The sequence below is a fragment of the Giraffa tippelskirchi genome, chromosome 9 (genome assembly GCF_054371585.1).
Source record: "Giraffa tippelskirchi isolate mGirTip1 chromosome 9, T2T-mGirTip1v1.2.pri, whole genome shotgun sequence".
In the NCBI taxonomy this organism is placed as follows: domain Eukaryota; kingdom Metazoa; phylum Chordata; class Mammalia; order Artiodactyla; family Giraffidae; genus Giraffa; species Giraffa tippelskirchi.
In genome coordinates, this window is record NC_137283.1 from 91470278 (window position 1) to 91758635 (window position 288358).

Consider the following 288358-nt stretch of genomic DNA (forward strand, 5'->3'; position numbering starts at 1 on the left):
TAAGTCACATCAGGTCATAAGTTCTTAATTTCCTGTTTAGGTTTTACAAAGACAATTACTAATTACAAAATTAGTTGACTTACCCCAAAGATGTTCCCTACTCTGAAGGAGAGAGATGATCCATGGACTGTTTGGGTATCTGGAGATGAATTTAGCATTGAAGAGTGGGTTAACAGCAGAGAACATGATTACTCAGAAAGGACCATCTTCCCGCCAGCTCCTTGTTAGAAGAGGACCCTTCGAGGTCCTACCCACCTGTGGGCTGTTGTCTACAGACGTGGGTTTTATCCCAGGCTACAGTCTCTTGCTGCTATAGGTTTCTGTCCAAAATTATCTCCCTACTCCAGTCCTCCGCATCGCAACCTGCACATACTACCTCCATTCTGGATATTTTTAACTTCCATCTCTGTCAAATAATCACAAAATATTTTTCTAGTTTTTAAAAAAATCACTATCAAACCAAGTATATTTGTTGAATATATCTGATCTCCAAGTAGAAACACTTTGGCCAATGGAAACAATTCTATTACTGGCCCAAAGCATCTATGGTATCAGCATCTTTCATTGATGTCCTTAAATAGTGTCCTTAGATACTTTTCCCTTTCATGCACTGGAGAAGGAAATGGCAACCCACTCCAGTATTCTTGCCTGGAGAATCCCAGGGACAGCAAAGCCTGGTGGGCTGCCATCTATGGGGTTGCACAGAGTCAGACACGACTAAAGCAACTTAGCAGCAGTAGATACTGGAAACTGTGCTCAGGAGGCAGGTCTAGGGAATCAAGAGTAATTCTGCGGTGGATGCTGGGTTGTACCATGCTCAGGTCCCTCATCCTCCAGCTCTGAGTTGAATTTTGAGTTGTATTTATATGTGTAACAGGCACTTCATGTTGACCAAATTTTAAAACACATTTAGAACTTCTGGTGATTGTACTTTATTAAAAAATATGCCTATGCCTATTTTTTATACTATCATAGCCATCCTTTTGTGTTTTTAAACGTTGTAGACAAATGACAAAATCTATAGCAAAAATAACAGTAATAATGCTACAAATAATAGCAGTCATATTTACAGAGTACTGCCTTTGTGTCAAGCATTTTCCAGGTATTATTTCATGGAAGAGTAAGTACATAGATTAAATTTTCTCTCTTCCACAGACAAGAAAACAAAACTTAGAGAACTTAAGTAACTTGCCTAAAAGGTGAAAGTGGATGCCTGATCAGGGATTCCATGGAGTTTGATGCAGAATTCTCATTCCTGTACACGCCTCAGCATCCCTTAAAAAGTAATGTAGTGGCAGTGGAGGAGGGCATTTGGAAAGACACTGAACAGAAAACAGCGGTGGTGGGGGGGTTATTCTGTTCACACATGTAGAAAACGATACAATCTGTCAACTAGTAAATTTTTTCTCTTTCAAAGAACATGAGGACAATATTTCTGTGTGTGTGGCTATGCTATACATCATGTGGAATCTTAGTTCCCCGACCAGGGATGGCACCCACGCCCTCTGCAGTGGAAGCATGGAGTCTTAACCACTGGACCACCAGGGAAGTCCCAGAAACAATTCTTTGAGATCTGAAAAAGTGGTTTTCCAAGCATGGTTTGGGTACTCCTGAGGATCCCATGGACGCTTTTAGAGGGTCTGTGAGGTCAAAATAATTTTTATAGCCATATTATAAGGTAAAAACTGTTTTCATAATAATACTAAGATGCTCATTTTTTTCACAAGTATGCTCATGGTGAAATATTCCATGACTACATGACATATTGCAACAGATTGAATGCAGAAGCACACATAAAAATGTAGCTGTCTTCTATTAAGTCTACCATTAAAGAGGTTAAAGATAGCAAAACAATGTCACTCTACTTTTTTTAAATTGGGATTTTTCATAGAAGTATTTCACTGATGTTACTATAGAATAGTTTCAATATTCTAAAAAATGAATTAAAAAATTTAAAATATTGTCAGTTTTCATTTCTAACATAGTAAGTACTGACAGACATAAGCCATACAAACAAATACATTTCAGGGAATTCCCTGGCCGTTCGGTGGTTAGACTCCATGGCAAGGGGCCTGGGTTTGATCCCTAGGGGCCTGGGTTTGATCCCTGGTCAGGGAACCAAGATCGCACAAGACGGTGTGGCAAAAAAAATAAAAAATATTTTTTTTGAAATTTTAGTTCTGAAAATACAGAGTTTGAACACCTCTGTTCTGTGATCAGATATAGAATACTTATAGAATCAATGATAGCATGGCTTCCTATTTCAGAATCACTTGAAGAGACATGTTGTAAATGAACTTGGAACATGTCGGAAATGAACTTGGATGATTTAGTGCTGTAGCTCTGAGAGTTTAGTGACAATTATCACTAAGTCACAAAATCTTGCTCCCTCACACATTTTCACTCATACAGCAGTGAAAGGTGCTGTCAGCAAGGCTATGAGAAACAGAAGTTTTCTTACAGTCCAAGAGGATGAATAACAAACTACCACAAAGCCTGCTGCCTCAGAAGTACAGACCAACATGACTTTTTAACTAAGACGACGCACATTTCATCAACCACTTCCACACATGAAACACTGTCATTACTGCTCCAAGACCATGCCCTTTTTCCACCTCCAAAACTTGGGGATCTATTGCTAAAGGTGCATCTATTTAAGAGGCAGAAAGAGGACTTTGCACATTTTATCTTTCTGTGACTCAAAGTTCTCGTGTATTTTTTCATGTCCACTCCTTTCTTCCTCTTCTGAACCCCATGACTCCTCCCTCAAAGTCTCTATTCCTTTTATTTTAAAGCACAATAAATAACATGAAAGACAGAGAACAGAGGAGACACTTTTGTACTAAGAGAACCACTAGTAACTATTTCACCATATACGAAGTAATTCAAACCTTTAACTCAAGATGGGTTTTCAACTGGTATTAATTTTTCCATTGCAATGAGCTGAGAGGGAGCTATTCAAATTCTAGTAACATTTGACAATAAATGCACTACAAGAATTATTCTTTGGTCATCAGAAACATGGTAAAGCTGAGCAGTATCCAGGTAAGTGGTAAGGCCTCTAAGAACTATTATTATGTTTATACTTCAGACACATGCCTACTGAAATGCTAGTTGCTGAAGGTTTGAACAAGAGAAGACATTTCCTGCCTTTCACGCTCCCAAATGGCCAGGGTAGAAGCCACCTTCCCAGATAATGATACCACACTATGTCAAGTGCTGTGAAGGCTGATGAAAGCTGGGCCCTGAGAAGAGGAAGGTAGGGAGCCATGATGGACAGAGGAGTGAGTCGCACCATAGGGTTGGAGAGGGGATATAGGCAGAGGGCCATGTGTTGGCTGGCAAACTGACCCCTTGGGTGAGCAATGGTGTGGTCACAACCCAAATAGTGTACTTGTGCTCACGTGTGCATGCATGCAGAGCCCAGGCGAGGCAGGATAGATACCCTTACCACATAGAAGAACACCATGGGTAAAATGGACTTGTGTTGAAGGTTCTCCAGAAAGATGAGTTGTTGAGCAGAGGACCTTATCCAGCATCTCTTCTATGAGATAATTCTCCCAACAAGGACAAGAAGAATCTTAGCACAGCAAGGTTTCAGCATCCAATTTAAAAATAATGCTCTTATATCTTTGCCTATTAAGAATTTATACCACATGGGCCAAAGAACAGATAAAGCATATTAAAAATGCAATACTAAAAGCTTAAAATTATTTACAATCTGAAATACATTACAATATCCCACAAAGTAACATATGATCATACTGTAATCTATAAAAATCATATAATCAGATACTAGTTTCTGAAAGCTACTTCTCAAGACAGAAATCCTAGGTAACTCACGGAAAGACAATTTAGAAATAGAAATACGCTTCTATTTGAGGAAAAATGGCTTCCCTGATAGCTCAGTTGGTAAAGAATCCACCTGCAATGCAGGAGACGCTGGTTTGATTCCTGGGTCAGAAAGATCTGCTGGATAAGGGATAGGCTACCCATTCCAGTATTCTTGGGCTTCCCTTGTGGCTCAGCTGGTAAAGAATCCACCTGCAATGAGGAAGACCTGGGTTTGATCCCTGGGTTGGGAAGATCCCCTGGAGAAGGGAAAGGCTACCCACTCCAGTATTCTGGCCTGGAGAATTCCATGGACTGTATAGTCCATGGGGTCACAAAGAGTCAGACTTGACTGAGACACTTCCAGTTTCTATTTGAGGAACACTTCTATTTGAGATTGGACTACTTTTTGAGACATTGTAACAATCTAGTTATAGGCATCAAGACATGCAATTTCACTAAAACTGACTAATCTAGATTTTGTGTCTGAATATCTGTGCATGCAGATGACACCACCCTTATGGCAGAAAGTGAAGAAGAACTAAAGAGCCTCTTGATGAAAGTGAGAGAGGAGAGTGAAAAAGTTGGCTTAAAGCTCAATGTTCAGAAAACTAAGATCGTGGCATCTGGTCCTATCACTTCATGGCAAATAGATGGGGAAACAGTGGAAACAGTGTCAGACTTTATTTTTTGGGGCTCCAAAATCACTGCTGATGGTGACTGCAGCCATGAAATTAAAAGACGTTTACTCCTTGGAAGGACGGTTATGACCAACCTAGATAGCATATTTAAAAGCAGAGACATTACTTTGCCAACAAAAGTCCGTCTAGTCAAGGCTATGGTTTTTCCAGTGGTCATGTATGGATGTGAGAGTTGGACAGTGAAGACAGCTGAGCGACGAAGAATTGATGCTTTTGAACTGTGGTGTTGGAGAAGACTCTTTAGAGTCCCTTGGACTGCAAGGAGATCCAACCAGTCCATCCTAAAGGAGATCAGTCCTGGGTGTTCATTGGAAGGACTGATGTTGAAGCTGAAACTCCAATACTTTGGCCACCTCATGCGAAGAGTTGACTCATTGGAAAAGACCCTAATGCTGGGAAGGATTGGGGGCAGGAGGAGAAGGGGACGACAGAGGATGAGATGGTTGGATGGCATCACTAACTCGATGGACATGGGTTTGGGTAAATTCCGAGAGTCGGTGATGGACAGGGAGGCCTGGCGTGCTGCGATTCATGGGGTCGCAAAGAGTTGGACATGACTGAGTGACTGAACTGAACTGAACTGATCTGTGCATGCCAGTGTTTGAGTATGGAAGTGAAGTGCAAGTTGTTCAGTTGTGGCCAACTCTTTGTGACCCCATGGACTATACAGTCCATGGAATTCTCCAGGCCAGAATACTGGAGTGGGTAGCCTTTCCCTTCTCCAGGGGATCTTCCCAACCCAGGGATCGAACCCAGGTCTCCCACATTGCAGGCAGATTCTTTACTAGCTGAGCCACAAGGGAAGCCCATGAGTATGGAAACTATGACCCCAAATCATTAACTCTTCAACTTCCACGGAAAATTCATGCAAATATATTATAAGAATTTAATTGCATATTTTAAAAGAAAGTTCATCCTTTTCTTTTTTGAAATATGGGGTTTCAATTTATTTGGCAGGAGCCATGGAGTCCCAAGTTTAACGACAGCTGATTAAAAAAATTTTTTTTTCTTACTTTGACTTTATTGAAAAAGAATCAGAGACACAGATGCATGGAACAATTTTATGGACTCTGAGGGAGAAGGTGAGGGTGGGACGTTCTGGGAGACTAGCATTGAAACATGTATATTATCATATGTGAAACAGAACACCATTCCATGTTCGATGCATGAGACAAAGGCTCAGGGCCGGGGCAATGGGATGACCCAGAGGGATGGGATGGGGAGGGAGGTGGGCGGGGGGTCCAGGAAGGGGAACACATGTAAACTCATGGCTGATTCATGTCAATGTATGGCAAAAACTATTACAATATTGTAAAGTAATTAGCCCCCAACTAAAATAAATAAATTTATTAAAAAAAAAAAAAGAATCAAAACTATGTTGGCACAGACTGTATTTCTCATCCTAAATGGTTTAACATTTGGAATATTTTGTATATGATATGTGTGTCATCTGAAACAGACTTTTTCCCATTAAAAATAATCAAAGAGAAAAAGATGATGTTTGCATTTTCTTTGTTCAAGGTGTTTATTGCATCTCAGAGGGCGTACATGCACTGGATTTTTGAACTGAAATACAAAGAAAAGCCATGTTGAAATTGGTTTTAGGTAATTTTTCCCCATTACAGTGTATGTTATCCCCACAGTAAATTCAGATACAACCACTTTTAAATGGTACCATACATCTATTGAGTAATTTGAAAAAAAGGCAAACACCTTTCCAACCCAATATGCTTTAACAAAGAGCGGCCAAGCCACTAGCAACACTGATCAACAGTGACCTCATGTATGCATCAAAATCTTAAGCCAAGCCATCAGCACAGACAATATGACGCCAACTTAAAAATTAAAGAATACAGTATGTACAGTAAAGAATACAATTCTCTGATTTAGTTTAAATTCTAATCACAATGGTACAACAAAACCTACTTTGAGCTCAATTGAGGGATGGAAGAACACTAATCTACAGAACACACAAAGAAATACTAAATTAACAGATGTACATAAACCCCACAAGAAAATTAAAAGATTTGCAGTAAACTTTAAATTACAGCTATACCTTGGGGTGCCTTCATAATCACTTGAACAGCACACTTCTAATTGCATTTTCACAGACAAGATGGAAACAGACCCTTTACTTTCAGTGCACTGAATCAAGAATGAACAAGTAGGTCAATTTAGATGCAAAACCTGTCAAACATAATTAAAATAGATAATTTAATACAGCAGTGATTAAATATGAAATTCTTCCCATATGATTTTTCATTCTTGATTAAGGTAGCTTTGAGGGGAAATATTTGTTATGGACATTAACCTTTATATATTTTTTAAAATAAAATTTCTTAACATATACAGTGCCACAAAAATAAACATTTCCCACCACAGCTGAAGGTCCTGTGATTGGAAAAGTGTACTTCACACCAAAAAAAGTTCTGTATATTTAAGTGTTTTCCTTACTATCTGATATTATCACACTATATTTGTAACGCAGATACAGAAGAAAAGAGAATTTATGGGGAGAGTTCAGGTGTGTCCAAAAGTTATATATACATTGAAACCTTCAAAAACACAGATACATCTTTCCCAATGGCTCACCACACAACAGCTGCATCATCCGTCCATGGGCGAGGTCCAGAGAGCACTAAAGGCATCAGAAACATCCATTCATTGTTTACATCACGCAACACACAAAGAACCCACATACACTACAATTTTGAGAGTAGGGATAACAGCTAAGGTAGTACACATTCCTAATGTTCACTTTCACAGCTGTGCTACACATTTTGGAAGAGAAGTTACGAATAAGCATTGGGATTGGTACTGGTGGCTCCCTTTGAAACTCTGAGCGTCAATTTTATTTGAAGTCTCCAAAGTTATTATTTTTTTTCCTATTCAGTCACAAAAATTGCAGCTGTAAAGATAAAAAAGCACTTGAATTAGAAAACGGTATTATGTAGTTCTCAAACATTTTACCTTCCTTGCAATTTTACTTCGCTGTTTTACACAGCAAGTCTTCATATTACCAAAGTCACATTTAAACACTTTTCACAATTCTTTTAAGACAAGCTTAAAATTTCATCCAGGAACATTAAAAAATTTTTTTTCAATGTATAGCTTCATTTTAAGTAAGCAAATTCTGTTGGCAAAATTTCTAAGTATACTTAGAAAAAATCTTAGCATGACATTCAATATCAATTAAAAAATTAACCTTAAAAAAGGGCAGTGAAAAAAAGAGGGGAGGGCAGGGACTCCCTTTTCTGGGGTTCTTTTCAGTTAAGGTTTTCAAGGAGCCACTAAGCAGTTGTACAAGTGACAGAAGAGAGAGTGGGGAGACATCCCCAGTGACGCAAAGCCTTCATTTACACGCCGTCTCCGCTCCCTGCCATCTCCCTTGCTATGTCATCTCTGCCAGGAAACCCTTCCTGCGGTCTTCAGGCTTAGGCATGGGGGTAACTCTCCTTTATAACACAGTCTGTGTCTGTCCCACTTTTGACTGTGAATCTGAGAGCTGAGGGTGTCTCAAGCACTTCTGTTTCAGACACTTCTCAGAATTCCTGTACATGCTGACAGCAACATTTCTGAATAACAAGTGGATAAAAGGCTGCTTCCTGCTGCACTCTTGGTCATTTCTGAAACTTCAGCTGCTAAGAAATAAGTGCCTGTTGTCTTCTTTATGTATCTACATGATGCCTATCTCAGCCCAATCCGGCCCAAAGTGGAACATAAAAGTTGGGCTCAAGGAGGATTACTTGGCTGAGATGTCAAGGCCTTAAAATGATAAATTATCAATGTTTATGAAGAAAAAAATCACAAGGCAGAAATCTACAAAAGTCATCGTAGGCATCAGAGGAAGTTTAAAAATATATATGTAGTAGATGTATGATAAAAAGAACACCAGACAGGGGTTCAAAAACTTCAACCCTCATACTTCTCTTCCAGTGTGACCCTAGGCAAATCACTTAATGCCAAGGGACAGTTTCTTTAGCTGTGAAATGGAGGCCAAAGCATCTGGCTAGCTTATCCTGCAGGGTTTGATCTCCAACAGAGGTGATCAAAGAGTTAATTACTGGGAAGAACGAAAAACACCGTGTAAATGAAAAGCATCATTACCAGTGTTCACTCACATTCAGCAAGTACTGGGTTGGCCAAAAAGTTCGCTCTGGTTTTTCTGTAACATGAAAAACTTGAATGAACTTTTTGGCCAACTTAATATTTGTTGAGAAGCTATCCACTGTGTCAGGTTCTGGGGTTAACAGCAAATCGTTGTCTTCATTAGTTTCCTTCTGTAAGTCCTCTATTAGCCATAATGTAATTTCACAAATTACATTAGAAATTTAAACTTGGAATGTTAGAAATGAAAATTTTGTCTGAATGCAGAGATACAAAGGGTAATAAATCTAAGTGTTACTTGATGAGGCCAAATAAGAATAAGCAAAATAAAATTACGATTGTCACCAAATACATTCTTAAGACAATTTTTAAATGAAGTATTATAAGTGTTACCTTTCTATAAATTCTAGTCATCATAGAATGCAGTAGTAATTTTCTAATTTATGGAGCAGGTTGAGCAACTTTTTGCTTTATTAGTATAATCTGTGTGCTTTCCAGGGTAAGGACAATTTGGAGGTTTCTCTCCCTCTTAGTTTTGCAAATTAAGTAAGATTAAAAAATCACTGACAAAGATAGCTTTCAATATGGATTTCAAAAGCATACACATTCAAACAATTATTATTATATATATGTATTAAGGACACAGAAGTACAAATATTATACCTAATAAAATAGCTAAGCATAGCATAGGTCACTATCACAAGCCCACAGGAAAAGCTCAATATTAGATACCTTAAATTGTTTACAAGAAATCCTTGATGTTAAGATCCGCTAATGGGTCCTTTGCTGGAGGTTTCTTGGGACTCTGAGAGGCAGGTGTAGGGCTTGGAGAAAGCTAAGGAGGAAAAGCCAGCCCAAGACAGTGGAAACAGAAAGCAAACAGAGATAGATAAGCATTAGGCCAAGCGCATACCACAGAAAACAAGCATGCAGAAGACCAGATGGCTAAAAGTTTACAAAATCTACTTTGTTCTACTTAGTCACAGGGTTGTTTTAGAGTTTGGATTTAAAAAACACACTTCAAAGGATACTGGCTTTCTTGAAATTATTTGACATCAAATTTAGCCAAAGTAAAATTTGAGGACTCTTGTAGAACAATATGGATATTAGTTAGGGAAGATGTGAAAAACTAGTTACATTAAAGCTACTATGAATACATAGTGAAAAAAACAACTTCTCTATTCAAAGCATTTTGACTTTGAGTTATTAGTACCTCTGAACTAATAAAGGAATATAAACAACTTTTCTCAGAGTGAGAGTGAGTTTGAAGGAAAAATGGAAAGAAAACAGCCTGCAGAAAGTCACTTAAGAAATTACTTTAAAATATTAGCTAAATAGACTAGAATTTCATATAAAGTATTTTAAGTGAACACCTGTCAAATCTGGGGGCACTGTTTGTTTCTGGATGATCAAATAGTCTAGTTATGAATGTCACCGAATTCCAATCTTGCCTATCCAGCTTGTAGAGAAGATTAATTATTAGATACCACAGAGAAGAATCATATTAAACCTGAAGCAAAAGCAACCAAAAATTTACCTACCTTGTTTCTGTTTAATGAATACCTAAATTATTTCATTGTGTGACAAACATAAGTTTTAGGAACAGGCTTTTGCAGGAATGTTAGGGTCCAAGGCCTTGAAAAAGGTCATGGAGTCTACATAGAACAATAACTAACATGTATCCTTTCAGCTAATTAATCTTCTATGCTTGTAGCAAGATGGAAACTCAGGAACCTGGGATTGAAGGGCGGGGATGTATGTTTTCTTTTTTGGTTCTGTAAACAAAGCTCCAGAAATAAGCAGTTTTAGATTTGTTCCTTTGTCCAGAAACTATTGATTAACTGTAGTATGTATCAGTCAAATTTCCATTTTAAAAACTGGGATCCTATCTCATGGAAAGGCCAGGAAAAAATAAATATAAAGGGTCAAAGTTGTTTGGAAGATAAGAAACTCAAGGAGTGGTCCATAATTAATAATTAGGTGATATGACATTGTGACACCAACCAACTGATCTACAGTGCAAGAATCCACACACCAGTAATGAAAAACTTCTATGTCTTCCAAAGCTTCTAACTCATGTTTGTTTTCTTACCTAATATCTTATCAGCTATGATTCTTCTCTGATGTAGGAAATACAGCTTAAAAATTGTATAACTATGGCATACCATTTCCCAAATTGCCATAAATTCAATTAAATGATTAAAACACTGTTTTCATTGTATCATCTATTTTTCATTTTCATCCTTTGAATTAAGTAAACAAATCGATGCTATGCAACCCTGGTATCAAGCAGGAAAACTACCTTATATAATAAAACTGTATTCTTTTTTTTTTTGGGAAGAAAATATCTTTATTAAGCTGACTACTTTGCAACAGTCAAGCCCAACTTTGTTATGTTCTATTGGGTTGGCCAAAAAGTTTGTCTAGGTTTATTCCATAAGATTTTTTTTCTTTTTCTTTTTTTTTTTTTTTTAATAAATTTATTTATTTTAGTTGGGGGCTAATTACTTTACAATATTGTAATAGCTTTTGCCATACATTGACATGAATCAGCCATGGGTTTACATGTGTTCCCCTTCCTGGACCCCCCTCCCACCTCCCTCCCCATCCCATCCCTCTGGGTCATCCCATTGCCCCAGCCCTGAGCCCTTGTCTCATGCATCGAACATGGAATGGTGTTCTGTTTCACATATGATAATATACATGTTTCAATGCTATTCTCCCAGAACGTCCCACCCTCACCTTCTCCCTCAGAGTCCATAAAATTGTTCTATGCATCTGTGTCTCTTATTCTGTCTCGCATATAGGGTTATCATTACCATCTTTCAAATTCCATATATATGCATTAGTATACTGTATTGGTGTTTTTCTTTCTGGCTTACTTCACTCTCTATAATGGGCTCCAGTTTCATCCATCTCAGTAGAACCGATTCAAATGTATTTTTTTTAATGGCTGAGTAATATTCCATTGTGTATATGTACCACAGCTTCCTTATCCATTCGTCTGCTGATGGACATCTAGGTTGCTTCCATGTCCTGGCTATTGTAAACAGTGCTGCGATGAACATTGGGGTACACGCGTCTCTTTCAATTCTGGTTTCCTCGGTGTATATGCCCAGCAGTGGGATTGCTGGGTCATATGGCAGTTCTATTCCCAGTTTTTTAAGGAATCTCCACACTGTTCTCCATAGTGGCTGTACTAGTTTGCATTCCCACCCAACAGTGTAAGAGGGTTCCCTTTTCTCCACACCCTCTCCAGCATTTATTGCTTGTAGACTTTTGGATAGCAGCCATTCTGACTGGTGTGAAATGATACCTCATTGTGGTTTTGATTTGCATTTCTCTAATAATGAGTGATGTTGAGCATCTTTTCATGTGTTTGTTAGCCATCTGTATGTCTTCTTTGGAGAAATGTCTGTTTAGTTCTTTGGCCCATTTTTTGATTGGGTCGTTTATTTTTCTGGAATTCAGCTGCAGGAGTTGCTTGTATATTTTTGAGATTAATTGTTTGTCTGTTGCTTCGTTTGCTATTATTTTCTCCCATTCTGAAGGCTGTCTTTTCACCTTGCTTATAGTTTCCTTTGTTGTGCAAAAGCTTTTAATTTTAATTAGGTCCCATTTGTTTATTTTTGCTTTTATTTCCAATATTCTGGGAGGTGGGTCATGGAGGATCCTGCTGTGATTTATGTCCAAGAGTGTTTTGCCTATGTTTTCCTCTAGGAGTTTTATAGTTTCTGGTCTTACGTTTAGATCTTTAATCCATTTTGAGTTTATTTTTGTGTACAGTTTATTTTTGTATATTTATTTTGGTGTTAGGAAGTGTTCTAGTTTCATTCTTTTACAAGTGGTTGACCAGTTTTCCCAGCACCACTTGTTAAAGAGATTGTCTTTTCTCCACTGTATATTCTTGCCTCCTTTGTCGAAGATAAGGTGTCCATAGGTGCGTGGGTTTATCTCTGGGCTTTCTATTTTGTTCCATTGATCTATATTTCTATCTTTGTGCCAGTACCATACTGTCTTGATGACTGTGGCTTTGTAGTAGAGCCTGAAGTCAGGCAGGTTGATTCCTCCAGTTCCATTCTTCTTCCTCAAGATTGCTTTGGCTATTCGAGGTTTCTTATATTTCCATACAAATTGTGAGATGATTTGTTCTAGTTCTGTGAAAAATACCATTGGTAGCTTGATAGGGATTGCATTGAATCTATAGATTGCTTGGGGTAGTATACTCATTTTCACTATATTAATTCTTCCAATCCATGAACACGGTATATTTCTCCATCTGTTTGTGTCCTCTTTGATTTCTTTCATCAGTGTTTTATAATTTTCTATATATAAGTCTTTTGTTTCTTTAGGTAGATATATTCCTAAGTATTTTATTCTTTTTGTTGCAATGGTGAATGGTATTGTTTCCTTAATTTCTCTTTCTGTTTTCTCATTATTGGAGTATAGGAATGCAAGGGATTTCTGTGTGTTAATTTTATATCCTGCAACTTTACTATATTCATTGATTAACTCTAGTAATTTTCTAGTAGAGTCTTTAGGGTTTTCTATGTAGAGGATCATGTCATCTGCAAACAGTGCGAGTTTTACTTCTTCTTTTCCTATCTGTATTCCTTTTATTTCTTTTTCAGCTCTGATTGCTGTGGCCAAAACTTCCAAAACTATGTTGAATAGTAGTGGTGAAAGTGGGCATCCTTGCCTTGTTCCTGACTTTAGGGGAAATGCTTTCAATTTTTCACCATTGAGGATAATGTTTGCTGTGGGTTTGTCATATACAGCTTTTATTATGTTGAGATATGTTCCTTCTATTCCTGCTTTCTGGAGGGTTTTTATCATAAATGGATGCTGAATTTTGTCAAAGGCTTTTTCTGCATCTATTGAGATAACCATATGGTTTTTTTCTTTCAATTTGTTAATGTGGTGTATTACATTGATTTGCGGACGTTAAAAAAACCTTGCATTCCTGGGATAAAGCCCACTTGGTCATGATGTATGATCTTTTTAATATGATGTTGGATTCTGCTTGCTAGAATTTTATTAAGGATTTTTGCATCTATGTTCATCAGTGATATTGGCCTGTAGTTTTCCTTTTTTGTGACATCTTTGTCTGGTTTTGGAATTAGGGTGATGGTGGCCTCATAGAATGAGTTTGGAAGTTTACCATCTTCTGCAATTTTCTGGAAGAGTTTGAGTAGGATAGGTGTTAGCTCTTCTCTAAATTTTTGGTAGAATTCCGCTGTGAAGCCGTCTGGTCCTGGGCTTTTGTTTGCTGGAAGATTTCTGATTACAGTTTCGATTTCCGTGCTTGTGATGGGTCTGTTAAGATCTTCTATTTCTTCCTGGTTCAGAATAAAACTGTATTCTTTCTAAAGCATTCAGCACACCAAATACAATAAGACTTTTAAAAATTTCAGTAACATCCTTTCAATTTCTTCTTTTTCAAAAAGGTGGTAGATAGTCATGGATATATTCAACCATCAAGGAAATATTCATAAGTGAGATTCTTTCTTGGAATTTAAATATATCTAGATTAACTGTAATACCAACTATGAAACCCAAAACCTCCCTTAATATCGACTCCCCACCCACCACCCTCCCCCACCCTCCCCCACCCCAAACAACTTTGGGTAGCAGCATTCATTATCTCAGAGCAGAAGGGAAAATTCCTCAGGAAGCCAGTGCTTTGGTGATGGCCTCAAAGGCTGGAGTCTGTTACATTTTAAATTTTATCTTTTTGGACACTCACTATCACTCTCCTGGTCATTATGGCTTTTGAAGGGTTAAAGTAAAGAAACTGAAGCCAATTTGGGGAGCAGGTAGAGAAAGAATTTAGAGATGATTCAAGGAAGAAAGGGGATTAAAGTACATTTAGAAGGTTCACAGTAGGATTCCTATTGTGAGGCTGAGACAATATAAACACACGTGGTAAATTTAAAAATTATACAATAGAAGCGAAATCATTTACTGATATCCATAAAATATATTTGAGCCATGTGTTCTGAGTGCTCAGCACGGTGCTAGTAGTTATAATGTTCTTCCTCCATCCTAAATCAATTTCTCATGGTGAAAACTTCTTTGGTTCTACATATACCTTCACTTGGGCCAGGCAATTTATGAGAGGAATAAAGAAAAGGTGACTTATCAGTTTGAACATCATTATTAGCAGCAAAACAGTTCAACAAAGTACATATATTTTAGCATCTTTGCAAATAAAGGTAGCACGCTGTATAGTAAGAAACTTGGCCTTATCTAAAGAGAGGTTTGCCCTTTGTCCTGAACACTGGTAGATAACTTCTAAACCTTTGGAATTTTCCTAGTATTGGAAATGTCTTTGTTATTCAGAGTGGGTTTGTGGCACCACACCTGATCATTTATGCTAACTAGGTAACTCAGGGTTGGGGGCTGGCCATGCCAGAAAATCAACCATGTGATTAAACAGTTCAGTCTTTGGGCCACAGGATATGAACCTGACCTTCAGGAAGGGAGGAAGGCTGGAGATGGAGTTCAACAACGTGAGAAATAATTCAGTCATTCCAATATAATGAGAGGTTAATAAAAACTCTGCATACTGAAGCTCAGGTACGCTTCCTGGGTTAGCAGTACTGCATGTGTATCCTCACATAGTGATGCGAGGTGGGTAATGCATCCCTGAGGACAAAGAAGCTTCATGTGGGATCCTCTCAGACTTTGCCCAGTGCATCTCTTCTTTTGGCTGCATCTGTTTGTATCTTTTCACTACAATAAAACTGTCATTGTAAAGTTAGTGCTTCCCTGAGTTCTATGAGTCTTTCCAGAAAACTGTCTAATCTGAGGGTGGTCCTGGGAACCCTTAAATCTGCAGGCAGCTGGTCTGAAGTGAGGGTGGCCTTTGGGACCTGAAGGGTCTGATGAGGGCAGTTTTGTGGGAATTGCTCCCACAGGCTTTGTTGTTGTTCAGCCACTCAGTCGTGTCTGACTCTTTGTGACCCCATGGACTGCAGCACACTAGACTTCCCTATTCTTCACCATCTGCTGCAGTTTGCTCAAACTCATGTCCACTGAGTTGGTGATGCCATCCAACCATCTCATACTCTGTTGCCCACTTCTCCTCCTGCCCTCAATCCTTCCCAGCATCAGGGTCTTTTCCAGTGAGTCAGCTCTTTGCATCAGTTGACCAAAATACTGGAGCTTCATCTTCAGCATCAGTCCTTCCAATGAATATTCAGGGTTGATTTCCTTTAGGATGGACTGGTTTGATCTCTTTGCTGTCCAAGGGACTCTGAAGAGTCCTCCAGCATCACAGACAGAAAACATCAATTCTTCAGCACTCAGCCTTCTTTACGGTTCAGCTCTCACATCCGTTCATGACTACTGGAAAAACCATAGCTTTGACTACACAGACCTTTGTCAGTAAAGTGATGTCTCTGCTTTTTAATATGCTGTCTAGGTTGGTCATAGCTTTTCTTCCAAGGAGCAAGTGTCTTTTAATTTCATGGTTGCAGTCACCATCTGCAGTGATTTTGGAGCCCAAGGAAATAAAGTCTGTCACTGTTTCCATTTTTCCCCCATACATTTGCCATGAAGTGATGGGACCAGATGCCAAGATCTAGGCTTTACAGTTTGGCAGACTCACTGTAGTTAGTATCACTAGTCTTGGGCACACTTAGCAGCAAGGAGTATGGTGTCCCTAACCTTAATTTTGGCTAACTCTAGGAACATGTAGTAAGACAATGGATTAGAGCTACTCATTTTTTTCTGGAATAAATGCCTAGATATTTTAAACACCTGGTAGTTCTCAGGAAACATTCCAAATTAAGGAAAAGAATGGAGGGACCTTAGGACAGTTAGCTTTTTCTATCATTTTCCTTTAAATGTCACCACTGTTCATCTGTCTTCCATGTTCCCTTTACTTCTTCCCAAGCAACAAACGTGAAGATGGTATCAGGTAAAAGCATTTTAAAATTGTTGGTCACGTGACAGTTTACACTTATAAATTAATGTTATTCTTTTGTGGACATTTAAAAACTGACCTGTGTGCCAGGTACAGCTGTAACTCCAAAGGGTGGCCTCATCATGGGCTGTGCAAACATGACTGGCTGCTGAGGCATCATGGGCATGCCTGTCCCCGCTGGAGGCTGAAAAAAGCAGAGGGGTTCACGGTGTGAGTGGAGAGTCCACTCTGGCAATGCCCTTACATTTATGTCTTTAATATGTTAAAGAAAATTTCTGAGGAATCCAGAGTTGTGACAAAGTATCACTTGTCATTTTTTTTAAAGATGCTTACTTAAATTTTTATTTATGTTTTTCGCTGTGCTGTATGGCATGTGGGGATCTTAGTTCCCTGACCAGGGACTGAACCTGTGTCCCCTACAATGGAAGCATGGATTCTTAACCACTGGACTGCCAGGATGCATGCTCAATTGTGTCTGACTCTTTGCGACTCCATGGACTGTAGGTGGTCAGGCTCCTCTATCCATGGGATTTCCCAGGCAAGAATACTGAAGTAGGTTGCCATTTCTTCCTCCAGGGTATCTTCCCAACCCAGGGACTGAACCTGTGTCTCCTGCACAGGCAGGCAGATTCTTTGCCACTGAGCCCACCTTGGAAACTCCAGACCACCAGATAAGTTCCTACAACTTGTAATTTAGAATGATTGGTGTTGTGAGGCTGGCAGATGGCAGAGAACCACTGAGGTGACTGAGAAGCCTGGCTGGCCAGGCAGCATCCTTAACCCAACCAGGCTTTGCTGTTGTTTATCTATCTTCTGTATGTATAGTTCTTAAAGAGGTAAAGACTTGTCTCTTTATGGAAAATGGCCCTAAAATTTGCCAGTGATAAAAGTGGTAAGTAAAAAGTCAGTATACTGATGAAAAGTTGATTTTGATGATTGAGCTAAGAGCCCAGGTCACTGGTTTGGTAAACAGTACTCCAAAAATGACATTATCAGTGCACTACAAAAATTATTTTGATGGTGTAAAATTATTTTAAGCGTCTTATAACTGACTTGATCATGTCCTGTGTAGACTACTTAATGTCTAAAGCAGATGACTTAATTCTTAAATTTTACTCTACTGTGTTATGGGGAGAATTATATTCTATAGTTAATCTGGGATTTGACAAAGTCCTTCGAAGTATTAATTACAATTTTTAAAACATGTCATCACTCACCATTCCAAACCCTGCTCCAGGTTGTCCGACAGATGGGGCCCCGGCAACAGGAGGAACTGAACTGGTTGGAGGTACAGCTCCTTGCTATCAAAAAACCCACAAAACACACACAGACACATACATACATACACACACACAAACAACAAACAAAAAGAACCAATATAATATGGCTTTAAAAGGACAGAATATAACTTTTAAATGCATGCTGTTAAGTATGTGTAAAGATATAAAGAAATCTCAAATTTCAGTTTTTAATTTTAAAAATAGGCGCTAGCACCATGCCAGTGATACAAAGGTTACTCACGTGATGTTCACCATTGTGGAGCTATTTGGGCTCAGCTTATGCTCTGTACCTACTTATGCCACCTTCAATGTAAAGAAGTCAAATTTTTCTAAACTTTCTTTGTCTAATCGTTATATTCTCCAATAGGCATTGAATTAGAAATTTGAGGAATGCTTTCATTTACATGTTTAAAGCTTGGTTTCCATTTCCCTCCATTAAAAAAATTATTTTATTTTTTAACTGAAGGATAATTGCTTTATAGAATATTGCTGTTTTCTGCCAAATATCAACATGAATCAGCTATAGGTATACATATGTCCCCTTCCTCTTGAACCTCCCCCATCTCCCTCCCCTCCCCTCCAGGTTGTTACAGAGCCCCTATGTGAGCTCCCTGAGTCATACAGCAAATTCCCATTGGCTATCTATTTTACATACGGTAATATGAGTTTCCATGTTACTCTCTCCAGACCTCTCATCCTCTCCTTCCTCCCCCTGAGTGTGTCCATAAGTCTGTTTTTTATGTCTGTTTCTCCACTGCTGCCCTACAAATAAATTCATTGGTATCATCTTTCTAGATTCTATATATATGCATTAGTATACAATATTTATCTTTCTCTTTCTGACTTCACTCTGCATAACAGTTTCTAGGTTCATCCACCTCATTAGAATTGACTCAAATGCGTTATTTTTTTATGGCCGAATAATATTCCATTGTATATATGTACCACAGCTTCTTTATCCATTCATCTGTCGATGGACATCTAGATTGCTTCCATGTTCTAGCTGTTGTAAATAGAGACGCAATGAACATTAGGGTACATGTATCTTTTTCAGTTTTGATTTCCTCAGGATATATGCATAGTAGTGGGATTGCTGGGTCATATGGTGGTTTTATTCCCAGTTTTTTATATTATTGTTTTTTGTGTTATATTTGCTTCTCTCTGACTTCTGACTGTTGTACGTTTGTACAAAGACCAAAATTAATTCCAAGTTTTAGGAAGCATTTAGAAGACTACACATAATACTGTTCACATATCCCATTTCAGGCTGAGGTTTGAGAGTTTTCAGTCATATACCAAAACCCCTAATACTTCCCTTAGGCATAAAATAAACCCTACTGCAATCCCTTGAAATTTACACAGTCCTCCAGTTCAGCTGTAGCCTTGAAAATAACAGCACACATTCCCAGGAATAGTATCACAAGGAGCAGAAAATATTTTAATTATTTGCTTTGTCTTGTCTCTTGTCTAGGTGGGTCCCTAGAAACACTGGCTCAAAAGGCTTGTTGTTATCTTGCCAAACTGGGAACCCATCTAGTGCTAAAGCTGTTATCTGAAGACGTTTGTGGAAAATACTTGAAGGCAAATTTTTCAGTTGTTGCTGTATCAGGTAATGGATATCAGTCACAGGAAATAGCAGCCTAAACAAAAAGCTCAGAGGAAAGGCTGGAGAATGAGATGCTTTGAGAATTAAGGGTTTGAAAAATCCAGACATCCTCCTGGGAAATTAGATAGCCATGCACATGCCCAGGGCTATGCACATACTCTGGAAAGACTTGAGATGCCTCTGGGCTGACTTGGAGGCTTTAAGCAAACAGTAGTGATTGAAGCGACTTAGCAGCAGCAGCAGCAGCAGCAGCAGTGATTGCTAAGGTAGAGTTGCAACCTGCCTGGTTGAGTCTCAGGTCATGCCTAACACACACGCAGAGCCCCTCTGTAAAGACCAGGAGATTTTTTTGGTTCCAGGATTTTAAGTAGTATCTGTCTAATTCTAGTGGACCAATTAGCTAAAGGACAAAACAAACAAGCAAATAACCCCCTCTACCAAAGTAGCAAAACAACAATAACAAACAAAGTAGCAACAACAAACCTTGGGGAAGGGTAGAACATGATTTTCAGTGCTGCCGTATTATAATATTCAATGTACCCAGGTCCCAATAAAAAATTATATGAAAAGAAACAAGATCATACAGCTCATATTCAGGAGAAAGATCTCAAATCAATAATCTAAGTTTCTACCATAAGCAACTACAAAAAAGAAGAACTAATTCTAAAGTGAGCAGAGAAAGGAAATAAAAACAATTAGAGCAGAGAAAAATGAAATGAAGAACGGGAAAACAAAAGAGGAAAGAAAAGATCTTTGAAAAGATCAATAAAATTAACAAACTTTCAAGTAGACAAGAAAAAAAAGAGAAACCTAAATGACCAAAATCAGGAAAGGAAGTGGAGATATTACTACCAATCTTACAAAAATAAAAAGAATTAAAAGGATATATTATAAGAAATTATATGCTAAAACATTAGATAATCTAGATGTAACAGTCAAACTCCTAGAAAGACACAAACTACCAAACCTGACTCAAGAAGAAATAAAAAAATCTAAATAGATGTATAGCAAGTAAAGAGACTGAGTTAATAATCAAAAACTTTTGATCACAGTGGTGGTTTAGTCACTAAGCCATGTCCAACTCTTGTGACCCCATGGACTGTAGTCCACCAGGCTCCTCTGTCCATGGGATTTTCCAGGCAAGAATACTAGACTGGATTGCCATTTCCTTCTCCAGGGGATCTTCCCAACCCAGGAATAGAACCGAGGTCTTCTGCATCGCAGGCAGATTCTTTACTGACTGAGCTATGAGGGAAGCCCTTTGATCACAGAGAAGCCCAGAATCAGATTGCTTCACTGGTCCATTCTATTAAATGTATAAAGAAGAATTAATATCAATCCTTCTCAAGCTCTCAAAAAAACAGAAAAGGAACATTTTCTAACCATTCTTTGATGCCAGTATTACTGTGATGCCAAATACAGACAAGGACATCCTAAGAAAACTACAGTCAAATTCTTTACAAATATCAATATAAAAATTCTCAACAAAATACTAGCACACCACATCTAGCAGCATATTAAAAGAATTATACACCATGACCTAGTGAGATTTATTCCAGGAATGCAAGGTTGGATCAATTAATATATCATATTATAATAATATAAGAAATAAAAGAAAAACTGATCTCAGTACATGCAGAAAAAGCATTTGACAAAATCCACAATCCATTCATGACACAACAACACTAAATAAACTAGAAATTGAAGGGGAATTCCTACACCTGACAAAGGGAATCTACAAATAACTCACAACTAGTATCATATTTAATGTTGAATGACTGAAAGTTTTCTCCTTAAGAACAAGAGGTACTGGGAGGCCTAGTCAGTGCAATTAGGTAAGAAAAGGAAACAAAGAGCATTCAAATAAGAAAGGAAGAAATAAGTCTATCTCTATTTGCAGATGACATCATCTTATATAGAGAAAATCAAAGAATTCACACACAAAAACCCATCAGAGTTAATAAACAAGTTCAGCAAAGTTGCAAGATACAAAATAAATATACAAAAATCAATGTGGTGTTCAGACTAGCAATGAACAATAAAAAATGCAATTAAAAAAAAATAAAATAAAAAAAATGCAATTACAAAAAATTTAATCTATAACAGCATTTAGAAATAAATTTAACAAGACAGTACAACACTTCTACACTGACAGCTACAAAACATTGTTGAAGACATTAAAGACAACTTGGAAAATAGACATCCTCTAATCATGGACTAGAAGACTTAATATTGTCAAGATGACAATACTTCCCAATTCGCTTTATAGATTCAGTGTTATTCCTATCAAAATTTCAGTCCCTATCAACTTTAACTGCTTCTCTTAGAAAAATGGACAATCTGAACCTGATATTTATATGGAAATCCAATGACCCAGAATAGACAAAAGTATCTTGAAAAACAAGAACAAATTTGGAGGACTCCACACTTTCTGGTTTCAAAACTTACAACTAAGCTACATTGATCAAAACACTGTGGTACTGGCATGAGGACAGACATATAGGTCCATACAGCACAACAGAGAGTCTGGAAATAAATCTACACATCTATGGTCAACTGATATTTAAGAATGCCAAGACCAGAAAAAACAGTCTTTTCAACAAGTGTTTCTCAGATTAACTGGATTTGTACACGCAACACAAATAATTTGGACCCCTATCTCATACCACGTATGAAAATGAGCCTAAAACAGGTCAAAGACCTAATGTAACAGATAAAATTATACAACTCTTAGAAAGAAGTCGAGGTATAAATCTTTAAGACCTTGGATCAGGCAATGGTTTCTTAAACATGACACCAAAAGCACGAGCAACAGCAACAAAAATTGATGAAATCGGAGCTTATCAGAATTTAACTTTGTGCATTAAAAGATACCATCAAGAAAATGAAGACGACTCACAGAATGGGAGAAAATATTTGCAAATCATATACCTCATAAGCATCTAGTATCCAGAATAATAAAGATCTCTTAGAATTCACCACATTTCTCAAAAAAAGAAAAAATACAAATGGCTATTAGGCACATGAAAAGATTCTCAAGATCTTTGAAATTAAAAGACACTTACTCCTTGGAAGGAAAGTTATGACCAACCTAGAGAGCATATTAAAAAGCAGAGACATTACTTTGCCAACAAAGGTCTGTCTAGTCAAGGCTATGGTTTTTCCAGTAGTCATGTATGGATGTGAGAGTTGGACTATAAAGAAAGCTGATTGCCGAAGAATTGATGCTTTTGAACTGTAGTGTTGGAGAAGACTCTTGAGAGTCCCTTGGACTGCAAGGAGATCCAACCAGTCCATCCTAAAGGAGATCAGTCCTGGGTGTTCATTGGAAGGACTGATGTTGAAGCTGAAACTCCAATACTATGGCCACCTGATGCGAAGAGCTGACTCATTTGAAAAGACCCTGATGCTGGGAAAGATTGAAGGCAGGAGGAGAGGGGGATGACAGAGGATGAGATGGTTGGATGGCATCACTGACTCAATGGACATGAGTTTGGGTAGACTCCGGGAGTTGGTGATGGACAGGGAGGCCTGGTGTGCTATGGTTCATGGGGTCACAAAGAGTTGGACACAACTGAGCAACTGAACTGAACTGAACTTAGTCATTAAGGAAATGCATATGAAATTCACAATTGAAACTCTATGCAATGATGGTGTAAATATATACGATAATGCAGCTGCTGTGGAAAAGTCTGTCAGTTCCTCAAAAAGCTCAACAGTCACACAAGTCCTGGCAATTACATTCCTAGGTATATTCCCAAGAGAACGGAGGACATATATTCTTACCAAAACTTGTATACAAATAACAGAAATACCTTTCATAATAGCCAAAACGTGGAAACAACACAAACGTCCATTCATTAACGAATGAATAACAAAATGTGGTATGTCCAAACAACAGAACTGTCAGCCGTAAAATAATGAAGTATTGTTACGTGCTACAACACAGATCAACCTTGAAAACATTATGCTAAGTGGAAGAAGTCATGCACATAAGGCTCCCTAGTGGAGGATTCTGTTTATATTAAAAATCCAGAAGAGGCAAATCCACAGAAACAGTAAATTTTTGGATGTCATGGAATAGGGAAGCGGAAAATTGGGAAAGACCATATTCCTTTTTGGGGTGATGGAAATATTCTGGAATTACAGAGAATGGTAACGGTTTTACAACATCAAAACGATACTAAAATCACTGAATTATATAAAGTTTAACTTAATATTACACAAATTTATCTAAAAGATTTTTTAAAAGAAAGAAAATACTTAAGGGTAGCAAAATATCCTCCCAATATGCTTTTTGGCATAAGGATTATTCTGAGCTGATTATTCTGAAGAACAGCAGATGCAGGAGGAGCTCTGAGAAAAGTAGACATTAAGCTTTTATAAGGTGTGTTTAGATTTACAAAAGAGATCCCACTTAAGGGTCTCTCCCTCTTTGTACCAGGAAGAGAAGGGTGACTAAATCACAAGAGAATCTCTTATCAATGGAGAAGTCACGGACTTAAATGTAATAACGAATTTTAAGAATAATTCTATTTATTTATTTTTTTTTTGGTGGGTGCTAGGTCTTTGTTGCTGCACGGGCTTTTCTCTAGCTGCAGCAAGCGTGGGCTACTTTCTAGTTGCAGTGCGCAGGCTTCTCATTGCAGTGGCTTCTCTTGTTGCAGGTTTTAGGGCATGTGGGCTTCACTATGACATCCCCAGGCTCTAGAGCACAGGCTCAGTGGTTGTGAGGCTCAGTTGCTCTGCGGCATGTGAGACCTTCTTGCGTCAGGGATCAAACTCCTGTCTCCCGCACTGGCAGTCAGATTCTATACCACTGAGCCATCAGGGAAGCCCTGAATCACAAGTCTTACCTTTGTTGACCCTGTTTTTCCTGGTAACCTCTCCATTAACTGGCCACCCTATATTTTTCTTTTTTTTGTTTTTAGCTGAGGATGGTTATTTAAGCCAGTAGCTTAGACCACCTCAGGGAGTTACTCATTTTTTCCCCTCGGTATCTCCCATGTATATATGAAGCATACGTGTTAACAAATTTCTGTTTTTCTCTTGTTAATATGTGTTACTACAGGAGTCTCCACTAAGAACTTAGAAGGATAGAGGAAAAGTTATTTTTCTTCCTCTATAAAAGAAATATTATATTTCAGATTCACTCTACTCATTATTTCAACAGCCTAGGGGTAGGCTACTCACCAGACCAAGAATTGTATCACTGATTGGAATTGCCTTATTTATCAGAATTACACCTTACAATAATGATTGTATTTTTTATAAGAATTGTATCATTAGGATTTAGTGATGTGAAACCAAAAAGGTTTTTAACTAGTTATCAAAACAAAATGAATCTGCAGATATTCCTGATCAAATAAATGGGTCAAAAACTTAAAGAGAGTCTAAGTTTGTCACTTTGTTCAAATGGTAGATTAACTCAGTAATTTAGCCCCTCATATTATTTATCCTAAGGTTTAAAAAATTATTTTCTTTTTTAACCCTCAACAAAATGTTTCACCTATAGACGTATAAAGGTTAGCTGTTTTTAGGGGCAGAACTGTGGCCTCCTACAAAATGTACATATTTCTGAGTTGCAAGTACCTTCCTAGTTTGTCTGATGGAAACTTAGGAGGTCTGTTGTGCTCAAAACTAGGAATGAATAACCCTATTGATGGCCATGATAGTATGCCAGTCAGTCCTGTTAAAGGTTTTTAGATCTAATTTGGGTTCTGTCATCTGAAAAATTTTAGAGTTGCACCTTTAAGCAGCATTTAAGAGGAATTCAAAACAAACTGAGAAAAGTAACCTTAGCTCTTAATAAAAACTATAAAAGGCAGAAGAAGGGTCTTTACCCTGACATCTGCCCTTTCATGTCCTACTCAAAAACAAAGGTCTGCAGATTAATGGGAAAACTTGCAAACCCTCCCTCATTGCTTCTGAAGCACACATTTCAGCTCTCTCTTCTTTTTCTTGACTGTCCTTAGAAAAAGAGACTCAAATGTATTTAAGGAATAGAAAAATGCAAGAGACATTTTATCAGAGAACTGGGGTGGATGGAAACCAGAGAAACTCAGAATGATTAAAGTGAAAGCAAACCAGAATTTTGATCAGGAAGAAGAGTTCTGCAGTAAATGGAGCAAATGGTAGTAAATTTTTGTGACTAAGTGAGGGTTAACAATGAAAAAATAACTGCCTTCATATTGCTGCCTAAAACATTAAGGAAAATAAACAAAAGAAACAGAACTACAACTCTGTTTAGGCAACTCTGCCCTCCTAAAAGATTACTTTTGTTGTTCTAATTTCTCTTTCCACAGCTACTGTGGACATTTTATGCTAAAGCCTACTGTCTTTAACTTTCTTGAGTTCTGTTAGTAACAGTGTAAAGTTTTCTGCTTCATAAACAAAAATAAGGTGTTTGGGGGTTTAAAAGCAATGAGAATGTTAATCTCAGTCTCCAGGATGCTGCCTGCCAATCAGATAACTGGTGGCCTTGTGGCTCTGAAGAAGCAAAAGAGTTGTTTGTTAAGTATCTGATGAATTCTTAACTGTGTATGGTTAAAATCTTCATCTTAAAGGAGGTGATGGTCAAGGAAGGTCTCCAACTCAATACTGTTTTTAAAATACTTTTCCCTTGTTGCCCTTCGGGGATAATGGCCTCATTACTCAGCAAACTGCCCCATATAGAAACCTGGCAGCCAGTGTCTTGCTGAGTTTGTTCACAATAATCCCCAGTTGAGTGGATTCTGCCTGAAACTTTTCTTTCTTATCTTACTCTCCACCTCTGGCTCCAAACCTTTTTTTTTTTTAACCAATGGTTGATCTGCCAGATATCAGCATCCTCACCACCTTTCCCTCCACTCCCCTACCCTCTGCTTTGACTTTGCTATCACCATGACTGTTTTTTAACTAACCAGTTAAAAAACACTGAATGGGGGTAGGTAGGTAGGAAAGAGGTCCAAGAGGGAGGGATATATATATATATATATATATATACACAAAAAGCTGATTCACTTGATTGTACAGTAGAGACTAACACAACATTGTAAAGCAACTATACCCTAACTGGGTTTTTTTTTAAAAACCCAAACCAAAACACTGAACAGCTTTATCTTGCTGATAAAAGCAACACTACTAAAGTATAAACTACTTAGGACTGCTTATAAGATCTCTTTAATTTTTCATAGAAGAGAACAGAAAAATGAGTTCTTTTAATTTGGTGATGATAACATAAAGTATGAGATTTCTTGGCAATATGCAGTATTAACAGATATGTATAAGATGCGTTTCTTTCTTTAGGGATTTTATTTACAGTTATTGAATCTCTCTCCCTCTACCCCCAACACTGTGTTTGTATTTAAGAATGGAGTGCAGTTGAGGGATGGAGTGGGAGTTTGGGGTTAGCAGAAGCAAACTCTTATACAGAGAATGGATAAACAACAAAGTCCTACTGTACAGTACAGGGAACTATATTCAACATCCTGTGATAAACCATAATGGAAAAGAGTATGAAAAGAATATATACATATATATGTATAGCTGAATCACTCTGCTGTACAGCAGAAATTAACACAACATTATAAATCAACTATACTTCAAAAAAATAAACCAAGAAAATAAAGAACGGAATGTAGCTGCCTAGGCCTAGAGTGCTACCTGTTTATGGTCTCAGCATCTATGTGGGCCACCAGACACATGCTTGGGATCCCAGAGTAACAATTATGCTTCCTTTCACCCTCAAAGAGCACTAGTTTGCACAATAAATTATATGGTTATCCGGGGCATGGTGGTGGTGGTTTAGTCGCTAAGTCGTGTCCGACTCTTGCAACCCCATGGACTGAAGCCTGCCAGGCTCCTCTGTCCATGGGATTCTCCAGGCAAGAATACTGGAGTGGGTTGCCATTTCCTTCTGTAGGGGATCTTTCTGACCCATAGGTCAGTTTAAAAGAGATGGGTAGTTTTCTACTAATTATCCTTTACAAAAATTAAAATGGACCTTTATTTATAGATAAATACAAAAATGGCCCTCTTAGGCATTGTTTTATGCAAAGAAAGATTTTAAAAGGTAAACATCCAGATATAATAGGCAATCTTCTCATTGTTATCTTTTAGAAATCACTTCTTAAAATTAAGTTCTTTCAGACTTTGAACTCACCAAAGGCAGAGAGTATTAGTCCTTGAGTTTCCTGCTCTCTTACACACACCAGGGGGTGGAGTGGGGAGACCAGAGCAAGTGGGCTTTGGAAACCAAGTCTGAGCACAGAATGTATTAATATTTTCCTATAGAAACTACCACTTAAGTTGCAGTTCAATTAATAAAAATAGTATTGAAAATTAAAGTGTTATTTCACAATCGAGTCTAACTCTTTGCAACCCCGTAGACTATAGCCTGCCAGGCTCCTTTGTCCATGGGATTCTCCAGAGAAGAATACTGGAGTGGGTTGCTATTTTCTACTCCAGGGGATACAGAAATGAGACCTATCTAAATTTCATAGGAAAGGTGGTGATAGTAGTTTCAAGTTAAAAAAACAGTGAGAAGACTTCATAGGGTTTTAAAATGAAAGTTCAGGTACACAATAGAAAACAGCTCAATCTTTCTGCTAAGAATAAAAGTCTTCATTATTTATGACCATCAGGAAATGTGGGCAAGAGATGTGGTAAAAACATAATTAAAGATCAATGGTATTACATGTTTCAAAGTAGCGAAATATCATTTCTATAATTGTAGAAATAAAAAACTAATGTCTGAAGAAGTATAAATACTATTTTGAAATACTTAAAATAAAAAGCTAGGTCATAATCTTTAGTAAATATAAAGTCAATGAAATTTGCCTTTTGGTAAATATTGCATCTTGCTCCATTTCTTCAACACGGATCAAGAAGTACAACATCAGTAGCAAAATTCTACAACATCCTCTCTGCTCCATACACTTGGAAACTGGCAAAGTGCCCGCACCACTCCGGCCTCTGGGAGCTACGTACCAAGGGTGCACTGGGTGGAACTCCGGCCGACCAGGTGGCGGGGGCAACTTTCGGCTGCCAGTTTGCCCCCCCAGTCAACTTCTTCTCTCCAGCATTCCACTGAAGATCTCCCCTAAAATCAACCGTGCAAAACACACACACACAATCAGAAAAGAATAGTATGTGGCTCCTCAAATGTTGATTTTTATTTGGGATCAAGAAGTAATAAAGAGAATGGGATAAAACAGACAGAAGAGTCTTACCATATTGTATCTAAGAGAGCTTAAGAATATTTGACAAAAAAATCAATAGAGTTTTGACCTCAGTGATAACAGGAATTTCCTGTCACTGTTAATGGGAAAATGTGCCACAAAATTCAACTGAATTCATTACTGGTTACAAAAACTTCCAAGTAAGTATGTCATAAATACTGTGTATCCTTTGCTGAACTGATAATGAATCCATGATGGCACTTTCTGAATCTTAGTGGCTTCAACAGAAGGTTTCACACAATTGAATCATGACTACCACCTGCCTTCCAGTGACTGTAAGATTATATCTATTGTTAAATACATCCCAATTTCAGAGATGTTGAAATATGCATCTAAAAAAAGTGTATATTGTTTGTCATTTTTACTATTCTTCCTTAGAATTGACTCCATGAGACACTTTTTAAAATCAATGTTAGCTAGGAATATTACAATGAATATTTAAAGCTATTAAAGTATTCAAACCACAATTCCCAAGTATTTCTAGATATAATTTAGTGTGAATCTGGAGACTGAAACAGATTATTCCTTCTCATTGCAGAGTCAATAGTTTGGAGGTTCCAGTAGAATAACAACAAAAACAAAAACTGACAATGAAATAAAAAACAATTTAGAAGTTACCTAGCCTGAGAATGAGTAATACTCCATTAAGTACAAGGTTTGATAGTCTCAAACAAGTACAAATACACTGCCATAGGAAAACCAGACAGTTTCAAAAATACTTACTTTTTGGAAGTGGTACCAGAAATTCCAAGATCTATAAATGGATAAGAGAAAAAAAGAATTTAAATCTCTATACTCAGCTTAAATGATATGACATTTAAAAGATCAAAGAATCAGAGGTCTAAAAAAAGTCCATATTTTGCATACAAATGACTGCATTTAGTTTTACAGAGGAGAAACCACTTTAGGAAACATATTCACGTGTCCAATATTTTCTTTCACTTCACGTTATTCTTAAGGATCAAACTTTCAAGTCAATTGGTGTTCAGAAATGAATGAACTTAGGAGGCTTGAGACTGCTATCTTAGGAAGGCCTGTCTGGCTGGGAACTTGGCTAATATAAACTGTTCTCTGTGCTCAGTGGCTAGGTCGTGGCCCACTCTCTGAGACTCCATGAGATTTCCCAGGCAACAATACTGGAGTGGCTTGCCATTTCCTTCTCCAGGGGATCTTCCTGACCCAGGGATGACTGGCCGGCAGGTTCTTTATCACTGAGCCACCTGGAAAGCCAAATTGTTCTCTACACTGAGATAATACTTTCCTAATGATAAGCGTGGCTCACTTGTCTGAACTGTACAATTAACTAGGTTTATGCTGAAAATCTGCTTTCCTTTCAGGAGACTGGCTGGTATTTTGGTACATGTTAGGCAGAGTGCCTATAGGATGAGGATCCAATAAAAACCTTGGATGCCGAATCTCTATAAAGGGCTTTCCTGGGCAGAAAACTTTATGTGTTGTTGCATATTTGTGTGTTCTTCCCCTCCTGGGGAGGAGAGAGCATAAGGAAGTCCATGTGTGGATTCTTCTGGACTTTTCCCTTGATGATCCAGCGTAATCTTAGCTGGGAGTACAACCATGTGCTGACTCCCTTGGGTCCTTCTAGTGAATCTACGAATTATGTGAGTTGTCTTGGCAATTCCTGACCCAGTGGGTTAAATCATTCTGCTCTAATCTCAATTCATTTAGTACTACAGCAAATATTTATTGAGCCCCCATATGCCAGGCACTGTTCTAAGCAAGTGAGATAAGCCAGGGATGCAAATAAAGATCCCAGTCCCAGAGGAATTTGCATTCTCTTGGGGTGAGATGGATGAAAAAACAACAAAATAATAGAAGAGTATATAAGCTACAAGAGGCGATACAGTGAGCCTATGGAAAAATGAATATGAAGAACAGGGTAAGAGAGAACTGGTGGGTTAGGTTGAGAGTGAGGGGCAGGCAGCATTAAATAGGGTACTCAAGGAAGCCTCATGGGGTGAAGCTTGTGCAAAGCTGCACAGAGATCTGGGGAAGAGCTTTCTAGGAGAGTCACCTGGTACCCTCTCTGGTGAATGGTAACTGTATGTTTAACATTTCCAGAAACTGCCAAATCACTTTTCATGGCAGCTGCTCAATGTCATCAATACATTCTCCCCAGCAATGTTAGAGAGTTTTAATTTTTCCAGGTCTTCATCAAGACTAGTTATGATCTCTCTTTTTTATTATAGCCATCCTAATGGGTGTGAACTAGCTTCCTCGTTGGCTCAGCGGTAAAGAATCTGCCTGCAGTGCAACAGACTTGGGTTCAATCCCTGGGTTGGGAAGATCCCGTGGAGAAGGAAATGGCAACCCACTCCAGTATTCTGGCCTGGAGAATTTCACAGACAGAGAAGCCTGGCGGGTTACAGTCCATGGGGTTGCAGAAGAGTTTGACATGATATAGCAACTAAATGGCAAAAAATGGTTGTGAAGTGATATTTCACTGCGGTTTTGATAGGCATTTCACAGATGACTGACGTTGAGCCCCTTTTCATGTGTATAATGGCCATAAGTATATATTCTTTGGAGAAATGTCTTCTTTAAATCATGGGAATGGAAAATAAAAATATGTCTGCAGGAATACTGCATAGGAAAAAAGTTGTCTCAGGGATCTGCTAAACTTTTGATATAGCCTTGAGTGAAACAAAAGGTATTGGTGATGGTAAGCCCATTCACCTTAACAAAAGAATTAAATCCAGAGTTAAAACAAGGCCAATCTTTGTAATAACTCCCTCATCTCCTACGATTCTCTCCCTCACTTACCCAGCTCTAGTCACTAATGTCCACGGAACTCCTTGAGTATGCCAGGCAATCACTTGCCCAGTGACTCTGCACTGGCCATCTCCTTTGCCCACAAATTTTTTCCTTCAGATATCCATTTGACTCATTCCTTTACCTTCAAATCGTTGCACAAATTTAACCTTCTCAGCGAGGGCTACTCTGTAGCACTTACAAACCCTCTTTGGCTGTCCTGTTTTTTCTTCATGGATGGCACTTGCAACCTAACATATTAGAGAATTTACTTATTTGAAAATATTTAATGTTGTCTCTGCCCTTCTAAGCACTGTAAGAATAGAAATTTCTATCTGCTTTGTTCACTGATTTATCTCTAGAACCTGGAAGACTGCCTGGTGCTCAATAAATATTTGTTCAATGAATAACTGAAACAACTTGGATACTCAATTGGTAAATATGTTACTTCCAAATGAAATAAAAAATTAAATACTTTATTTAAGATAATACACTTAGATTTCATTCTACATGCTCTCTAATTACACCTTTGGTAATTCAGATTAAAAGTGGCCTCTATGTTGCTTGTGAGACAATGGCACAGGGACTGTGTATCTTCCAAGGAGTTGTGCCGGGTAAAACACTAAGAATTTCTGTCTACTCCTTGACATACTCACCTATAAGTGAATCCAGAAACAATACATACAAAAAAAAAAAGAGACAGAAAAAATTCCCATATGATTCTGCTAAAGAAAACTATTCTATTACTCACTGCCTACTAAGCTGGCAAGAGATGAGTCAAGGTCACTCCCAAGGGCTTTGCTTGCCGCCATTGCAGGACTCGGTGGTACCAGTGAGATGGGTGCAGGCTGACCGGTTGGTGCCATGGTTGGCATCAGAAGATCACCTAGACCATCAAACACTGGAAATCAAACAGAACAGGTTCAGAATAATTGCAAAAGAAATATGCAAAATCAAAGGTAAACTCTTTTGAAAAAGAATGCAACAAGTACATTTACAATTTTATCAAAGAAGGCCTTTAATCCATACTTTTAATGACTATAACACCAAAAGAACATCTCTACATATGTCTACTCATAAAGTATGGAAATACTAATGAACATGAAAGTGGAAAAAAAAATTGTGTAACGTTCAGGAAAGAGTACAGACTTGGGAATCAGAATTTGGCTCAATGTCAGCTGCCTGCCTCACTAGTGTGTGACTTTGAGAAAGTAACTGTCTGAGTTTTTATTACCTGTAAGTGGGAAGAGTACAACTACAACATGGATTTGTTATGAAAATTAAACTAGATGATATATGTCGTGCCTTCACTATAATGCTCACTCAAAATAGGCACTCAATATGTGGTAGTTACAATGCCTACTTTCATAAAAATTCTTAAATGAGAAAGAAAGTCTGAATCTCCTAATCCCTATGAAATCAGTGCTGGAATAAAATCTGACCTGATGATTAGTACCTATTACTAAATATCTGAAAAACATACTATAGAAGTAAGAATTTTGGTTTTTGTTTCTTTCATTGTAGTATTCGCTTTTGGTTCTACCTTTAAGGGCATAGCTACAGTATACACTATTTTCAGTATTAAGAATCATGCTATTATTGATGGTTCCTGATCAGCATGTAACAAATGACCATTTGTTTAGTTCCTAGAATACAAAAAGACTATTCAAAAATGCTGGCTCATAGGATTTGTACAAAAGCTTCTGCTGATAACTACATTAAAAGTTTTATGGTTGCTACTTTTTTATATATATAAAAAAACAATGCATATTTACCATATACACACCACTCTACAATAATTCTAAATTAAAAAAAGGACAGCATTCAACTCAGCACTGGCAATGGAAGCAACCAAATTGTCAGGCAGAGGATATAGTTAGGGTGTTTCTGAAACACAATTACCAAAAACTCACCAATTGAAAATTTGTAGTAGGGACCCAGCATGAGAAGAGTAGAGTGGAAGAGAATACAAACAGAATGACAGCAGGATGCAAGGTTAAAGGCAGGCAAAGAATACTATTTGTGTCAACTTCATAAAATTGAGGGCCAGGCAAACTTCAGAGAGTGTAAGCAACAGCAGTGGCAGTGTCTACACATTGAGATACTGCACAAAGATTTAGCACAAAGTATTTGTTTTCCCTTAACTTTCTCCAAACCATGTGCATATAAGCTCATGCAAACAGATGGTGTGCATGTTGTTAGATTTCTGCTAAAAAGTAAAAACAAAAACAGAAAGGGACTGCAGGTTATTCTTAAAGCCACCAAAATGTATGGAAAATAATTATTTAGGTTACAGAAGGAGAGATTTATTGAACAGTTTTAAAACCAGGTCTTCATTAAATATTTGCTTATAAATTTCCTGATATCACACGAACCTGAGGTGGTGTATTTTAGAAACAGAACAAATGAAAAGAATGTTTGAAAAATCACTGCCTCACCTGAAGGATCAAAGGAGCTGCTGCTAGAAGTTGAAGGCGTTGTTCCAAAAGCTGCCTCAAAATTGGGCTGTAGCAGGTTATTCTGAGCTGGAGTCACTGGTGATGGAGAAGGAGCCATGAAAGAACCCCCAAATCCTGGGAAAAAATAGTTCCAGAAAAATGTAAGCAGAAACAACTAAAGATAGGTAAAGGGCAATAAAACAGAGTCAGCAGAAGTAACAAAAGACCAAAAAGGTACTGAGTGCATATGAATGAGAAGGCAATGAAACCCAGGAAGTTATGCTTTTGAAATAGTTTTTCAAGTATCTCAAAACCTGTCACGTAATAATGAGAGATTTAATTTAACTGGAAATCGGAGAGCACATAAGACTTTATGTCCCTGTTAAGAGAACCTGCAGCAATCCAATCTACCGTTATAATAGAGTACATCAAGCTGAGATGGTTTTGCTATGGTTAAACTTCAGATAGTTATTTTTGTATTTAAATTTTGTTTCTTCAAATCACAATACCAGGTACCTCGAAAATGCTTAGTTTACACATTGGCTCAGTATAATAACAAAATGCAAATCAGAAAAACATGCATGTATCCTGCCATCAACTCCTCAATATATTTCTTATATGTTCCAGTCCTATTGCTGCCATTGACAAGTTTAGGCTCACCCAATACAACGCAAAGCGGCTTTCTGCCTCTAATCTGTAGCTCCTCCAACCTAGCCTTTACAGTGCAGCCAGTGTGATCTTTCTGAGTAGAAAATGCTGACAAAGTTACTTCTCTAATATCCTTCATGGGCTCCCCAGAACTTTCAGATTCATATAATGTGGGTTCCTTTATAGAGCAAACAAGCGCGTCTGTCTCTGGACCCCCTTCTCCCCTCCCTGCTAACTCAATTGCGGCCATAATACATCACAGTGAGTCAAACATCAGCCCCAGGAGGGCTTCTTTGCCTCCTATCGCAACCCACAGCTACCAGCCACAACGACCCTGCCCCTCCGACACCTGGTATACATGGGTGATGTGTGCTGCTTCTGTGCTCTCAGCACTGGTACATCTCCCCACCCTACTCATATACCATACTTTATTTCCACCCCAAGTCCCCGCCCTGGGGATGGCTTTTGGGTGTCAGAAACCGTCTTTTTTCACCTTTTCCATGAATACTCAGCCAAATGTCTAAAACACTGAATTAACACTTATTGAATGAAGGGTACTTTTGAATTTAAAAGGTGAGGAAAATGCAAAGACCTCAAATTAAGTGTTTCTCTTTTGAAGCCTGGAAGTAAATTATTGCTGTCAATCAACAGATAGAAGCAGAGTTCACTGTGTATTGCTTCTGTACAAAAAGATGCAGCCTATAAAGAAAGTGACTCCTTAAGAAGACATTAGATGATGTCGTATTATCAAACTTGTATCAAAATTAAAGAAGTCTTTTTTATACTCAGTTTGAGTATATATATATATACATACATATAATATATATATACATATAACATATATATATACATGTATTCTTTTCTCATCTAGCTATATCTTTTCTTCACAAAATGCTTGCCAAAAAACATAAAGAATGTTTACAAAAAACCTTCAGCTTACACTTCGTAACAGTCAATTTATAATTTTGGAAATGACTTCCATTGAAATTCTCCAGTTACTATTTCTAATCACAAAGTCATTCTGTCCCTGGAAATGGATAGTGACATTGGCTTAGGTTTCCTTGTTTATGTATGAAAAAATGCAACTTGGAGAACTGTTACCTATTAGAAGATGCTCTCTAAAATTCATGGGGACTACCTGAAGTGATTTTAGCAGTATTCAAGTGACTTAAGGATCATGTAACCTTCCTAAATGAAGATAAGACATCCTGTAGGTATTTAAAAATATCATAATGAAGTGAAGATGGGATAAATGCAATTATTTTTGAGGATATGACCATTTTGGTTTTAGGGAGATTGGTTGCTACGTTAAGGCTGACTTCTTAGAAACATCCCTCACAAGTTGGAATACAGTTGTGGGAAATCTAGGCAAAGGGTGTGGTTCTCTGTTACAGGTGAACATGGAAACAACTGTCCTTGATGCTCAGTTTCTTGAAATTTGGTCAAGAAAGGACAATTTATTCTAGGATCACAGCATATCAGTGTTGGAAAGGACATTAAGATCAGCTAATTCAATCCTATCTTTTCACAGCTAGAAAAGATGCAAAGGGAAGTTAATACACTACCCGTGACTCAGTAATAAAAACCATGTGCATTTACCCAGGGCTCAACTGCTTAGTGCTGCTGAGTTTCATAAGGTAAGGGGATCATTCCCATAGATGAGTAAATAACACTATTTAATGAAAAAAAACCTCTGCTTTCTCTATGAAAGTGAAGGTTTAGCCAAAATTGGCATGAGGCTCACCAAATGACAGGCACATACTGAGCAATTTTTTTAGGTTGAACTATCTGAGCCACATATATTGCCAACATTCGACCATTTTGATCCTACAAAAATAGCAATTTTATATCATTCAACCTAAGATATATATTAGCTCATTTAAGCCTCACAATCACTCCAGGAATTTTCATGAATGAGGTAACTGGGGCCAGAGAGGTTAAATAATTTGACTCAGGTGACCTGATGGCAACTGCGGAGCCAGGATTTCAGAAAGGAATCTTCCAGAACTCTGGTTCTTCCCAATACTACTTGGCCTCTTTCCTACAGCCAGGAGTGAGGCCAGAGTTATCCCCTTCTGATAGGTTTATAAAGTCAACAGAGATCTGGAAAGATGGCTTTTCCCCATTATACTCAGTTCTTATGAAGCAGGCACCTTCACAAACCTAGACTAATTACAAAGCTATAAAGTGATATAAAATAACCAACTGATTATTATATTGAGGAAGAAAAATCTGTCTCTTTACTCTGAAGAAAGAGTTCAGCAGGAAAATGACAGACATTAGTAAGGAGTTTGGAGAACTCCTGTTAAGTGAAAAGTTTGAGAGACTTGGAATAGAGGTAAGGAGTAAGAGAACACTAATGACGACTCTTTCTTTCTCTTTGGTTCTGAATTGTATTGAGAAAGTCTATGCAACTGAAAATAAAGTAATAACTACTAGGCTTCCTGCCTATATATATATATGTCTCAGATGTCCTGCAGACATGTTTGAGCTGTCCTACAACAGAATCCCCAGCTGCATACTGCCTTTTATCACAGATGATCAGTCTTATGAATGTATCTCTCTACAGGGGAATGGCCTACACAGTTAATGAAGTTCTATTAATAGAGACATATCAAAACTGACAGTTGTCGTTTACACACATCACTTGGGTCGAGGGAGTACCATGTTAAAATTATTGGTAGATAAATACACTCCCACACACATTTCCCCACACTCACATGTGCTCTATTATGTTAAAGATGCTGTCATTTCCTTTATTCTCAGTGGTACAGTTATTAAGTCCATTCACTAAGATCAATCTGAGAGAGTCAATATTTCTAAGAATAACAGCGTGAGAACCTTCTGTCTGACAATTTTATGTTTCTGACCCCCAGAGAAGATTAAATGATTGGTCCTCTAGAGACCATACCAGTTAGTGGGAACTGTTATTAACTGCACACTGAAAGTTTTTATATTTTAAATCAGTTCAAGGACTTCCATGGCCCTGCTAAAGCTACCTGTGCCACGAAGTTAACAAAAAATGTGAAACTATGAAAGGTTTCCCTCCTGGGATGTTATTCTCCCATACCTGTGGAATTAAAACTAGGAACAGGCACTGTACTATGCTAGTACAGATTATGGTGCAGTTATCCCAGAATTGTCTCTTATGGAAGAAAATGCTTTTCCTGTTCAATGTCAACCTCAGAAGTTAGGCATATCCCTCAACATATCTAACCTCCCTCAATAGTCCATTTTTACATGGCCATCTAGGAAACTGTCTCCATATTTCAGACATCTGTATCTTCAGCTGATATCTCATGAGAGGAGTTTGACGGTTTTACTCTTCATTGGGTGAAAAAACATTTTATTTGTTATAATAACTCTCAAGTTCCCATCCAGACTCTGTCTGAGATGTGGGTGATACCTGTATCTCACCAGCAACCTCAATGACTTGGAGAGGTTTATTCTGTTAGCCTGTCCTCCTTGGATACAGAAGCTGCCTCTTCTAGAATGTTCTCTAGTTTCACCACACTGGGTACATCAAATAGAACCTGAAAGTTTACTCAAGGAAGTGGCCAAAATGATATTTTATTCACAGTTAAATTCTGGAATTGCAATTATTTCACAGCTCTAGAAGTAAATTAAATGAAGAATAACTAGTTTTTCTGGGATATGTGTCCTTTCAAGAGACTATCCATTTAGTCTTTGTTTTTGAGTTTTAAATTACACACTTAAATTTTTTTGAGGGGGTGCTACAATATATGAACTTTTTTATTAGTACATCAAATTATAAGATCTTATTCACTAAAAACAATGTGAAAAGACAACCCTCAGAATGGGAGAAGAAAAGCTATCACCAACCTAGACAACATATTAAAAAGCAGACACATTACTTTGCTGACAAAGGCCCATCTAGTCAAAGCTATGATCTTTTCAGTCGTCATGTATGCATGTGAGAGTTGGACTGTAAAGAAAGCTGAGTGCCGCAGAATTGATGCTTTTGAACTGTGATGCTGGAGAAGACTCTTGAGAATCCCTTGGACTGCAAGGAGATCAAACCAGTCAGTCCTTAGGGAAATCAATACCAAATATTCATTGGAAGGACTGGTGCTGAAGCTGAAGCTCCAATACTTTGGCCACCTGATGCGAAGAACTGACTGACTGGAAAAGACCTGATGCTGGGAAAGACTGAAGGCAGGAGGAGAAGGGGACGACAGAGGATGAGGTGGTTGGATGGCATCACCGACTTGATGGACATGAGTTTGAGCAAGCCCTGGGAGTTGGTGATGGGCAGGGAAGCCTGGCATGCTTGAGTCCATGGAGTCTCAAAGAGTTGGACACAATTGAGCAACTGAACAGGATGGGAGAAAATAATAGTAAATGAAATAACTGACAAAGAATTAATTTCCAAAATATACAAGCAGCTCATACAACTCAAAACCAGAAAAACAGACCAATCAAAGAGTGGGAGAAAGAACTAAAAAGGCATCTCTCCAAAGAAGGCACACAGACGACGAAGAAACACATGAAAAGATGCTCCACATCACTCACCATTAGAGAAATGCAAATGAAAACTACAATGAGATACCACCTCACACCAGTCAGAATGGCCATCGCCAAAAAGTCTACAAACAATGCATGCCAGAGAGGATGTGGAGAAAAGGGAACCCTCTTGCACTGCTGGTAGGAATGTAAGCTGATACAGCCACTATGGAAGATTGTATGGAGATCCCTTAAAAAGCTAGGAATAAAACCACCATATGACTCAGCAATCTCACTCCTAAGCATATACCCTGAGAAAACTAAAACTGAAAAAGACACATGTACCCAAATGTTCACTGCAGCACTATTTACAATAGCTAGAACACGGAAGCAACCTAGATGTCCATTCATAGATGAACGGAAAAAGAGGCTGTAGTACATATATACAATGGAATACCATCAGCCATAAAAAGAAATGCATTTGAGTCAGTTCCAATGAGGTGGACGAACCTAGAGCCCATCACACAGAGTGAAGTAAGCCAGAAAGAGAAATACAAACATCATATACTGACACACAATATGGAATCCAAAAAGATGGTACTGATGAATTCACTTTCAGGGAAGCAATGGAGAAACAGACACAGAGAACAGACCCATGGACATGGGGGAGGGGAGGAGGGACAGGGTGAGACGTATAGAGAGAGCAATATGCTGCTGCTGCTAAGTCGCTTCAGTCGTGTCTGACTCTGTGCGACCCCATAGACGGCAGCCCACCAGGCTCCGCCGTCCCTGGGATACTCCAGGCAAGAATACTGGAGTGGGTTGCCATTTCCTTCTCCAGTGCATGAAAGGGAAAAGCGAAAGTGAAGTCGCTCAGTCGTGTCCGACTCTTAGCGACCCCATGGACTGAAGCCTGCCAGGCTCCTCCATCCATGGGATTTTCCAGGCAAAAGAGTACTGGAGTGAGGTGCCATTGCCTTCTCCGAGAGCAATATGGAAACCTACAATACCACATGTAAAATAGACAGCCAACAGGAACCTGCTGTATGACCCAGGAAACTCAAACAGGGGCCCTGTGACAATTCCTGTGACAAGGGTGCGATGCGGAGGGAGCTGGCAGGGAGGCCCTAAAGGGAGGGGACCTGGGTGCACCTATGGCTGACCCCTGTTGATGTACGTCAGAAAACCATAAAATTCTGCAAAGCAATTATCCTTTAATCAAAAAGACCAATTAAAAACAAAGATCTTATTCAAAGTAGTGACCAATGTGAACAGTATTTCAAGATGTCCGCAACAACTATAACATAACATTAAACAAGTAACTGTGATCTCTATTGGTGAAAAGCTGCAGATATTGCTTATACTATTGTAAAAGTAATTTTACAATACTGATTTGCTGCATTTAGATTCCAGAGTAAAGCTAAAATTTCAGTTATTGAAAATAAAGATATAGTATTTCCCTCCATCAAGTTCACAGATACCCCTGACTTCTACCTAGGGTTAAGAAGCCCTGCTTTTAGGGCGAGTTCTGGACACATTCGGGACCCATGGTTGGAAAGATTTAGAGAAGCAAGACCCCACTCAAGAATCCCCTCTGTAGTGCAGATGGACATTCCGGGATGTTTCTTTCCTCCTATTCGTGGCAGTTGCTGGAGGTTCCCACTCAGAGCTTGTATGTTCAGGACCAGTTGAGGAGATATTTGAAAGCAAGTTCATCAACTCAAGTTCTGGTTTTCCTGACAACAAACTGCTTCCCAGTCCTTATTAGACTGTCAGCTAACTTAACATGTTAAGATGAATAATTCACTGTCTTCCACCTCAGAGGACTGCAGGGTGTGGCGCTGTGGAGCAGCCAAGGACTAGGGCAACCTGTCCACTGTGCTCATGGGGCAGTCCTGGGGGCGGATCTCCTTGGCCAGCTGCCCTTTCTTCTTCAATGTGCATGCCTCCTGGTAGGGTGGTGAGATGGGGGGCTGCCTGGGTGGAATGTATTTGTATTTTGAGCTGTCCTCTAGGTCCAGTGGTTAACTGTGGTCTGAATCATAGGCACTCAGGTCCCCAGAGATCACAAATGGCACAATGATGCGGCTGGGGCCATCCAATTGGTTGAAATCCTAAGAGTGATCCAGTAAGGGTTCGGTAAGGTCCGGCAGGAAGCCCTCAGGGGGAGTCGTAACCCTTACAGACAGCAAAGGCCTCGATGCTGGAATTGTGGCTGCTCCTGGGCTTGGCATATAGCACGCTGGAGAAGAAGACACACAGCTGGCTGTAGATCGGTGTCACATCCCGGCCTCAGAAGATCTTGGCCACAAAGCAGCCCCCTGGCTTCAAGACATGCTTAGCAAGGTTTAGAGCAGCTAGGAGGAGCGGGGCCTGCATATACTCATCAACATCGTGGAGGCCAGTTACATCAGGAGCCCTGTCACATACCACTAGGTCAGCGGGGCAGTCTTCAAAGTGCTGGATCTCCTTGGCAGTGGACAGCTGGGCGATAGCCCCCTGGATCTGTAACACACCTGGTGGTGGAGCCATTGCCTGAAGGTCCACAGCCAACACAAGGCCAGAACCCTGGCCCCCCATCTTCTGGCTCAGCACTTGGCTCCAGCTGCCTGGGCCGCACAGAGGTCAATCGCCCGGGTCACACCTTGGAAGAGCTGGAACTCCTCGTCAAGTTGCAACAGCTTGAAGGCACTGCGGGCACGCCAGCCATTCTCCTTGGCTAGGCGGTAGTAGACATCTCACTTGTCCTTTGATGACCGTCCCATCTCACACACCGTTTGCCCAGGGGCCTGCCAACAGTAAGCTCAAACTTTCGCAGTAGGGAGAAGAGGAACGAAGACAGCCGGTCCGTGAGCAGCACGAGCCTCTGCGAGAGCGCAAGCCCATGAGAAGTCGTAGGTTTTAGGCTTGTGTCCTTGGTCGCTCTGAAAGCCTGTCGCGCATGCCTAGGTGACCAGAGTGTGGCACGCCTGTCATCGTGTAACGCAGTGGCTCGTGCGAAGGCGGACCGGACCTGAACTTACCACATGACCGCCGGCATCTCGTGGCAACGTAGCCAGTCTGACGAACTGCCGTTCCCAACATGCAATGGGCGCGAGCAAAGCCACCGGTCTCGCAGGGCGAGACAGAAACATCGCGAGGCACGAGAACTCACATACTAATTTTTGATAGCGCTTTCTCCCCAATTTTGAGATGCTCCTTAAATTTTGGTTTAAAATCTCTAAAAATCATTTTAATATTTAGTTATGCTATATCTTTATTGCATTTCCCTTGGTATTTACATACAATTTTATTCACTCAAAAAAACACTGTAAAGCAATTATATTCCAATAAAAAAAAGCGGGGGGAATCTAACCGATGGTGTAAATGTAGAAAAGCTTCTCTTAGAGTATTCACATATTACAGAACTGTCAAATATCATGGTACCTTTCCCCATAAATTCCTTTTAAAAAAAAGGGCAATACAAGATAAAAATTGTTGAATTAAGCGTATTACTTCTTTAATAAAAACAAAACATGGTAACTGAAAGTAAGGTGTATTAAGAGCATCTAATGAACTGCAGGGGTGGCTTGTGTACAACTGTGATTTTAAGACCAATTTCGTCAACTCCTGGGAAATAATCAACTTTCTATTATACAATGTCTTGTTTTTCAATTTCATGTCTAAAAGGAAAAGAAGACATGCACCCTGAAATTTATATATTATCTGTTACTTATAAAAATATATCCAAACTTAACTTTCATAAAATACTATTTTATTTTAATGCAATTAATTACCAGCTAGTAGGTCTGTCGATGCTGACGAGCTAGAAGCAGCCTGAGGTGCAGGTTGGGGCTCAGAAGCACTACTTCCGAATGCATCTACCCATTATCCATTATGCAGCAAAAAAGTAAAAGAGTGTAAACAGTAAGTAAGGGAAGTGATTTGCTGAGAAATGCAGACATGACACTCTGTGGTAAGCTTGTCTCCTGTGGCTATGTGAAATGACTGAATGGACTGAATTATGCTCTGACCAGCTCATTCTCTCAAAAGAAGAGTTCTAGGATATTTAAAAATTAACACCTCTTTGTAAGAGTAAGAAAATTATTTTTCTTCTTTTTTTAAGGGCTAAATCCTATAATCTGTCAAAACAGGATCAAAGTTTTAAAGTTTTTTGCTCAAAGAATTCCCTCCCATTAGGACTCTATTAAACAAAATTTAATAAACTTACTTCAAGCAGCAGCTGCCCTACGCCCTACTTGTATCAAAGTTTAGTGATTTTGCCACAGGTTTTGAGCCTCTGAATGTCATAAACTGCAACACCTTTGTACCTCTCATATTCCTTTCATGGCACTCACCATAATGCATCAATGTATCCTAACTACTCAATGTGGGTTTCACTTGCTAAGGATGGTATTTTAGCCCACAGCATACACATTTATGGAAATTCATAAAGAAATCACTCCAAACTTGGACTTTCCCCAATAAATTTACTGCTAACAGAAGATACTGAATGTATCATCCAAATGAGTATTTCTAGAGTTAACTCAGTACATCTGCCTTTCTTCCAATAGAATACAGGAAAAGAAAAATGCATTTAAGTCAGTGAAACATCTTCTAGTTCTCTGGGAGGACTTAGGAACATTAACCTCAACATAAATAAACCCTATGGAATAATGCATGACATCTAGAGCTTATGCTTTCAATTTTCACTGGCTTATCTTTTTTCAATTCCAAATTATCTATGTTTACATTGCTTTAATAAAGAACTTGATTTAGCTGACAGATCAGGATTACCAAGGAAGAGCAGTAGCAGGAAATTCCAATCAATTGATTCTACATTAGGATGAATGAAAAGTTAAAAACACAAGACTGCAAATGAAAAATCATCTGGTTTTGTTAGGACATGCACTAAAAAACAGGATGAGCTGATGAGGATGAAGATGATGACGACAAAGAAATGGAAAGATCTTAAAAACGTAAGTTCACATTTAAAAGATGAAAATAACTTCACATAGTCAAAAGAAAAAAAAATAATGAAGTACAATGAAGTACAAGATCTCAAAACTATTCTGAGGGGGAGAAAGGATTTTGTGAGTGTTGAAGGAGGAGAGATACGCACCCCCAAAAAGGTCTATCACACCTGAAGAATCCACTTTTGCTGGCGAGGCAGTGGTTGCAGGAGATGGTGCTACAAACGTATCCACTGCAGCAAAGCACATAACAGGGCACAGGGCGCGTCACCCAAAGGAAAATGAAACCCTGAGCCTCGACAAATAGCTTCCTGAGATTTCATGTTGAATAACAGGAAGATCTATCCTCTTAAGTTAGACAGTCTTAACAGTTAAGTAAAAGCCAACAGATTTAAAAATACATACTTCACAGAAGAAAATAAAACTTGACTCCCTGAGGTCACAGGATGTAGTATGAAAAAGTTTTTCTCTTTCCAGTTGGTAGTAGATTTGAAATATAGGGGGTCATCAATTGGGGATGGACCAAAAATGAGATTTTTTTTTTTTAAGTGAATTTTGAGTGTAAAAGAACTCAAGACAACCCTCATATTTTCGCATCTGTCTCTCCATACATACCCCCACCCCCACCACTAAGTCATCTCGAAGGCTTGACCTTGGCAGAAGCACTCACCGGATAGGAGGTCAGCAGTGAGAGAGCTCTCAGGCACAGGAGAGGCCCCTTGTGGTGGAGAGGAGAAAGCATCTTCCCAAAGTGAAACAAACCAAAACCAAGCAGAAGTGAGTAGAGAGCTGAAATCACAGTCAGAAATCTAACAAGTGCATTATCACAGGGGTGGACAAAGGGCTTTTTTGTGAAAACATCGAGGCAAACTCACATAAAGAAAGGGGGCTTTGGCTTTACCTGTCCCGAACAGGTCTATGCTAGGAGCAGCCTCTGGCTTAGGCGCGGGGGCGACTTCAGGAGCAGACTCAAACAAATCTAAGACCAAGAACACACATGCCTTTACTCAACAGGACGAACCCGCCAGAAACCGCCTCACTTTCCAGTTGCAGGTGAGCACTTTTGGAAGAGTTCTGAAACGAGCTGCAAATGGTTGCTGAAGAACCATTTCATGACACTGACATCATGCAGTCAAGAGTTGCGTATGCAGGACACCGCAAGGACCGGAATACAATCCACCGGGTGGCAAGAGTTCAATGACAACGACAATGACAACAAAAAAATTACCACCAAAGATATCTAGAGCAGGAGGAGCGGAGGTGGTGGTGGCGGAGGTGGTGGCAGTGGCAGCGGCGGCGGCGGTGGCAGCGGCAGTGGCAGCGGTGGCAGCTGCGACGGCGGGAGCAGGAGAAGGAGCAGTGGCGGGAACCGGAGGGGCTGTGCTAGCTGTAGGGGTAACTACAGGAACACTGGTCTCAGGTGGCTTCATTGCAAAGAGGTCCAGCTCGGGTGCAGCCTCTGCACTACCTTCAGACGGGGCAAAGGGGTCTTGGGGAAAGGAAAGTGGAGACACACACACAGCATCAGTAAGGAAACAGGCAAGAGAGCAGCGTTATAACTACCGGGACCAAGACACCTGGCACAGATATTCACACGCTAGCTAGGCTTTAGGCTGCTGGCAAGGCATTAGGCTGCTTGCTTTGAGCTACTACCCTACTAGGGGGGTCAGTGATTAGCATGTTCTTCTGAAGAGAAAAGAAAATTTAGCAGGTACCACGAATTCAGAAACTGAAACACTTCCAAGTATTTGTCAGATTAGACTACGGTCTAGGATTGGAGATTGTTATTTTTTAAATGCTCACTTAATCTGGTCAATTTGGTAGCTTGGAAGATTCATGAAAACATGACTATATATTGGAATTCAGTGTTACAAAAAGGGTACAATATATTGATAGCATTTATGGTTGTTGCTGAGTTGCTAAGTCGTGTTGGACTCTTTTAAAACCCCATGGATTATAGCCCATCAGGCTCCTCTGTCCATGGGGTTTCCAAGGCAAGAATACTAGAGTGGGCTGCCATTTCCTTCTCCAAGGGATCTTCTCAACCCAGGAATCGAACCCGCATCTCCTGCATTTCAGGCAGATTCTTTACCACTAAGCCAACAGGGAAGTCCATCAATAGCATTAGAGGGGAACAAAAACATTAAGGCAGCATACTTGCAGTGACAAAAATTGTCAATCTTGAGAAATTGTCAATTTTGAACAGTATGCCCCTTCGTTTTCTTAATGTTTTAATTGTCAGCATTCTTCATTCTGTTAGGAGGAGTGATATTTTATGCTCAGAAGAAAGTAAAATTAGAAACACAGAGGGCCACGTCTAGCTATGGGGGTTTCACATCAGGACAAAACAACGACAGACAGGCTCAGGACTGGAAACCCACCATTTCCTGAACAAGCATCAAGTGCCGCTGCTACGGGGGTTGGGGGGGCCGGTGCGGTAGCCCCTTCGGATGCTGTAGGGGCCTCCCCAGGAGAAGCTGCAAAGGCATCTTGGGTGCAGGTTTTAAAACAACAGAAATGAAAGGGATAAAAAGAGAAGAAAAATATAGTAAAAGAACCATGTTAAATTGCAAAGAAGGCTCCCTTATACAACATGAATTCTTAAAATCCATTTTTACGGCCCATGCACTACTGGCAGTCACGGAACAATGACTCTTGGTGCCCCTTCATGTTGGTTACATGCAAAGTGGTGCAGTGTGGAGCCTGCTGAGATCTGTGAGGATCCAAAGGGTAACAGGATTCTCATTGTATAAGGGCTCTGAGAAGCATGTTTTATGCATCACTAGAAAGTAATGGATGTGAAAATTAAAACACAAAAATTACTTTCTTAGGCAGTTTGAGACATTGAGCTTTCATTATTTATATACTATGTTACTATGATGTCTCTGACCCATGGTTTCTAGCAAGCATGAATGTCCTCTTTAATGCCAATAAAATTAAATATACAATGACATAAACCATTTTAATTTAAATTTTCTTTTATAGTCTAGGCAAAATTGCACTGTTAACATGACATAGATTATATATTCATAAGTTAAACTTTCATTATCCCTGAGAAACATTTTCAGACACAACCAAGAATTTGCTTTAAAGAACTAAAGAAAAAAATGAGGTGATGATGCCATAATGCCTTTGACTTAAATTTATGGCTGTTTTCAAATAACTGCATTGCTCTAGTTATATGAAAAATTACCTGTTTTCAAGGAACTAAAAATAGTTTCATGTTTTGAAACTACAAGTGTATATTTACAGTAAATTATAATGATATACAGTAGATTCATTAACATACAGGCAGCCTCCATTTATAAATCCCCAGTTTATAAATGGCTGATGTGTGCAAAGGATCCCCAGTGTGTTTCTGTCAACACACCACGTTAATTAGGGTAAAATTAGTTTTACCTGGAGTTTTCAAAGAAACCCTTTCATTCCAAAGTAGAAAAGAAATGAAGTTATCATAAACATGACCTGCCTAGAAGAAATTCCTGGAAAGTGGGGACCAAAAAGTACCTGCCACTTACCTGCTAGACTTATATCCTAAACTGCTGCCTTCTGCAATACTTACCAGCGTTCCTAGAACACTGCTCCCCCAGCCATTAAAAAGAATTTGTCAAACAAAATGCTACCCAGTATTTCCCCTTTCTCAGAGATTTACCCGGTCTATTAAGCGGCAGGAAATCCTACAGTCAAGACACTTGTTTCTCAGTTTAACCCAGAGTGTTTCAAATGGATCTGAGTATGAGACTCACTATGGTAACATCCTGAAACCCAGCATTAACAAACATTAAACATTAGAGACTCTCGTGGGTTAAAAGGTCCTTGACAAAAAACACCAATATCCCTGGAATGGACAACAGGACAATCATATGTTACAGCCTGATTTGATTTGACTGCTTCTCATAGCTACACTGAGGGAATACGTTCTGATAAAGGTCAGTCAAGGGAGATGGTGAATAATAATAATGGCACAGGAAAAGCACCCTCGGGGATAGGAGAGCCAGCCTCCCCAGATGCCAGGCTAAGGATACTATCACAGAAGACTTAGGGCAACACGAAAGCACCAAGAACTGGGGCCAGCAGTCTAAGGGAAGGTTTGTTGCTATTGTTCGGTCACTAAGTCATGTCCGACTCTGCAATCCCATGGACTGTTGAAAATATTTTGCCGTGAGTCAGGTCTGTTTTCTTTCTTTTTATTCTTATAAAATCTGGAACTGAGGATAGTGTGATTGGAAGCAACAGAAACAGTAATAGCAGTCACTATTTGTGTGCCAGTCACTGGGTAAATATTTCATTGGCATTATTACATTTAATTCCTACAACTCTCTTGGGATGTAAGTTCTATCATCTCCACTTTGTAGATAAGAGAATGGAAACTTGTAAACTCTGAGGATTTGCCCAAGGTTTGGGAAATGGCAGAGTCAGGATTTGGCTGTAAGCTGTCTAACTGAAGTTTGTGTTTAACCACTCTACTGTGATGAACTGTGGCACTTTCTACTATACTGTTCCCTCCTCGTAGGATTGAATTAAGTACCAGTTACATTAGTGCTGTTGGCTTCCCTGGTGGCTTAGACAGTAAAGCAGCTGCCTACAATGCGGGAAACCCGGGTTCGATCCCTGGGTCGGGCAGATCCCCTGAAGAAGGAAATGGCAACCCACTCCAGTACTCTTGCCTGGAAAATCCCATGGACAGAGGAGCCTGGTAGGTTCCAGTCCACGTGGTCACAAGGAGTCGGACGCAACTGAGCGACTTTCACTTTCTTTCTTTCTTTCTACATGAGTGCTGAGTTCAAACAAGTATTCATGGGTGTGCCTCTTTAATGATCACTTCTGTGTAAGCAAATGAAACCCATATTTTAGCTATATCTTCAGGAAAGGTGGTTTTTTTATTTTTTCCCTGTCAGCAAGACATCTCCTTTTAATGCTTCTCTGAAACTAAACATTATAAACTTAACTCGTCTACTACTGTCAAAACTGCTCTTAAACAAAGGACCCCCAGGTGCTCCAGCCCGTGGCTTTTAAGTCCTCCCAGCACAGGAGATGGAGATGTGAATGAATGAGACTGGATGATCCCAACCCCACAGCCACTGTATGACTGTAGCCATGAAAGGAACCCTGAGAGAGAACTGTCCAGCTGAGCTCAGCAGACCCCCAAGACTGTGAGACTGTGAGAGATAATAAAGCAATTATGATGTTGTTTTTTAAAAAAACAATAAAACTTCTTAGCTACCCAGCTTTCTTTCATAATTGATGGCAGCATTATCCTTCCAGCATTGAAAGCTAAAACCACCTCCAATCTAGTTTTCTTTCCGTTGTTACCCACTCGCCTTTCATGTCTACGTTCTGCCAATTACCAACCCCTGCTATTTCTAGGAAATGTGTGTTCCTGCTTTTCTGCAGTTATGGACTTGGTCCAGTCTTACCCAGAAAACCAGTCTCTCAGACACTGTGCAGTCTAGCCTTCTCTTTCTTCTGGCAACATAGGAAGAATTTTCCCCCTAAATTTTTATCATGTGCTGACTTCCTATGTGAAAAATTTCTTACTGCTCTTGTCCTCCCCAGGCTGAACTATCCCTCCTTGTCTTCTCCAGCCACATAAGCCATCTTTAAATCACATAGGTAGCACAAAGATTTCAATCATTCTCAACATCTTGAGCCCAAAGTCATCACCATTTCATTTTCTTTCACAGAGGTCTCAGGTTATAACATTCTTCCATTAAGTCTAGTTGTAAGGGCTTATACTTAAGTATTGATTTTAAGGAAAGTTAATTAACTTTGTTAAGCAGCCTGTGCAAATGAAGTCAGGCTTGGGAAGCAAGTTCTTTGGTTTTCGAGCCACTTGGTACTGTGTTGACAGCCTACCATCTTCATGCAGGATGCTCACAAATTAACACAGTTGACTGAAAGGGTATCCTGGCAAATGCAAGAGGAATTAGCATCAATTTAGCATTGCACTGCTTAGAAAAACACTGTGTTGTTAAAAAAAAAAAAAGTTGTTGTTACTAAAGTTTACATCAATGAAAAACAGAATGTTTAAAAAAATTTTGTTTTCTCTTAATATCTGTTTTATTAATTTTTTAAAGCACAACACTGCCTTCCAGTCCTGTTCTGCCTGACCACAGAAGACAGGTTTTATTTTTTAAAAAGGTCCTTTTAAAAAATAAAGCATTTAGCAAATATGTTTCTTAAAAAATGCTTTTAATGACTTACACTGAAATGACTAAAACATTATGTAGGTATCAATCTGAGTATTTTAAAATAACAGATAGTCCCTATTTTTCAAATCTGTAATGAAAATATAAGACCAAAATGCACAGAAAATTTTAATGTTTAATATTTCTGAAAATTAAAAAATTAGCCATTTTAAAATGCATTAATCCTATTTCTAAAGTCTATTTAATCCTAATAGCCATGTTACATAAAACCTCATAGGGGCATATTTTAAAGTCATATACGTGAAATAACTGATGCTCTTATTATTCAAAAGTTCTACCACTTGCCCATTTTAAAGATACATTTTTTTTAAAATGGCCACACAACATGACCAGAGAGATTTTAGTTTGAATTTTAATTTAAAGTCCTACCACTATATGATTTCTTATAAATCCATAAAGAACATGGAAGAAACCAGGGAATACCACTGAAATCTACTAACATAAAGCATACAGTGAAACACATAAATTTATGAACATAAAGGTTAGAGATTTTACAGTTACCAGTGGCCAGGAGACAGTTTACAGAATTAGAAAGATTAGTAAAAATAATTGTAATGAGATTTGCAGAGGTCCTCATCTCCTCAGCCTCCAGCCAGATGGCTAGAAAGGATTGGTGAAATCAGAGAAGAGCTTCCATTCTTTGGCATTAAGTAATATGATTTGCTACAGTACTGACCTTTTAAACTTGTATTGCAGGGAGAAAGAATGACATCATAAAAATATTTCCAAACATACAGATTCTTCTGCTTGATGGATGTCATCAAAGCAGTAATGATCAACACAAACAGCATAATGGCACAAAGAATATTTCCAAGAAATATCTTAGGCTTTAGAGGAGCATGAGAGAAGCTAGATGGAGTTGATTGATTTCTTATAGGCAATTAAGCTCCTTCAAATGGACTGAAAAACAAAAATCTAAATAGCTAAAGGAACAGAAATGTTTACATACAAAATTGTTACCTCCCTGCTTATATTTTTCTTGAATTTTCCTGTTAACATAAGCCTATGAGAAACCATCCATACTCTAGACCAATCACAGGGGAAGAAGGAGGGGATGAAGAGGTTGATTTTATAAACGTAAACTAAAACTCTAATTTCTGGTCTCAAAAGTTACAGAGGCACAACTGAAAAACTAACTTTCTCTGGCAAATAATTCTTCATAGTAAACTATTTAAGAATCTGAAAATCCCTTCTACTTGTTAAAATAAACGCAGATTTTTTCTGTAATAGCATGGCACTGCAGCAAGGCAGCAGCAAACTGCCTCACATGAAACAGAGGCAACACTGCAGTGTCAAGCTGAGGACTCCTTGTCTTCGACACCGTTGGCGAGCTTCGGAGAGGGGCACACAGGAGCGTTACGTGATGGTGTGTAAGCGTATGCTCTCAGGGGAATCTAGGAGTCCTACTAGAACCTGCCAAAACTCTCTTGCCCCCACCACATTGTTTGCATCCACTGTTTTTTTTTTTTTGCATCCTCTGATTTCTTTACCATATTCTCAAAATGCCCTGGGAAAGATGTTATGTTGAAATGAAGAAACATAAAACTATGATGATTATAGCACTATTCAATGTACACATCTAAAATAAGCACTTCTCCAGGTTTGGACACAAGCACCACTCAAGATGGGAAGATGTAAATAAAGTGGCTTCAGATGGTTCATTGGGTCCGGGCATGTTATACTGGCAGAGCCTAGGATATCTGACTCAGGCTTACAGCTGTAAACCAACTCTGTCAGAATTTACATTTGCATGGAAAAAAATATTTTCAGACTATAATTTCAAAGTCTGATCTAAAACCTGTTTTCAATCAGCACTGTAAGTACTGACTCCAGTGATCTCTCAAAGTTCTGAAGCCAAAGATAATCCAAATCTTTGCTTGCAAAGAAGAAGCTTAAGGTTGCAAAAATGGATGTCCTTTAACTCTTTTCAGAGACCTCTAGGTCTGAACTTTTAGAGGACTTTTTGTCTTAAAAAATAACTTAGATCAGAATTTCCCCTCCCATATTCCCCAAATATTTTTTTCCTTCTCAACTAGTTCAAATCTAAAAAGAAATTCCAAAAACCCAATCCTAAAAATGGAAGGATAGAAGGATCTGAGACCACCCTTATAGATACTGCAGGGCTTGAGCCCATATATGGGACAAGAGTCCTAATAGTGACTTAAATTGTAACTTTGCAAAAAAATAGAAAATAAAATAGGTCCAAAGCATTGCAACCTGTGCTCTAAAAGCACTAAAATTAAATGAAGTTGACAAACTGAGCAAAGATATATATGAACAAACATTTAAAAAGTACTTAAAAGTTGTGTCATACTGTTCTATTGTGTAAAATATTTGAAACATCTTCATACTATGGTAATTTTAGTAATCCTGGGAGGAAAATGAAAGAAGAGTGACGTGACTGACTAACCTCCAAAGAGATCGACGTCAGCAGTGACAGCAGTGACAGTTGTGGTAGTTGAGGCAGAGGCTGCAGGAGCTGCAGTTTCAGCAGTTGTAGCAGGAGGAGTAGGTTCTGGTGCAAACGGATCTGAGATCTGCGCTTCGGAGGGAACAGAGGAAAGTGCAGCCAGAGAATCTACGTCGCACCAGACGCAGAACAAATGGAAGAGAAGAAAAGGAAAGGACAAAAGATATACCAGGCTCCAAATGATCAAAGTGAGGACAATTATTAAGATACGGAAGTCTCTCAAAACAGAAGTTTACAGATAAAGCTTTACTCACCCTCTCCCAAAAGGTCTATTGATGTCCACGGGGTCAGCAAATGAAGAAATAAGAGATAAAGCTGAAACTTTCAACCACACCAATGTCCAAGCAGGGTGAGGTACTCACTGAAGAAATTTTAGCTTTATGTACCTTTCTGGACCATTTGTAATTAAAAAATAAATGTTACCTATTATTGTCATGGAACTTTAGAGCCAGAAGTGACCTTAGGGATCCTCTAGATCAAATTTCCAATTTCACAGATGGGAAAACTGAGAGCAAGGGAGGTCAAGAGACTTACCTTAAGTTAGATCTAAATGACTCTGATGAACTCAACTGATTTCTTAACAGATTACCATTTCATCTGCTTTGGTTGATTTCATTATACTATAATTGTCAATTCTGAAGAAACCACAGTTAATTGAACTTTGCTGATCCTCTTTATTTGATGTGTCATTTCAGTGTAGAATACCAGAGCATGAATAGAAGCTTTAAAATGGCTATAGTTTGACTGTGCAACATATTAACTTGAATGAAAGTTTAAGCATTAAAGAAAAGAAACTCAAACCTATTTTCTTCTTCATAAGTTTCATATTACCAGATGTTTTTTGGTTTAATATATGACTTTTACACTTATAAACATTATGTGACAACATATGAAAATTATTTTCAAGATGAATGTGAGACATTCTGTAGTATCAAAACTTTTCAGCTCTTCTGAGGTCAGCATTCCATTGAGAGGTTCATACTTTCTTAGTGATCAACAGTGGGATTACAGATGGCATCCTAAATAATAAGCCTAAGAGGGATTATTTTTAACTATAGTATGACTTTAAGTTAAACATTTAGAGTGTCCAATGCGTTCCTCTAGTATCAGTCATGTGATACATCTCAGGGGTCACATATGAATTCATGAATGTTACTGGAAATTTATTTTAAACTTGAATAAACTTTATCAAAGTTTATCAAAACTCCTTTGGAAGCTATTTTTTTCAGAGCTTTAAAAACGATAGGAGAACTCAGTAAACCAAAAGATCCAGAAGACATTTAAAAGGTTGAGAACATAAATTTGACATTAATAATAATTACTTTAGACATAAAGACACACAGACTGAAAATGAAAAGCCAGGGTAGCAATACTTATGTGAGACAAAACACACTTTAAAATAAACACTGTTATAAGAGACAAAGAAATATATTACATACTAATCAAGGGATCGATTAATGAAGAAAATATGATAATTGTAAACATATATGTATCCAACATGTATGTGTGTGTATGTGCTCAGTCTTTCAGTCATGTCTGACTCTTTGCGAACCCATGGATTGTAGCCCTCCAGGCTTCCCTGTCCATGTAATTTTCCAGGCAAGACTACTGGAGCAGGTTGCCATTTCCTACTCCAGGGCATCTTCACGACCCAGGGATCAAATGTGAGTCTCTTGTGTCTCCTGCATTGGCAGGCAGATTCTTTACCAATGCACCACCTGAGAAGCCCCACGCAATCGACATAGGAGCACTTAAATACATAAAGTAAGTATTAACAGACATAAAGGGAGTAACTGACAGTAACACAAAAGGAGTAGGGGACTTATATCAATGGACAGATCATCAAAACAGAAAATCAATAAGGAGACACTGGCCTTAAACTACATATTAGATCAGACAGACTTTATACATGTATTTTTTATTTTATATAAATTTAAATGCTTATGCACACACATATATAAACAATCCATCCAAAAGTAGTAGAATACACATTCTTTCCAAGAGCACATGGAACACTCTCTAGGATAGATCACACACTAGGCAACAAAGGAAGTCTCAGTAAATTTAAGAAGACTAAAATAATATCAAGGACCTTTTCCAAACACAATGCTGAGACTAGAAATCAACCACATGAAAAAAACTCAAAAAACACAAACCCATGGAGGCTGAACAGCACATTACTAAACAAATGGATCACTGAAGAAATAAAAAAAGGAAATAAAAAATACCTAGAGACAAGTGAAAATTAAATACAGTGACTCAAAATCTATGGGAAGCAGCAAAAACAATTCTAAGAGGAAGCTTTATAGCAACACAAGCCTATCTCAGGAAATGAGAAAAATCTCAAATACAACATAACCTTACATGTAAAAGAACTATAAAAAGGAGATCAAACAGAAGTTAGAATAAGGAAAGAAATCATAGAGATCAGAGCAGAAATAAATGAAATAGAGATTCAAAAACAACAGAAAAGATCAATGAAACTGAGTGCTGTCTCTTTGAAAAAATAAAATGAATAAACTTTTAGCCAGATTCATTACAGAAAAAAGGAAGAGAGGATCCAAATCAATAAAATCAGAAATGAAAAAGGAGAAGTTATAACCAACACCACAAAGGATCATAAGAGATTCCTACAAACAATTAAACACCAAAAAATGGGCAATCTAGAATAAATGGATAATTTCTCAATACTGAATCAAGAAAAAAAATAAAGGATTTAAAACAAAAAGTATGAAAGATTAAAACATTAGTTCCTTGCTCTTTTGTTCCTCAATCTTTTGTTAGGATGGAGGGTGACAAGAATGATAGAAAAAGATGGAAAGTAAAATTTCCTAGGAAAATGTACAGTGATTAAGCATATTGGTGGATAACTGATGCTGAAAAACTTTTTCTACTCTTGGAAACCACAGGTTTTACTCTCCAAAATCTTAATTTTCTACATGAAGCATAATTTATCTTAGGTATTTCTTGGTTTGTGCAAAATTTTCTCTACTATGAAAGTGAGTTCCTATTATAGGATGATGGGAACAGTTATCAAATATTCTCAAAACTGCTACTTTTTATAGAGGATTAAACTATTAAACGGAGAAGGCAATGGCACTCCACTCCAGTACTCTTGCCTGGAAAATCCCATGGATGGAGGAGCCTGGTAGGCTACAGTCCATGGGGTCGCTAAGAGTTGGACACGACTGAGCGACTTCACTTTCACTTTTCCCTTTCACGCACTGGAGAAGGAAATGGCAACCCACTCCAGTATTCTTGCCTGGAGAATCCCAGGGATGGCAGAGCCTGGTGGGCTGCCGTCTATGGGGTCGCACAGAGTCGGACACGACTGAAGCGACTTAGCAGTAGCAGTAAACTATTAAAAAAAACACCCACTACAGCATAAGAGTTCAATTCATTTGCAAGTAGTACTTAATCAGAGCCTTTTTTTGTTTTTGTATTACAGAAATTGCTAGAAAACATTCCCCGTAACCAAGGAAACAGAACTACAACTAAATTAACAAGGAGATCTATATGGTGCAGTGAGATGGAGTCACACTGTAGATTAAGTGTGTTAATATATTTAAGTGCTCACCCATATCCAGAACATATCAAATGCTTGATAATGAAAGTTAATAATAGTAATGGCTTAGATGGTAGCTAGCCTGATTGTGCTGATCATTTCAGAATGTACAGAAATGCTGAATGTAGTATACTTGAAACTAATATAATTGGCGTATGCCAATTATACTTCAATAAAAAAAGAGCAACAGCTAACATTTAAGATGACATAGGACTATGAATTTCAAAGTTTCTATAAATCTTTCACAGAGAGAAAGTGTGTGTGTATGTGTGTGTGTATGTATACATGAATGTGCATGAAAACAACCTACAGATATGCCCTACCTACATTTAATTAACAAGCAAAAGGTAATATGGGTCACAAACACTGCTTATAGTATAGCTATTAATAATATTCATGTGGAAACAAAGTCATGTGGTCACATAATATTGATGAGCCTTCAAGAGTGTGTTAATAAATTTCTATTAAGTCTATTAATTCTAAGAAAACCCTAGGAGTAATTCTGTATTTCTCAAAAAGTAGAAATTTTACTTCAAGCATTTACAATAAGAAATTAGCCATTTTCCAGTTCTAAGATACACAGAAATACAATACACACACACTCACTTGTTTGTACAGAAGGATGCATTTATTATGAAGAAAAAAACACTCTCCCTATTATGGGGAGAAAGATAGGGATTTTAAAAATGCCTTGTATTCTTTCAGTCAAAGATGATCATTATTGGCCAACAGAATGCTACATGTAATATGCACTATTTAAATTAAATTTATAAAATATGAATATGCTAAATTTGGTTCACACCAATAAGAAGTACTATCCTTTACAATATGTCCCTTAAATTGGCAATATTTATTAGTACCCAGAACCCTTATGAGAAATTTGTAAACACTTGATGTGGACACATCATTAGAAAATGAAATTCTCTTACTATCATTATGGCCAGAAAAGAACATACAGATTTCTCAAGAGGCAGGTCAGGTGGTCTGGTATTCCCATCTCTTTAAGAATTTTTCAGAGTTTGTTGTGGTCCACACAGTTAAAGGTTTTGGCATAGTCAATAAAGCACAACAAAACATATTTGTTATAATTTAGAATCCTCTTCAAATATCACTGTGTATCTATAGAATAAATGCAAACTCAAGGTAACTATGGGGCCTTTCAGGTAATCTCAGTGGTAAAGAATCTGCCTACTAAGCAGGAGATGCAGGTTCGATCCCTGGGTTGGGGAGATCCCCTGGAGAAGGAAATGGCCACCCACGTCAGCATTCTTGCCTGGGTAATCCCATGGACAGACGAGCCTAGTGGGCTATAGTGCATGGGATCACAAAAGAGTTGGACACAACTTGGCAACTAAACAGTAGCAGCAAAGGTAACTATTATCTCTCAACTTCATATTATCCTATATATTTACTTGAATTAATTAGGAAAAAAACTGGTGTACGTGTCGTACTCCTTTTCCTATTAGTTGACTCTTTTCCAATGAGTCAACTCTTCGCATGAGGTGGCCAAAGTATTGGAGTTTCAGCTTCAACATCAGTCCTTCCAATGAACACCCAGGACTGATCTCCTTTAGGATGGATTAATTGGATCTCCTTGCAGTCCAAGGGACTCTAAAGAGTCTTCTCCAACACCACAGTTCAAAAGCATCAATTCTGCGGCACTCAGCTTTCTTCACCGTCCAACTCGCACATCCATACATGATCACTGGAAAAACCATAGCCTTGACTAGATGGACTTTTGTTGGCAAAGTAATGTCTCTGCTTTTAAATATGCTATCTAGGTTGGCCATAACCTTCCTTCCAAGGAGTAAGCGTCTTTTAATTTCATGGCTGCAACCACCATCAGCAGTGATTTTGGAGCCCCCAAAAATAAAGTCTGACACTGTTTCCACTGTGTCCCCATCTTTTTCCCATGAAGTGATGGGACCAGATGCCATGATCTTAGTTTTCTGAATGTTGAGCTTTAAGCCAACTTTTTCACTCTCCTCTTTCATGTTCATCAAGAGGCTCTTTAGTTCTTCACTTTCTGCCATAAGGGTGGTGTCATCTGCATATCTGAAGTTATTGATATTTCCCCCAGCAATCTTGATTCCAGCTTATGTTTCTTACAGCCAAGCGTTTCTCATGATGTACTCTGCATATAAGTTAAATAAGCAGGGTGACAATATACAGCCTTGACGTACTCCTTTTCCTATTTGGAACCAGTCTGTTGTTCCATGTCCAGTTCTAACTGTTGCTTCCTGATCTGCATACAGGTTTCTCAAGAGACAGGTCAGATGGTCTGGTATTCCCATCTCTTTCAGAATTTTCCAGTTTATTGTGATCCACACAGTCAAAGTCTTTGGCATAGTCAATAAAGCAGAAATAGATGTTTTTCTGGAACTCTCTCGCTTTTTCGATGATCCAGCGGATATTGGCACTTTGATCTCTGGTTCCTCTGCCTTTTCTAAAACCAGCTTGAACATCTGGAAGTTCACGGTTCACGTATTGCTGAAGCCTGGCTTGGAGAATTTTGAGCATTACTTTACTAGGATGTGAGATGAGTGCAATTGTGTGGTAGTTTGAGCATTCTTTGGCATTGCCTTTCTTTGGGATTGGAACCAAAACTGACCTTTTCCAGTCCTGTGGCCACTGCTGAGTTTTCCAGATTTGCTGGCATATTGAGTGCAGCACTTTCACAGCTAGCAACTTGATTTCACAACTAGTTACTTTCATTTTGTTACCAAAAAACTCAGAAATAAAATCAAGAGATTATAGCAGGTTCTTCTGATGTCACTCTGCCAATGTTTACCAAGCTCACCCAAGGATTGTTTAATTACCTATGCAATGAAGCTTCATTTGATGTTTCAATTTAACATTAGTTAAGGACTCTGATTCTCAAGTGATGTATTGAGTTACAGCTCTTGTCTGCTAGTGATATAAATAATACTCTGTTTGGGAGAAAAGATAACCTCAAGACATGATTTTTATTGCCCTATTGGACATTAACCAGTTTTTTACCCAACCTAGTCATCTTATTTTTTTTTTTTTTTTTTTTTATTACTACATATCAATTAGAATGACTAAATTTTTTTTTTTTTTTTTTTTGTTTTTTTTTTTTTTTTTTTTTTTTTATAAATTTATTTATTTTAGTTGGGGGCTAATTACTTTACAATATTGTAATAGTTTTTGCCATACATTGACATGAATCAGCCATGGGTTTACATGTGTTCCCCTTCCCGGACCCCCCACCCACCTCCCTCCCCATCCCATCCTTCTGGATCATCCCATTGCCCCGGCCCTGAGCCCTTGTCACATGCATCGAACATGGAATGGTGCTCTGTTTCACATATGACAATACACATGTCTCAATGCCATTCTCCCAGAACGTCCCACCCTCACCTTCTCCCTCAGAGTCCATAAAATTGTTCCATGCATCTGTGTCTCTTATTCTGTCTCGCATGTAGGGTTATCGTTACCATCTTTCAAATTCCATATATATGCATTAGTATACTGTATTGTTGTTTTTCTTTCTGGCTTACTTCACTCTGTATAATGGGCTCCAGTTTCATCCATCTCAGTAGAACCGATTCAAATGTATTTTTTTTAATGGCTGAGTAATATTCCATTGTGTATATGTACCACAGCTTCCTTATCCATTCGTCTGCTGATGGACATCTAGGTTGCTTCCATGTCCTGGCTATTGTAAACAGTGCTGCGATGAACATTGGGGTACACGCGTCTCTTTCAATTCTGGTTTCCTCGGTGTATATGCCCAGCAGTGGGATTGCTGGGTCATATGGCAGTTCTATTCCCAGTTTTTTAAGGAATCTCCACACTGTTCTCCATAGTGGCTGTACTAGTTTGCATTCCCACCAACAGTGTAAGAGGGTTCCCTTTTCTCCACACCCTCTCCAGCATTTATTGCTTGTAGACTTTTGGATAGCAGCCATTCTGACTGGTGTGAAATGATACCTCATTGAGGTTTTGATTTGCATTTCTCTAATAATGAGTGATGTTGAGCATCTTTTCATGTGTTTGTTAGCCATCTGTATGTCTTCTTTGGAGAAATGTCTGTTTAGTTCTTTGGCCCATTTTTTGATTGGGTCGTTTATTTTTCGGGAATTCAGCTGCAGAAGTTGCTTGTATATTTTTGAGATTAATTGTTTGTCTGTTGCTTCATTTGCTATTATTTTCTCCCATTCTGAAGGCTGTCTTTTCACCTTGTTTATAGTTTCCTTTGTTGTGCAAAAGCTTTTAATTTTAATTAGGTCCCATTTGTTTATTTTTGCTTTTATTTCCAATATTCTGGGAGGTGGGTCATGGAGGATCCTGCTGTGATTTATGTCGGAGAGTGTTTTGCCTATGTTTTCCTCTAGGAGTTTTATTGTTTCTGGTCTTACGTTTAGATCCGCAAATCAATCAATGTAATACACCACATTAACAAATTGAAAGAAAAAAACCATATGGTTATCTCAATAGATGCAGAAAAAGCCTTTGACAAAATTCAGCATCCATTTATGATTAAAACCCTCCAGAAAGCAGGAATAGAAGGAACATATCTCAACATAATAAAAGCTATATATGACAAACCCACAGCAAACATTATCCTCAATGGTGAAAAATTGAAAGCATTTCCCCTAAAGTCAGGAACAAGGCAAGGATGCCCACTTTCACCACTACTATTCAACATAGTTTTGGAAGTTTTGGCCACAGCAATCAGAGCTGAAAAAGAAATAAAAGGAATACAGATAGGAAAAGAAGAAGTAAAACTCTCACTGTTTGCAGATGACATGATCCTCTACATAGAAAACCCTAAAGACTCTACTAGAAAATTACTAGAGTTGATCAATGAATATAGTAAAGTTGCAGGATATAAAATTAACACACAGAAATCCCTTGCATTCCTATACTCCAATAATGAGAAAACAGAAAGAGAAATTAAGGAAACAATACCATTCACCATTGCATCAAAAAGAATAAAATACTTAGGAATATATCTACCTAAAGAAACAAAAGACTTATATATAGAAAACTATAAAACACTGATGAAAGAAATCAAAGAGGACACAAACAGATGGAGAAATATACCGTGTTCATGGATTGGAAGAATTAATATAGTGAAAATGAGTATTCTACCCAAAGCAATCTACAGATTCAATGCAATCCCTATCAAGCTACCAATGGTATTTTTCACAGAACTAGAACAAATCATCTCACAATTTGTATGGAAATATAAGAAACCTCGAATAGCCAAAGCAATTTTGAGGAAGAAGAATGGAACTGGAGGAATCAACCTGCCTGACTTCAGGCTCTACTACAAAGCCACAGTCATCAAGACAGTATGGTATTGGCACAAGGATAGAAATATAGATCAATGGAACAAAATAGAAAGCCCAGAGATAAACCCACGCACATATGGACACCTTATCTTCGACAAAGGAGGCAAGAATATACAATGGAGAAAAGACAATCTCTTTAACAAGTGGTGCTGGGAAAACTGGTCAACCACTTGTAAAAGAATGAAACTAGAACACTTCCTAACACCGTACACAAAAATAAACTCAAAATGGATTAAAGATCTAAACGTAAGACTAGTCATCTTATTTTAACATTCCTTTCCTATAAATCCCAGTTCCTCAAAATGCTCTTTTAACCAGCTTTATCATCTTACTGGTTTCCTCATCAGCCAGTTAAAAGTCTTTTACCAGTCTTGTTTCTACTCAACCCCCTCAGCTTTACTGAGGTTTAACTGATATATAATAATTCTATATATTTAAGATGCACAATGTAATGATTTGCTATACATATACATTATGAAAAGATGACCACAATCAAACTGACACATCCGTCATCTCACATAGTTTCTGTGTTTTTGTAGTTTAATACTTAACATTACTCTTTTAGCAAGTTTCAAGTATACAACACAGTATTATTAACTACAGTAACCATACTGTACACTAGCTCTCCTCTTCAGCTTACAAGTGACCTTTTGCACCCTTTGACCAACATCTACCCACTCCACGCCCTGCCCTCCATTGCTCAACACCAGCCCCAGGCAACTTCTATTTTCTGAATCTATGAGTTTGACTTTTTTGAGATTCCACATATAAGTGAGATCGTACATATTTGTCTTTCTGTGTCTTGCCTATTTATTCACTTGGCACAATGTCCTTCATGTTCATCCATATTGTCACACATAGGAGAATTTCCTTCTTTTTAAAGCGCTGAATAATATTTCATCAAATATGTACAACATGTTTTCCTCACCCTTTCATCTGCTCACAAACACAAGTTATTTTTATATCTTGGCTATTGTGGCTAATGCTGCAGTGAACATGGGAGTGCAGATATCCATCCACCTAGAAGTGAGATTGGTGAATCATGTAATAGTTCTATTTTCATTTTTTTTCTAGGAACTTCTACTCTACTGTTTTCCACAATGGTTGCACCAATTTACATTCCCACCAATAGTGTCTAATGATTCCCTTTCTCCACACCCTCAACAAACACTTCTCTCTCACCTTACGAATAATAATAGTCATATTAACAAGTGTGGGGTGTTATTTCTGGTTCTGATTTCCATTTTCCTGATGATTAATGACAGTGAACACCTTTTCATATACCTGTTAGCCATCTGCACATCTTCTATGGAAATGTCCATTTATGTCCTTGCAACATTTTAAAATCAAGGTATTTGGGTTATTTTTTTTTTCCTTGCAAATACTTTCTTCTGTTCCACAGGTTGCATTTTCATTCTTTTGACTGTTTCTTCTGCTACGTAGAGGCTTTCTAGTTTCAATGTAGTCTCACTTGCTTATTTTTGCTTTTGTTGCCTGTGTTTTTGGTGGCAAATCAAAAAATTCATTGCTAAGATCAATGTCTAGGAGTTTTTTTCCCTATGTTTTCTCCTAGGATTTATGGTTTCAGATTTTACATTTGTTTTAATCCATTTGAGTTAATTTCTGTGCATGATGTAAGATAAGGTTCCAATTTTATTCTTTTGCATATAGATATATAGTCTTGTCAATGCCATTTATTAAGGAGACTATCCGTTTCCTGTTGTGCATTCTTGGCAACCCTGTCAAAGATGAGTGAACTGACTATGCATGGGTTTATTTCTGGGCTGGGTTCTCTACTCTCGTGTTCTTGTTTTGTTCTGGTTGAGATGTCTGCTTTCATTCTAGTACCATCCAGTTTTGGTTACTGGAGCTTTGTAATACAGGTTGATTTCAGGAAGTTTGATGCAGCCAGCCTTGTTTTTCTTTCTCAGGAGTTATTTGGCTATGTGGGGTCTTTTTTGGTCTATATGAATAACAGATTTTTTTCTATTTACGGGAAAATGCCATTACAGTTTTTCTACAGATTCTGTAGATCACTTTGGGTAGTATGGACATTTTAACAGTACTAATTCTTCTAGCCCATGAACAAAGGATATCTCTCCATTTATTTGTGTCTTCAATTTCTTTCATCGATGTTTTATAGTTTTCAGTGTACAGGCTTTTCATCTCCTTGGCTAAATCTATTACTAAGTATTGGGTTGGCCAAAAAGTTCATTTGGGTTGTTATGGAAAAACCCAAACAAACTTTTTGGCCAACTCAATATTTTACTCTTCTTAATGCTACTATAAATGGAGTTATTTTCTTCATTTCTTTTTCAGATAGTTTGTGGTTAGTGTATAGAAATGTAGTTGATTTTTATACATAAATTTTGATTCTCAAACTTTACTGAATTCATTTATTAGTTCTAACAGTTTTTTGGTGGCATCTTTTGGGTTTCTACATATAAGATCACGTCACCTGCAGAGACGATTTTATTTCTTCTTTTCCTATATGGGTGCTTTTCATTTCTTTTTCTTGACTAATTGCTCTGGCTTAGATTTCCAGTACTATGTTGAACAGAATTGAAGAGTAGGCATCCTTGTCTTATTCCTAATCTTAGAAGAAAATGTTACAGCTTTTCATCATTAAGAATCATGTTAGCTGTGGATGTGTCATATATGCCCTTTATTATGTTGAGATATTTTCCTTCTCTACCTAATTTGTTGCCAGTTTTTTTTATCATGAAAGGTTGTTGAATTCTGTTAAGTACTTTTTCTGCAACTATTGAGATAATCATATGACTTTCATCCTTTATTCTACCATGTGGTGTGTATCACTAGCAACTGTTGAACCATCCTTGCATCCCAGGAGAAATCCCAGTTGATCATGACGTATGATACTTTTAATGTGCTGCTGAAATCAGTCTGTAATATTTTGTGAAGGATTTTTGTAGTTTTATGGTCATCAGGAATGATGGCCTGTTATTTTCTTTTCTTGTGTAGTGTGTGTATCTGGCTTTGGTATGAATGTAAAACTAGCTTCAAAAAGATAAAGGTTGGAAATGTTTCCTCTTTTCAATTTTTTGGGAAGAATCTGAGTAGGACTGGCATTAATTTTTTTTTTAATTTATTTATTTTAGTTGGAGGCTAATTACTTTACAATATTGCAGTGGTTTTTGCCATACATTGACATGAATCAGCCATGGGTGTACATGTGTTCCCCATCCTGAACGCCCTAAGGTTTGACAGAATTCATTCATGAAGCTATATGATCATGGGTTTTTCTTTGTTGGGAGGTTTTTGATTTCTGCTTCAATTTCCTTATTCATGTAATCTGTTCAGATTTTCTATTTCTTCATGATTGTCAGTTGTATGTTTGCTGGTCAGCTGTCTGTTTCTAGGAATTTATCCATTTCTTTTAGGTTATCCAATCATGGCATATAATTGCCCACAACAACCTCTTATGATTCTCTGTATTTTTATGGTATCAGCTATAATGTTTCCTCTTTCATTTATGATTTTATTTTTGAGTCACTGCCCTTTTTTCTTATTTAGTCTAGCTAAAGGTAATTTTGGGCTTCCCAGGTAAAGAATCTACCTGGCAATGCAGGAGACACAGGAGATGTGGGTTTGATCTCTGGGTCAGGAAGATTCCCTGGAGTAGGAAATGGCAACCCATTCCAGTATTCTCGCCTGGAAATTTCCACTGACAGAGGAGCCTGGTGGGCTACAGCCCTTGGGGTTGCAAAGCGTCAGATACAACTGAGCATGCACGCACACAAAAGTAATTTCATCTTTTCAAAAAAACAACTCAGTTTTGTTGATCTTTTCTAACATCTTTCTGGTCTCTATTTCATTTATTTCTGCTCTAATCTTTATTATTTCCTTCTTTCTGCTATCTTTGGGCTAGAATTGTTCTTTATCTAATTCCATGAGATGGAAAGGTAGATTATTTGAGATCTTTTTTTCTTAATGGAGGCATTTGGCGCTATAGACTTCCCTCTTAGAACTGCTTTTGCAGCATCAGGTAAGTTTTGATATATTGTGTTTCCATTTTCTTTTGTCTCAAGATTCTTTTAAATTTCTTTTTAATTTCTTCTTTGACCTATTGGTTGGCCACATGTTATTAAATCTCCATGTATTTGTGAATTTTCAAAGTTTTATTATGTTACTGATTTCTAGTTTCATACAACTGAAGGTCAGGAATCATACATAATATTACTTCAATATTCTTCATCAAAAACTTTTTCTTGTCCCAACATTCTCCACCCTGGAGAATTTTTTATGTGCAATTGAGAAGAAAGTACATTTTGCTCTGTTGAATGAAATTTTCTGTATATGTCTGTAGGTCCAGTTAGGGTAAACTGTCAAGTTTTCTGTTTCCTAACTGACTTTCCATCTGGATGACCTATCTATTGCTGTTGAAAGTGGCATACTGAAGCCCCCTACTATTATTGTAGGGCTGCCTATTTCCTCCTTCAGTTCTGTTAATATTTGCTTCACATATTTAGGTATTTTGATGTTTATATCCTCTTAATGAATTGTTGTTGTTGTTCCGTTGCTCAGCTGTATTCGACTCTTTGTGACCCCATGGACTGCAGCATGCCGGGCTTCTCTGTCCTTCACTATCTCCCAAACTCTTGCTCAAACTCATGTCCATCGAGTCAGTGATGACATCCAACCATCTCATCCTCTGTCATCCCTTTTTCCCCTGCCTTCAATCTTTGCCAGCATCAGGGTCTTTTCTAATGAGTCAGTTCTTCTCATCAGGTGGCCAAAGTACTGGAGTTTCAGCTTCAGCATCAGTCCTTCCAATGAATATTCAGGACTCATTTCCTTTAGGATGAACTGGTTGGATCTCCTTGCAGTCCAGAGGACTCTTAAGAGTCTTCTCTAAAACCACAGTTGAAAAGCATCAGTTCTTTGGCACTCAGCCTTCTTTATAATTCTCAAATCCATACGTGACTACTGGAAAAACCATAGCTTTGACTATAAGGACCATTGCAGGCAAAGGTCTCTGCTTTTTAATATGCTGTCTAGGTTTGTCAAAGTTTTTCTTCCAAGGAGCAAGCGTCTTAATGAATTGATTTTATCATTATATGCTCATAGCCTTATCAGGATTCCCTTGTATAGAAGAAACTGCTTTTCTTTTGTTGCTTTTGAATTTTTCTCTTTGTCTTTGACTTATGACAATTTGATTATATATACTGTGTCTTAGGTAATATTCTCTGGATTGATCTTGGTTGGAGACTTTGGAATTTCATGAATTCCGTATCTCTCCCATGATTTAGGAAGTTTTCAGCCACTAATTCTTTAAATAAGCTTTCCTTACATTCTGACACTTCTACAATGTATATCTTCATTCATTTTATGAAGTCCCATAGGTCTTCTATGCATCCTCTTCCCTTTTTATCCCTTTAATTGGCTATTTTCTAATGACCTATCTTTGAGTTTGTGATTTTTATTCTGATTCAGTCTTCTGTTGAAGCTCTCTACAGAGTCTTTCTTTTCAGTTCAGTCACTGTATTCTATTTCATTCAGAATTTGCTTTGTTCCCTTTTATAGTTTCTATTTTCCTATTTTGTTCATGTACAGTTTTCCTGATTTTGTTTTGCTGCCTGCATGTGCTTCCTTGACTCTCACTGAGCTTCTTTAGGATGATTATTTTGAATTCATTAGCAGATAATCTAGATTTCTTCAGGGTAAGTTACTGAGCTTTATTAGTTTCCTTTGGCAGTGTCATGGAGGTTTTTTTTTGCCTGATTCTTTGTATTTCATGTAGCCTTGTGATGGTACCTGTGCATTTGAAGGAAAAACACCTCTTCCTGTTTTTAAACACTAGTTTTGGCAGGTGAAGATCTTCTCCTGTCAGGTCCCTGGGGTGATGATATTGCCTCTGGATTGTAGTTGAATGGGGTTGGGGCAAGTTCATGTGGCTACTCCTGAGTCCGCTGTAGTGCCCATGTTGGTGGGCCTGTTACCAGGGTCTTAGGTGGGTACGGATCCTGCCTCCTGGTTCCTGAGTGGATGGGATTGCCTTCACAACCTTGGTTTGCCTTCCAACCCCAGTAGGGCTGGAAATGGAACAAGGGTCCACTTTAGGGTCTGCAGTTGAGTTCCGGGGTGGTGGGCTTGTTACCAAGTGCGTGTTTGGGTGTAGCTCCTAGTAGGTCTCTGGGCTGGGCAGGACTAGCCCTGGACTGTAGCTAAGTGGGGCTGAATCAAGTCAGATAGTTGCTTGAAGGTCCACAGTTGGGACCAAGATCTGTAGGCCTGCCGTTATGGGTATCAATAAGTCTGTCTCCCACAAAGTCCCCAGGTGGGCAGGACAGCTTCCTGACTGCAGCTGGGAGGAGCTGAGCCTAGTCACAAGGCTTCTTTAGGATCTCAGGTTGGACTAAGGTCTGGGCCTGTCTCTAAGTGCAAAGACAGGTATGTTTCCTGCTAAATCTCTGGGCAGGCAAGACTGCTCCTGGACCAAGACTGAGAGAGGATGGAGCTGGGTCACAGGCAGTTTCAGGGTCCGCAGCTGAGACCAAGGTCGGCAGACCTGTTACCTAACATGTGGGTGTGTATGGTTCTTCCCTGGTCCCTTGGCAGATGTTGCTGGTGGCAGGATCATGGCCAAAGAGGGCTGTAATGAGTCCAAAGGGGCAGGGCAGTCTTTCCAGGTCTGTTGCCAGGACCAAGGTCGATGAGCCCCCTACCTGGACCTGCCTTCTCAAATCAAGCCTTCTTGATCTTGGGCTTTGCAACCTCTTTCCTGGATCCCAAAGCACCCACAAAGGCACTTTTGTCTGTGGATGGCTGCCAAATGATTGCTTCTGTGCGGAGGTATGATGGAACACCTCCTATTTGATCATCTTGCTTATGTCATTCCCTCTGTGTTATTTCTATAGTTGTATGAGCCATTTTCAAACTTAAAAAAAATTTTTACTTTGATAGTTTGATGTGGTAGAGTAGGTATTTAATACCAACTCTATGAAACTTTAAGAATGAAGCAATAATCAACTTAATTTTATATTGGTATTAAGTATCCTTTTAAATCAAATATGTATAGAAGTGTAATTTTCCCCAAGATCCATGAATACAGTGGAAATCAAGTCCTTACATATGATTCCTCTTAACCAGTTTAGTATGGATCTTTTCTGGCACAACTAAGAATCTACCCCAGATTTCCAATTGCATGAAATCAAATACATGTGAATAAAACCGATTCAGATCTAAAGAAATCAACTAGGGAGATCACACTCGAACAAACCAAATTCAAAATGCTGACTTTCAGTAATCTCATAAGTTCTGAAGGAAACATCCAATCTTCTAAGGCCTGAAATCTTAGAGAGCAATTACTAAAAATCATCAGGATTCGAGAAGAGCTAAGAAAAAATAATTCCCATTGTTTCAACTTTAATAACAAAAACTACATGATTACTTGAATATTTTAACTGTATTATAGGTACTTTGGGGGCTTCCCAGGTGGCTCAGTGGTAAAGAATTCGCCTGCCAATGAAGGAGACACAGGAGACATGGGTTTGATCCCTGGGTCGAGAAGATCCCCTGGAGGAGGAAATGGCAACCCACTCCAGTATTCTTGCCTGGAGAATCCCATGGACAGAGGAGCCTGGAGGGCTACACTCCACGAGGTTGGGAAGAGTCGGACACGACTGAGCAACAGAGCACATCCACATAACACATACGGGTACTTTTTGTCTCTCTTTCAATATATATTTCAATCAATCGATGCCATTTTTAGCATTTTCTCCCCCAGTTTCTAGCACCATTTTGGATAATCAGAAGGGAAGAGTAACAAATATAACCTGAATGAAAACAGCTAAATAGAAAAACAGCACAGCTGTCTGATTCTACTCACCTCCCCATGCAGTGGCGCCTCCCGAAGGCGGTGCTGGTGCTGGTGCTGCTGCTGCCGCCCCTGCAGTGGAGAAGTCTGGCTGGAGGTCCAGGAGATCGCTAGATGGTTTCGAAGTGCTGAAAGGCAAATATCATTTTACAATCAGATTTTTGAAATTTTAAAATGCAAAGATGTTTTTTAAATAAAGACTTAGGCAGAAAACATCACAGATTTTGGATATTCTAAATTCAGCAAGAGAAGAATATTTGTGGAAGTACAGCACTAAAACATGTTCCTCTATACAAACAGTTGGCCAGCTACCTCTGTCAAGGGCCAGATGCTAAGCATCTTAGGTTTGTGAGCTAGACAGCCTCTGTCACTACTTGACTCTGCCAGTGCAGCATGAAAAAAGACACAGTGTGTAAACAAACAAACATGCCTTTGTTGCAATAAAAACTTATTTACAAAGACAGTGGGCTAGATCTGATCTATGGGCCATCGTCTGCCAACTACTGCTCCACAGATAACAAAGTTAAATCATACTTCAAGCAATGGCTTACTCAGCGAATCATAGAGCAGAAAGAAAAAGGGAAAATCTAAATGCCTCAAAGCAAGTGGGAATTTTAAACATGTTATGTCCACTGGGTAGCATCTGAAATGCTGATGATGAGGATTCTGACAAAAGGAAACATGCTCCAAAGATTAAAGAGAATTATTGGTAATTTTTTCCTTTTCTCTATTTCCTAAAATTTTTTGTATTTTTTTTTGTATCATGGTAAATAATTCTTATCTTGAAAAGAAGAATTTATTTATAAAACAAAGAACACTAAAACGAATAGTCACTCTTGTACCTTTTTTCTACGTTAAACTGCAACATATCAAGTTGGCCTGTAAGAGGCCTCATCCATAAACAATTCCATATTTCTTCACTCTTATTCAGATGGGGCTGTGTTTTCCAAAGCTCTTTCATCTATAGAAGTTCCCAAGGAAGAGCCTAGAGCTTTGCTATTCAAAGTACGATCTCCAAACTAACAGCATCTTGGGACCTTGTTAGAAATGCAAAGTCCCAGGCTTACCCCATATCTACTATTATCAGAGTCTTCATTTTACTGTGACCCCAGGTGTTCACTGTCCATTCAGGTTTAAGGAGCACTGGCTTAAAGGCTGTGAGATCAGGTACTAAGCCATCAGGGTCCAGGTTCCCCAACCCTCTTTATAAACAGCAGTTCAATCCCTATCTTTTTCACATATTAGATTTGCAAGTAATATTCTTTGAAACTTGCCTAGTTTTGATATCTATTTCGTAAGTACAACTGGTTTAAGAGCCAGAATAGGGAAACATTTATTATTAAGACCTGAATCAAAGCTTTTATAAGAAGCAATTTATCTTGGTATAGAGGCAGAAAGGACTTGGCCTTTCCAAGCCTGTGATTATAAAACGAGAATTAAGTAAGTGGAGACCAACAGGCATAGTCTATATGGATACGGTATGTGGATTTATTGCTCAGTTCAAAATTCAAGTCTCCAAGTACAGAGCATTCATAATCAGAGTCTCAGATACTACAAGATGGGACTACAATCTTCTCAAGGCAAAAAAACCAAAGAGTTGACCTAAAATTAATACCTGAGGAAGCCTCTCTTAGTTGGGGCTTCCTTTTAGGCACCTCAGAAATTTAGTACAGTCATCCTCATCTTTCTCACTGCTATTCTGACTTTTAGGTGCTATAAAAGCAATTAGGAGCATCCTGGCACTTTCTTTCTACCAGTCCTGACAGTTTCTTCCTACCAGTGGAGTTTGAGTTCCTCATATGCACCATCTACTCAACCTACAATTGCATTTCACTTCAGTTTATTTCATTTTACAGCACTTCAAGACATCCTTTAAATTTCACAAAAGAAGAAATAAATTTCAGAAAACATTGTCCGTATCATCCATTTCAGAAGACGCTGAACTGTGTGCATCCTTCTTCCACTTTCTTTGCCAAATACCTGAGCAACAAGGCAGTTCTCAGAGCTCAGGTCTTTCTTACACTTTGATAGGCACAAACTGAAATAACTGTATAAGGTGTAAAAGAACTTAATCTGTGTGCCTGAAAATAACCCCAAAGAGCATATATTCACTAGAACAACATTTCATTTTGTGAAGTCATTTGGGTTCAATACATAAAAATAAAATGAAAGCCTAATCCAAATATTAATAAACAGTTTGCTGCATTCTCATGAACTAACCTGACTGGTACAGCTGCAGATGCAGTTGCAAACAAATCAACAGGAGGCGATGTGTCAATAGTTTTAGCTGGTGTAGAATTAGGTGACGTAACAGTTGTGGCTGGAGAAGACTGAAAGGGAAGAGGCACAGCATGCTCTGGTCAAATCTGAATCTACAGGACACAAGGCAACAGGCCCTCCACTCTGCAGACCTATGCCATTTCCAGCAATTTTTTGGTAGCTCTTCATGGGGAAAAAAAAAACTCAAGAAAATTTCAAATTGAGAATTATAATAAATAATCAATAGTAGAAAAAGCATGTTTCAAATGTTACAATTGCAATGACTTCTATGCATATATTTTTAATCAAAGCCACATAATAAATTAGAAGGTTGGGATTAACAAATACACACTACTATATGTAAAACAGACAAACAAGGTCCTACTGAATATGTATAGCATGATGAACTACATTTAACATCTTGTAATAACCTAAAATGGAAAAAGAAACTGAAAAAGAATTAACACACGTATATAAAACTGAATCACTTTGCTGAACATCGGAAACTACTACCACATCATAAATCAACTATACTTCAATTTAAAAAAAATAAAATGAAGGCCAAACATATTTCCTAAACAAAAAATTAGTAGGAAAGATCTTGCTACCTGCAAAAATGAAAAAAAAAATCAATTGCAATGACTGCTTTAAAACCAAGGCCATTCTTTTCTGAATCTTAAACAGACTGCATGCAAACTCTTCTGAGATGACTATAACATCTAGAAATCTAACTTAAAAAATAGTTCACAGACAGCAGAGAACAATCCCCAAACAAGATTCAAGTCACTGACAGCTTGAGGATAGCCCTTCACTAACATGGAAAGATAAAATTTATAAAGAATGAAATACAACCCAACATTTATTGTCCTAGGCTGGTTTAAGAAGAGGACCTAATAGTCAGCTAATATATTAAAAAAAATTAGATGCTTGTATAGTAACTATCCTAATTCTATTTTCTTTTACTTGGTATATTTAATTTGCCTGTATTCACAAGAGAAAGATGAATGGAACATCTCAAATCAGTCCACTGATACTCAGTTCTGCAAGTGGAAATGAGACATAACAGCAAGCAAAATGCACAAAGACCAAGACCAAGCAAGGGCCATCAGCCACTGCTGTAACAGGACATCTAATTTCAAGCAGTCCAAATGTAGAGGAAATCTGAAAAAGAATAATTTAAGAAAAAACACTGAGGAGATAAGCAATGTGTAGGAGTTTCCAGACCTAAATAGTATCTGTTTAATAGGTCCATATAGTCAAAGCTATGGTTTTTCCAGGAATCATGTACAGATGTTAAGAGTTGGACCATAAAGAAGGCTGTGTGCCAAAGAATCGATGCTTTCAAATTGTGGTGTTGGAGAAGACTCTTGAGAGTCCCTTGGACAGCAAGGAGATCAAACCAGTCATTCCTAAAGGAAATCAATCCTGAATATTCATTGGAAGGACTGATGTTGAAGCTAAAGCTTCAATACTTTGGCCACCTGATGCAAAGAACCGACTCACTGGAAAAGACCCAGATGTGGGGAAGGACTGAGGGCAGGATGAGAAGGGGACAACAGAGGATAAGATGGTTGGATGGCATCACCAACTTAATGTGGACATGAGTTTGAGCAAACTCTGGGAGATAGTGAAGGACAGGGAAGCCTGGCGTGCTGCAGTCCACGGGGGGTCGCAAAGAGTGGGACACCACCTAGCAACTGAACAACAGCTATTTGCCTAAGAATATGCTTCCCAGGTGACTCAGTGGTAAAGCACTGGCCTGCAAATGCAGGAGGCCACAGGAGAAGGGTTTGATCCCTGGATTAGGAAGATCCCCTGGAGGAGGAAGTTGCAACCTGATCCAGTATTCTTTCTTGGGCCTCCCAGGTGGCTCAGTAGTAAAGAATCTACCTGCCAACCAGGAAACATGAGACGCAGGTTCAATTCCTGGGTCAGGAAGATCCCCTGGAGGAGGGCATGGCAACCCACTCTAGTATTCTTGCCAGGATAATCTGTGGACAGAGGAGCCTGGCACTGTCCATAGGGTTGCAAAGAGCCAGAAACAACTGAGTGACTGAGTATGGGCACAAGCACTAAGAATAAAAGCTAATAAAGAATTCAAAATCCAAAGATATACAAGTGCCAAGCACTCGGCACTGCCAAAAAAGATATAAGATAAACCCAAGAGCAGTATGAACACTATTGCTCAGAAAGGGTCAACTCAAGCTTTGTTCTTCACCAAAAATTCAAAGTTTCCAAATGGAATGTGAAAGAGTAACAAGGGAATAGAAACAACTGACAAAAATGAATTTGCATGCTGTCCCCTGTGGACACTGACAACTCTGAAATAAATCTGTGGTTTTTGTTTCAACCGACACATGTAAATAAGCTTAGAAAGTGATGTTTAGGAAATACCAAGGAGAATGTACTGACAGCAATGAATCTACCAACAGAAATGCAGAAATGGTCTCCAAAGGTTTATTAAAAACTGCCTTGTAAAAATCAGCTCTGAAGAGATGAGGGAGGGAGGAAAACAGAACTAAACTAATCCTGTTATTACAAAAAGAGAAAGTCAAAATTTGATTTGGCCAAAATGCCAAAACAGACCATCTTAAAAGGATTCCAGAATTTTACCACACTCTACTTGGCAGGCCTACGACAGAATTCTTCCACAGACATGATTTTAAAGTCAGCCATGTAGCAGAATCACCAGGGAGCTGCAGCTGCTGGTTGTTTGACTGCTGGCACTCCCTGAGGGACTCTTAGGCAGACAGTCACGTATTGACAGAGTACAGGGTGCCTGGGGTACCCTGTGCAGTCATAATGCCACCCTTCTTATCTGTAAGAACATTAGTTACATGACAGAAATTCGGCAAAGGGCAAAGAGCACATTTATCACATTTTTGCCTGAAAAATACAACGGCAAATCTAAACTACCGACCTATAGAACTAAATCACTCTTGTCACTGACAACCGTAATCTTGTCCTTACAAGATGTTAAAGGAGAAACGGAGTTGAAGGAGCTATGTTAGTTATTACAATAGATTGCCTAAAAGACATGTTTGGAAAGATACCCAGTGACAATTGGTTTCTTTACCATCCCAGGTGGCATTAGTGGTAAAGAACCCATGGATCAGTGCAGACAGACATTAAGAGATTCAGGTTCAGTCCCTGGGTAGGGAAAATCCCCCGAAGAAGGGCATGGTAACTCACTCCAGTATTCTTGCCTGGAGAATCCCATGGACAGAGAAGCCTGGTGGGCTATACTCCACAATATCGTAAAGAGTCAGACACAACTGAAGCAACTTAACATGCACGCACCATCAAGGCAGGCGCAACATCATGTGCCTTATTTATCTCACAAGGCTATGATTCAGAGTTCTTGAAAGTCCTTTGAAACTAGTAAGATGTTACACTGATATATTTGTTCTCAGCTGTCATATAAATGTATGAAAATTTCTACTTAAAAAAGATTTTAGTCCAGATAGAGGGTTAAGTAGGCATTGCTATATGATACTGGACTGAGAAACTAATGTAAGAGGAAATACCAAAAAAATTACCTTACCTTCCCTCAAAAAATTCAAAATAAAATTACCACGAAAGTGAAGGTGTGAGTCACTCAGTCGGCCCAACTTTTTGCGACCCTATGGACCCTGGTGGACCCCACCAGGCTCCACCGTCTATGGGATTCTCCAGGCAAGAATACTGGAGTGGGTTGCCATGCCCTCCTCCAAAATTATCATATGATTCAGCAATTTCGCTTCTGGGTGCAGACTCTAAAGAACTGCCATGTTCACAGCAGCGTTATTTACAATAACCAAAAGGTGGAAGTGACCTAAGAGATCATCTGTGGAAGGATGGATGAACAATATGTGGTCTATACATAGAATGGAATAGTATTCAGACTTCAAAAGAAAGGAAATTTCTGACATATGCTAAGATCTTACGGGAAAACCCAAACAAACTTTTTGGCCAACCCAATACAACATGGATGAACGTGGAAGATACTATGCTAAGTAAAATAAGCCAGTCACAAAAGAACAGATACTGAGAGGTTCAACTTATTTGAGGCACCCAGAGTTGTCAAAATCATAGTGAAGAAAAGTAGAATGGTGCCTTGCCAGGAGCTGGATGAGCAGGGGATGAGGGTGGGGAATGATGAGTAAGTGTTTAAAGGGTACAGAGTTTCAGCGTGGGGAGAAAATGTTCTCCAGATGGATGATAGCGATGGCTGCCTGACAATGTGAATGTACTTGCTGCCACTGAACTCTACAATCGAAAGTTGTTAATAAGGTCAAAACAAAACACAAGACAAACTTACCTTACTTAATGGAGAGGGAGCACCAGATCTAAAAGGAAACCAAAAAGAATAAAAACTAAATAAACCTGAATACATTTGTAGAAGCATTTAAGTCTGATGCTTGGTCAAGCATTAACTTGTTTATATACAGACTTTTTTAAAGTAATGAATAAACTATTTTCTAAAAGCAATTTTTATCTGACATCTGCTTCTAATGTTTTCTATCCACTTAATTTCTAGTGCTAAAAATTCTTAAATCCAAAATCTTTTTTTGTATCTCTAGCAACTCAGTTAACTACTGGAGTTGATCTGTATTGCCTACGTCCATCAAAAATAAACTGCTCAAGTTGCAATTTTAAAAAATTTGCCCAAGAAGACCTGGGAAAAATAATGCTTTATAGATTTTTTTCAAAACTATCTGGTTTAATATTTTTAAAAGTTAGAAAACCCATGAAGATTAAAGTACATTGTGATTCATTTAATCAAATTGTGATACATAAAAGGAACATGAGAATAAAAAGAAATCCCTACACACCCCATGCCTGATATGTGTCTCAACTTTCCTGTCCTAGAGCTTGTCTTTTTTTTCATGGCTGTGATGAAAACTATCTATGAGAAATGTCCTCATTATCCTGTGAAAATTTGAGAACTTGAAAAGAATGGTAACCTCAATGCTTGTTTCTAAGAGAATGAGGGAAAATCAGGATGAAATACATTTTTTTTTTCAGTTAGATTACTGGTGGCACTGATTATTGTATATCATTTCCAGCAAAATGCTTCAGAAACAACTGCCTAAACAGCTTAGATTTTACTACTCTGAGTTGGCAGAAAATAAATTAGTAAGGAAACAAGATGAAGGAAAAAAACAAGATTTCAATAAGAAGACTATCATCAGGGTCTTAGAGGATAGTTTTCTATTTATTTACAGAGACAATAGCACACATGGTAGAAGTAAAATAAAATTAGCAGAGATTTAGTAACTGGAATTTGGTACAGTATCATGAATTTTTTGTTTCACTGGATATAGCGAAAGAAATTTAACAATCTTAGATGCATTTTAATCTCTCTTATGTTCAACTTCATCTGCAAACACATGCCTGCCTTTTCCTGTTTAGTTTTTACTGAAAATTAACATGAAAACAAGGGTTCACAGAGATCTCTGTGACATAATGTAGACAGAAGCCTAAGGGTAATGCTTGATTAGGCTATGTTTAGTTTGGCTGGTAACTTCAGTGTAACATACCCTATGAAGAAAAGGATATATGTTTATCTATGCTGCTCATTAAGGGTCTACTGAAATAAATGGAATCACAGTATTTTCTGTATCTCAGAAACTCAGGAACCTACAAATCTAGTACTGAGGTTGAAAATTCTCTAATGAGTTTTTGGTTAATAATTTCTCCACTGCCACCATTTCTTCTCTTTAAATGTGTGGAAAAGGAAAGGAGTTAGGTCTAAATAAAAATTCAAGAAAGTAATAGTCTTAACTCTGCAAAGCCTAAACAGAAGCCTAGAAGCCATCTGACATGGTTACTTTCTAAGAGTGAGTTAATTGAAATTAATTTGTTTCTCTCTCAAGAGCTTTTCATGAATCAATTCTTAGTGGTACTGACACACTGAGAAATATTAATGCAGAAAAGAGAACTGAGGATGAACAAGAACTTTTTGAACTACAAGTCCAAACTAATATATAAAAGTTCTGACATATTCTATGCTCTGTAGCAAAATAAAGATATAGTAAAAATGACACTTTCTCTACCTACTATTAAAGAATATCATGCTCAAACCTAAGTACAAAATATCATCACTGGCACAGGAATCAGCGTGCCTAGCTCTTGCATGAGTGCTATTACTAAATGACACTTGTAGTTAGCCCGTGGGTTAAGCAAAAGTCTCCTACTGTCTGTCTCCTCCAATCATTCCACTTACTGCACTGTATCTTACTTGCCTGTCTTTAGATGCCAAGTTTTTTGAAAGAAGCGACTCTATCTCATTGCTTTATATCAAATAAATATATTGTAGAATAAATTAGCCAAACATCTTAACAGTTGTTATGAAACTAAACTGTCAGGATGTACGATCTCTGTTTCCATGGACCAGATCCAGGTTTCGTCATGATTTCCTCAAAAAGGTAGAACCAGAGGTGTTCCCATTGGGGCCCCCGCTTTGAGAAGCATCCTTCATCACTGATTAAAGTCTGAGGGCTCTGAGGCTCAAAGAGGTAAATAACTTGCCCAAGCCTCATCACTCTTTAATGGTGGATTTCAGGCTCCGGTCCAAGTCTGTCTGTGCACGTTTCACATTCCAGCCTGTCCTGATGAAAAACACAGGGGAGCCCAGCACATTTGTTCCTCTCTTACATAATACACGAACTGTTTCGTTTTACCTCTTCGTTAGCTGATTTCCTACCCTACCACTGGCTGGTAGGGAAGGAAAAGAAACCCTTTATAAAATGGTTTATAACCCTTTTAAAAACCCTTTATAAAAGAAAACGCTATAATTTTTAGATATAAAATATGACATTCTTTAAAGCCTGGTACTTATTTAAGTACTTATTTCAATTACTTCAGCTAGAGAAATTTAGTACACAGTGAATCATGATGGGGAAAATAAGGCATGAATGTAATTTAAGACAAGAATGAATGACCTATAGCAATGTACCCTAAATCTTGTAAAACGTTGCAAACAAATCATGGGTTTTTATGACGAATACAGAAAATGCCAAGGTTTGCTACCAATGTGTTAATGGTAAGCTATCAAAAGAAGAAATTTTATTTCTTATTCATAACACTAATCCCTACATAGTTTTGGTCATTGCAGCCAGAAAGATAGACAAAATGCAGATGAGAAAAACCTGTCTCTTCCAAATAATTTTAATTACACTAAACTTGAGGTTTCTTGCACCCTCAACAGCTAGTAAACCCACATATAAAACAAAATCAAGTTCTCTCTTTTGTTCTGTGGAATTACAGAAACAGATAATGTACAAATGCATATCACACAGTATTGCAGAAAATTTCAAAAATGAGTTATCAGTAGATATAAGGTACTAAATATAAAAGGCCTACATATTTTTTAGCAGACATTTGAAAATGCTTCTTTTTAAGTATCTACTTAGAATAATTTTATACTGCTTCTAGAAGACAAAGAAAACATCTTTAATTAATCTTCTCTGTAACATTGTCTTTTGGCAGTTCTGCCATGAGCCATAGGGAAATCTTTTGTTTACTAAACAAATGAAGAAGTCTTTGATTTCTAAAATCTAAGAGGAATATCTGTACAGCCACCCAAGAGAGTTCGTTAGTCTTGATTTAACACCAAACTAAAGTAAAACCATTTATGCCAGTCACCTTGAGAGACAAATTTCACAAGTGTAATGAAAAAAAACACAGATATGTAAAATGGACAGAAATCAGTTTTAAATGTTCTAAATACCAAATGTGGAATCTTAAGAGTGTTTTTTGCATTTTTAGTAATAACAAAATGCAAAAAAATTCACTCAATACAGTACTCACCCTTCACTTAAGTTCCCAGGTAAGCACAAACATACAAAAAAATAAACAGTTAACTACTATAGTTCATTTATTTTAAAAATAGGGAATAAGCAAAGACAAGTTCAGAGGTGGTCTTAGCCAATTCAGAAAAGAAATCTGACAAGCATAAAATGATTTTAAAGGAGAGAGGAAAATTATGCTCAGTCAAAGGTAATTCAAAACAAAAGACCATTAAGTTTTTATTTTATTACTCTAAATGTCCATAGCTAAATAGCCCAAAAATAGTTTGTAGCAGCCACAAGGGGGCAGCTTGAGATCTAAAGTTAGGCTGATGAAATTCACTCTGGGAGATGGCTTTTCACATGAATGCTGCCCTGGCAGATATAAGCAGGGAAAAGGGTAGACTGTGCAGGGTGTGAGGGCATGAGGGGGAAAGACGGCAGGTCAGCCAGCGTATCCGCCTTGCACCCATGCGCATCCTGCATTGCCCAAGGAGAGGCTCTCACTCCGGGATGTGCATACCTCCTCATCTAAACGGATCCACCGGCCAGAGGAGCAGGGACACTGCTCAGGCTTCCTGTGTCCTTCGGTTTAAATCCTAGGTAACTCATCTGGCTTCCTAGACACCCTAACATGGTATGGGGGAAGGAGCTGCAATTACTGGAAGTGGCCGCCTTCTTTTGTGACGTACTACTCTCATGCCTTTTTAGTTGACGTCAATCTACCCACAAAAGTATGCTCATCCTTGGCCAACAGTGAAGTGGGGACAGATCTGGGACAAACAGTACAACCCAGACAGAGCCCTTGAGAGGTCCTGCCACTCGTCCCTCCAAACAGCTCTGCCATCACTGCCTGAGAGAGTTTCATGTCACTGCTTATTACTGAAAATTTAAGACATGCAACAATTTTTATACTAACTTGTAATAGATGACAAATAACCCTTAGCTAATGAAACAACAAGCAAAAAAGTGACTTTGAGACACTACAATCTAGATTCTAGGAGAATGCCCAGGAAGAAACAAGCAGAAAGGAGATGCATTTTAATAGCTGTATCACACGTAAAATCCATGGTCAGCTGACAGCCCTGCAATGAGCAGTTCATGGGTTGTCTCTACCAATTTCTGCTGTCAATCTATACAGCTGGGAATACCAACAAAAACAGATTTCAAATGGGCTCTGTAGAGAGAGCTACATTAAGTTTTTAGGTGAAGATAATGAAGTACAAAATAGTCTCTGACCTTAGGAAACAGAAAATCCATTTAAACCACATATGAGGGTGGGGGAAGGAGGAGAAGGGAAGTCATAACACAGTGCAGTGTGTGATTAAGGAAGGCTTCATGAGATGGCCCTCCCGGGATGTAGATTTATGTAAGATACCCACATAAAGAGACAAGGAGAGGCAGGCATCCAAGACTGGCAGAATTACAGTCTAAGCAAGACACTAAAACTGAAAAGGATCAGGTCTTGTGAACAGCCAAGTATGACCCCGGCTGGAGAGAACAAAAATGGAACCTGGACATTTTTGGCATGTGATCAGGAAAAATGTACATAAATCTAAGTGTCCAAACACAAAGGCTGAAAATACACTAAAAGTACACTTCTCACTGCTCGATTGCTACTCTGTCTAGAAAAAGATCTGAGTCAAGTATCAGTAGCACGCCATGCCGAAGGGTCCATGGGAGGCGAGTCTGGAGTGCAGAAAGCGACGACAGAGGGCTTTGCTTTTTCCACAGTGGGGTTGGTAACATAACAGTGTTCAAAGGCTGCTTGAGAAATTGGGCTCATTCTTACTTGTGCCCATTGATGACAGCCTCAATTTTTAGACACAAGCATCTCTTTTTCTGAGGACTGTGAATCCCTTCTGAGGGCAAATAAATGAGTCAGAAAATTCAGCCAACAGAGGTACAACGTACTAATCTGCTGCATTAGCCCACAGATAGATCACCTATATATGAGGTCACACTGTGATAAGTTAACGGGAAGGGTGGGGGGTTTTGAGGGAACTGAGGAGAATTACAATAAAGCACATCCTGAAACTGCAGAACCATGATAAATCTCATTGTATAAAGAACAACTCTAGTATTTTTTTGTCTTATTCAGAATATACAACTAATGCGTACTTGTTTCCAGGTTTCTTTCCTTCTAATGTATTTAGATGCTGTTCAAGGGTCTCCATAAGACTGCTGGGAGCCTACAATAAGAAAGTACAAAATAAATGTCTGCACTGCTTTCTTTCAAAATAAACACACTGGAACATCACTGTAACTTTGTATAGTGGAGGTCTGTGTACCCCAATACATATGGGAGATAATTTCATTCCAGGTGCTTTTGGTACTTAAGTATTTAAATCCCATACAATCTCAAACAGGCCCATTTTACATATACATAACTTCACTGCATAACAAATAGTGTTACAGTGTGGTTTCAGTGTATAAATTACATTGGATAGACTTTTTTAAAGATATTATTGAAATGTAGTAAACAATTAAATCAAACTCACAATGTATTTCCATAAGACCACAGTGAAAAAGTAAAGATATTTACATCCAAATCAAAAATATAAGTGCCCAAATACAAACTTACAGAAATATGAAAATACAGTAAAATCTCACTTATCCACACTCGATTGAAATAGTAAAGAAAGTTATTCCTTTATTAAAAAAGGGAGAGTGAAAGTTGTGGGGGGGAAACATAATTTTAATAGTCGACCACAATTAAGATTTTCTTATTGTTGAGCTATTTATATACATAATATAGGAAGTTTAGCAAATATTAATGTTATAATAAGACTACTGTATTTTGACAAATTTAATACATATTTTCAACTCTTATTAAGAAGTACCTGAATGTTTGTTTTCATCATAATTTTTAGGCAATATAAAGTGATGGCATTTTACTGTATATTAAAAAGAGAAATAACAGGTTCATATAAATATTCCACCCCATCTATTCCTCAAGTATTAGAAATCTAATTTCAGCTTTCTTGAAAAATCTTTACTCAAATTAGACCTTGACAGCAGCATAGGCATTCAAAGACTATGATAACATTTATAGATAAATTAATTTTGATAACTGTTTTTTAAATTAATATAAAATTAATTTTGAAGCATTTTAAAGTAACTATGCTAAATGCTGAAATAGCTCACAGAATTCAAGGCAGTTTATACAACTGTACATTTTACATTGCACCTATAATGACAAATGAAAATAAAATTCTTATTGAAATATTTTAATTCTGAAAGTTCAGACATTTAATATTCATTTTCATTTAACTAACAGGCTGATAAGCTGTTTTAACAATAATGACTATTATATATGTAATTACATGATTATTTTAAGTGCAAATTACTAAGTAAGCCAAACATAAATTTACAAATTAGTAAGTGAATAAAAATATTAAATTGACCAAAGTGATGAAGGTAGGGTACAAAGAGACAGCTCTATGAGCATTATATAAAAAGTTAATGTCTACAGAATAAATGATTATCAGGGGATATAATAAATTTTGAAAACTATAAAATTAGAATTTTTAAACACAGCTCAGGTAAAAGTGGACCTAGCAAATTACAGTAAACTAAAACTAAGGGTATACTTCTAAGCTTTAAAAAATGAATTTTCAAGAGATATAGGAAATTTTGCTCTATAGCAAAACTATACACTACTAAGATGTGATCACTTAATAAACAAAACGTGTATTGTAACCTTGAAAGGAAGAAGACACAAATGGCTTCACAATTTTTAGATGAATCCACACTTGATAACTTCGAAACTGCCATACTGTCATAATTATAATCATTATAATTGTCATAATAATGGAACCTAGGAGGCCTGGGCATAGAACTTTAAAAGATTTAGGTCCTCTGAATATTAAATGCAATGTAAAAGAAATGTGATTCTGTGCTAAATCTGTTTAAAAAATGTTATTTATAGTTACAAAACAGAGAACACTACATTGACAACAAATTGATAACAAAGGAAGTAGTTATTTTTTCCTATATAAATAATTTCTTAATTATCTAAAACAAAAAGTAAAAAACTAGAATGATAATTTGCAGTTTCATTTTTTTAATTTCTTAATAATTTAAGAAAAAATTAAAAACAAATAGTAGTTAAAAAAAATATCACAATAGTTGAGACAAACACAGACTGCAAAACTGACTCTGAGGTGTTACTTTGCAATGCGTTGCACATAAAATTAAGTTTGCAGCACTTTACCTTAGAGGTTCAAAAATGCTTTATTATTTATATCTCTTATTAGGATATTTTAAATCTAACAGAAATAAACACAAATATTTTCAGAGGGAAAAAAACTACTTTGATAATAAAATTCGTTGAGTGTAGGAATGCTGGCCTTCCCAACTCCATCTATGGCACTGAGCACATCTTGCCATGCAGCAGACAAAAATGAAAACTGTCTCAAATTTCCAAAGGGGCAAAATTTTGAGAATGCCTCTGCTGTTGTAAAAGGAACTTCAGAATAATTAGCAGTATCCTCAGTGGCTTATTTTAAATAATGCCGAAGTCAATAGACCAATCAGATGAAAACACCAACCCAAAGAACAGAGGCAGCTGTGAAAGCAAATAAATAACAGTGATACATCATGGTTACCGATTCAGTGGTACAGTCTTTAAAAGGAGACTTTTCTTTACCAGTATTTTTCATATCAACCAGAATTGCTGACATCAAAACCTAAGACGTTTTTCATAAATGGAGATATATTAAATTTGGAACATGCATGCACACACACCAAACAGGAAATAATATTTTGAAAATCCTTTTCTTGGAACAAATTCATAGCTGATTTTGAAAGGAACCATCCATCTACAACTGAGATGCTTTAGATTCTAAGCATCATTAAAACCAAATGAAAAAAAAAGCAACGAAAAGAGCATTCTAATTTTTGATCATTAGCTCTAAGAAACCATTGGAAAGGGCTGAGGAGGAATATTTCAGTTCTGATATCACATTCACTTCTTATCCAGTACTGTACTTTTGAATATTTAAAAAAAATTTTCTTCAATATTTATGAATCATTTAAAATGCTGTTATGATGATATTATATGCACAAGTTAAGAAGGGCTACAGATGCCACACTGGTATTTACTGTGAATTTTCTAAGTTAAAAGAGATCTATTCAATTCCTCCGTGTCACCTTGCTGCAAAAGGAATTCTAACCCTTTCTGAGTTAGGAACAGCCTTTTCCTACTGCCAGTCAATAGGGAGTCCTTCTGGTCCCCATCTCCTCTTTAATCCTCTTCCTTGGTGGGTATTTTTGTTCATTGCCATGGCTAGACTCAGTAGTCATGGTGGCCACAGAGAAGGCTGGCAGAGAGCAGAATCTAATCTCAGAGATCTTGGACTTCACACAGGTTGGCATTTCTGACCCATTTCCACATTAGTCCTGGTCTACCCCTATCTGAAGGACTAACCCTAGAATACCTCACCTTTCAGCTTGGATCTGGCCAGAATGTCACAATGGGTCTAAACCCCCAGTCCAATGATAAGCCTCCAATAAGACCTAAGGAGACTTCTAAATAAAAATCAGGGAGTGTGTTTAGTTTTGCTGCTCATGATCCCAACAAAAACCACAATTAGGTTACTTGTTCTTATTTCAGAAGCACACAATACTCTTGAATTTAGATTTAAATATATGTTGGAGAAATGAAGTAGCGGATTTTTTTAATAAGGAGGTAATTTTAAAATAAATGCTAATATTGAAGTTTATGTGACTCTTAAGGTCATAATAAAAGCAGAGGAGAGAGCGTTACCAGTGTCTAATGAATCTCTGCAACAGAACAGCTTTCTATTAATACCAGATCCAGAGCAAGATTTATCTTCTTTAAGGATGAGGGTGGGGTGCTGTTCCTCAAATTATGGCAATACAGACATCATTAAACAAAATATTATGCCTCTAGACTTGAGAGAAGATTATATAAATTATAATGAATCTTACATATCATTAAAATTAAACCCAAGTTTGTAAATCTTCTTTTAATAATTTTCCAACTTTAAAAACAAAAAAGTATTTAAATATTTTCTAAACCTTTGTCTCCCTTCAGACTCTGCCCAAACTGAGACAACTGAGGACCTATTTTCTTCTTACCTGCCAGCCTATTAAACAATATATCTAGTTTTACTTCTGTTCCATGGCGAGAAAAGTCTATACAGTTGAAATAAAGATGATTCAACATTTCTAAAAGTTAACCTTTGAGTTAAATATCCACCTTTTTTGAGGGGGTTTAACATGTGTAATTTATCTGGGTTAGTTTTAAAAACTGCCATGAAAACGTTTATTATAATTAAATAATTTTAAATGAAAGCACACTGATTTTTTTTGCTTTTTATTATAGTGGTACAAAATTCATAAATCTTTACCTAATAAAGATATTTTTAACAGTATTTTATGCATATTTAATTTTTAACCACAACCAAGATGATACCAATATCTTATTTAGGTATGTAACTGATTAAAGAACACTATCTTCTCATAGTAGCAAAAATACTTTATGCTATTGGAAGTATAAAATACTTCCATAATAGAGTATAAGATACTCTAATAGAAGGTGTTATCTCCCAATTTTTATTGTTTTAATTTTATCTTTTGGCTGTACCACACAGCATGTGGGATCTTAGTTCCCCAACCTGGGATCGAACCCACACCTTCTGCATTGGTAGTGTGAAGTCTTAACCACTGGACTGTCAGGGAAGTCTGCTATCGCCCAACTTTTAAATCAAAAAACACAATACCCTCATGTTATGAATTGTTTTTTGAGTTTTATTTATAAAGAATCCTTGGTATTTAATTGATATTTTAATACTGTAAATTCAGAGATCATTACTTTGGGTTTCTCTAATTTTTAACAAAAATGTAAGGTTAACATTATTTAAATATGGAGACATTTTAAGGGATAATAATAATAACTTTTTTTTAAAATTTACAAAGACAGAAAACTCATATATTCATTATTGGTATATATGATGACAGTTCTATACTTTCTCCTATCATCTATCTTGAGTTAAAGAACATGCTTGGGACAGAAATTTACTACAACAGACCAACAAGGTGATTAAACAAAAAACAGTTCCAGCCAATTAAGAGAAAGGTCCTACAATAACTCTGTGCATGTGTGAACGATCTCAATTCTACATCAGAGGAGCTGTACAGGGCACTCTATTGACAGATAAAAGGACTCATAAGGAAGCACTACTACTGCTTTGCTTTCTAGAAAGTCTCCAGAAAATCACTTATCTACCACTACTACTTTTTTTAAAAAAGGTTCTTTCGTATATAGACACTTCTCCCATTCACAGGGGAAAAAAGAATTAGTGTAGCAGAACTATGACATCAGTGTTCTCATCTGTGTCCCTTCTCCATCCCTGGGACATGCTGAAAACTAGAAGCAGAAGAATAGTTCAAATGTTCTGATTACATGCCTACAAATAGCCATGGTTCATGGATAAAAAACCTTTTAAACATTATTCAAAGCTTCCTTTTGATTTAAATTTAAGAATGAAAAAATGAGCTCAATAAGTATATTCAGTTGCCTTTTAAAAAGAAATGATTTTATAAGAGTAGGAAAATCTTCATATTATCTCTAGAAATATATTCAATAGCTAGAAAAAATAAGTAAGTTAGAATGATTTCCAAGAAAGGTGGTTGGCCTGCATTCAAAATTCATCAAATGCTCACATGACTCTGCCCTCAGTAAGATCATTTATGGTAAACTATGGATTAATAATTTCAAGCATACTAAGTTTTTCAGTTAAGATAATCACTCACCTGAGTGAGGTCAGGAATGTCACCTTTATCAATGCCAACTTGCTGTGGATTAAAAAAAAAAGTTACTTAACAGGATTTTAAAAATTAATTTCTTAGGTCACACAGAGTATTAGTTAAAAGCACAGCTCAATCTTGCTAAAAAATAGTTATTACGTACATTAATCTCAGTCTGAATATGTGCTTTTTATGTAGTTTTCCAATCAACAAAAGAGCAATGATTTTGGCAACAGAGTTAGAAATAACAAATGAACAGAATTTTGCTAGAACACAAAAAAAGAACTTAAGAAACTGAAGTGTAAAAAATTTTCTCCATGGTTAATGGCAACTAGAAATTTTTTTAAATGCTTAAACTAAATTTAAATGCCTGGTCAGTCTTCTGGACACGGAATACTAATTTAATTTTAATAACTTGTTCAGGGTATAGTGTTCATGCTTCCTCATGCAGAGAGAATCACCATGTTAGTTTATGTATCCTCCGGAGTTTATTTATGCATATACAAGGAAATAGGAAATATATACATAATTATTTCCCACATTACTATACAATAACAGTATACCATACACACTGGGATTATACTTTTCATTTGACAATGTATCTTAGAGCCATATCCATATTAATATACAGAGTTTCCTCATTGTTTGAAGCAGCTTCCTTATCCTATAATTTATTTAACAAGTCACTTATTAATGAACATTTACGTTGCTTCCCATCTCTTGCCATTGCAAGCAATGCTGCACGCTTCATTTTGGACCTGTGTGGATACATCTGTAGGGCATATTTGTAGAAGTAGAATTACTAGATAAAAGCACATGTGAATTTTTAATCTTGGTAGCTTGGGGAAGGAAGAGAAGGGAGGGAGGGAGAGAAAAAGAAAGAGCTAGTAAGAATGCAAATATGGGAATAGATTCACTTTTTTAAGGTCAATCAATGAAGAGGGTATACAGGGGTTCACTATACAACTCTATCAACTCTTTTTATAGGTTTGAAAATTATTCAAAATAAAAAGTTGGGATAAAATACAAATCATAACTTCAATTCTCTCATGCTGTATAAATGAGGAAATTGAGGCTTACACAAACAAAGTGGGTTATACCACGTATCTCTCTGAGAATTGAAGTGCTTTGTTAAGCTGATGGAAATGTAGAAGCACACACAGGAAGTGTAAGTGTCAGGCTTCTGCAAAGACAGTATGTCAAACTGCAGAGTGGAAAATCCACAGTGACACATACAAGCTAACTTCTTCCTTTTGCCTTCTCTATATCTCCAGCAAGCTTTCTCAACCTTTGCGGTATCGACATTTTGGGATGGTAATTCTTTGTTGGGAGCTGTCTGTGTCATCCTTAAACTCACACTCTTTCAAATTATGGAATTATAAATTAAGGCAATTTCACACTTCCGTATATCAATACCTCTTGAGATGATCTATTAAAATACTAATATGAATGAAGTCAGCATGTTTGAAAGTAAAGCATTATGTGTGTGTATTAGATGCTCACTTGAGTCCGACTCAATGCGACTCCATGAACTGTAACCCACCAGGTTCCTCTGTCCATGGAATTCTCCAGGCAAGAATATTAGAGTGGGTAGCCATTCCCTTCTCCAGAGGATCTTCCTGACCCAGGGATTGAACCTGGATCATCTGCATTGCAGGCAGATTTTTTACCGTTTGTGCCACCAGGGAGACCAAAAGGATTATAGATTCTTAATATTGGAATCATGTAGGTAAAAGGTGATGTGATTCTATTAAGTGAGTAACTCTGTTAAAGACACAGTTTAGGAATTCTTCCTTTATATTGCTATTTTTACTGCCCTGAACACTTAACTAGGGGGATAGAGCTGAAGTGTGACTGTATTACAGAAATCTCATCACTTTCTTTCTGCAAGTACTCTGGGAGACATAACTCCTACGAGTTGGTATTTACCTTGGAATCACAAACTAAGAATAACTTAGTTCTATAAAAGGGAAGTGCATTTAGCAGACATGCCTATTACCTGTTAAATAACCATTTTACAAAGTTTCAGCTGTCTGCTTTAGAAGCTTCAGCATAAGAATTCAAAACATGGCAAGTTTTCTGTCTTTCAAGCAATTCTTCTGCAAAATTTGGATATGGCCATAGGAACTATGGATATTTCTTTTAATATGATGGACAATTTAATGTTAACATCTGCAAAACAGCCTATAATAAAGTCATATTTCATAAACAACTTTGTGGAAGTCTCCTACACATCCTTCAGACAAATGGTGTTAACAACAGGGCAGCTTACCAGGTGGAAGTCCATACATATGTACCCACACAATCACTTTTCGTAGAAAAAGAAGGGTTGTACATTTGTTGAAAATTCTCTGTATTTAACATTCGTAACCAAACCACTAAACACTGGTATTCAGTTAGTGTTTAAATTATGGACAATGTAATTTAAATATGAAAGGGAACACAGCCCCTTGCGATTAATATTTATTCTATTAAAAACAATTTTGTCAATTAGTATCCATTCTGGGCTTCCTTGATGGCTCAGATGACAAAGAATCTGCCTGCAATGCAGGAGCTGCAGGAGACTTGGGTTCGATACGTGGGTCAGGAAGATACCTGGAGGAGAGCATGCAACCCATTCCAGTATTTTTGCCCAGGAAATCCCGCAGACAGAGGAGCTTGGTAGGCTACAGTGCATGAGACTGCAGAGTTGGGCAGGACTGAGCAACTCACTTTTACTTTTTTTTCATCCAATCTAGAAAAATCTTAGTCATAAAGTTTCAATAAAAAAAAATACTTAAAACTCTCAAAATGACATCTAATTTCTGTATATCTCCTTCTCAGCTGCTTAAAATGGGTCTGAGATAACATGAGGTTATCAAGAGACACAAAATAAAATTTTACATGTAAGAATACAATGAATTGATAATAAGCACCCCTTTTTTCATGAAGAGCTTGATCCCAGGCTTTTCATGTTGATTAGAGAAATATAAACCTCAAACTGTAACATCTGCAACGCTCTGTTTTTCTGATATACACAATATCAGATGAGAACACTGGAAAGAATGTGTACCAGGAATTAATTGAGCCGTGAAATAATCTTCTGCCCTGGGCGCTTAGGTATCTTTTCACAGAAAAAAAGGAGGCAAATTTTACTAGATTATACTGATAATTATGGTTAAATTATGGGAAAATCATATCAAATACAAAAAACTTGTGTAGCCGCAAAAGTTTCAAGCAATTCTATTCTTCTTAAAGGCCACCAACTTCAATAAACCCGTGGAAGTACACGTGAATGCTTTAAAGCATTAATTTATACAGCTAATCTTTACCTTTTGTTTTCCTTATTATATAATTTTTTTTAAAAAATTCTGGTTATAAACTGAACGGGTCTAAGCTCAAGAGATAGCATTCTGCAAGATTATTCTGATCTTGGAATATGAATGTGACAATTATCATCCCTATGAATAAATGAAATTTGAAAAATAACACAGAGTACTTTTGAAATTACATGTATAAAATTTCTATTCTTGTGTTATAGCCTGAAAATGGTGAAAACAGCAAAAACATGGCATAAATGTCCCACGTCCACACCATTTTATTCTTTGCTGATGGAGCTTCAGAACCCCTCTCACAAAGTTGAGGGGTCAGCAATCAGTTAGCTGACATGCCAGGGAACCCATATGTCATTCTGACAAAGGACTGTAGTAAAATGTCATAATCTCCACTATCAGTATGAGTCACTCATTGGATTTTGTAAGAGAAAACACCAATTTACGGATAACCCCAGGAACAAGGACTGTATAGCTACACAGTTACTGTGATTACTTATAAAGAGACATCTGTAAGAAACAATTTATATACTTTATAAAATTAATTATACTTTGTTTTCTTTTTTCCTTGTGTTTAAATCATTTTGACAAAATAATAAAGTAAGAAAGGTCTGAGTTTATGGTTTGTCATTTACATATTGAGAACAATGTACAGACTTTTTAAGGGCTTTTTTCTAGGGTTCAATACAAAGGAATAACTTTCTTATGATCAAGAACAGTCACTGGGTGGGATGGAGGAATGAACCACCTTGCAAAGCTATGAGTGAGCTGAGCATCCATGAAACTTTTATTTGGACACAGAACAATCTTCTGATTGAAACGCAGAAGTATAGAGCACAGATCTGGGTGAGAACCTGGATGAGATGACTTCTGCCCCTAATACACTGTGACTCTATGGCAGAATGTCTTGCCAGATTATGAATTCTATTGTTTACTCCAGATATATTACTTACCTCTGCAACTTTGAGAAATTCAGACACACGTGTCATCCTAGTTAGAAATCGTTTGTAGATTTCCAGAGCATCTTTACATTGTCCTTTCTTCATTTCAAAAAACTTTTCTAGAAGAGACAGATAAGCATTTCAAAAAGAGTATTATATTCAGTCTTCTAAGCTTACACTGATACTATTACTTACAAATTTAATGTTCGAGTTAAAACAATTGGCACCAAAATTTATGCCAAGTATGAAAACACCTAAACAAGGGAGGTCTCAGTAGTTCAAGAAAGGTATTATGTTCTAAAGTGTCTCGCATGGAACAATTTAAATAATGAAAATACAGTTAAAGCAGAAGAATATATTCATTGTAACGACAGGTTTACTTCATGATCCATATACCCTAGTACTCAGTTTCGGAAAATTGCCCCAAATTCTTGCTAATAACAATCTTAAAAGTTATGACTGCATCCAACGGCATCCTTATTTTCTTACTTTCTTCATTATAAAGCAATAATCTATTTATTATAAAGTAATCATCTATAAACTTTCCTGAATTAAAGAATTCTTTAAATCGTCTACATTCCATATAAATAATATTTGCTTTTACTGGTCGTCAACTAATTCTTTCAAACATTATTCTTTTAGTTATAAAATAGTGGAGTTTCATATTTTCTAGTCTATAATCAAATCCTCTTTCTCAATCTTTAACTTTCTAGAGAGAATTACAGAATCCTTTTGCTGCTCTCTTCTGCCTCCCGAGACTAGAATTCAGCCATGAATTGTAATTACAGTATGAGACTGCATTTTCTCCATACATATTCTGAAGAAAACTAGTATGTTAACAGTGGTTTCCCTAGCCAATCATTCCTCCATTCATTCAGGCAAAAATTATTGTCATTGCAGATAGAGACACAGTCAGCTGATGTCTACAATAGCTCCCGGGCAACCTTAGATTGTAACTGATGGCTCAGTATCTTCATCATTTTATATTTGCACATGGTTAAACTTATGCTATTTTTATGCTTTCTCACATATGAAAGTTCTGGATTTCATTCAGCATGTTGTTTTACTGCCTTGAAAGTATTTTTAATTTTCTTAAGTTTAATAATATATAATTACACAAAGAACTAATTATCAAGGGTAGCTACTCATTACCTTCTGTTGACAGTCTTTTGGTAATTTTACTTTTTTAACATGGATCTCCCCTGTAGGGCATTCAAGAGAAGTAAAAAGATCAAGAAAACAAACATACTGTTTTCTACTTGTTTTAAGATTTGAGGGGAAAGTGAGTCTTTTAAAAAATGACTAAATTTTAGGATACTTTCTTTATCCACCCTACCCTGTGTTCTAAACTAGAGATAGAATTATGTATGGTGCTATATAGGAACAAATCTCTCCAGTTTAAACCTTTGGAAATTAGGACTTATTCTGTAAAACACAATTTTTCTTTTAAAACAATCTTCCCATAAAAATTTCTTCTAAGTGTCTTACTTTTTTTAAACCATAATCTGAGTTTATGTCTTTGAATCAGATCTTCAGCGATAACACAAAAAGAGAAATCAAGCAGAATAATCCCAATTTCCTCTTAGAACCAATGAGCCAAAATTTTAAGCAATTTTTTTCTCCTCTGTACGCTTTTTAAATTGTTTGTATTGTATTATTGTATTTTATTTTTCTTGCTACTTTAGGATTAAGGAACAAAAGAGATTCAATGATGATGGTTTTAGGTTATAATCTCATAAATGTTTCTCTAACAGTGGTAATAACACAGAAAGGCAACAGGTACTGATCAGTGCAAAGCTGAAGTCCTCTTATCTCTTTAGAAACCAGAGAAATTGACACTTTTAACAGAGGGGATGGACCTAGAAATGCGTGTTTTTCTTTCATATTAAAGATAACATGTTTTTAATATTTGAAATGATCAAATATTGACATTTGTAACATGAATCTTTACAAAGTGCTAATAAAGTCCTTTGTCATATTAGTACTGACTTTCACAGAATAACTGTCCTAGGAAAAGGACCAGATGAAAAGGTATCTCATCCCAGTGAAACAAACTGAGACTTTGCATGTGGACTATTACTAATGACCATTAGTCAGTAAGGGAAGCATCTTCTCATTCATAGGTCAGAGCGATAAAATGTTTGCAAAGGTCTGCACCACTATAGATTCCAACTTTAGATACAGAGAATTGGTCATGAAGTCCTTGACTGAAGCTCACCTATAATATAAAGTTAATTCCCAACACCATTTAGTAAACAAAAACAGACCTGTCTCAAAACACTCAGGATACTGAGTGTAGTTTCTATCTTCTAGAGTGTTACTTTTACAAGACCAAGTTGACAACAATGCTGAACAAAGACCATTCAATACCAGAGTGTACAACTACCGCTTCCTAGAACTCAGGTCTCTAATTTCAAAAGGTACAACTCTTCTTCTTTTCTGCTCCTAATCACAGCCAAGAGACCATCTTTTACTAATTAAATAAAAATATTTATTGAACTGTTATGATTTTAAGGAGAAAATGTATGTTTAGTACAATCTTTCAAAAAAGTCAACATAAAGCTAAGTGGCATTGAAGGAAGGAACTGTTCAAGACAACAACAGAAGCGAGTCATGTGACTTAATGTCTTTAATCGCTAAATCAATCATAAAGGCATCAAATCCAATGATCCTGAAACAGAAGCGGGGATGAAAGGGGGGAACCCTGGGGAGAGAGGATGAGAATGAATCATTTCTGACTGGCATGGATTCCAGTAAACGGGAAACTCAAAGAGAGTTTCAAACTGAGGTTTCAGGTTTAAAAGACTAATTATTATAACTAATTATAATTATTATAAACAGAAACAAGGAGGCTAAGAAGGACAAATTTAAGAGCTGTTTCAGAGACGGCCAAGTTTTAGGTAAGAACGTAGTGTCTGGGACTTCCCTGGTGGTCCAGTGGTTAAGAATCTGCCCGGCAGCACGGAGGACGAGGGTTCAATCCCAGGTCGGGGAACTAAGATCCCATATGCCACAGAGCAACTAAGCCCATGAGCCATAATTACTGAGTTCATGCACCACAACTAGAGAATCAAAGATCCTGTGTGCCACAATGAAGACCCGACACAGCCAAATTTTTTAAAAGTTCCATAAAAAAGAACACGGTATCTAAATTTAAAATGTCAACAAATCAGTAGATATGCAAAACTGAAGCTCAGGAGGAAGGGAAGAACTCAAAGGATAGACGTGAGACTCATCATAATGGAGATAAAACTTTTCCAGTGAAGAGCATACAGAAAAAGCCGAACAGTACATGGCTGAAAATGAACTTCAGCAAAAGCTCACATTTATGAGCCATGAAGTAGAGTAGTAAGATCAGCCAGCAAAAGTGGTTGGGAAAAATCTTACTTGGCTTGCTCAAACTCCCCCACCTGAAATAAAAGTGATGTGGTTTTGAACGGCAAGCCACAGGTAGGAATTTTTCCCCCCAAAAGGCAAAACCTCCCAGGGCCCTGTATTTGACAATCACTGGTGTGCCCAAGTCCATTCTTTTTCTATCCTTGTGAGAAGCCAGGATGGCAAATTCAGTTCTGCACATTAGACAGACTTCAGGATGACCTGGAAGGGGAAACTGAGGCAGCAGCAGGCTTCCTGTACCAGTCCAGCTGTCTCTTACGGCAAGTGATGAGCTCCTGGGAGGGTAGACACTTCCTCAGCACTCCACTGCCATCCTCCAGCTTCCTGGAGGCACAGTCACAGCCATGCCCTAAGTCCCTGGATTACAGCGTCCAGGGTTGGTTCTCCAGCTTTCCAGTTTGCAAGGCAGCCGAGGTGGTTTCAGCACACCTTAAAGGAGTGCCTCATAAGCAGCAGCTTCCCTAAGGCACAGGAACTTATTACTTCAGAAGCATCTCCAGAACCAGTTCCTGCAGGCTTCCAGTAATTACATGAGGACCCAACCCCTTGTTTTGAATCCTCTTCTATTTAGAATACATAGAGTGGCTTCTGTTTCTGGCATAGACACAATATTCCGTGAACTGGCTTTAGAAATCAGACCTTCAAAAATAAAGTGGGGAGTCTGGGATCAGATATGCAACCTGACTGAATTTGAAGGCAGAGATGACCACCTGCAACCAGAGGAGAAATGGATTCGTGGAATCCGTGCTGCAGAGGAGCAAAATAATTACTTAAATTATGGTCTGTGGTTTTCTGAAATGAGCACGTTAGAATGAAGCTTATCAGAACAAGCAGCGGCTGGGAAAGAACCATGATGAGAACAAGGCAGATGGAAAGGTGGGGAGGGCGCCTGCTTCTGACTCCACCCGAGAGCTTAAAAAGGAAAATGACAACACAGGATTTAAAATGATTGGCTCAAGGCTCCAGTCAGACTATGGTACTCCATGTTGCCCTGCAATAATCTTATCCTTGCAGTCACAGGGCTGTCATCGCTAAAGTCAGAGTCTAATCTTGTGAGTTGCTGAATTATAACATGTGTGGCTAAATTAAATTTCTAGCCTCAATGTGGTCTCCTTTGTGAACGTTAGGGCTCTTATTGAGAAAGAAAAGTACTTGGTAGATTCAAACCAAAATGAGCTACCTTTGCTGGAAAAAGCTTTTCCTTCTCAGGCTGAAGATGTTGGTCCTGCCTTGCTTGGAGATTCTATAATCAGCCCACCTTCCACATGCGTGCTAAGGCACTTCAGTCATGTCCAACTCTTTGTGACCCTATGGACTGTAGCCCACCAGGCTCCTCTGTCCATGGGATTCTCCAGGCAAGAATACTGGAGTGGGTTGCCATTTCCTCCTCCAGCGGATCTTTCTGACCCAGGGATCAAACCTGCATCTGTCTCCTGCATCGGCAGTCGAGTCCTTTACCACCAGTGCTACCTGGGAAGCCCACCTGCCACAGGGAAATAAAAATTCTCCTTATGCCCCATCCCTCTACTTCTTACTCCTTTCCCCTCACCAGCTGTTTCGATTCGGAGAATGAGATGTAGAACCCAGCAATCCAGCCTGCCCTCAGGAGACAAGTACAAAGCCTGCCTCAAGAGGAAAAAATCATACATACTAAAAGCAGTGCAAGACTGTCCACGATCATGTTGGCAGTAGGGTTGCCAGATAAGATACAAGACACTGAGTTAAATTTAAATTGTAAAAACAATAATTTTTAACATAAGTAGCTCCCAGATATTCTAGGGGACTTACTCATACTTAAAAACTTACTCACGTTGATCTGAAAACAAACTGAACTAGATGTCTTGTATTCTTTTTCCTCCTGAACTGGACAATCCTAATTGATGTAAGTCTAGAGAAACCAAACAAATTCTAAAGGTTCTGAGCAGGAAGGAAGGACCACTACATTCTCTTTTGTGTTGTCACTGATAATTCATCAATGTGAGTGAACAGGCCAAAAATCACCGATTCAAAATGCTGGCCTGAGTGAGCATCCATGAATAGCTCTAACACAGTGGTTCCCAAATGGAAGTCCCACAGACCAGCAGTAACGGTACCTCTCAAGCCCTTCCTAGACATGCAAATTCTCAGGCCCTACTCTAGACCTACTGAATTAGATGTGTGTGTATGCGTGCTCAGTCATGTCCGACTCTGTGGCCCCATGGACTGTAGCCTGTCAGGTTCCTCTGTCCAGCAGACTCCCCAGGCGAGAATACTGGGGTAGGGTTGCCATCTCCTTCTCCAGGTCTACTGAATTACAAACTCTGGGTTAATTTTCAGCAGTCTCAATTTTAATAAGCCCTCCAGATATTCCTGAGTCAAAGCCTTGAAAGACAGCCCAAAGCATCTATTCCTACTCTATGGCAAAGGGACATTTACCAGCGTGACTACATATGTGAGAAAGGGACATAGCCAGTTTTCAGGGACACAGACTCTAAGCCGATGCTACTCTCCAGGGATCCCAAAAATGTCGCTATTATTTTCTACCAATCTGAGTGGAGGCTTTCTGGGGATTAGGAGATTTAAAAAAATTACAATCAGTGGATGCACAAAACTAACATTGGTTATTTTCCCAGTTTTCTGAATATGTAGATGGAAGAGAAATAATCTGAACCTAGCAGAATCCTCACACTGGCTTCCTGATCTCTGCAAACATACAGGGTAGCAATTCCATCATATTCCCAGTTAAACTTTCATATCTGGTTTGTGCAAAAGGTAAGTGGATTTTAGAGATGAACCACAGGTTACTGGAAACTTGGTCAGGTGATGATTCTGACTTGCAGACATCCAGATGTGTTGTCCTTTCCAGCATAAAATCAGCACAGTTCCTGACATGGGATAAGCATCTATCAAACTAGCAAGTTCTTTTGTACCTAGTCCAGTAAGCAGAGCCCATTAGAAGTAGTTTGCTTTCATCTGGAAAGGATGCCAATACATGTTCACTGTCTTATTTTAAGTATATTAATTTCTCTGGCTGTCCTAACATCAATGGATACTATTTGACGACATCAGGCTGACTGTAGCTGATGGGCAAGAATTTCATATATGCTAGGTGCCTTAATAAGTCACATGCAGGTCAAAGGGAAGGAGACAGAGTCTATGAAAGCCTAGGGATCTGCTACCTCAATGCAGTTTCTGCGGGTCCAAAGGTCCCCTCCACAGGAAAGACACACTGCTTCACCTTGCACTTCCTATAACGAAAATGCAGGTGTTCTGCTGAGTTTTTTTCAGTTTTGGAGGTAACACAGACAACACGTGTATGTGCCGCTCTAAACAGAGCATCCGATACAGCGTCACATGGAAGCAGGGCCCAGATCAAGGATGACTCTGCAACTGCTCCAACCTGGAGCCCCATGGAGCTTTATATCCTGCAGATGGAAAGACACTCGGAGTGTCTGCAGCAGATTCAAATGCTGCAGGATGGCTCTGGCACACACCAACAGGAAAATACAGTAGACATTTCTAGTACTTTGAAGCAGCGCCATATCTTTCTTCGACAGTAACTAATCTCCTTTGGAAAAAATGCTCTTGGCTTGCTTCTAGAGACTGAGGGCTCTGACCTCAGAGAACACCAAGTGATCATAAGACCAAGCAATATCTAATACACCAAACGATAAAGCTGAACAAGTGTGAGAATATAATCCATCACCAAATGGAGGTGTAACATAAGAGATCAGCCTGGAGTAGCTCCTGAACACCCAGGTAAGGTTGTACGAACAGGTGGCTCAACTCCCACTGCACCTACGTCTTCTGGATGGCTATTTCTCCCCATCCAATGATAACTATGGCTGCTGGGGAGTTTTCTATGACCAGTTGACAGAGAGAAAAGAGAATTCAAGCTTGACTTAGAGATGTTTTCTCAAACTGGCACCAACTGGAAGAGGTCTGCTGAATCATTACATTCAGGAAGGGGTGACTTTCTGGATGACTTTCTGGTGACTTTCTTTCTGTCAGTAGAAAGAAATATTTTATTGTAGGCCAATCGTCAAGCAGTGTCTCTATCTCATTTTCACTTTATGTGGAAGGAAAGATGGTGAGATGAATGGAATTACATCAAAATAGGAGCATGTCAGAGGTGGCTTCAGAGGTGGTTATCAGCACAATGGAAGTTAGTCATCATTATGAGTCTTAATCCAAGAGGCAAAGCCCAGAATCTGCTCCTTCAGGCAATCCAAAATTTCCTAAGCACCAAAACCCCTGTATGGAATCTCTTTCCGCTGAAAATACCTAGAGTGCTTTCCATTCCCTGCACTTAACCTTGACGTAAGAACACACACAGAAATGTGACCTGAGTCATGTCTTTAAATTTTTTATGAAGTCTGTGGTATCTAAATCTCTGCATTCTGATACAGTCTCTCTTCACAGACATCATTCAGTAATTCTACCTACCAAGTAAATTAATCACTCCATCGTTGTAACAAGCAAAAAGTTTGATAAGGTCTTTGAAAAGAAGCATAAATGCAGCATTTATGACACCATTTGTTAGTTCATTTGGATGCACCTAGAAAAAGATGAAAATTTCATCTGTTAACTGCAAGTCATCAAATGACAATTTTTCTCAGAGCATGTTAAAAAGTCTCAAATTATTACCAAGAAATTGACTCATATTCAACAGATGCTATATAACTCTTTTACTAATTCTACTAATATATAAAAAAGGATTGCCAATTGTTTGCTTCGATTTAAGTCAATGAAGTTGGCCTATCAAGTATAAGAAAAATACACATTTTATTTGATTAATGATCCACAGAGAAATCACACCCAACTTCTGAACACTTGTCCTCTTCCTGCTTTCACTATGTTGTAGTACATTCTTTCCCTCCCCGTATGTAATGGTCTCTTTGGAAGGGTTCAGACACCAAGGGCCTGCAGTGACTCAGAGAGGAAGCCTAGCATAGGGAATAGATACCTTAGCTCCTAAACTAAACAACTACCCCTAAAATAATTCTTGAGACTCATAGCATTTACCCACCACCCACCAAATACTCTAATCACCAGCAAAAGAAGAATAATTTCTCCCCATTTCCCAATCCCTGCTCTGCTCTTTCTCATTCTATGACTTCTTTTCTCTTTTAATTAAGACAATACCATCATCAAAGGTAAGGAAAGCAAAGAAAAATGAATGAATAAAGACAAAAAAGTTAAGGGAAGTAGTCCCATATATAGCTAAGCGAACTCCTTACTGTAAAATCTTTCATAAGACAGTAACATGGTTTACTGCTTTTTCTGAAATTTCACGGGAGTTGGGTGCTGCGACTAGGACTTGGTGATAGACTAACCCATATAATCTTAACAGAGATTTCAACTAACAGTATTTGAGGAAAATCTTTGTTTTAGTCAATCACCAAAATAGACGAAAGCTCACAATGTGAGTTACAAATCTCCCTACATGTCAGAATATTTTATTTTCATGAATCAGATGTTTCTTTAATTGAACTTTTTATTTTGAAATTACTGCAAGTCCACATGCAATTATTAAAAAAAAATAAGAGATTCCACATACTATTTACAAAATTATAGTACAATCTCACAATCAGGATATGGATACTGATACAATATACCAATCTTACTCAGATTTCTGCAATTTTACTTGCTGCAAATGTGTTTAGTTCTATATAATCTTATCACATGTATAAACTAGCATACTTACACCAGAGTCATGACACAGGTATGGTTTTAAGAAACAAGTCATGTTGGTATCATCCAAAAGAAGGACCATGACAAAAGAAAAATAATTCTCTTCTGTGGACAGTGTCATACAAGCAGACTGTATAAAATGGTTTTTAACAGCAGGCTGGGGTATTTACCTGCCGGACATCCCTTCTGCAGCCACTTGATCCTGTCAAACACAACAGGAGGCCACCATCCTGCTCTGAATATACAGATCCAAGAATTCACTGCTTGTGGTTTTCCATGACTGAAGTTATTTAACACCTGTAAATTGCTCTGACAATCTGGGCAACCAAAATTATCTCCACCGCACTGACAGCCTAAACTAAGTGTTCATCCAGTTCACTGACATGAAAATGAAAGTGTTAGTCGCTCAGTCGTATCCAACTCTTTGCAACCCCATGGATTGTACCTCTGTCCGTGGAATTCTGCAGGCAAGAATAGTGGAGTGGGTTGCCATTGCCTTCTCCTGGTGATCTTCCCAACCTAGGGATCGAACCCAGGTTTCCCACATGGCAGACGGATTCTTTACCAGCTGAGCCGCCAGGGAAGCCCAAGAATACTGGAGTGGGTAGCCTATCCCTTCTCCAAGGCAATCTTCCCGACCCAGGACTCGAACCAGGGTCTCCTGCATTGCATGTGGATTCTCTACCAACTGAGCTACCAGGGAAGCCCCTCATTGACATGAGGGGAATCTAAATCTACTTCCTGAGGAAATTCTTTATCTTTAGCCCACTTTCCAATAAAAAGCAACATGACTGCGTAAGATGCATTTTCTGATGAGATACGCACATCAAATTCCAGCAGTGCATCAATTTGTCCCTGCAGTATGGGCATGCTCTTCAGCAGCTTCTCAGGAGCCATTGTCCTCATGACACCATCAGCCCTACAATCAATAAAAAAAGGAAAAGGTCAAACTTACTTGCATGTGGGAAACTTGAGACCCTGTACATTGTTCTGAGCTATTCTCCTCCTGTGCTGTGTGTGCTCAGTCGCTCAGTCGTGTCCAGCTCTTTGCGACCCCACGGACTACAGCCCTTCAGGCTGCTCTGTCCATGGGGATTCTCCAGGCAAGAATACTGGAGTGGGCTGCCATTTCCTCCTCCAGGGGATCCCAATCCAGGGATCAAACCCAGGTCTCCCACGCTGCAGGCGGATTCATTACCATCTGAGACCTGTGCATTGATTTTGAGATATGAAGAGGCCATGTTGGTTCTCCTCTCTATACTCACAATCCTCAACCACACAGGCAATGCTTTCTATGCACCGCCCTCAGTGTGGCCTGGATGAAAGAGGCCAGCTGAATTTACGAATGGTCTTTTCTAAGCCTACAACAGAAATGTTAATACTAGTATTAACACTCTAGGTTCCCTAAACCCCAGTTTGTTTGTTTTTGAGAGAGACATAAAACATGTCTTGGAAGACTTCAAAACCTGTAGGACTAGGAGCAGAATTTATACTAATAACCATCAAGTGATGAAAAGGACATTCTGATTTGCAGTTTGGCCAAAAAGAGCTGAGTGTAAATAACCAGCTGAAGAGAATGAGACTGCAGGGAGCACTGCAGGGAACACTCACCGCAGGCCTCCTAAGGAGCCCCTGTATCCAAATGGTCAAAGAAAAGCAGGACCAAAACAGCGGAGGAAAATGCCCAGGTGATGTGAACGGGCTGATAATGGCAGCTTTTGGGGTCTCTCCCACTCCTAGGGCAGGAAGAGCATCCCCAAGTGCTCTTATATGCCTATTCAGGGTGCAGAAGTTTCTAAGAAGGCTGTGGCCCTACTGTGGAGAGGTCATGATCGAGCTAGAATATCAGCTATGGCTGCCCAGGGCCACATAAGAAGTCAGAGGAAGAAATATGAACCAGAATCATCTCTAATAGAAGGGAATAAAGCCAAAATCTTAATTTTATAAAATGTTCACCCACAAGAAACTGATCTGTATTGAACAGGCAAGATTATATTTTTCAGCTAAGTTTAGGTCAGCTATCAGAAAATAGAGCTCTATCTTTTGGGGGTGATTCTTGAGACTAAAATATTAAACTTTCTATAATATGTTGCCATTATTTCAAATTAGGAATGGATACAGGATCGGCAGAGGAAGAGATGGTTAGATAGCATCATCAACTCAATGGACATGAAGCTGAGCAAACTCCGGGAGATACTGGAGGACAGAGGAGCTTGCCATGCTACAGTCCATGAGGTCACAAAAGTCAGACACGACTTAGTGACTGCACAACAAGATGGGTACAGATTTATGGCTGAACACTTCTGATTACATTCAAACATGTACTTAGAGGAAAATAAATGGTAATTATAAATTAAACATGCAAATGTTTCTGTATCAGTGAGATTTTCCTAGCCAATGGTTAGTATTATCAGTTCAATTACAGTGTGTTTGTATGTGCGCTTGTGTGTGTGCACATAAAATAGTATGGGCTTCCCTGGTCGCTCAGTAGTGAATAATCTGCCTGCCAATGCAGGAGACACAGGTTTAGTCCCTGGGTCAGGAAGATCCCCTGGAGGAGGAAAATGGCAACCCACTCCAGTATTCCTGCTTGGGAAACCCCATGGACAGAGAAGACTGCTGGGCTACATCCATGGGGTTGCAAAAGAGTGGGACAAGACACAGTAGCTCAACGGCAACAACAATGTATAATAGTAGAACAGTATTACCTGTCAAAAACAGATCTCCATGCATACACACAGTTCAGTTTCACCTCAAACAAAACACACTGAAATAATTATTGTCAGCTACAGCCACATTCTTTTAAATGAAACCTGTTTAAATTCTCTCCATTTAAAATTATTTAAAAGTATGTAAGTATTCCAAGAATTCTGAGTTGATTTTAACAAAATAAACTGTTGTACTATGTCAACTCTGAGCAGCAAATCAGATTTTCTGCATGAAAATAAAAACACAGTAACATTGCAACCTTAAGGGTAACTTTCATAATATTACTAGTTGAGTTTCTTTTTTTTTTTTTTAGGTGATTGTAAACTGGGCCTCCATGACAAAAATTAGTTGGTAGTTAACTTAGTTAAGATAAATCAAGTATGTCTCAAAGACTTACTCTGCTCAAACAAATATGAGAAAAAAAAAACATACCCTTTCTTCACTCTGGCAAAATCAAATGCCATCTGTCTGTAAGAGAAAGCCTTTTCATTCAAATATCTACTATAGCGCCTTATGAAGGTAGACATGTCATAACCTGGAGGAAGGGCAGAGGAAATAAAACTAATTAATAAAATATGTTCAACTGTGCTTTGCTTAGTTCCAATTTTTTTAAACTCCTCAAATGTAAGTAATTCTAAGATGAGGTGAATAAGTGTACCAGATAGGCCTCATTTAAAATCCTACTTCAGGCAAAAATACTTTTGGCATGAGACATTTCAAGACTATTCCATTTAGTTATGCTACCATCTTTGCACAGAATGGTTTTTTTTCTGATTTTCTCTTGCATTTTTGCTCAGTATTTTGGACTTAATACATGTAGTTATCTGAGAACTATCCAGGCTTGGTGTGCTTGCCTATATATAATAGAAAACCAGAAAATACCACGAATGTAGTACAAATGACTGTCCTATAATTGTACTACAAATCTTATTAATTTACAAAAACATTTGAAACTGAGTACTTTTAAGTTGGGAATGTATTTTTAACTTCACTGCCTCCTGTATCTTCATAAACAAACAACTGTGGGTCTAGCATACCCATTGTTATTTTTAAGGTAAACACTGAAAGACAATAAAATTAATACATAATTCATATGCTGAGTTGCCTAACAATTAAATATTTTAAAGCTACTATAAAGTAACTATATAGATACATTTATATTTTAGTCTTAGATATCCAGTGGAGCTATCAGTTACAGTGATCTTCAATGAATTATTTTGAATTAATAATTTAAAATATCAAAAGATTCTGTATCAAAAACATTAGCAAGAAAATTATAAAACATAATATTCTTACCATGAGACCCACTTTTGTCCAAAAAATTGCTGAGATTAAAGAGTGTATTTCTAGAAGCCAAATACTGAATAAATCTCTGAAAAACAAAAATCAGAATCAAATATCAATATTCTCCAATCATTAATTTCAATAATTTCTGATATTAAAGGGAATTTTTAGGGAATTTCTAAATATATGCATTCCCATTGTGACCTTTTTTCTTTTTACTAAGTATAAAGTTTCCTAGTCTCCCAGTTTTCTCTAATGGGGAATAAAAACTGAATCATACTCACTGAATCAGAATTAAATTTTATGATCTTTCATTTCTGTGTATAACAGAAACATTCAAATTTAATAGGATTCAGTTAGCATCCCATATAAAATGGCTAATTTTTAGTTTGTCAGTATTTTCCAAAATGAAACACTGTTATGTAAGCAATTTTCACACAGAGGCACAAAGGAATACTTCCAATAGGAAAAACAATTTTGCTGTTCCTTTCTCCTAACATTTTTGTCCATTAATGTTTACATGGCATATACATATTTAACACATGTCTAACAACATTTTTCTGAAAAACAGCTGAACAGAAGAGTGGGACGGTACTCCAGATGACTTTTCTATATACTTCCTCCTATTTTTCTAATTAGCAAAAGCGTAAAGGGACTTAAGGCTTATCAGTCTCCCTCCCCTGTCCTAAAAAGAAAACTTGGGTTTCTGAGCTTTACCTCATTTCCATGCACCATGAGATGATGTGTAGTGACTAAAGCTTTAAATACAACCACCCAGCTACTGTTCGTCGCCCGCTCAAAGAGCGTGTCTGCCATCTGAGGAATATTAACATTGGTCTCATTGGTAGCCTGGATCAAATCTATGAGAACAGAAGATTTTGGTCAATAACACAAATGATTGTGTAAAAAAAAAAATCATTTCATATTTTAAACATTTAAACCTGTTTACAAAAGCATGAGTCCAAAATTGCATTGACAACAGCTAAACAAATGTTCAAAAATTGTATGTAATATTTTCACACATGGACACATTAATAAATACATTTACCCAATGTATTTACTTTTTCTTGGGCTTTTTTCCTATTGAACTCTCTTCTGTATCCTCTTTTGAATTTAATCCATTTTCTGCCCTCAGTGTAGTTCTTTAGAAATAACAAACTCCAGGAATGCTAAGCTTCATGTTAATCTTTTTTATCACTTCTAGAAAAATGTCTCAAACATGCAGATATTTATTCTATACACCATCTGAAGGCAATAGCATATTTTTTGAAACAGTGTATCAAAAAGCTTACTTCATCTGGATTTTAATTTTGATGGGTGCTAATGAACACACTTGTCATGTAAGTGGCAGAGGAGAGTAAACACTAAAAGAGGGAAGAATTCCTCTATACCCATCTAAAGCTTTTACAGAACATCATACAGGCATTAAACTACTATGATTTGACCTGAGTTTATAAAAGAGCAAATCTTTGTAATACATTCACTGTCCACATCTACATATTAGCTGTGATTCCAGCTGTACCTCAGGGGAAAAAAAGGTCTATAGCCACAAAAGAGGCTGCCCAGAATCCAGAAAATAGAGCACTGTCAAAAACTTAGCTGAGGCAACCAAAGATTCTGTGCTAAGGAACAGAAGCGAAGCCACTCTGGGGCAGTGTGGCCTTACTGCAACAGCACAAGGTAACCTCTTCAGCAAAACAAAACTGCAGGAATTCTATCAGAGGTCATCCCCACCCTACAGAGGACCATATGTGATACCCAGGGCCTACAATATTCCATGTAACAAACGCAATGACAAACCCACCCTGTTCCTCACTTAAAATCCACACTTAGTCCCCATTAAGCTCCACATTTGTTTTATGCATCTATTTTTCAAAAAAATAAATTTTTAAAAACTGACACTCCATCACTGAAATAGCTCTTAGAATCTAAGATTAAAGGGTATCAATCATTGATATGAATTATAAATGGACCAAACCAGATTTCTTTCTTACTTTATATTTATTTTAAACTTCTAGTCCCTGAACAGCCATCCCGTAATGTCTCCTTTTATTGGAATGCTACTCATTCTTCAGGAAATCTTTCCTGGTCCCATTTAAATGTAGTCACATGTTCCTCTGCTTAAAAACCTGAGGCATTTTATTCTTAGTGCCTAAAAGCTGGAGGGCTACTGTCCATGGTGTTGCAAAGAGTCGGACACGACTGAACACACACACACATCCACATCAGATGTGTGTCTATCATAAGTCCCTACAGTTCTCTGAGGACGGAAACAATCATACCAATGTCTCTTCCTGGCAGGGCTTTGGAGAACACAGCACACAGTGAACATGCGTTGAACAAAATGTATAATAACCAAAACACTTTCCCCCAAATCTAAGTAAACAGTTCTTTGAAAAAGACAAATTGCTATGCTCTAACATGATTTTCCAATATTATATCATAGGACTGCTTTATACCTGAAACTCATTATCAGCTACAAGCTCTTCTATTCCTTTATTTATTCAACTGGTGATGTGGAAATGTACTGCTGATCAGAGTAGATGAATACATGCTCAGATAATAAAGAAGTCCCTGGAAGAATACAGAGATGCAGGATGACAGAGCAGGAAAGAGCCCAGGTCCAGAGCCCAGCTCAGCAACCATTTAGACGTGCAACTTCAGAGAAATCACTTAATATACCTGTGGTTTGGTTCCTTACCTTTAAAACGGTGGTAATAATTACTACCTTTCAGAGTTATTACAGGGTTTCCCTGGGGGCTCAGCAGTAAAAACTCAGCCTGCAATGCAGGAGCTGCAGGAGACTTGGGTTTGATCTCTCAGTCGGGAAGATCCCCTGGAGGAGGGTATGGCAATTCACTCCAGTACTCCTAGTTGGAAAATCCCATGGACAGAGGAACCTGGCCGGCTACAGTCCACAGGATCGTAAAGAGTCGGAAAGGACATAACCGAAGCAACTAAGCACCGGTTATTACAAAGATTGCAGATGATCTGAAGAAAGTAGGTACCCAAAGTAAATGTTTGTAAATGCTGCTATCCATACACTGCACTGAGAATATGGTGGGGCATTAGCAAAGATGCCATGGAAAGGAAAGAGTTAAGTGGGACCCTAAAGTCAGCTGTGACGTGGGAGGGGAATGAGGACATTTTTAGCAAATGTGCAAAGAGTAAAGCTGTAAAAAAATGATGAATGTGACAGAGCACTGGGTTTGAGTCTAGAGGGGTGAGATGGAGTGGGAGGAAGGTTCAAGAGGGAGGGGACATATGTATACCTATGGCTGATTCATGTTGATGTATGGTAGAAATGAACACAATATTGTAAAGCAATTATCCCCCAATTAAAAAATAAATAAAAGAGGTACCATCTCATGCCAGTCAGACTGGCTGCTATCCAAAAGTCTGCAAACAATAAATGCTGGAGAGGGTGTGGAGAAAAGGGAACCTTCTTACACTTTTGGTGGAAATGCAAACTAGTACAGCTACTATGGAGAACAGTGTGGAGATTCCTTAAAAAACTGGAAATAGAACTGCCATACGCCCCAGCAATCCCACTGCTGGGCGTACACACCGAGGAAACCAGAATTGAAAGAGACACGTGTACCCCAGTGTTCATCGCAGCAGTGTTTACAATAGCTGGGACATGGAAGCAACCTAGATGTCCATCGGCAGACAAATGGATAAGAAAGCTGTGGTACATGTACACAATGGAATATTACTCAACTATTAAAAAGAACGAATTTGAGTCAGTTCTAATGAGGTAGATGAAACTGGAGCCTATTATACAGAGTGAAGTAAGTCAGAAAGAAAAACACCAATACAGCGTATTAGTGCATATATATGGAATTTAGAAAGATGGTAATGATGACTCTACATGCCAGACAGCAGAAGAGACACAGATATAAAGAACAGACTTTTGGACTCTGTGGGAGAAGGTGAGGGTGGGGTGATTTGAGAGAACAGTACTGAAACACGTATATTACCATATGTGAAATAGATGACCAGTCCAAGTTGGATGCATGAAACAGGGCACTCAAAGCCGGTGCACTGGGACAGCCCAGAGGGATGGGATGGGGAGGGAGAGAGGTGGGAGGGGGGTTCAGGATGGGGGACACATGTACACCCGTGGCTGATTCATGTCAATGTATGGCAAAACCACCACAATATTGTAAAGTAATTAGCCTCCAATTAAAATAATTAATTTTAAAAATAAATAAAATTTTAAAAAATGAGTGCCTCCTAGGAGAACTGTGGTGGTTTGGGGCTGTGTATATGTGGGCAGATGGAGGGGAGAGCTTAACTAAAGAGCCAAGGAAAGGCCAGTGAGAGATCTCACACCTCATATTAAAGAGTTTCAACTTTAACTTATGGAGCAAGGGGGAACCCCTGGGAGTACTTCAGCAGAAAAGTACCAATAAAACTCTTCTTTCACAGGCAACCACGTGACTTGGCCGACTACTAAATAATATCTTTAAGTATAAGAAAAGATACAAGGTAAGAAATAATTACCTTTGTCTGAAAAGATACAACAGAGACAAGGGCAAGTTAGAAAGCCCAGCTGAGAGCCAGGGAGAAGACGAACCTGAACTCATGAAAAGGCAGTGGAGACAGAGAGAAAAGATGAAAGTAGCAGAAAAATATTTAGGAGGTAAGGCTGTTGCGGATTTGCAAGTGAGCACACAAATATTGTAAGGAAAATGAATCTTAAATTTAATTACAGATTTCTAGTTTAGGGCCCGGTGAATGCTTTTTTACTGACACAGGAGGAAAGCTGGTTCCAAAGGAGATATAAACTATTTTTGACATGATATATATGAAGTAGCTGTTGGAACTCAAGTTGAAATGTCTGAAAGGCGACTGGAAAGAAATGAAATGCTAGTTGTTCAGTCGTGTCCAACTCTTTGCGACCCCCATGGACTGGGGCTTGCCAGGCTCTTCTGTCCATGGGATTCTCCAGACAAGAATCCTGGAGTGGGTTGCATTTTCTTCTCCAGGGGATCTATATGACCCAGGGATCAAACCCAGGTCTCCAGTATTGCAGGAAAACTCTTTACCGTCTGAGCCACTAGGGAAGCTCAGGGGACTGGAAGCTGGTTCTAAAGCTTAGGAGAAACACGTGGCCTAGACACAACTTTGGGAGTCACCAGCAACAATAAACAGTTAGGACCAGACATGGAACAACAGACTGGTTCCAAATTGGGAAAGGAGTACGCCAAGGCTGTATATTGTCACTCTGCTTATTTAGCTTATATGCAGAGTACATCATATGAAATTCCGGGCTGGATGACGCAAAAGCTGGAATCAAGATTGCTGGGAGAAATATCAACAACCTCAGATGTGCAGATGACACTACCCTAATGGCAGAAAGCAAAGAGGAATTAAAGAGCCTTTTGAAGAGAGTGAAAGAGAAGAGTGAAAAATATGATTTAAAACTCAACTTTCAAAAAACTAAAATCATGGCATCTGGTCTCATCACTTCGTGGCAAACAGATGGGGATAAATGGAAACAGTGACAGAATTTTTATTTTCTTGGGCTCCAAAATCACTGTGGGCAGTGACTTCAGCCATGAAATTAAAAGACACTGGCTCCTTGGAAGAAAAGTTGTGACAAACCTAGATAGCATATTAAAAAGAAGAGACATTACTTTGTCAACAAAGGTCTGTATAGTCAAAGCTATGGTTTTTCCAGCAGTCATGTACAGATGTGAGAGTTGAACCATGAAGAAGGCTGAGCACCGATGAACTGATGCTTTCAAACTGTGGCGCTGGAGAAGACTCTTGGAAGTCCCTCGGACAGCAAGGACATCAAACCAGTCAATCCTAAGGGAAATCAACCCTGACTATTCATTGGAAGGACTGATGCTGAAGCTGAAGCTCCAATACCTTGGCCACCTGATACAAAGAGTCAACTCACTGGAAAAGACTGATGCTGGGAAAGATTGAGGGCAGGAGGAGAAGGGAGTGACAGAGGATGAGATGTTTGGACAGCATCACCAACACAACGGACATGCATTTGAGCAAACTTCTAGAGATAATGAAGGACAGAGAAGCCTGGAGTGCTGCAGTCCATGGGGTCACAAAGAGTTGGACATGACTGAGCGACTGAACAACAACAGCAATGACATAGGAGATGAGATCATGCATGCAGAGGAGACAACCCACGGATCATACACAGAACAGTGAAAAGTATCTGTTACAAATAAGGAAATAAGAAGCAAAATTAAGAAAGACCAATATTTAGGAGGGCTTCCCTGGTAGCTCAGATGATGAAGAATCCACCTGCGAGGCAGGAGACCCAGGTTTGATCCCTGGGTCAGGAAGATCCCCTGGAGAAGGGAACAGCAACCTACTCCAGTATCCTTGCCTGGAGAATTCCATGGACAGACCACAGAAATGCAAAAAGTCAGGTACAACTGAGCGACTAACGCTATTTAAGAGATGACTGGAAAACAACTGAGTGAAACAGCAGCCAGAATGGTAGAGCGAAGCCTGGGAAAATTAAATTTTGGAGCCAATTAAGAAGAGAGCTTCAAATATTTCAAGTAGCAATTAAGGATAACTGGTATCAAACATTACAGAAAGTCCGGGCAACTAGAACCCCAAGAATAGGATGTATGACTAGGAGACTGCTGCCATGTAAAAGAAATAAATAAAGCCCAAGCACAGACTGGATGTGACATTTAAAGCTAGGAGGCATTTAAGCTTGTTTCAGACCAAGATGGAAAAATCAAAAAGAGCTGAGTTTGAAGAGAGTAGAGGTAATTTATGGGATGTTCTCCAGGCAGGATAAGGTCTAGAACCCAGGGCTCAGATGTGGGGATTAGGTCAGAGAGGGTTACACAATGATGAGAGGTCAAGATGGGTGCTCTTGAGTGGAGACGGGAGAAAGATGACAGAAAGAAGGCCACTGCGAAGCAAGTCCCTGGTGAAGCAGTAAGTTATTAATTTTATTAAATCATAATTTTAGTATGCTCATCTTTGTAATACTCTGTCAGGATTGGCAAACCAGCTTGCTGGGCAAACCAGGTCTGCTTGCTGGTATTTTTGTTTTGTTTTGAAATCATCCTTTATTTATCGCTTTTTCATGCTGCTTTATTTTTTTTTTATTGAAGGACAATTGCCTTACAGAATTTTGTTGCTTTCTGTCAAACCTCAACATGAATCAGCCATAGGTATACATATTTCCCCTCCCTCTTGAAGCTCCCTCCCATCTCCCTCCCCATCTCACCACTCTAGGTTGATAAAGAGCCCCTGTTTGAGTTTCCTGAGCCATACAGCAAATTCCCATTGGCTATCTATTTTACATATGAGGTAATGTAAGGTTCTATGTTACTGTTTCCATACATCTCACCCTCTCCTCCCCTCTCCCCATGTCCACAAGTCTATTCTCTATGTCTGTTTTTCCATTGCTGCCCTGTAAGTAAATTCTTCAGTACCATTTTTCTAGATTCCATATATATGCGTTAGAATACAATATTTATATTTCTCTTTCTGACTTACTTCACTCTGTATAATAGGTTCTAGGTTCATCCACCTCATTAGAACTGACTCAAAGGCATTCCTTTTAATGGCTGAATAATATTCCATTGTGTATATGTACCACATCTTCTTTATCTATTCATCTGTTGATGGACATCTAGATTACTTCCATGTTCTAGCTATTGTAAATAGTGCTGCAATGGACAATGGGATATATGTGTCTCTTTCAATTTTGGTTTCCTCGGGGTATATGCCTAGGAGTGGGATTGCTGGGTCATATGGTGGTTTTATTGCTAGTTTTTTAAGGAATCTTCACACCATCTTCCATAGTGGCTGTATCTATTTATATTCCCACCAACAGTGCAAGAGCGTTCCCTTTTCTCCACACTCTCTCCAGCATTTATTGTTGGTAGACTTTTTGATGATGGACATTCTGACCGGTCACTGGTGAGGTGATTATCTCACTGTAGCTCTGAATTGCATTTCTCTAACATTAAGCAATGTTGAGCATCTTTTCGTGTGTTTGTTAGACATCTGTATGCCTTCTTTGGAGAAATGTCTGTTTAGGTCTTTTTCCCACTTTTTGATTGGGTTGTTTGTTTTTCTGGTCTTGATTTGTATGAACTGCTTGTATATTTTGGAAATTAATCCTTTGTCAGTTGTTTCATTTGCTATTATTTTTCTCCCATTCTGAGGGTTGTCTTTTCACCTTGCTTAAAGTTTCCTTTGCTGTGCAAGAGCTTTTAAGTTTAATCAGGTCCCACTTGTTTACTTTTGTTTTTATTTTCATTACTTTAGGAGGTGGGTCATAGAGGATCTTGCTTTGATTTATGTCATCGAGGGTTCTGCCTATGTTTTCCTCTAAGAGTTTTATAGTTTCTGGTCTTACATTTAGGTCTTTAGTCCATTGTGAGTTTATCTTTGTGTATGGTGTTAGGAAGTGTTCCAATTTCATTCTTTTACATGTAGCTGTCCAGTTTTCCCAGCACCATTTATTGAAGAGGCTGTCTTTGTCCCATTGCATATTCTTGCCTCCTTTGTCAAATATAAGGTACCCATAAGTGCATGGGTTTCTTTCTGGGTTTTTTATCTTGTTCCATTGGTCTATATTTCTGTTTTTGTGCCAGTACCATACTGTCTTGATGACTGTAGCTTTGTAGTATAACCTGAAGTCAGGAAGCTTGGTTCCTCCAGCGCCATTCTTCTTTCTCAAGACTGCTTTGGCTCTTCAGGGTCTTTTGTGTTTCCATATGAATTGTGAAATTTTTTGTTTTAGTTCTGTGAAAAATGTCATTGGCAATTTTATAGGGTTCACGTTGAATCTGCAGATTGCATTTGGTAGTATAGTCATTTTCACAATATTGATTCTTCCTACCCAGGAACATGGAATATCTCTCCATCTGTCTATGCCGTCTTTGATTTCTTTCATTAGTGTCTTATAATTTTCTGTGTACAGTTCTTTTGTCTCCTTGCGTAAGTTTATTCCTAGATATTTAATTCTTTTTGTTGCAATGGTGAATGGGATTGATTCCTTAATTTCTCTGATTTTTCACTGTTAGTACATAGAAATGCAAGTGATTTCTGTGTATTGATTTTGTATCCTGAAACTTTGCTAAATTCACTGAATAGCTCTAGTAATTTTCTGATACTATCTTTAGGGTTTTCTATGTACAGTATCCATCATCTGCAAACAGTGAGAGCTTTACTTCTTTTCCTATCTGGATTCCTTGTATTTCTTTTTCTTCTCTGATTGCTGTATCTAGGGCTTGCAGAACTATATTGAACAACAGTGGGGAAAGTGGGCACCCTTGTCTTGTTCCTGATCTTAGGGGGAATGCTTTCTGTTTTTCACCATTGAGAGTAATGTTTGCTGTAGGCTTATTATATATGGCCTTTACTATGTTGAGGTAGGTTCCTTCTATGCCCATTTTTTGAAGAGTTTTTTTTTTTTTTGAAGAGTTTTAATCATAAAGGGGTACTGAATTTTGTCAAAGGCTTTTTCTGCATCTATTGAGATGATCATATGGTTTTTATCTTTCAATTTTTTAATATGGTGTATCACATTGATCGATTTGCATATATTGAAGAATCCTTGCATCCCTGGAAGAAATCCAACTTGATGATGGTGTATGAGATTTTTGATGTGTTGCTGAATCTGTTTGCTAAAATTTTGTTGAGGATTTTTGCATCTATGTTCATTAGTAATATTGGCCTATAGTTTTCTTTTTTTGTGTTGTCTTTGTCTGGTTTTGGTATCAGGGTGATGGTGGCCTCGTAGAATGAGTTTGGAAGTGTTTCTTCCTCCGCAACTTTTTGAAAGAGTTTTAGAAGGATAGGCATTAGCTCTTCTCTGAATGTTTGATAGAATTCTCCTGTGAAGCCATCTGGTCCTGAGCTTTGGTTTTTTGGGAGTGCGTCCCGTTTTTGTAATAATGTTCTATTGGTACACAACCACATTCATTTGTTTACATATTGTCTAAGGCTGCTTTCACAATGCAGTGATGTAGGTGAATCATTATAACACTCAACTCAAACTCAATTCTGTGGTTCACAAAGCCTAATATATTACTCATTAAATCTTTATAGAAAATATTAGGTGACCCTGTTCTGTCCTTAAATGGGAAGATGCATAAGGCACTTCTGATGTCTAACAAATAGCAATGTATATTTCAAGAAAAAGCAACTGTGTGCTTGAATTATGAGCTGAACTAACCACTTTTGTCGCAGACTACTGTTTTCACTTAAAAGTATGATTGACAGATTTCAAACCATCATGATTCAGACTTGGTATTCAACAGTTACTTCTCAAAAATAAAATGAACCTGTCACTTTAAAGAAATGAATGGCAGCACTGGTTGCCATTGATAAATTTCAGTCTTTCAGTAAAAATTCGAATTTCTGAAAACTTATCTCTGCCACTGCAAGCCTGGGAACTCTCTAGTACTTCGAGACTTTTTTGATAAAATTGTTGGTGATATTAATGAACATCATTTGTTGATTCTATTCAAATTAAATGTGTCAACATTTAGAAGATGTGAATAACTCACCTGAGCCAGTATTTTCCAAATGACTAGTGCATATTACAAAATAATGTGATCAATTCATTCAAAGTACAGATCAACAAATGCCAAAGGATTTTAATTCAAGAGTATAAACAGTTCACTGATGTGATTTCAGATTCATCACGGCAACTTAAATTTAAGAAATTACCACTTAGAAAGTGGGCTAGATGGTTGGTCTAGGGGGATGGTTCTTGCCTCAGGCACGAGAGGTCCAGGGTTCAGGTCCCAGAGGAACCCTTGTATTTTGGGGCTTCCCTGGTGGCTCAAACCGTAAAGAATCCGCCTACAATGCAGGAGACCTGGGTTCGATCCCTGGGTTGGGAAGATTACCCTGGGGAAGGGAATGGCAACCCACTCCAGTATTCTTGCCTGGAGAATCCCCATGGACAAAGGAGGCTGACGGCTACAGTCCATCAGGTCGCAAAGAGTCGGACACAATTGAGCGACTAAACAGCACAGCACACAGCACACATCAAAGAATACCCACAATTATCTGAAAAGGTCCTCCCCTTCCAACTGTCTATCTGTGTGAGGCCAGTTTTTCCTCATACGCTTCAACCAAGACAATATATCCTAACAGACTGAATATAGAAACAGATACAAGTGTCCATCTTCTATGGAGCAAGATATTAAAGAGATTTATAGAAACATAAAACAATACCACCCTTATTTGTTTCCTGTTTTGAAAAATGATTATTCTCCCTAAAAGTATTGTGTTAACCTGCTAGTATGTTTATTATGATTATTTAAAAATGAAACATATTTCTAACTTTTCTCAGTTTTGATTTCTAACACAAGTAAATATCTAAAGATATAACTCACATAAACAAAAGCTCTTTGAATTCCTCAATAATTAAAGAGTACAAAAACGACCTGAGACCATTTTAAGAGCTGCTATTTTTTGATCCATACCTAGAAAGAGAACTGCTAGGTTGTAGAGGACATGCATATCTTACATTAGGAATGTTTTAACACAGTGATTGCACCAATTTATATTCTCTGGTGGCTCAGTAGTAAAGGACATGCCTGCCAACGTAGGAGAGGTGAGTTGGATCCCTGGGTCGGGAAGATCCCCTGGAGGAGGAAATGGCAACCCACTTCAGAATTTTCATCTGGGAAATCCCATGGACAGAGGAGAATGGCCTGTCAGGCCACAGTCCATAGGGTCATAAAGAGTCGAACAGGACTTAGCAACTTAAGCATGAGCACATATTCTCACCAGTAGTTTGTATGCATTTATACTGCTCTACTTCTTCATGAAATAGAGTTTCCAGGCAAAGAATTTCAAAAAATTGAACAAGACATAAAATATGCAGAAAAAATTCTTGAAAATCATGAGAATCTACATGCTAAATATCTATCACATTTGAATTCCTCAGAATTCAAAGTCTTACTTGAACTTGGGAAAACAAATCTGGTGTCATTCTGGTAGTTTAAAAAATAGTTTTATTGAAGTACAATTGAGATACACAAAACTGCATGTATTTAAAGTATGCTATTTGATAAGTGTTGACAAATATACGCACCTATAAAACTATCACCATCATCAAGATGATGAGTGTATCCATCAACCTGAAGGTTTCTTTGATCAATCTCATTTATAAATCCTCCTTTCTATCCTTTCTCACTTGCCTCCCCTGTTGTCCCTTCAGTTCAGTTCAGTTGCTCAGTCGTGTCCAACTCTTTACAACCCCATGAATCGCAGCACGCCAGGCCTCCCTGTCCATCACCAGCTCCCGGAGTCTACTCAAACCCATGTCCATCGAGTTGGTGATGCCATTCAGCCATCTCATCCTCTGTCGTCCCCTTCTCCTCCTGCCCCCAATCCTTCCCAGCATCAGGGTCTTTTCGAATGAGTCAGCTCTTCACATGAGGTGGCCAAAGTATTGGAGTTTCAGCTTCAACATCAGTCCTTCCAATGAACACCCAGGACTGATCTCCTCTAGGATGGACTGGCTGTATCTTCTTGAAGTCCAAGGGACTCTCAAGAGGCTTCTCCAACACCACAGTTCCAAAGCATCAATTCTTCGGTGCTCTGCTTTCTTTATAATCCAACTCTCACATTCATACATGACTACCGGAAAAACCATAGCCTTGACTAGATGTAATGTCTCTGCTTTTAAATATGCTATCTAGGTTGGTCATAACTTTCCTTCCAAAGAGCAAGCGTCTTTTGATTTCATGGCTGCAATCACCATCTGCAGTGACCTTGGAGCCCAAAAAAACAAAGTCTGACTGCTGTCCCTTAGCCACCACCAATTCGTTTTCAGTAAATATACATTAGCTTGTATTTTCTAAATTTTCTGTCAAGAAAATCATACTTTTTTCTTTGGGTGGGGATGGGGGCAGGTCTGGATTCTTTCACTCACATAATCATTTTGAGACTCATCATATTGTTGCATGTATCATTCCTTTTTATAACTGAGGCGTACTGCCTTATATGGACATGTCAAAACTGTCTATCCATTCATCTATGGATGGACATCTGAGGCGACTCCAGTTTTTGGTTATTACAAGTAAAGCTGCTATAAACATTAGTATACAAGTATCTGTATGGACATATGCTTTAATTTCCTTTGGGTAATTGCCCAGGAGTGGAGTGTTCAAGTCATTCGGAAATAAATATTTAAGAAACTGCCAAACTACTTCCAAAATGATTGTATCGTGTTACATTCCTACCAGCAGTACATGTGTGCTTCAGTTTATTTATTCTTTACCATTCTAACAGGTGTAGTATGGTATCTTATGGTGGTTTTTCTTTGCACTTCCCTGATGACTGATGATGTTGAACATGTTTTTCATGGGTTTTTCATTAGTTTACTTGACACTGGTATATATTCTTTGTCCATTTTTATTGACTTGTTTTTACTACTGAGTGATTCTAGATAAAAGTCCTTGATCAGACACATGATTTGCAAATACTTTCTCCAGTGTACACATTTCTTTTGCATTCTCTTAACAGTGACTTTCAAAGAACAGAAATTATGATGAAATCCTACTGATCAAGTTTGCCTTTCATGGATTATGCTTTTGGTGTCATATTTAAGAAATCTTTGTTTAAGTTACAGTCACAAATATTTTCTCCTATATTTCTCCTAGAGGCTTTATAATTTTAGGGTTGAACATTTAGGTCTGTAATACATTGTCAGTTTTCACAAAGGGTGTGAGCTGTGGTCATATGATCTTTTTTCTTTTTTTGAGATGGACATCAGATTGTTCTAGCACTATTTGCTGAAAAACTATTCTTTCCCCACTGCATTGCCTTTGTGTCTTTGTTAAAAATAAATTTTAATCACATACCTTTGATACTATTAAATAATTCTTTATTTTGTTCTGTTGATCTATATGCCCAACTTTATACTAATATCACCCTATCTTTACTGTAAATTTATATTAACTGAAATCAGGTAAAGTTACTTTACCAACTTTGTTCTTTTCCAAAGTTGTTTTTGCTTTTTAATCCTTTGTACTTCCTTTTGAGTGTTAGAGCTGATCAACTTTGACAAAAAAAGTGTCTGTTGGGATTCTGATTTAGGTTATATTAAATCTATTGATCAGTTGGGAGTGAACTGACATCTTTACAATATAGAGTTTTCCAATCCATGTATATATAGCCTGTCTCTCAATTTATTTAGATCTGCTTTAACTTCTCTTGGCAATATTATGTAGTTTTCAGTATACAAGTCTCACACATATTTCATCAGATGCATTTCAAAGTATTTCACATTTTGATATGGTAAATGGTATTATTTTCCATTTCAATTCCTAATTGTTCGGTGCCAATATTGAGAAATAACTTATTTTGTATTATTGGCTCTGTATCCTACAAGTTTGTTAAAGTCACTTAATAGCTCTTTTTGGTAAATTCCATCACATTTTCTGCATAGGTGATCACGTGATCTGTAATAAAAGTCAGTTTTTACTTCTTTCCAATCTCAATACCTTTCCTTCTCTTTCTTTTTATTTTTTATTTTTTTTGGGGTTATCTTTATTTTATTTTTTAATGAATTTATTTATTTTAGTTGGGGGCTAATTACTTTACAATATTGTAGTGGTTTTTGCCATACATTGACATGAATCAGCCATGGGTTTACATGTGTTCCCCATCCTGAACCCTCCTCCCACCTCCCTCCCCATCCCATCCCATCCCTCTGGGTCATACCATTGCCCCAGCCCTGAGCATTTGTCTCATGCATTGAACCTGGAATGGCATTCTGTTTCACATATGATAATATACTCTTTCTTTTTAACTTGACAGCAACGGTTAGAATCTCCAGTGTAATCTGAATAGAAATGCTAAGAGAAGATGTTCCTGTCTTTTCTTCCCTGGTTTCGGAGAGAAAGCATTTAGTCTTTCACTAGCAAGCACAACGTTAGCTGTAGGTTTTTCACAAATGTCCTATGTCAGGTTGAGAAAGCTCCCTTCTATTCCTAGCTTGCTGAGATTTTTTTCTTATGAATGAATATTGAACTCTGTCAAATACTGATCATAATCAATTTTCTTTTTCAGACCATTATTATGGTGAATTATATTGACTAATTTTCAAATGTTAAACTAACTTTGCATTCCTGGGATAAACACCTTTCTTTGGTCATGATAGTTTATCTAAATGTTGTTGGATTTGATTTGCTAAAATTTTGAAGAATTTTTACATCTATGTTCATGGGGGATATTGAGCTATAGTTTTTCTTTCTTGTAATGTCTCTGGCAAGCTGTCTTCATAGAAGAAGAAGTGTTCTCTTGTTTTCAATTTTCTGGAAGAGTCTATGTATTCTTCTTGAAAGGATTTGGGATTATTTCTTTTATAAATGTTTGACAGAATCCACCAGTTAAGTCATCGTGGCCTGGAGTTTTCTTTGTTAGAAGGTTTTTAATCATGACCTCAATTTCTTTAATAGATACAAGGTTTTTCAGGTTTTAAACTTATTTTTGAATGAGCCTGGTAGTTTGTGCTTTTTAACAAATTTCTCATCTTTATATAAGTTGCTGAATTTATTGGCATCAAGTCACAGCAACATTCCCTTATTGTCCTTTTAACACCTACAGAATCAGTAGTAATGTTGCCCCCTCTCTTAATTACCTGGTATTAATAATTTACATCTTTTCTGATCAGCCTGGGTAAAGGCATTTGAATTGTGTCCTTGTTCTCAAAAAACTAGCTCCATCTCCACCTTTCAGGATCCAGCTGGGTCACAGCATCCTGTGCTATGGCATGGAGACCCTCTCGTGGCTGTGAACTTGGACAGTCCTAGAGTTAAACATGTTTATTCCCCATCTCTCAGGTATTACTGTCTTTTACTGCCAAATATCCAACATACTGAAAAGAGTTATGTCATATGCTTTGTCCAGTTTCTCAGCTGTTTCAGGTAGGAGGGAAAATACCCTGCTACTCTATCTTGCCACTAAGTATCTCTTTTTAGTAGTCTTAAGCAACTAAAAATGTCTCAGAAAAATCTCTCTGAGGCAAGATTATATTACAAAAGAATAAAGGAAATAGATGGGATTGGGGGGGGCGGAAATCTTGAACTTTTAGAAATTGTAAATGATTGCTCCAAAATCACTACAGATGGTGATTGCAGCCAGGAAATTAAAAGACGCTTACTCCTTGGAAGGAAAGTTATGACCAACCTAGATAGCATATTGAAAAGCAGAGACATTACTTTACCAACAAAGGTCCGTCTAGTCAAGGCTATGGTTTTTCCAGTAGTCATGTATGGATGTAAGAGTTGGACTGTAAAGAAAGCTGAGCACCGAAGAATTGATGCTTTGGAACTGTGGTGTTGGAGAAGACTCTTCAGAGTCCCTTGGACTGCAAGGAGATCCAACCAGTCCATCCTAAAGATCAGTCCTGGGTGTTCATTGGAAGGACTGATGTTGAAACTGAAACTCCAATACTTTGGCCACCTGATGCGAAGAGCTGACTCATTTGAAAAGACCCTGACACTGGGAAAGATTGAGGGCAGGAGGAGAAGGGGACGACAGAGGATGAGATGGCTGGATGGCATCACCGACTCAATGGACATGGGTTTGGGTGGACTCCAGGAGTTGGTGATGCACAGGGAGGCCTGAAGTGCTGCGGTTCATGGGGTCGCAAAGAGTCGGACATAACTGAGCAACTGAACTGATTGACTGACTGTTCACTAAAAGAAGAAAATAGGAACAAACCCAGATGGCTCTCAATTTTAGGATCACCGGCTTCTTGTTCCATGACTACCTGAGCCTCTCATCCACCTGAGCCACGTGGAAAGTTAGCACGTGACAGGGTCCTTGTTACCTCTTACTTGGACCTCTAGCTTGTTTTCTGGATCACCTCCAGCCCAGCTGGATATGTCTGTGGAAAATAACTGCCTAAGTGCACCCTTCTGGTTACAGAAGTCACCTGCTCAAAACCCCCTGGTCCTCCTGCTGTTCACTGAATTCAGTACCTCAACTCAGAAGGTCTTTCATTAGAAGGCTCAGCTCCCTCCCTAATTTTTTCTCTGCTACAAATTGTGCACCAACAATATAGCACTGAAGCCTTCCATGCTCCTCCAATGGGAAGAATGTCTCTGCCCTCACCCTACTGAGGTCTCATCTCTCAGGGCCAATCAATACTGTGGCCTCCAGGTTTTTTTTCTGACATCACCCTCAAATGGAAGAGAGGCTGTATTTTTCTTTCCATGCAGAGCAGGATGAAGGACACTAGACTTGAAGCCAGTGATCCAGTTCACAACCTGTCTCTACTATTGATAGATGTTACTTTGACTACAGCGTGGCTCTGTTTTTTCACCTAGAGATGAGGATAATATTAATTAGCTTACAGGACAGACACTGTCCTTTTGCTAATCCTTTCTTTACACAGCTCTGTTGTAGTCCCTAGTTCCTACAACTTAATTGTTTGTTGACATAGGGATCTGCCCCATTGAAGCTCAAGAGATCCAAGAGGTAGGAATGAGGCCATATCTATATCTTTGGATCCCTGGTACCTAACAGAGTTCCTGACATATAAAAGAAACTTAGTAAACAAAATGGCAGTGACTGGCTTAGCACTATCTGCCTCAATTTAAAATACTTTCATGACAAAATTGATAGGTATTAGAAGCTATTTCTTTCCACAGTCCCCTACTGGACAAAACTGAATTATCAAATCAGATAGGAAGAATTATTTTCTATTCCATTGTTACACATACTTTTATCAGCAGCCTACATTTAGAAAAGCAACTTCACTTCCATTTAAAAATCTCTCCCTAAAAGCTAGACAGCTACATATAAATCAGTGGGGTTAGAACACTCCCTCACATTATATACCAAAAAAAAAAAAAAAACAAACCCTCAAAATGATTTACAGATCTGAATATAAGACATGATATCATAAAACTCTTAGAAGAGAACATAGGCAAAACATACTCAGATACAAATCGCAACAATATTTTCCTAGATCAAGCTCCCAAGGCAAATGAAATAAAAGCGAAAAGAAACAAATGAGACCTAATCAAATGTAAAAGCTTTTGCATAGCAAAGGAAACCATCGACAAAATGAAAAGACAACCTGCAGAATTGGAGAAAATATTTGCAAATGAAAAAATTGAGAAAGGATTAATCTACAAAATACACAAGCAATTCACGCACCTCAGTATCAGAAAAAACCCAATGAAAATTGGCCAAGGACCTAAATAGATATTTTCCCAAAGAAGACATACAGATGACCAAAAGGCACAGGAAAAGATGCCCAAAATCTTTTATTATCAGAGAAATGTAAATCAAAACCACAATGAGGTATCACCTCACACTGGCCACCATCAAAAAGTCTACAATTAAATGTTGGAGAGGTTGTGAAGGAAAGGGAACTCTTGTACACAGTGGGAATGAAAATTGGTACAACCACTATGGAAAACAGAATGGAGGTTTCTCAAAGAAACTAAAAGCAGAGCTACGATATAATCTAGCAATCCCACTCCTGGGTATATACCTAGAAAAAACAAAAACTCTAATTCAAAAAGATACATGCACACTCCAGTGTTCATAGCAGTACTATTTAGAACAGCCAAGACATGGAAGCAACGCAAGTTCCCGTCAACAGAAGACTGGCTTAAGAATACGTGGGGTGTGTGTGTGTATATATATATATATGAATATTAGTTGTAAAAAAATGAATGAAATATTTCCATTTTGCAGCAACATGGATGGACCTTGAGAATATTTTACTTAGTGAAGATAGACAGAAAAAGACAAATGTTATATGGTATTACTTATATGGGGAGTTTAAAAACAATACTAAAGAATCCATATACACAACAGAAATGGATTCACAGACATAAAAACAAACTTATGGTTACCAAAGAGGAGAGGGAGGGAAAGCAAGAGAAACAAATTAGAGAAGTATGGGATTAAAAGATATAGACTACTATAGATATTCGGTTGGTGCAATCATATTGTGGTTTTTGCATTGTTGAACTTCACTTTTTGATTTTGGAATACATTCTTAATAAATGTGGTTATGTTGTCCATCATTTTAATGCACATTTCTCATTTTATGTTTCTCGCTAATGACTTATTACTTGCAGTTTATTTTATATTTACAGAAATGTTAGACAAAAAGCAAATTCAAGTGATTTTCTTATTTGAGTGCAAAATGGGTAATAAAGCAGTAGACACACCTCACAACATCAACAATGCATTTGGCCCAGGAACTGCTAATGAACGTACAGCGCGTGGTGGTTCAAGAAGTTCTGCAAGGGAGACGAGCGCCTTGAAGATGAGGCGTGCAGTAGCCAGCCATCAGAATTTGACAAAGACCAATGGGGGGCATCCCTGAAGCTGATCCTCTTACAACGACATGAAAAGTTGCTGAAGAACTCAACACTGACCATTCTACAGTCATTTGGCATTTGAAGCAAATTGGAAAGATGAAAAAGCTTGACAAGTGGGTGGCCTCAGGAGATGATGGCAAATCAAAAAAAAATCATCATTTTGAAATGTCTTCTCTTTATTCTACACAACAGCGAATCATTTCTTGACTGGATTGTGCCATGTGACAAAAAGTAGATTTTATGTGACAACTGGTGACAATCTCAGTGGTTGGACTGATAAGAAACTCCAAAGCACTTCCCAAAGCCAAACGTCCCCCCAAAAAAGTGTCATGGTCACTGTTTGGTGGTCTGCTGCCCATCTGATCCATTATAGTTTTCTGAATCCTGGCAAAATCATTATTTTGGTATTGAGAAGTACGAAAAATATGCTCAGCTTCTGAGAAGTATGTTCAGCAAACTGATGAGATGACTGCAGCTGGCACTGGTCAACAAAAAAGGCCCTGTTCTTCTCCATGATAACGCCAGACCACCCATCGCACAATCAATGCTTCAAAAGTTGAACATTTCGCCTAGAAGTTTTTCCTCGTCTGCCATATTTACCTGACCTCTCTCCAACTGATTACCACTTCAAACATATTGACAACTTTTTGCAGAGAAAATGTTTCTACAACTAGCAGGAGGCAGAAAATGCTTTCCAAGAGTTTGTTGACAGGAACAAGCAAACTTCCTTCTTGGTGGCAAAAATGTGTTGATCGTAATGGCTCCTATTTTGATCCATAAAGATGTGTTTGAGCCTAGTTATGATGATTTAAAATTCACAGTCCAAAACCTCAATTACTTTTGCACCAACCTAATAAAACAGATAAGCAACGAGGATTTACTGTATAGTACAGCTTGAAATAATCTATAATGGAATATAATCTGAAAAAATAACTGAATTGCTTTGCTGTACACCTGAAACAAATACACTACTGTAAATCACCTATACTTCAACTAAAAAAAAAAACTCTTCCTAAGTTCAATTACATGATTCTACCAAACCCCACTAAGAAAGCAATTTTTCTTAAGAGTAAATGCCAGAAAGAGGAACAAAGACTGGTCATTATTTTATCTTATGATTATCACCTAAACTTGAGCCCCCAAAAGAAAATGAGAGGCTATAGATCAAAGTCCAGTGACAAACTAATATGCAGTTTTTAAATGTTCCTGATACATCATATCTCAGAGTATGCCACTTAAACTGATATATGTGCAAATTTATTAACTATAGTTCTTTTAAATGTCTTTTTTCTTCCTTCCTTTCTGCTAGTTAACAATATTAGAGAGTTCAGACATTTGTAAACAGAAACTAACCCTTCCAATTTGGGCAAATAGATGCTTCATCAACAAGCTGGACAACAGGGGGAACCATGGAAAGCACCTGCTTCAGTGTTGATGATGCTGAGCTTCTAACCAAACACAGGAACTAACCCCTCTCAAGACGTCTTGTTAAGGAAGACAGTAGGTAACCTTGTTAATTCTTTACTTGGGGTATTCTGCTATTTGCAGCCAAAAGCATCCTAAATGATACAACCTACACAAAACACACCACAACCAAAGGAACCAGGCCTGTGACCTCTACAGAGCTTTCCAGCTCTAACTTCCTTTGAGTATCTCACTGCTCCCAAAATCACACTGCTTCTGAACTTTTACAGAGTCCCTTAATGCCTTCTCTTGAGATAAGCACCCACTGCACAGAAGTTCTATTTCAGGTGAGGTAGTTCAAAGAATTATATTTGGGGAAGGAGAGTGTCTGTATCCCATGCAGAAAGACCCTAACAATGTGAAATACTTTTATAAAATATAAATTCTGCATATAGAAGCTCTGAGGTAACATAATGGAGACTAGACAATAATCAAAATAAAAATATGAAGGAGTTGTTTAGATATTGCATGGACATCCCCGAAAGAAAAGAAGTTGAGGGGAAGTACCAGGAGAACCTTGGCAAGTCTGGGTAGGCCTAGCACGTGAAATGAAACAGAAACAGTGACAGACTTTATATCTGGGGCTCCAAAATCACTGTGGATGGTGACTGCAGCCATGAAATTAAAAGACGCTTGCTTCATAGAAGAAAAGCTATGACAAACCTAGACAGTGTATTAGAAAGCAGAGACATCACCTTGCCAACTAAGGTCTGTATAGTCCAAGCTATGGTTTTTCCAGTAGTCATATATGGATGTGAGAGTTGGACCATAAAGAAGGCTGAGTGACGAAGAATTAATGCTTTTGAACTGTGGTGCTGGAGAAGACTCTTGCGAGTCCCTTGGACAGCAAGGAAATCAAACCAGTCAATCCTAAAGGAACTCAACCCTGAACATTCACCGGAAGGACTGATGCTGAAACTCCAATACTTCGGCCACCTGATGCAAAGAGCCAACTCACTGGAAAAGACCCTGGTGTTGGGAAAGATTGAGGGCAGGAGGAGAAGGAGGTGACAGAAGATGAGATGGTTGTATGACTCAATGGACATGAGTTTGAGCAAACCTGGGGAGATGGTGAAGGACAGGGAAGTCTGGTGTGCCTCAGCCCATGGGGTCACAAGGAGTCGCCATGACAAAACAACAGTAAGGGCTTAGAGGGGAAGTCACTGTGCTCGGAGCTACATGAATGACAGCAAAGATGGAGACAGCAAGAGCAAGAAATGATGCCCTTCAAGTGTAAAGTGTAGATAACAAGGATGAATGGGGGAGGGAATAGAAGGAATAAACATCTTCCAGTTTACAGAGATCAAGAGGGTGGTGGTGGTGGTTGTTCAGCCACACAGTCATGTCTGACTCTGTGACCCCATGGACTGCAGCACGCCAGGCCTCTCTGTCCCCCACCATCTCCTGAAGTTGCCCAAGTCCATGTCCATTGCATCCGTGATGCCATCCAGCCATCTCATCCTCTGACTCCCTCTTCTCCTTGTGTCCACAATCTTTCCCAGCATCAGGGACTTTTCCAGTGTCAGCTACTCACATCAGAGGACCAAAATCCTGGAGCTTCAGCATCAGTCCTTCCAGTGAATATTCAGGGTTGATCTCCCTTAAGATTGACTGATTTGATCTCCATGCAGTCCAAGGGACTCTCAGGAGTCTTCTCCAGCACCACAGTTTGAAGGCATCAATTCTTTGGCACTCTGCTTTCTTTACGGTCCAGCTCTCACAACTGTACATGAACACTAGGAAGACCATAGCCTTAATTTTATGGACCTCTGTCAACAGAGTAATGTCTCTGTTTTTCAACACACTGTCTACGTTTGTCATAGCTTTCCTGCTAAGAAGCAATCGTCCTCTGATTTCATGGCTGCAGTCACCATCCGCAGTGATTTTGGAGCCCAAGAAGAGAAAATCTGTCACTATTTCTACCTGTTCCCCTCCTACTTGCCATGAAGTAATAGGGCCAGATGCCATGATCTTAGGTTTTTTAATATTTAGTTTTAAGCCAGCTCGTGAACTCCTCCCCTTCACCCTCATCAAGAGGCTCTTTATTTCCTCTTCCTGTCTGCCCTTACGAGTCGGTATCATCCGCATGTCTGAGGTTGCTGATGTTTCCTCCGCCTATCTTGATTCCAGCTTGTAACTCATTTCTCATGATGTGCTCGGCGTATAGGTTAAATAAACAAGGTTACAGCAGACAGCTCCTTTCTCAATCCTGAACCAGTCAGTTGTTCCATACAGGGTTCTAGTTGTTGCTTCGTGACCCACATACAGGTTTCTCGGGAGACAGGTAAGATGATCTGGTATTCCCATCTCTTTAAGAGCTTTCTACAGTTTGTTATGATCCACACAAAGGCTTCAGCATAGTCAATGAAACAGAGATAGATGTTTTTCGGGAATTCCCTTGCTTTTTCTATGATCCTGCTAAAGTTGACAATTTGATTTCTGGTTCCTCTTCTCTAAACCCAACTTGGACATCTGGAAGTTCTTGGTTCATGCAGCACTGAAGCCTAGCATGCAAGATTTTAAGCATGACCTTACTAGCATGGGAGATGAGTGCAATTATCCAATGGTTAGAACATTCTTTAGTACTAACTTTCTTGGGAATTGGGATGAAGACTGACCTTTTCCAGTCCTGGGCCACTGCTGGATCTTCCAGATTTGCTGACATATTGAATGCAACGCTTGACAGCATCATCCTTAGGATTTTGAATAGCTCTACTGGAATTATAACGCATCCACTAGCTTTATTAACAGCAGTGCTTCCTAAGGCACACTGAGCTAAGTGAATGAAAGCAAAGGAGACAGGAAGAATAAGAAGTGATGCCCTTCAAGTGTTAAGTGTAGATAACAAGGATGAATGGAGGAGGAAATAAAAGAGTAAATACTTTCCAGTTTACAGAAATGAAGGGGGAGAAGTTTGTAAATGCGCCCAATATGATGAACACATGATGCAAAATAACAGATATCCCTCAAATTCTTCTTTAAATAGGAAAGTATAAAATGTAAACTTTAAAATCTCGTCTCTTAATTTAAGTCAATTTAGCTGAATTATAACTTTATTGGGGCACTGGTGGTCCAGTGATAAAAGACTCTGCACCTTCAATGCTGGGGACATGGGTTCAATTCCTATTTTAGGAACTAAGATTCTACATGCCATTGGTGTGGACAAGAAACAAAAACTTTCTTTGTATTTTCATATTACTACAGGTGAACTTTAATGTCATCTAATTTCTAAACTACTAAGGGAACTTCTTTTATGTCAAAGAAAACTATGTATACTCTGCAACTTTTTGTAGTCCTTTGCAGTAACACATACTACAAAAATCTCCTTCTTATCCTGTTTGTTCCCCTATAGGATTCTAGCAAATTCCAAACCAGGAGACACAGCACATAGATAGTACAGTCAAGTCACTCACTTAAAGTTTTGGGGCCAGACCACATCCTGTTCACTACCATCTGTTATTTAAAAACTGTGTGACCTTGAGCCAAGTTACCTCTCTTAACCACCATTTCCGCATGACTGTGATGAGGATAATAATCATACCTATCTGAGAGCTGTTTCATTATAGTAAGTAATGCAAGCAAAATATCTCACACAATGTGGAATCTAGAAAAATGGTATAGATGATCTTATTTGCAAAGCAGAAATAGAGACACAAATAGAACAAACTTATGGGTACCAAGGGGTAAAGGGTGGAGTGGGATGAATTGGGAGATTGGAATTGGCATACATACACGACTGATACTATGTATAAAATAGATGTCTAATGAGAACCTACAGTACAGCTCAGGGAACTCTACTCAATGTTCTGTGGTGACCTAAATGAGAAAGAAATCCAAAAAAAGAGAGGATATATGTAAACATATAGTCAATTCACTTTGCTGTACAACAGAAACAAACAACATCATAAAGCAACTATACTCCAATAAAAAGTAATAAATAAAAAACAAAAATATCAGAAAAAATTCTAACACAGAGTCTGATCATGCTATAAGGGATGGATACTTTGATAATATTTCAGGCTGTGTGCTAGATACTTTGCTTGAGATGTGTGTATGTATATACACATGATTATATATATACACACACACACACATATACACACTGTTTATATATGCATACACATACATTTGTTTATACACATATATATACATACTTTACTATATATACATTATAGTATATACTAAAGGGATGAATATATACATACAATTATAATTAGATTCATCCTTCCACTATCCTGATCAAAAAGGACTTCGCATACTTTAATTCATTCAACTGATTCATTCATTAACAAATATTTACTGAACACTTATCATGTGCCAGGGAGAGTGAAGTAATGTGATGAGAAATAAGGGGACAGAGTAATGGTAGGTACTGTTTCAGAGAGGGTGACCAGAAAAAGCTGCTCCACAGAAATGACATTAGCAACCTAGATGCAGTGAGGAAGGAATGTTCTGTGCAGAACAGAGCAGATGCAAAGGCCCTGAGGTGAGAGTATGCCTGATGGATTCAAGAAACAGCAAGAAAGCCTGGGTGCCTGGGGAACAACGAGCGAGTGGCAGAGAACTGATGAGGACCAGGCAGCAGAGCATCACAAGTCATAGGAAGGACTTGGCATTTCATTAGAATGCAGTGTGAAGTTGCTGGAGGGTTTTAATCAGAATAGTATTATCTTATTTTGAAGAATTACTGTGGTGGTAAGGTGGAGCCTATGTTGGGTAGAGGGAGTAGGGTTAGGGAGACACAGAAAGGAGGCTATTTTAGTAATTCGGGTGAGAGGTGATAATGAGCATGTGTAAGTGTGAGCATGGACTAGAAGCAGGAAAACAAAAGACAGCATTCTGGATAATTCAAAGGTAGAGCCACAAATTTTAACAGGTGGATTTGATGAGAGGCAGGAGGTACAGAGAAGAATCAAGAATGATAAGCTTATAGCACCCGAACAATTGGAAGAATTGCCTCTTGCACTCTCTGGGAAAGAGAAGCTCGACAGGCATATTCTTGTATTTGTGTTCATGTTTCTCTTTCTATTCACTTTCACCCACTTTATCACTCTCCTCTTGGACTTTACTCCCATCCAAAGGGCACCCTATGCCCTGTGCAATGTTTGAGCTACATCCAATGGAAGGTCTGTTGTTTGTGGAATACATGAAAGGATGTCCCAAGTATTACGCCAATCATTCAAGCATCATGGAACCTATACCTAAAAGAGTTCTAAACATGAACTGATTTGAGATGTAGGCACAGACAACTTTTAAAATGAACATTATAAATGACTGTGATTCCTCTGATCAACTGGAGTAGAGGAGGTATCAACCATGCTGCCTTGTGAATGCAGGATCATGACTGACAGAGCTGCAAGGAGCAGGACAAGTGCTCAACTGCCAGACTGCATGACTGTGGATCCAGGGCCAAAGACCACTATTGCTTGGGACTGGGGGTGGGGAGCAGGTAAGCAGTCCATGTACCAAATACTGCACCCTCAGTTAACTCCTCTGTTAGGCACTCAGCTGTGTCTGACTCTGCAACCCCATGGACTGTAGCTCACCAGGCTCCTCTGTCCATGGGATGGATTTTCCAGGCAAGAAGACTGGAGTGGGTTGCCATTTTCTACTCCAGAGGATCTTCCCAACACAGGGATCAAACTCAAGTCTCCTTTGGCTCCTGAACTGCAGATTCTTTACCATCTGAGCCACCAGGGAAGCCCTAGGGTAGTAGAAAATTATTAGGACAAAAATTGGAAGGTTATATTTTTGCCTTTTAAGAATCTAGTACACAGCTAGTTCTGGCATTAATAATGTAACCTGGAGGTAGAAGTAATCACATACTTCCACCGGCCAAAACACTACATTGTTTTTTATATGTTATCCTCTTCCAATTGTTTTCTTATAAATTATCATGGGGTTCTCAAAAGAACTCTGTGCCTTAAGAATCAAATGACAATTTATATAAACACAGAATTTTAAAAGCATACAAAAAAAGATGACAGTAATACAGAGGTAGGAGATGACATTTGTAACAGAACCACTGAAACAGAAGATCATGGTGTTCTGGGCAATCCGCAAAGAATCTCAAGCCAGTTCTCTAAGCTGGCAGTAATTGCTGGAAGGACGGCCTTTGCTGACTCTGTTGCCAGGGAGATTTCAGAAGATATGTGCAGCCTGGGTTTCTGATTTCCTGCGACAGCCACATGATGATCTACCTATGTTTAATCTTCAAGTGGGTCAGGTAAACTAACTCATGCCCTATTTACATGGCGACCTTCAGTTTTGTTTTTCACAGAGCCTTGGACTAAAATTAAGCTTAAAGGGCTTACGTTTTAAGTTATCCCCACACAATATTTTAAGGGTGTCTAGAGAAGAATTTGCCATGTAAGTAAATTACCATGTTCCAAACACTGATCAACTCTGCACGTGTTTTTAAATGTCCAGCCTGAGTCCTTCATGGACTAACCACAGCCCATTCCTTTTAATCCATCCTCAGAAAAGAAGAGCTGTTCCAACATCAGTTAACTCTTTATATTCAACAACTGCTTTTAGAGCCTTCTCAAGCTATAGAGAACAGCAGCCTTGCATAGTGAGGACTCGAGCAGCAGCAATGAGGCATCAGTTTTCTGATTTCAATCAAGCTCCCCACCCACATACGTGAAGCTTATGTTTCCTAAAAATAAACAGTATCCAGAAATGACAGCTTCTGCTGTAGACATTTAGAACTTTCCTTCTTTGCTACATCTACAGTCTCATCTCAGGGTTTCTCCCAGATGCTTAGCCATTTTTCATTCCAAGGCTAGTACAGGGCTGGATCTTATCTACCTACAACTCCTGTGCCTCTTCTAGGCAAAGATCCTTGACAAGACTCCTCAGCACTATTGCATCTCCTTGTTGTTGTTATTAAGTATCTAAGTCATTTCCAATTCTTTATAACCCTTTGGGCTGTAGCCCACCACACTCCTCTGTCCATGGGATTTCCCAGGCAAGAATACTGGAGTGCGTTGCCATTTCCTACTCCTTGGCTTTACCCAAAGTCTTAACATTTTTTATTCTTCACAGTCCTCTACAGAACTACCTAGAAAGAAATGCCTCCAAAAGACTTAAGTCTATTTTCTTTCAGAAATAACAAGGAATAAAGTTCTAAATGCATATTTAGTATTACTGAAAACATAAATAGTATATTATTATTTAACACATAAATAATATATATTTCATACACAAATAATATATATTATATAAATATATATCGTTTTACCTTTACTGCAGTGAGAGAAAAAAGTATTTAAGTGAAATGATATATATATCATTTATACATATATATCTTTCATATATATATTTAATCCCTAGGGGATAAAGGGAGGCCTACGGGAAAAGCTGAAAAAAGGTTTTATTATTGCTCTAGAGACACAGAAGAGCTGTTGAGATTACAGGTACGGATGAGTAACTATGGGAACATGAAAGATGGTCGGAAACTCAGACATAATAGGTGGCAGCAGCAGAAAGGTAAACTAGTTCGTCAACTCCTGATACTCCAGATACAAACTCTTCTTTAGAGCTGTCCATGTGTAGTGTTTTGAGTGCACTCTGCAGACAAGCAACCTCAGAAATCTAGGATATTGAAGCCCTCGGTTTTGCTCTGTTACATTTTCCAAACTTTATTCTTCCAAGTTCTGCCCATCTCCTTTCCCACTTTCCAGGCTCACCACTAAGAACTATGATTTGTGTGTGTTTTCTTAAGTTCCCTGATGTCTCAGTCTAGAAGAAGTGTCTTAGTCTTGCACTCCTGGCACTTAGGGCCAAATCAATTCTTGGTTGTGGGAGCCATCCTATGCACTGGAGAATATTTAGCATTCTCCTCCCCACCCCACCCCCACCAAGCCAAGACAGTCAAACACATCTCCAGACATTAAGTCTCCCCACTGGGGCAAAATTGCCCTCAAGTAAGAACTGCTTGTCTGGAGTAAGAATCTGGAGATCTTGAGAGCTGAAGTCAGGCCAGATGAGGTCCCCAGGGAAGCAATCCCAGCCTGTGACCAGTATCTTCTCCAGCTATAGTTGTGGACAAAGGACAACACAGCAGGAACAACAGGCTATAAGAACTGAACATACACTGAGAGCATGTGCTTTTGTAACCAAAGAAGATTTACACAAAAGGAACTCTCACACATAATCGAGGACAGCTTCTCCAAGCTTTCAAAAGTGCTATGACTGTAATGATTTTAAAGTTTACAATTGTACTCAGAATCAGGAACACATGCAGTTCAGCTATCAAAATTACTATTTTCATCAATCAAAAAATGGTTTAACAACATGTGCAATTTCATATCATTCAACCTAACCATTTCTTTCTGTAGGAACAGTGGGTCCCCACACAAACCTATATAATGATTCTACTCCTGCTGCCCCTTCATCTCAAGGTCCTCAGGCACTACTGACTCGTATGTTCGTCTTCTGATGAGGTTTTCCACCTTTCCAGACCCTGTGGAAAAATGCACCGCCTCTCAGCTCTTCTAAGACCCCGCGGTCCAGAGACTGAGAGACATGTCAGCCTCCTCTGTTTCTCTTCAGCTCTCTTCTCCCATTGATCTAGATCCCCAAGATAAACACAAATCATAGATCTTGGTATCAACAAAAGCCCACTTCGGAATTATCTATAGTTGACAAAATGACAAAGATGACTAGCCAGCTCAGAAGCAAAAGAAAAAGTTGGAAAACGTCAAGAACAGATGAGAAAAGAGAAAGAACTGAACTTGTTGGAAGTTAGCCAGAGAACAGAGGTAACTGAAGCTGACTACGGTGAGGAGCAATTCTGTATTGTGGATGGGAGCAAGGGTTGAGATGTAGGCCACAGGGTTATTCATTAAGCAGCAATCAACTCTGCACATGACAATTGGTACTGAAGATGACTCATCGTGTTCTGCCATGCCTACCGAGTGTTCTGAAATGGAGAGTGATGCCAGTAATCCTAGCTCAAAACCAGTGTGCAGAGACTCAGGAGTCAACCTCCCAGCTCTCTGGGACAGACCTCCCATGATCAAGTCACAGAAGTGGGGGGCAACCGCACTTGGGAATGTTCTTTGGAGTCACAGGATAATGAAAGCTCCCTCAGATTCTGCTGGACCCCTCTGAAGCTCCCTTCCATTGGTGGCCTGACAGTCTACTGCATTCTCTCCTCCACCTGGGAAAACTGATGAATCCCCCCTCCTTCCTACAGCCACACCTCGGTCTGGGCTCTCATGCCCCCCAGGCCTCTCTGCTCACTCCGTCTCTCTATTCATTCCATCAGATCCCCTCCTCTGTGTCTTCTAAATACAAGGTCAACATAGCCCCTCTCGGAGGGTGAAGAAACAAGAAATCCCTCTCTTGACCCTGGGCTATACTCTAGATTTCCTGAACTCGCACCTCCTCTCTCACCATTTCTTCAATTAAGCCTCTGAAATCCACTAGAACTTAATCACAGGAGCCTCTACAAAATGACAATCGTCCCCTATCATACTACTGAATCTGCTCTGGGGTCAGCAGTGGCTCCTAAGCTGCCAAAACCAATGCACATCCTCTAGTTCCCATTCTATTCCACTCAGTGTGCCATTGAATAATTTTTTTCCAAAAATTTGTTTTTAAAGTCATTATGTGGGATTTAGGGAAACCACCCATTTCTGGTCCTTTTCTTTTCCTTTTTAAAATTTTTTTTAAATTAGAGGATAATTATTGGACAATATTGTAATGGGTTTTGTCATACATCAACATGAATCAGCATTAGATATGCATACGTCCCCTCCCTCTTGAACCCTCCTCCAACCTCCCTCCCCATCCCACCCCTCTAGGTTGTCACACAGCACCAGCTTTGGGTTCCCTGCATCATACAGTAAATTCCCACTGGCTATCTATTTTACATATGGTAATATATATGTTTCAAAGCTATTCTCTTATATCATCCCACCCTCTCATTTCCCTACTAAGTCCAAAATGTCTGTGTCTCCTTTGCTGCCCTGTAAGTAGGATCGTCAGTACTGTCTTTCTAGATTCCATATATATGCATTAATATACGGTATTTGTCTTTCTCTTTCTTACTCCACTCTGTATAACAGGCTCTAGGTTCATCCACATCATTAGAACTGACTCAAATGCATTCCTTTCTATAGCGGTTACTCAGCTGTTACTCAGCTATTTCTGGCCCTTTTAATTTTTTTAAAAAATTAATTAATTGGAGGCAAATAACTTCACAATATTGTGGTGGCTTTTGCTATACATTGACATGAATCAGCTACGGGTGTACATGTGTCCCCCATCCCAAAACCCCCTCCCACCTCCCTCCCCATCCCATCCCTCAGGGTTGTCCCAGTGCACTGGCTTTGGGTACCCTGTTTCATGCATCAAACTAGGACTGGCGATCTATTTCACATATGGTAATATACATGTTTCAATGCTACTCTCTCAAATCATCCCACCCTCGCCTTCTCCCACAGAGTCCAAAAGTGTGTTCTTTATATCTGTGTCTCTTCTGCTGTCTGGCATATAGGGTCATCATTACCATCTTTCTAAATTCCATATAGATGTGTTATACTATATTGATGTTTTTCTTTCTGACTTACTTCACGCTGTATAATAGGCTCCAATTTCAGCAACCTCATTAGAACTGACTCAATTGCATTCTTTTAAATAGCTGACTAATATTACATTGTGTACATATACCACAGCTTCCTTATCCATTCATCTGCTGATGGACATCTAGGCTGCTTCCATGTCCTGGCTATTGTAAACAGTGCTGCGATGAACATTGGGGTACACATGTCTCAATTCTGGTTTCCTTGGTGTGTATGTCCAGCAGTGGGATTGCTGGGTCGTATGGCAGTTCTATTTCCAGTTTTTTAAGGAATCTCCACACTGTTCTCCATAGTGGCTGTACTAGTTTGCATTCCCACCAACACTGTTAAGAGGATTCCTTTTTCTCCACACCCTTTCCAGCATTGTTTGTAGACTTTTTGATAGTAGCCATTCTGAGCGGTGGGAGATGGTACCTCGTTGCAGTTTTGATTTGCATTTCTCTGATAGTGAGTGATGGTGAGCATCTTTTCATGTGTTTGTTAGCCATCTGTATGTCTTCTTTGGAGAAATCTGGCCCTTTACTTATCTCTGCCTTTCCTTCTCAGTCTCCACTACTGACCCTTCTTCCTCCAACCCCTTAAATACTGGATATTCATTCCTAAGATCACCTTTCTTTTTGCAGTCAAGACTATCTTTTAAACATGCTCTTTCATGCCTGTACTTTTGCTAGACCTGGATAATCTGAAACGGACCAGCATGACATAAATCATTACTTTTTCTTCAAATCTACTTTGCCTCACCCAGACAATGGGGCCACCATCCACAAGGCACCTCACTTTCTAGCTCAGCATTCTCTTTGTCTTCTCTCGTCTTTTGTATTTAGTTACTAAGTCATACAGATCCTCCCGCCTACATATCTCTGAAACTGTTTTTCTGCTCTGCTTAATCATCTTATTATCTTCTACTAGGATCACTCTCACAATTACCTCCTAACTTGTTTCCCTCTCCTTTTCTTGTTTGATTTTTAATCAGCTCTCAAAAGTGTATTTCTAAATACAAATGTGATCACGTTATCCTACTGATGAATAGCTTCATATAATACTGTCCTTTTCAACCTGGGTTCCCCAATACCCTAGAGTAGCCACTGAATGTAACAAATTAACAGCTCTTACATGGATCTGGAACACTGTTAGTTATAAACCACCACTGGGAGAACTGAGCAAAGAAGTCACTTACATCATGTTCTCTGTTCTGTGGTTCAGATGAGTCACCCCGCTTGAGAAAGACTAACACAGACCTCTCCCTGCCTGATTTCCATCATGTCCTGCTACTTCTTCACACCCACCTGCCTCCAAACAGGACCCCCACACTCCCGCACACGCACGTGCCTGTGCACACGTGGTTCCCTGGCCTAACATTCTCTTCTTGCACTTGAACACTCAAGGGCTCCAATATCCTGGGTGTTCACGTAATACTTTATCAGCTTCCTTGGACTTTGCAAAACACAGCCCTTTCCACTCTGGACACACCTTTCGAGCTCATCTCACAATACTATGTAGGTAATTCATATATCTGTAGGCCTTATGAGGATGTGAACTCTGTTTCACCAGCAAAATCCCTGAAACAGTGGATATGCCATAAAATTTTTTGGAGAAAATGATAATAACTTTTCTTGTTCCATAATCCTGCAGTAGTAACTCCAATTCTTGGGGCTCTATCCACTCATTGAGAAAATCAGAAACTATGTAACATCACACTGGCATTAATCACAAGAAACCCTCAAGCCACGATGTAACGACTCCTCTTTCTTAAAGGATGAGAATGAGGGGGAAAGCCATGATGACTACTGATACAATGAGCTACACTAAGATCTGTACTCCTTCCTAGAAGATAACCAACAGGTGACCAAAAAAACCAGAAGGACAATGAGAAATACCCATGAAGACCTTGTTAAAATTCTTTTTAAACACCATACTTATTTGCTGCTCTAAGTTCCCAGTAAAAAAAGGAACCAAATTTGTCCCTCAGTGTGTAAACAAGGCAAAAAATGATTGGGTGCCTCAGACCCAACATTTACGCATCAGAGAAAGATGTATTAATAATAAGGGCTGGAACACACCCAACATGGGCACAGTTGCCTGGTTGTGCCCTTAGAACATGACTGATGAAACCCTTCTGCGCCTTCCACAAGCACAGTTGGTATACAGCTTGGAAGTTCAGGCATCCTTCCACATGAGGAGACATCTCATTGTTGGCAAAGGGCAGGAGGGGGAGGAGCAATGCCTAATGTGTTGTTTGGCAGAGACTAAGAAAGAATCGAGGAAATCATAATTACTTTGATTTTCTCTGTCCAAAACATTCACTTCATTGTGATTCAAGATAAAGTGAGGTTCAACACCAAGAGGGATCATCCCTAACTTTAGGGATGATCCCACACTGCTTAACTTCTTATTCAACCATTCTGGGACTAAACTAGAATTGGGAACCCTGGCAGCTCTCTTTCCTGATCACAACACTGAGTGTTGCAAACGTCCTCAAGCCTTTTATTCCATCCACTCTTTCCAATTTGCTTGTAAACACCACCTACCAACCTTTCAGAACCTGGTCTCCTGAGACAATTCTACAAAGTAGAGTCCCATCCCTCCTGCCCTCTCTACATTCAACAAGACTGAGGTTCTCAAAATCATCTCTTTGAGCTGATTCTTCTCTTACAAGAAACCTCTGAGCCATGATATAATGACTGCTCTTTCTTAAAGGAAGAAGAGATGGAGGGGGAAAACCATGAAGATTATTGTTACAATAAACATCAATTTCAAGGGTCTATCACATAAAATCCAGTCATTTTTATCTCACATTCAAGGTCCCACCAAATGAATTGCTACATCTGTGCTTTCATCTCTCTTTTTTTCTATCCCACTTTTTGCCTTCAACATCTAACTCAATTTATGTTTATTGCTTATTGATGGTCTTACCCACCTTTAAGGTAAACTCTACCAGGGAAGTATCTTCATCTATTTGGTTCACCGATGCACCCCTAAGTATCCAGAACAGGACCTGGTGAACAGGAGACCTATTCACTGATATTTATTGTTAAACTGGCGTGCCTCCTGCCTTTATCTCAACTGCCCAAGTCTAGCCTTCTTTCATATCATATAGTCAGCCCTGATTTTTTTCCTCAAAATTTTATCTGGGTTCTTTCTGTACCAGGCCTGCAAAACAGACAAAATTAGATGAAGTCTCTCAGGTGTAAGTTGGCCCCTTAGTTAGCACTATTTTTATTATATCGACTATTCTTCAGAATAGGTTGGTCATATTTACATAATAAAATTCACCATTTTGTTTTTTTAAGAGTTACTGGCCACGGAGGTATTTAACAATAACCAGGGAGTAGACTGTAATGAATTTATTGAAATTTAAATATTAAAGAATCTCTTTTGACAAATTCAGCAGATTACTTAAATTGAGAGCTCAATTTGGGCCCAGAACACTGTATGGGGATAAAATCACTTTCATACTTCTTTATACTCTGTTATTACCTAGGTAACCCAGAGGAATTTTAAGTATAATATGTTAGAGCTTAAATATACTTTAGGCCAATGGCTACATCCACTTGGATTAATGGAATCATACAACAGCTGGCACTAAATTTATCAATTCTAATTTCAATTAGTACAACTTAAATTTTTCTTCAATGCTGTTTCACACAAAGGTACAACTGAGTAAAGAAGGGATGAAAGTAAAGAAGTTGATGTCAACTCCTAACACATTTGTTAAAAAAAAAAAAAACAGTTTGAGAGTCTATTGATAATTGCAGTTTTGCTAATTAACAATACTGATGGGAGGACTTTGCCTAGTGGTCCAGGACTAAGACTCTGAACTTCCAAAGCAGGGGGCCTGGGTCTGATCCCTGGTCAGGAAACTAGATCCCACATGCTTCAACTAAGAGTTTGCATGCTGCAACTAAAGATCCCACGTGCTGCAACTAACAGCCGGCACAGCCAAACAAATAAATATTTTTTAAAAAACAATAATGATGGGCTTCAGGTCCATTTAGACCCTTTTGATCTTTGCTTTAAGAAAAAGCTATGTCCACTAGATTTTGGCTTTCTTAGAAAATAATTTTTATACAAAAATTTAAGTCCTTATGTTAAAGGTCCAGTTTATCAAGTTTTTGTAGTTAGAAATGGACATGATACAAAATTTAACATGATTGGATGGACTGCAGTTAGCCAGGAATTCTATGCCTCACTGAAGCTCTTCAAGCTCATCCTAGGGTTTGATGAACTCTAACAATGTAGGCAGAGTAAGGGGTGTAGGGGATTTGGGGTTAATCACTCATTTGCAACGTACACGTTTACTGCATGGGTTTAGTTGTTCTTACCTAGCACCGTGACGATGAAAATCCCTGTTTTAAGAACAAAAATAGCAAATTATTCCCTGCCCTTCAGGACACTAATCCTGCTGGGTCCTATGTTTGTGATGAAGTTCACCTGAAGTTCAGCTAACATAAAACTGTGGCTGGAACTTCCAAACCATCCCTGAATCACAATGCACCCGAGAACTTAAATGAAATTAATAATGTGATTAATAAATAAAATAATATCTTCTTTCTACATACATTTCATTCTCTCCTACTATATTGTAGGAGACAGAGGTCATTTCATTTGCAGGAAAGGGGATTTGAGGCAGAAGAAACAGCTGGTACCAGGGTGGAGGCCAGCCCGACTGGCTCAGAAATATTAAGAGGCCAACGTGTCTGCAGCCCAGGGCAGGGGGAGGAGGGAGATCCTACAGACCTTGGAGGTCATTATAAAGCCTTTCCATCTGGGGATGAGTAGAGTGGAGGTTTTGAGCAGAGCAGAGCCACAGACTAGAATGACACTAAAAAGGATCACTCAAGCTGCAGAATTATGCAGCTACTGCGGTAATCCTGGTAAGAGATGGTAGTGGCTGGGACTGGCAGAGAAGGTGGTGACAAGTGGCTGGATCACTACATGCTTGCAGATAAGCAGAGCCAACAGGTTTTCCTGACTGACAGAATAAAGGGGAGGAGGGAAAGAAAGGAGCAGAGGACCTGGACAACAAGCAATGGAACGGAAGAAGCTGCTATCAATCGACATTCAGATGACTGACATGAGATAAAATGGGTGTGAGAGGAAAATAGATAGCTCAGTTTTGGATGTTTTAAGAGAGTAACAGTCTAGATGTTTTCAAACTCATTAATTCTGCTTCCATGGTTAGCCAAATTAAAAGCTAAGGTTTCTCTGGTCTCTTAACCTTTCCCCCTTACCCTTCAATCACAGTCCCACAGCTTCTGTGGCAGAATATCCTTGCAAATCTAGCCTCTTCACTTGATCTCCTTGGCAATTTCCTTGCTCAGACCCTCATTCTCACTTGACTCACTCCAGTATCCCTATTCAGTCTCCATTCTCCCTAAATGTAGACATCTACTATGTAACCAGATATATTAACATATTCCTAAAAATTAAATCTCAAAATGGAACTCCCCTGCTTAAAACTCTGCATTATAAAATGAAACTTAGCACTGGCCCTATCATCCTTTACTACGCAGTCCCACTCTACCTCTCCTTCCTTTTCACTACACGCTAAATATGTTGTGCCTAGTCACACCTCTTTGCCTGGCAAACTCCTATTAGTCTCCCTATGTGCCGCCAAACATCGCCAGTTCAGTAACCCTTTCCTGACTCGCTTCTGGCAAAACTGACCATCCCTCCTCTGTGTTCTCCCAGTATATTGGTTATTCCTGCTCCACATCACCTATAATGGCATATTATTATTGGTCTGTTTACACGTCCACCCTATGAGGACTCAGTAGAAGCTTCTCTGTCTTACCTGCTTTTTCACAGCATCTCACTAAGCGGTAGGTTCATGGAAAAGTCTCTGCTAAACTGAGTCCCCACCCCACCCTTCAGTGAAACTGTGTGTCACTCAGAGGTACCTGTGATTCAAAATCTTTCATCCTTCAGATAAGCCACTCATCAAGATTCAGAGTAGGTCTTAGAACAGCCTCCCCCATCCCATCTGCAACATGAGGGACAAGGACATTTAGAACCACCCAGAAAAAGGGAGTGGGTGAGGGGCCAAGACAGTTTGATGACAGAGCAGCCTTCATGGTAACTGAATTGTCAGTTACCTGAATATACTATATCTGAATATACTGAAGTCTTTATAACACGCCTATGAAACAACATAGCACAGCTTTCAAACAAGCATCCAATTAATTTCTTGGAATTAAAAGCCCTATTTTGGCTCTCTTACCAAATTATAAAACCAAAAGAGCAAGAAATCCAACACCTAGCAGAATATGGTCCTCAATAAACATATGTTGAACATATCAATGGCAAATGAACCCCAATACATTTTGATCATACAAGGAATGGTTAAAAGAAGGTAGATTATAAGTAAAATTATACAGAAAACAAGTGCTAAAAAATGGAAACTTTGGGATAAATATTTTTAAAAGCTGGGAAACATTAACCCAATTTCACTATGATGGTTCTCTATCATTTAAGTACTAACTTATCATCTAAAGATCAAGAAAGAGGATAAAAAAGAATGAGGCCCCTAATTTTGAAAAATTTTTTTATCCATTTTAACTTCTTTCTACTCCACCTTATCTCTGAACAATTAAAATTTCCTTTGCATTCATTTTAATATAAAAAAAACACTCAGGTAAATTTTCTTCAACATAAGGATTAAAGGGAACATCACATATTGAAGGTTTTCCTAATGATAATGAACCTAGAGCAATAACTGAACTTGAGTATTTATATTTTTCCAGGAAGTACCTCCTAATACTACTATGATACACAGGAATATACTATGATATGGAACACATTTCTGAAGCACCCCTCCTTCAGCATAGCTTTTGAAAAAACTGTGATCTCATTAACCTTCTTTTTCTGAATAAATCATATTTTAAGATGTCAAAATTAGTTACAAAGCACTTGTTGGAAGAAGGTTTGTAGGTCTAAGAAAACACAATTCAGCTCAGTTACACATTAATAATAAAATACTCAGTTCTCTGTTAAAGCAACAGATACACTGAACAAGTTGTTTTGATTGGTTGGTTGTAATGAAACTGACATACAAGGAAAGAAAAGGCTGACAGTACAAAACCTTATGCATTTTCATAGGAGTAAGTCTATAAACAGGAACAGTGAAACTTCAGCTCAAGGGAAACAGGTTAAGTCTTACAATTATGGCAATTTCTGCTTTTCCATCTCATTCCCTAATACCCTTCAATTTTATCTCTTCTGCTATGCACTATAAGAAATGAGATGGGCCAGATTAGTTTGGCTCCTATATTAACTAACAGTCCAAAAATAATTATTAAATTAGAATGGGAAAGGTATTAATTTTTCTAAGAACCATCATATAAAGAAAATTATTTAAACTAGCATATAACATGATTTTATATAAAATATCCAAGATCTGATAGACATGGTGAGTCATACTATGGTGCAGACATTGCTAATATACCATTTCTTATGCATTTCAACTCCAATGCTCTACTACCAATAATTAATTCCTAGGTTTTTGAATTAAAATTTTAACTCAAAAAATGGTACTCCCACATCAGGACAAATGCGTCCCCTTTTCACACTGTTAACAGAGGTCAGCCAAGTTTAGACATTTTAGAAAATGTAACAAAAAGCACACAATGTTTGAAAATGAAATAGTTCATAATTATGAGCTAATTATGATTTTGACAAGATCTACATACTATAACCTTCCTAATGTTATAGGGGCTTTCCAGGTGGCACTAGTGGTAAAGAACCCGTCCCCCCAGTGCAGGAGACATTAAGAGACTCGGGTTTGGTCCCTGGGTCGAGAAGATATTTTGGAGCAGGGCATGGCAACCCATTCCAGTATTCTTGCCTGGGAAATCCCATGGACAGAGGAGCCTGACAGGCTATAGTCCATAGGGTTGCAAAGAGTCAGACAAGACTGAAGCAACTTAGCACGCTCACAAAGTTATATTGCACCTGGCCAACTAGTTTATTAAATGTTACAAACTCTAAACATCATGAGAAACTCTGGGCTGGAGGAACCACAAGCTGGAATCAAAATTGCTGGGAGAAATATCAATAACCTCAGATACGCAGATGACACCACCCTTATGGCAGAAAGTGAAGAGGAACTAAAAAGCCTCTTGATGAAAGTGAAAGAGGAGAGTGAAAAAGTTGGCTTAAAGCTCAATAGTCAGAAAACTAAGATCATGGCATCTGGTCCCATCACTTCATGGCAAATAGATGGGGAAACAGTGGAAACAGTGACAGACTTTATTTTTGGGGGCTCTAAAATCACTGCAGGTGGTGACTGTAGCCATGAAATTAAAAGATGCTTACTCCTTGGAAGGAAGGTTATGACCAACCTAGACAGCATATTAAAAAGCAGAGACATTACTTTGCCAACAAAGGTCCATCTAATCAAGGCTATGGTTTTTCCAGTGGTCATGTGTGGATGTGAGAGTTGGACTATAAAGAAAGCTGAGCACCGAAGAATTGATGCTTTTGAACTGTGGTGTTGGAGAAGACTCTTGCGAGTCCCTTGGAGTGCAAGGAGATCCAACCAGTCCATCCTAAAGGAGATCAGTCCTGGGTGTTCATTGGAGGGTCTGATGTTGAAGCTGAAACTCCAATACTTCGGACACCTGATGTGAAGAGCTGACTCATCTGAAAAGACCCTGATGCTGGGAAAGATTGAGGGCAGGAGGAGAAGGGGACGACAGAGGATGAGATGGTTGGATGGCATCACCAACTTAATGGACATGAGTTTGGGTGGGCTCCGGGAGTTGGTGATAGACAGGGAGGCCTGGCGTGCTGCGGTTCATGGGGTCACAAAGAGTCAGACACGACTGAGCGACTAAACTGAACTGAACAAACTCTTAACCACAACTACAAAGCTTACTGTTAGCTGTAAGGACTAAATTTTCACATGTAAAATTTTTAAGAATTCAATTATTCTGTTAATAGTTTTTTAAAATGTTTTCAACACAATGAACATCAGTAACCTTAACATTACTTATTGACTGCATTTTGTTATGCGGTTCTACAAAGCCTTGTTTACCTTTCTTTTAGCCCTAAAAATTATTAAATCCTTCAAATATATTTCACTATTAGTATATACAATATAATTGAGATTCATCATGAAACTGACCTAACTTTAAAATCAATTTTACTCCAGTTCAAAAATTTTTTATAAATATTTTAAGAATCTTTCCTCAATTCAATAATGCTTAATGCAAATCAATATATTTAGTGTCTCTCCATTTCTATTCATGTGTTCAAATATAAACCGACAATAGTACAAAATGCTAACCATGAAGAATCTAGATCCAACAATAAAGTCACTCCATATGTTTCAGTTTTATCACTGCCTACGTGTCTTGTCAAACATTTCAGTGAACAACTACCATTATTTTTCTTAAAGAAGCAACAACCTTCTTTTACTAAAAGACTCTACGTTTGAAAAGCTTAATACTTAAAATGCAAAGCTTAAGCCTATACCACCAAGTCTCAACAATCTATTTTAGTAGCTGATTTTAATCAAACACAAGTTACACTTGTATTTTGATAATTAGTACTAACATCTGTCAACAGAATAAAAACAAGATCATGAAAACCATACAGTGAGGGTTTAATTGCCCAATTCTCGTATCTTTTAGGAATAAACTATCATCTCTCCAGCAGATGCCAAAGATAAGTGGAGAGCAGCTGAGACTGGGCTTTTTATGTGTTTTATGTATTTAGTGCCACACAGCATACCTGAAAGATTTCCTAGGATGATAACTGTTGGGATTTGGAAGGCTTATTTCTCTAGTAATAATAATTTGTAGAGTCATTTAGGGTTGGGGCTTCCCTCACACCTCAGTCGGTAAAGAATCTGCCTGCAATGCAGGAGACCCAGGCTCGATTCCTGGGTCAGAAAGATCCCCTGGAGAAGGAAATATAACCCACTCCAGTATTCTTGCCTGGAGAATTCCATGGACAGAGGAGCATGGCAAGCTATAGTCCATGGGGTCGCAAGAGTCGGACACAACTTAGCGACTAAACTACCCTTTAGGGTTGAAGTTTATTGTTTTTAACAAATCTATTCATTTTAATGTTACATAACCCCATGATGCTTTGGAAAAAAGGAGATTGAAGTGCAAAGAAATGAAGTTCACCTGGCCAAGATCACAGCCAGAGAGCAAAAGAGCCTGGAATTACCATAGGTCCTCTTATCACAGGGCTTCTCAGGTGGCTCAGTAGTAAAGAATCTGCCTGTCAATGCAGGAGACACCAGAGACGCAGGTTCGCTCTCTGGGTCAGGGAGAGCCCCTGAATAAGGAAATGGCAACCCATTCCAGTATTCTAACCTGGGAAACTTCTCATGGACAGAGGAGCCTGGGGAACTATAGTTCATGGGGCTGCAAAGAGTCAGACACAACTAAGCATGCACGTATGCCTCTGATCACAAATCAGTTCTCCTGTTGCACCTCCCAGCACTGCCCAAACTCCTTAATTAACAAATATGTTCAAATAAAGGCTTCAGTAGCAAATCATCAAGAGACTTAACTGATGAGAGGAGTGAGACTGGGTTAAGGATAGTCATTTGAAACTACCCCCATCCACCTTTCTTCCCCTTAGCCAGAAGAGAATGGTCACAGGGGTTTTGCCCATCAAGCTAATTGGTTAGTGGACTGGCATTAGAGCTAACCCTGATTTTTCCTCCCTACAACAATCACATGGTGTTTTAATTGGCTTTGTTTCCTGTGGATTATTGCTACCTGTGATACTAGAGACTCAGACAACAAGCAAAAAACACAATACAAGGGGAAAAAAAAATCCTTTGTCTTGCAGTTAGAACCCCTGGCTCCTTCCTGCAATAGATGTGGGGCTTTAAGTGAGTTTCCCCACCTCCCTAGGATAAGAGAATTTACTTCACAGGGGTCTGTGAAGATAACAGCAACTGATCCTGTACACATGCCAGGTACAATGCTCACCCCCTTAAGCCCTGGGTGGGGGAAGAGAAGGTTCCTTTCTTTTTCTTCACTTAAATCTTACAAGGGAAAAGAGACTGCTAACATATTAGACATCGAACAAGTAAATCACAAATCATCTCATATTAAAAAAGAAATCATATCCCTGTAGACACTTAAGTAGCAGCTCAAAGAAAATTCCTTGGCACGAAAATTCTAATATGCTTTGTAAAACTTAAAGGCAATTGATTAATATCAGACTCAATGCCTAGAGAAAGTGTAGATTTTTAAATGTAAAAATTCAAAACATCCTTTCCCTGTCTCACAGTTGCTATAACTGTCTCTGTTAACACAAAACAAAAAATCAAGAACAGCAGCCTTTTGCTATTAAATGGAGCAAGGAAGAACCCCCCAGCCCCCATGGCCTAACCATACAAATTACTAGCTTTTAAAGACAAGACCACTGGCATATGAACCTCAGGCTTGGAACCAACCAAGCTGAATGTCAATTCTGGATAAATAAATAAATCCAGATAAATAAATCTAGTGAGCAGTATGCCTCAGCAGCCAGCATAGATAAACTGCCTAGACAAATGACAGCAAATTTGTTTCATCTTAAATGTCAACTATGATTGGCAGTAGAAATCCAAAACATTGTATATGGGTGCACTCTGAGGCCAAATCAATGGCTCTGAAGAAAGAGTGTCAGAATCAATCTGCAATGTCTGCCAAGGATGGAGGAATATGCAGTGAGGCTACCGACCAGTCATTTGTCATCCATTTCCAGAATTATCTGGCCTCACAGAAAAAAAAAAAGAAACAGCAACTAGCATGGCTTCCCAGGTGGCGCTACTGGTAAAGAACCTGCCTGCCAATGCAGGACACATAAGATGCGGGTTCAACCCCTGGGTTGGGAAGATCTCCTGAAGAAGAAAATGGCAACCCACTCCAGTATTCTTGCCTTGGAGAATCCCATGGACAGAGGAGCCTGGCGGGCTACGGTCCATGGGGTTACAAAGACTTGGGCCCGACTGACATGACTTAGCTCACATGCCGCTTATTGCTAGATATTAATGACATTAGTACAGCAATGAAATCTCTGGAGATCTCAGTGGCATAAAATAAGTGTTTTTAAGATACAGGTGACAAGCTATAATCCAATTTCTTTTTCCATGGGCATGGTGGAGCCAACAATTGTGTGTTCACATCCCATTTCCTTCTCCTCTTGGATTCATAGCTAGAGTTCATTTCCTCCTTTCTCTTACACTTCGGTGAGGCCATTGAAATCTTGCCCATGGAAAATAGGTGGAAATGACGCCCAGGCATCATCACTTCAATCTTCCCTGCAATACTTACTCCGCTTTCTGTCTTCCTTCCTCCATCAGACAGATGCATAGAATCCTGGAGGGTTCTGAAACCCTAGGTGATGAATTTGCCAAGATGGGATGAATTATCTGTAGCAAACTGTGATGTGAGCAAGAAACAAAACTTGTATCAAGCCACTAGCTCTTAGGGTTCCCCACTAAGTAGCTCTGGTTGGACTAGAAACTGTTAGCATCATGCCACATATTCACACAGGTCAGCCAGGACCTGAGCAAAGTAAATCAGTGTTCTTCCTTAAGCTTGCCTAAAACTTTAGCTCTAAGAAGACAGTCCCTTTCTTTTGGTGAAGATGTTTCTCAAAATAGCTTGATCTATATTCCTATAACTCACATTCAAAACAGTCATGATTAATACAAGTATGAAGCAGAAAGTAAAAATCCTTCCATCCACAGATAACATTTTTGCATATATTCTACCAGAATAAATACTATAGGCATACACATACTTCCTTTAAAAATGAAAAACGAATTATATCTCATCACTTGTCTTTCCATGTCAACTATACTTTAAGAAACTCATTTTTAAAGGTTACTCAGTTGCTTATCATTGGCACACACCATCAAGTATTTAGGTGTATTATTTTGTATTCCTATAGATGCTGCAACAAATACCCTTAAATGCATACTTCTCTCTATTTTTCCAATTATTTATCTGAGACAAATTTATAACAAATTCCTGACCCAAAGGATTTTCAAGAGTTTTGACTAGTACTGCCAATCTGTCCTCCCAAAAATCTGTTATCAATTTACACTCCTGCCAATTGAGTGCCCAACTTACACTCTTATTTTTTCACCTGAAAAAGTAATGCTGAACTCAATTAAAGAAGCATCTTTTGCTGAATTCACAGTGTAACCACATGAAATGATTAGTATGATCCACAAGAAGGACCAAAGTCAAATCTCTGTTCTACCACTCCACATATACACACACATACATACACAGAACCAACTCTTGACATAGTAATGTTACTACAGCACACTGTTCTTCAAAAAAAATGCAATGAAGTATGACTAAAAATTAAATGACTCCTTTGGAACCATGATGAGAATTCTTGGGGGGAAAGAAGAACAAACAGAGAAACGCAAAGCAAAGAGGAGATGCAGGTGTTAAAAACGGTGTGGCCTGTCCATTAGCACAGGCTCAAATCACTCTTCCATGGTACCTTAAATGAGTATACTCATGCTCAGTCAAGGGAACCCAAAACCAGAGTGTTAAGTGTTAAAATACTTAATGAAGAGACCAGAAAAACATGAACACACCGCAATTCTATTGGGATAGGAAGACCAAAAATAACAAAACTTCATTACGCCATGGTCTAACTGAAGTGTTTACCTAGATGACAGATCTGTAAGCTGTACAATTTGATGCTAATTAAGTTGATAATGAGATTATATGAAGTATTTAAAATTTCTATTAGGGAAGAATCAATAGGATATTTTCTGATATATTTTTAATATTTACCTCAGGAAAAATTACAAATGACAGTGATATGAAACCAACTGGCTTTGGAAAGAATAGGAGAAAGGAAATATTCTTCACGTGGATATTTTCTTAACCTAAATTTTAACCTTTGTATTTTTTCTTTGGTGTTAACAGGCTAACAGACCAACCCAATGAAGTATGGTGCAAACATACATAGATATACTCAATATATATGGTGATTTGGGGGTGTTATTTTGGGGTTTTTGTTTTAGATTTTTAATAGTTGGGAACCTGATTTACAAAATTCTGTTATTTCAGTCATGATAGTTAAGGAATGTTATAAATTATGTCACCACAAGAAGATCAAACTAAGAGACCTTAAAGTTGAACACGTCGTTTTTAGAAGACTTTCAACTAAATGACACGTGTCTGTAATCTTTACAGTCTTCATTGTCACCAGTGGCATAGGGAGCCTTCTCTGGTGTCGGCACCAGGACCCAAGAACCAAGCAAAAGACAAGGAGAGGCAAAAGGTAAGTAGGGTTCAGACCGGCAGGATAAGGTCTGGAACGGTCACCAGGGGCAGCTGCATGACAGTCCCTGTGTCACAAGTGCCCAGGGTTATGTCTGCATTTATGGTGACTTTGAATTCAGATTCTTAACGTACGTGTGCATGTTTGTCACATTTCCCACAGGGTCCCACACAGAGACTATTATCCGGCAAAGGCACAGCAATCAGAATTAGGTGAACAAAGCAATGACCCATTAGGGCAACTGCTCCAGGCAGATAGATAAGAAGTATTCAGTATTAACACACAAAGAATGTGTGATTTTCACCTCTTTGGGACTCCAAAGTCATCCAGTCATCCACTGCCTCATCAATAATGATACACAAGAGAAGCACACATATGCTTTAAATCCATAACCAAAAAACTTTCCGTATCAACAAGGCTATAATTTTAACCAAATTTAAAATCTCATTTCTGAAACCCAGCTTCACTCATTCCTTTTCAGTAGGTTTCAGAAATGAGATTTTATAATATATAAAGAAACAGAAGTAGCATGTACAAAGGCGCCCAAATAATGGAGAGTATAAGAAAGCTCATGAATGTCAGAGTTGCTCTGGAATGAATTATGGAGTGTGTAAAGGGGGTGAGGGGCAGAGGATGGGGAAACAAGTGGATTGCATTTCTAGCATACAGGTGAACTGCTGCTGCTGCTAATTTGCTTCAGTCGTGTCCGACTCTGTGCGACCCCATAGACGGCAGCCCACCAGGCTCCTCTGTCCCTGGGATTCTCCTGGCAAGAATACTGGAGTGGGTTGCCATTTACTTCTCCAATGCATGAAAGTGAAAAGTGAAAGTGAAGTCACTCAGTCGTGTCCGACTCTTCGCAAGCCCATAGACGGCAGGCCTCCAGGCTCCTCCGTCCATGGGATTTTCCAGGCAAGAGTACTGGAGTGGGTTGCCATTTTCTTCTCCAACAGGTGAACTAGCAAGGAGGAAAACACCTGATAATTTAGATAAATATTACAGGCATCTTCCACTCATTTGGCTGTATTCATCAAGAGGTAAAAGCAATCCTTAAGGCCAGAAATGAAAGAAGATGCAGAAAACCACATGGTAAACTGATACTCGAGAGAAGGCTGACCTGAGGCCGTGTGCTAGCGTGCTAGGCTTCTGAGTGGCCAGAAGTTTAGATTTTAACAGCCCTTTGGGAACGAAAGATCAGGCGGTGGGGACTAAGCAAGATGGCTAATTGGAACCAAAACCTCCTCATAGAGTTGGGACCCTTGAGTTACTTCCTTACTAAAATTAGGAGAAAAAAAAACAAACAACTAAGAACACCTTCAAGCAAAGGAAGATCACAGGAAAACAATTCACTCAATCTAGGTCTTTGGTAGCTGTGGTGGGGGAAAAATCTCTGGGGCATTTATAAACACAGCTTGTCACCTTGCTGGAATTTGTGATTCAAATTTTTATTACAGATACACACTCCTCTAACCAAGAGCTATATATGTTTCAGAATTTAGGATTTTCCAGATTTTCCAAAAGTAAACTAAGTAACCTAGTATAATCTGGGCAACATACACACAGCAGTCTTTCTGTAGCTCAATATATGAACCTTCAAGGCAGATAGTAAAATGGCTATGACTGATCACGTTCTGTCGACAAATGATTTCCAAAAGACCTTTGTTCTTCTGAGCTTTTTGGATTTTCAAATTATGAATAAGAATTATGGACCTGGACCTGCATTAGATGGGAAGCTCCAAGAACAGAAATTAACTTAAGGTACTCTCAGGATGGTAGTGCACGTGGGACCTTATAGAAGCAAACACAAATCCTCTCTAAATACAGTTAGGCTTTTTGGATTACCACAGATGAAAAGTCCTAGATAACATGATCTCAGAGTCCAAAATTACAAAACACGTGAGGAAACAAATCATTATTGAAGGTCAGGCAAAAACAATAGCAGAAGCAGAGCTTCATGTAACTGATCTGTGAGATACAGAATATAAAATGAGCTGTGTTGAAAATGGTAAAGAAATAAAAGAGAAACTCAAAATGTGAGCAAGAAATGTATATTATCTTAAGGCAAGGTAATACTGAAAAACTTCAAAAATGAAAAATATAAATGAATAAAATTAAAAACTAAAGATGAGTAAAAGCAGACAAGATATAGCTAAAGAGAGAATTAATGAACTGGAATATATCTGAAAAAGAAAGCATAGTAAAGAAATTATTAGAAACTATGAAAGGTATATTTAGAGATATAAGGATATAATGAGAAGGTCCAGCACGTACATAATCATGTTTGAAGGAGATAAGAAAGAGAATGGATGTAGGGCACAATCAAAAATAACAGAAAGGCAGAGAATTTTCCAGAACTGATGAAAGACATAAATTCTCAAATTCAGGAAACCCAACCAGTTCCAAATAGGATAAATAAAAAGAAAACTATATCTAAACAGACATATAGTACAGATGGAAGAGACAAGATTTATAAAGCAGCCACAAAAACAGAGATTATCTAAAGGTAGGTAGACTAATAGATGACTGCTCAAGAGCAACCATGGAAGCCAAATGTTAACTTTAAAGAGAAAATAACTCAATCTAAAACTGTATATCCAAATAAACTATCCTTCAAAAAATGTGGGTAGAATAAAGATGTTTTTTAGACAAAAACAGAGTTACCACTGAAGAACCTTACTGAAGGAGCTTCAAAAGGATATAGTTCAAGAAAACCTAAGGAATAATGAAGGAATGGTTAGCAAAAAAGTAAAGGTGGATATAGCTACATAAACACTGCCTATATGAAATAATGATGTCTGGCGTTGGAGGTTAAAACAACAGTGGACTAAAACCCTGGACAATAATAGCATGTAAGAAGTGGATGACTGGAATTAAAAGTTTCTAAATTTCTCTTTTGGGGGGAGGAATAAAAAGAGATAGTGATCTAGGCAGCCTCTAAGTACACACATTAAATTTTTAACAGCAACCACTAAAAGGACTGAAATAGTAATATATAGTTTCCAAACTATAGGGGAGGGAAGTGGAATTAAAGTAAAAACCAAAGCAATCGAAAGAAGACAAAAAACAAGCCCAGTAAAGGGAAATCAGCAAGGATCACATATCAGTTGTTATGTTGGCAGTAGCAGTAATGGTAGTAGCAATAGTAACAACAGTAACTGTATTGGCAATGCTAACTACAGCAGTGGTAGTAATAACTGATGCTCACTGCATGTTTATGTGTCGAGTTCTGGGCTGGTATCTTAGATGTGTTCTCTCTCTTATTTCTCACCCAGGTAGATACTAATATTAATCCTTTTACAGATTAAGACTAATTACTAATCAAACCAAGCAGAAGACAGCTAAAGAAGGATAGGTCAGAGTTTTAAAAGAACTGATCACCCACTGTATTTGAGTGGAGAAGAACCCTTGTGGGAGTGGTCTGGGCAATTGAGTGGAAAATGTCTGACACCCTACAAGGATTCTAACATTTCATGTGTGAATTAGGCCAAAGAGACAGAATATACAAAGGAGGCTTGAGCTGTGTTTTTTGTCTTTGGAATTGTGAGCGTCTGTTTCAAGAAGCTTGGTTGTAAAAGGAAAGCAAGGGGATGACAAGTTGGATGCTGGAAAAGGTCATAGAATTCAAGGAGAGTTGTGTGTAGGAGGTTCTGTTTGTTTTCAAGGAAGATACTTGAAAATTTCATAAGAGAGCTAGAGAGAGAAGTTTAAGATACGGATGACACAAAATAACTGATGCAGAAAGGAGGCGAGTTATACCTTAAAATAAAAGTGCTAATCCTAGGAGAATAAACAAATGATCAGGCCCCAAGGCAAAATCACACAAAGCAAAGATGTAGCTTCTAGCTTCTCTCTCCTGGGTAGCCAGTAATGGCACACCACAAGACCTCTTAGAAGACGTTAGAACCTTCCTAAAGATGCATAATCGGAGAAGGCAATGGCACCCCACTCCAGTACTCTTGCCTGGGAAACCCCATGGACGGAGGAGCCTGGTAGGCTACAGCCTACCAAAGATGCATAATAGAGAAATTTTATGGACGTATGGGAGAAAAGGGGAGGGGGACAGGAGGATCCTCACACACTCCGCACAAATGAAAAGAAAGCAGGAAAAAGCTATAGAAGGGCTGTGGGCTTCAGGTTATAACTCTCTGGTTTGTACTTTCATCCAACTGCTCCAAGGAAGATTCCATCATTTTTTACTTATAGGTCATAATGTAACTGACACTGAGTATGCCATTCAACTATTCTCCCCTTTATGAAAAGCACAACATAGAGAAACTTCCACATTACATAAACACCAAAGAAAAACAGATAGCCAACATGTCCCTCACAAGCAAGCAAAGTATTCCTCTGTAAAGAGAAATGAATTTACAAACAAAGTGAAACAAGAGAAAAACATTTTTTAATGGCAAGAAATGTGGCTTTTCAAATTATTTAACTGCATTAAGATTATATGGAAGGTTCTCTCAGGAGCTGCTGGCTCAGGAGTTGAATCATCTAAAATACAACTCGGTAAGGAAAGCATCCTCTGCCCTCAGGGAACATGGTTATATGTCACATTTGACCTTCTTTACAAAATTATTAAAACCAAGATAAGCTCCAAAGAACACCCTATTCCAGCATCAACCAATTTGAAGAGAGGAGGTAAGATATTTAAAAGGATATTTACTTGTGAAGGGCCTCCCTCATAGCTCAGTTGGTAAAGAATCCACCTGCAATGCAGGAGATCTCGGTTCAATTCCTGGGTTGGGAAGATCCCCTAGAGAAGGGATAGGCTATCCACTCCAGTATTCTGGCCTGGAGAATCCCATGGACTGTAGAAGGGATAGGCTATCCACTCCAGTATTCTTGGGCTTCCCTTGTGGCTCAGCTGGTAAAGAATCTGCCTGCAGTGTGGGAGAACTGGGTTGAATTCCTGGGTTGGGAAGATCCCCTGGAGAAGGGAAAGGCTACCTACTCCAGTATTCTGGCCTGGAGAATTCCATGGACTGTGTAGTCCATAGGGTCCCAAAGAGTTGGACATGACTGACTTTCACTTCATTTCACTTCACCTCACTTACTTGTGAAAAGCTAAGGGAAAGATCCATGGCAACTAAGTGCACAGATTAAATTTCAAATTAAGACTTCAACAACCATTTATTAAACATTAAAACTAATATGGCAATGTACCAAAAATCTAGATTTTAATCTAAAATGCAGGAAGCTAATTTTGCAATTACGATATGAATGTACCTACTACATACATAGTTTTACATATTTTTTTATATACACAATCTCTTAAATCACTAGAGTAACTTCTAAAAAAATGATTTATCAGGTTTATACAGGTTCTAAGAAAGTATCTGCTAACCACACTGATCTCAAAAGAGAAAGAAAAAACTAAAGTGACACAAAGATATTTAACATTATACCATAAAAAATATTTCTCTGAAAATGTGGAAGTAAAAAGATCCAGGAAAAGATTTTTATTGTTCCAGTAACTGATATAAAGCCTACTTAATTATTGGGTTGGCCAAAAAGTTCATTTGGGTTTTCCCAGACCACCTTCCTGAGAGGTAGGAACGAACTTTTTGGCCAACCCAATATTTTAAATTATTTCTAGGGCAAGCTCCCTGATATGACCTAAGACTCTTTGACACTCTTCTTCTGCTCCTGCTAACCTCTCCACCTCACAAGATCTCTTCTCCCCTCCTGGGATGCTGATCATCATCTGAGAATGTCACAGGACCACACAAATTGGACCCTTTCAGATTTAAGGTATGAATGATAATAGGCTTGAATGTCTTTCAGAAGTCTATTTCCCTCATCTCTTCCTGACTATCTAAAAAATAACATAGACTGTTCTAAACCATTTCCACATGGTCTGGGGCTTCTGTTGAAATCAAGGAGGAGGAACAAGGTATGCCTCAGTCTAAAAAATTAGAGGGTTTCTTTGGATATTAACAAATAGTTAAATGAGAACTGAAATCAAAGTAAAATACATTTACAGCAAGTTAGCACACTTCTCATATTGCAAGCTACCCTAGTATTCAGTAAGCTTTTATACACTGATGCACACTAATTTTACTCAGTAAGCTTAGTTTACACTTTTGATATTAGCACTATAGAAATCTCTAAAGTTATCACAAATACAGATATGATGAGCAACTGAAAACTAAACTGATCAATCGAATCAGTATACAAATAGCACTTCTATAAATGAAAATATATTTTATATGCTATATCCTAAAGAAGCCTATAAGCAAATACATTTTTTATTTAATTGTTCACTATATTTACTCATAAAATTTCTTACTTATTAGCAAATATTTTATAGATGAAGTTAAAGTGGTGGGACTTCTGTGGTCATTTGCCAATATTTGCCTTGAATCAAAATATAGTCTATATCTCCTATTACCTTTACCTGATATTCTTATAAGAAATACAATCTTATTTTTTTCTTATTTTGGGAGGGAAAGAATAATTTATAAATATCAATATTTCTCAAACATAAGCTTCAGAACTTGAATTACTTATTAGTAGAATAAGCTTATTATTAAAAACTCTCAAGAGGTTTAAAATGGAAAAAAATAGGATTACTGATAAGCTATTTGGCTTTTCATAAGGTTTGGTTTGATGTTGATAATAATCTCTAAGATTGAAATTTTGACAACCTTAAACAGGGTATTTTAACACTATAGTATATACATAGAAATTGTTCATAAGAGCAATTAACCAAAATTAATCTTATACAAGGGCTGTAAAACTTCCCAAATTCTCCCTGCAGGTGTTCCTTTGGGTCAACTCTTATTTTGTTGTTGTTCTTTAACCCTGACACAGCATTTGGGTAAGCAAGCACTGGATGTTATACTGGATCCTGTTACTGTATTATTTGACCTGGGTTATCCCTTAGGCCATCAACTACAAAACAGAAAAGGAAAAACAATGGAAATCTAAAACAGTTTACATTTTGTAATGTAATGTAACCAAGTAGGTGAATGCTTGCCAAGTCCTGGATATTCTATGTGCTATCAAATAGGTACACAATGTTACAGGGAAAGGATGTACAAAAAAACTACTGTCAAAGTAACACTGATTGCATGTTCAGTTGCTCAGTCGTGGCCAACTCTTTGCAACCCCATGGATTGTAGCCCACCAGATTCCTCTGTCCATGGGATTCTCCAGGCAAGAATACTGGAGTGGGTTACCATTTCCTTCTCCAAACGTTGATTAGGTGTTTAATTTTCATGTGAAAAGGGCAACATTATTAGAGTGTGGAATAAAAGTTTTACATAATCTAAAAGAACCTGAAAACATAGAATACTTATTTAGATTACTAAGGATTCTATTCTTAATCATACCCTTTAAAATTCACATATAACTTCTGATTATGGAGAAGCTTTTCTGAATAGTTTTTTCCTCTGAGAAACATACTATTATTGAAAACAAGGGAAAAAAATTGAGAATATATGTCCAGAGTTTCCTTATTTCTCTACCTTCTTATTATATGAAATTCTGCCTCCAGATGTTAACAAATCATTCCTCCAAAAGCATAAATCATCTGTCATTAAGCATTATTTTATAGATTATCATAGTTAACAATAATTTTTGTGGCCTATCAACCCAAAGAGAAAAAATGATCCTTTAAACCAGTATTTTAAATAATATTAAGCACACATTTCATAAAGATTCTGAGCCCAATTAACCCAAGAGTTTTTTAAAAAAAAATAATCACAGAACCATAAACTCTGTTCTTACAACCTTCTAATCTGACCTCCAAACTACAAAATTACATACAAATCCAACTAGCAAAAACTTTTTTGGTTTCATTGCCTCAACTCTGCATTTTGTGCTCTTTTCCTCCTAATCAGTATTTAATATTTTCATAACTAAAGAATCTTAAGATTATTTCAGTGCCCACAGAGAAACTTAGCTATATGTTTGCACGTTTTAATAACTGGTGTGACTCATTTTTAAAACTAGTGTGTTACTGGAAACCTGTGAATAAATTACTAAGGTCATCTACTGTTATTGAAAGGAACACTACAAAGAATTCTGTACAAAAATCCCTTCCTACAATGCATACACATATAACATTATTTATTTATATATTGAGATTTTCCATATCATGTTTAATTAAAATAGGTCATATCAGTAACTTGATACATATTTTTTCCAAATTCCACCCTAAGGTTGACTTTAAATGAAGATAATTTATTTTATGCCTTACTGGAAAAGTAAAATGTTAAAGAGAAACACCAATACTCCTCAGTTCTTGGCTTTTGTTCATTTTTTAAAATGAAAGAATAAAAATTTTTCATGCCTATCATAAAAATTACAATAAGTGTGTGGAGTTGTGATGCTCAGTTTCACACAAAGCCATGCAAACAGGATGGGTATTCTGAATATTAGACCATTCCAGTTCATATGGTTCCCCCACCCCCACTAGAGAATATTACAAAAAAAAAAAACACACATGGTAGTTAAGTGCAGTGGTTAAAAGCTATGAATATTAGTTACCTTCTCTGAACCTATTAAGCAAAGAGAAATTAGAAATGTAAAGCTCAGTGCCTGGCACATAGTAACTGCTCAATAAATGTTTAGCTCTTATGATTACTCATCTTAATAATCTGATAAAAGTTCCTCCTTTAGCTGATTTCTTTAAATATGGAATCTCCCCCCTGTATTCCCCATCTTCAGAATCACCTCGCTTACTAACGTATGAGGGCGATACTGAAAAACTTGCCACCTGGAAAATTTATAAAAGATTTTCCAAGATCAAAAGATTAAGGTGACTCCGGAAGAGTCAGTCTTTCTCTGAATCATCTTTAAGGAAAGTCTCAAACCTTTGAATGTTCTCTGAAAGGTATCAATATATGGATCTATCATTTTCAAACCCTTTAGCAAATCCATAACTTATAGCTTTTTCTACTATGAGGATTGGCTACACTGACACCTACCTCTCAGACATGAGTCATCCTTTCAGAGTTGGGGAAACTGATGGAAAGATGGCTAAATGATTCAGCACACTGCCGCAAAACGACCTGGTTGTGAATTTATCATTTCCACTTGTGTTAGGGGTCCTGGCCCAGCTGACCTCTCTTACCCCGCACTGCATGGATAACATACAACACCATCATCACGTTTTGTAAAAGATTCTCTCAGGAAGAGAGAGTGGTGTGTCCCCCTCAGACAAGCTCCCAGAAACAAAATTATTCATTTTTAGAGACAACAGGTTTGCAAGCCTGGAGAATCCTTACATCACCCATCTACAAGCTTCATCAAGCTTTGCTCATACCAGGACGGGAGTCAATACTTACAGTGCTGTCATTTTTCTCAACTGCACAAGGCAGACACTGGGGAAGGCCTGAAGCGTAAGAAAATCTGAAAATGGGCAAAGGAAGCCAGATGGGAAGTGGGTACAGCTAGACCGTGTCTCTCATGCCAACACTGACCTTTACCAACAAACAACACAGGAGGATAGATTCTAAGCAGGTCCAAAAGACTGAACAGTAACTACAAAATATATTATTACTTGTAAGGAGCCTCACTACTCAAAGCAGGTGAAAGCCTTTTTCTAACGGTCCCTATTAGCCCTTCAATAACAAAACATTTACTACGCTAATCCAATGAAATCTTTACTTTAGAAATAGATTCCAAACTAGATTAAAGCCTTTCCCATCAAATGACCAAGATTTTTTTAAAACAAAATATGAACTGAATGTTTTCCTCTAAAATTGCACCATCTCAAATGCTGGCAAAGCACAACCATTTTATGCCCACAGCATGGCCATTCCGCCCAGCAGTTCCTGAGAATGGGACAAAGAAGTGTGCCAGGATGTGGAAAATGAAATCTCCATTATCTGTGAAGTGCAATTTCCTCATTCAGGAGCTTGACTTTATTTCAGTTTGCTGTGGTGACATACAACACACATGCACTGAACCTCAGCAGCAGCACTGAAAGAGATGACACTATTTTAGAAACTACCCCTAATGTATTGTAGGAAACAACTAGGATGATAGATTTGACCTTCCACGAATCCATTTTTGTGGTTATTTCGGTTATGAGTATGCAACCCCTGGTTTCTTCTCATGTGGACTAGAGAAGGGAGGCGGGGTGAAAAGGGGGTTTAAATGAAAAAAAAAAAGAGGTGAAAAGCGCCTAAACCAGAATACACAATTTCTTGCTATCTTAAAGTATGTGTGTGTGTGTGTGTATATATATATATACACACACACACACACATATTTCTTTTCTCCACTAAAATCTTGGAGGTCAGCAGGAGAAAAAAAAAAATGGCTCAAAGACAAGGTTTCAGGGCTGACCCACGGCGACACCTCGACAGTGGGAGATTCTGAGCTCAATGAGGGGCAGCCCGGCTCCAAGGTCGCATGGCTACAGCATAAGCCGCCAGCGAGCCCAGGCCGCGCCGCACGCGTCCAGAGCGCCTCGGCCGTGCGCATGTCCTACTTATATAAAGAGAGGCTTACAGTCCAGGTGCTTTTTCTTGGGGCCCATCACTTCATGAGTGGTGGCTTTGCAGACCGCTCTGGCTACAGCGGAGCCTGTCACGCTGTACTGAGCCGCGGCGATCCGATCCGTGAGCGTTTGGCCCGACATCTTCTCCGGCCGCGTCTACCGCCTCCTCTTCTGCGGGAAAGAGGGGGTGGGGGGAGGGTGAGATGGTCCTGCTTTAAGACGCAGACTTGACCCTTCGAGCACCCAGGCCTTGCCTCCTCCAGCCGCACGGAGGCTCTCTTCTCCGTCCCCGCCCTGGTACCACCTTGCCGGAGCCAGCAGCGCGCTAAGCCCCGCACCGGCGACGCGGTCTGGCGGGGGTTGGCGTGGGGGGAGAAGGCCTTGAGCGAGACAAGGTCCCCTCCAGGAACCTCAGCGCGGATGCGGCGCCAGCATCATGACAATATCCCCGAACGACCCTCCACTTTCCTCCCCCACCTCCCCATGCTGCCCGCCTCACCCCTCCGCGCCCCTCTGTCCAACAGCACTTTCCCCGCAACCTGATCTCCGGTGCCAGACCAGCCCCCGTGTGCGTGAGGGTTATTCCCTGGGCGCCGCGCCCGCCCTGCGCCCTCCTCTCGCCTCCCCGCCGCAGCGTCTCCTCCGAGCAGCCCGCAGGCTTCGGAGAATGGACCGGATACCCAAGCCGTGGCAGCCTCCCTCCTCCTCCCCGCGCCGCTGCAGCACCCGGCTCGTCCCCTCTCGGTCGCGGCGGCGATCATCCTAGCGTTGCGCCATGTTACGCGTCCGCCTCCCCTTCCCTCCTCGCCGCCGTCTCCGGGGCCTCGCCGAGGCCCTCCGCACGGGGCCCCCTCCCCTCGTCCCCAAAGCCCCACCGCAGGGGCCGCCCCGGGGCTCTGCGGAGGCGCCCGAGTCTCGGAGCGCCTCGCCCCTCCTGACAGCGGAGTACAGAAGGGCTGACAGCCCCAGCCCACCCCCCCGCCTGCCCCCGAGCGCGCCACGGAGCTGTCACCCGGCCGCTGCCCTTCCTCGCGCCCTAGGATTATCCCCTCCCGCTCCCCGCGCGGCCCGAGCGCGGGGAGAGGCCCGAGCCGGCGCCCCGGTACTCACCCCGCCCCAGGAGCGGCGCTGCCCGTCGCAGGATGAGCGGAGCCCGGGTCGGCGAAGGAAGTCGCGCCGGGTGGGTGTGTGCGGCCGCGCGCGGACCCGGTGCCCCGGGGCGCGATGCCTCCAGCCCCGGCCCAGCCCCCGCCCTCAGCTCCGCGGTCCCTGCGCCCGCCGCCCGTGGCCCCAGGAGCCTGCCGCACCCGCCCGCCGCCGCGTCTCCCCAGCCCTCCGCGCTGCGGCCCCATCCCCGCCCCCACCTCAGCTGTGGTTGCTCCGACGAGTCAGGTGACGGCGGCGGACAAACCCGGGCGAGCTCTCCACGCAGCGCCTGGCGGCCCCCTCCCAGCTACTCACACACGCCTCCCCCCCGGGGCCGCGAGCTTCCAGGCAAGGGGGCCGCGCGCGAGCATCCCCGGCAGGCGCGAGCAGAGAGGAGGGAGGCGGGGAGGCCGACACTCGCCCAGCCAACCACCCTCCGCGAGGCTCCCGGCAGCCCGTCTGCTCCCTGGACCCGCACCCGGCACGCACTGCGCGCGCGCGCACCGCGCACACCTGCCGGGCGTCTGCAGGATGCGCCGGGCGGCGAGGGCGTTGGCGCAACCCGGCGAGTGGGGTCCGCGGGTTCTGCTCCGTGGAGGCCAGGGCTGGGGCGTCGTCGCGCGCTGCTTGGAAAAACCCAGCCCTTTCTCCTCTACATCTGACTCGCCCGCCAGCCAAAGGCAGCAGAGGCCTCAGTGGGCAGGACGATTTTAAAATGTCAAATTCTGTTGGCCGACAGGGCCGTTACCTGTGTGTCCTCAACTCCTTGGAGCGCCTCCACTTGTCTGTGTTTTAGTTGGGAGCTGGCGTGGGCAGTTAATTCTCTCGCCACTTTGGTCTTAAACGCATACTAAAGTCTACTACAAGGACGCACAATTGACAAGACCATCGATCCCCGTTCCAGATCATATGCAGAGTAGTTTTTAGGTGCGTAAGGAAAACTCTTTTGCACTTTTAATTTTTCCCACTTGAATATAGCCTTTGACTGTGTTAATGTATTTGAATTCTATACATGGATTTCTAAACAGGGATTTGGCTACGTTAATGGTTTCACGTGCTGACAGTTTCTGAGATTGTTATTTACCTTAACCTAAAAAATCTTTTAAATTCTCAAGGTAGAATCGAGATGAGAACTTCAGTTGTGAATTTTCTTGCCATTTTTCCTGGCTTTGTTTTATGCTTTCTTTCATTTGGTACAGGGTTGAGTACGCAAAGGCATGATTTTGTAACTGTTGGGACTGATTCTAGCATTAATTGGAAGCGTGAAGACTGAAGAAACACAACTCAAGACTACTTTTGTCAGGTTCTAAATGCTGGTCTTCCCATACCTAGTGGTACCACACCTACATATTTAAATAAGAAAAAAAAAAAAAACTTCCATTCAAAACCTTGTCCTCAAATTTTGTAGCAGCTTTATATGGTGGCACCAAACTGGAAGAATGTCATTCTAGTGGTGAGTGGATAAACAAAGTGTGGTATAAGCACAGGTGAAATATTACTAAGCAATAACAGAACAAACAACATAGATGAGTCTCAGGTGTACTATGCTACATCAAAGAAGCCCAACCCCACACACTGCTTATATTGTGATTATATAACATTCTGAAAAAGGCAAAACTATAGAGACAAAGCCTGTCAGATGGCAGGGGTAGGGGAAGAGTTAGACTGCAAAGGGGCAGAAGTTAACATTTTTGGAGTGATGAAAATGCTCTGTATCAATGATTGCAATAATAGTAACACAACTGCACATATGTAAGAGCAGTTTGTACTCTTACAATTGGTGAGTTTATGTATGTAAATTATACCTCAATAAATCTGATAAAAAGAACTAGAATGGCAATATCATCAGAGAGAGCAGGCTGCATAATAAGAAATATTAGTAAAGTTTAAAATGCACACTTCATGAAAAAGGAGAGGTTACAACAGACAATGCAGAAATACAAAAGATTCTGAGAGACTATTATGAACAACTATATGGCAATAAAATAGATAACCTGGAAGAAATGGACAGATTCTTAGAAAAGTTCAATCTTCCAAGACTGAAGCAGAAGGAAATTATGAACAACCCAATTACAAGCACTGAAATTGAAGCTGTGATCAAAAATCTCCAAAAAGACAAAAGCACAGGACCAGATGGCTTCACAGGAGAATTCTATCAAACATTTAGAGAAGAGCTAATGCCTATCCTTGTAAAACTCTTTCAAAAAATTGCAGAGGAAGGAACACTTCCAAACTCATCCTATGAGGCCATCACCCTGATACCAAAACCAAAGACAACACAAAAAAAGAAAACTACAGGCCAATATCACTGATGAACATAGATGCAAAAATCCTCAACACAATTTTAGTAAGCAGAATTCAGCAACAAATCAAAAAGCTCATACACGATGATCAAGTTGGGTTTATTCCAGGGATGCAAGAATTCTACAATATATGCAAATTAATCAATGTGATACACCATATTAACAAATTGAAAGATAAAAACTATATGATCATCTCAATAGATACAGAAAAAGCCTTTGACAAAATTTAGCACCCATTTATAATTAAAACTCCTCAAAAAATGGGCATAGAAGGAACCTACCTCAACATAGTAAAGACCATATATGATAAGCCTACAGCAAACATTACTCTCAATGATGAAAAACCAAAAGCATTCCCCCTAAGGTCAGGAACAACACAAGAGTGTCCACTTTCGCCACTGTTACTCAAAGGAGTTCTGGAAGTCCTAGCTACAGCAATCAAAGAAGAAAAAGAAAAAGGAATCCAGATCAGAAAAGAAGCAAAGCTCTCACTGTTTACAGATGACATGATACTCTACATAGAAAACCCTAAAGATAGTATCAGAAAATTACTATAGATAATCAGTGAATTTAGCAAAGTTGCAGGATACAAAATCAATACACAGAAATCACTTGTGTTTCTATATACTAACAATGAAAAATCAGAAAGAACAATTAAGGAATCAATTCCATTCACCATTGCAACAAAAAGAATTAAATATCTAGGAATAAGCTTACCTAAGGAGACAAAAGAACTGTACACAGAAAATTATAAGACACTATTGAAAGAAATCAAAAATGACATAAACAGATGGAGAGATATTCCATGTTCCTGGGTAGGAAGAATCAATATTGTGAAAATGACTTTATTACCAAATGCAATCTACAGATTTAATGCAATCCCTATCAAATTACCAATGACATTTTTCACAGAACTAAAACAAAAAGTTTCACAATTTATATAGAAACACAAAAGACCCCGAATGGCCAAAGCAGTCTTGAGAAAGAAAAATGGAGCTGGAGGAACCAAGCTTCCTGACTTCAGGTTATACTACAAAGCTACAGTCATCAAGACAGTATGGTACTGGCACAAAAAAAGAAACATAGACCAATGGAACAAGATAAAAAGCCCAGAAATAAACCCATGCACCTATGGGTACCTTGTATTTGACAAAGGAGGCAAGAGTATACACTGGGGCAAAGACAGCCTCTTCAATAAATGGTGCTGGGAAAACTGGACAGCTACATGTTAAAAATGAAATTAAATCACTTCCTAACACCACACACAAAAATAAACTCAAAATGGATTAAAGACCTAAATGTAAGACCAGAAACTATAAAACTCTTAGAGGAAAACATAGGCAGAACCCTCAAGGACATAAATCAAAGCAAGATTTTCTCTGACCCACCTCCTAGAGTAACAAAAATAAAAACAAAAGTAAACAAGTGGGACGTGATTAAACTTAAAAGCTCTTGCACAGCAAAGGAAACTATAAGCAAGATGAAAAGACAACCCTCAGAATGGGAGAACATAATAGCAAATGAAACAACTGGCAAAGGATTAATTTCCGAAATATACAAGCAGCTCATACAACTCAATATCAGAAAAACAAACAACTCAATCAAAAAGTGGGGAAAAGAACTAAACAGACAGTTTTTCCAAAGAAGACAAACAGATGGCTAATACACACATGAAAAGATGCTCAACATCGCTCAATGTTAGAGGAATGCAAATCAAAGCTACAATGAGATATCACCTCACACCAGTCAGAATGGCCCTCATCAAAAAGTCTACAAACAATAAATGCTGGAGAGGGTGTGGAGAAAGAGGAATGCTCTTGCGCTGCTGGTGGGAATGTAAAATGATACAGCCACTAAGGAAGATGGTATGGAGATTCCTTGAAAAACTAGAAATAAAACCACCATATGACCCAGCAATCCCACTCCTAGGCATATACCCTGCTGCTGCTGCTGCTGCTGCTGCTAAGTCGCTTCAGTTGTGTCTGACTCTGTGCAACCCCATAGATGGCAGCCCGCCAGGCTCCACCATCCCTGGGATTCTCCAGGCAAGAACACTGCAGTGGGTTGCCATTTCCTTCTCCAATGCATGAAAGTGAAAAGTGGAAGTGAAGTCGCTCAGTCGTGTCTGACTCTTCGTGACCCCATGGACTGTAGCCTACCAGTCTCCTCTGTCCAAGAGATTTTCCAGGCAAGAGTACTGGAGTGGGTTGCCATTGCCTTCTCCGCATATACCCTGAGGAAACCAAAATTGAAAGAGACACATGTGTCCCATTGTTCACTGCAGCTCTATTTGCAATAGCTAGAGCATGGAAGCAACCTAGACGTCCATCGACAGATGAATGGATACCGAAGTTGTGGTATATATACAAAATGGAATATTACTCAGCCATAAAAAGGAACACATTTGAGTCCATTCTAATGAGGTGAATGAACCAGAACCTATTATACAGAGTCAAGTGAGTCAGAAAGAGAAAGATAAATACCATATTCTAACACATATATACGGAATCTAGAAAAAATGGGACTGAAGAATTTATTTACAGGGCAACAGTGGAGAAACAGAAATAGAGAATAGACTTATGGACATGGAGAGAGGGGAGGAGAGGGTGAGATGTATGGAAAGAGTAACATGGAAACTTACATTACCATATGTAAAATAGATAGCCAATGGGAATTTGCTGTATGGTTCAGGAAACTCAAACAGGGGCTCTGTATCAACCTAGAGGGGTGGGATGGGGAGGGAGATGGGAGGGAGCTTCAAAAGGGAGGTTATATATGTATACCTATGGCTGATTCATGTTGAGGTTTGACAGAAAACAGCAAAATTCTGTAAAGCAATTATCCTCCAATAAAAAATTAATTTTTAAGAAGCACATTTCATAAAGATAAAATTCCTCAAGCCTATGTGACAATCTTACATATTTATATACTGAAAAGAAGAGCTTCAAAATAGGCTGAAGCAAAAACTAATAGCACTGTAAAGAGAAATAGGCAAATCCACAATTATACTTTATGCTTTCAACACTATTCTATTGATAAGACAGGTAGAAAACCAGTAAGATTTTAGATGACTTGAAATAACCATGTCAGTCAATTCGACTTAATTGACAATTACAAAGAGCTACACTCAAACATTCTTTCTAAGTGCTCATAGAATAGTTACCACATTCTGAGCCATAAAGCTTGTCTCGTAAATTTAAAAGGATTGTAATTATACAAACTGCATTCTCTTACTACTGTGGAATTTAACTAAAAATCAATTACAGAGATATCTGGAAATCCCCGTATGTTTGGTAATTAATACATTCTAAATAACCCATGGATCTGACTTTCCTACAGGAAATTTGGATTACTTTGAATTACATGATAATGAAAATACTACATATCAAAATTTGTGGGATGTAGGTAAAAGCAGAAATTAGAGGGAAATTTATACATGAACATCTCTCTGTCATGGGTGGTAGCAGAAAAATGTCTGAAAATCTAACTATGGAAATGTCATGAAAATTAGTTAATCATGTCAATGGTAGAACCAACTTTTGAATGTTATTGGTTGTTTTGGAAGAAAATCTTACTAAGCTTTGAAAATAGCAGCATATTTCTAGTGGCAAAGATTAAGAAATGCCAAATTCTACATGCATCCCAGTGTTCATTGCAGCATTATTTGCAAGAACCAGGACATGGAACCAATCTAGATGTCCATTGACAGATGAATGGATAAAGAAGAAGTGGTACATATGTATGGGAATATTACTCAGCCATAAAAAGGAATGAAATTGAGTCAGTTGTAGTGAGGTGGATGAACCTAGAGTCTGTCATACAGAATGAAGTAAGTCAGAAAGAAAAACGAATATTGGATATTGCCACATATATATATGGAATCTAGAAAAATGATGAGAATGGACTTGTGGACACAGTGGGGGAAGGAGATGGTAGGACGAATCGAAAGGGTAACATTGACATATTTACACTATCATGTGCAAAATGCATAGCTGGTGGAAAACTGCTGTGTGGTACAGGAAACTCAGCTCAGTGGTCTGTGATAACCTAGAGGAGTGGGATGAGGGGCTGGGAGGGAGGGTCAGGAGAGAAGGGTTACATGTATGCTTGTAGCTGATTCACATTGTTGTACAACAGAAACTAACACAGCATGGTAAAACAGTTATCCTCCAATTTAAAATAATAATAATAATAAAGAAATGCCAGGTTCTTATCTCCAGGAAAACCTAGAAATTTCAACCATGAAAGTTGAAAGAAAGAAAACTGACTAAAAGATATACATTGAGAGAAAGAAAAATGATTGCTTTTCAAAATATTCCCTCTGGAGGCCCAAGGACATAATAAATAATATTCAACAATCTGAGGCAAGAATAAGCATTGACATTCAATATTTTTACAAATTGATAGAATTTTTGACCTCTCTCAGTGGTCAGAAAAGAAGTGGAATACAGTAGATATCCAAAACATGTTTTTAGAAAATAAATTGAACTCAGATTTTCTGAGCCAATATATATACATGTCACCATGTAAATTTTTTTCTGCATCTCTGATTTAGTACACATTTTCATATAAGGATCAGATTTAATAAAGGAAAACCAAACCAACAATGATTACATGTTTGCCAGCATGTGAGGGCAAATGTCTTCAAGGTACAAGAGTAGATACAACAGGAGGACCAGAAACTAAAGCTAAATCTGATGGCCACAGGTAACAACCTGCGGTGGAAGTGCAATTTATATTTTTCTCTACAAACTTAATATCCTTCTGCAGGTAAAACTACAGGGAGATTTTATTCCAAGGATGCTTTTCTGTCAAGGTATAAAAAAAAATCTGAGGTGCAAATATAACTATATTGGGATATATCCACCCCCACCCTCAAATGTGACATGTTTATCCAACCTCAAAAGTAACTGGCAACAAAAAGCAATTTTTTATATCCTGAACGCACTTATATAGAGACAAAAAGATTGCTTCTCTTTTATGAGATGGCAAGTGAAAGAGACCGTGAAAATGATGAGCATCCTAAGGTAGCAAGAAAATAGTAGGTTGCACAAAATATCAGTGAGATTGAGATTCAAACAACTAGATCATCTTAGGAAGTATAACATTTTATCCGTGAAAGCATTCAAGTTATTTAAGAATGAAAGTAAATGAACAGAAAGTGTATTCCAAGACAGGACAAACATATTTATTAAGTTTTGTTCTGCGTCACCTTCAGGCTAGAAATGAATCCCATGACAAATGGCATATTTGAAGGAATATGTACATTTTAATGCATGATAACAATTAGAACAATTTTAAAATGGTCTTTCCATTTTGCTTCCCTGATTTAAATCTCATGTGGCTATTCTGGTACACATTCTGGTTATTGTTGTACAACCATCCTTGGCTTAAAAAAACAACTTCTTATTCTCTCTCACAGTTCTGTAAATGAACAGGGCTCCGCTAGGTCGTTGTCCTTTGAAGTCTTGCATGTGATTGCAATCAGATGATAGCCAGGGCTGCGGTCATTGGCAGTCCCTGCTGGCTGCCCAAGACAGGTTATTCACTCACATCCCTGGCACTTGATGCTGGCTGCTCACTGAGATCTCAGCTGAGGTTTCTACCAGAGTACCAACACAGGGCATCTTTATGTGGCTTGGGCTCCTCATAGGAAAGTGGTCCAGGGCAGTTGCATTTCTTACATGCTGGCTGGCTTGCAAGAGGGAATATCCCAAGATGAGTGTTCCAAGAAACCTAGGTGGAAGCTATAAATTTTCTTGTAACCTGACTCCAAGGTCATGTAGCATCAGTTCTCTTGTGTTCTATTGATCAAAAGCAACCTACACAGACATCCCAGATTCAAAGGGGAGGAGACTATTCCTGGGAGGTTCATTCGAGGACCAGCTACCACAGTGACACGTAAAAATAAACCCTTGTGAAGGATCTATAACAGAAAACTATACTCTCAGAAGTATGAGGTTAAGTGATTCACTTGACTCATTGAGAACTATCCCAAATATAATCAAAAAAATACGTGGGCCTAAATTAAATTAACACAGTGAATCATTTTCTCTGGTTGGAATATTCTCTCTCACATACCAGGTAAACTCCTACTCATCCGTCAAGACCCCAGGTCAAGTTGTACATGATCTGCAAATCTTTCCCAAATCCTCTATGTGAGCCCTTTCTTTTCACACATAAGGAGATTTAACACTGGAGAGTTTAAGTGATTTTCTCGCTATCACAGAGGGAGATCTTGACATAACCAATCCTAAATGCTACATGTCCAACTTCCAATCCGATGTTTTTTCCATTTTGTTCACTGCTCTTTTTTTTTTTTCTGGCTGTGCTGGGTCTTCATTGTGGTGCAAAAGCTTTCTCCAGTTGCTGTGCCGGGGCTTAGTTGACCCATGGCATGTGGGATCTTAGTTCCCTGACAAGAGATTGAACCCACATGCCCTGCCTTGGAAGCTGGATTCTTAACCACTAGGCAACCAGGGAAGTCCCTATTCACTCTCCCTTTTCACTGCTTCTGATAAAAGATATAATTAGTATTGTGATAGACTCTCATGTCAGAATATTAATAAGCTCTTTAGTCAACAAAGTCCTTTTTAGAAATTTATGGGCTGGAAAGTGTGGTAGCTGATATCTTAGGTGATAGAACTGCTTTGGATCCCTAGCATTGGCCCTTATTCCCTGTATGATTTTGGGCAAATTCTGTAGTCTTTAAGCTTTAGTCTCCTCATTTCTAAAATGAGTATGATCATAACATCCACCTCAAAAAATTGTTATTATGATCAAATGAGACAATGGCATATAAAGGCAATAGCACAGAGTATGGTGCACATTAAAAGCCTAGGAAATGTGATTAATAGTACTCAGAATTGTTCATGGAGTAATATATTTCATTATTTTGTAATATATGATTATGTTACAGTATATTTTTATTGTCTTATTTTAATAATTTGGAACTAAAATTCAAATCCATACAGTTCTCTGATAAATATACTCCTCTACTGTTACTTGTAGAGTGAGAATTTACCTAGTTCCTGAGATGTGAAACCAGATTACTTCAAATATCTTCATAGGTCAGACTGAGTTCCCAGTAAACTTGAGTAGAAAACACACATACACAGTCATTGTAGAATAATGCTGTTCCAAACAGCTGGTTTTTTCCCCATTTTTTCCCATCTAAAGAGATGATTTCAAGGGAATTCTTGGGAGTGAGAAGATTTTTCATTGAGAAAAGAAGAAGATTAAGCAGAAAAATTTGTCTGGAGAAGGAAGTTTCCCAAATAAACTTGTAACTTAAAAGCAAGTGAGGGCTGAGCCAGTGGACTTCACCTTCCAGTGTGTATCCCTCTAAGTTTTCTTCTTGCTATTTTGTTGTTGTTCAGTTGCTAAGTTGTGTCCCATTCTTTGCAACCCCATGGACTGCAGCACGCCAGGCTTCCCTGTCCTTCACTATCTCCTGGAGTTTGCTCAAACTCATGTCCGTTGAGTCAGTGATGCCATCCAGCCATCTCATCCTCTGTCGCCCCCTTCTCCACCTGCCTTCAAGCTTTCCCAGCATCATGGTCTTTTCCAATCAGTCAGCTCTTCCCATCAGGTGGCCAAAGTATTGGAGCTTCAGCTTCAGCATCAGTCCTTCCTATGGATATTCAGGGTTGATTTCCTTTAGGATGGACTGGTTGGATCTCCTTGCAGTCCAAGGGACTCTCAAGAGTCTTCTCCAACACCACAGTTCAAAAGGATCAATTCTTTGGTGCTCAGCCTTCTTAATGGTTCAATTCATATCTGTACATGAATATGAAATGTTAGTCACTCAGTCATGTACAATTCTTTGTGTCTCCATGGACTGAGGCCCACCAGGCTCCTTTGTCCATGAGATTCTCCAGGGAAGAATACTGGAGTGGGTTACCATTTCCTTCTCCAGGAGATCTTCCTGACTCAGGGATTGAACCCAGGTCTCCTGCACCGCAGGCAGATTCTTTATCCTTTGAGCCACCACAGAAGCCCCTGTACATGACTACTGGAAAAAAAGCAAAGCTTTGACTATACAGACTTTTATTGGCAAAGTGATGTCTCTGCTTTTTAATACACTGTCTAGGTTTGTCATAGCTTTCCTTCTAAGGAGCAAGTGTCTTTTAATTTCATGGCTGCAGTCACCATCCACAGTGATTTTGGAGCCCAAGAAACTAAAATCTGTCATGGTTTCCACTTTTTCCGTATCTATTTGCCATGAAGTGATGGGACCAGATGGCTTGATCTTAAGTTTTTTGAATGTTGAGTTTTAAGTCAGCTCTTTCACTCTCCTCTTTCACCCCCATCAAGTTATTTTTCCTCTCTGTATTTTCGGTTGTTGTTTGTATTTGTGTGCAGTTTATATTCTGAACTGCTTAGGGCAGGTGACTCAGGCTGCCCTGGATAACGAGTATTATAGAAGGCTGTACATTTGTCTTTTTCCAGTTGCTGGAACACAACGGTGCACTAGGAGAAGACCCGAGGTTTTCACCCTCTCAAATTGTGCAACTGGAACCTACACACATTGCTGGTCAATTTCAAAAGTTATCGTGCAAAAAATAATTACATATATCAACTATGATTATATAATTATTATGTCAGTCTACCACTTCTGTTTCTCCAGTAAGGACAACATTAAAGAGAAATGGAAAGTTTAGGCTATTTGATGTTCAGTATAACCCGAAGAGAATGAACTGCTCTGTTACTGTTTAAACTAATTTTGGCTGGAACAAGTAAGACCTTACTCTTTATAGCACATAATGCATTTAACAATATCGAGTTTCATTTCTACTTGCCTCCGGTGCTTTCCTTTGTCTAAGGGCTTATGCTTCAGGTATTTGGGTGTCCTTACATAGGAGAGAGGATTGTCATGCGAGCTTCAGAAAATCAGAAGTCTCTACATTTACAGTTTATTCAAATACTTATGTTAGCCACATGTTAGAAAGTTCCCAAATTAACCTCCAAATACAAACATAATGAAACAAAATAGATAATTTCCTTTTTAAGAAAATGTTAATTTGGACAAACAAATTTTCAATGGAGGATCACATTTTCACGTCTAAAGAGGAAAATAGGTAAAAAAAAATAATAATGCCAAAGTGCCTGCTCTTTCCTATGGAAAGAGTGGGCCATTATTGACTTGATCAGTGGGTGTCTTCCCCTTAAAATTTTGTCTTATTCAACCTAAAACTGGATTGATTCTATTGTCATTGTGAATGATTTTAGATGTAGTTATAAAAGCAAACTTGAAATTCTCTGGCCTCATCACTCATGGACATGGAGGCTTGTTGTGGCTCTGTATCAGATGCTTCTAGAAGGGTACCATCAGAGATGTGATTTAATGACACCCGAGTCAGTGTCAGTGAAGCATCTTTTGTATCTGCTAGATGTGAAAAGGCAGCCAATTTGTTTCCATTGTTACTCAGTTTATTCTACAGCCCCTGTCAAGTTCACTCAGGATGCTGCTGCTAAGAAAGAATGAACGTTGACATTACAAGAAAACCCTAAAGCTTCCATTTCATGGGCAAAAGCAATTAAACAGGAATCAAATAAGTAAGTCAATAAACTTAGTGTTTATGTAGTTTTGTTTCCTAGGGACAGTGAAATGTTTCTCACTAGTCAGCCACAAAATTTTGAAGATGTACATATCTCTCAGGTAACACATATTATTATTTGGCTTTTGAAGTTTTGTTGGGGGCTTTAACCCCTAGCCTGGTGCTATCCAGCGAGGAACATTATTTGGCAGCTGCATGGTTTATCACTGGATGCTGTTCTTTGCATGTGGAGATATTATTGTCATTACCACCCAGCCCTTATTAGGGAGCCAGAGCCCTTTCTGAACTGTGTATATAAATATTATTGATTGATTTCCAACTATACTCATGGTTGGCGTGGCTGCTTCTATTTGAGACCTGCCTCAGATACATACACTATCATTTGCTTATAAACCCTTAATGGTGATTATATTCACTCAAGTACATCATCTTTCATGGGCTATAATCCCCACGGGGCCACAGCCTTGCCACTTACTAGGCACTGCTGTTTAGTCCATCAGTTGTGTATAACTCTTTTGCGACCCCACAGACTGTAGCCCACCAGGCTCCTCTGTCCATGGGATTCTCCATGCAACAATACTGGAGTGGATTGCCATTTCCTCCTCTAGGAGATCTTCCCAACCCAGGGATCGAACCTGGGTCTCCTGCATTGGCAGGCAAGTTCTTTATCACTGAGCTACCAGGGAAGCCCTTACTAGGCATAATAAATAAGTCCTAAAAACCTACCTGGTACTTTCTCTAGTTGCAATTGTCTGAGCTTCAGCTGGCCATCATGGAGGCATTTCCAAGTTCTCATCCCCATCCACTTTCATTTCATACAGTTGTGTATACCAGAATCATTTAATGTCAGGGGTCTGCCCACAGTCAAGGCACTCATTGCTGTGGAGTCTCTGTTGCCCTCTTTTCTCTCCCTAGCGACCATCTCAAAGACTGGATGACATTTAAGATAGATTTAAGTGTCATCTGGAAGTTTAGACCCATACCTCTGGAATTTGATACCTCACTGATTCTTCACTTGGCCTGCTTCATCTTGGCCTCCTTGATTCAGAAAACCAAAGCATCTATTGTTAAACAATGCCCTATGGCCTCTGGCTCCACAGAGTAGATGAAAGATCCTGATTGTGGTTTTGACCTCACAGAGGCTTTACTGAGATCAGGTCAGTAGAAATGTATTCAGTCCAAGGCCAGCAAATTCCTTCCTATTTGCATGGAAACTTCAAGAAGAATAGCAATTAGCAGGATTATCTGAGAAATAAAATAACACAAGCTACCTTCATAATCCTGTGAAATATCTTGAGCTAACGGAATGAATGGTTTTTTTACATGTGTGGAAGAATGTTCTGACACAAGTGATGTCTATTTTTATCAATTGTGAACAAGTTTATACAGAATAGATTATTTTAATTGTTGTTGAAAACATGTACTTGCATGCTTTCTTCAGGCTAAAGAAAGGCTGTACTTTCATACAGAAGTATGAAAAAATAGGATATGAACCTCAGCTCATCTCTAGGGTTTGAAGTGTAAGTGCCTAAGCCTAAATTGCACATATTAGGGTAACATTCAACATGCGGGAAAATGCTTGGTGTTCATTAGCCCTGGTGAACTGAGGATCAAGCAAGCAATAACTTAGCAAGTAAGGAAGGCAAGTGAGGAAGCAGAGCTCAGTTAGCAGGTCAAGGGCAGGGTCAGGGTTCCAGTACTGGTAGGAGTGATTGTAAGAGAAATTCTAGAATAGGGATTAAAAGTTATTCTTTTACTATTACCTGGCTAGTTCATACTTGGAATAGCTCTGATTCTGCAAGAATGAATAAAGGAGCCCCGTTTCCAAAAATATGGCTTCCCTGGTGGCTTAGGCGGTTAAGAATCTGCCTGCAGTGCAGGAGACCTGGGTTCGATCTCTGGGTCGGGAAGATCCCCTGGAGAAGAGCATGGCAACCCACTCCAGTACTCTTTCCTGGAGAACTCCACAGACAGAGGAACCTAACGGACTACAGTCTATGGGGTCGCAGAGAGTCGGACGTGACTGATCGACTAACTCTTCCTTTCACAAAATGGGCATAGAGGCAAGAAACAAAGCTCAGCAAGAACTCGGCCTTGTTTTGGTCATATTACGGTGCACTACAGTTTCATGTGAAAGCTGTCTTCAAGTGGTTTAGAAAGTAGACATGTGTAATCATATTTCTTTATAGCGCTAGACATATAAATGAAGTAACAATTATTTTGGTGTTTGTATTGGGTTTGCTAGATCTACACATGCTTAAATATAAAGATTTTCAATTATAATCTCATTGTCTTACTTTCGGCCAAAGTAACTTAAAACTGGAGCTAATTGAATGTGTTTTCTTTTTATAAAATGAAATATATCATCCTCTATTGTATAAGCCTTCTTATTGTTTCCACAGATAAATTTCCTGACTATGTAATTGTTACATTTTACCTCATAAAATCTGTGTCTCTCCTCAGTACAGATAAATAAATGTTCAATGCAAGAGCTAATAAATGAAGGGACAGATACCTACCATGGTATCAAAAACAATAAATGAGTTTAATAAAAAAATGAATGGGAAATCATGGGTAGTAATGACATTGACAGTAGAAATGATTTTTTTTCTGGAAATTTTTTTTATGAAATAAACTTGGAAACTTTTCAGATCCCTCTGATTATATGAGGTCAGATACACAGGAAAATTAAAGGGAGACTGCTCAGCACTTTTTGCAATTCAACTGGATTTTCTCCAAGGAATTCTAGACATTGTCACAAGCTATAATTTGCCAACTGCATATTAGTCCTTCAAACACCTTCAAGTAAGGCTTCAGTCGTTCTTCAAAAGTAGGTTTAAAAGGTTAATCATTGCAGTGTTGTGAAAATACTATAATTTTGTTAGCACAGCAGAGCATTTTGACTGGTATATGTACCAACATTGTGAAATAGCTAAGGTGTCACGGTGACTCATGATTCCTGACCACGTTTCATACTCTTTACTTTCTAAAATTTACTCAGTGTTTTGATACTTTATCAACTAAAAACGTCTGTCCATAAACTTGAATAAGGAGACAATGAATTTCTGCTGCAGCAGGAATTTTCATTTTTAAGAATTAAATCACCGTATATGCTTTGCCTAGTTATGAAAGTTAGTATAAACATTGATGGGGCTTCCCAGGTGGAGCTAGTGGTAAAGACCCTGCCTGCCAACAGGAGACATAAGAGACTCGGGTTCAATCCCTGGGTCAGGAAGATCCCCCGGAGGAAGGCTGAAAACCCACTCCACCATTCTTGCCTGGAGAATCCCATTGACAGAGGCACCTGGAGGGCTACAGTCCATAGGGCCGCAGAGTCAGACACGACCAAAGCGACTTAGCACGCACGCATAAACAGGCATCTTGTGTTATAACTTTAAATAATAATGTGATACTCCATTGATTCAACAAATATTTGTTGAGAATCCATATGGCAGGCACTTTCTAGGAAAAAAAGTCCTTTCCCCAGTGGAGCTTACATTTTAGCAAGAGGAGACAGAAAGTAAGCTAACAAATAAGTAAACTATCAAAATGGTAGTTAAGGAAAAGTACTATGGAAAAGAGAAGAGTACGTGGGATCTGGAGGTTAATGTGTGAGGAGTGATGGTGTAATCTAAGAAAGGATGCTCAAAGGTCAGGGTTCATGGAAGAGGGACACTTGAGTAGAGACTCAAAGAAGATGGAACTTTCCTGGCACTAGAGTGACTAAGACCCTGTACTTTCAATGCAGGGTGTATGTTTGAGCCCTGGTTGGGTAGCTATGATCCCACATGGCACATACTGAAACAAACAAACAAAAAAACCCTTGAAGATGAATGAGCCACTATTGTGTCCGATACACTGATAATTCCTCTTGTAAGTTTCCCTTTGGGCAGCCCTCATATGTCTGTATATCTATACGGATGAGATCATTTCCCCATCTAACACTTCAGTCACTTCTAGGCTGCTTTGAGCATAAGGTATGATCTCCTTGACTTGTTCTGTGACAGGACCTGTGATCTATTCCGGTCTCAACCTCCAGCCCTCTGCCTCTTTCTGTTGCTTACAGTGCCCGAGCCACGCTGGATTTATTTCAGTTCCCTCTCTAGTACCAGTGGCTTTCCCACAAGCATTTCTCTCTTCCTGTAACCATTTCCCAAGCTGCACTTTTATTTGACCCACTTTCCAACAAGCTGACCGCCCCCCCACACACCATCCAAACTATCCCTTGTTCTTAGATTCTTACTACACATTATAGTTGCCTTCCCAGTCCTTTTTGCAACAGTAAGTAAATAACAGTTTGTGTAATTATTTAATTTCTGTTTCTCCTTATAGACTTTAAGCCATATGACTGGCATGTTGTCTAATGTCTGCCTTGTTTATTCCTATATCCCTAGCGCCTGGCGTGGGGTAGAAGGTCAGTATTTGAGGGGTTACAGGAGGGCAGCCAGAGGCTGGGGGCTCAGGGTCTGGGGGCACCAGACTAGGGCTTCTGAGGTCAGTGTTTATGAGGGGAAGGGGTTCACTAGTGCTTTTGGTGGGGGCTGAAGGCCCCACTGCTGGGGATGGAGGCGGCATGGGGGTCTAAATAGAAATAGGGCAAGGAGGTAGGGAGAGGAGTGACCCAGATCCTAGGAAGCCAGGAGTCAAGCGTAGATGACATAGGGCAGCAGCAGCAGGACCACGTAGAAGAGCATGAAGCCACCCAGACCAGAGGGGGACCAGAGGGGCGGGGTGGGAGCTGCCCCCCACCAGCTTCAGAGCCTCCAGGGTGGCTCACAGCCCCCGAGCCCTCACCATTCCTCTCCTCCACAGCCTCCTAACTCATCTCCCTCTTTCTACCTTCACTCCTCTCGAATCCATCTTCTGCATGGTTGCCAAAGTGATTTTTCTAGAAGAGAGCTCTGATCAGACTCTTCTATTTAAAACTCTCCACAGAATTCTCTGTTCCATTAGGATTGAGTTCAAATTCTCAGCAGGGCATATTCAAGTAAGACATTTGAGACCCAGGCCCTGCCCCTGTACCTTTACAAACTGAGTTGGATGCCCAGTTTCCATAGTTTCATAATATCCTACACATGCTTCTTTTTTCTATTAAAATTTTTTTTTGTTTTGGCTGTGCCTCACAACAGATTAGATCTTAGTTCCCTGACCCAGGATCAAACCTGTGCCCCCTGCAGTGGAAGCATGGAGTCCTAACCACTGGAGCACCAGAAAAGTCCTCATACGCTTCTGCATTCGTGCTTTTTATAATTCATTGCCTTGTCACTGAAATGCTTTGTGGGGAACATTGTGTGACAAGGAGACAAGGATTTCAGTGCTTTTCCAGGGTAGTACAACTGCAGCCCTTGAAAATCCTCTCTTTTCTGAGCTGAGCTAGTGAATAGAAGAGACCGTACACCATGCTTGTCATGGAAACAGTCAAGTGTACATTTCTGCTCTCTAATTTATTTTCTTTTTTCAACGAAATAGAAGATATGTACCTTCCATTTGTATTGGATGTATTCAGCCTTGAATAGTGTGTCTGTTTCCTATATGTGAACCAGGAGTCCATTTTTCTAGTCTTTTTATTATTGAGTGTTGCCTGCTTCTTAGGAGTTATCTCTATAGGAGCTGGAAAAATAATTACAGATTATTTTGTTCAATGTAGTTTCATCACATTTCATTCCTACTGGGTTGAAAAGAAAGAAGAAAACAAACCAGTGTCCACCAACACTGTCACAGGGTCAGAAACCAAACCCCTCAAACCACGCTCAGAAGAACCAAGCATCATGTGGTCCTATTCCAAGTAAAATAAACTGTTGATTTAAATTTAGTTGAAAATCACCAAAGCTTAGAAACTAAATTTAAATGTATGTTTCCATATTACAGAAAAAATCAAGTTTGAAAGACCAGGACCATATGAATAGGAAGATTGGAGCAGAAGAAGGGACCATTGGACCAAAGGTAATTGAATGTTTATCTAGAACATCCTCCTACCTTCTGGCAACAACCCATGTAAGTCATTCCACACTAGAGTAAATCTCTTCTTTCTATGAAGACTTGAGAAATGAATTCTATAAACCCTCTCTTTTTTTGTTGAGGTATATTTGTTGTGCAATGTTATATAAGGTTCAGGTGTATGACAGTGATTTTTAAAGGTTATGATCATTTATAGTTAGTAGAAAATATTTGCTATATTCCTCATGTTGTACAGTATATCCTTGTAGCTTATTTATTTTATACATAGAAAATATATACATTTTTAGAAATGTACACATATTTTCTATACATATATAGAAAATATATACATAAAATACACATTTATTTTATGCATTTTATCCAACTCTTTGTGACCCCATGGATTGCAGCACACCAGGCCTCAATATGTTAGCAGCTTTCTAATTTCCTTACTATCTTATTTTTCAGCCTACCTTTTGAATTTTGAATTTCAGTAATCTAAAATTAAAAAAAAAAAATCTGGCTCACTTATTTCACAGTGATTTTTGTCAAGGATAAATTTTAGTTTATATTTATTTAAATGGGTTCATATTTTTTAAAAACACATTTTTTGTCCTATTGGTAAAAGTGATGTAATATGCAGATATTTATAGAATTTAAAAATTATAAGTCATATTAAAAATCCTTTGATGGCTAAAGTAAAAGATAAAAATTTACTTCATAATTAATAAGATTTTAATAGTTGTTTTTTCAAAATTAAAAGATTTTTCTTTCTGGCTTAAAATTTATTTTATAAACCATAATTTGAAAAGTATGCTTAGTTTTAAATATAAAAATATTTAAGAATAACTAGTAGCTTATTTAACAAACAATAGCAAAAGATGCAAAGGCTAGTTTCTTATGTATAGCAGGTGCTACAGATAAAATGCTTTATTTTATCCAATAAATTTTCCCAATGCTTTTCTGCTGAGGTTTCCTCCCTGGAAGCCTGCGGCCTTTGTTGTGTGCATTTCAGCTGGAGATCAGGACAAAGATATTGGATATTCATGTTTTCTGATGACACTATACAAATTAATCCATAAGACATAAAAGGAGAGGGAGAATGCTCCTAGGAAACTCTTTTACCCTTATACAATTACCAAATGCACATATTTATTTATCATATTAGAGAGCTGTCATCATAAAAGGATGGAGATAAAATAAGCAAGTAAGTTTTAGTAAAATTTAACCTTTTATTAGGATCACTGAGGTCAAAGATATAATGAAAGGTGTTGGTGCTTTGGGTGTGGTGGTGGTTTAGTTGCTAAGTTGTGTCTCACTCTTGGGACCCCATAGACTGTAGCCCACCTGGATTCTCTGTCAAAGGGATTCTCCAGGCAAGAATACATAGTGGGCTACATTTTTCCTTCTCCTGGGGGTCTTCCAGACCCAGAGACCGAACCTGTGTCTCCTGCATTGCAAGTGGATTCTTTACCACTGAGTTACCAGGGATGATTTGGGAAGTCAGGAAAAATTTGATAAACATGATAAGCTGAAAAGCTAAATATATTTTTCCTGTTTTGCCCAAGGCTGGTACTTCATTACTTATTCAGTTTGGCCATGAGTTTCGTTCTTCATCAGTTTAGTTCTTCATTCAACAAGAAGTTACTGAGTACCTACTTTTCTTTAAACGCTATTCCACCAAGTGACAAAGACGAAAAGAACAGAGCCCCTGCTCTAGAAGGAGGCAGCATTAATGCAAGGGTTTCATAAGACTCACCTAGTGCTTTTGCTTCCAAGGAAATGCCTCAATCCCATCCCCAAAAACTGGGATTCAGGAAGTATGGAGCCACAGAGGAGAGGGTACAGGTATCCTCTGAGCATGGGCTGGCCTGGGTCTGGGGTTTGGGTCTGAATTTTTGCTCTAAATTCAGACTAGCATCCTTCCATTTATTAGAAGGAATGAAGTGCATCTTGACAAGATGAAAGGAACAGACCAAGAAGGAAAGCATATAAGATAGAGAAAAAATGATCAGGAAGTGAAGGTGAGGGGCAGAGGGAAAGGAAAATGAATGTGAAGTAACTGAGTGGGTCTCGAAAGAGAAAAGAAAGTGTACCGTTGGGGTGACATACAAACACAGGCTCTTTCCACACAGGAAGTCTCCTTATACCTGAAGAAGTGGAGTTCCAGACTTCACAGAGCCGGAAACCGTGGCAGTCCCTAACTATGAGGCACCAGCACTTGTCCCTGCTCCTAGAAGGAGGTGCATCCTTGGGTTATGAATTGCTGTGGCAGCCACCCTTGTATTCTGGGGAAGAGGGATTCCAGCAGTGTGCACTTGAGGGAGTTTAGAAAGCCTCAGAGGTTCACACATTCAGTCACTACCCCCTATTTTGGATAATTCATGTCAGGTAGAGTCATGCATTTTAAAGACTTGTGGGTGCAGTGGTCCAAGCCAAGGGGGCTCATAGTTGCACTCCCTCCCACCACGCGCTCTGTGCCCATCAGTCTCCCTCTCCCCTGTTCTCTTCCCGCTCACCTTTCAGCCATCCTGCCCAACATGGCTCCTGGTTCCCAGTTCACCTGCCTTGGTCCTCAGCTTGGACTTGGATTTCTCCTTATCTTGGGCTGCTAAGAGGTCACTGATCTCTGTGTCCCTTGGCCCAGTCCCAGACTCCCATTGGTGAACAGCACTCTGACAGTTTGGAGCCATACTTGGGCCTTAAGAGGATGGACTAGATGTTGTGAGGAAAGCCTTAGTCTCCGGGGCCACAAGGCAAGGGCAGAACAGAGGGCTCCTACAGACCCCTGACTGCTCCTATCTCATCCATAACGCCCCAAGAGAGAAAGCTGCTTCCCTGTATGCCTCCCATACCCAGATAATAGCAGCACACCAGACTCTCCCACCTGCCTAGTCTGAGGATGAGGTGGAGAAACGGAGACTGTTCCTGGTCCACACCTGACAGATGATGCAAAGAAATAGCTCCCAGCCGCTGATGGATAATAGTGAAAGAGCCTGCCTCTGCTCTTCAAGAAGCAGGAGAAGCCAGCCTAGCCAAACAACATAAACAGGCAGTCCCGATGCTTCCTCTGGGTCAGTGGTTCTTGATCACTTGCCCCTGTTTACCTTGGCTCCATGTCAGGGCTATACTCTCCCAGAGGTGGCAAACGAGACCGTTTTCACGAAAACCACGCGGTAGGAGCATGAGAAGTGATTCAGGCTGCTTTCCTTGAAAGTGTACTATCTTTTAAAAGGATTTTGATCATTTATGAACTCCTCCGACAGCCCATCAAGAATGTAAGGCTGGCTTATTCCATCTTATATTCTGAAGCAATTTGTTGAGCTCATTGCAGTAGAGGGCACAATTCTCTTCTTATAGATAGGAGAGGAATGTCAGCTTGGCGGAGAGGAAGGTATTGAAAGAACTTTCTAACAATAAGAGACTTAAGAGAATGGAATGACAATTTCTTAGGTAAGCCACAGAGGAAAGTATCAGGAATTAGGTAGAACTGAAAGCACAATACGGAACACTTTTTTTTTTTTAGAGAGAAGCATTTGCTAGACACATTTTAACAGGTGAAACTGAGAAATCAGAATGGGTCATCGAACTGACCGAACATCTCAAGCTCTGTGATTTGATACACTATAAAGACTAGATTATTTATGCATAAGTAACACATCTCTTTTCCTTAGCTTGGAGTCACATTTATCTCACTATGCCATAAGGATTGATGACTACTTGCCCAGACCGTTGAAGTCTGCAGTCTCTTTCCTAGGACTCCTCTCCTCACATATTCCTGGTAAGGCACTGGGAACTAACAGGATGCATTCCATAGAGACTACATTTATGGTGACTTCCCAAAACTCTCCAAGAACAATGGGAGGTAATTTTATGTAAATAAAAGTTCCATCCTGGTGAATTTCCCAGAACAAAGGGAATTTGTTACCACACTTATCTGATATATTCAACTCTAGGAACTGAAACTTTCAGCAACCTCAATTGGAAATTCCTTTTCTAAAAATAATAATGAAAGCAATTCTTATGATTCTTCCTTAAATACCACACAGTAAGTTAGTTACTGTCCACTGTGAATTCAGGTTAGTGTGGGGAAACAGAACACAGATGAGATACCTCTGTGCCTTTCTTTTAAAAAGAAATAACAAAAAGAGATTGATATTTCTAAGTGTTCATCCATTCATTTTAAAAAATATTTGCTTATTTATTTATTTGGCTTCTTCAGGTCTTAGCTGCAGTGTGTGGGATCTTTAGTTGCGGCATGTGAACTCAGTTGCAGTTTGTAGGATCTAGTGCTCTGACCAGGGATTGAACCCACATCCCCTGCATTGGGTGCACAGTCTTAACCACTGGACCTCCAAGGAAGTTCCTCTAAGTGTACATTATTTTTCTGTGTGTGATGACAATTTCTAGCTTAGGCTTTCTTTCTATTTTCAGAAAAGCACTGACACACATTCATTCAAATAAAATTATGTTCTTATCCCAGACATTGTGAAAATACAGATCTTAAGCTGCAGAGGTCCTCTGAACAATTATCTAGAAATGAAATAAATGAAACTTGAATACTGATTTAGTAACATTTTAAACATAAAAGTTTTAGAATTATACATATAGTATCTGTTTATTGTAGAAAAATTGGAATATATGGGAAAATAGAAATAAGAAAATACCAATAGTTCTACCACCCAGAGATAAGTTTTTTTTCTAATAATTGAAAAAAAATACTGTGACTGTATGATATCCTAATTTTCCTATGTTACTTGAAATGAGAATATTTTCCTATAAATCATTAACAAAGATTTGTAAATATCATTTTGATGATCACAAAATGGTATTATTGTTGAGCTTGTAGAGACCTTTTTAATTTCTGAGGTTAGTAACAAGCCAGTTTAGTACAGGTTGATGTAGACATAGTTTTCTCAGAACCAAAGGTTCTTCTATAATCTGATCTGACTTACCATATCATTAGTAGGTGACTGGACCATTCAGAAACCAGTTAAAGGCACAAGTAAATCATATGATTTCCCTCCCATCTGAGGTGGAATGTCAGGTGAAACCCTTGGTTCTTGCCTTTTTTAGGCCAGTGAAGATTCTCATTAGTCTTGGAAGAACCTCTAATGATGGGATTGCTGAGTGATTCAGTCATAACTACAATTGGCCAGTCCATCAATTTCACCTAGTGGACAAACCAAATGCCTTTCCTGACATTGCCAGACTCTAGCCTAGATGTTGCATGTGCAGTAAGCAGGTAGTTCAGACCCTGCTCTTGTGGCATTAGCAGCCTAGCTGAGATTGTTAATCAAAATTTATTTGGAAGCTTCTGTGCAGGGTTACATCTTTGAAGTGTCTCATCAATCAGTAAGCATGTGGTATAACAGAATGGATTATAAAGTGATATTCCAGTTTTTCAAAATGAAACAAATGAGGAAAAGTCTATTCAGTTATTTAGCCTGTGTGCATAAGGCAAACATTTTGTAAGCCTTTGGGTTGTGGATTTGGCTGAATTCTGCATTCAGGGAAGAGGTCACTGCCTAGACTATATGTCAATTACAGTCAAGATGAGTCATGTCCCTTCTAGAACTGAAGAAGTCCAAGGGTAAAAACTTGCCCCTAAATGCCTGGTAAATTAGCATGAAATATAGTGTATTATCAGGGACTTAAAATTAGTCTTGGAAGCTAGAAGACTGGACATTTGACTAAATAAATGTCATTTCTCCAACCTTGGAAAAATCTCTCCTTTAGGAGCAGATGATGACCCTCAGGCAAATAACAGTAAGTAAATTTGTTAAAAATATGCTGCACACAACATATTTTTCATAGAGTTTTTAATCAGAAGATTGTATACTGGCATTAATTCTATATTTAGCATAATCAAATAATGGAGTTCTTATAGCTTTATAAAAGCCATTTATTTCAGAGTAAACAATTCATCTGTCTTAAAAGAGGTACTCTAAATGAATTTCATGATGGCACAAAATAATACACATGTGTTATTCTAATCTGAAGAACATGACAGTCACTTCTGGTGAGTTATTCTTGAATGAGCAATAAGGTCAGTGGCTTAACAAAGAGAAGAAACAGAGAAGGGGAAACAGAGAGAGGCCAGATGTACAGTTCAGGATGTATATTTATATACCAACACCTGCTACTGAGAAATTCCGAAGACCTCATTCCATGCATGCTGTACTAAAAGCAACCATTTTATCACATGCACATTTGAATTGTTGGTGCATTAGACCATACTCTTTTTCCATTTGCTTTCCACACTTTAAGATTCCTGAGAGTGTGGAGTGTCACTAATTATGGTGCATGAACACGTGGTAATTCCGTCAGCCACAGAAAAGGGCAATTTTGCTTTATTCAGTTATTGGTATTGCCACAGGGCAAAACTGACTCATCACTACACAGGAATTTAACACTTTCCATTGCATTCATTACCCTGTATTATATATAAATAAAGACATGAATGTTTTCTAAGTATCCACAAATATCTTTTTGACTACAGATTCTCATTTTCTTTGCTTGATGCCTACATTAAAATAAAACAGATCAGGACAAAAGGTAGATAATTAACATCACAATTAAACTAGCTCTTTAACTAAATATGCAAAGGTGTTAATTGCCCATTTACAAAACCTTACTAAACTGAGCTCAAATGTATGTGACTACAGACGCAGTCATACATATATTGCTTGTTTATTTTTAAGATTGGATTTTGAAGGAAAAGTTAGGATTCCATATATTAGGTACACAAAACATACAAACAAAATAGTGCTTGATAGTTAAAGCTGAAAGAGTAGGTTTTGAACCTGTTACTTTGGATGACACGTTATAGGAAAAGGATGCCTTTCATAGTGGCAAACAGTTGCTCAGTTAGTGTTGCCAATGAGTCATTGAAAAAGAAACCCAATACTGTGTTTAAGAAACCATATGTGAAACCAATCGCCAGTCCAGGTTCAATGCACGATACAGGGCACTCAGGGCTGGTGCACCGGGATGACCCAGAGGGATGGGATGGGGAGGGAGGTGGGAGGGGTGTTCTGGATGGGGAAAACATGTACACCCATGGTGGATTCATGTCAATGTATGGCAAAACAAATACAATATTGTAAAGTTAAAAAATGGATAAATAAACTAATAAAAAAAAAAGAAATCAATACTAGTACTAGCTTTTGCATTTTATACTTTGTAGTATTCATTGGTGGAGAAGGAAATGGCAACCTACTCCAGTGTTCTTGCTTGGAGAATCCCGGGGACAGAGGAGCCTTGGTGGGCTGCCGTCTATGGGGTCACACAGAGTCGGATACGACTGAAGCGACTTAGCAGCAGCAGCAGCAGCAGCAGCAGTATTCATTGGGGTATTCATTCATTTCTTAATTACAAAATGTATGAATGGTCTTGTTCTCTGGAATGAGAGATTACCAAAAGTCAGGACCAGTAAAGTAAATTTGCTCTAAAACCATAAGCCTAAAAATAGAAATTTCTATTAGATTCTCTTTTCAGAATGGTAAGGAGTTAAACTAACAGTTCTAGCTCTGGGACACTAGAGAAAAGTATAAGAATTTACCAAGGGAAAGCACTAATTTAAAAGCATGTATGTATATGCATTCAGCTAAGAAGATCCCTGGGCTTCTCTGGTGGCTCAGTGGTAAATAATCCATCTGCAATGCAGGAGATGTGGGTTCAACCCGGGTTGGGAAGATCTGGAGTAGGAAATGGCAACCCGCTCCAGTATTTTTGCCTGGAAAATCCCATGGACAGAGGAGCCTGGCTGGCTACAGTCCATAGGGTCAAAAAGAGTCAGACACAACTGAGCATACACACACACAAGAAAATCCCTGGAACAAGAAAAACTTAAGATTTTCATAAGGATTTCATTTCTATTATGCTTGCCCTGTTGCTAGAGTTAACATTGGCTAGGATGGACTTCTTTCACATGCAATCATTTTAGGACTTTCATTCCAAATTTTAAGATCGTGGCTATAAAACAACTTTCATATAAATGAGACATTGAAAAATCATTTTGTAATACAAAATAACATCTGAGGCAGAAGTTGAATTTTGTTAAGTGATTAGAACACTGAACTGTTAGTTAAGTGTACCTGGAAATTTGTGCTTCCAGTTTTGCTTGAAATCAACTTTAAAAAGGTTAATGAAATGATGGACTAGAAGTGGTGAGGGCTTTTTGTATGAAGATAGAAGCCTGGGATAAAGTGGGAAGAATTCTGTTTATAAATAACGGCAATAGCTGAATTGTGAAAACAAAATGATTTTTTATGAAAAAAAGCACCCATTCTATTCTGCTCAAAAAAATTTCTATTTCTTGATGACTATAAATAAATCAGCTGTCTAGATATTAATATAATACTACTGGAAAACTATTTTATTCAAATCTAGTGATCAAGAAATATCTGATGAACCCAATAAAGTAACTTCAAATTCCACTTTCTGAAGTTTTTAATGTCTCCTCCTGAGAAAAGTTACCAGACTCAGGGGAACTTTGGGAAACTATAACATGAGGGACCTTAAGAGTAGATAGCTTTACTTCTGAAACCTGCAGGAACTACCAGGATAGAACAAAGTTCATAGCCATTTAGGGATATCCCATATCAACTTTACCTTGTAAATATGGAAGAGAAATATAATTAAGAAAAAAAAAATCAAACACATATCTTATTCTTCCTTAACACAAATACTTTGTTTTATCAGGCAAATCTGTGTAAACTATCCACCTGGATTTTGGCATGGTATTTTGCAAAGTCTCTTATAGCAACATAATGGGCAGAAGAGAGAAATGTAGACTGGATTATAGTACAGCTGTGTGGATGCTTACGTGGTCCAGTGAGAAGGGAAACCCTGAGTTATATGAGTGGTCGTGCATAGGACAACAGTAAATGGAATGAAAACATAATAGACATTTTTATCAAATTTTAGGTAATCAATTTGCTGGTGTGAATATATTAGAAACAGAATTCATATTCAGAAGAATGCTGAAAGGTGGATTAATGGATCAAATTAATGAGACGGAACTTTAAAGGAAGAAAAAAATGTAATACAAAGTATAATACCCCTTTCTGATCTTCAACGAAACACTTCAAGTCTTTTTTTCCCCCTCACATTATTGTTTTAGCTCAAGGGACAATCTTATGTAATTAGTGTTCATTTACTACCTAGAAGTCAATAACTGGAATTAAAAGAATCCCTCGATTCATTTCCAGAGTATATGATCAAAGAATAATAAGATGGGAATTTGAGAATTACCCCTCCTGGCACATGAAGTTTTATCACAGGTAACTCATCCCCAGCAAGCTCGTATCCCTGGGCCCTGGACAGATGAAATGTTTATAGCCTAAAACTGAAAACAAAACAAAAACTTTGAAGGAAGAGCATGACACTTGCCTTTCAGTCCCAACATTTTGCAAGGTTTGGCAACTTTCTAAGCTTTGAAATATGAACAAAACGTAAAGAAGACTAACAGATCCTCTCAGTGTAGTGAGGATAGCTGGAATCGCTACAGAGGGGCAGCGGCTAACGGAAATCAGCCAGGAAGTGGCAGAGGAGGCGGAGGCGGTGGGTGGGTGGAGGGTGGGAAGATGGCTTGCGCTTTGCTCTGTGCTGTGCTTTGAGGGTGGGGTCCTGAATTCACACTCTAAGAAACTCTATGGTCTCTGTGGATATAAGCAGCAGTTTAAGATCACGATACCCAAAAGGGGAGGTGGCCTTAGTCTCACAGAAAACATCTTACTGTCTGACACAGGCTTCTGTCTGATAGTTGGGAGCAGCCAGCAGAGGCATTTTCAGTGGAAGGTACAATCTGCCTTCCACTATTTGCAGCAGGAAAAGCTGGGCAATCTGTGCAGAAAGTTAGTTGTATGGATAAAAGAGTCTCAGTCTCAGCAAGGAGAGTGAATTACATTCCAGAAACAAAGGAAACATCTTCACAATCAGGATTGCACGTGGGGCAGGGGAGGGAAAAGTCAGTGGGTGTGAGGCTTCTGGGGACCACAATAGTGTATCCGATGCCAGGCTAGGCGTTGAAAACAACCAACCTATTTGAGGGAGCAGGGCTTGGATCATAATCCAGCCTTGATCTGGATACCTCTGGACATAGATTATTTTCAAAATGTGAGTACAACTGAAAATAAAGTAGCTAAAATAAATCGCACAGCCACCAACTAGTTTTTTAATTATAGCAATATTATAAAAAATAAATATTAAAATATAATTAAGGATAGCATAAAGTAGGGATTAGGACCCTGGACTCTGAAATTCCTAGGTTTAAATCCGGGGTCTACCCCTTACTAGCTGTGTGACTTTGGGTAAGTGAGTTAATTTCTCTGGCTTCTAATAGCATCTATCTCCAAGGGTTTTTTGCAAGTGTTAAATGGGTTGATACTTGTCAAGCACTCAGAGCCACACCTGGAAAATCATGGATGCTATATGAGCTTCTGTGAAGTGAAAACGAACATTCAGATTGATGAAAGCAATATAAAAGCCTATCCCAACATATAAATGGGCAAAGAATATAAACAATTACACAACTGATGATTCAATGATTAAGTACAGGAAAATACTCAACATTAGCAGTAATCAATGAAATGCATCTTAGAAAAAACAAGGTACCATTATATCAGTATCACCATTGCAGAAAAGATGGAATGGGTGTCTCTCTATTCCTTCACAAAACACTTACTCTTTATGTCAGGTACACTTGTAGGTACTGGTAATAGAAAAATGAAGACCTCATCCTCATCCTTCCCTTGAAAATCTCACAGTCTAGGTGAAAGACAAAGATGTAGATAGACTTCCATTATGAAACAATATCATGAGTTGTGTATCTTACTCTGACACTGGCTATTGGAATGCACAGGTAGAGGTTATTAACTTCATCTGGAGGAAGAGGGGAGGGTTGGAAAGGTAAGGTGGAGTCAGGTTATAAAAGATACTTCCATAGTACTGCTAGGGAATTTGGCATAAGGTATAAAAGGATAGTAACTGCTCTTCATTTTCTAACTAAGAGGCTAAACCTAATACCTATAATGCATGTGTACATGCTCAGTCACTCAGTTGTGTCCAACTCTTTGAGACCCCATGGACTATAGTCTGCCAGGCTCCTCTGTCTATAGGATTATCCCAAGCAGGAACACTGGAGTGGGTTGCCATTTCCTCCTCCAGGGAATCTTCTGGACCCAAGGATGGAACCTGCGTCTCCTGCATTGGCAGGCAGATTTTTTTTTTTTTACCACTGAGCCACCTGGGAAGCCTCAAAATCTGTAATATATATACATTAATTTGAGGGAAACAAAGATATCCTTATATGCTTAGAGGGCAGTCCTTGGGATTGTCATTCCTGCAGAGTCAAGGGATGCCTAAGCATATGCATCTCCTTTTTGTTTTTGGCTACATTCTTTGGCGGGCAGAACCTCCCCAACCAGGGACCAAATCCTTTGCCTCTGCAGTAGAAGTGCAGAGTCTTAACCACTGGACTGCCAGAGAAGTCCTATCCTTCCATTTTGAAAGCAGTTTGGCAATAGTACTATAGATTCATCGAGGAGTTCATCTAACTTTATAATCCTGGGAAACAAGTAGGATTATTTATAATAATAATACTGGAAATGTCTAATGACATCATGGTATATTAACTTGATGGAAAATTTGCAGAAGATTTAAATAGGATGAAAAATTTGGAATTCATGTAGAAATATGGAAACATGACATAATGTAAAATGAAATAGCAAAGTGGTACATATAACTGGAGTATTACTAAGTATAAGGAAAGATATAAGGGAAAATTTTAAATGATTGATTTGATATGCTTAGATTAGTGGAATTGTAGCTGTTTAAGTATTTTTCTGATTCTATTTTTCTTTTTTATTTTCTTTTGGCCATACTGTAAAGCCTGTGGGATCTTAGTTCCCCGACCAAGGGTGAACCTGCACTCCCTGTAGTGGAAGCGCGGAGTCTTAACTGCTGGACAGTCAAGGAAGTTAATTTTAGTGCAAAAGAAAACAAGGAGAATTTCTTCATATAGGTCTTAAAAGGAGACCAGCTTGGCAACTTATCAAATAAAAAAGTCCAGAGATTTTAGCTATAAATTAAAAATAAAATAACAATTTGATATCCCCCCCCCAAAAAAAAACAAATTCCGTGTTAAGGAGTAAAACCACAAGAATAGGATTTATACTTAGTTTTCACTGATTAGACTGTCTGAAACTTATTCTGTTCTGGAAGCCTCATTGTAAGAGGGACAGAAACAAATTGGACTATACCTAGATAAGAAAGGGTGAGAGAATGGAATTGAAGAATGTGCCAAAACCTTAATGCAGAAAGGGGAAGGCAATGTGGGGATAGGTAGATGTCACAGTTTTGTTCAAAAATGTTAAGTGCTGTCTCGAAAAAGACAGAATAGACTTCTTTGTGTACATCCAGACATTCCTTTGAATAGTCACTTTCAAAGGCTTCACATTGGGCTTCACTGGTGGCTCAGCTGGTAAAGAATCTGCCTATAATGCAGGAGACCCGGTTCCATCCTTGGGTCAGGAAGATCCCCTGGAGAAGGGAATGGCTACCCACTCCAGTGTTCTTTCCTGGAGAATTCCGTGGACAGAGGAGCCTGGTGGGCTACAGTTCATGGGGTCACAAAGAGTAGGACACAAATGAGTCACATTAGTACTATTCAGAACAAAATGGTCAGCCACGAAAGACGATAAATTCCTTGGAATTAGATTGATTAGCCAGATGATGTATACAATCTGATGGGAATACCGAGGAGGTGAGAGTTTGGACTATTATTCCAATCCTGGAAGTTAATAACTCAAATTGTCCTCTGAAGAAATCCACAACTTGGCACACTTTCCTGAACATGGAGAACCTACTTGTTGGGCTGCTAAGGTTAGAAACAAGCAAGGGCTGGGCAAGATGTAAGAATGACGGTTGAAATAAAGGTAATATTTAAGGATGAAAGGGTGGCTTGAAAAAAGTACTACAATCAAATCCTTTAGTAATGAAAAGTTGGATGAAAAGTAGAAAGCTTGTGTTATAGTAGCTATTCCAATCACTGGTGTTTTGCAATGAGGGACAGTTTATTAAATTTCATTCCATTAAAAATTAAATCCATTTAAATCCCCAGAAGGAATGTTGAAGGAACATTGTAGAACCTAGAGCAATAGCTACGGACTCACATATTTTCTGGGTTTTGAGAATGAAAGATACACTTAAAATGTATTTTAAAGTGGATTCTTTTTATTCTTGAAAAGCTGGTTTCTGAACCGGGAATTATTTGTGGTTGATTATTAAAGACTTAGTCTCAAAAATATTATAGCATATTTATTGCTCTTTCCTTCAACGATTTTCACAGGATAGCATTCATTTCTTTGAAGTAATAGCATAAAGAGAGTCAAAGATTCAGATTATTATTGTAATAATTCAAGACTTTTTGTTTTAATTGAAGGATTTGTGGCAAATCACAAGGACATAATTCAGTCAAAGAAATGTTCTAAATCTTGGTTTGTCTTCTCATGACCCTTGAAAGTGTTGCACAGTGTAATCAACAAGAAGCAACCAATATTTCAGAAGTTTCTTCTTATAATAACTCATGTTAATCTATTGGATATTAGGATTTTTGTTTTAATATGGAATTTTAAGTATAAATGTTGATATCTATTTTTAAAGTTATCAAGAAGTGTGTATAAATACTATGTTCAGTTCTTTAATTAGAGTAATGGGATTATGTTGTAAACTAGTCTAATTAAAAATGCCTGATTCAAACTATTTTATCTTGTGAAAAACTGATCTTATGGTTCCAAAAGAGATGACCCATGTAGCATACATTTCATTTCACAACAATTTGGCTTTGTCCTGCCTATCTTATGAGACTTTGTTTTGCTTTATTTTTTGTTGTTGTTATTGTTGTCATCAAGAATCTTGTAGATCTTGAAACTTTGATTCAGTTTAGGATCATTATTTGGAGAAAAAATATTATCTATGTATACATATATATCAAATAAGTACATGTATTATTTATCAACAGCTTAGAAATTATTCCATTTTGTAAACATTTTATGGGCAAATTTCAGAACAAATTATTTATTTTTTAAATCCACTTTTCCATGCTGAGTGGTAGACCAAGTGACATTTCTTTTGAAGACAACAGACATGATATAAGTAAATTAAAATGAAAAGACTTAATTACATCTAAGCATGACATGTTAGTACCCAAAAATATTTGGAAGATCCCATTGCTAAATAAACAGTAAAATTGAAATGGATTAAATATGAGAATAACAGCATATTTATTTATTAGATTGCTACACTTCCCCTCACCCCATGCCAGATAATTATCATTCAGAACAAATATTTTATAATCAACAAAGTGCAACAGAGGGGAAATAGAGCTTGACAATTATGAGAAAAAATTCTTTTCTCCAGAGACTTATAAGCAGGTGTCCTTAATATGCACAAATACACACACAGTCATACCCACACACGCCTTCCATCAGCAACAACTGCTGCTCTAGCCTATAGACTAATTCTGTTCTTGGCTTATGGCCATGAATTTCTGGCCTTGGGCCTTGACATTGTGCTTTAAAAAGGAAACAGATGATTGTAGGAAGCTAGTCCAAGAAGATGTAGACCTAAATTATCAGAATAGCCTGCAATTCTAGGGAGAAAAATGGACTCATGTCATTACAGAGACTGAAGCACTGCTCACAGCATCCTTTCACAGCAAAAAATAAATACAAGTGGCACTAACTGATGGAAGAGACCATGTAGGGGATGAGGAGAAATATCACCTCACGTCTGAACCTTCCTGCATCCTGCATACATTCTAGGAATCTGAAGTTAGCAATGTTGATCAAGAACTGAGTAGTATAGGGTTAACTATTCCAGAAGGCATTAGAATATGAACATTTAATGAGAGATAGGAAAAAAAAAAAAAGATATGACCAAATGAAAACTCACACTCTTCTTGTTCTTGGTTGGAAAGTCTAATAAGGTATCAATACTTCCCAAATTAATTTAAAATTTTAGCATGTTTAAAGAATCTCAGTGGTACTGGAGGAATTTACCTCAAATATTAATATAAAAATAGAGATGACATAGGATGATTAATTCTATCATCATCATGGTAGTGACTAGAGGACAATGATAGAATTAACTGATGAGGACATATTTCCCTATTCCCTCCATTTCAAACACGGAAATTCTAGATAAACATGTAATACAAAAACCAAGAGTGAGAAGAAAATGAAAACTGAAAGACTTTGTATTCAAAATGAGTCAGCAAACCAAAATGCTACCATACATGAGAACATTTAATTTCAGAAATATGGCCAAACTTCTACTAAGTGTGTCAAGAAATTTGATCTCAGAAAGCCGTTTAACAAAATCAACAATGGGACATAGTTTGACCTCACATTAAAACAGTATTGCATATCCGTTGAACAAAAACTTTAAGATAAATATATGTAGAATGCTCTAAGAGCTAAATGAAGCAATCTGAATAACAACAAAAACCACCACAATATGAAAAGGCAAAAATTAAAAAATTAAATGGACATGAGAAAATAAACATCCAACAATTATGAAAATAAAGAATAGAGTCTTTCTAAATTATAAAAGTATTAATAACACTGAGTTAAGAACAGAGGCATGGAATCCAGGAAATAATTGTTAAGCTCAGAAAATTGTAAAATGATGAAGTACTGGAAAAGTAGACTGTTAGAAATATTTACATATATAAACATTTAAGAGTAACCACCAAAAAGGTACAAATCCAACCTGCTGCTGCTGCTGCTGCTAAGTCGCTTCAGTCGTGTCCAACTCTGTGCGACCCCATAGACGGCAGCCCACCAGGCTCCTTCGTCCCTGGGATTCTCCAGGCAAGAATATTGGAGTGGGTTGCCATTTCCTTCTCCAGTGCATGAAAGTGAAAAGTGAAAGTGAAGTCGCTCAGTCGTGTCTGACTCTTCGCGACCCCATGGGCTGTAGCCTACCAGGCTCCTCCGTCCATGGGGTTTCCCAGGCAAGAGTACTGGAGTGGGGTGCCATTGCCTTCTCCCAAATCCAACCTATAGCTTCCAAATCAGCAGAGGAGGAAAAAAGGGGCTTATGAGAAATATCAACTCAAAAAGAAAAAAAAAAAACAGTAAATAAAAAGAATGATAAAAACAAAGCCCCAAATAAGATGTATAAATCCAAATATATCAATTGGGGCTTCCCTGGTGTCTCAGAGGGTATAGCATTTGTCTGCCTGCCTGCAGTGTGGGAGACCTGGGTTCAATAGTTAAAAACAAATACCTAGAGATTAAGCTCATAAATGAAAAGAATTATCTAATTTGTTCTTAAATCCAACAATATACTATTTTCAATAGACACAATTTAAACAAAAGTATGTAGAAAAGTTGAAAATCAAAGGATTAAGGAAGATGCACACGCTATTGCTACTTTAATAGCAATATCAATGTTACATATAGAATATGAACCAAAGTATTAATAGAGCTGAAGAGGCATGGCATAACAATACAAAGAAAAATCCATCAAGAACACAGATCATAAACTTGTATTTAACCACATAGCCATGAAATGCATAAAAAGAAACGAAGAAATATTGAGCAAATTTGACAAGTCCACAATCAGAGTGGGTGATTTAACACAGCTTTCCAAAATTTATGTATCAAGCAGACATAAAATTAGTTGGAATATGGAAGATATTAATGAGGTGATAATATGTTTAATTTAATGGATGTATAGAGAGAATTATGTACCTTCCAATCAGACAAACCCACATTGAACCTTTACAAAAACTGACCCTTTACAAGGCAAAAAGGAATTCCAGTAATTTACAAAAAAATCACTGCAACGTCCATCAAATCCTCTCACCGTAATAAAATATTCAGTTCAGTCGCTCAGTTGTGTCCGACTCTTTGCGTCCCCATGGACTGCAGCACGCCAGGCTTCCTTGCCCATCACCAACTCCCGTAGCTTACTCAAACTCATGTCCATCGCATTGGTGATGCCATCCAACCATCTCGTCCTCTGTCGTCCCCTTCTCCTGCCTTCAATCTTTCCCAGCATCAGGGTCTTTTGTAATGAGTCAGTTCTTCACATCAGGTGGCCAAAGTATTAGAGTTTCAGCTTCAACATCAGTCCTTCCAATGAACATTCAGGACTGATCTCCTTTAGGATGGACTGGTTGGATCTCCTTGCAGTCCAAGGGAATCTCAAGAGTCTTCTCCAACACCACAGTTCAAAAGCATCAGTTCTTCGGCACTCAGCTTTCTTTATAGTTCAACTCTCACATCCATATATGACTACTGGAAAAACCATAGCATTGACTAGACAGAACTTTGTTGGCAAAATAATGTCTCTGCTTTTTAATATGCTATCTAGGTCGATCACAGCTTTCCTTCCAAGGAGCAAGCGTCTTTTTATTGTATGGCTGTAGTCACCATCTGCAGTGATTTTGGAGCCCCCCCAAAATAAATTCTCTCACTGTTTCCATTGTTTTCCCATCTATTTGCCATGAAGTGATGGGATCTTATCCATGATAAGATAAGATCCCCATCATCATCATGATCTTAGTTTTCTGAATGTTGAGTTTTAAGCCAACTTTTTCACTCTCCTCTTTCACTTTCATCAAGAAGCTCCTTAGTTCTTCTTCACTGTCTGCCATAAGGGTGGTGTCATCTGCATATCTGAGGTTATTGATATTTCTCCCAGCAATCTTGATTCCATCTTGTGCTTTATCCAGCCCAGCATTTCGCATGATGTACTCTGCATATAAGTTAAATAAGCAGGGTGACAATATGCAGCCTTGACATACTCCTTTCCCGATTTGGAAGCAATCTGTTGTTCCATGTCCAGTTCTAACTGTTGCTTCTTGACCTGCATACAGATTTCTCAGGAGACAGGTCAGGTGGTCTGGTATTCCCGTTTCTTTAAGAATTTTCCACAGTTTGTACAGAATTTTAGAAATTAATAATTAAAAAGCTAAGATGTTGAAAATATATAGAAACACTAAGAAAAGCAGCAGGAAAAGTGTTGTCAGTCATGTATGTGAACCGAGTGTAAAGTCACAATAATAAAAGGAGTGTTTACCACTTAAAAATATATAGCTCAAAAAAAAAATATATATATATAGCTCAGATCTGACGACAGCACAATATTTGTTATATGTTATATAAATTATATATGTCATGTTTATATATGTTAATGTGTGTGTGTGTGTGTGTGGTATAACAATTGAGTAGAAAAGAAAAAGATTCAGTAAATTGTATTGAAACAAGTGGTTCATAATTTGGAAAAATTCCTTTATATTCTCATCTCATACTAACACCAAAATCAATCCCAGATGGACTAAATAGTTGAATCTAAAAGTCAAGATAGAAGATCACTAGACAATAATAGAAATAAATTTTCTGTCTCTGAGCAGGAGAATATTTTCTAATCCTAGAAGCAAACAAAAGATACAGTAAAGATCAATTTGGCTATATAAAATTTTGCTTTAAAAAATCTCTGAAAAAGTTGATAACATAGATTCAAGTAAAGACAATAGCTATAACTATCACATACAAACCCTATGAGAAAATGCCATGAGATAGATAAATGAGCATTGAAAAAAATGAATTATTTGCTGCAGAAAACAATATGAATAAACAACGTTCTATTCACACAATGAAATATGCTCTTCCCTAATACCTTAGGCATTTGGGAGGTTCTGATGAGATGGTCAGTCTTGTAAAGAATTGGTACTCAGTTTGGCAGTCTGTATCAAGGTTTTTGTAATGTTTCTATGCCAAAGTATGAACAAAATTTTATTCATGATGATTTTTACCTCTTTATTTGAAAAGTAAAAGTTGCCAATAATTTAAAGTGTTCAATAATGAAGGAATAGTTAAGTAAGTTATGGTGTCCAATAAAATATGATGCAATAGAGTATAACTATATGAAGTTTTTATTATATTCCAGGTTATAACATAATAATATGCTTTGTCTTAATTTAAAATAAATCATCATGCCAACCTATAAATACAGTATCATTTTAACTACATTAAAAAGTTGGAAGAAAATATATAAATATGTTAACTGTATTTTTCTCAAGCTAGAACTGTGGGTAATTTCTAGTCTTTGAAATATTCTCCTGTATTCTCCAGGTAGAGCATATATCACCTTTAATTAAAAAGTAATTTAAAAATAGGGATCTGCACATGGCTAGAGATGAGATATTGTAATAAGTCAGGTAGAAATGTCAAGGATGGAAGGAATAACAACTTTAGGAATCTTAGAAACTACTAAAAAGTTTGCCTAATGATGAAGAACTGCCTTTTAGCATTTGTGTGACCTAGAAGAGGCAAAACCAAAACAAAGCAACAAGCAAACAAATAAACACAAATAATATTTTAATTTAATTTAAAGCAAATATTTACTGACTAGTCTTTATGATGGTGCTTTGAAATATTAATGAACTGCAGTGTTACACTCTGAATTGTCATATAATTAGATTTCTCATTCAATTGTTAATAAATCTTTTATTAGGAGGTAAAACTGTTCTCTTATTAACGTGTACATTTTGATGTTATTGTTTCTCCAGGATCAATGAATTAATTGATCTGCAAGTCTTTTTTTAAAATTGATATTCATTTAATTATTTTTCACCTCACAGAGTCTTTGTTGTTGCCCACAGGCTTTTGCTAGTTGCAGTGAGCAGAGGACTACTCTCTAGTTACGGGATGTAGACTTGTCATTGCAGTGGCTTCTCGTTGCAAAACATGGGCTCCAGGGTGCACCAGCTCAACAGTTGCATTGAGTGGGTTCCGCAGTTGTGTGGTATGGGCTTAGTTGCCCCTCAGCATGTGGGATCGTCCCCAACCAAGGATCAGACCTCATATTCCCTGTATTGGCAGGTGGAGTTCTTCTCCACTGGACCACCAGAGAAACCAGATCTGCAAATCTTTTCTGACACATTTTGTTTAGATACCTAGCTTCCCCCAGGCTCACCTTTCTGGTACACATAGGGAAGAATATTCTAGTGCTTCTCAGGCTTAACTGTGTATATGAATGACTTGAGGATCTTGTTAAAGCCCCGCCAATTCTGGTTCAGTAGGAAGAGAGCAGGGCCTGATAATCTGCATTTCTATCTGACACTTAATTTTAGTGCAGGCATCTAGAGAACGGCAGAGGTGCCCAGCAGCTTCAGAGGCCTGTGGGTTCATCCACTACTATTAAGATGATTCCTACAGAGGTGGGGTCAGTTACGCTGCAAAGGGCCATCTCTTCAGTCTCTCTCTCCACTGACACTTTGATCAACTTGAGTCCTTTGGCTGGAGGACAGAGGTAGGAAGAGACAACTGCCAGATGGTGACCATTAGTGTGGAAAAGATGGCTGAATAGTGGAGGTGGAGGAAGGGGAATTACATGCTGACATGAGTCTCTTTGCTGACTGAGTTCTATTTTATTGACATTGCATCCTTCTCCTGACTTCTCACCGGAACTAATTACATACGCCTGTCAGGTGGATGCGTGACACAGCTTCAACCCCATGAAACTGTAAAACTATATTTAATAGTCCCACTCCTTCAGGGCCTGGGGACTGTTTTACCTACTGGACTCAAGCCAAGCAATGAAAGCGATAGAAAAAGAGATTTCCAGCACCCTCGCCTTTGAAGGGGCTTATACTCTGGTTGGGGCTACTCTGGTGGCTCAGATGGTAAGAATCTGCCAGCCATGCGGGAGACCAAGGATTAATCCCTGCTTTGGGAAGATCTCCTGAAGAAGGAAAGAGCAACCCACTCCAGTATTCTTGCCTGGAGAAATCCATGGATAGAAGAACCTGGTGAGCTACAGTCTATGGGGTTGCAAAGAGTCGGAGACGACTGAGTGACTAACAGGCACATTCGTACTCTGGTTGAGGAGGGGAAAAAATAAAGAGGGAGAAGAAGCCGTAGGAGAATAGGAGAAGAGTTTGGCTACTTACTCTGAAGGACTGAGGACAAAATGTTAACCCTGCTTTGTTTGAAGAAAATTTTGAGCTCATTTCAGTCGCTCAGTCACGTCTGACTCTTTGCGACCCCATGAACTGCAGCACGCCAGGCCTCCCTGTCCATCACCAACTCCCGGAGTTTACTCAAACTCACGTCCACTGAGTCGGTGATGCCATCCAGCCATCTCATCCTCTGTCGCCCTCTTCTCCTCCTGCCTTCAATCTTTTCCAACATCAAGCTCTTTTCCAAGGAGTCAGTTCTTCACATCAGGTGGCCGAAGTACTAGAGTTTCAGCTTCAGCATCAGTCCTTCCAGTGAATATTCAGGACTGATTTCCTTTAGGATGGACTAGTTGGATCTCCTTGCAGTCCAAGGGACCCTCAAGAGTCTTCTTCAACACCACAGTTCAAAAGCATCAATTCTTTGGCACTGAATCTGACAATAAGGTGGATCCTCTATTTTTACATCATCGATAGACTCAAACCATAGTATTTGGATTATTGATCAATGACACAAGCTCCAAATTTATAATACTAAACTACTTTTTGTTCTTACTTCAAGAGATATATTCAAGGAACAAACTTCCAGTTATGAAATAAATAAGCTATGGGGATATAATATACAGTATGGCGACCACAGTTGATAATACTGTATTGCATGTTGAAAGCTGCTAAGAAAGCAAGACTTAAAAAATCTCATCCCAAGAAATAAACATTTCTGTAACTATGTCTGGTGATGGATGTTAACTTGTTGTGATGATTGTTTTAGAATATATACATATATTGAATCATTATGTTGTACACCTGAAACTAATATAGTGTTGTGTGCCAATTACACCTCAGTTTAAAAAATCACGCAAAATAAATATATTTGATATAATTTTTATTGGCAACCACAGAAAAAAAGAATTTGATATGATAGTTGGTAAGTCAATCAGGGCTTCCCTGGTGGCTCAGATGGTAAAGAATCTGCCTGCAATGCAGAGACCTGGGTTTGATCCCTGGGTCAGGAAGATCCCCAGGAGAAGGAAATGGCAACCCACTCCAGTATTCTTGCCTGGGAAATCCCGTGAACAGAAGGGCTTGGCAAACTACAGTCCATGAGATCACAAAGAGTCGGACACGCCTGAATGACTAACCATCTCAAAGCAATCGAAAACGATGGAATAGAACTTCCCTGGCAGCTCAGTGGTTATGACTCTGTGCTTCTATTGCAGCTGGTGTGAATTCAATCCCTGGTCAGAAAACACATGCTGCGTAATGCAGTGAAAAAAATTAAAAATCAAACAAACCCAGATTTATTCTTAAACAAACAAAACAATGGAATAGCATTCCTGTTCTTAAATTGTTATTGAAAATACCCTTATCAGACATCGACCAGATATGAAAAGTGCACAGAGTGACCTTATAAGTGAAGTGAAATCGCTCAGTCGTGTCCGACTCTTTGCAACCCCATGGACTGTAGCCCACCAGGCTCCTCCATCCATGAAATTTTCCAGGCAAGAGTACTGGAGTGGGTTGCCATTTCCTTCTCCAGGGGAGCTTCCTGACCCAGGGATCAAACCCGGGTCTCCCGCGTTGCAGGCAGACGCTTTACCATCTGAGCCACCAAGGGAAGACCTTATAAAGCCCAATGCAGAGGAAACTGATTTCAAGTTAGCTCCCAGCAAAGTTCTGATGTCATTATTTAACATCCATACTCTGCCTATTGGACTTTTTTGTTCTTTATGCTGCTCTGCTGGTTAATGGGAGCTGTTTCAAGAAGGAAAATCTTACAGGTAACAAGGTGCTCAGTTTTGGGATGAGGCCAAACATGGAACACTCTCAAAAGAGAAAGGGATTCATAACTCTAAATAAGGGTTTTTAAATTGTCTACTAGATTTAATGGTAGTGGTCAGACCTTTTAAATGACCAGGACAGAATTTGAATTACGGATTTATAGGATCCTGGTTTGGATTCAGGGAGATAGGATAAGGCTAAAGAGGTTTTGGAACATTCTAGATCCCTAGAATTTAGCCAAACCTCATAAGCTCAGAAATTAATATATAAATCAGAGCCTGGGTCAAACATACTTCAGTGAGATACCATGAGTTCCCTTTTCCCTAGGCCCATTTCCCCTGCTGATATTCAATCTCTTTTCAAGTTATATCATTTCCCTCAAAAACCTTATTTCGTGCACAGTCTTTCTTGAAAACTGAACTAGAAATCTCTCTCAAAAGTACATTTTAAAAAGCCCTCTGTGTGACCTTATAGTGTACCAAGTATTTAGATCCGTGCAATTTGGGAGTATTTTCCAAATTAAATGGAGAGGTTTTGGCCCACACTCTGAGCTGCAAATTAAGATCAGGCCTGAATGAAACCTATAGCCTTTCAAGTAAAATCTGAGGTCATTTTAGATGATCAGATCCTTTTGAGACCAAAGCTAATCTGCATTTTCTCTTCCTGCATCTGTGATGGAAACAATCCCCCTTCCAGGAAGGACTCTATGCCTGAGCTTCTAGGTGTGTCTCAGCTGCAGATAACCCCCTGTTTCTGTGGAATGCCCTTCCCAGAGGCCCACATCCAGTGACTGATGGTGGTGAGGGTATAAGTGTTTAGTGGGTACCACAAGGATGGACAGTATGTGCTCTAGCTCCTGGGGGCATTGGCAGAAGCTTTGTTATCCTGTATCACATCTTGACATTTCCCTATGCCCAATCTGTGCCAGCTCCTCCTTTACCCATGTTTTGATTATTGCATCCAGAGAAGCCAACCTGAGATAATACCAGCACTGGTCCAAGAACACAGGCAAGGGACTTCCCTAGTGGTCCAGTGGGTAAAGAATCTGCCTTGCCAGGCAGATAACGCGGATTTGATCCCTGGTCAGGGAACTAAGATCTCACGTGCCAACTACTGAGCCCGCGTGCCCCAACAGAAGACCCCGAGTGCCAAACCTAAGGATTGACGCAACCAAATAAATAAATAAATGTTAAAAAAAAAAAAAAAAAGAGCAGAGGCATACGAGGGGGCTTTGGAGATGGATCATCTGCTGCCCAGCTCTACTGGTGGTGGGTGGAACAGAGAACCCTTGGCTCTGGCCATGAGTTAGAATGGTTGACTGGTTCAAGCGAACTCACTAGCAGGTGTGACTTTTCAATTACACCTTTTGAGAAGTAAATATAAAGAAAATGGTATTGGATGGCTATTATACCACTGATATATTTGATGATAAAAAAAAGCTACAGGTTAAGAACCAGTTTTCACATCAGTAGAAAAATGAGCTGAGATTCAGATAGACTAATAAGGAGATACATTTCTAGACTCACAGAGAATTTTGTACAGGTGACAACTCTCTGGAAGACCAAAAAAAAAAGGAGGAAGGAGAACAAGAAGGAGTTGAGAAACGAATAAAGATTTCAGGAAAAAAAAAAAAAATAAGGAGTTATCTCCAGTAATACAGCTTGTTTCTGAGTGGTCAATCTCCTTCCTAGTCTTTCATTCCTACCTTCTTTGTGGTTTTCCAGCAGTTGTCTGAATCTACGTTTGTAAATTTCACCCATGACTATTCAAATCCTTTCATACATAAATGTGTCATTTGACTTCTTTCTTTCAGCTATCTGTCATGATTGCTAATAATGAGGTGTGCAAAGGAATAATACATCTCTTTCATTTATATTGGCAATACTCTTGAATTTTATTAATCTGAATGCATTCAATGCTGCTCATGCCAAAAGCAGAGAATATGAGCCTTTTTCTGCTTTTATCATTTTGTCATGTAGAATTAAGGCAACAAATGAACATAATAAGTATTTTTTAATGGGCCAAAAATTGTTTCTCAATTCCCCTGAAAGACATTGAAATTCTTCTTTTCCTAAGCCTCTTTAGAATCTTTCTAAATGTTTTTAAAATGAACAGTGCATGCATACTCAGTTGCTTTAGTCATGTCCAACTCTTTGAGACCTATGGACTGTAGCCCACCTGGCTCCTCTGTCCATGGGGATTCTCCAGGCAAGAATACTGAAGTGGGTTGCATACCCTCCTCCAGGGGATCTTCCCAACCCAGTGATCAAACCACTGTCTATTATGTCTCCTGCTTTGGCAGGTGGGTTCTTTACCACTAGCGCCACCTGGGAAGCCCAAATTGAACAGAAAGAGATACAAACCTCCAGTTATATAATAAATAAGTCACAAGGATGAAATATACATCATAAGCAATATGGTTAATAATATTGTAATAATTTTGTATGGACATCTGAACGCTGACCAAACTTCACAAAACTACTTCTGAAGGCTGGCTGAGGACGTCAGGCTTTCACAAAAACTGCGCATTATCTTCAAAAGAGGTAGGAGAAATTATAAAAGATAAAAAGAGAGACAAAAGAGTTAGGGACGGAGATCCGTCCCGGGGAGGGAGTCGTAAAAGAGGAGGAATTTCCAAGCACCAGGAAACCCTCTCACCGGCGGGTGTGGGGGAGGATTTTTTATCTCGGAGGGCAACGTAACTGGGAGGGAAAAAATAAATAAAATCCACAGATTACGTGCCTAAAGCAACTCCCAGCAAAGAACCCCAGACGCTCGCATCATCCGCCACCAGCAAGTGGGGGCTGAACGGAGAGGAGCGGGCGGCATTGCCTAGGGTAAGGACCGGGCCCGAGTGCCCCGAGGGCGATCTAAGGGAGCTAACGTGAGATAGTAACCTAAACTGTGGGACAGCGAGAGAGAGAGAGAACTATCCCGCAAAAAGCCCAACTCTAAGGCACTGCCGGCCCGCTCACAGAACAAAGGACTGAGCGATACCAGAGGAGAGCTAGCCGGCTGCGGACCGCCCCATCCCCCGCCGGACACAGCGGGCAGGCGGGGCCCGCCAGAGCCGGAAAGGGGCAAACTCGGCTCCAGAGAGGGCACCCCCTACCAAACTGCAAACAGGCTCCCAGTTTCTAAGCAAAGACTGCCTGAGATCCCGGAGGGTCGACAGCCGCCGGGAGGGTCGCAGCCAGAGACCAGCTCCCCAGAACCGACACAAAGCACACCGGAGCCGGGCGCGCCGGTAAACCGAGGCGGGGACCAGGGTGGTGATAAGCCGCACCGCCCCAACAGGGGACAGCGCCCTCGCCAAACTTCTGGCCGCCTGGGCAGCGCCGACCGGGAACGGCACAAGCCGCGGGCGAAACCAAGTCTGCGCCTTTGTGGAGTAACCGGGAGCCTGAACCTGAGCGGCTTAGACCTGGGAAGTGCACGCAGCTCAGGGCCCGCTCCCCGGCCGAGTAACCTGAAGCCTGAGCAGGGTAGACGGGGAAAGCACACACGCCGTGAGCGGGGGCGAACCCAGTGCGGCGAGACACTGCGAGCTTACCACACACACGCCAGAATTGCAGTGTTCCTTCCTCCCCACAGCACGATTGAACAAGCGAACCTAAAGAGATCACCTCCACCGCTTTGTTGCAGGGCGGAAATTAGATACTGAAGAGATCTCCAAACAGAAGCCAAATAAACAGAGGGAAGCGCTTTGGAAGGGACAGGCCAACAGATTAAGATCCCTGTAGTTAATACCGACTGCATTAAAAAGGACCTATAGATCTTGAAAAGTATAAGCAGGAATAAGGATCTATCTAAAACTGAGCAGATCCCACACTGCTAACAGCTCCAGAGAAAGTCCGGGATATATATATTTTTTACTATTATTATTTTTTTTTTAATTTTTTTTTTAATTAAAAAAAAATTTTTTTTTCTCTTCTTTCCTTTTTCTTCAAGTCCTCTATTACACCTTTAACTTTCATTTTCATAACCCACTATTAACTTGCAAAAAAAAAAAACCCTATTTTTGAAGCAAACTACATACATATATCTTATACCTTTTGTGTTTTCTTTTTTTTAATGTTTTTTTCCCTGTTCTACATTTTTTTACTGTTTCTTTTTTTACTGTTTTACTGTTTTTTTTCTTTTTACACTGTTTCCTTTTTTCTTTTTTTTTAGATTGTAAGTTTTATAAGAGTCTAACCTCTACTCTAGATTTTTAATCTTTGTTTTACATATTTGATATCAACTTTGTACATTTAAGAACCCAATCTTTAGGACCCATTTTTACTCAGGAGTGTGATCACTGGCCTGATCACTCTCTCCCCCTATTGATGCTCTTTCTTCTCCCCCAGGGAACCTCTATCTCCCACCCTCCTCCTTCTCTTCTCAACCCAATTCTGTGAATCTCTGAGGGTGTTCTGGGTACCGGAGAACACTTCAGGAACAGGATACTGCCCAGATCTCTCTCTCCCCTCTTAATTCCTCCCTTTCTACTCATGCTCACCTCTATTACCTTCCTCCCCCCTCTCTATGTATCTCTGTGAATCACTCTGAGGGTTCCAAACTGTGGAAAGCACAGAAGGAAGTGCTTACTGGCTAGATTGCTCTCTCCACATTTGAATTCCCCTCTTCCCCTCCTGGTCACCTCAACCCACCCCCCCCACCTCATCTCTCCATGTAACTCAGTGAACCTTTCTGGGTATCCCTCACTGTGGAGAATCTTTTCACCATTAACCTAAAAGTTTTATTATTGAGGCTGTATGGAAGGAGAAGTCTTGAGGCTACTGCAAGAATAAGACTGAAAGCCAGGGGAAACATAAATTAATAAGAGACCATCCAATAGCTTCCATAAATTCACTGAAACCAAGCTCCACCCAAGAGACAATAAGTTCCAGAGCAAGACATACCACACAAATTCTCTAGCAACGCAGTAACATAGACCTGAGCATCAATATACAGGCTGCCCAGAGGCACACCAAATCCATAGACATCTCAAAAATTAATACTGGTCACTCCATTACACTCTAGAGAGCAGAAATCCAGCTCCACCCACCAGAACACCGACACAAGCTCCCCCAACCAGGAAACCTTGACAAGCCACCTGTCCAACCCCAACCGCAGTGAGGAACCTCCACAACAAAGAGGAACTTCATACTACCAGAATACAGAAGGGCCACGCCTAACACAGCAATCTAAACAAGATGAAAAGGCAGAGAAATACTCAGCAAGTAAAGGAAAATGAGAAATGCCCACAAAGCCAAACAAAAGAGGAGGAGATAGGGAATCTATCTGAAAAAGAATTTAGAATAAGGATAATAAAAATGATCCAAAATCTTGAAAGCAAAATGGAGTTACAGATAAATAGCCTGGAGACAAAGATTGAGAAGATGCAAGAAATGTTTATCAAGGACTTAGAATAAATAAAAAGGAATCAATATAGAATGAATAATGAAATAAAGGAGATAAAAGACACTCTGGAGGGAACCAACAGTAGAATAACGGAGGCAGAAGATAGGATAAGTGAGGTAGAAGATAGAATGATGGAAATAAACGAAGCAGAGAGGAAAAAAGAAAAAAGAATCAAAAGAAATGAGGAAAACCTCCGGGACCTCTGGGACAATATGAAACGCCCCAACATTCGAATCATAGGAGTCCCAGAAGAAGAAGATAAAAGGAAAGGCCATGAAAAAATACTCGAGGAGATAATAGTTGAGAATTTCCCTAAATTGAGGAAAGAAATAGTCACAGAAGTCCAAGAAACCCAGAGAGTTCCAAACAGGATAAACCCAAGGCGAAACACCCCAAGACACATATTAATCAAATTAACAAAGATCAAACACAAAGAACAAATATTAAAAGCAGCAAGGGAAAAACAACAAATAACACACAAGGGGATCCCCATAAGGATAACAGCTGATCTTTCAATAGAAACCCTTCAGGCTAGAAGGGAATGGCAGGACATACTTAAAGTAATGAAAGAGAATAATCTACAACCCAGATTACTGTACCCAGCAAGGATCTCATTCAGATATGAAGGAGAATTCAAAAGCTTTACAGACAAGCAAGAGCTGAGGGAATTCAGCACCACCAAACCAGCTCTCCAGCAAATGCTAAAGGATCTTCTCTAAACAGGAAACACAGAAAGGATGTTTCAACACGAACTCAAAACAACAAAGTAAATGGCAACGGGATCATACTTATCAATAATTACCTTAAATGTAAATGGGTTGAATGCCCCAACCAAAAGACAAAGGGTTGCTGAATGGATACAAAAACAAGACCCCTATATATGCTGTCTACAAGAGACCCACCTCAAAACTAGGGACACACACAGGCTGAAAGTGAAAGGATGGAAAAACATATTCCATGCAAACGGAGACCAAAAGAAAGCAGGAGTCGCAATACTCATTTCAGATAAAATAGACTTTAAAATAAAGGATGTGAAAAGGGACAAAGAAGGACACTACATAAAGATCAAAGGATCAATTCAAGAAGAAGACGTAACAATCATAAATATATATGCACCCAACATAGGAGCACCACAATATATAAGGCAAATACTAACAAGTATGAAAGGGGAAATTAACAATAACACAATAATAGTGGGAGACTTTAATACTCCACTCACGCATATGGATAGATCAACTAAACAGAAAATTAACAAGGAAACACAAACTTTAAATGATACAATAGACAAATTAGATTTAATTGATATTTACAGGAGTTTCCACCCCAAAACAATCAATTTTACCTTTTTCTCAAGTGCACATGGAACTTTCTCCAGGATAGATCACATCCTGGGCCATAAATCTAGCCTTGGTAAATTCAAAAAAATTGAAATCATCCCAGCCATCTTCTCTGACCACAATGCAGTAAGATTAGACCTCAATTACAGGAAAAAAACTATTAAAAGTTCCAACATATGGAGGCTAAACAACACGCTTCTGAATAACCAACAAATCACAGAAGAAATCAAAAAAGAAATAAAATTATGCATAGAAACGAATGAAAATGAAAGCACAACAACCCAAAACCTATGGGACACTGTAAAAGCAATACTAAGGGGAAGGTTCATAGCAATACAGGCGTACCTCAAGAAACAAGAAAAAAATCAAATAAATCAACTAACTCTACACCTAAAGCAACTAGAGAAGGAAGAAATGAAAAACCCCAGGGTCAGTAGAAGGAAAGAAATCTTAAAAATTAGGGCAGAAATAAATGCAAAAGAAACAAAAGAGACCATAGCAAAAATCAACAAAACTAAAAGCTGGTTTTTCGAGAAGATAAACAAAATTGATAAGCCATTAGCCAGACTCATCAAGAAACAAAGGGAGAAGAATCAGATCAACAAAATTAGAAATGAAAATGGAGAGATCACAACAGACTCCACAGAAATACAAAGGATCATAAGAGACTACTACCAACAGCTATATGCCAATAAAATGGACAACTTGGAAGAAATGGACAAATTCTTAGAAAAGTATAACTTTCCAAAACTGAACCAGGAAGAAATAGAAGATCTTAACAGACCCATCACAAGCACGGAAATCGAAACTGTAATCAGAAATCTTCCAGCAAACAAAAGCCCAGGACCAGACGGCTTCACAGCGGAATTCTACCAAAAATTTAGAGAAGAGCTAACACCTATCCTACTCAAACTCTTCCAGAAAATTGCAGAAGATGGTAAACTTCCAAACTCATTCTATGAGGCCACCATCACCCTAATTCCAAAACCAGACAAAGATGTCACAAAAAAGGAAAACTACAGGCCAATATCACTGATGAACATGGATGCAAAAATCCTTAATAAAATTCTAGCAAACAGAATCCAACATCATATTAAAAAGATCATACATCATGACCAAGTGGGCTTTATCCCAGGAATGCAAGGTTTTTTTAACATCCGCAAATCAATCAATGTAATACACCACATTAACAAATTGAAAGAAAAAAACCATATGGTTATCTCAATAGATGCAGAAAAAGCCTTTGACAAAATTCAGCATCCATTTATGATTAAAACCCTCCAGAAAGCAGGAATAGAAGGAACATATCTCAACATAATAAAAGCTATATATGACAAACCCACAGCAAACATTATCCTCAATGGTGAAAAATTGAAAGCATTTCCCCTAAAGTCAGGAACAAGGCAAGGGTGCCCACTTTCACCACTACTATTCAACATAGTTTTGGAAGTTTTGGCCACAGCAATCAGAGCTGAAAAAGAAATAAAAGGAATACAGATAGGAAAAGAAGAAGTAAAACTCTCACTGTTTGCAGATGACATGATCCTCTACATAGAAAACCCTAAAGACTCTACTAGAAAATTACTAGAGTTGATCAATGAATATAGTAAAGTTGCAGGATATAAAATTAACACACAGAAATCCCTTGCATTCCTATACTCCAATAATGAGAAAACAGAAAGAGAAATTAAGGAAACAATACCATTCACCATTGCATCAAAAAGAATAAAATACTTAGGAATATATCTACCTAAAGAAACAAAAGACTTATATATAGAAAACTATAAAACACTGATGAAAGAAATCAAAGAGGACACAAACAGATGGAGAAATATACCGTGTTCATGGATTGGAAGAATTAATATAGTGAAAATGAGTATTCTTCCCAAAGCAATCTACAGATTCAATGCAATCCCTATCAAGCTACCAATGGTATTTTTCACAGAACTAGAACAAATCATCTCACAATTTGTATGGAAATATAAGAAACCTCGAATAGCCAAAGCAATCTTGAGGAAGAAGAATGGAACTGGAGGAATCAAGCTGCCTGACTTCAGGCTCTACTACAAAGCCACAGTCATCAAGACAGTATGGTATTGGCACAAAGATAGAAATATAGATCAATGGAACAAAATAGAAAGCCCAGAGATAAACCCACGCACATATGGACACCTTATCTTCGACAAAGGAGGCAAGAATATACAATGGAGAAAAGACAATCTCTTTAACAAGTGGTGCTGGGAAAACTGGTCAACCACTTGTAAAAGAATGAAACTAGAACACTTCCTAACACCGTACACAAAAATAAACTCAAAATGGATTAAAGATCTAAACGTAAGACCGGAAACAATAAAACTCCTAGAGGAAAGCATAGGCAAAACACTCTCCGACATAAATCACAGCAGGATCCTCCATGACCCACCTCCCAGAATATTGGAAATAAAAGCAAAAATAAACAAATGGGACCTAATTAAAATTAAAAGCTTTTGCACAACAAAGGAAACTATAAACAAGGTGAAAAGACAGCCTTCAGAATGGGAGAAAATAATAGCAAATGAAGCAACAGACAAACAATTAATCTCAAAAATATACAAGCAACTTCTGCAGCTGTATTCCCGAAAAATAAACGACCCGATCAAAAAATGGGCCAAAGAACTAAACAGACATTTCTCCAAAGAAGACATACAGATGGCTAACAAACACATGAAAAGATGCTCAACATCACTCATTATTAGAGAAATGCAAATCAAAACCACAATGAGGTATCATTTCACACCAGTCAGAATGGCTGCTATCCAAAAGTCTACAAGCAGTAAATGCTGGAGAGGGTGTGGAGAAAAGGGAACCCTCTTACACTGTTGGTGGGAATGCAAACTAGTACAGCCACTATGGAGAACAGTGTGGAGATTCCTTAAAAAACTGGGAATAGAACTGCCATATGACCCAGCAATCCCACTGCTGGGCATATACACCGAGGAAACCAGAATTGAAAGAGACGCGTGTACCCCAATGTTCATCGCAGCACTGTTTACAATAGCCAGGACATGGAAGCAACCTAGATGTCCATCAGCAGACGAATGGATAAGGAAGCTGTGGTACATATACACAATGGAATATTACTCAGCCATTAAAAAAAATACATTTGAATCGGTTCTACTGAGATGGATGAAACTGGAGCCCATTATACAGAGTGAAGTAAGCCAGAAAGAAAAACAACAATACAGTATACTAATGCATATATATGGAATTTGAAAGATGGTAACGATAACCCTATATGCGAGACAGAATAAGAGACACAGATGCATGGAACAATTTTATGGACTCTGAGGGAGAAGGTGAGGGTGGGACGTTCTGGGAGAATGGCATTGAGACACGTGTATTGTCATATGTGAAACAGAGCACCATTCCATGTTCGATGCATGTGACAAGGGCTCAGGGCCGGGGCAATGGGATGATCCAGAAGGATGGGATGGGGAGGGAGGTGGGTGGGGGGTCCGGGAAGGGGAACACATGTAAACCCATGGCTGATTCATGTCAATGTATGGCAAAAACTATTACAATATTGTAAAGTAATTAGCCCCCAACTAAAATAAATAAATTTATAAAAAAAATAAATAAATAATTTTGTATGGAGACAGTTACTAAGCTTGTTATGGTGGTCATTTCATAATAAACACAAATTTCGAGTCATTACATGGTACACCTACAACTAATTTGATATTGTACATCAACTATATTTCAACTTTAAAAAAAAATGAGCAAAAACTTAAAGCCAAAAAAAAGAAGCTGAATACTGATATCAGAACATTAGTTTAACTAGTATCATGTAGGGATGTTAAATGACACCTAAGAGAAATACATAGTGCTTCCTTCAGGTTTATGGATTCTCTTATGTGCTTGCCATTTTAAAGCAACAGAAATTAGTAGATAGCCAATAAGGACCTATCGTATAGCACAGGGAACTATGCTCAATATTTGGTAACAACAGATGAGGGAAAAGCACCTGAAAAAGAACATATATATATATATATATATATGTATGTATATATATATATATATATATTCAGTTACATTTATATATATAAAACTGTATCAGTATGCCGTCTGAAACTAACACAACATTACAAATCAATCATGCTTCAATAAAAATAAAATAAAATAACAGAAATTATCTAAGAAGGTTTTCATGGGAAAGTCAGAAATGTTCGCTCTTGAATGAAAGCAGTCTCTCAGGGAGCCCGTGGAAAGATTCTACATTGAGTGGATTTGTTGGGGACAGTAAAAACAACCTTAGATCTGGGTTCCATGAGTTGCACATAGAATCAAGTTCTGGTGGGGTCGATTTTCCCCAATGGAGGAGGCAGTATTGCTCACACACATTTAAAGCAAAGCTGGTAATCAAGAAAAACTGGTCCAATCACATCACTTCCTGGGAACCTCTATTAGCTCCTCATACATAAGTAGTTCTCAAACCTAGATGCACGCTAGAATGATTCAGGAGTTTTTAAAAATCGTAGATTAGTTTTGCCTTTCTTTGAGCTTTGTAAGATGGAAGAATACAGAATGTACTTTTGTGTCAGCTGCTTAAGTTCAGCACTATTTCTGTGAAATTATCCTTGTCGTTGCATATGCCAGTAGTTCATCCTTCATCACTGCAGTAAAGCATTCCATAGTATAAACATGTCATAAATTATTCATCCAGTATCTGTTGATAGACATTTGGGTTGTTTCTAGTTGAGGGCTATTATATGTAATAGTGCTATAACAGTTCTGATCTGAATCTTAGAGTAGACATATGTTCTCATTTCTTTGGGTTAGTTACGCAGAGATAGATTGGCTGAGTCATGGGGGTTTTGCATGTTTCATTTTACTAGATACAATTTCCCCAAAGAGTTGTTCCAAGCAGCAGTAGAGGAGAGTTCCAATTGTCTCCCACCCTATCTGACCTAGGATATCAGTAAAAATTTTTTTACTCATTGTGGCATCTGTGTCACCATATTTCACTGTGGCTTTAACTTGAAATTTCCTATTGGCTATTGATTTTGAGTACTTTTTTCAAATTCTTATTGGACATTTAAGTGTCTTTTTTATATAGAATTGTTCACATAGTCTTATTTTTGTTTTATATTTGATTTATTTTTGGCCACACCACAGGGCTTGTGGGGTCTTAGTTCCCTGACCAGGGATTGAACCCAGGCCCTCAACAGCAGAAGCACAGAGTTCTAACCACTGGATCACCAGGGAATTCTCAGTTTCATACCTTTTTATTAATCATTTTTTTAAATTGCAGTATAGTTGATTTACAGTGTGTTAGCTTTCAGGTGTACAGCAAAGTGATTCATATACTTTGCTGTATAAGAATGGCATATGCATATACCATTGGAAAAAGAATGGCATTTTTCCATTGTTAGGTATCCTCTTTCATAAAGTGCCATTCAAGATTTTGCTTATTTAAAAATTAGCTATTTTTCCTTTTTGTTACTGAACTATAGTAATTCTTTACATATAAGTCCTGGGTTCGATAGGTGTATTGAAAAACTCTTTTACCTCTCTGTGAATTGTCACTTCCTTTTCTGTGTTATCTTTCAATAAAAAGAATTTCTTTTTTTTTTAAGAGAATTTTTTAAATTTAATGAAGTCTAATTTATCATTGTTCTTCTTTCTGATTAGTGATATTTTGTGTCCTGTTGAGGAAATCTTTGCCTGCCTACTCCATGGCCATTAAATATTCCATGTTTTCTCCTTCCAGATTTATTATTTTTGAAGCTTTTACATGTAAATCTATAATCCATTTGAAATTAGTGTGAGTTAAGGGTCAAGATTAATTTTTCCCCATATGGATATCTAGCCCCTTATTTAAAAGATTTCTTATATTTATGTGATAAGATAGATTGGGTTAAAATTTACTCTTCTTAAGATGTCCTTGTTAGGTTTTATTATCTGGGTTATGCTGGCATCACAAACAAGTTGGGAAATGTTTTCTGTTTCTCTACATTCTTATAAAGTTTGGGTAAGATTAGTATTATTTCTTCCTTAAATGTGAGAAGAGTTCACCAATGAAGCCATCTGGACATTTCACAAATCAAAGTCTTCCTAGGTTACCATTATAGCTGTCTAGTTATTGTCTAGTTATTCTCTAGCCTGCCTATGCCCACATAATTTTTTTGTTTATTTGCTCAGTTATAAAGCCATTTTAAAGCATGAAAGAAGAACAATATAATTACAGAAGATTTTCAGCAGGTATTCACATTAATACACAAGAAGGAAGTTTTAGCTATGGTTTAAAAAGCTAGAAATCACATGTCATTTTTCCAGAAAACACATTTAAGTAGATGAAACAGGAAAAAAAAAAATTAGTGTGTAGGTGTGATAAGTACTTTTTCCCTTTTGTACAAAACAAAATTGGAGAGCTGTGGCTGTGATCTGAGGATGTATTTGCTTATTTGTTAGATTTCTAAAAATGTGCCTTCACTAACAGGCTCCTGGGTGTTGGTAAAAATAAGCATTGTAATTAAATGAAATGGCATGGCTGTTGAACTGTGAGAGTTTTGTTTCAGACAGAGATGACTATTAGTCCTGTTTAGGGAAGGAGTAGAGGATAAATAAGTAGATTGTCCAGGTTTGTAGAAAGAAAAAAATATCATCAGTATCTGCTATAGAAAGAAAGGGAAAAACCACTGTCTCCTTTAACTTAGCAATATATTAAGTGAATTGAAAGGCATTTAATTCTACAGCAGGTGAGAATTTTCTACAGAGATTCTGTCTCTCCCTCCTTCTCCCTCCTTTCTTTCTCTCTCTTTCTCTTGAGAGCTTTGACCTTCTATACTTATACATTTCAGCTGTTTTGACCTCACTGACTTCTATCTCTTCTGTCAATACAGCCTAAGTGCCTGGTACAAAATAAAATTCCCATCTTCTAACAAAATCAAAGAAAGATTAGATGGTAAAAGAATTCAAATGGGCAGAGAGTAAACCAATGAAGTCAGTTTGTAGAGGTGCTTTGATGATGGTTCCTGTATGGTTGAGGGGAAAGCACAAACCAGATGCAGGATGTGGAGAGGGGGCTCCCTGGGGACCCTTCCTAGGAGGTGGAAAAACATCATTGAAAAAATTGGAAGAAAACTCAGAAACATTCAGAGAAGGTTTTTAGAATGGAAGAAGTGGTCAAATCATGGGCAATATTGACTTTCTGACCCAGGGATATGTAGTTACTTTAGTGATAATTTTATAAGCAAATTAAGTTACAGTTCAAGTGGGTTCAAGCAATGAAGGAGGTGTGACTTGGAAACAGGGCTGAACCTGTAGCTCAAAGAGAAGGGATGTCACATTCTCATTAACCGAGGAAGCTGGGAAAAGTAGCTCTGGTTTGCAAGGAAGGTAGTCCTACAAGTAAGTTAGGAGAGGGCTACCAAAACTATACTGCAGTACCATCACATGTGTCAATTAATGTCAAAAGGAATGTAGTACTACAAATTCATGCAGCTGTCACCCACCTGCCTTACGAGGAGTAAACTGACTGCATATTTTCTTTAGCTCACTAAACAGTGGGGTGGGGATGGGGAAAGCGCGATGGGAGAGCCGGAGGGGGAGGAGGGTGGGGCGCATGGTCCAAGGGGCGTGGTCTCTTCAGGAAAAACATCCGGTCTTCTGGAAGTCGGAGGCCGAAGCAACCTAAGTGAAACTGTAGGAAGCCATTTGGTAACTGTCCTTGACCACCTAATATTGCCCTGACACAGCAGCCAAGGCTGAGATAGTTTACCAAGCACACAGGGGAGTCCAGTGTGATTGGCTGCAAGAATTCCGTGTGGAATTTCATGTCAGTGTCCTGACCTCTAGGGTAAGATTTGCAACTTTGCCTTCTTGGTAGCCTATGAATTGTTTCAGCCCAAACAGAAAACCCCTGACCCTGATATCACCCTCTGGAATTTTCTGTCAGATACTGTGTTTCCCAGCCACTAGCAACCACATTAAATTGTTCCCAACAGCACTAAAGTGGAATCTTGAAGCTTTTTCTCAGCCGCTTAGATGAAAGGTACCCTGCCCTGCCCTGCTAGCCAGTCACTGTGAAGCTGGTGTATTCTGCCATTGATCTTCCTCCTGGGCCTTCCTCATTGGATGACCTGAATTCACACACAGCTTTGCTTCCTTTCCAGAAATAAACCAGACATACTTTGCTCGGACTTTTGAGGTGTAATGCCTTAGGAGACAGGGCTATAGCTTGATCCCAGTGTTGCATGTGCCCTTGAGGCCATCCTAGGATAGAACTCAAACAAAGACCCATGCCACAACTAAGACCTGATGCAGCCACATAAATCAATATTAAAAAGAAAAAAACAACAAAGACCCAACTCTCTCTCTCTCTCTTCCCCATCCCCCACCCGTCCATACTAGAGACAAGAAGTCTGTTGGCAGGGATTCATGGCTGACTAGCGAGTCATTCTTGGAGAATACAGTAACCAGTTTTCCTGGGGTAGAGTGGGGGGGGAGGTGAGACTGCTAATGATTCTAAGGAAGTTATATATTTATCAGCCCTGGATGGTATTTGTATTTATCGCAGATCGAGGAGATTATGCAGGTGAGACAGGTCGGAGGGGTCTCCAAAGGAAGTAATCCCAAACTACATTTGTCCCTACCCTTGCTGTTGACCATAGATAATAAGATATGGAAACCTATATCAACTCTTCTCTGGTTTCTAAAGCATGAGATCCGGTAAAAGTCTGGAGTTCATTAAGGCTCTGCTGACGTTCACTTTTTGCTCATTCCAGTGCACTCAGAAACTCCTACCCTGATCTTTTGCTCTCTGATCACTCTCTACTCTCTGACCACAGCAGGAAATGAGTAAATGTTGACTGGACAGATGAGTGAGGAATTTCTGGTCAATATCAGACAAGGGAGGTAGGGAGAGCACAGCAGTCAAGGAAGGAAAATGGAGCGTGGAAAACTGGATCGGAGGCAGAGAGATCTGATGGCAAAAGGGTTTGAGGCATCAAGTTCCTGTTATTGTGTTAGTCGCTCAGTCGTGTCTAACTCCTTGCAACCCCATGGACTGTAGCCTGACAGGCTTCTCTGTCTACGGACTTCTCCAGGCACGAATACTGGAGTGGGTAGCCAGCCGTTCCCTTCTCCAGGGGATCTTCTCGGCCCAGGGATCAAACCTGCGTCTCCTGCTTTGCAGGTGGATTCTTTACTGTCTGAGCCACTAAGGAAGCCTGAGGAATAAGTAGATGAGGTTTTGTAAAGGGGGTTGGAGAGATCTCAAAATAGTTCTCCCTGAATGTTAAATGGGAAGCCTATTCCCTCCCTGCTTCTTTCTCGTTCACTGTGAGAACTAAAGGTCAGACACGGAGGAAAAGAATTGGGGATTTGACTAGGACATTTGTTAGTGCGTTTGGAGAATATTTAGAGGAGGTAAAGCTACCAGACCCCAACCCCTTTTTCTTTTAGGTCCTTTGTATGTATGTGTTGATTCTCTTTTCTAAGTCCTTCTCTTCTTTCCCACTCCAGCAGTGCTCCTTAATTCTGGCCCTCACATGATTTCCTGTCTTAAAGCCTGGAGTGACCTTCTGACTTGTTTCCCAGTCTCCAGTAGTGCCAACCCAATTCACTGCCAATGTTGCTACCAAAGAGATACAATTGTATAAAACAGATATCTGATGGTATTATTACTGAATTAAAAATTCTTCAATGGTCTGTTGTCTTCCAAACTCAGGACCCATAAGACACTTCACGATCTAGTCTCTGCCTAATTTTTCAGTCTGTCTCCTCCCAGGCGCCCAGTACCACCAAACCACTTGCAGCCCCAGGAGTTTACAGTGTCACTGACTACAGTGCCTTTGCACAGATAGCTCCCTCTACCAGGAATCCCCTGTGTTCTTCTCTTCACCAGCCTCCCACCCATATCACTCCTGTTTATTCTTTTAGAATCAGCTCAGGCATCATCTTGCCCGAGGAACCTCCCTGGAATCCCCATCTGCTGGGGTGCCCTTTCTGAGCGCTTCTTTAGCATTGTTTATTGTAGCTGTTACGACAATACATGCCAGCAGTTGCTAGCTTGCTTTTCTCTCCTCACAGACATGTAACTTCTCAAAAAGCAGAGACTCAGTCTTTCAAACCCTGTTGCCTGAAATAGTAATGGGCACATCCTGAGTATTCAGCAACTACTTGAAAAAAAAAAAAGAGAGAGGAAGTTAAAAGAAGGTTATACTAGAGAACTGAGCATTGCATGCCTGGCTCACAGCCCCTCTGCACCATGTGATACGGTTCCTCAGCCCCAGTGGATTAGAACCATCAGTGGTATAGCTTGTAAAGACCAGCTGAAACAGTCAGATTCATTTCCTCGGGTTTCAGAGTTGGGGAATGAGAAGCAGAGTGAATTAGGAAAGGAAACTGGAGCTAAAGGCATAATGTAGAGTCAAGACACAGGCAGAATGGAAACAGAAATTAATAGTGATGAGAAGTCAGTTAATAGAGAGGTGCAAATAGAACAGATGCACAAAGAAACATAGGTGTCACGAGAAAGAAGACATACAACCAGAGAGAGGGAGAGATGGACAAACAGACTTTTGTGGTTCCTGTTACTTCCAGTGTCTTCTGTATTTTAACATTAAACTCTTATAGGAATGAATCTGAATTCTGTTCCATATAAGTACAAGGGCCTAAACTGAGACAGGGAGAGAGGAGAGAAGAGGTGTGACGGTGTGACCTTTAATAAGAAATATATATTTGGTCTTCATCCCATTTTTGGCACAGACTTCCTAAAATCCTGGGAATTTCCTAGGTGATGAGAACTACAAAGATGTCCTTTGTTGTGTTAATGAGGTGACTTCTGGACTGCACCTAAGGTTGGGGCTGGTTGCCAGGAGAACTGACCCTGTGAAAAGAGGTTAGAACCTCAGTCATACACGCCTGACCTCTAGGGGAGGAGAAAGGGACTGCAGGTTGAATCAGTCAACAATAGTCAATGATTTAATCAGTCATGCCTATGTAATGAAGCCTCCATAAGAGCCCAGAGGAAGACATCTGAGAGTTCCAGGTTGGTGAACATTTGTAGATTTAGGGAAAGATCCATGCCTGGACAAAGCATGGAATCTCTGTGCCCTTTCCCCATACGTTGCCCTCTTCATCGGGCATTGCAACCTGTTGAATCACTTCATCTGGCTCTTCTGGATTGTATCCTTTTAATAATAAACTGGTAACCTAGTAGGTAAAACACTTCTCTGAGTTCTGTGAGACGCTCTAGCAAATTGATTGAAGGAGGGGTCGTTGAGACCCTTGGTCCATAGCTGGTTGGTCAGAAGCACAGGGTGACAACCTGGACTGAAAGATGCAGCAGTTTGGAGGCACGTTAATTGTGGTTAAGGGCTCACCTTAACTGAGCCCTGTGGGATCTGATGCTGTTTGCAGGTAGAAAGTGTCAGAATTGGGTTACATTGTAGGACACTCTATAATCGCATCAGAGAATTGCTGGGTAGTATGGGAAAGACTCCCACACAGTGAAGTTAGTGATAAGAATTATAGGAGGGAAAGAAAAGAAAAGAGCAAATAAGATTTGTTTAGACTAGTGACTTTCCTCTTCCCTAGACTTCTGTGCTTGCTTCAGGATTGAATCCCTGCCAGAAAGAAACAGAGAAACCCCTCCCCCATCCACTAGCCCAGACCCTGGGGGCTCTGATCCCTGAAATCTTCTTCCTCTGTGGGCTCACCCTGATCACTGCTCTCTGGCATTGTCACTGTGAATCATATACAAATGAGCAGAGGTCTGAGGAACACTGAATCCCTGATGCTAACATGAAGAAATTAATTAAGGAAGTTAAAAATGTTAAATAGTTTATTGGACTTCAGATGTAATTCATTAAAAGCCAAACTTCGACAGCAAAAAATGAATGCAATCAAGAACTATTTTTGACTTTAGAAAATTGATTACTAGTTGTTTTTAAAATAGGCAAAAATTAAACATAAATGCTTTCAAAGAAAATTTGTAAAATAATAAATGAAAGACACAAACACAAAGTGTTTTTTTTCTAATGCTGTATCTGAACAATTGTTTTACTGTTGCAAAATTGGCATGATGACTTAACCTCATCATGCCAAGAAATAGAACTTGTACTTTACTGCTTTCTGGATTTATCAAAAAGAATATCTTGAAAAAATGTCTTACAGGGACTTTCAAAATATGTTCAGATACTAGTTGATAGACAAGAATTTATATGATTATGTTAGACTCCAAACACTGATAGAGGGAGGTAAAATGATTTGCTTATACTGGAATAATGGCTAATATTTTAATAATTTTTTTAGGAAGTAAGAATTTATGATACAATATTAGGTGCTGGCACAAACTCATTAGCTATGTAATAGCTGCCATGGAGAGGTTATCTTGGAGGGAAAGGTCCCCAAAGCATGTTTGTATGCAGAGGACCAAAATGTCCAAGAAGGATAGTTTTGACTTCAGTGAGAGGAAAATTCACATTTAATTCTTGAATTATTTCCTTATAAAAAGGAGAAGCTGGGAAACTGCTAATTAGAATTATGGGTGTGCCATGCAAAATCTAACATATTTACTTTTTCAGCTCTATTGAGGTATAACTGACAAGTAAAATGATAAGCTGCTTAGAGTGTTCATCCTGGTGATTTGATATACATACACATTGTAAAAGGATTTCCACCACCCAGTTAACTAACACTTTATCACCTCACATATTTATCTCTTTGTTTCTACTGGAGGGATAAGAGCATTTACATTTTACTTTCTTAGCAAATTTCAGTTGTATAATACAGTGTTATCAACAATAGTCAGCACATTTTGTATTAGATGCTCAGAACTTATTCATTTTATACCTGAAAGTTTGTGCTATTTTACTGACCTCTTCCTATTTCTCCCACCCTGCCAGCCCCTGACAACAAATTTCTATTTCTGTTTCTATCAGTTTGACTTAAAAAAAAAAAAAAGATTCCACAAATAAGTGATACCATGCAGTATTTGTCTTTCTCTAACTAGCTTATTTCACTTAGTATAAGGACCTCAAGGCCCATCCATGTTGAGCCAAATGGCAGGATTTCCTTCTTTCTCATGGCTGAATGTATGTGTGTGTAAGATGTAATATATATGATGCTTTATATATATATATATGAAGTTTTTTATATAGAGAGAGATGTTATATCTATATATAGAGAGATATAGATATTGATGGTGAAGATGGCTTGGGGGATATCATGTAAACATTTCAACAACTTAAGTTTCCTCTAACCAAAGCTGATATGAATATTACTCCTGCTGAATGCTCAACCAGAAAAAAAGCAGACATTTCCAAGCCCCCAGTAGAGGGCTCCCTTACAGTATCACCAGCCTTCCTAGTAGCAAGTGAATTGCAGTACTTTCCTTCCATCATAGAAGTTTATATTCATTGAAAATAGAGCCATATTCTGTTAAGCACATTTGTTTTCCCCAATTTAAATCTTCTACCAATACCACTTTTGTAGATTTGCTGAATGCCCTGATTATTGTTATGTTTCACAGTGCATTGTTTCTGATCAAGGTGTTTGTTTTACCAGTAAATATCCAAGGAATTCACTGCCTTCATCAGAAGTAACAAACCATGAAGGAGCTTATATCCTGTTTAAATCTTACCTCATACAGTTGAGGTGATATCCAAGGCAGCATATTGTATAATATGAATCAAATTTAATAAGTGATGACTTTTCTCCGGTTGGAATTCTCAGCCTGTGAACCAAGTGACAGAGAATGGAAGTGATTTAACTTTTAACTTAACCATTTAACTTCTCCTCTAATGGGCCACACATACACTCTCTCTTCTCATGCCTTTAATTTTGTACTCTGCTGATTTAAATGTCTTAGTTCTTATAAAAACTCTGCTGAACCAAAAGAAGTACTGCTATGCAGTCATTTTGGACCCTTACATTTCTTAATCATCAAAAAAAAAGCATATTATTGTATTTCCTAAGTGACTGATATTCATTATCCAGGAGAGTTATGAATGCTGCTATAAGCAAGGAATGAGGAGAAATGTGTCTGTTTTCCAGGCAACTATCTTAGTACCTTGTTAGTACTTTTATAACTAGTGACAATAATTAATAGGAGAGTTCTGCAGACCAATATGGGCAGGACTACTACAGTACAAACAGTTCAAGTATACAGGGTTGAGTTATTCCCCTAGTTAAACAACCAAGACCAGAACTTTGAATGAGTATGGAAAAAAAAACAAGTTTTAACTTTCCCATGACCAGTTGCAATAATGGCAATAATGAGCATATTTTTTCCTTGCTTGATTATTTATATATCTGTGTATTTTAACTGGTTTCTCTCCTATTCCCTCTTCTATTATTTTGTGTAAGTTTGACCTGAAAGACTAATGGTTGTGTTATAGAATGTCAAAGTGAAAGTGAAAGTCACTCAGTCGTGTCTAACTCTTTGTAACCTCGTGGACTATACAGTCCATGGAATTCTCTAGGTTGGAATACGGGAGTGGGTAACCTTTTCCTTCTCCAGGGGATCTTCCCAACCCAGGAATCGAACCATGGTCTCCTGCATCGCAGGCAGATTCTTTACCAGCTGAGCTACCAGGGAAGCCCAGAATGTCAAAGGAAGAATGATTTAGCTGGAAGGTGAATGATGGTTAACCAGAGATGAGTACAGAGACTGAATGATAAAACTTGGATTCTCCACTTTCTGGAAAGTGGAATAACCTATATTCTTTTGTAAGAGAGTTGGTGTCATTATGTTTGATCGTGATGCTGTTTCTATGGGTGTCTAGAAGGATAGGAGGATGTTTACAGATGCTGAGCTGACAAATATATGGACTCTTCAAATGTGTTGCATGTTGTTAATTCATCATCATCCTTTAGAGGAGGATGGGAACCACATCTCCTTGATTTACTTGTGAGGAGAGTTCTGGGTCTGACCATCTCAAGAAGTACACATGGAGTTTTTGTCATGTGGAAGAGAAGAAGTCCTTATTCTTCTCTGACAACTGTGGCCAAGACACTTGGGAAGTTTGCAGAGGAGGTCTGCATCAGACTCTGGGAATTCCAATATGATAAAAATATATAATTCTGAACAAAAGTATACACATTTTTCCCTTTGAAACATAAGGTCATTATACTTTTTTGGAAAATTAAGCACATCTTTAAAGTACAGGGGGCTACCCTGGTGGTCCAGTGGAAGCCTGGTCCAAGAATCAGCCTTACAATGCAGGAGACACCAGTTCGACCCCTGGTCCAGAAAAATTCCACATGCCAGGGAGCAACTAAACCCATGCTACAACAACTGAACCCCTGGTTTAGAGCCCGGGAACCACAACTACTGAGCCCATGTGCTGCAACCACTGAGGCCTGAGAACCTAGAACCTGTGCTCCACAACAAGAGAACCAGTGCAATGAGAAGCCTGCACACAACGTGAAGGGCAGTCCCCACCTGTCACAGCTGGAAAAAGCCCACATGCAACAAGGAAGACCCACCACCACCAAAAATAAAATCAATAAATAAATAAACAAATAAATCTGAAAGAGATAAAGTACAGAAATGTGTTCTATATATATATAGACAATTACTCTCTAAATTCAGGAAGCATGAAAAAGAAATCCAAAGAAATATAAAATAAAAAATGTATTTTAATGTCAGTGTTGAAGCAGATCACAGCACTTATTTAAGTAAAATCCTCTAAACATGACAGCTGTACATGCACACCTGTATCTCCAAGCCAGGCTTCAGCAGTACGTGAACCGTGAACTTCCAGATGTTCAAGCTGGTTTTAGAAAAGGCAGAGGAACCAGAGATCAAATTGCCAACATCCGCTGGATCATTGAAAAAGCAAGAGAGTTTCAGAAAAACATCTATTTCTGCTTTATTGACTATGCCAAAGCCTTTGACTGTGTGGATCACAATAAACTGTGGACAACTCTGAAAGAGATGGGAATACCAGACCACCTGACCTGTCTCTTGAGAAACCTGTATGCAGGTCAGGAAGCAACAGTTAGAACTGGACATGGAACAACAGACTGGTTCCAAATAGGAAAAGGAGTATGTCAAGGCTGTATATTGTCACCCTGCTTCTTTAACTTATATGCAGAGTACATCATGAGAAACGCTGGGCTGGAAGAAGCAAAGCTGGAATCAAGATTGCCGGGAGAAATATCAATAACCTCAGATATGCAGATGACACCACCCTTATGGCAGAAAGTGAAGAAGAATTAAAGAGCCTCTTGATGAAAGTGAAAGAGGAGAGTGAAAAAGTTGGCTAAAAACTCAACATTCAGAAAACTAAAACCAAGGCATCTGGTCCCATCACTTCATGGGAAATAGATGGGGAAACAGTGGAAACAGTGTCAGACTTTATTTTTTTGGGCTCCAAAATCACTGCAGATGGTGATTGGAGTCATGAAATTAGAAGACGCTTACTCCTTGGAAGGAAGGTTATGACCAACCTAGAGAGCATATTTAAAAGCAGAGACATTACTTTGCCAACAAAGGTCCGTCTAGTCAAAGCTATGGTTTTTCCAGTAGTCATGTATGGATGTGAGAGTTGGACAGTGAAGAAAGCTGAGCGCCGAAGAATTGATGCTTTTGAACTGTGGTGTTGGAGAAGACTCTTGAGAGTCCCTTGGACTTCGAGAAGATCCAACCAGTCCATCCTAAGGGAGATCAGTCCTGCGTGTTCATTGGAAGGACTGATGTTGAGGCTGTAGCTGCAATACTTTGGCCACCTCATGCGAAGAGTTGACTCATTGGAAAAGACCCTGATGCTGGGAATGATTGGGGGCTGGAGGAGAAGGGGACGACAGAGGATGAGATGGCTGGATGGCATCACCAACTCGATGGACATGGGTTTGGGTAGACTCTGGGAGTTGGTGATGGACAGGGAGGCCTGGCGTGCTGCAGTTCATGGGGTCGCAAAGAGTCGGACATGCCTGAGCGACTGAACTGAACTGAACTGATATACACACACACACACACACGTATGTTTTTACTAGAAGTAAAAATGCCATCAATGTCTTTTCTGTCAGTGAATTATTTTTTCGAACATTATAAAAACTCATCATTTAACACAATATTGTAGCAGCCTTCTCTTAATTACCTGTAATGGCATTTATAGAAAATTAAATGAACATTTAATGTACAACAGCTCATTTCTATTTAATGGGATTAAGAATTAGGCTCATCCACTGTGGAAAATAGTATGAAGTTTCCTCAGAACACTAAAAATAAAATCACCATGTAACCCAGCTATCCTGTTTTGGGCATATATCCAGACAAAGCAATAATTCAAAAAGATACATGCACTCATATATTCATAGCAACATTATTCACAATATTCAAGACTTGGAAACAACCTAAATGTCCCTCAGCAGATGAATGGATAAAGAAGATTTGATACATATATACAATGGAATACTACTCAGTCAATAAAAAAGGAATGAAATAATGCCATTTGCAGCAACATGGATACAAGGAGAGATTATCATACCAAGTTAAGTAAATCAGAAAAAAACAAATGTCATATGATATCACTTATATGTGGAATCAAAATATCACACAAATGAACCAGCTATGAAGCAGAAACAGAGTCACAGACGTAGAGAACAGACTGGTGGTTGCAAAGGGGAGGGGTTTGGGAGGTAGATAGAGCTGGAGACTGGAGTTAGCAGATGTAAGCTTTTATATATAGAACGGATAAACAGCAAGGTCCTACTGTATAGTACAGAGAACTATATTCAATATCCTATGATAAACCATAATGGAAAAGAACATATAAAAAGAATGTGCATATGTATATATATCATGTATAACTGAATCACATTGTTGTACAGAAGTAATTAACACAATATTGTAAATCAATTATACTTCAATTTTAAAAAAGAACTAGACTCAGAAGTTGCTTATTTTCAACTGCCTGAGTGCTTAGCTGAGTATGGATGTAAGATCATTTTTCTCTGTGTGAGATTTCCCTCTATATCTCTGGAAGTCTTTCACCCTTCCTTCCACACTACATGGTCTTCCCTGGTGGCTCAGACAGTAAAGAGTTTGCCTGTAATGCAGGAGACCCAGGTTTGATCTCCGGGTCGGAAAGATCTCCTGGAGGAGGAAATGGCAACTCAATCCAGTATTCTTGCCTGGAAAATCCCATGGACAGAGGAACCTGTTGGGCTACAGTCCATGGCATTGCAAAGAGTCAGACATGACTGAGTGACTAACACTTTCACTTCCATACTACATGACATTAGGAGACATTCTGATTTCCTTTTTCAAAATTATTTTATGCAGTCTCATCTTCTGTTAACATAATCCTTCAAATTGTCATAAGCTTTCTTTTCACTTTTGGCATATCTGAATTAATTATATATTGTACACTTTTGAGGTGGTGGAACTTTCCAAAATTTTAGTATGACCTTCCCAAATAGAGATCTGTTGTATGTGAGTTGTTTATCCTTGAGTTTAAGGGTCTTTTTCTAATATTATTAATCTTATATGATCAAAGTTTTCTAGTAAATCATCAAAAATTTCTTGACGACTAACAACTGGTGAGGCACTCCCCTAAGGGCTTTCATTTTCTTTTACATTCTCCTAGTGTTAGATTCGAACAATATTGGTACATTCTCCTCAAAAGGACTTTGTGAATGATTTTCACATGGTGAACGCTTGACTGTAAACCTCAGCACTTTTGTCACATGTAGCTCCAGGTGGGGCTATTGGTAAAGAACCGGCCTGCCAGTGCAGAAGACGTAAGAGACATGGGTTCAATTCCTGGGTTGGGAAGATCCCCTGGAGGAGGGCATGGCAACCCACTCCAATATTCTTGCTTGGAAAATCTCATGGAGAGATGAGCCTGGCTGGCTACAGTCCATGGGTCACAGAGTCGGACATGACTGAAGTGACTTAGCATGCAAGCACGCAGCCTAGGAGAGGCCTTATTTTCTTTAGTTTTACTCATTTAGGCAAAATATTGTTTGACAAAGTTATTCAGGCCATCTCTTTTCAATCTCACACTTTTCAGTGTTTGTGACATTCAGATAGATTTATTTGTCACAGTCCACATTTCATCTTCTTATAGTATCCTTCCAGACTTTTTACAAAATTTGCACACAGTTAAATTCACGCTTTCTGGTGGATTTTGGATTTTGATCTATGGATTTTGAGAAACACATTGAACCATGTCCCCAGCACATTCCCTGATGGCTCAAGGGGTAAAGAATCTGCCTGCAATGCAGAAGACACAGGAGATTTGGGTTGATCCCTGGGTCAGGAAGATCCCCTGGAGGAGGAAATGGCAACCCACTCCAGTATTCTTGCCTGGGAAATCCCATGGACAGAGGAGCCATAAGGTTGCAAAGAGTCAGACATGACTGAGCCTGCACGCATATGTCCCCAGCACCATAGTATCATATATAACAATTCTTTCACAGAAATATTACCCCTTCACACTACCCCTTGGTAAACTTTTCTCCAGACCCAGTTACTGCCAATGACAGATGTGGTTTTCATCCCACGTTTTTGTCTTTTCTATAATGTCATATGAAGAGAATCACACACCATGTAGCTCTTGCCTTTTTGTTTGTTTGTTTAACAAAATGTACTTGATTACTTTTTGTTGTTTCTTGAATCAGTAATTTGTTCCTTTTTATTGTTGACTAGAGGTCCATTTTGATAAACTATACACTCTAGTTTATCCATTCACCTGTTTAACAACTTCTGGAGGATTGTTTCCCATTTTTAGTTTATTTTAGGGCTTCCCTCCTGGCTCAGATGGTAAAGAATCTGCCTGCATTTCAGGAGACCTGAGTTTGATCCCTGAGTTGGGAAGAGCAACTATTAAAGTTACTATTGATGTACAGGGGTATTTTTTTTTAAGTAAGGTAAATTTTCAAATCACTTTGGGAAATATCTAGATTAAAAAAATCACTTGGGTCATATGTAAGTCTATGTTTAACTTTATAAGAAACAGACAAATTGTTTCCCAACAAACCTCTACTGTTTTGCATGTCCATTAGCAATAAATGAGAGTTTCTATTGCTACCATTCTGGCCAGCCAGCATTTATCACTCTGTTTCCCCCACTCCCCCATTAGCCATTAAAATAGGTGTGCTTTGGTATTTCATTGTGATTTTAACTTACATTTTCCTAATGACAGATTATGTTGAGCACCTTTTTATGTGTTTCTTTGTCAACCATATATCTTACTTGATGAGGTATCTGTTCAGATCTTTCACGCATTTTTTTTCTTTTTTTTTAAATAAATTTATTTATTTTAGTTGGGGGCTAATTACTTTACAATATTGTAGTAGTTTTTGCCATACATTGACATGAATCAGCCATGGGTTTACATGTGTTCCCCTTCCTGGACCCCCCTCCCACCTCCCTCCCCATCCCATCCCTCTGGGTCATCCCATTGCCCCAGCCCTGAGCATTTGTCTCATGCATCGAACCTGGAATGGTGTTCTGTTTCACATATGATAATATACATATTTCAGTGCTATTCTCCCAGAACGTCCCACCCTCACCTTCTCCCTCAGAGTCCATAAGACTGTTCTATGCATCTGTGTCTCTTATTCTGTCTCGCATATAGGGTTATCATTACCATCTTTCAAATTCCATATATATTCATCAGTATACTGTATTGGTGTTTTTCTTTCTGGCTTACTTCACTCTGTATTATGGGCTCCAGTTTCATCCATCTCAATAGAACCGATTCAAATGTATTTTTTTAATGGCTGAGTAATATTCCATTGTGTATATGTACCACAGCTTCCTTATCCATTCGTCTGCTGATGGACATCTAGGTTGCTTCCATGTCCTGGCTATTGTAAACAGTGCTGCGATGAACATTGGGGTACACGTGTCTTTTTCAATTCTGGTTTCCTCGGTGTGTATGCCCAGCAGGGGGATTGCTGGGTCATATGGCAGTTCTATTCCCAGTTTTTTAAGGAATCTCCACACTGTTCTCCATAGTGGCTGTACTAGTTTGCATTCCCACCAACAGTGTAAGAGGTTCCCTTTTCTCCGCACCCTCTCCAGCATTTATTGCTTGTAGACTTTTGGATAGCAGCCGTTCTGACTGGTGTGAAATGATACCTCATTGTGGTTTTGATTTGCATTTCTCTAATAATGAGTGATGTTGAGCATCTTTTCATATGTTTGTTAGCCATCTGTATGTCTTCTTTGGAGAAATGTCTGTTTAGTTCATTGGCCCATTTTTTGATTGGGTCATTTATTTTTCTGGAATTCAGCTGCAGGAGTTGCTTGTATATTTTTGAGATTGATTGTTTGTTGCTTCGTTTGCTATTATTTTCTCCCATTCCGAAGGCTGTCTTTTCACCTTGCTTATAGTTTCCTTTGTTGTGCAAAAGCTTTTAATTTTAATTAGGTCCCATTTGTTTATTTTTGCTTTTATTTCCAATATTCTGGGAGGTGGATCATGGAGGATCCTGCTGTGATTTATGTCGGAAAGTGTTTTGCCTATGTTTTCCTCTAGGAGTTTTATAGTTTCTGGTCTTACATTTAGATCTTTAATCCATTTTGAGTTTATTTTTGTGTACGGTGTTAGGAAGTGTTCTAGCTTCATTCTTTCACAAGTGGTTGACCAGTTTTCCCAGCACCACTTGTTAAAGAGATTGTCTTTTCTCCATTGTATATTATTGCCTCCTTTGTCGAAGATAAGGTGTCCATAGGTGCGTGGGTTTATCTCTGGGCTTTCTATTTTGTTCCATTGATCTATATTTCTATCTTTGTGCCAGTACCATACTGTCTTGATGAATGTGGCTTTGTAGTAGAGCCTGAAGTCAGGCAGGTTGATTCTTCCAGTTCCATTCTTCTTTCTCAAGATTGCTTTGGCTATTCGAGGTTTCTTATATTTCCATACAAATTGAGAAATGATTTGTTCTAGTTCTGTGAAAAATACCATTGGTAGCTTGATAGAGATTGCATTGAATCTATAGATTGCTTTGGGTAGTATACTCATTTTCACTATATTAATTCTTCCAATCCATGAACACGGTATATTTCTCCATCTGTTTGTGTCCTCTTTGATTTCTTTCATCAGTGTTTTATAGTTTTCTATATATAAGTCTTTTGTTTCTTTAGGTAGATATATTCCTAAATATTTTATTCTTTTTGTTGCAGTGATGAATGGTATTGTTTCCTTAATTTCTCTTTCTGTTTTCTCATTATTGGAGTATAGGAATGCAAGGGATTTCTGTGTGTTAATTTTATATACTGCAACTTTACTATATTCATTGATTAGCTCTAGTAATTTTCTGGTAGAATCTTTAGGGTTTTCTATGTAGAGGATCTTGTCATCTGCAAACAGTGAGAGTTTTACTTCTTCTTTTCCTATCTGTATTCCTTTTATTTCTTTTTCCGCTCTGATTGCTGTGGCCAAAACTTCCAAAACTATGTTGAATAGTAGTGGCCTTTCACGCATTTTTAATTGGGTGTATTGTTTTCTAAATCTTAAGTTTTATGAATTCCTTATGTATTCTACATATAAGACCTACAATAGCTACATGATTTGAAAATACTTTCTGTCAGTGACTTATCTTTTTATTCTCTTAACAGTGTCTCTTGCTGAGCAAGAATTTTAATTCTGGTAAATATCTACCTATGTATCTACATATATGCACTTTGTTTTGTTTTTAGATTGTGCTTTTGGTATTGCATCTCAAAGCATCACTAAAATCAAGGTCATGGAGATGTTTTCCTGTATTTTCTTCTGAAAGTTTTAGTTTTGCAGTTTATATGTACGTCAGTAATCCATTTTGAGCTAATTTTTATACAAACTGTGAGGCATATGCCAGGATTTATATTTTTGCATATGGATATCTATTTATTCTAAGTAACATTTCTTAAAAATACACCAATTCAACTGCCTTTGCACCTTTGTCAAAAATAAGTTTTCAGTGTTTGTGTGGGTCTATTTCTGGGCTCTCTGTTCTCTTCCACTGACCTGTCCTTTAATTTGCACTATACTGCCTGGATTACTCTAACTTTATAATGTCTTGAAATCCACTTGGCTTTACTTTGACTGTTTGTGTTCTTTTGCCTTTCCATATAAATCTTGTGGTCATTTCATCCATGTTTAAAAAAATTTCCTTGGATGTAAATGTGGGTTGCATTGAATCTATATTTCAAATTTAGGAGATTTTACATTTTGGCTAATATTGAAACTTAGGCTCAATAAGCCTATAGCTTATTATCAGTGACACTTGGATTCAAACCTTTGATAGTTGCTTTAAGGTTTATAACATACATAATTAACTTAGCCCAGTCAACTTTCAAGTGACTTTATACTATGTCATGTATAGTATAAGCATGTGTGCGTGCTAAGTCACTTCAGTCATGTCTGATTCTTTGCGACCCTATTGACCGTGGCCTGTCAGGCTCCTCTGTCCTTGGGATTCTCCAGGCAAGAGTACTAGAGTGGGTTGCCGTGACCTCCTCCAGGGGATCTTTCTGACCCAGGGATTGAAGCCATATCTCTTAAGTCTCCTGCATTGGCAGGCGGGTTCTCTACCACTAGTGCCACCTGGGTAGCCCATAGTACAAGCATTTTAATATATTTCCATTTTCCCCTTCAAGACATAATATGTTACCTTATATATAAGTTATGAACCTCACAGTACATTGTTAACATTTTTGCTCAAATAGCCAGTTATCTTTTCAGAGTTTTACATTTTAAAGAAAAAAAAAATCACATATGTTTATCCAGGCAACTGCCATTTATTGTGTTCTCTGCTTTCTGCAGATCCACGTTTCCATCAGATTTGTTGTTTCTTCTGCCTAAGCATCCTTTAACATTTTCAGCACTGTGGATCTGCAGGTGATCAGTTCTTTCAGCTTGGGTATGTCTGAAGGATTCTTTATTTCTTTTAAAAATATTTTTTTTTACTAGGTGTATAATTCTAGGTTATTATTTATTTACTTAAAGGTGTTGCACTGTCTTCTTACTTGCATTTTTTGTGTGTGTATGTGTGAAATCAGCTTATATTTGTGTTTTTTTTACATAATATATTTTTTAAAGTGAAAGTGAAGTCACTCAGTCATGTCCGACTCTTTGCGACCCCATGGACTGTAGCCTACTACTCTCCTCCATCCGTGGGATTTTCCAGGCAAGAATACTGGAGTGGGTTGCCAGTTCCTTTTCCAGAGGATCTTCCCGACCCAGGGATCAAACCTAGGTCTCCCGCATTGTAGGCAGATGCTTTACCATCTGAGCCACTGGGAAACTTCTCTGATACTAAGATTTTATCATAATCGTTGGTTTTGAATAATTTAATTATGATATACCTTGGTGTGGTTTTCTGTATGGTTATTATATATTGAGCTCATTCATCTTGTTTGATGTATGGGTTATATTTTCCATCAAATTTGGAAAATTTTCAGCCACTATTGCTTAAAATAGTTTTATCTTGCCTCTTCTTCTGGGACTACAGTTACATATATTTTATGGTGATTAGAGTTAACCCACAGCTCACTGATGTCTTGTTTATTTTTAAAATAATTTTTTTTTGTTTTTTATAGGTACTTTCATTGTTATTGTTATGTCTTCAAGTTTACTAATATTCTCTCAGCACTATCTAATTGGTTGTTAATATCACCAACTATTTATCTAATTGGTTATATATTTGTCATTTCATACATGGTAGTTTTTGTCTCTAGGGGTTTGATTTGAGTCTTTTTTATTTTATTTTTTTCTATGTTTGATGTCATGGTGTGATGTCATAGAAAGATACTTGGACTTTGTCCTTGATTTCTGAAATAGAGATACTAAAAGCCTTGGAACTTCTTAAGTGATAGGGCGATAAGATTCTCTTTCATTCTAATGCTGTGTTTCTTGGAGACCTCCATAGCTTTAGGATGGGGATGATTACCGGAAAGACCAAGCTTTGATTCGAAACAGAATTTTCAGTTCAATCCTCAACCTCCAGGAATCACAGATTGAATTAACTGCTGCTGGCCAGTAATTTCATCAATGAGTTTATGCACTGAAATCCCCTCAAAAAGTCCTAAATGATGAGTCCCCAGCTTGGTAAATATATAGAAGTGCTGGGAAGGGCATGTGTGTAGAAAGGACATGGAAGCTTTACTCCCCCTACCCCCTTTATCTTTCCTTTTATGCTTCCTGAGTTTTATTCTTTATAACAAACCAGTAATGGTAAGTAAAGTGCCTTCCTAAATTCTGCAAGCCATCCTAACAAATTGTTGAGCCTGAAATGAGGAGACCGTGGAAACACCCCCAACTCTGTAGCCAAGTCAAACAGAAGAATGAGTAACCTAGGGACCTGATCTTGTGACTGATATCTAACATAAAGAAGGTTTTGTGGGACTGAACTCTTAAACTAGTGGAGTCTGAAGCTAACTCTGGGTAGTTACTGTCAAAATTGAATTACGTTATAGAACAAAATTTAAAAATTGGTATGAGAAAAGAAAGCAACATAATTTGGTATCAGAAGTGTTGTGAATAAAGACAGCTCACATAGCCAATAAATCATTGTCAAATACAATGTCATAAAGTTTTACCAAATATTGTCTTCTAAGAGTTTTATTTTAAGCTATTACTTTTAGACCTTTACTCCATTTTGAGTTAATTGTGTAAGGATCCACCTTCATTCTTTTGCATGTGGGTATCCAATTTTCCATGTATGAAGGTTTGGAAAGACTGTTCTTTTCCCACTGAATAATCTTGGAAACCTTGTCGAAGATCAGTTCAGTTCAGTCGCTCAGTTGCATCCAACTCTTTGCAACCCCATGGACTGCAGCACGCCAGACTTCCCTGTCCATCACCAACTCCCGGAGCTTGCTCAAACTCATGTCCATTGAGTCAGTGAGGTTGAAGATCATTTGACCATAAATGTAAGGGTTTATTTTTGGGTTCCTTATTTTGTTCCACTGGTCTGTATGTCTTTTATATTAGTGTCATACTGTTTTGATTATTATAGCTTTATAATAAGGCTTGAAATCAGGAACTGTAAGACCTCTGACTCTGTCCTTCTTTTTCAAGATTGTTTTGGATATTCAAGGTCCCTTGAGATTCCAAATAAGTTTTAGAATGGATTTTTCTGTTTTTTGCACTAAACACCATTGGGATTCTATAGATCACTTTGGGTAGTATTGACATCATAACAATAGTAAGTCTTCCAATCCATGAATACGGGTGTTTTTCCATTTTTTTGTCTCCTCTTTAATTTATTTCAGCATATTTTGTAATTTCCAGTATACAAGTCTTTCACTTCTTTAAGTTTATTTAAGGTGGTGCTAGAGGTAAAGAACCTGCCTGCCAATGCAGGAGGTGTAAGAAACATGGGTTCAATCTCTGGGTTGGGAAGATCCCCTGGAAAAGGCAATGGCTACCCACTCCAATATTCTTATTCTTGCCTGGTGAATTCCATGGACAGAGGAGCCTGGCAGGCTACAGTCCATGGGGTCTCAAAGAGTCAGACAGGCCTGAGCAACTAACACATACACACATACACAACATCCACTAATAATTTCTCCCCAAAAGTTCCGATTTGATTTTCCTCTCAAAGAACCTCTTTCTTCTATTTCCTCATATTATTCATTACCTGTTCTTTTGAGTAGCTGTGGAGCTTTATTTTACAACTGCTAAATCTAGATAACTGATTTTCTACCCTCCACTCCCAACCTCCCTTAAAAAGGCATGCACATAATTTTATCTTTCCTGACCCATTTCAGTGCTTTCAATAATTTGGCAAATGTAGAGACTTATCTTTGACTAATAAGCCAGTGTGGTAATTTCTACCATTTTCTACATAGTTTCAATATGGTTATGAAAAAGTAATTGGGGCTTAGGAATTTCGGGGAGCCAGTTGAATGGGAGGAGAAGCAAGCTAGTTTGTTTTCTTTCCATCAATGACAAGACACTCTTAATAACTTTACTCCCAAGGGAGGATATCCCATTCTGAAAAACACTTCACTCCAGGTGATAAGGCCAGAAGGAGGAAACATTACACCACAGGAGAGGAAACAACTGTTTGATAAAGCACGTAATATAAACCATCTCTGGCAACTGTCATTCCTCCTTCCCCATCAAATTTACGAATGGTCTATAAACCACTTTCTTTAATATTTCACCAAAAGAATCTCTTGGACTTGAAAATAAACAGTTCCTACTTCTAACCCTCCATCACCGTATGGTATCTAAAGCGAGGAACTTCAAATATTTTAAAAGTAAACTTCTTATTGACATGTAATACACACACAGAGAGGTACATAACTCCCTCCAAACCTTTCTGATCTCTCTCCAGTTAGTTAAAAAAAAAAAAGAGTATATACTCCTAATATGTTTTTTCCAGAGAAATTACTTTGTATACCTCAAAGGACCAGCCTTGCACACTGCTTGGAAACCACACTTGTGTAAACAGCAGGAGCATGCTGTCTTAACAACCAGATCAAGCAGAGGCTCTCCAGCAGGCTTGATAACTTCTGGTCTCAGTTGTATGGCACCAGCTTAATCTCCAAATGTACACTGGACAGACGTCCAGACGGTCCTAAACCTTTAGGACTATGGCCACAGCATCTGTGATATTCAGGAACTGACTCCCCAGGAGCACGTGTTTATTCACAATGGCAGTCGTCTGGGATCAGAAATTTGAAGAAGGAATGTACAAGCATGTTTTCTTCCTCCTTTGTGATAATTTAAAATTAAAATTAGTTAACTGCAGAAAACACTAAGGGTTGGCTTTCAGTCCTTTATAAAGTTTAAAGTTATCTTGTCAAAGGAAAATAGAAATAGATTCTCCATTTTAAATATGTTTCTAAGACATTTAAAGTAAGTAACTTGTTTAGCTGACTGTGGATTCAACAATGTATTAGCTCTAGTTTTAGCTCTCCAGCTAATGAGTTAGGTGACCCTTAGGTAAGTTTATTCACATGTAAATGAAGACACTAAACTGGATAAGCCTAAAGCAAGAGAGTTCCAGAAAAAATATCTGCTTCTGCTTTATTGACTACACCAAAGCCTTTGACTGTGTGGATCACAACAAACTGTGGAAAATTCTTCAAGAGATGGGAATACCGGACCACCTGACCTGCCTCCTGAGAAATCTGTATGCAGGTCAAGAAGTAACAGTTAGAACTGGACATGGAATGACAGACTGGTTCCAAATCGGGAAAGGAGTATGTCAAGGCTGTATATAGTCACCCTGCTTATTTAACTTATATGCAGAGTACATCATTAGAAATGCTGGGCTTGATGAATCACAAGCTGGAATCAAGATTGCCAGGAGAAATATCAATAACCTCAGATATGCAGATGACACCACCCTTATGGCAGAAAGTGAAGAAGAACTAAAGAGCCTCTTGATGAAAGTGAAAGAGGAGAGTGAAAAAGTTGGCTTAAAGCTCAACATTCAGAAAACTAAGCTCATGGCATCTGGTCCCATCACTTCATGGCAAATAGATGAGGGAACAATAGAAATAGTGGCTGACTTTATTTTGGGGGGGCTCCAAAATCACTGCAGATGGTGACTGCAGACTTGAAATTAAAAGATGCTTGTTCCTTGGAAGAAAAGCTATGACCAACCTAGATAGCATATTAAAAAGCAGAGACATTACTTTGCCAACAAATGTCCGTCTAGTCAAAGCTATGGTTTTTCCGGTAGTCATATATGGATGTGAGAGTTGGACTATAAAGAAAGCTGAGTGCTGAAGAATTGATGCTTTTGAACTGTGGTGTTGGAGAAGTCGTTCAGTTGTGTCTGACTCTTTGTGACCCCACAGACTGTGGCCCGCCAGGCTTCTCTGTTCACGGGATTCTCCAGGCAAGAATACTGGAGTGGATTGCCATTTCCTTCTCCAGGGGAACTTCCCAACCCAGGGATCAAACCCTGGTCTCCTGCATCGCAGGCAGGTTCTTTACCGTTTGAGCTAGTCTAGGGAGGAGGTTGGAGAAGACTCTTCAGAGCCCCTTCGACTGCAAGAAGATCAAACCAGTCGATCCTGAGGGAAATCAGTCCTGAATATTCATTGGAAGGACTGATGCTGAAGCTGAAACTCCAATACTTTGGCCACCTGATGGGAAGAGCTGACTCATTTGAAAAGACCCTGATGCTGGGAAAGATTGAGGGCAGGAGGAGAAGGGGATGACAGAGGAGGAGATGGTTGGATGGCATCACCGACTGGATGGACATGAGTTTGAGCAAGCTCTGGGAGTAGATGATGAACAGGGAACTCTGGCGTGCTGCAGTCATTGGGATCGCAGAGTCAGTCATGACTTAATGACTGAACTGACTGAACCGAAGGAAAACATTCTCCGAGTATTGTGTGTGACTACCACCACCTTGTGGGTATTTATATAATAACATATGACAAGGGATGCAGTGTGGCCAGATGTCAGCCTCCACAATAATAAAATGGTTTAAGTTCTTCAAAAGAAAATGAAAATTAGAATTTTTAATTATCCAGATCCCTTTATCTTAACAATTGATAGACTGATATCCCCAGGGTGCTCTAGAAACAGCCAAAGATATCCTTACTGAATCCCTCATCATTGGTTTATTTGGGAAAGAAGGAAAACATTGCAAAGATAACAGAACTCTGTCTCATGGAGTTTAGGAAGAAGAATTTCAAGCTGCTAGAGCCAAATGCATTCTGGAAATTGTGGACTCCGCTGACATTATCTTCAAGGCTAGCATAACAGGGAGATGGGGTGGGGGGTGGAGGGTGGGGAGGGACAGCATTTCTGTTAGATGTGAATGGTGCACCCTTGGAGTTGTTCCAGGAGGCTAGACTGGCTGAAGCAGGCAACTGGCCTGGCTGAAACTAACTGAAGACTGAGGCCTTGAGGCTAAGAGGTATAAACTAACTGAAGACTTAGGTATTTCAGCAATTGTATGAATTGGCTCCACAGTACTGTTAGAGCACAGCCAGATTTTACCCTTCAAAAGTCATCCTGAGAGCTTATCTTGGCCATTCCCTGGACCTCAGCCCACTTTGTACAGTGAATTATATTTGCCATCACTTTGTGCTCTCTATACAATTTCCCGATCCTGGGCTTCACGTGTGGCCAAAGCATAATCATCTTACAGTGAATACACTTTCTCCTTTAAGCACTGAAACTTAAGGAAGCTTTAAAGTTGTAGTTTTTTGCGGGGAGGTGGGGTGGTTTGTAGGAGGTATGTGTCTTGATGTGAACTGTGATGACCTTTCCTGTGTTCACCATAACTACAGATAATAAAGTTTTCACTCCTCCTGTATCCAAATAGATCTCACTGCTAAAAAGAAAGGGCTTCCCTCACAGCTCAGTTGGGAAAGAATCCGCCCTCAATGTGGGAGACCTGGGTTCAGTCCCTGGGTTGGGAAGATCTGCTGGAGAAGGGAAAGGCAACCCACACCAGTGTTCTGGCCTACAGAATTCCATGGACTGTATAGTCCATGTGGTTGCAAAGAGTCGGACAAAGGATGGCACAAACCTTCACTGTGCACCTACTCATTTATTATTACTGTAGCTTGGTTTGCTATTATTTCCTCACTTTACAGAGAAGGAAATGAGTTCAGAGATCATAAAGCCATTGAGCACCAAACCCAGGATTTGAATCCAACTTTTCTAACTTTAATTCCACTGTTTATTCATCTATGCCCCAGTGATATTAACTAAGAAGCTCAAGTGCCAAACGTAGCCCCTACTCCCATCCATCACACCTTTACTTCTGAGTGGGAACCAAAGGGAAATCAAGAAAATAAATGTCAGATGGCAAGAATAAGCAAAAGAATCTTAGCAAGCAAGGATTCTCAAAGGAATTAAGAATTGCATGATTTCTCAAGCATCAAAGGACTATTTAGAACACTTCAGTTCAGTTCAGTTCAGTTGCTCAGTCGTGTCCGACTCTCTGCGACCCCATGAATTGCAGCACGCCAGGCCTCTCTGTCCATCACCAACTCCCGGAGTCTACCCAAACCCATGTCCATCGAGTCGGTGATGCCATCCAACCATCTCATCCTCTGTCGCCCCCTTCTCCTCCCGCCCCCAATCCTACCCAGCATTAGGGTCTTTTCCAATGAGTCAACCCTTTGCATGAGGTAGCCAAAGTATTGGAGCTTCAGTAGGGGCTTAAACATATGTGTTCAATGAATACTTGAATGGAAAGGTGTTTAAAAAGCTTTACAGTATCATCCCACAGATTATTCATTTACAAAAGGAAAAAAAATGTTCTTTTAAATGAAAAGATCTGACGGTCACCATCTTTAGTGATCATCCTAGTGATCACCAGCAGTGGGGCAACTTGACATTGTGCAGCCCTATTGATGCACTAAGAGATGCCTTACACAGTTAGAAAGAGTAATCTAAATCTACTGAGAAAACAACCAGAAAAAATTCAAGATTAGAACATTATACACTGACTTGGGTATTTGAAAAAGTTCAGTGTCCTTGAAAGAAAAAAAAAAAGGGCAGAAAGGATTATTTCTGATTAAATTAAAAGAGGAGAGACATAACTAAATAAACTTAGGTCTTAGTTGAGGAGAAAAGTTTTAAAAGACATATTGGGCCGATTGGGGCAATTATTGCATACAGATCTATCATATTAGATATTACTGAGCTTTTCATCTCAGGTTGGCAAAGGCACACCTAAGGATGTAGAAATACCCTTATTCCTAGGAGATGAATGCTTACATATTCAGGGATTGAGTGTCATATTGTCTTAACTTACTTTCAGCAAAGCAAACAAAGTACTTGTGGTAAAATTTAAAAGTTGGTGGGTCTGGGGGGGGCGTTATACTATTGTCCTAGCCCTTCAACTTTTCTGTATATTTAAAATTTTTCAAAGTCAAAATTTTTTTAAATTCCTGAAGCTCATCAAGACCATTAGCATAAATTCAACTCTTCTATGATCATGACTTGTGAAAATATCAAGTTTGTAACCAATCAGTCAATTAATAAATGTTTATTATCCTCCTACTCATATACTAATAACCACTGTACTAGATTCTGGGAACTATTGTAGTAAAAAATAAACATGGTTCCTGTTTTCATGGAACCCACATAGCATACAAGAAAAAAAGTTTTGGTTTCCTCAAATATTCATTGCTCGTATTTTCCAGACTCCCTGGAAATAGTTTTTCCATTTTTATTTGCAATTCATCCAGGAGTCATATATCAGTTATGTATCTTGAGTGTATCTTTTCTTAGTTTATGCTTGTCAATTCACTCTTTTAATGATGTCTTCTTAACGTGGAAAATTTTCAGTGTAAATCAATTTCTCAATTTTTTTCCCTTTACTATTTAATTCTTTCTTTCTTTTTAAAGCTACTCATTGATCTTCAATTGCTTGGTATTTTGTTGTATGTTTGCATGTGTATGTGTGTCTAGAGTCCTATTTATTAATAGTTAGTCATTAACTGCAGTGTTTCTTCTCTCAGCTCCACAGTTTTATCAAAGACTCTTCTCATCAAGTCAGCATTAGAGCAATACCTTTGAAAATCATCTATTGTCTTGAGTGGCAAAAGGTCCTCATACATCATACTTACCGTATGTCTTCCCTTCTTGTTAGTGAACTTGGGCTGCCATAACCAAATACTATAGACTGAGTGGCTTTCATCACAGAAATTTATTTTCTCACAATCCTGGAGGCTGTAGGCTCAGCATTAGGGTGCCAGCATGGTCAGCTTCTGGTGAGGGCCTTCTTTCTGGCTTGCAGACGGCTGCCTTCTCCCATCGTGCCATCTGTGTCCGCGCACAGAGAAGAGGGAGAGAAAGAAAATCTGCACTCTGGTCCCTCTTCCTCTGTAGTATGAACTTCAGCATGTAAATTTTCAGTCTGTCATACGTTTTTTCTTAAATTTTGATCTCACAGTTTCTCAAAATGGTCCACTCTGACCTCATAGAACATGTCTTAAATATTTCATTCAGTTTTTAGAGTTGCTCTCTCCAAGAAAGAATTGAGCTTGCCATTTACGTTTTGAAATTAGATGAACTCAAGAGAAATCTTCATCACCTGTTGTTTGTTTGTCCCTTGGCCTTGGGCCCTGTTGTGTCCTACTCAAGAAGGTGATTTGAATACTACGGCAAATTTCTAGTCCACTTCTTATTTCGTTTGAATTAAAAACAATTATAGAAACATGTACACAATAAACATGAGTCAATTATGTATGTTGGTGAACAATTTTCAGAAATTGCTATTAGATAACCTTCTATTCATTTTACTGGCTCATGGTACCTAGTCCCTGAACTGTGTTTGTGGAAAACAAGTGACGTTAGACATTTATGGCATAGAAATTAGATATAGGACAAACACAATGAGAAATCAAAAAGAGTAAATCTAGTGGAAGTAAGAGAGGGGTTGGTTAGAATGCTACAACTTTTAAAAATTGTGATTCAAAATTTTGTCATCTCTGTTGCTATGTAAGAGATTCTTTCGCCAGGCACAAGGTAGAAGATAGTGTGAGGATGAATTACATTACACTGAAACTGTAGGTTCGGTTCAATCAGCTCTTTAATAGATAGCATAAAATCCCTAAGGAACACCTGGGAGAAAAGACACATTTAGACTTTAACTTGAATGTAAAATGAAATATTTTGTAACTCTTGCTGCTAATTTAGTGTCCATCCTTTAGATCATTCCCTTCTTCTGAAGTTGAACGAGACTTCTCCATGGACTTTCTACTGGCCATGGAATTTTGTGAGGCAGTATTATATTGCCCGTACTTGGAAAGTTCATCAGAATTCCTAATGGGTTTCCCACATAGGCTACTCACACATCAGGATTGGAATGTTTTCACAAGTAACTTCAGCTTAAGGGAAAAAGCACTTCTGACTACAGTAAAACTCATTTTGGGAATAAATAAAATCACAGGTATGGTTATGAGTTATGCTATACATGAAGCCTAAATGAACCAGTCGTATAAGAACTAAATATATTTAATGATTCTCTCATTAGGAATGATTGAGAACCTACTATATTATAGATATATTGAATACAATTATGACAGTTACTAAAAACTACCCTTCCAGGACCTCACACATCATCTAGCTACTGCAATAGTGACTGTTCTAAAATAAACACTTTTATATGTTTCTTCTTAAAATTCTTATTGTTACCCTAATAATATTCTGGGGTTTGGATTACAATCCAAAACTGTGAATCCATGACAATCAGACCTTTCATTATTGTGATATAGTTCTCCCCTGTGTAAGATGTGCTCATCCACCAAGACAGAGACTAAAATAAGAAACAGAGACGGTTAGGGTGGAAGTAGGAAGACAGGGTGGAGAGAGATAGAGTTATATAACATCACTGAGTGTCAATTAAATAATGGATATTAGGTTTCATGTCTTCACACATCAGTTTATTGTTCTTAAAAACAGTATGATGATGTCAGTGTTTACATTTTTTTAGTAAAAAGGTCCCTTGAAGATAAATAACATGTCCAAAAGCATATACTGTATAAGTAGTTGAAGCAAAATTAAGCTAGGTGTTGTTTTACTTCAACTTTTGTGGGTTTTGTTTTTCTTCACTATCCAGTATTACCTGCCCTGAAAATACAAAAGTATTGATGAACTAATGAATCTATACACTTATATAGCATTTTAGAATTAGAACTGTGTAGACTCTGCAGTTCCAGTCCATCTTTCATGGATTAACCCTAAAGATCAGGGAGGCTCACTTGGCAAATATCACTTAGTTTAGTGACAGCTGGACAATAACCAGATCTCCTTCCTCCCAGGAAAAGTTCACTCTAGAAACAGAACTTTGTCAACAAGAGTAAGAAGGGGGTTATATGGGTCTCAAAAATTGTATTTGTAATAAAGTAATGACACATAGTAGTCGTGCATAATTTATTCCATAAAATATTGTGACTATTACATTGTGTGAGAATTTTTGAATACATCTCATTCTCAAATAAGGGCAATACCTCTTCATTTGTGTTGTTAGATTGTCCAAAACCGTGCATTTTCTTTTGTCCTTTGACACAGCTAATTGTCTGACGGAGTTGCTAATATATTACAAACACTGTAATTAGAAATTTTACTTTACTTTGTATATTTTTACATTCCTAAGTTGTTCATAGTTTTATTAACTGAAAACATAACTGTCCCTATTTTCACAGGAGGTTTAATTTTAACAATATGGAAAAGGCTCGTGACTTCATGAGCAGAATTTGCTCAGGCCATGGTGTAACCAAAAGTTATGTGTGGGGCTCTGGCTGCTCACCACAAGAAAGCCAATAAACAGCCCAGATTGGTGGAAAGGAAAGTTTGCTTCATTTCAAATGCCAGCAACTCGGGGGAAGAGGGGAGGGTGGTGGACATCTGTCCAAAGGCTGACTCCACCGCCCCCAATAAGCAGCGGGTGAGAGTTTTTATAGACAGAGTGAGGAGGCTGGGTTACATGCAGAAATAGCATAGCCATCTCTAACAGTCATCTTCAAATTAGTCATCAGTGGTCTGACCAGTGTCATCTTGATCATTTTAGGTAAAATTAATCTTCAGTTCCAGGGTCCATTTGTTCCCATTTCTTTGCTGTCAGTTCTTGGATTTGTGGCGGCTCCTGTCCTGGGTACAGTCTGGTGTTTTGGTATCTATAAGAGAGCTCACAGGATATGGCTCAGAATATTATCTATAGCCCTTGCGAAGAAACTAAAAGCCCTCGGCTATGCTTAAAGACTACAATATTATTACTTAGTCTCCTTTGACTGTTTTCCTTTGTTTCAGCATTTCTTACTTCTCTGATTAAACTTATTCTTTGACTAAAGTTTTCCACAGGCAAAAAGTAGGTAGAGGGCATGGTGGGGTGGCAAGGACCATATACATGGTCCTGCTCCATTTCAGTGACATGATTCCTCATTAAAAGGCTACTGTTAATGCCAAGTCCATAGTAGTCTAAATTTATGCTGTTACATGTCAATCGATTTAATTCCATGAATAAAAGCAATCAAGTGTTATAATGAAAAATTTATGATTCTTATTATCTCTGCTTCATCTTTGTATTTTCAAAGCTACCAGCCAATAATTCCTCCTGCCATCCTCCCCTCAGAATTTAGCTACATACCTGCTGCTGCTGCTGCTAAGTCGCTTCAGTCGTGCCCGACTCTGTGCAACCCCATACCTGGAGGAAGCCTAATTAATCCCATAGAATGTCTGAGTACACATGAATATGTCAATATCTGTTTTGAAGGCAAGTTACACTATTGATGTTTAAGGTTTTCATGTTTATTCCAAAGCTCACTCATAGATTGCCAAGTAAGCAGGACAAATTCTCCTCTAAGAAATTATTCTTCAAGATACAACTTTGGGCATAGAAGAGAGTTTTTAAGTAATTTAAATTCTAGGACTGAATTCAAAGTTCCTTGCCATATGAGCAATTATCAATCCATGCAGTGAAGGAGGCTGCTTTCTCAGTGTCTGAACACTTGGAGGAATCGTTTCACCATCAAGTAGAAAATTTTTGAGCTACTCTAGACTAAATTAAACAAAACTATAATTTTCCTTTTAACTATAATTTTTGTGTCTAATTGAAGCCCCTAAATAATAAAGCTCATGTTAAAAATGAATAAAAAGTATCTGAAACCATGTTTAAACCTCTGCTAATGGCATAAACCAAACTAACTAAGTAGGCTAATTATCTTCTGATGGTTCTTGTTAGGTAGTTAGAATAGGTAAAAGGAGTCCAAAATGGCGGTGCCTAAAAGACAAAGAAAGGGGAAAGTCTGCGAAAATGGAACAAAAGAAAACCCATGGATCCGGATCCGAGTGAGAACTTCAGGGGAAACAAACACACCCGCTTCTTGGCTAACCCAGTTTGCATAGGGAAGGCCCAGAGGGAAGGCGACAAATGAATAAAAGGAGGAAGCCAAGACGGGTTGAGGCCTCTTCTTTTGGGCTAGCCTGCCCTCATGCCTCCAGGATATATTTTCCTTTGCTTGCTAAATAAAACTGAGCTGTAACCTAAGGCCTGTTTGTAAGGCCTGCTCAGACAACCATTTTGCCTTTCTGCCTTTCTTTTTCTTGGGGATGATCTTGATCACTGCCTCCTGTACATCCATCCATAGTTCTTCAGGCACTGTATCAGATCTAATCCCTTGAATCTATTTGTCCCTTCCACTGTATAATCGTAAGGGATTTGATTTAGGTCATACCTGAATGGTCTAGTGGTTTCCCCTACTTTCTTCAGTTTCAGTCTGAATTTTGCAATAAGGAGTTCATGATCTGAGCCACAGTCAGCTCCCAGTCTTGTTTTTGCTGACTGTAGAGAGCTTCCCCATCTTTGGCTGCAAAGAATATAATCAATATGATTTCAGTATTGACCATCTGGTGATGTCCATGTGTAGAGTCTTCTCTTGAGTTGTTGGAAGAGGGTGTTTGGTATGAACAGTGAGTTCTCTTGGCAAAACTCTGTTAGCTTTTGCCCTGCTTCATTCTGTACTCCAAGGCTAAATTCGCCTGTTACTCCAGGTATCTCTTGACTTCCTACTTTTACATTCTAGTCCCCTATCATGAAAAGGACATCTTTTTTGGGTGTTTGTTCTAGAAGGTCTTATAGGTCTTCATAGAACCATTCAACTTCGATTTCTTCAGCATTACTGGTCGGGGCATAGACATCAATTACTATAATATTGAGTGGTTTTCCTTGGAAATGAACAGAGATCATTCTGTCATTTTTGAAATTGCATCCAAGTACTGCATTTCAGACTTTTTTGTAGACTATGATGGCTACTCCATTTCTTCTAAGGGATTCTTGGCCACAGTAGTAGATACAATGGTCATCTGAGTTAAATTCACACATTCCAGTCTTTTTTAGTTCGCTGATTCCGAAAATGTCAATGTTCAGTCTTGCCACCTCCTATTTGCCACTTCCAATTTGCCTTGATTCAGGACCTAACATTCCAGTGAAAGTGAAAGAGGAGAGTGAACAAATTGGCTTAAAGCTCAACGTTCAGAAAACTAAGATCATGGCATCTGATCCCATCACTTCATGGCAAATATATGGGGAAACAATGGAAACAGTCAGAAACTTTACTTTTAGGGGGCTCCAAAATCACTGCAGATGGTGACTGCAGCCACGAAATTAAAAGACACTTGCTCCTTGGAAGAAAAACTATGACCAACTTAGCATATTAAAAAGCAGAGACATTACTTTGCCGACAAACGTCCGTCTAGTCAAAGCTGTGGTTTTTCCGGTAGTCATGTATGGATGTGAGAGTTGGACTATAAAGAAAGCTGAGCACCAAAGAATTGATGTTTTTGAACTGTGGTGTTGGAGAAGACCCTTGAGAGTCCCTTGGACTGCAAGGAGATCCAACCAGTCAATCCTGAGGGAAATCAGTCCTGCGTGTTCATTGGAAGGACTGATGCTGAAGCTGAAACTCCAATATTTTGGCCACCTGATGCGAAGAACTGACTGATTTGAAAAGACCCTGATGCTGGGAAAGATTGAAGTTAGGAGAAAACTGAAGAAAGATTGAAGATTGAAGAAAGATTGAAGAAGGGGACAACAGAGGATGAGATTGTTGGAAGGCATCACCGACTCAATGGACATGAGTTTGAGTAAACTCCAGGAGTTGGTGATGGACAGAGAGACCTGGCGTGCTGCAGTTCATGGGGTCGCAAAGAGTCAGACATAAGTGAGCAACTGAACTGAAATGAACTGTAAACTCGCTGTAACACTGGCATGCCATTTCAAATTTTTGCTGCAGTGAGACAGAACTGAGGAAATTACACACTCCCTCAACAGTTCTGGCCACCAGTAATACTTTTTTCCTATATTGCATCACTTTTTAATTTCTCCCCAAATCCCAGTATTCTTTAAGTAACTTTCAACCAACATTGTCCCTTATGAAAATAAATGACATTTTTAATATTATCTGTGTTTGCTAGAGGAAGGTCTTTTTAAGCAAGATCCATTGTTCAAAAGTCAACAACAGATTGGTCAATGTCTACATACAAGTGAAACATTTTTACGTTAAAAAAGTAAAACTAGTAAGTGAAGTCAAGGGACAAAGATGTATCAAACCACAAAAATACCCAAATCACTAAAACAATCTTGAAATAGAAGAAAAAGCTGGAAAGATCACAGTTCCTGGTTTTAAACTATGTTATAAATCTATAGTATCTTCCCAGGTGGCACAGTGGTAGAGTCTTCCTGCCAATGCAGGAAACACAAAGAGACAAAGTTTTGATCCCTGGGTCAGGAAGAGGCCCTGGACTAGGAAATGGCAACCCATTCCAGTATTCTTGCCTGGAAAATTCCATGGACATAGGAACCTGGTGGGCTACAGTCCATGGGGTCTCAAAGAGTCAGACACAACTGAGCGACTGCACACATGCACACACATCAATCTATTGTAACCGAAACAGTTTGGTGTTGACATGCAAAGAGGCACATAGATCAATACAAAGAAAGAGAGAGTCCAGAAATAAACCCAAATACATACTGTCAATGAATTTACAACAAAGGAGGTCAGAATATAAATGGGGAAAAGACAGTCTCTTTGGTAAATGTTATTGGGAGAACTGAAGACATATATGCCAAAAACCTGAGACCGGACAACTATCTTCTAGTGTTCAGTCATGTCTGCCTCTTTGTGGCCCCATGGACAGTGGCCCCCCCCAGGCTCTTCTGTCCATGGAATTTTCCAAGCAAGAACACTGGAGTGAGTTGCCACTTTCTACTCCAGGGCATCTTCCTGACCCAGGGATAGAACCCATGCTTCTTGTACCTCCTGCATTAGCACACAGGTTCTTTACCAACAGTGTTACCTGGGAAGCCTGAAACACCACCTTACGTCATACATAAAATTCAACTCAAAATTGATAAAAGACTTGAGCTTAAGACCTAAAACTACAAATGTCCTAGAGAAAAACACAGATGGCAGGCTCTTTGACACTGGATTAGACACTGAAAGCAATGGCGACAAAAGCAAATTTAAAAAGTGGGACTACATCAACCTAAAAAATTTCATAACAAAGGAAACCATCATGTTTAGAGTTCTCCAATCTTAAATTGAATAGCAATCTGCATATGTATAGAATGAAACTCTACAAGGCCAAAGAAAAAAACAGTTACTGGGAGTGCTTAAGCCTTCAAATTCCCTAAATTCATGAAAGCCAGCATCACTCAAGTTTCCTCCAAACTTATGGAAGAGATCTTGTTGAATAAGAACATTCAGTTGACACACCATAAATATCAGTTTTTAGAAGTAAAGATAAATAGTCCCAAGTAAAGGTGACTCTAGAGTTGCTCCCAGAAAAACTCTTATTATTTAAAATAGTTGACATATAATATTATGTTAGTCTTAAGTGTGTTACATAGTGATTTGACATTATATACCTTATGAAATGATCACCACAATAAGTCTAGTAAATATTTCTCCCCATACAAAGTTATTAAAATATTACTGACCATATTTCTTACACTGTATATTACATCCTCATGGATTATTTATTTTATAACTGAAGGTTTTGTACCTCCAAGCCTCTTCGCCTATTTTGCCCACCCCAACCCCCCTGACAATCTGTTTGTTCTCATTATCTGTTAGTCTGTTGAAAATAGTATGTTGTTGTTTAGTCATTAAGTTGTGTCCGACTCTTTTGAGACTACATGGGTTGTAGCCTGCCATGCTTCTCTGTCCATGAGATTTCCCAGGGAAGAATACTAGAGTGGATCGCCGTTTCCTTCTTCAGCAGATCTTCCCAACCCAGGGATCAAATCCACGTATCCTGTGTCTCCTGCAGTAGCAAGTGGACTCTTTACCACTGAGCCACCAGTGAAGCCCTGAAAACAGTATAGGACTTTCTCAAAAAATGAAAAGTAGAACTGCCATGTGACTCAGCAGTTTCACTTCTGGGTATTTACCCAAAGAAAATAAAAACAATTCAAAAGGAGATTGGCACTTTAGTGTTTATTTCCACATTATTTACAATAGCCAAGATATGGAAGAAACTTTAGTGTCTATTCATAAATGAATAAACACACACAAACACACAGAGGAATATTGCTCAGTTGTGAAAAAAATGAAATCTTGCTATTTGCAACAACATGGATGGACTAGAGGACATAATGTTAAGTGAAACAAGTCAGACAGAGAAGGACAAATACTGTATGATCTCACTTTTATATGGATTCTGAAAACAAAGCAAATGAATGAACCAAACAAAATGAAAGCACACTCATAGATACAGAGAGCAAATGGGAGGTTTCCAGAGGGGAGATTGTGAGTGGTTGTGTGAGATAGATGTCAACTACAAATTGGCACCTGTCTTTGGCACTTGCCATCTACCTCCATAAGAATTAAATCATGTGCTGCTGCAGCTGCTGATTTTCAACACCCTCTAAAAGAAGTTCAGGGTGGAGAGCAGAAATGAGGCACTCTGTGCTTGTAGTTAGATATTTACCAGAGCTGATTTATGAGCCCAGTTCTCATTTCTCCTCATATTTAGAAAAGCCCTAAAACTCCTCATGATGATTGCTGGTTCTCATGACTAGCAGAAACCTTCTGAAAAAAATGTTTGATTGCATATACTCTCAATAAAAAAAGCTGAGCTCCGAAGAATGGATGCTTTTGAACTGTGGTGTTGGAGAAGACTCTTGAGAGTCCCTTGGACTGCAAGGAGAGCCAACCAGTCAATCCTAAAGGAAATCAGTCTTGAATATTCATTGGAAGGATTGATGCTGAAGCTGAAGCTCCAACACTTTGGCCACATGATGCAAAGAACTGACTCATTGGAAAAGACCCTGATGCTGGGAAAAACTGAATGCAGAAGGAGAAGAGGATGACAGAGGATGAGATGGTTGGATGGCATCACCGACTGGATGGACATGAGTTGAGCAAGCTCTGGAAGTTGGTGATGGACAAGGAAGCCTGGCATGCTGCAGTCCATGGGGTCGCAAAGAGTCGGACATGACTGAGTGGCTGAACTGAACTGAACTGAACTCTCTCTTCACCAAAATCATATATACTGACCTTCCCCTCTACCTCTTTGAAGCAGTTTCTCAGAGCTATCTGAGGTGCTGTCTCCTGGGCTAAATTCCTCATTTTGCCCCAGATAAAACTTAACTCGCAACTCTGACATTGTGCATTTTTTTAAGTCAACACAGGTAAAGAGAATTAGAGAGGTTCAGATTTTCCATTATGAAATAAATAAATCAAAGAAATGTAATACACAGCATAAGGAATATAGCCAATAATGTTGTAATGACTTTGTATGGGAACAGATGGTTACTAGAGTTATGATGACCATTTCTTAATGTATTTAAATGGTGAATCACTGGGTTGTACATCTAGTTCAGTTCAGTTCAGTCGCTCAGTCGTATCCGACTCTTTGCGACCCCATGAATTGCAGCACGCCAGGCCTCTCTGTCCATCACCAACTCCCGGAGTCTACCCAAACCCATGTCCATCGAGTCAGTGATGCCATCCAAGCATCTCATCCTCTGTCGTCCCCTTCTCCTCCCACCCCCAATCCTACCCAGCATTAGGGTCTTTTCCAATGAGTCAACCCTTCGCATGAGGTGGCCAAAGTATTGGAGTTTCAGCTTCAACATCAGACCTTCCAATGAACACCCAGGATTGATCTCTTTTAGGATGGATTGATTGGATCTCCTTGCAGTCCAAGGGACTCTCAAGAGTCTTCTCCAACACCACAGTTCAAAAGCATCAATTCTGCGGCGCTCAGCTTTCTTCACCGTCCAACTCTCACATCCATACATGACCACTGGAAAAACCATAGCCTTGACTAGATGGACTTTTGTTGGCAAAGTAATGTCTCTGCTTTTAAATATGCTATCTAGGTTGGCCATAACCTTCCTTCCAAGGAGTAAGCGTCTTTTAATTTCATAGCTGCAGTCACCATCAGCAGTGATTCTGGAGCCCAAAAAAATAAAGTCTGACACTGTTTCCACTGTTTCCCCATCTATTTCCCATGGAGTGATGGGACCAGATGCCATGATCTTAGTTTTCTGAACGTTGAGCTTTAAGCCAACGTTCAGCCAAGTTTAAGCCAAGTACATCTAAAACTACTATAATATTGTACATCAACTATGTTTCATTAAAAAGAAAAAAGAAATTCAAAAAGAATATCAAAACTGTATCTGTAAAATTCACAAATATTTAGAAACTAAACACAAAGAAACAAATAATTCACAAATAACAGAATATATGACAAATAACATTTTTTTAAATTTACTGAATAAAAATAAAAATTTGACAGTCCAAAATCAGTGGAAGGCTGCTAAAGCAGTGCTTCAAGGGAAATTTATATGTTTAATAGTTAATTGGAAAAAGAAATGGGGTCAAAATTCAATGTTAAGAATTAAGAAAGTCATGTTAAGAATCAAGATGACATATATATGGAATTTGAAAGATGGTAATGATAACCCTATATGCGAGACAGAATAAGAGACACAGATGCATGGAACAATTTTATGGACTCTGAGGGAGAAGGTGAGGGTGGGACGTTCTGGGAGAATAGCATTGAAACATGTGTATTATCATATGTGAAACAGAACACCATTCCATGTTCGATGCATGTGACAAGGGCTCAGGGCCGGGGCAATGGGATGATCCAGAAGGATGGGATAGGGAGGGAGGTGGGTGGGGGGTCCAGGAAGGGGAACACATGTAAACCCATGGCTGATTCATGTCAATGTATGGCAAAAACTATTACAATATTGTAAAGTAATTAGCCCCCAACTAAAATAAATAAATTTATTAAAAAATAAAAAAAAAAAGAATCAAGATGACAAAAATAAACTCAAGGTACAATGAGAGGAAGAAACTAATGAGTGGAAATCAAGGAAATAGAAAAGAAGAATAATGGACCAACAAAACCATGATCAAGTCCTTCAAAAATGTGAGTAAAGTTGATATAGCTAGACAAAGAAGACATTACTTATCAGTATCAGAATTTTATGAAGGAACATCACTATGTATCCTATAGACATGAAAAAGATAGTAAGGAAATATTATGAGCCAAATGATGCTAATAAATTTGACAACCTAAATGAAATATATTCACGGCAAGACACCATTTACCAAAACTGATTCGAGCAGATTTCCCAGGTGGCACAATGGTAAAGAGTTCACCTGCCAAAGCAGGAGACACAAGACATTCAGATTTGATCCCTGGGTCAGGAAGATCACGTGGAAGAGGAAACGGCAATCCACTCCACTATCCTTACCTGGAAAATGCCATGGACAGAGGAGTCTAGTGGGCTACAGTCCATGGGGTCGCAAAGAGTCAGACAGGACTGAGCATATATGCACATAAAAAATACAGAAAAATGAATAACCATTATTTATTCAACACTTTGAATGCTTGATGTAATAACTTCCCTCAAACAGGATAGATGGTTTTACTGGTTGCCTTCATCCTTCCAGGCCGCTATAACAAAAATATCACAGATTGAATGACTTAAACAACAAGCATTTATTTCTCAATTGGAGGCTGGGAAATTCAGGATCAAGGTGCTGAGAGATTCAGTGTCTAGTGAGAACCAGCTGCCTGGCTCACAGAAGGGCATTTTCTGTCTGTGTCCACACACAGCAAAAGGAGGGAGGAGGAACAAGAGAGTTCTCTAGGGTCTCTTTTATAAGGGCACTAATCCTATTCATGAAGATTCTACTCTTATCATCTAGACATCTCACAAGGCCCCACTTTCTATTATCATTACATTGGAGGTTAGGATTTCAACGTGAATTTGTGGGACACAAACTTCCAGTCCATAACAGTTCACAGTTGGTCCCCCAAGTTCATGTCCTTCTTGCATAAAATATGTATTTATTCCATCCCAACAATCCCAAAAGTTTTAACTCATTTCAACATCAATTCTAAAGTCTAAGTCCAAAGTCTCATCTAAATCCTCTATGGATGAGACTCAAGGTATGATTCATCCTGAGGCAACTTCTTCTCTAACTATGAGCCTGTGAAACCAAAGAAGGTGTGTATCTTCTAAGATAGGGCAAGCATAAAATAGACATTCCCATTCCAAAAGGGAGAAATAGAAAAAAGAAAGCAGTGATGGGTCCTAAGTAAGTCCAAAGCCTAAAACCTAAAAGGGCAAGCAACATGAAATCTTAAGCCTTTTTGATTTGATTCTTTGTCCTCTACACTTCCTGGAGGGTCAACATTACCCCAACAGCTTAGTCTGGGGGGGTCCTTGCAGCAGCTCCCTTCTTATTGATCACTTATTGCAAGTAAACAGAAAAATTTTTTGGATTTATTGGGCAGAGCTGGTGATGGGAGTTAATCTTGTAGGGTATTTTTTAATCTGTGTAAGTATCAAACAGCGTAAAACAGGGGAGCCCCCAAAGTAAAATCACTGCCTTTGAGAACAGTGTATTTGCACACATTTTTCAGAATACATCTGTTAATCTGAATTCGAATTGCACATTAGTGCACCAGAATGAGACAATTAGGGTGCAGTATCTGAAGATTTCTTGCTCTCCAAAAATAAATTCTGTCTCCGTCTGTTTCTTACTTGTATCCTCAAAATCATTAAATAAGTTTAGGGTTGGGAAAGATTTACAATTCATATGAATCTGTTTTGACAGTTATATTCTTTGTGTTAACACATTCACAGTAAGAGAAATGCAAATTAAATACATGCTGGCCCACCATTTCTCTACTCTGAAATTAGCAAAGCTAATTCATGAAACATAAAATCTTTATTACCAGTAGCAGGGCAAAATAGAACAAGACTCACAGAAGAACCTGGCCATGTATAATAAAATAACGTACATTCTCACTTTTAAAAAGCCATTTTATTTTGCTACAATTATAAATTCATCAGTTCAGTTCAGTTCAGTCGCTCAGTCGTGTCCCATTCTTTGCAACCCCATGGACTGCAGCATGCCAGGCTTCCCTGCCCATCATCAACTCCCAGAGCTTGTTCAAACTCATGTCAATTGTGGCGGTGATGCCATCCAACCATCTCATCCTCTGTCGATCCCTCCTCCTCCCCACTTCAATCTTTCCCAGCATCAGGGTCTTTTCCAATGAGTCAGCTCTTTGCATCAGGTGGCCAAAGTGTTGGAGCTTCAGCTTCAGCATCAATCCTTCCAATGAATATTCAAGACTGATTTCCTTTAGGATTGACTGTTGGCTCTCCTTGCAGTCCAAGGGACTCTCAAGCGTCTTCTCCAACACCACAGTTCAAAAGCATCAATTCTTCAACGCTCAGCTTTCTTTATAGTTCAACTCTCACATCCATACATGACTACTGGAAAAACCATAGCTTTGATTATTCATAGAGAAGTGCAAAAAATATACAGGGAAGTTGCAGGCACCCATCACCTAAATTCACTCAACGTTAAGATTTTACATTATCAAAACCAGGATACTGACATAGCTTTAATCCATTTAGCTTGTTCAGATTTCATCAATTCCAGCTGTACCATTTGTGTACCTGTATGTGTATGTATCTCTGCAAATTTATCACATGTGTAGCTTTGTGTAATTCTACCATTATTAATATAATATACTTAACTGTACCATCATCACAAGACTCGGTCATCATTCTACCTCTTTACACTGCTTCCCCAGTGGCTCAGTGGTAAAGAATCCACCTACCAATGCAAGAGATGCAGATTCAATCCCTGGGTTAAGAAGATGCCCTGGAGATGCCCTGGAGAAGGAAATGGCAACCCACTCCAGTATTCTTCTCTAGGAAATTCCATGGACAGAAGAGCCTGGCAGGTTACAGTCCGTGGGGTCGTGAAAGTGTTGGACATGACTTAGTGACTAAACAACAAGCATTCTTTGACTTGGATGTACAAGTTTGTTTATTCATTTATCCACTAATGCCATTTGGGTTCCTGGCTATTATAGTTTTGGGCTACTACAAATAACGCTGCAATAAATATCTGTATACAAATTTTCTGCCTGGAAATAAGTTATCATTTCCCTGGGATGTGTATCTAAGAGTTCAATTGTTTGGTTATATGAAGTCCATTTTTAGTATTAAAAGGAAATGCCAAACTGTTTTCCAGAGTGGTTTTGCCATTTTACATTCCTGTCAGCAACATATGAATGATCCAGTTTCTTGCATCCTAACTAGCATTTGTGTTACCACTATTTTTTGTTTTAGCCATTCTAATAGGCATGTAATGATATCTCACTAAGGTTTTTAATTTTAATTTCCTCAATAGCTAATGATGTTAAACATCTTTTCATGTGCTTATTTGACATCCATATCTCTTCTTACCTAAAATGTCCTTTTATGTCTTTTCATTTTTAAAATTAAAAAATTATTTAAATTGAAGTATAGTTGATTTATAATGTAATGTTAATTACTGCCATAAAGCAAAGTGATTCAATTATGCATGTATATACATTCTTATATATATATATATATACATATTGACACACACCCACTCCTAGAAAAGTTTTGTTTTTCTGCTCAGGCCCAGTAATGAGCTAGGTAGAATGTTGGATTGGAAACTTTAATTAAAGAATTTCATTTTCATTCAAAAACTCCATAAATGGAATCCTTTTGTTTTGAAATAGCTGATTTTACTCCGTATTTAATTAAATTGAACTCTATGACATAACTAGAGAAAATTTTAACAGGATTAAAAATTATAAAAGTGGCCAAAAATGTTATTTCACCAAGAGTATAAAAATGAAAGTGTTAATCGCTCAGTCATGTCCAACTCTTTGCAACTCTATGGATTGTAGTCCGCCAGGCTCCACTGTCCATGGAATTCTCCAGGCATGAATACTGGAGTGGGTTGCCATGCCCTTCTCCAGGGGATCTTCCCAACCAAGTCTCCTGCATTGCAGGAAGATTCTGTACCATCTGAGTCCCAGGAAAGCCCCCACCAACAGTCTCAAAGATGCCATAAAGACTAAGTACAAGAGCAGCTCAGGAAAGAGTGACAAACATAGGCTGAGGTTAACACATTATTGACCGGAGCATATTAGTACGTCTTTTGTCACTCGAACTTTATTGACCAGAGATATCAATACATTTTTTAGCGAGTGATACAATTAACATCACTGTGTGAAGTTTGCTTAAAATTGATCAAGGGATCATTATACAACTTATGATCGTTGTTATCATTCACATTTAGCTTCATTAGGTTTTCATTCTAACCTCATGTATGTTATAAATATAAAATTTTCTAAAATGACGCTTTGTGAAGTTTTGAATGAACGTTTTGGTGAATTTTATGCAGATACTTTCTCTGACTGTCCAAACAACATATATACTAGTGTCTCAGAAGATGATAATTCTTCAGAATATAGTTCTGATTCAGACAATGTGAATATTAGACCAACAAAGAGACAAAAAACCTTAGTGATTGATTCTGGTATGGAAAGTGAAAATGAAACTCACCGGTGCAGGGAGAATGTTCCTTTGCTTCTATAGAAGAATGGATTGAAGACAACATTTCACAAAAATTGGAAGACTTTACAGTGTATCAGGTGTAACTATTGAATTTAATAACCTGCAAAATGTTAGTGAAATAACAGAATTAATTTTTGGCCAGCCAAAATAAAAATCGCTGACCACAGGCTTCAGTTTCTGTAAAAATCTCCCAGTCAATAATTAACGTAAGAAAGCAGGACCAAAGAGCGTGAAGAAGGCATCGCCAGAATAATATTACAGATAAGGCGATGACAGCAGGTTGCATCAGGAGCAAGACTACCACGTTGGTGGGCGAATTGGAATGCGAAAAAAGTAGTAGATAGTACATTTGGGAGGATCAATTAGGGCCTCTTTAAGAAATGTCTTTAAATTCAGAGGAATTTTGAGGCTCTTAAGTTACATGTTTTAGCTTAGTAACAAGGACATAATGCTCACACAATACCTAGGCCTTCTGAATGTTTGTTTCTTGCTTGTTTAGCAGAGTCTTTTAAATAGCTTTATTAATATACAAGCATACAATAAGCTGCACATTTAAAAATATATTCACTGATAAGTTTGAGAAGTTTAATATATGTGTAGAGATTTGAACCCATCATCATAGATAATGACCATATGTGCTACTCTAAAAAAACTTCTTTTCCCCTTTGTATTCTCATCTTCAAGAACTTCCCAACCCCTTATGTCTACTCTCTCCCTGCCCTGCATGCCAGTAACTCCTCACCCCACCCCGCTTCCCAACTTCACAGGCACCACTAATCTGCTTTCTATCACTGCAGATTAGACAACATTACCTAGAGTTTTCACTCAAACAGTTGTGTGCTCTTTTTTTATCTGGTTTGTTTCAGTTGTCACAATTATTTCGAGATTCAGCTGTCTACTTGCACTTGTCAATATTTATTCATTTTTATTGCTTAGCAGAAATTTTAATTGGAAAAATGTGGAAACTGGAAAGAGACTGTTGAAAGTCTGAGGCAGGATAATGCCTTCCCTTAAAGAGTTTTCAACATGGTTAAGAAGAAAAGTTAGAACTGATACAATCAGAGAACAGTAAGAGGCCAAAGCATAAGATACTGGACAAAAGTGAGAATGTTGTGAGCTGGCATAGTCTGGGAATAGAAACACTGGAAATAAATCTTGAAAAAAAGAGTAAATGTTGATGGATTAAAAAAGAAAAATAATCCATGAATAAAGAAATAGAATGAACTAAAGGACAGAGTTTGAAATTAATATGCATGTGCTAAGTTGCTTCAGTCGTGTCTGACTCTTTGTGACCCCATCGACCACAGCTCCTCTGTGCCCAGCTCCTCTGTCCATGGGGAGTCTCCAGGCAAGAATACTGGAGTGTATTGCCATGCCCTGCTCCAGGGGAATCTTCCCCACCCAGGGATCGAACCCACGTCTCTTATATCTCCTGCATTGGCAGGTGGGCTCTTTACCACTAGAGCCACCTGGGCAGGTTCTCTACCATCTGAGCCACCTGGGAGCCATAAATTAATATGGCATAATATAATTCGAAAATAAGGTAAGTCCATGACATAAATTTTAGTTTGAATAATAAAAAATATGCATTAATTTTCTTCTTGAAAAGATGGGTACCAGAAAAACAGGTTTTGGTCAGGGTTATTGAGAATGATGTAGTTCCTGCCACTGAAGCCAAGAAAAATATTCTTCAGAGGAAAAATCAACAGGAGGTGAGCACAGTTTGGCTATGAAGAAGGAAGCACTTTTTGTGAACTTATTAACATTTCTTCACTAATATTGATTCATGAAGTTTATCATTTTGACAGTAGATCAGTAGTTTATTGCATGTAAAGTTGTGAGGAGGGGGAATTTTAGAGTCTCCAGTATGACCAGTTTGTTGTTTGGTCAAACCAGAGCTTTCTCTTTTTAACAAACTAACAACTGTTAAATTTACAACCTTGTATTTCCTTTTCTGAGGCCAATTGTTGGGCTTCTGTAGCCATTTTTCCTATGTTATCATTTGGGAAACTATCCCTTTAGCTGTGACAGAGGTTTGGCTGCTAATGGTACCTTTAAGGACAGCATTCCTTGTGGAAATACTGGCAGGGTGATTTTCTTTAGCTAACAGAGTCAAGTTTAGAATGCCTTGGAATCTTGCTACTGCTGCTGCTGCTAAGTCGCTACAGTCGTGTCCGACTCTGTGTGGCCCCTTAGACGGCAGCCCACCAGGCTCCCCCGTCCCTGGGATTCTCCAGGCAAGGACACTGGAGTGGGTTGCCATTTCCTTCTCCAGTGCATGAAAGGGAAAAGTGAAAGTTAAGTCGCTCAGTCGTGTCCGACCCTTAGTGACCCCATGGACTGTAGCCTACCAGGCTCCTCCGCCCATGGGATTTTCCAGGCAAGAGGACTGGAGTGGGGTGCCACTGCCTTCTCTGCTTGGAATCTTAAGAATAGCTAAAGTTGCAGGTAAAAGTATCGTGATTCAATAATTACTGAACATAGGGGCCATATTTAATTTTATTTCCACAGGATGCAATTCCTTAAAACCTCATCGGTGAGAATCAGGAGGACACTGGAAAGGCTGATGAGAAGGATGAAAGCACATGAAACACTTAAATTTATAATAATCTAGTTCCAATGTCCTGGATTTTTGTGATAATAGAAACTGGGAGGGTTTTTGTTTTATTTGGGAGCCTTCATTTTTTGGAGCTGTAGATTAAGAATTTTGGCAGTCTTCCTTTTAGGTGATTCATCCAGAGTATGAGAGAATTGGTTTGCCAGATAAACTAACTCCAGAGTAGACCTGGACTCCTACTTCATCCTGGTCCTTTTTTACTATAAAGGAAAGATCCCAGTTCATCCCATTAACAAATATAGCATTCAAAACTACCCAGGTGGAATCAACATGTAAAGGAAGGCCAGAATTTTCTTTAAAATCAAACTGAAGTTGGATGTAATAGTCATGAACAGGTTCATCAGAATTTTGGGTGCAAGTCTGAATTTTGTTCCAACCAACAAGTTTGGGGAAAATTCTAGAAATTGCTTGATGAAGTCACCTAGAGATTGCTCGAGTCTAAGCATGTAATAAGTTAGTGAGTTGATCTCCCAATTGTCATTCTAGAGATCTTTCAAGATTTCCCTATTAGCAGGTTTTATGCAATGCTGAGCCTGGTGTTCACCAACAAGCATATGAACTAGCTAATATAAGTCAGAGAAACCAGTTGGGTACGTTTGAAAGACAATATTAAATTCCTTAGCAAACCTGTAAGGATCTTCGGTTACTTTGGGAAAATCTTTGACAAAGACTTGCAGTTCAAATTTAGTCCAGGGAATATAAGAAATTAAAAGTTTGCTCTCTGGATCCTCAGAAGATTTAATTTTAAAGGGACAGACTCTGACAAGTTCAAAGGAAAAGAGACTGCGGAGAGTTTCAGAGAAAGGGGGGAGTTGGGTGAGAGAGTTAGCATGGGGGAATTGACAGTATAGAGGGGGTGTGGGTGGTATAGAAGGAAGGGGGTGATGGCATCAGAGCTGAAGTCTGGCCAGGGGGAGATGGGGAAAGAGGCAAGCTAGTGCTGAAGGAGGAACCAAGGGAGAAGAGCATGAGGCTTTGGGAGACATTTTATCTTTTTTAAATTGTTTATTTCAGTTAATCTTAAAATGTTAATTAGTGGAGAGACAATTTTAGACTCTCAATAGTATTGGGAAGCCTTAACATACCAACTGAAGTAAGTGTTCCACTCAGTTCTGAAAAAAATTTTTTTTAGTTTCCTGGGCTTCATCCAGTCTTAGTTGCGGCATGCGTGAGGGATCTTTCATTGTGGCGCAGGCTTAGTTGCCCTATGGCGTGTAGAACCTTAGTTCCCCAACCAGGAATCAAGCCCAAGTACCCTTCTCTGGAAGGTGGATTCCAACTATTGAACCACCAAGGAAGTCCCTGGAAATATTTAAGCAATTGTAGTACAATTTGGTTTTAAGAAAATTGTTTGGAGGTTTAAAAAATTCCCCATAATGGTCAATGATATTTTTAATCATCGTTGGTCGGGTTGATCCATTTGGTTATAAATGTGCAAGAGGAAGAGCCATTGTTTTTAAATATAAAATTGGCCAGAGTCCTGGGGAGAGGGGACACTCTCAAAATACTTAGGTAACTGTGATACTATTTCTTGGATGTTTTTCTTTAGAGTGAAAGTGAGGGAGGAGGTAGATGGGCCCCGGGCCTGAGCAACTGGGGTTTGTCAAGTGAAGTAAATTAAAGCTTTATCTTCCCTAGACATGCCAAGGACAAAGTTAATGGCAGAAGCTGAGCTCTGCTGGAATAGATAAGATGATCATAACTGTTACTCTTGAGTTCAAGAAAACCTCTCTGACTGCACAGGCGCAGGAAGGCTCCTCAAGGGTCAAAAAGGGAAGGGGTGGTTTCCCACAGGAGGTGTTGTCAAACCTCCCATAAGCTTCTGCTCTGGAATCCATCATCTTGGCAAAAATATGCACACACATATCAGGTAGGGCCCTAAGTCAGGTCAGATGTAGGAAAGAAGCAATATAATGGGTCAGAGGAGAACAAACACCCAGAGGAACTGCCCCTTTTTAATGGATTTAATTTCCTCTTTATGGAGCTCCTCTTCACTAGGTAAGACACCCACACCCTTTCTCTCCAGGTGAATATTCCCATTTTGCTTCTGTCTAAATAAACTGGTTCTCTGCTTTCCCACATGTTGTACTATGTGTCTAGTAATAAAAGTTTCTACCTGGTTTTGCCCCCTTGAAACAGTCTTGCTTGCAAACAAGGGCAAGAGCCAGGGTAACTTTGCTCCTAGCCTCTAGTCCCTTCTGGTCTAGGGCTAGGATTCCTGGTTTCCTCCAAACTACACAGGTTCAATTCCTGGGCAGGGAACGAAGATCCAACTTCAAGACCACTTACTACTGTCCCGCCAAGATCAAGAGAACAATTTTCAAACAACTTGAACAGCTTGCAGCTCAGTTCAGGCAGCTTGCAAGCCTAATACCAGCCAATGCTAAACAAACAAGCAAAATGGTTTGGTCTCAGAAGAGCCAGGCCCAAAGCTTCTTCAGACAATTTCCAGAAAGCAGTACCTTCCAAAGGAATAAGTCAAAGGCTAAAAAACTAATACAGTTTCAGTGACACTGCCTCTTCCCCCCCAAAAATGCATTTTAGCCAGCTTCAGTTGAGACAGTCTAACCCCAGAATCAGACAAAAGTGCCAAACAAGTGCTTGCATATAGAACAAGGACTTAACCAGAAAGACACTTAAAATAGATCCCAAATAAAGCCTGTGTGCTGTGTGTTGAGTTAACAGCAGCAGCAACAACAACAATGTATCTAGTGTATCTACAGCTTTAAATGAGCCTAGTAAATCCAACCCTTGATTCTTTCTGTTTTAGACAAATTAGCTGATCCATACCACACAAAGAATGGTCTGTGGTCATGAATCTGAGGATCATCTATGTACCTCTGTGGACAGTTGATGGGCTGGTGAGTTTAACGTAACAATCAAACCTTAAATTGATGACCTTTCCTCAAAGAATCAATTCAGTATAGAATGTGAATTGTAGAAACAAATAAAGAAATGAGAACTATTGCTTTTACAAACATAAAAGAAAACTCTTTGACCCAAATAGTGTGAATGTTTTGACATGATATTTTAAAAAGGTATTTTTAAAATTAGTAGTTAATTTATCCAATTTTGAAAATATCAGTTATAGAAAACTAGTACACTCAAACCTTGCTTTAAATACATAGAACAGAAGAATTTGTAATACATTATCAAATAAAACTTTGTTAAAAAGAAAAAACTCTAGATATATATTAAAAATTTTCAAGATATATTGGATCTTCAAATTTAGAATACAAACTCATAAAAGTATAGCGTTCTACAAACGTTACCAATTTTTTTCTTTTTCACTTATTGTGCTTTAGAATTTAATTAGTATTTTAAAATTCTGCAATTGTTATCTATGGTTTAAAATAGTAAGTTTACAACATAAATCCATTCTGCCTTATGAGAGGTTTTAAAGAGAAGCATATTCTAGTTGCATATGAGACCAAGGAAAATTTCTTATAAAGTTTACCATGTTTCTAGATCTGTGGGTTTACTTGTATGTTAACAATAGTAATAATTGCTTTTCACTTATACAAACCTTAATTATTATCTCTCTGCAACACTGTTCCTTGCTGCAGTTCATTCTAGCATAATGCGACTATCATAAGACAATGTCACCTCTCTGCCACCATCCAAGGATCAGATCAATTTTTGTTAATGTTTCTAGCTGTTATTCATCCTTTCCAGAAACAATGAAAAAATGGAATAAATTTTACCGGTTTGGGTGTTTTTTTTTACTGTTTTAATTAAGACTTTTAAAGAATAGTCAGGTAAATTTTTAATAATATTGAATCTAGTATTTTTTATGCCTTAAATGGTATGTTCCTAAGGAATAAAGTTCTAATATAAAAATCTTTATTGTGATGGCAACAATATTAATGTGAGTAAATTATTGCATGACATGATATCTCGTTAGCACCCACATTGACAATGTAATATTAAGACCATCCTATCCATTCTTTTCACACCAAATAAATTATATACAAAGCCTATAGAAATTATGGCTTCATAGTTCATGTTCATCATATTTTCAGGTCAACTGAGCAATAACAATCTAGTAGCTCTGATAAAGTACTTACAGGCTGCACATGTCTCATCCTTGAGGGTTGCAAATGAAAAATTTCACAATAGGTAAGAATGGATACAGAATTTTTTTTAAAATCTTACACTATCTTTCCAACTTACACTATATTTTTCACTGAAATCTTTTTCAATTTACCTATATATCAACCTTTGGGAAGTATTACAATAAAGAGAAAACTGATAAGAAAAAATTTACTGGATAGAATTCAAAAGTATTTTATAAGTAGAAAGACTGCTAGATCAGGTGATACAGATAGTATAGATATAAAATTATTCACTACAAATTAAAATTTCTGTCTCAATAAGAAGAGAAAATGGAATGTAAGTTGGTACAACTACTATAGAAAAAAACATGGAGATTCCTCAAAAAATTAAAAATAGGACTGCTATATGATCCAGCAATTCTACTTCTGGGTATTTATCTGAAAAAAATAAAAACACTAATTTGAAAAAATATATACTCCCCCATGTTCATTGCAGCATTATCTACAATAACCCATTATGCTAGTACTGGCCATTAGAAATCCTTTTTGACAATATATCCAACTTTAAAAATATTTATCTACTTTCATTTGGCTGTGCTGCATCTTCATTGTGGCATACAGGATCTTTAGCTGGGGCATGTGGGATCTATTTCCCTGACTAGGAATCAAACCCAGGCCCCCTGCATTGGAAGCACAGAATCTTAGCCACTGGACCACCAGGGAAGTCCCTATCCATTTATTTTTGAACACTTTATTGCTTTCTGAAATTACAGGATATTTTAAATCATTTTCCTTTACCTGCTTCAACCCTAGAATCGGCTATTTCTCAAAGGCATCCTTCTCCATTTATTGGAAAATGGTGTTTTGCATCAATACAGTATACTAACGCATATATATGGAATTTAGAAAGATGGTAACGATGACCCTATATGTGAGACAGCAAAAGAGACACAGATGTAAAGAACAGTCTTTTGGACTCTGTGGGAGACGGCGAAGGTAGGATGATTTGAGAGGGTAGCGTTGAAACGTGCGTATTATCATATGTGAAGCGGATCGCCAGTCCAGGTTCGATGCATGAGACAGGGTGCTCAGGGCTGGTGCACTGGGATGACCCTGGGGGATGGGATGGGGAGAGAGGTGGGAGGGGGGTTCTGGATGGGGAACACATGTGTGCCCGTGGCTAATTCATGTCGATGTTTGGCAAAAACCACTACAATATTGTAAAGTAATTAGCCTCCAATTAAAATAAATTAATTACTTAAAAAAAAAAAAGAAAATGATGTTTTGATGTCAAGATCTGAGTGGTTGCTATGTTCATCATTTTGGGGATGTCCAAGCTCACAAACCCTCTCCATATACACATATGCCTACTTTTTCTTCATTTATAGTAGCAACTATTGGTTTCCCAGAAATAAGACTGTCTTACCAGACTGTCTGTGGAAAACCTTATAATCTGGCTCATTTTATACTGCAAAACTTCAAAATTATTGTCAACACCAGCACTACAAAGCTGGTTTCTTAAGTAGTAACTGAAATGATCCTTTAAATATGTGCTGTTTTCTTACTGGTCTCATAAAATAAATAAATGTGTGAATATAAATTTATTTCCTATTTTGATACCTTTTAAAAGATTACATTAAACAAAATAAAACTTCCTCAGTCATTCTATAGAGAAAACATCATGTGGACTAAGAATGCTGTCTGCCATGTCAGTAAACAAAGGATGTAGCAGCCGTTATTGATTGCAGTCACCCCTGATGGTGAGCCCTGAGGGAACTCAAGATGGAAACAAGGAATGTCGCCCCCCACCCCGCCCCCCGCCCCTCTCCGCTGCATCTAGCGGTCATCAGAGTGCAGCCACCTCCAACAGTGCAGCTGGAGGAAACTCAGGATGAGAAAACACAGGATACTGTCCCAGATAGCTGAGGTGCATATCAGAGGAATGATTTCAGTGAGCCCAGACTCTTACACCTTCCCATGCATATAAAAAAGCACTAAATTCCTAAACTGGGGATATCTGGTTTTCTTTAATTAACAGTTATCTTTTGACATTCCAACTACCTGTCCTTTGTTGTGAGAACGCCCATATATCCTGACTTCCCCCTTGCCTCCCCAGAACAGTTTTCTCAGCATTATCTGAGATACTATTTCCTAGGCTTGAAGTCCTAAGAATGTCTGCCAAATAAAACATTGCTCTCAGCTTTTAGATTATGCATTTTTTCAGTTGACAATCGCTAGATGGTACTATGCACATGTGCATGCTCAGTCACTTCAGTCGTGTCTGACTATGCGACCCCATGGACTGTAGCCCAACAGTCTCCACTGTCCATGGGATTCTTCAGGCAAGAATTGTGGGGGTGGGTTGCCATACCCTCCTCCAGGGAATCTTCCTGACCCAGGGGTCAAACCTGCATCTCCTGCATTGCAGATGGATTCTTTACAGCTGAGCCACCAGGGAAGCCCAGAGATGGCACTGTACAACCTACTAAATGTATATTTTATATATATATATATATATATTTCCTTTTTGTGCTATTCTCTGTTATCTACCCTCCTTACCTACCTGACAGCTTTTCTTGGTCTGCCTATGCTTGCTGAGACAGAGTCAAAGCCTGTGTTCCTGCGGCACTAGAATTTGTGGAGTTTTCTCTTTTTATTGGAAGCTATTTTGTCTTTTTAGCACTGTCTGTCTTCAGGCAATATTGAGGGTTTGGTCTTGTGTAGACATTTCATAAATGGATAGTTATTTCACATCATTTGGAGTAGAAGACTTTGGCAGAGTGTTTACTGCACTGCCTCTGTTAGGAAATGCTCTGTGTGCTTTTGGATTCAGTCAAAACTTAAGTCATGGTCTCGGCTCATCAGAGATGTTTCTACTGCTTCAACAATACAGAGCATGTCACTGATCTTTGAGCACAGTTATTGCAACAACTGCTAATTTTTGTGGATGCCTACTGCACATTGGGAAGAGCCCTAGTCACTTTATGTTTTTATTAACTTCTGAAAATAACTCTGCAAGTAGGTTTTATAATCTTGTTTTAACAATAACTAAATTGAGGCATGGAGGAAATTAGGAAAATTGCCCAAGTTCACCCTGGAAAACAATAGAGCTGAGATTTAAACTACCCCTTTACTCCGATGCCCATATTATTCAAACCAATTTATCACCCTGATGGCATCACCGACTCGATGGACATGGGTTTGGGTAGACTCCGGGAGTTGGTGATGGACAGGGAGGCCTGGCGTGTTGCGGTTCATAGGGTCGCGAAGAGTTGGACACGACTGTGAGACTGAACTGAACTGAGTGGGTAGATTTAGTCTACAGGTGAGTCCTGGTGATAGGGACAGAGTAAAGAGACAAAAGGGGCTTCTCAGGGGACACTAGTGGTAAAGAACCTGCCTGTCAATGCAGGAGACATAAGAGACACAGGTTTGATCTCTGGATGGGGAAGATCCCCTGGAGGAGGACATGGTGATGCCACTCTAGTGTTCTTGTCTGGAGAATCCCATGGACTGACGAGCCTGGTGGGCTACAGTCCAGAGGGTCGCAAAGAGTCGGACATGACTGAAGCGACTTAGCACACATGCATGCACACAGGAATGGAGTAAGTAATTAAATAGTTAATCACACTAGGGGATTCTAACTTAAGAAAAAGTGCGTTCAGTTAATGATCACACAAGACAGCAGGTTTGTTTAGACACGGAGCCAAGCAGGCTTGCTTAGCAACAAAACCATTCAACGGCTTCATGAGACATGCCCCAAAACACTCAAACAATGGTGGCCTGAGACCCATATCCTGCCCAGTGAGCTCTATAAGTTAATGAGTTCTAGGACATGCTCCTTTGTATGCACTAAAAACAAAAAAGGTGGCATTATACTAAAACCTGAGATGATTTACCATTTTTAACATATGTTACTGATCTTAGTGGCCTCAGCCTTCAGGGGCTTGAAATGCAGCTTCAATTTCCCACTGGAGAGTGCTGATTCCTAACCCTAAACTGGTGGTCAGTGACAAGGCCCTGGCTATTCCGCTTTGCAGAAAAAAAATTTCCACAAAGATGGAAAGTAGTGAAACAAGTAGAGTATTTATTCAGTTCAGTTCAGTTCAGTCGCTCAGTTGCGTCCAATTCATTGCAACCCCATAGATTGCAGCATGCCACGCCTCCCTGTCCATCACCAACTACTGGAACCTACCCAAACTCATGTCCATTGAGTCGGTGATACCATCCAACCGTCTCATCCTCTGTCATCCCCTTCTCCTCCTGCCTTCAATCTTTCCCAGCATCAGGGTCTTTTCAAATGAGTCAGTTCTTCTCATCAGGTGGCCAAAGTATTGGAGTTTCAGCTTCAACATCAGTCCTTCTAATGAACACTCAGGGCTGATCTCCTTTAGGTTGGACTGTTTGGATCTCCTTGCAGTCCAAGGGACTCTCAAAAGTCTTCTCCAACACCACAGTTCAAAAGCATCAATTCTTTGTCACTCAGCTTTTTTTATAGTCCAACTCTCACATCCATACATGACTACTGGAAAAACCTTAGCTTTGACTAGACGGACCTTTGTTGACAAAGTAATGTCTCTGCTTTTTAATATGCTATCTAGGTTGGTCATAACTTTCCTTCCAAGGAGTAAGTGTCTTTTAATTTCATGGCTGCAGTCACCATCTGCAGTGATTTTGGAGCCCCCAAAATAAAGGCTGCCAGTGTTTCCACTGTTTCCCCATCTATTTGCCATGAAGTGATGGAACCTGATGCCATGATCTTAGTTTTCTGAATGTTGAGCTTTAAGCCAACTTTTTCACTCTCCTCTTTCACTTTCATCAAGAGGCTCTTTAGTTCTTCTTCACTTTCTGCCATAAGGGTGGTGTCATCTGCATATCTGAAGTTATTGATATTCCTCCTGGCAATCTTGATTCCAGCTTGTGCTTCATCCAGCCCAGCATTTCTCATGATGTACTCTGCATATAAGTTAAATAAGCAGGGTGACAATATACAGCCTTGACGTACTCCTTTTCCTATTTGGAACCAGTCTGTTGTTCCATGTCCAGTTCTAACTGTTGCTTCCTGACCTGCATACAGATTTCTCAAGAGACAGGTCAGGTGGTCTGGTATTCCCATCTCGTGAAGAATTTTCCACAGTTTGTTGTGATCCACACAGTCAAAGGCTTTGACATAGTCAATAAACAGAAATAGATGTTTTTCTGAAACTCTCTTGCTTTTTCAATGATCCAGCGGATGTTGGCAATTTGATCTCTGGTTCCTCTGCCTTTTCTAAATCCAGCTTGAACATCTGGAAGTTCACAGCTCACGTATTGTTGAAGCCTGGCTTGGAGAATTTTGAGCATTACTTTACTAGCGTGTGAGATGAGTGCAATTGTGAAGTAGTTTGGGCATTCTTTGGCATTGCTTTTATTAGGGATTGGGATGAAAACTGACCTTTTACAGTCCTGCGGCCACTGCTGAGCTTTCTAAATTTGCTGACATATTGAGTGCAGCACTTTCACAGCATCATCTTTTAGGATTTGAAACAACTCAACTGGAATTCCATCACCTCCACTAGGTTCGTTTGTAGTGATGCTTCCTAAGACCCACTTGACTTCACATTCCAGGATATCTGGTTCTAGGTGAGTGATCACACCACCATGATTATCTGGGTCATGAAGATCTTTTTTGTACAGTTCTTCTGTGTATTCTTCTTAATATTTTCTGCTTCTGTTCGGTCCCTACCATTTCGGTCCTTTATCGAGCCCATCTTTGCATGAAATTTTTCCTTGGTATCTCTAATTTTCTTAAAGAGAGTATTTATTAGGAGGAAAAAAAAGAGTACAGTAATCAGAGGCAGACTCAGAGAGTAGTGCCCTCATGGTAGTTTGAATCACTTTCATGGGGCATTTCTTCCAGGTTTCCTTTGACCAATCACTTTGGTTGTCTGGTTCTAAGTCTGTATTTGGTTTATCGGAGGATCCTTTCGTGTGTGCATGCTCATCTCTTAGCCAAAATGGATTCTAGTGAAGAGACCTATGGGTAGGTTGATATCACTTACTATGAGATGACACTCTTTCCCTTTTTGACCTCCAAGGAACCTTTCTGCTCACGTGTTTGTCAGGAAGGTCTCCTTGACTTTGAGAATGAGGAATATGCGGTCTTTTATCTCTTATCTGTGCAAGGCCCAGCCTCCTCCATCATCTTGCTTTTATGGAGTTTCTGCTATTATGCAGTTTCTGTCCACAAGGGAGAAACTCCTCAGCCTGGGGCCCATCTATCTTCTGCCTCATAACCACCTTTTGCTCATTTCCACTGCACCGTGACAGTCCTGGCTTGACTAGATAGGGACAAGAAAACTCCCCCACCAGGAGTGGAGGAGGAACTGCTGATGTTTACTCAGGAAGAAGGTGGTCTTCTCCTCCTCCCCACTTTTGCTTTAATTATAAAACTGTAGCCCACTAAGTTTTTGGGAAGCAGCAACCCCCTGCCCACATGCTTGCAGGCCTCACAAGTTTCCTATTCTAATAAACCGCTTCTTATCCATCACTTTGCCTCTCGCTGAATTCTTCTGCACTGAGACATAAAGAACCCGAGCTCCTTGGAGCCCCCCAAAACCAACTTCACTCTGTCTCTACCATTGGAAAACATTTTTTTTTAAATGACATATTCGTGATTTTTTTAATATACTTTTTAAAGGTTTTTTTTGTTGTTGACAGGCACACATAGTTTTATTCATTTATTTACTTAATTCATGTATTTGTTTTTGGCTGTACTGGGTCTTCGTTGCTGCAAGTGGGCTTTCCCTAGTTGCAGTGCAGGGGCTTCTCGTTGTGGTGGTTTCTCTTGTTGCAGAGCACAGCTCTAGGTGCACAGCTTCAGGGTTGCAACTTGCTGGCTCTAGGGCATGCGGGCTTCAGTAGTTGCAGCACAGGGACTCTAGAGCATGTGCTCAGTAGCTGCGGCGCACGGACTCAGTTGCTCCACAGCGTGGGAAATCTTCCTGGACTAGGGATCAAACCCGTGTCCCCTGTATTGGCAAGCGAAATCCTACCCACTGCACCACAAGGGAATTCCTGGAAAACTTTTAATGAAAGCTTCATGCTCTAAAAGTCACCACGTCCTAGCCAGTGTAGTCTCTCTCTTCAGAGAGCAATCTTGACAACTTTGATCCTTAAGGATTTATTATCAGGTGTGGACCAAACAAAGGGAAAATTGCCTAATTGCTGTAAACTTGTCATTAGTGAAAACACACACACAAAGCCCTAACAAATTAATTCTATATTCTATTTGTCAGTTCTGTTTTATGAGTTTTAAAACTTTGTCAATATTTCAGTTTAAAATGTTCTGGGCTTTGGTTATAAATCAACAAGACATACTGGTCTAAATTTCATGAAACTGGGTTACATAGGATAAAAACAGAAGAGTCATCCAAGTTTAATGTCTGTTTATTTATTTCTCGGTGATTTATGATAGCTTAATACAATCTTCTTTAGATCTTGAACATTTTAACTATTAATAAATTCAAATGTCAAGAATTATTAATTGAGCAAAATAACCATAGCATTAATTTGAACTTGAAGATGGGCATGCATGGACAAAGTCCTAACACATGAGCATAAGTCAAAAACACCAGAAACAAGAAAACTGTATTATTGTGACAGTGTTAAATTTTAAAATTACTGTTGCTCAGCAAGTTAGAATTGTTCATTTTGATTCGTTAATCATCCCAGAGATGTTGGATTAAAGATTACAAGAACTGCTTCAAAAAACTCTAGAAGTAGTGTCTTTGCAGCCTGTGTCTTCATTAAAATTTTCCATATAGTTAAAGATAGTGAACCTGGAAAGGATGTAAAATAATTACACGTAAATTAAAATGTATACTCATTTGCTAAAATGTTTATTTTAAATAAAATTCTATGTATTTTGGATACAAATATATATGTACATTACATGATAGTTATACACATAAATCTTTAAATTTAAAATTAATTGACCAGATTGTCATACAAAAATCAGTAAGAAATATAAGCAATTAACCAGAAACCTGGGAAAAGAACACATATTCAAAAAATTATAAATTCATATGAGTGAAGTAGCACTTTCTACATTACACACAAATTTTAGAAATTGCTATATGATAGTAGGTTGGAGAAAAAAGGAAACTCAACTCATTTATAATAAAAATGTAAACTCTTGAAAACTTTTTGAACACCATTTAGCAATATATGACCTACCAACTTGAATACATTTCCTTTATACATATTTTTTGGTAAAATAACAAATTATGGCAAGAAATGCATACATAAAGTGCCATTGTTCTATTATTTCCACTAGCTTATAACAGAAAATAATGTCCACAGTTATGATGTATTCATTAACACTACATATAATTTAAACTGAATGGGTTGAATCGATCTGTCCTAATACTGAAAAAGCTCCATGTAGATTTTCCAGTAAAAAGTATGTGCAGATCAGTGAGTATAATTTCATTTATATTGGCAGCATGGGTTTTATATATTCAACTATTTGCACTGTTTTAAGTATATTTCAAATTCTATAAATTTGCACCAAGGACTGATTTTTAAAAACTGGGTCATGGACCAAGCATTCAGTTGAGTATATCTTTCCCTTTCTTCCTTGTCTTTCACTTCTATTCTTTCCTTAACTATCTGTAGTCTCCTCAGACCCACTTCACCTTCTTGCATTTCTTTTTCTTTGGGATGATTTTGGTGACTGCTTCCTGTACAATGTTACAAATCTCAGTCCATAGTTCTTCAGGCACTTTGTCTACCAGATTTAATCCCTTGAATCTATTTGTCACCTCTACTGTATAAGCATAAGGGATTTGATTTAGGTCATACCGGAATGGCCTGGTGGTTTTCCCTACTTTCTTCAGTTTAAGGCTGAATTTTGCAATAAGGAGCTCATGATCTGAGCCACAGTCAGCTCTAGGTCTTATTTTTGCTGACTGTATAGAGCTTCTCCATCTTTAACTGCAAAGAACATAATCAATCTGATTTTGGTATTGATCATCTGGTGATGTCCATGAGTAAAGTCATCTGTTGGTTCTTGGAAAAAGATGTTTGCTATGATCAGCACTTTCTCTTGACAAAACTCTGTTAACCTTCGTTCTGCTTCGTTTTGTACTCCAAGGCCAAACTTGCCTGTTACTCCAGTGTAACAGATACTCCAGTTATCTCTTGACTTTGTACTTTTGCATTTCCAATCTCCAATGATGAAAAGGACATCCTTCTTTTTTGTTTTGTTGTAGTCCTAGAAGGTCTTGTAGGTCTTTGTAAAATCAGTCAACTTCAGCTTCTTGGGCATCAGTGGTTGGGGCACAGATTTGGATTACTGTGATGGTAAATGATTTGCTTAGGAAATGAACTGAGAGCATTGTGTCATTTTTGAGGTTGGAGCTGAGTACTGCATTTCCAGCTCTATGGTTGACCATGAGGGCTACTCCATTTCTTCTAAAGGATTCTTACCCACAGTAGTATATATAATGGTCATCTGAATTCAATTCACCTGTTCACATCCAATTTAGTTCACTGATTCCTAAGATATCAATGTTCACTCTTGCCATCTCCTGTTGACCACATCCAATTTACCTTAATTCATGTATTTAACATTCCAGGTTCCTCTGCAATATTGTTCTTTACAGTATCAGACTTTACTTTTCACCACCAGACACATCCACAACCGAGCATCGTTTCTGCTTTGGCCCAACCACTTCATACTTTCTGGAGCTGTTAGTAATTGCCCTCCACTCTTCACCAGTAGCATATTGGACATCTTCCTACCTGGGGGACTCATCTTCCAGTGTCATATGTTTTTGCTTTTTCATGCTGTTCGTAGGGCTCTCGTGGCAAGAATATTTGAGTAGGTTGCCATTTCCTCCTCCGGACCATGTTTTATCAGAATTCTTCACTATGACCCATCTGTCTTGGGTGGCCCTGCCTGACATGGCTCATAGCTTCACTGAGTTATGCAAGTCCTTTCACCATGGCAAGGCTGTGATCCATGAAGGGGAGAATATGTGTAGTCAAGGATTAAAAGCTGATGCCATTGCAGATGGACAAGTGGTTGAGAATTTTACATAATTAAAAATTTTTTAGACTACATAACAATTCTTAAAATTGATGACATTCTTCATCAGTGAAATGTTAGAGACCTAATTGGAAGTCTGAAAAGTCTGATTTTACTTATTTATTCAGTGACTTTAACTCAAATTCCTTGTGAAGAGCATCATAAAGTATCTCTGGAGACTAAAAGTTACTTAAATGATATTTTGAGAGGATTTTTGTGAATGTAAATATATGTCTCTAATTAATTTAAATGCTCATTTTTGAATGTCACTATTTGTATTTTACTAATGCTTTGCTTTTAACATACCTGTTTTCCCTATTCTCTGCTTATTTGGAGATCCCAAGGCCTTTGGTGCTGTTACTGAATTCTGACTGTCAGTGGGAATGTGGAGAGCGATTACTCATGACAACAGTGGATAAATAATAGCAAATACCTTGTTATGTGATAGCTAAACAATTATGCTATCGAGGTTTGTTTTTTTTAATCAGTAGTTTTCCATATTTAATCTCAAATTTTTTCTGGTGAAAGCAACTCAAAACCACATATTAAATCCAAAGCTAAATTTTGGTAAAATTGAATCTTGTCAAAATATTGCAGAATAGGCCTTCCCAGCTTTCAAAGACCTTCAATTCTTAACTCAGTTCTTTGCCCTTTAATCTTAGCAGGGAAGAGCCAGTTTATATGATCCAGGCCTAGAATACAATTATGCTATGTGGTAATTTGACAGAGATGGTTAGGCAGATCCTAAAACATATGCATCTCCTTTCATGGAGTAGATTTGTCACACAAAACTGTTCTTAGGCAACTATTTAATTCCTTAGCCCCCCCTTGCGTCCAAATATGGGATAATGTGACTAGGTAATACCAGTAGAGTATGAGATGAAGTGAAGGAAGTGTCAAGACTTTCTCCAACACAGTATCTTTCTGTTGGTGAGATGTGAATCATGTAGAGGCTGGGGGTTGGAAGAGCTAGAGATAGATGAAAGCATCTTCAGTCAGCATTATGTGAAGAAAAGCTGCCACTGACTGAGAACATTGCCCTGGAACCATTGTTGGAGTAAGCAAGAAGAGACTTCAGTTGCATGAAGCCCTTAAAATGTTTGGGTTTGTTATTCTATCTAATGCAAATGAGATTTCAGAAACATAGAGTTTAACGTTTACTTTGCTTTTGTATCTTTTAAATCTTTAAGATTCATTTTGTTGTTGTTGTTGTTTTAAAAATACTAATATTTGGGGACTTCCGTGGCAGTCCAGTGGTTAAGACTTTGCCTTCCAATGAAGGGAATGTGGGTTTGATCCCCGGTTGGGGAGGTCCTACATGCCTCGTGGCCAAAAAGCCAAAACATAAAATAGAAGCAATATTGTAACACATTCAATAAAGACTTTTAAAATGGTCTGCTCAAAAAAAAAAAAAAAAACTTTAATTTTTTTTTCGTTTTTAAAAATACTAATATCTTAATTATGTTTTAAGTTTAATACACTGCATAAGTGCATGTCTGGAAAACTTGGATGATGTAGTAATTCAAACTTGCAATTACAGATTTCTTTTTTTCATTCTGCCAAGAAACTCTGCAATTGAGGGGCTGAAGCAGAATACTTCTGCCATGACTAGTAAGGCTGGTGGAGGGAACTCACATAAGTCAGTTTGCTAGTTTTCTCATTAATCATGGTAGGTTTTTCTCTTTTTCTAAATTTAAGAGTGACATTAAGGCTTTAAAAAGAATACTGTAACAACCACAACAGAAAGAATATATCTGGGTTTGAAGATGAAAAAGTACACGAGATAGTCTAGTAGCTTCATGGGTCAATAAGGACCTGTATGGCCAGGGCCCGTAAGATGGCTGCTGTCTTTGTGTCTGAGCATTGCTTGCCCCACTCCACACTGCCTTACCCTTGCTTTACATGCATGATTGCCCCCCCTTCCTAAGCTGAAAGTTTAAACGGTAACTCCATGCATGATCAGCCCAACCCTCAGCTAATGACTGTTCTAGTCCTCGGACCAGAATGGCTCTGGTTTCTTTGTGTTATGACAATATGTATCTCTGATAATCATTATTTCTTCCTTTCTCTATTCAATGCGATATTGATTAAAGGTATTGTTTATAAGCCTTTACCTGTTGCGCTATCCACTTCATGAAGAAGATTTAGACCAAGCAAGACTATGTTTTGAAGGTCAGTAAAGTTGCTGATGAAGGGAGCTCTGTCCCCATCCACAAGCACCCGTGGTGGCAGGGCCGTCTGGAACTCAGACACTGTGCTAAAGATCGTGGGGAAGCTGGCTGCAGCTAGATAGTCCAAAGCCACGCACCAATCTTTCCCAAAACCTGCTTCTGGCTTAGAGTAATATTCTAACCTGAAAGACAAGTGGAAACAAGTACAGTCATCATTTGTCACTCAGAACGGCACCCTCGTCATTTTCTTAAAAAGATCACCTTCTGTCAACAAACTAAGAATGTAACTTTTAGTTTTAGAATGTGATGGCTTGAGTGCCTGCCTTGGATGATATAGGTAACTAATGCCCAAAGATTAAACATAATATTTAATAAGAAGATTGATATTAGGAAATAAAAGGGTATAGAAAAGACCAAAAATTATTTGCCATTAAGTAGAGGTAACTTGGGATCCATGCTTACCTGTCTTCAAAAATTTTGTAACCATCTTTCAAGGTTGAGACATGTGCCTCCCACAAATACTTCAACAAGTCCTCGAAGCTACTAGAAGGTGACTGCAAATGCTACAGTAGAGAGGAGAAATGTATTCATGTTTGCGCAACTAGAACAATTCTTCTCTCTACAATTTCACTTTGTTCACATTTCCAATTTAGCAATAGTCTACATCACAGGAGAATTTTGTTTCTATGGATTAATTTGCACAAGCCATTAGTGACAAACAATCTGTAAAGACTATAATAATGATCAGGAGTAGATAAGGAGAAATACTGTGTGTATCTATAAGAGAAGCACTGCACTTTTCCCCCCAAAGTCAGTATCTTTTTTAATTTATTTTTTTATTGAAGGATAATTGCCTTACAGAATTTTATTGTTTTCTGTCAAACCCCAAGAGAACTTTATTTTTTGTTTATCAGCTGTTTTTCTGCTGTCATAGTTGAAATTACCACAAAAGTTTAAGAAAAGGTGGAAATTACAAGAATATATAACTTAATCAAATCTTTAAAAATGAACTAATAGTCTATAGAACTAGTAAATATGTCTTTTTGCATTGATTTTGGTTCATGACTGTGCTTAACCAATGTATTTTAGTTTGGTCATTGAATATGTGGTTTTGATTGCCACATAATAGTTTAGTTATACCTATTTGTGACCACTTATCAAATCATTTGAAAGAAGTTAACTAACTATTCTAAAACCAACCCCATAATCATATTTCTCTCAAATGTTATTGCTCACTTGATCTGAAGGTTCAATTTACCAGAATAATGTTTTCATTGAGTGTGTGCTCTCGCATTTATGTATGGCTTGTTTAGAATGAGATGAGTGGACAGATTTGCTGTTAATGCTGAATTGGTTCACAGGATGTAAATGACATGTAATGCCTTGATGTCATGGAATGAAAATGAAAGAAAGTGAAAATGGTAGTCGCTCAGTAGTGTCCAACTCTTTGCAATGCCATAGACTGTAGCCTGCCAGGCTCCTCTGTCCATGGGATTCTCCAGGCAAGAATACTAGAGTGGGTAGCCATTCCCTTCTCCAGGGGATCTTCCCGACCCAGGGACAGAACCCATGTCTCCTGCATCTCAGGCAGATTCTTTACTGTGAGCCACAAGGGAAGCCCGTAAAGTGATGGTATTAATGTAACTTGCATAAAAACTTATATTTTTATACCATATAATACACACGAAAACTTAAACAAAGCATTACACATATATGTGGAATCTAGAAAAATGGTACTGATGAACCCATTTACAGGGCAGGAATAGAGGTGCAGATGTAGAGAATGGACTTGTGGACACAGTGGGGGATGGAGAAAGGGGGACAAATTGAGAGAACAGCATCGGCATTATTCACTATCATGTGTAAAAATACATAATGGGAAACTGCTGTACAGCCCACGGAGCAGAGCTCCGTGCTCTGTAATGATCTAGAAGAGTGGAGTGGGGTGGGGGAGGCTCAAGAGGAAGAGGATATATGCATAGCACGTGCATGTGCAGGAGTGCTCAGTCGTGTCCGACTCTGTGTGGCGCCATGGACTGTAGCCCGCCAGGCTATGATAGAGGCTCCTCTGTCCACTGAATTTCCCAGGCAAGAATACTGGAGTGGGTTGCCATTTCCTCCTCCAGGAGATCTTCCCAACCCAGGGACTGAACCCATGTCTCCTGTGTTTCTTGCATTACAGGCAGATTCTTTACTCTCTGAGCCACCAGGGAAGCCCGTGTATGTATATATGTATGTATATATATACATATATGTGTGTGTGTGTACACATATAGCTGATCCACAGTGCTGTACACCAGAAACTAGCAGAACATTGTAAAACAATTATATTCCAATAAAAAGAGAGAAATTCTCTTACTACCTCCTGAGAGATTAAATAATAAAACTTGAAAAGGGCACCTTGTAAAGGGCATTCCACTTTCTCATCGTTGAAGGAAAGGAGGACTGACAACTAGAAACACTAAGACAGAAATTTGTCTGGTCCTTGGGTGGTGGCAAAAGCAGCACTTGATCTGATGATACCCCCATCACGCCAGAATCAACCGCAGCAAGGAAGGGCAGTGCGCATAGAAAGTAATTCATATCTGTAAAAGAAGACACCTATCATTTCCGCAAGTGCCAGCAAATATGATAGGGGATGTTTTTAAGTAATCTGTAAGCCGTTAAGCAAAAAGTCACAGATCCAGAAACATACGAAAAAAAGTCACTGCAAAATATTGAAAATCTCCCTAAGGATCGTATACATAACTCTATCGCATTTCTGTCAATAAGCCTACAATTAGAAATGAATATGGGCTAAAATAGTTGAGCACTGCTGCTGCTGCTGCTGCTCAGTGGTGTCTGACTCTCTGTGACCTTTTGGACTGTAACCCGCCAGGCTCCTCCGTCCATGGGATTTCCCAGGCAAGAATCCTGGAGTGGGTTGCCACTTCCTTCTCCAGAGGATCTTTCCGACCCAGGGATCAAACCCATGTCTCCTATTGTCTGTTGCACTGCAGGCACACTCTTTACCCACTGAGCCATCAGGGAAGCAAATAGTTGTCTGCAACATTTTAAAACACAAAAAGTAATTTTAATGAATTTGGTATCATTCATTTTTTCAAAGCATTATGTAAAAATGGAAGAAAGATATCTACTTGTGCATAGAATGATATACTCGAGGTTTTACCATGAAATGTGACTTTTTTCTAAATTATCTTAATACGCTTACAGTGTTGATATTTTGCATTTTATGTCTAATGTACAACCATGACATTGTGAAGTGCTTGTCTTACATTAAGTCTTTGAAGCAAAAATGTTGGCTAAGTGTTGGCAACAAATCTCTAGATAATTAAATTAACACTGAATTAAGATTTTTAAATTGCTCTCTAAATAGAACCTATACCAGCAAATTTAGACATACTGATATAGTTGACTGTAAAACTTGTTGTACTGATTACCACTGGTGATGCAGAACACTTTTCGTCATAGACATGCATTTTGAATGCACTCCTCCACCCCAGGGTAGCAGGCTGATATTCCAAGCTATGGAGTCCATGTGAGAAAAAAGAAGCCTCAATTCTAGATCTGTGGCCATGACAATTTCTCAGTCTTTGAAAAGACTCAATTAGTATCACACAAGAAAAACAAGTAAAGATGTATATAATATGTGTCACTCTAAGAAAGTGAAATTAAATGTGACCTAATTAGTAGTGGGAAATATCTCAAAGAAATTGTGTGTAAATTAATTTCACCGCTAACACACAAGATAAAATTAAAGAATTAGAAAATACCTTCTGATTATTTGACTATTAAATATCTGACAGAAGCCTTAGATTACTAATTGATAGAATGATTTGCGATACATTAATCTCCGACATTTTTACAAGTTCCAAGTTAAACACATTTGGTCTGAGCAAAATGAAAAAAAAAAAAAAGTATTATTTTCTTGTTCTCTCTTTTTTCATCCTTCCTGGTCCTAGAGACTTCTCTGATTAGCGGGACCTCCCATCTAACCACCAGTGCTGGCCATTCAAAAGCCATTGTCCTTTGCAGTTCCTTGTTTCAGCCCCTGGGTAAAATATGCCCTAAGGAATCATTATTGAAATCGTGGCCATTAAATCCTAGAATGTGACATAAAGGCCACGAGGTACATGATGAAGTGGATTCATTTTTACGGAGCAATAGTGCTGTTTTTGTTTTGTCTCTGTCCCCAAGATTTTAAGTGGAATATTTTCTTTGGGGGAACCTATTTCACTATTAAATGAACATACCAGCCCACCAACTGTCCACAGAGATGCACAAACGATCTCCAGATTCATAGCCACAATCTGTCGTCCGGGTGGGATCAACCAATCTGCCTAGAAAAGAAAGGATGCACAGATTATTTACTATGCACATTTTGAAAGCTGTTATAATCATCCCTTGCCTAACACATTTTGTTTGCAAAGAAGCACAAACATTTATCTTCTCATGACTTGTGTTTATCTTCCTATCACTCTTTACCTTCATTTCCCATCTCAGGACCAATTTCTTTTCCTTCATCTAACATCACAACAATACTCCACTTTTGAATTATCTGTTTCAAATATTATTTGCTTTTGTATTTATTCTTTTTACCAACTTGATTATTATTAAACAATGACTGTTAGGGAACTTGCTAATGCTATTCACCTGCATGAATATTAGAAGTGTGAATTTTCCTGACTGTTCCTCAGACTGCAAAGGCACACACACACACACACACACATACTGCACCCAATCACATACACTTGTGCTATTGTTCTTTACCTTAATTTTCCACACTACTGAAACAAGAGTCAAATTTCTGCTGGTGGACCTAGGCATTGATATTTTTGAAAATTAGTTGTTTTCGATGTGCAGCCACTCCTGAGAACCACTGTTTTTGTTCATACTTTTATTCCCTAGTAGATTTCATTTCTTTTTTCCCCAATGAAATTCTGTTCACATTTCAAATTTCAGTTCAGATCCAATTTTTTCTGGTTATTCCATCTGACTCCACTGTGTCCCTTTGTTGTGCAGTTTAACTTTTAACCAAGAGTTGTTATTTACTGCTCTCTGTCTCATTTCTGATATCTTTTCTGTTTTGATTGTGTGGTAAGGTCTTAGATGGCAAGGAAACTGTCTGAAATACTCCCAGCCCACAGCTGCTGTTAGAAAATGCTGGAGACATATGAGCCCATCATTAGGTCAGCTTAGTCAGGCTTGATCATAATATGTAAGTGTAATGAAAGAATAAGAAAAGCATTAATCTACCAGCCCATCCGTCTACCCCTAGGCCCCTGAGGCTGGTGTGCCTCCCATAGTGCTCATGATTTCTCCCAGATCTCCATCTTTCTGACTCTGAGAAAAGCCTGATAAAGAGCTGGTTTCAGTCTCAAGACGTCACCTGACAAAGGTGGGTGACCAGCCAACTTCAGTAGCTCCTGCATGTGACTCCTCCTTAGATCTCAGATAAACCATAATCTTCTCCCTATATCTTTTTTTTCATCAGAACAGAACAAATTTCCTTATCGGTAGTGTTACAGTATGGAGTGAAAGAGACACCACTCCCTTTCATAAGACTTCCTGTCAGCCAAATATCTTATAATTTATGAATCTTTGGCCCAAACATATCTGCTAACTAAACACTAGAATGTACTTTATTTTTGAAAGGAATTGACCTTTTGCAGAGAAACATCCTCATGAACAAGGTCCCTTTCTTGCCTCTCTCCATCTCCATATATAGGTAATCATAGTTAGAACTTCAAGAAATTCAAAGTAATTTGACATCATCTTCTGTTTTTAATGCATATCTTCTTGACTGTTTTGTTCATCACAGTGCTTAGAATAGAATCTGGCATCTAGTAGGAAGTCAAGTAGAATGCCCTATATGTTGGAAATGAAGTCTTTTTGTGTTTGGCAACTATACTATATGCCCCACTGCAGTTTCAAATCAAAACAGGCAACACAGAAAGATTTATGGAGGAGAAGAAGTAGAAAACTAATGGTTATGAGGGGAAAAGAGGACAAAGAAAGAAATCGATTTTCAAAAATTGGTTTATACAGAGTTCCATTTCCCAATTACCACATGGTTAGATTGGAAAATCATTCGAGTAAAAACAAATCATTCTTACCTGTTGTATATTGCCAGCCATGCTGCAAAGGTAATCCCCATAAAAAATTTTGCTCATTATCTGGTGCGAATTTTTCAAAATAACTGGCTGTCTTGTTCAGGAGGATTTTATACATGCCCATTCTCTTAGGGTATACCCAGGGATCGATAATGTATTTTCCATTCTCCACACTGTAGTCACTGAACTGACCAGGACTCTCATTCCACAGTGGGGGATACTGATCTGAGAGACTGACAACTTCTGCTGAAGAAACAAAAATGCAACCAACTAGCACACAGGCCCAAGGAGCAAGGAGAGACAGCATGTTAGAGCTAGGGGTTGAGATTATGGCAGGGCTTTTATTGGAAAGGGCAGGAAGAAGTCATGGTATTTGCTCATATCAGAGCATATCAACTCTGTTCTTTTCCTTGAGATGGTAGGAAAGTCTTACTAAGGAAAATAGGCTGCTTCTTCACGTTATAGCCACACATTCCGGGAAACAAGCTCACTCAGAAGGACGATGCAGATAGTGAAGTGCAGTTTATTACACCGACGGGCCCAAGGCAGAGTCTCCTCTCAGCCAAGGACCCCGACCAGCATTTGTGAAAATCTTTTATACCCCATGTGTACGTGTCTGAACCCACCACCCCAATTTCCTTGAGACTTACATAAACAAAGGAAAGGTAAATACAATCACAATAACCCCATCATTCATGTGTTATGTGTTCAAACAGTCAATAATCAATAAGCCCAAGGTTACAGAAAAAATTTATGACCTGTCCGGAGGAAGGGGGATCAGTGTATGTTTTCTCTTAGGTGATGGGTAACCTTGATACAATCTTCAAGATTCCGCTGTCCGGAGGGGGTCTTACCCTTCTATTGTCGTTTCCACAGGCACTAAGTACAGAGTTCAGAGTCCATTAGAGAGGTGCCCGAGCATGATCAGCACGAACAGGCCTAAGATGGAGTCCAGGCCCTATGAATTCCTTCTTCACTCAGGTATACAGAACAAACTAATGGACACCAGAAGAGAGAGGGGAGAAGAGTGGGGGGCATTAGAGTTGCACGAAATAAATAATAAATAAATAAATAATCAGCAATATTACAAGCACAGTTTATAAATACAAGGCCAAATATGGGCTTCCCCTGTGGCTCAATGGTAAAGAATCTGCCTGCAGTGCAAGAGCCCCAGGAGATGTGAGTTCCGTCCCTGGGTTGGGGCAGGCCTCCTGACTTGTATTCATGTTTACACAGTCTCTAATCTTACCTTCTCCCAGTGTCCTAAGAACAACAGTTTGTTGCCATACTATTCCCATATGCAGAGATTAGGGCTTCTCATAAAGCAACAGGAAATGCTGTTTCCTAAAGGAACAGGAGAGAAGGGGCCAGAAGGAGTTTTGGCTCCCTCCTCCAGTAGCACTACTGCCCACACCCTGCTTGCGTCATGGAAGAAATTTTCTCAAGACTCTCTATAGTCTTCTCTGTAAGAAACAATATCAAACAATATTATTTTTTGCTGATGTGCATGGCAGGTGAATGGAAAGAGGAACCTCAAAGGTGGCTCCCAGGTATTTGACTTGGCCTGAGATACATGTGGGTACAGTCCCCAAGGTCACATTCATCCAGTCATGGAGGAAAGGTTTAACTCTTTGTGACTCGTCTTTGGAATGGCAGCCACCTCCCCCTTTCCTCTTGAACTTAAGTTTTTCTTCAGCTTCACTGTCTTTTGCCTTGAGATAACTATAATAACTCAGAATTCAATGCCACTCATCTTTGCATAAAGGTGGATTCATACTTTTATTGTCATTATATGTATATTGTCACACTGCTTATTGAACTTATATGCTGAGTACATCATACAAAATGCCAGGCTGAATGAAACATAAACTGGAATCAAGATTGCCCGGAGAAATATCAATAACCTCAGATATGCAGATGACCCCACCCTTATGGCAGAAAGTGAAGAAGAAACCTCATCAAGAAGAGCCTCTTGATGAAAGTGAAAGAGGAGAGTGAAAAAGTTGGCTTAAAGCTCAACATTCAGAAAACTAAGATCATGGCATCTGGTCCCATCCCTTCATGGCAAATAGATGGGGAAACAATGGAAACAGTGACAGACAATACATTTTCTTGGGCTCCAAAATCGCTGCAGATGGTGACTGCAGCCATGAAATTATAAGACACTTGCTCCTTGGAAGAAAAGCTATGAGCAACTTAGCATATTAAAAAGCAGAGACATGACTTTGCCAACAAAGGTCCATTTAGTCAAAGCTATGGTTTTTCCAGTAGTCATGTATGGATATGAGAGTTGGACTATGAAGAAAACTGAGCACCGAAGAATTGAAGCTTTTGAACTGTGGTGTTGGAGAAGACTGTTGAGAGTCCCTTGGACTGCAAGGAGATCCAACCAGTCCATCCTAAAGGAGATCAGTCCTGAATATTCATTGGAAGGATTGATGTTGAAGCTGAAACTTTGGCCACCTCATGCGAAGAGCTGACTCATTGGTAAAGTCCCTGATGCTGGGAAAGATTGAAGGTGGGAGAAGGGGATGACAGAGGATGAGATGGTTGGATGGCATCACCAACTCGATGGACATGAGTTTGAGCAAGCTTCAGGAGTTAGTGATGGACAGGGAAGCCTGGTGTGCTGCAGTCCATGGGGTCACAACGAGTCGGAAATGACTGAGCAACTGAACTGAACTGAATACTTTTATTACTCCTTTCTGATATGCTGCCAGTTCTAAGTTGCCAGGTCATTGAATCAACTTACCTGAGTACAATGATGCTTAGACTGTTCTTTCTTTACTATCCAAGCAAAATTTTTCCTAGGGCTTCACATCCTTTGTTGATCACAATTTGCAGCTAGAGACATGCAACTCTGTCAGAAAAATGGGGTTTGGAGTTGGGGTGGGGAGGTGGGAATTGTAGCAAATATTCTCAAGCACAAATCCTTTCAGTCAAAATACTTGAACCTAGACTCACCTTACTTCTGCTACACTGAATCTCCTTGGAGCTTTTTCCATTGTGTCCTCTGATCCATTTTAAATAATCGACAGATATAATTCTCACTCCCTTCACAGACCTTCCCTCTATTTCCATCACTTTATCTTTCCTTAAAGACTTGTTTTCCGTGGAGAATATTCCTGGGCATCCTTATTCACTTACAGTTCATAAACTACAGGGCATACTCACCAAGATGGAAACTATCCCTTTGAACACTCTATTCACACTTTCCTAAAATATCATCATTTCTATTTACTTTCACTTCTATTTCTCCTTTCTTTTGGTGATTGCTAGATTCTTAACAATAATTCTTCCCTCCATTTTCATCACTTTATCTTGCTTTGAAGACTTGTTTTCCATGGAGAATAGTCCTGGGCATCCTTATTCACTTACAGTTCATAAACTACAAGGCATACTCACCAAGATGGAAACTATGCCACTGAACACTCTATTCACACTTTCCTAAAACATCATTTCTATTTACTTTCACTTCTATTGGTGATTCTTTTGGTGATTTCTAGATTCTTATCAATAATTCTTCCTTATCTAAATTATCTCTTTAAAACCTTACCACTGGAAACCATAATTAAAAAGACACATGTACCCCAATGTTCATTGTAACACTATTCACGATAGTTAGGACATGGAAGCAACCTAGATGTCCATTCACAGATGATTGGATAAAGTAGCTGTGGTACATATATATAATAGAATATTATTCAGCCATAAAACGGAACACATTTGAGTCAGTTCTAATGAGGTGGACGAACCTAAAGCCTATTTTACAGGGTGAAGTAAGTCAGAAAGAGAGAACAAATATTGTATATTAATGTATGTATGTGGAATCTAGAAAGATGGCACTGATGATCTTATTCTCAGGGCAACAATGGGCTTCTTTGGTGGCTCAGACAGTAAAGAATCTGCCTGCAATGCAGGAGATCTGGGTTCGATCCCTGGGTTGGGAAGATCCCCTGGAGGAGGGAATGGCAACCCACTCCAGTATTCTTGCCTGGGAAACCCCTTAGACAGAGGAGTCTGGCAGACTATGGTCTATGGGTCACACAGGGTTGGACACAACTGAGCAACTCATGCACGCACAGACACACACACAGACACACAGACACAGACACACACACACACAAATCCTCTGAAAGGAAAGATGGGTGTTTATTTGAACTTTTAAACCCCAGGAGGCAATGAATTATAAGGTTTACAGAAGAGAAAAATAGAACACATATTTGGGCTTGGATTTAACTTCCTAGCAATCTTGAGTTGACAGGTACCATACCAGCTTCATTTCCCCCTCCAGGAGCCAGTGGACTCTGAGAGTAAGATATAAATAAATAGGGACCACACCTTGAGATGAGTGAGAGTTTTAAACTTTAGAACAGGAAAAAGGATGAAAAATATCATAATCCAAAACACTTAGTTTATTGTCCTAAGAAACTGAGGTCCAGTCCAGAGACATCAATTTGCCACAAATCATGTATTGTGTTAGGAACAGAAATAGGCCTTGTACTAATGCACCATCTGAATGGAAGGAATGGAGACACAGATGTGGAGAATGGACTTGTGGATACAGCAGGGGAAAGAGAGGGTGCCACAAGTTGAGAAAGTAGCATTTCCATACATACCATACCACGTGTGAAATAGACAGCTAGTGGAAGGCTGCTCTGTAACACAGGGAGCCCAACCGGGTGCTCTGTAAGAACCTAGAGGGGTGGGATGGGAGTAGGGGAAGGAGGCTCACCAGGAAGGGGATATGTGTTTATGACTGACTCACCTTGTTGTAGGGCAGAAACCAACACAACATTGTAAAGCAATTATCCTCCAATTAAAAAAAAAAAAAAAGAAAGGAAATAGGCCTAGAACTCAGATATAACAATTCTTCCATCTGGCACCTTTATTTGCAAGAGATGCGCCCCACATTTCAAAGGCTGCAGCAATGGACCCGTCCAGAGAGCAGCCTGGACGTGGTTCTGGCCACGGAGCAGAGGAGACGGGTTCTACGGTGAGCCTTCCCACCGGCCAGTTGTCTTACCGATGAGGCAGTCTACCAGCAGGGGGCGCACAGCGACCTTTTTGAAAAAATTTAATCAGCCTAAGTTACCAAGAAGAAAACTCTTAATATCCACAGTCCCTGTCACTGAAGACAACTTGTTTTCAAACGGTGTAGAACTCTGAGATGTTAATTTACCTCAATTTGACAGCTATAGAAGAGGGAGATGACATTTGCAACCTTTTTTTTTTTTAGTTATGTATCAGCTTCAGTATGACTGAAAGCATAGGAATTAGTGTCAATATCTAAACCACTGAGGACAGACTGCTGTCAAACAAATACTCAGTCCCTGAAAAAATAACACAAGCCCTTGATCCCACGGCATCCTTAATAGAGTCACAGTAATGAGCTAATACGCGATTACATCTGAGAGAAGACAAAGACGACCATGGCTAGATTTAGAGTTGATTTGGCAGATCAACTAGTGAAGTCGACTATCAGAGATCTAGTTGAGTCAAATAAGGAAACGGAAGAGATTCCAAGCGTGGAGTGCAGACAGAGAGAACAGATTTGATCTGGGACCAAAGTGATGTTTTCCTTGAAGAAATAAAATGAGGGTGTAAATTGTCTGAAGCTGTCTGAGTGTGACAATGGAGACGAGTTGCAGTGTGTAAATTGCAGGCAGCGTTAACATTCATTTTGAATTTTTAACTAAGTTTAAACGCATATAAACAACTGAGAAAAGAGCTTCTTGGTGTTATGTGGTATCCCTTTGTTGCAAGAAACTAGCTTTTTATATTTATATATTTATTTAGTCTTAGTTGTGGCATGCAGAATCCATTTCTCTGTTGTTGAGGCAGGAGAGCTTAGTTGCCCCGAGCCGTGTGGAATCTTAGTTCCCTGACCAGGAATCAAATCCATGTCCTCTGCATCGGAAGGCGTATTCTTTAACCACTGGACCAATAGGGAAGCCCGGAAACTAACTTTTTAAATCAAGCATTACAGGTTTTTAGGGGGTTT

At 38.8% G+C, this 288358-nt stretch overlaps 2 protein-coding genes and 1 pseudogene across 25 annotated transcripts; all 3 read right to left on the reverse strand.

Annotated features, from left to right (window-relative positions):
* Nucleotides 1–6038: 6038 nt before the first annotated feature.
* SNAP91 (synaptosome associated protein 91) lies at nt 6039–162236 on the reverse strand. Of its 24 annotated transcripts, XM_081530467.1 has the most exons (30): nt 161940–162223; nt 160587–160746; nt 105188–105330; nt 104483–104558; nt 103619–103721; nt 101303–101396; nt 99230–99341; nt 91421–91527; nt 87163–87204; nt 81502–81572; nt 79403–79408; nt 75909–75936; nt 71570–71679; nt 69362–69477; nt 52881–52895; nt 52567–52734; nt 46329–46436; nt 45176–45436; nt 44849–44926; nt 44618–44689; nt 44097–44180; nt 42772–42855; nt 33884–34018; nt 32197–32346; nt 29400–29430; nt 28426–28537; nt 17787–17870; nt 16649–16753; nt 9372–9474; nt 6039–7440 (listed from the first exon to the last, which is right to left on the reverse strand). In XM_081530467.1, the coding sequence occupies exons 2-29, from the start codon at nt 160714–160716 to the stop codon at nt 9382–9384; spliced, it is 2718 nt and encodes a 905-aa protein (XP_081386593.1). In that variant the 5' UTR covers nt 160717–160746; nt 161940–162223; the 3' UTR covers nt 6039–7440; nt 9372–9381. The 24 variants fall into 24 exon arrangements, with proteins under 24 accessions (XP_081386593.1, XP_081386594.1, XP_081386598.1 ...); XM_081530468.1 differs by lacking the exons at nt 42772–42855; nt 52881–52895; nt 79403–79408 and having other exon boundaries at nt 161940–162235; XM_081530472.1 differs by lacking the exons at nt 52567–52734; nt 52881–52895; nt 79403–79408.
* LOC145521678 (tRNA (cytidine(32)/guanosine(34)-2'-O)-methyltransferase pseudogene) lies at nt 40714–41670 on the reverse strand (annotated as a pseudogene).
* Nucleotides 162237–271702: 109466 nt separating the features above from the next.
* LOC145521894 (protein LEG1 homolog) lies at nt 271703–282661 on the reverse strand. Its single transcript, XM_081530872.1, has 6 exons — nt 282358–282661; nt 280495–280581; nt 278642–278826; nt 276704–276804; nt 276185–276423; nt 271703–271818 (listed from the first exon to the last, which is right to left on the reverse strand). Exons 1-6 carry the CDS (start codon nt 282659–282661, stop codon nt 271703–271705), a joined length of 1032 nt encoding a protein of 343 aa, XP_081386998.1.
* Between the last annotated feature and the right edge of the window lie 5697 nt (nt 282662–288358).

Bases quoted from the DNA above. Each gene is read 5' to 3' on its own strand.
- SNAP91 (XM_081530467.1), bottom strand. From the start codon at position 160,716: ATGTCGGGCCAAACGCTCACGGATCGGATCGCCGCGGCTCAGTACAGC. The intron at 28,538-29,399 runs GTAAGTATTTTT...GGTTGATTTTAG, and splicing joins TCTGGTACCACTTCCAAAAA to GGGAGATCTTCAGTGGAATG. The intron at 17,871-28,425 runs GTACGTAGCTCC...GTTTTTTGATAG, and splicing joins TTCCACCCAGTGCACCCTTG to CAAGGAGCTGTACCTCCAAC.
- LOC145521894 (XM_081530872.1), bottom strand. From the start codon at position 282,661: ATGCTGTCTCTCCTTGCTCCTTGGGCCTGTGTGCTAGTTGGTTGCATT. The intron at 278,827-280,494 runs GTATGTTCATTT...CTTCTTTTACAG, and splicing joins TGTGGACAGTTGGTGGGCTG to ATATGAATTACTTTCTATGC. The intron at 276,805-278,641 runs GTGCCCTTTTCA...TCTCTACTGTAG, and splicing joins AGTGGAATGCCCTTTACAAG to CATTTGCAGTCACCTTCTAG.